General features: G+C 40.8%; 12 protein-coding genes and 1 pseudogene across 14 annotated transcripts in view; 4 read left to right on the top strand and 9 right to left on the bottom strand.

Annotated features, from left to right (window-relative positions):
- The first annotated feature begins 94,481 nt into the window (after nucleotides 1-94,481).
- cdkn2a/b (cyclin-dependent kinase inhibitor 2A/B (p15, inhibits CDK4)) lies at nucleotides 94,482-96,972 on the top strand. The gene is made up of 2 exons (XM_029434846.1): nucleotides 94,482-94,895; nucleotides 96,086-96,972. The coding sequence occupies exons 1-2, from the start codon at nucleotides 94,773-94,775 to the stop codon at nucleotides 96,362-96,364; spliced, it is 402 nt and encodes a 133-aa protein (XP_029290706.1). The 5' UTR covers nucleotides 94,482-94,772; the 3' UTR covers nucleotides 96,365-96,972.
- A 1,754-nt stretch (nucleotides 96,973-98,726) lies between these two features.
- mtap (methylthioadenosine phosphorylase) lies at nucleotides 98,727-110,737 on the bottom strand. Its single transcript, XM_029433799.1, has 8 exons — nucleotides 110,600-110,737; nucleotides 108,818-108,904; nucleotides 108,660-108,718; nucleotides 108,269-108,436; nucleotides 104,783-104,885; nucleotides 104,020-104,259; nucleotides 100,246-100,368; nucleotides 98,727-99,409 (listed from the first exon to the last, which is right to left on the bottom strand). The coding sequence occupies exons 1-8, from the start codon at nucleotides 110,621-110,623 to the stop codon at nucleotides 99,371-99,373; spliced, it is 843 nt and encodes a 280-aa protein (XP_029289659.1). The 5' UTR covers nucleotides 110,624-110,737; the 3' UTR covers nucleotides 98,727-99,370.
- A 1,589-nt stretch (nucleotides 110,738-112,326) lies between these two features.
- On the bottom strand, nucleotides 112,327-116,676 carry toporsa (topoisomerase I binding, arginine/serine-rich a). The gene is made up of 2 exons (XM_029433787.1): nucleotides 116,492-116,676; nucleotides 112,327-115,244 (listed from the first exon to the last, which is right to left on the bottom strand). The coding sequence occupies exon 2, from the start codon at nucleotides 115,239-115,241 to the stop codon at nucleotides 112,614-112,616; it is 2,628 nt and encodes an 875-aa protein (XP_029289647.1). The 5' UTR covers nucleotides 115,242-115,244; nucleotides 116,492-116,676; the 3' UTR covers nucleotides 112,327-112,613.
- A 1,174-nt stretch (nucleotides 116,677-117,850) lies between these two features.
- Nucleotides 117,851-120,515, bottom strand: ndufb6 (NADH:ubiquinone oxidoreductase subunit B). Its single transcript, XM_029435133.1, has 4 exons — nucleotides 120,253-120,515; nucleotides 119,210-119,302; nucleotides 118,344-118,388; nucleotides 117,851-117,982 (listed from the first exon to the last, which is right to left on the bottom strand). Exons 1-4 carry the CDS (start codon nucleotides 120,430-120,432, stop codon nucleotides 117,917-117,919), a joined length of 384 nt encoding a protein of 127 aa, XP_029290993.1. The 5' UTR covers nucleotides 120,433-120,515; the 3' UTR covers nucleotides 117,851-117,916.
- Nucleotides 120,516-122,614: 2,099 nt separating this feature from the next.
- On the bottom strand, nucleotides 122,615-131,009 carry LOC115007162 (perforin-1-like). Its single transcript, XM_029429896.1, has 10 exons — nucleotides 130,966-131,009; nucleotides 129,766-130,054; nucleotides 129,596-129,675; nucleotides 129,226-129,271; nucleotides 128,716-128,858; nucleotides 128,489-128,627; nucleotides 125,720-125,800; nucleotides 124,456-124,952; nucleotides 124,273-124,366; nucleotides 122,615-122,827 (listed from the first exon to the last, which is right to left on the bottom strand). Exons 2-10 carry the CDS (start codon nucleotides 130,033-130,035, stop codon nucleotides 122,615-122,617), a joined length of 1,563 nt encoding a protein of 520 aa, XP_029285756.1. The 5' UTR covers nucleotides 130,036-130,054; nucleotides 130,966-131,009.
- Nucleotides 131,010-132,648: 1,639 nt separating this feature from the next.
- On the bottom strand, nucleotides 132,649-138,673 carry LOC115011878 (perforin-1-like; annotated as a pseudogene).
- Nucleotides 138,674-145,936: 7,263 nt separating this feature from the next.
- On the bottom strand, nucleotides 145,937-151,668 carry pin1 (peptidylprolyl cis/trans isomerase, NIMA-interacting 1). Its single transcript, XM_029433329.1, has 5 exons — nucleotides 151,499-151,668; nucleotides 150,155-150,237; nucleotides 147,893-148,001; nucleotides 147,689-147,799; nucleotides 145,937-146,848 (listed from the first exon to the last, which is right to left on the bottom strand). Exons 1-5 carry the CDS (start codon nucleotides 151,554-151,556, stop codon nucleotides 146,739-146,741), a joined length of 471 nt encoding a protein of 156 aa, XP_029289189.1. The 5' UTR covers nucleotides 151,557-151,668; the 3' UTR covers nucleotides 145,937-146,738.
- A 59-nt stretch (nucleotides 151,669-151,727) lies between these two features.
- ubl5 (ubiquitin like 5) lies at nucleotides 151,728-154,155 on the top strand. The gene is made up of 5 exons (XM_029433340.1): nucleotides 151,728-151,856; nucleotides 152,213-152,277; nucleotides 153,144-153,227; nucleotides 153,324-153,361; nucleotides 153,838-154,155. The coding sequence occupies exons 2-5, from the start codon at nucleotides 152,222-152,224 to the stop codon at nucleotides 153,879-153,881; spliced, it is 222 nt and encodes a 73-aa protein (XP_029289200.1). The 5' UTR covers nucleotides 151,728-151,856; nucleotides 152,213-152,221; the 3' UTR covers nucleotides 153,882-154,155.
- Nucleotides 154,156-155,337: 1,182 nt separating this feature from the next.
- Nucleotides 155,338-174,099, bottom strand: vav1 (vav guanine nucleotide exchange factor 1). The gene is given in 30 exon segments (XM_029433291.1): nucleotides 155,338-155,539; nucleotides 155,627-155,778; nucleotides 156,218-156,347; nucleotides 156,458-156,545; nucleotides 157,063-157,173; nucleotides 158,931-158,962; nucleotides 159,497-159,561; nucleotides 160,283-160,411; nucleotides 160,414-160,419; nucleotides 160,510-160,546; nucleotides 160,973-160,995; nucleotides 161,208-161,302; nucleotides 161,405-161,506; nucleotides 162,719-162,828; nucleotides 162,915-163,050; nucleotides 163,155-163,240; nucleotides 163,330-163,416; nucleotides 164,163-164,231; nucleotides 164,345-164,440; nucleotides 165,275-165,374; nucleotides 165,476-165,579; nucleotides 165,655-165,723; nucleotides 165,838-165,933; nucleotides 166,722-166,830; nucleotides 167,958-168,023; nucleotides 168,901-168,959; nucleotides 170,648-170,764; nucleotides 173,047-173,163; nucleotides 173,266-173,361; nucleotides 173,944-174,099. Coding segments are annotated over 29 exon segments (2,532 nt in total). The 5' UTR covers nucleotides 173,353-173,361; nucleotides 173,944-174,099; the 3' UTR covers nucleotides 155,338-155,485.
- A 4,751-nt stretch (nucleotides 174,100-178,850) lies between these two features.
- On the top strand, nucleotides 178,851-192,769 carry sh2d3a (SH2 domain containing 3A). 3 transcript variants are annotated; one of them, XM_029433304.1, is made up of 16 exons: nucleotides 178,851-178,874; nucleotides 179,014-179,171; nucleotides 183,588-183,627; nucleotides 183,764-183,880; nucleotides 184,478-184,621; nucleotides 185,265-185,560; nucleotides 185,649-185,734; nucleotides 186,253-186,372; nucleotides 186,814-186,971; nucleotides 187,059-187,250; nucleotides 189,178-189,339; nucleotides 189,714-189,829; nucleotides 190,513-190,684; nucleotides 190,765-190,876; nucleotides 191,330-191,515; nucleotides 192,054-192,769. In XM_029433304.1, the coding sequence occupies exons 1-16, from the start codon at nucleotides 178,866-178,868 to the stop codon at nucleotides 192,245-192,247; spliced, it is 2,262 nt and encodes a 753-aa protein (XP_029289164.1). In that variant the 5' UTR covers nucleotides 178,851-178,865; the 3' UTR covers nucleotides 192,248-192,769. The 3 variants fall into 3 exon arrangements, with proteins under 3 accessions (XP_029289164.1, XP_029289171.1, XP_029289179.1); XM_029433311.1 differs by lacking the exons at nucleotides 178,851-178,874; nucleotides 179,014-179,171 and adding an exon at nucleotides 181,552-181,787; XM_029433319.1 differs by lacking the exons at nucleotides 178,851-178,874; nucleotides 179,014-179,171 and adding an exon at nucleotides 182,004-182,135.
- Nucleotides 192,770-192,787: 18 nt separating this feature from the next.
- Nucleotides 192,788-210,322, bottom strand: trip10b (thyroid hormone receptor interactor 10b). Its single transcript, XM_029433278.1, has 14 exons — nucleotides 210,299-210,322; nucleotides 204,397-204,512; nucleotides 204,225-204,278; nucleotides 203,231-203,378; nucleotides 203,058-203,120; nucleotides 202,093-202,197; nucleotides 201,728-201,856; nucleotides 201,368-201,514; nucleotides 200,990-201,151; nucleotides 197,122-197,231; nucleotides 196,015-196,147; nucleotides 195,847-195,914; nucleotides 195,005-195,111; nucleotides 192,788-194,876 (listed from the first exon to the last, which is right to left on the bottom strand). Exons 1-14 carry the CDS (start codon nucleotides 210,320-210,322, stop codon nucleotides 194,731-194,733), a joined length of 1,512 nt encoding a protein of 503 aa, XP_029289138.1. The 3' UTR covers nucleotides 192,788-194,730.
- Nucleotides 210,323-214,375: 4,053 nt separating this feature from the next.
- On the bottom strand, nucleotides 214,376-220,391 carry LOC115015741 (microfibril-associated glycoprotein 4-like). The gene is given in 10 exon segments (XM_029443279.1): nucleotides 214,376-214,722; nucleotides 214,724-214,785; nucleotides 214,787-214,832; nucleotides 214,834-214,879; nucleotides 215,459-215,641; nucleotides 215,847-215,943; nucleotides 216,453-216,650; nucleotides 217,545-217,660; nucleotides 219,761-220,035; nucleotides 220,296-220,391. Coding segments are annotated over 8 exon segments (750 nt in total). The 5' UTR covers nucleotides 217,566-217,660; nucleotides 219,761-220,035; nucleotides 220,296-220,391; the 3' UTR covers nucleotides 214,376-214,625.
- A 1,215-nt stretch (nucleotides 220,392-221,606) lies between these two features.
- The window catches only part of LOC115009122 (P2Y purinoceptor 14-like), a 2,697-nt gene continuing 1,360 nt past the window's right edge, over nucleotides 221,607-222,943 (top strand). Inside the window, 2 exon segments of the mRNA XM_029432898.1 lie at nucleotides 221,607-221,878; nucleotides 222,343-222,602. Coding sequence (XP_029288758.1) covers nucleotides 221,729-221,878; nucleotides 222,343-222,602 — 410 coding nt within the window. The 5' untranslated portion in view covers nucleotides 221,607-221,728.

Raw genomic sequence — 222,943 nt, 5'->3', positions numbered from 1 at the left:
AAAGTCAACTGATAAAAGCCAATTTACAGTTTGATTTGCAATTTCTCAATTCCACAGCACCAGGTGCACGAGGCTGCCGACTGATTAGAAGAGATCAGAGAGCCGAACTACTCTTACATGTAGAAAATATAAAGTTCTTTCTAACATGTTTAGAGTAATTAAGCACAATACTATAGTCTGCGTATATTTATTTTGACTTTAGCCTTCTATCCACAACAGATATTTCCTATTACATTTATTTAATTTTAGGAAGTACAAGGAAACATATGATTATGATAAGTGGATTGCCAACGAGAAGAGACTTAATTACTTCTCTATTGTTTTGTCTTTTCAGTGTGAACGGCACTTTCTTTTGTTAAACAACCGAAACATTCGTATGTAAAACAGTGTTTTTTTATTTACCCACATCACTGTGGACATGACCTGAACTTTGCTGCCTGCAAAGCTTTTATATTTGGTGTGAGTCATTTGCTCCTAAATAAGGTGGAGACTCAAATAAGTGGAGGCTGATTTGTGACGAAAGCATTGATTTACAGCTTTCTTTACGTTGGTCTGTAAGTGGGGGGAGCAGGGTGACATCTGAGGCGCGACGGAGCTACTTGGGCCTCGTCGTGAAGCTGAGAAAACCGGCACTTCTCACAAGCACCCGTGGTCTTAGCACACATCTCACCTGGGGCAATCTAAACACACACACGCTCTTTATGTAGGGTAATAGCTAGGTACCCTCTGCCTGGGCCAATACACAAGCGACTGACCACAGGACCCCCCCCCCCCCCCCCCTCTCTAACAAGATGTCACCCACTGCTGCCCCTCCTCCTGTAGTTATCTTAGAAGACAAGGGAGAGTCGTTAGTGTGGGTCTCACATAGCCTAATTGTTTAAGCCACAGCAGGGGGTCCGGTGCAGGGTGGAGGGGGGACGGGGGTTTGAAGACAGAGAGGGAGAGTGACTGGAAAACTGTTATTTTATATTACTGAGCTCCTATAGGCGTCAGATTTGAATATTTCTGTGCTGTTTCACACGCTCTGCACATTTGTGTTTGCAGAATGTCTGTCCCTCCTCTCAGTTTGACTAGAGTAACTCCTCCCCGGGCACAGCGGGGTTGGACAGGGCCCATCACGGCCTGCCGCTGTTGCTGTGACGACCTACTGCTTCTGAGAGGTTTAAGAGCTGATTCCCGCATTCAGGCTGTAGGTGCTTCTATCCTCCCCTTACACACCGCCCCCCCAGCTGAAGCCTCTGTAGGCACGGCTCTCTGTTAAGAGCGGGGAAGCCCTTTTTTTTTTTTTTTAAACAGCTGAGTGCTTTAAGCCTCTCACCCACTTCTGCTAACCATCCCAGAGGAAAATCATCTCCTGGTCGCCCCCCCCCCCCCCCACTCATTTGGGTCACTGCTGTGAAGCCGGTTTCTGTCTTCGGTGCAGATTGAAGCTACATTTCCTGCATCAAAGCAAAAGAGAGAAAAAACAGTTCAAACTCTGTGTCTGCGGTCGAACAAAGATTTCCCTTTTTGTAAATGGGCGTGAAATGTTCCACAAGTAGCGCTGTTAATAACCAGAGAAGTAAAGAAGAAATGATCCGTCACACACTTTCATAGAGATAATCACAATGTCCATGCTGTTCACGATCACTATCTACTTGACAAACTGCATGATCTTAAAGCACTGAAGCCCCACTGTGTGTGAGAACCACTTTCACTGGTGCTTGGCATGGAGCACATGATGACCCCTGCTGGTGAAGCATGATGACCTACAATGCATCAGATCCTCTTTTTGTAAAGAGAGTGTGTGTGCTGCAGTGCGAGCGTGCTTCACTCCTTCATATTTAAACTTTAATGCCGTTTTGGAATTCACAGAAATCTTGGCTTCTTCCATAAACAATCTGTAATTAAATCCTTATTTAATGTCTCTAGATAGATAGATACTTTAATTTAGATGTAAATCTAAAATGAGGGGGGGATCTGTAGTGTTGTTCTGCAGACACATACAGTTGTTGTATAATTTGTGTCTGTTGAGATGCAGCCCCTCCACGTGCAGACAGCTGGCGCTTGACATTTGTGAGTGTAATGTCACATCACACCACAGCAGCCTTAAATGCCCCCATACTGTCTGAACAACGTCCCGATTCACCGTCCCCTCCTACAGTTGGCCTCCATTTCCCCCCCCCCCCACCTGCCGGCCAAATGTCCGGGCAGCGAACACTCTGCTTGCAGCAGCCTGGACACGTCACAGTGGCCTTTCATTCCCGTCTCTGTTCGCCAAATGAATAGTAAGAATCTCTAAGTGTTAAATAAGGGCGGACAGATAAGGTTAGCGTGAAGACGACAGGTCACGTGGTTTACTATTCAGTACATCCATCTAAATACTACATACTATACTAAATATTATTGTTTTATATACTATTATTACTGACACATTAATGTGTAAAGCACCATTTTACTGTCTATGTACACAGTGCTCATGTGTTCTTAATCTGCAAATAAATGGAGTTTATGAAATATATCTTTGCGGCGTAATTATGACTCGTTTGTCTTCCTTACAAAAAGCACTATGCAAATGGTAATAAAGTAGTGCATGTTGAAGTACATGGGATTTGTTGATGAGCTTCACTAGGATTGGGCTTGAATTGTGCTAAACTGCAGATTAGTCTCATTGTCTTCCAGACTTCAACATCTATCTTTCATCTCTTTAGAAGAGCATACATTCAGTTCAGACTTCACGAAGGTTGTAATGTTCAGTTTGTGTTGAAACTGTTTGAGGTGTCATTTTGGAGGCTGCAGTTTGTGATGCTGTTGGATGTGTTTTACTGACGGGTGTTTCTATTATTTTCTTCATCTCCATTGATATCAATGAGGGAAGGATAAAGAACAGAAACACCTCTCTGTAATGTCATTTAACTTAGATGTCCAACAACACTTTGCCTGTGAAATCTTCATTCATGTTACATTTTATTGTTGTTCAGCATTTGTATAATTTTGTGGTTCTCTCCATAAGAAAAATACAACAAAGAACTGTCGTGGTCATAGAAAGTCTAAGCAGAACTCAGACTGAGGTTTTCTTATTCTCTTATTCTACAGTACACATATGGCAACTGCACAGGATCACAACACATTCAAATGTATCAATGAAACTCATTTTGTTCAATGTTTTGCGGATGGTTCAGGTGATTAAAAAACTCCTGGCACCTTTATTTAATGCCACTCACCCATACTGTCTGGTTTTTTTGTCTTTTTTTAATGACATGAAAAAGTATTTATCAAAGCCTAATTGCTTCCCAAAACGATAAAACACATTTAATAAAGCTTCGATGACATAACAAGGGGGGCCGGCCTCAGTTCATTGCAATTAAGCGACAAAGAAAACATCAGATCTGTGAGAGCGTCTTGACCCTTCAGAAACATAATGGTGTTTCATTTCATCCATGGCTTTAAATTGGTGATGATGGTATCCTGCTGTTCTGGGTCCCTCCATTATTCACTTGGAAGGATAATAGTAATTGCTTAATGTGGTGTGAAAAAAAATGGTAAATGGTTGCTACTCACAGTGGAAGGAATGCATGTGTCCAAAAACTAGTATGAGGGGTGATGAGACTGTGGGGCTCACGGATTACTTGTTGTTGGGGTTGATAGTATGTTGCAGACCTTTTTTCTGCAGATGTCATGTTTCTCTTAATTAATCCTCAGTGAGGTTATCTGTTTGGTTGATACGCACGACGTTGAGTAAAGACGTGATTTTAGCGGTTTGTTATGTAACGCCTGAATCATCGGTTGGTGCTTCGGTTGGCATCATTGGTCAAATTCACATTTATTATAAATGTTCTCCAGACGTTTGAGCAGATATTCCTACCTTGTAAATCTGTTCTCTCTTGTTTACGTGTGGAACCTGAAATGGCTGAAATGCTGTTTGTGAATAGGGTCACAACTGTCATATTTCAAAAGTAAACAAAATATAACTAATGTCAGTGTATAAATGGGTGATGTGCTAGATTTGGCTGAATAAAAGTGGAAAAGTGTCACAGCAACATGTACTAACATAACTAGGTCTGAGGGCTATGGCTGGAATAGTCATCAAAATAATAATAATATTTGTTATAATATCAATATATCATAATTATAATTGGGCAAATAGGTGTGAAATTACATTTAAATTAATCAAACCACTTAAAAAGATTGTGTGTCACTGTTGTATAGGGCTCTTACTTATTATTATTTTCATTATAGACTTGTTTGATCTATAAAGTGTGTCTATAAATTGTGAATCGCAGGTTCGTGGAGCCCAGGGTTATGTGCTCAGCATGTAATTTTTTGTCAGAACAAAGACCACGATAAGTAGGAGGTCTTTGCGTTTGAGAGTTTGTTTTCTGTGCAAAATGATCATATGATCATAAACAAATCCACCCAAAGTGGATGTGTGTTTATATTAAACTATTGCCCGTCCATTCCGTACACTCTAAATAATGTTTACTGTACACATGGTCCATAAACTGTATGAGCCCGAGTGTAAGAGTCTGGAGCTAAAGCTCTCATCAGCGAGCCTTTAAGGAGCCGTGGATGACACTTGGTATTAAAATGTCAAATTGCCCTCCACTCAGACTAAAGTGATTTTAGTTGTGATTATGCACTATTTCCCCCCTGTCAACAGTGAGAAAAAAAATAATCAAAAATGTGCTAATTGGTCATGGGGATTGGTGGGAGACTCCAGTATTTTATGTCTTTGACTTCCAAATGAGTTTGGGAAAGGAGAGGCTGTCACTCTGGCAGAGGTTTTGGGGAAGAGGAAGAGGAGGGGTGGGCTGCTGGCGCGGGCTCAAATTGAAATGATGCACTGTTCCCCCTCACTGCGGCTCGAGCTCGCAGTAATTAAATGCCTCATTGTTGCTTCTTGGGAATTTGTATTGAATATTTCATCCAGCGTAATGATTATTTGGGTGTGGGTGGGACGTGGATGTAATCACCTTGGCTGGCTCTTTGATGAAATACTTGGTTTGGTGGATGTGCTTTATAGCCACTTTAAGTGCCCTTCAGGGTTTTTGCTTTACTTAATGTCCATGCTATTTCAAATTGCTGTCATCCATTTGTGGTTATAATATTATTGATTATTGGCTTCCGAATCTGTCTGTCATTTCTGAATGAATGTATTTTTTTTTTTGTAACACATGACATGACTATGGCACGACTTTGAAACCTGCAAATTAACAAGTGTCCTTCACGTTTTGTCTTCCGCAGAGGACGCCGGTCAGCAGCGGCGAAGCCTTTCGGTGGTTCTTTTAGAGAGGCGAGCCATGGCTGTCCCATCCAGCCGCAGGAGGGCAGGTGGGACTCTTGACTCTCTGCCAGGAGCACTTGACGGGTTCACAGAATCCAACACGCCCAACGCATTTGAAGACGAGAGAAGAAAAGTGGACTGACAAAAAGATAAATGAAAAACATAATGGTGTTGTTTTAACTCTGTAATTTCCTTTTCTGTGTAATTATTGTACCTTTTGACAGTATCATAATGTATATTTTTGGTGTCTATGAATGTGTTTTCAGTGTTGTGGCTGTAGGTTTACAGCCAATCCTATGTAAAGGACTCAAACAGACAATCATACAATCATACTGATTCCGTCAAACCGAAGAGGCCACAAGGATTGATGATATAACAAACACAACACACTTAACTCTGGAGCAATAATCTATTCTGTTGATTATTCTTCAACCTTTTGTTTTAGTTGACTCTTGAATTATTTTGATCAAAAACGAATCATCTTCTAGTTTTGTCTTTTAATTTCTCTGAAAACCATATTTCTAAATGCCACGCGAATGTTAAGTGCGTTGCTGGCAGCGTGATGTGTCTCGTTGAGAACGATGACATGAAGGACGGCAGCTGTGCTTCTGTCACCGACTTGTTGACGTGTTTTCTCATTCGAGTGGACTCACTGCAGAACAGGGCACATTGTCTTGTGTGGTGAGTTGCTCTTCTTTAAAAATCCAATTTGGCATCACTTGATTGCGACATCAGCAGACATGAGTCAGACTTGTGATCTCAACGTACACGTTTCTAACAAAACTACGTCGGTCATCAAACTTTTTTTTTCTTTCACTTTAAGGTTGTAACTGTCTAAAAGGTAGAGAGTAATACCAGTAAAGGAATTGTATGTTACGTTGAAAACATTCAACTTTAGAATTAATTACAGTACACTATACATATTGGACATATCAGATGTTGTTCTGGAGCTAAGGGATAGTCTGGACTTTTCTCCTGCAGATTAAACGTTAACACATTCCAAAAGCTAAATTATTCAATAAGTTACTCATTGTCTTAAACCCTATTGTTGCATGTGTAAATGTGTTTTGGTTTTAAAGATTACTAAGAATTTGTATATTGTTGTTGTGATGCTTTTATGTGTTAAAATAAAAAAATGACTTCCGTAAAAGACATCTTGACAGTAAATGTTTGATGTGGCAGGAAAAACAGGAAATGTAAAATCCACCGATGAAAAAGGAAAAAAAAAAGAAATATCAGCGATCAATTATGATCACCTGATAAAAAAACATTATTTTCCCTTCCGCAAAGCATCAACAGAAATAACTACCGGGAGGAGACGGGAAGAATGTAACAGCATTGGTTGCCTCCCCAGTCACGTAGTCCCTTGAATACTAAAATGTTGCACGGAGAAGAGTGGTTCCCAGAGGCAGCAGACTTTAAAGGACTAGTGAAATCCCATGTGGTTTGTCATGCTGGAATGCTCTTGGGGTGGGTGGGGGGATGGGGGAGACAGGAGGGTGGTGGGGGGGGGGGCTGGGAAGCGGGGGGGGTGAAGCGAGACAGGCTCCTGAGATAGCTTGAGCAACTGAGCGATTGCCGGGTCTTTGCGTTTCAGGGGTAGGGAATGGGAGTAGTTATGGGAAGATGGGAAGATGGGAAGGGGGGAAGTAGGAGGGAAAGAGAGGACAGAGGCACATTTGGGTGGGTTGTCGAGGAGGGGAGGGGTGTCAATGCTGAGGAGAACGAGCAGAGAAGGAGGAAATCATCCGGGACCGACTTCTCTCCCGACTGAGCACGCTTGCCATCACCCAAATTGAGCTGCTGACTGGTTAGGGCCAGCCAGGAAGACGACTTGAACGGCTCTGTGTTGGCGGCAATGTGGCGTCTGCGCCGCCCAATCCCCCTCGCTGGTCATCAGAGGTTGATAATGTGCATCAGGGGTATGCTGGCTCGCTCACTTCCCTGGCCGGTGAGATTAAATAACATCAGAGACAGCTCTCTCTAATCCTTTGCATCCCCCCCCCCACCCCACCTCCCACTCTGCGCTCTAGAACTGGGATTTAAAGTCCTCAGGCATCAGTGGTAACATTCATTTTCCTGCTTCAGACAGGCAGAGACAGAGGCTGAGGACGTAGCAGGACTACATTAGCAAGTTAGCGGGGTGGTGGGAATATAGGACGAGGCGCAAAAAGACTCCCGCACACTGTCTGACATGCAAACATATATATTTATTTGCACCTTTTGATCCACTCGACCCTCTCATACGCACCTATCTCATGAAATATGTGTGCGAAGAGTTCTTCTGGTCTGAATATATGATGAGTCTTCAGTCCTTGTGGGTCTAAAAGGTTCAAGCCAACATGTTTTGTACGATGACTGTCACATAGAGATGACCGAACATGTTCTCGATCAAACAAATGACCTCATAACACATTTCTAAGCTAAGAACTCTGAGAGGTCTACATTTTTTGGGGAAATATGCTTATTTGCTTTCTTTCCACGAGTTAAAAACGACATTATTAGAAGAATAGAAGAAAAAGAAGATATTATATATGTGCGTTAAGTATAAAGCTATTAAGTAGTGATCTCTTACTCTTAGAAAGAAAGTCAATATGCATATCCACAACAACAACAACAACAACAAGGTTGCTTCTGTGAAAACAAGCCGGCACATATTTTGGCGGGCGACAATATCTGGCAAATGTTGGTGATAATTCTTTGTCCGGTTGCAATTTGCTATAAAAAAAAAAAGCAGAAACATAGAAGTGAACTAATGGAATTATCCGAATTGAGACTCAGCATGGGTCTTTAGCTGAAGTTTTAGTGAGGTTTCGACTTTAGTAGTCAATGGTTACAGTACTAGTAAAGAAAGCTCTCTACGATACCCTACTGTGCAGACTTAACCTCACACTGGACTAACTGAACTCCACCTTTGGGAAGGAGAAGCAATCTAAAAGCTAAAAGCAGTCCTTTTACTTAATTAATTCATTTTCGTTGCCTCATGCCCCTGACAGTGTCAGTGCTGCTCTCTGGGATGCTTTAAAAGACAGCTGGAGGAATGTGGAGATATTGTTTGACATATAATATTGTTCTAGTTTTCAATAAATGCTGAAATAAGAATTTTTAGCTGTGAACTCAATTTGAACCAGACTGTATTCACACACACACACACACACACACACACACACAGTATGCTGATGATTAAGTCACTTACATAAACGAGTTTCTGGCGGTAAAATCACTCAAATAGATGGGAAGAAAGCTGAAATTACATTCAAGACAAACGAATCATTAAAAGGTCTTTGTGCCATCGTGTCCTTACCATAAATGAAACTGTATTTGTCCTGTTGACACAACAAAGACGTTGTATACTTACAAGTCACAAACACAAAAATACACCAACCGTCACCCAAATAAACTCTGGGCGACTGGGTGCCAGGGGTTAGTGGGCCAATTGGATGTGCTTACCCCTCTCTGTGTCCTCCACATAGATGCAGAGTGTCTGTGATAACCCCTTAAAGGATTTTGACTGAGAATGCTCCTTGACTCTCTACTGTCGTACTTCTTGGCTCTGAGAAGTGAAAAAAAATCCACAACCCCCAGTGAGGAGGCGCTAAGACAGGACATGTACCATCGAAAAATGAAAGCAGTACTGAAGGACTGTTGAATAACAGAAGTAACATGTCCTCTAATTAACCTGTCGCTTTAATTAAAACACAATGAATGCATCTCATGTTCTAATTTCAAGGTTAAAACCATTTTTAAAACCTCTCATTAGTCTTGTGAAGGTTACTTTTGAAACTTTGCTACCCTGTTTAAAATGTAATAAGTAATGTAATAACTATCTACATATAACATAACATGTGCCGCATTCCGTTTCACAATGACGCTGTGGTTCTGCCTTGTGTTATAATTCAGCAACCTTTTCCTTTACAGTGGTGCGCTTTCGCCTCGGGCGTATTTCTTGCGCTGCGACTGGCTCTCGGTCAACTTAGAAAGGCCCGAGGTGACGGTGGCCCTTTAAAACCTTTTCACACCAAGCTCTGATTTTCGTCCAGCGGATCTCGTATGCGGAAATATATGATTGACCAATGATATCCTTTGTTCCAACTGTGTCATGAAAAACTATCACCGTCAAGTAGCCATGTGCTTATGTTTGTTGCAGGGACTTTGTGTATTTTCAGAACAATGGGCCATGGGAATAATTGGTGTTTGTTTTCGGGATTTTTGTTTGGACAAATGGGATTTCGGTCCAATGAGACATTTTTTGGACTATTTGTGTTTCGAAATAATGGGCCGTCCTCTTCTCAACACCCAACACTGTACAACCAAATAAAGGACAATATATTGCTTGACATCGCCCAACAGAAGGGATACTATGAAGATGTAGCTGATGTCATATATTGGTCACAAAACAGGACTAGCCATTGGGGTCCAATTAGTTGCGATATTGTATAGTTAACGTTAGCAATTTAGACATTCTCTGTCTGGATAGGTTTTTGTTGTGTGGAGTTGACAAGGGCAATATTTAGGAGGAAACTCATTGTGCCATATTGACGCAGTGGAATTGGTTTGCATAGTTGTCCTGCCTGCACCGCATTTTAGCCTCGCACTGGCGACTTGGTCTTAAAACAGGGACCCTGTCTCGTTCACATACGTAAATAATCATGATCTCAATATTGAATAATATAATCGTGATTACGATTTTAGCCATAACTGAGCAGCCCTACTGTAATAGTAATAGTAGAGCCATTTTCTGATTTCAGAAGGGAAATATTGTTGAATTTCCAGCACTGAAATGCGTTTTTGTCAGACGACTTGGCCACCCGTCATTGGCGTGGTCATCTGCACACATGCACGGCCGACTCCGGTTGCTCAGAGCAATGCGCATTGATTTGATTGGCAGATGAGAGGCGGTGCAAATTCAAACAAGAGAAGCAACTGCCAAATAGATGGAGCCTGACTGGACCAACGTCTTGTAAATCATCCAACCATTGATGGTGTTCCACTGAAATTTGTCCCAACAACTGTGCTGACCCGTGTTGTCCGTTTCCAAAAGACGATCTTCCTGCACGACCAAAAGATACAAAGCAACACAATGAATGTGAAGCTTTTTACCAAAAAATGATATATTTGTATGTAACCCCTTTGTGTCACAGAGATTTTGATTTGTAATTTAATTTTATATTTTTTCTCAGTAATCGCAATGGGCTACAATTACATTTATTTTGTAAGTGAATTGCGTACCTAGTATCTCCCCAACACTGCATTTGATCAACCTTTTCAATAAATGTAAATGCTTGTGCAATAAATCCAAATTCCTCTTTTTTCCATACGCAACTATATATTTGCGCATACTTACATCCCCCTTACACAACGCACATAACACTTTCCCACACTGAGTCACACACACACACACACACACACACACACACACACACACACACATACACACAGGACAGAGAATGAGACCAAGAGAGAACGACACGTAGAGCCTCCCTCCCCTCCTCCCTACCTTGTCTTTCATTATTTATTTACTGTCTGCAGTTTTTCCATTGCACGCATATTGATGCAGAGAAAGCAGGGTGTGAGTGCGTGTCAGAATCATTTCCTGACGAGGGAGACAAGGTGGAAGTAATCAGCAGAGCGCTGATGCAATATGACAGCCCCTAGAACCGCTGGTACACAGTTAAGAGCAGGAGGGAGAAGAAAAACATCTACCCACTGAAGGAAGCTGCAAGAATTTTGCACAAGCGACATTTGGGTGGAAAGAAGATTTGCAAAGTTCTGAAAGTTTGGGGGAAGAAAATCGGATTCTCTGGCTCTGGTTATTTCTGCTCATCTCTGAACATTTCTCCTGAAAATCTGAAGCAAGACCGTCTATTGTGTTTTTTTATTTGATTTTTATATATCTCTATAAGGCCATTCAACAAGCTACATTTGTTGTCCATTTGTTTAGAAAATGTTTAGTGCTTCCACTCCAGTTCACTGCTTTTGTGGCACCCTCAGGGAATCTAGGTAATTTGGAATATATGTAGTGAATAAGTGCTGGTTTCTACAATCGTTACCAATGTCCAGATGTTTTGAGATGAAGAAATTCTCCAGAGGGAATAATAATAAAAGCAGACATTTCGGGAGGGGGATTATTCAATCATATAAAGTCAAACTTTTCAGTCAGTGGTTACTTGCAGTATAGAAAGGACACCACGTCCTCACGTCTAAACGACACAATAGGACAGTCTGGGAAAAGGTGACGCAGACGAACAGTGTCTGCAGGAAAGCCAGCGAGTCTCTCTGAAATGATCTTTCTCTGCTAATCTTTTCTGACTGTTCCTTCCTCTCTCCCTCTCCCTCTCCCTCTCCCTCTCTCTCTCTCTCTCTCTCCCCAAGGCAGGTGTGGATTGATTAGTTATCATGTAGCCATCACCGAACGCGGTAAGACGGCCGAGCTTGCCAGCTTTCTCCAACTTCTAACCATGTAACACACCTGTACATATCTCCTTCACACACCTGTACATCTCTATCTAATACATTTCTATCCCCGTCTCTGTTATCACCTTTCTCTGTCCCTCACATATGTAGAGACACCCTCACCTTGTCTTACACACACACACACACATACAGTATAGTACAGGTTAACGCACAGACACCATCTGCTCCTCCTGACAGGCACAACCTTCCTAGGCGTAGTAATTGATGAATGAGGAAGACGGTGCATTTAGGGTCTCCCTGCCTCTCCTCTTCACATGCCGACCCGAGTGAACAAACAGGTAAACTCTCAAACACACACACTTATGCACACACACCAACACATTTAAACACATACAGAGGAGGTGTAAGTATGCTGATTGATTGATTGGGGCGGTAGGTTTCATGACGGCTGGCAACATTTCTCCACATCATGTCAACGGCCCTGGCAGCAAGAGTCTCAGAGTGATCTCTGAGGAATTAGGTAATCAAAGTCAGCGGGCAGGATTCCAGCGTGAGGCCCATAAAACAGCCGAAACACATTCAGAAAAACGGAAGATTTCCTTTTTTGGCAACTCTGTCTTCTAAAGAGTATGTTTATATTCAACTAATGTGCATCAGGAAGAACAGTAAAGGTTATTTTTTTATAAAATAATAAAGAAACGTCAATTTATCCTCAAATAACTTACTGACAAAGCCCATTTCTAAGGAATCTAATTTTATTCCCCACAATATTCGTATGGTTATATTTAGGCAATTTAAAGCATGCGTTTAAAGTTAGACTATCGCATAACTTAACATAATTCTGTATTCATTTTCGTTCAATGCATGTAAAAAGAATAAACGTGATTGTCAGTAGAGCTCGGCGATATGGGGAAAATCATATATCCCAATATTTCTTTAACAAAAACCTCAATAAAACCTCCATAATGACCAAGTGTGTAAAGGCAAATAATATAACAGCAAGAGCAGTCTGGTAAATGACATCACTTTACTGTAATGCAGACTTTAAAACCAGGAGAAGACAAACATTCATGCCATATTATGATATCCAAAGTTCAAGATGATCTAGACTCATATCACGATATCAATATATTGCCCAGCCCTGGTTCCCAGATAATACCCGTCTGCCTTAACGACGCAGTTTACAGTTTATAACGACTGATTTATTTGTCCTCTGCCCAGATAGTGAGAATATGCCCAACAGTGGGCTCATTTTTCGTTTTGCTGTTATTCTTCATTGATAAATCCATGCGGACGAGACGCGAGCTGCTGCACTGACATCTCTACTGATGCGCCCGCCTCGCCAGGTAAGCCCTGCCTATAACCCTCGACTCAGGCCATGTTAGCCCTGCTTTGCCATTAGCACCTGGAAAATATCCCCTACATGGGGGCTATGTTGGGGCTAAGACCGGACAATGGAAACAAAACTGGCCTTAGTACACACTGTTTGTGTGATAGTGGGAAAGAGGCTAGTAGCACCAACATACCTGATGAACCCCCCCAATATCTACCTCTTCCCGAAGTCCGATCTGTTTCAGTAGATTAAACTTAGCAGCAAGAGTGAATCAGGATGCAAACCGTGTCTCCAGCGTCCCGTGTTTGGCATGTTAAAGCCACCCACCTTCCTCACTACAACCTATGTGCAGTACAGGGATGTCGCACTACCTGGAGTGGATGAAAAAGGCATCGCCGGCTAACAACTCTGGCAGAGCAAGTGGAAATAATATGCAAACATATTTTGTAGGAGACAGTGTGTGATTCAAGGCATGCAATGCAGCACAAAGTGGCTTAAATCCATTTACTCATCCCTGAATCAGGTCCAGTGGGTGTAGCCTGCCTTTCACTTGCCCACACTATTATTCAGAGTTCCACAACATTAAACATATTCAGTACTCTTTTTTTTAAAGTCCATCACCGGTTCAATCTTTTAGAGTTCCGACAGAACGAGCGTCTCGCAGCCATTGAAGATATTCAACAAGACAAAATGTCATATTTATATTAATCAAATGTCAAAATATGGTGCAAAATATGTGCGATTCATAGAAATCTCTGCCAACATTTGGTCAAAATGATCAAAATTATGGCTTGGAATATTAATAAACCTTCAAATTCTAGCACAAAAAAGCAATACAGTAATTAAGCTAAAACATAAAATGATTTCCTGCCCCATAAATCATCCCCTACTCATCGAACCCTCACCACAACCCTGCTGACCAAATAAATAAATAAATATTGATCCTTTTAATGACGCTGTGTTGCATGTGGGACGATAGAAAGAAGGTTATAGACACCGACAGACAGTATTTCTGAAGAGGCTTTCATGCACTTATCTCTCAAGGTATCACTCATCCTTAAACTTATCCACCTGTTCTTTCATGCATCAACCTCTCTATTCATCATCTGTCCATCCATCTATCAGCTGCTGCACTAACCAACCCATTCATCCACCCACCAAGTCTAGCCGAGTGATCCAATGAACTCATTACTTCCTTATAAAAACAAAAACAAAATCCACTTGGGCTATATATTGCCACCATTGACCAAAAAAAAAGATTGTAGCGCAAGATTGAACTGTGGTAACACCATACTCGTGATTGGTGAATGTGGCTGCTGTGATGGGAAGAGGAGATGGGGGGGGGGGGGGGAGTGAGGAGGAAGAACAGGGAGGGTCCAAGTGTCAGGTCCCATTGGGGTCAGAGGATGGCGGCTACATTTACCAAAGCAAACAGCCCAGAGGAGCAGAGTACTTCACCTGTCGTTGTGGATTACTCCATTATCACATCCACCCGTCTCACAGTGTCCCGTTCTAACCACTCACTATTCAAAATTCATGCAACAAGCAGAACGGTGGGTGCTATAAAATGTTAAACTGCGGCAGGGCTCCAATTCTAAAAGAGCCATTGAGATCGCTGTGCGAGTGGAGTCGACTGTATTATTTGGTTGGAGATGACTTTTGGTAATCTGGAACAATTTAGTATGAAGTGCAAAGCTGCATTTGCTTGTTTTTCAACAGTATTTCTGAGCGTAGTGCATAAAGCACGGCTTTAATGTGAGAAAAATAATATAAATACAGTTTAATACATGTTACATGCAGTCTCCCAAGCAAATACCTTCCTATTGGACGATCTATGGTAATGGCAACATTTAGTTCCAATGCAGGAAGCAGGGGGAACACAAGCTGCCAATACATTTAAACATATATATAAACAATAATGAGACTATAACACAGAAGAAATTGTCAAAACAAGACATTGAGTACGCCCAAGCGCGGTACAGAATACAAATAAAGGAACATAGAAAAATACAACTTAATTACTACTGTTGGTGAGAGTGAGGTTTATAAGAGATACAATGTGGTTAAGATTAGAAGCTGTATTTGTATGCAATATGTGGAAGTAGTAATTATACTACAGATTCCAAAGCTGACACATTCTGTCCTTCACAAAATGTGTACAAGCCATAAATCAAGTGCTGTAATTGTTTTTGATATTTGAAATGATTTTCGAAAGAGATAAAAGGGATAACTAACATTACATTACAGTTCATTTAGCTGACGCTTTTGTCCAAAGCGACGTACAAAACGTGCGTCTTGTCACCCAAGTTTCCAATATTTTTTACCATCCTGTAACTTCATGTCATTTAGATTTCCTAGAACTTGGTTAAAGAGAAAAATCACTAATAAAAAACCCATCTCCCTCTGTGATGACAGCGTCGAACGTCTTAGGTCTATTTATTAAGCTGGTGTTAAATAGACGTTTCTGCCATTGACATACTGAAAGCAGATGGATGACCTACCACTGTAGCTTCCATCACCTACCGTATGCACCTGATGCAGAGTCACAATGTGGACGTATAAGGCGTAGTTTGTGTTGTATAATAAAAGATCTAACCCAATTAAGAGTTATTAGAAAATAAAGAACTGGATCAGATGTAGTGAGCTCCTCCAACACACTGAAGATGGTCAAATTCATCTTTAGTACACCTGTAGTCCAAAAAGCATTATTAAGACACTGTTTGTACTGTAGTGGTTCCAACACCTTCCAGGGGAACAGAGCAGATAAAACACAGCAGGTAGTGGCTGAAAAGAATAATGCAAGAAGACCCTGGGTAATAAAGTGCTGCTACACGTGTGGTGACGGGGGTGTTTCACATTAGAACTGGGGGAACTTGTGTCCAACGCAAATATAGAAGGCAGAGGTGACACGAAAGTAACACTGAGAAAGAGACGTACTGCAAAAAGAACTAAAAAAGTGCCTGATGAAGTAATCAAAACTGTTTGCTGATATATGACTAATCCATTACTCAAAGAAAACAAAAGGTGTGTACATTACATACATATAACATGTTGTATTTAATATCTATTTAACTGGATGGGCCACTAAGTATAGCTTAAAAAAAGAAAAGTATTTCTAAATTCCAGCAGGAAATTCTGGACGTTTGCCCTGAAGCTGGAGGCTGGAGGTGGACTTCGCTGCACCTTACTTTTATCCTGCAGCAATATTGAATGCCAAGGCACTCATAATACCACTGTGGTTTAGCTAGGCAGCAAATAGAACATGGGAAATGGCACAAAAGACATATCCAGGGTAAAGAGCCATCCCTGGAGAGAAGAGTGACACCAAGGAGTCCCTCTTCTCCTTCTCAGCAGCATGATTAATAACCCCTGTGCCCCATAATCTCTCCATCATCTATCTATGTAAATGCCCCCGGACCTGCAGCGCCAACACACTTTGACGGATGGCTGTTCCACAGCATTGGGTTTGGTGTGTGTGTCTGTGTGTGTCTGTGTGTGTCTGTGTGTGTGTGTGAGAGAGGGAGAGCGCATGTGCACATGTACGCAGGCATGCGAGCGTGCGAGCGTGAGGGTTTTTTGTGGAAGGAAAGGAAGAGATGAGAAAGATCACATGGTCCCTCTGCCTTGTCAGAGTCAGTGTGGCCTCACACACACACACACACACACACACACACACACACACACACACACACACACACACACACACACACACACACACACTTACTGTTTGTGTCTGTTACAAATGCAACAAGCACACAGAGGATGGCACAGCACACAAGAACAAGGCACAAGGGAGGTTATCATTTACTCACACAAGAAAGAAACAAGAGACCAAATTAGATCTGGCCAAATAGTGTAATGAATTCTCATTTTATCCCCTTAGCCCCTCGTTTCCAGCGATGGCATTTCCAATAAATAGGGTGAATGGGATTAATTAAGCATCTCAAAGCAACATTTTGAATATTACATCAATTATTAATGCTTATATCATTTTTTTATTCAATGAAAGTGTGTCTTGTTCATATTAGTAAGGGATTTCAAGGATTTTACTTGGGACTAAGAGCCGTGTGTCTCACATATTGGCAGCAGACAACCAAAAACAAATGTTTGGGACAGCAACCTGAAGAAGAGGGCGATAACCTGGACGTTAGTGTTCTTCTTTTTTGTGAATTTTGAGACAATGTTTTCTGGAGATACGAGGGGAATCCATAACGATGCCCTTACTTTCACACCTCTCCTCTAGGAAACGTTTCAAGTTTCACCGCAGCCTTGCAGATAGCCGTTGCCCCCGGTAACTCGTGTTTATGGATGAGGAGAGACAAACCAAGAAAACGAACATTAGCGGGAGCGAGTTAAGAAGAGAGATAGAGCTCCTAATTGGCTTCATATTTTGCATTGTGAACTGTGTGTGCCCAAGGCATAATCAGGATGTTAATAGTTCCTACACACCAATTAGTATGTAACGCGTAAACTAAGTCATAACCAACACGTCTGATGTGCAGACACGCAACGCTTACTTACCTATTCCCAGTACGACAGTCAAAAACACATATTTCAGCCCCCCCACCCCCCCTTGTGTTATTCTATGCGTTATGTCATGAAGCTAAATATATCGAAGCTACTCAGCAAAGCAGGATGTCACCATTACGGCATTTTAATCAATACTAAATGTGTCACAAAGTTACAGCATGTTTCAAAGTTAAGGTTTGCAATAATCTTTGAGTTATTTCATTTGTAAAGATATGTTTTAAAAGTGCAATACAAGAGGAACAACATGTAGTTCCACACAGATGTTCATTTAATGGTTTTACATCGTTGGCCGTTCAACTAATGACAAAATAAATAACAATAATCATTAGTAAAGAGATGTATTCATACTGTGTTGTGAACTGGAGAGCTGTTGAACTAATAATTCTCACCTTAAATGGAACCCAGTGGATGTTTGGAAGTTAATAAATTAATCTACGCTTATATAAATGCAAAAGGTTCAGTTCTTAGCTAATGGGCTTAAACATGCAGAAGCAGCCGGATGAGTCTTTAAGGGGGATTCAGGTTCTGCTGGAGTTCATAAAAGATTGGAAGACATGGTTTATTATTTTTGCATCCACTGCTTCCTCAATGGCTTTGTGTGTGTTTGTTAACCATGACATCCCTCCAGCAGTTTTGGGCACAAAGATAACAAAGAGTTATGAAAAGGTCAGCGAGTAACATTGTCTTAATGTGCACCTGACTGAGGACAATCTGTTTCAGATCCAGCTGCAACTCATCTTTCCCATTTCTTTATCAATGAAACATATGCAGCAGTTAAAAAGAAACATGTGTTTCACATGTTCTGCATGTTCATCAGTGATTATCTCTCTTTGATTGAAATGAGGATGCAAATGATGTTGCCACTGCTTTGGTTGACATCATTATTCTCTCATCACAGGTTAGATATTCTCACACCTGTAGGATGTCCTTTGGGTGTTCCGAAACATAATGATTTGTGGGACACCGCCGCAAGAACCGAACAAATCTTGACCTAATTCTGTTTTTAATGCCGAGGGGAAACCTGATCTGATTCGCTAATTATCAAGCCACCTCAATCTTGTAATTGATAATTACAGTTGACTGATTGTTGGATAATTACAATGCAGCTGAAATGAAAACAGACACTTATTGATTAGATGCTATCTACACGCTGTGTGGAGATCCATTACCCTTCATGATGCCATACCCACTATACCAACCCAACCAACAAGGTGCTGTGTTAAAGCTGAGGACTCTCTTCTAATAAACATTATTTTCAGTATATTCCCTGTTCGTTCACTTTCTTTAATGCAGGGATCTGGATGTGTCATCAGATTTGGTTATAGTAATTAAGTTATTCATCCAAACCTCCTTTCGGAGTTTGTCTTTGACTCGTCTTGACCTAAAACGGCATCAAAACATAATTAATTTCATTGTGTTTTGAGGCATAATCTATATTTCATAGTGAGGAATTTGTTTTGGCCTTCGTTAAGGACATGAAATATGATTATTCCCTATTAACAGCAGCAATTTAAATTATTTATGAGGCATTTGCAAGTTAACAAAGTACACATAGTACACAGTTGAACCACTAAGGTAACTTCACCAAAGCAGAAGATCAGGACTCCAAGAGCCAATCAATACAGCGTTTCCGTTGGCTTGCTACAAGAGGAAAACACACGCATGCATTCAAACTCCCAGAAGAGATAGTTTTCACATCTTTCATTGGCACAGACCGACTTGATGATGATTGCCTTGATTTAAAATGTGAGAGAAAGTGAGTCACTCTGGTTTGTGCTTATGTGTTTACAAGTGAGTCACACATGAGAGGAAAGTGGGGGATAAACATCTACAAACCAACAACTTCCACAAGAAAATAAAAACCCTTCACTGCCTTAACTGAATATCTCAGTATCCAGAGGATAGTCTGCACCCAGCCAACACTCCAAAGCACCTTTTTCAGTGAGCCGCCCTCACACAGCTCTTCAGAGGGGAGACATGTTGTTAATAATTAAGGCTGAGGCTGGAGGCACAGGGAGGCTAAACTTCCTCTAACAAGTGGCTCTCTGACAGCGCAGACATATGGCTCTCGCTTCCCCATATTCTCCTCAGCCCTCCAGACTTGTGAATTTCACACACGTTCAAGGCGGGGGTGAGAAACCTCCATCCTGACTGCCAGAGAACAATAAATCAAATTCTTAATGGTCGGCAACAATCGGATAATTATGTGCGTGGCCGCGTGGCACGAAAAGGGAATTTTCTCCTTCAAATCAAGTTAGGTATTTAGCCTGATTTCTTGCACATGCATCACGTTTGGTATAGACCACATTGTTTTTATTTGGAATGCAGACCTCCTAAATGTAGACATTTAAACAACGTCGGTAAACTTCTCTAAAGTGATTAACGGAGCCCGTAACAGACGGAGCAAAAAGGTCTTTACAGCGTCAAGAACTCTTTTCTGCTTGATCGGTTTCACCTGGTAAATTTAGTTTAAAGTATAAAACTGGTGATCTTCTATATTTATACTCACACACCAGTATCATGTTCCTTCGTTACCACGTCAACCCTGTCTCCTACAATTACAATTACGTTTCCATTCAACTGAAACGCATTCTTAATTATGTTTCAGTTGAAAGGTATCTTCTCCCAGATTAGTGTTGCCGTGTGAACCACGTGGTCAACGTTGTAAATTGAAACAAAACAAAAAAGCAACCAAACTAAATGAGTTTGTTTACGGACGTCTCCCATCCACCCACGCCAGCCACCTCCTTATGCTGACTACATCAAAAACAAACTATTATTTCTAACCTGGGACCAAATATTAGAAGGAGACGCGGCTGACAATGAACATGGGGAATGTAGTTTATTAAAAGTCTATAACATATACACGTCCTGCTGCCTTGATGCTAACTTGCACGCACAAAGTGTATTCCTCCGCAGTACTAAATAGTCCCCAACAAAAAGGTGAATCTTTTTCAAACTACAGTGCAAATGACTTATCCCTTTTAAAAAATGAAACACTATATCTTTTCTGACCCGTTCTAAGATGTATGCCTACAATAGGAGCCCAATGTGCTCGAGGCTGAGAGCCACAGACAGCATCGGGAAGTACTGAGAGAAAGACATATTGTTGGTTTTGCTCTTTTCCTGAGATTTGCCGACAATAAGACATTTATAGAATAACGCCATCTTTCACCTTTAAATTGAACCCTTCTTTTACAGTACTGCATTATACAAATAGTAACCCTACGATGTAACTTACCTCAGATAAACTGTCCTCATTACACAAGCTGAGTGAGAAGCTTATCTGCTCACATGGCTGTAGTGAGAAGTGAGCCAGAAAGCCCGTGCCAGGCTAAAGCCCATTAATGTCACACCCATAAATAATGACTGCTAATGAGTTACGGTTGCCCATTAGAACACATCAAGACCATTTTCTGTCCTTTACACAGTGACGCAATGTTGGAAGGATTACAAATCTTTCAAAATGACTAAGCGTGCCAGACGAGTTTGATGAGGTCAAACATTTTTATATAGTTGCGGTGAAGATGTACTGGATCGTGCTCTCCAATAACATTTTTATCCCGTTATTTTAGAAGCAAAAGGGATGCGGCTGAATATTTCCATGGCAGGCATCAGATGTACTACTTTTCTTTTGGGGGCGAACTAAGCATTTCGCCAGGGAGAAGAACCGTCATATTAAGCAACCACTACCTTTCCTGCTTCCTTCCCCTCCCTCTGTTGGGTGGGGGGGGGGGAAGGGGGGACAAATCTTGTTTTGATGCTGGCGCTGTCAGGGGGCTAGCCAGAGAGGATAGTAAACACTGCCTTTGCAGAACATTTAAAATCAATCCTTCAGCCACAGGCCTCGCAAACCCCCCTCCCCCCCTCGCTTCTCTCTTTCCCCCCCCCCCCCCCCCCCCCCTCTCTCTCCCTTTCCCCGAGCCTTTCTTCCTCTCTCCCCTCTCTGTAATGTGTCTGCTGCTCTCTGAGAATAGAGGCAGCACTTAAAAGCTGGGCGTAGGGGCTGAGTTTTGTGACAACAGCTCCGGCTTTTATTACCATGCTGAGATGTGACCAGCACCCCCCTCAACACCCCCACCACAAACCCCCCCCACACACACACATATAGACTTTCACACATCCACGCATGTACACAGTCTCACACAAACACACTCACATCACCCTGATGAGCAAATAATCATGTCATTAGCCCGCGTGCGTTCAAGGCAGTGGCTCATTTGCCAGCATCCAAGCCGTTACCTTTGCTCATGATTGGCCAGAAGATTAGCTGAGAATCATTTTCGCTTCCAGCGTTATTGCTTGATTAAGTCACCATTTCTTAACCAATAGAAACAGTCAACAGATACTTCTACCACACGACCACTGATGGTGGAGTATAATGACATAGTATTTCTTTCTGTATGTTTTTGTCAGAATTCTTACATTCAGCTGAATTTCCTCTCCGTCTCACCTGTGGCTTTGTCTCAGCTCAGCCATTAGATGGCTGAGCTGCGCTGTGGTGTCGAGCAGCTGGTGGAGAGCATGTGAAATGTGACCCCAGAGAGGGTAATGTGAACCCAGGTTCACACAGACAGCACTCTCGCTCTGTGCCGACCTCACTGAGTTTTGTGTGTATCACCCACCACCACCTCCTCCATGGAGCGTTTCATTCGATCTCTTTTTCCACTGCGCCACCCTCCGTACAGATTGTCACAAGGCATTTATATTGTTGTTTCATGTCTGTATTTAGGTCTGTCGCGGTGAAGGAAGTTCCCCTGCGATATGCGGGACTAGCGGTGCTTTATTGTTAGCCTGTTGTTAGGTGTAGACAATATACCTCTCTCCCGCCTCTCGTCCACTGTGATTGGACAGTTGGGTGAAGAGTGACAGTGACGAGCACGGTGATTTACACAAAGTTGAAAAAAAACATTTGTGACACACAAAAAAAAAACTCCAAACGTGCCGGTTCAGCGACTTTCCATCCCCTGCAGTTTGCTTTGTCAAAAGCCCGGTACTGCAATATTGCCACAGACTTATCTTAATTTTTTCTTTATAAATAAATTGGGTAATGTCGAACAGGCTTGTTTGCAATGCAGAGGCTGGCAGGTGCTGGTGTGTAGCAACAAAACAAATACATTCCTCCAGTGATGCAGACATCTTCAGCGCCAGTCAGTGACAAATATGTCACCTCCAGACCTGTGATTGTAAATGTCTCCTTTGGGCCAATCGGTGTAATTTAAAAAATGGTAGAGTGTGGTGGTGAGATGTGCAGTATCATTTCTACAAGTTCTGTCAAATTGACGGGGGGTGTGGTAGCATTGTGCTTAAGACGCAGATCATAACCACGACACGAGTGGTTCAACACTACACTGTGTCATAAAAGCAACACACGAACAATGTAGCTTCAATTTAGAAACATAATATTGAAAGAATGAATAGAAGACAAGACAAGTGGAAGACGCATGAGGTTAAGTACTATTGCTTTCACTTTATCTGCAAATTATTGGAGTAAATAATTCATTAGAAACACAAACATCCACCAGTAGCATTTAAATAAACATAACTTTGAGGATACGGTGTGTGTGTGTGTGTGTGTGTGTGTGTGTGTGTGTGTGTGTGTGTGTGTGTGTGTGTGTGTGTGTGCTGTAAATAGCCTCTCCAGCTTTATCCCTGGAAATCAAAATGGTCTTTCCACTATTGACTGACTGAGCGGGGAGATTTCTACGCTGCTGCACATTACTTCAGATAGGGGCTGCTGGTGGGGGTAGGGAGGGATTTCTGGTACAAACAGCCATCAAAGATGGGGGTGTTTCATGCGAGCAAAAGAAGCCGCAGCAAGGGCCAGCTTTCATAGTTCACGAGCAAGGCTTATATAGCAAGGCCCCTGTAGACCAGCGCAGCAGAGACGGACACATTTTACCCTTCACACTGAAAACAGCAAAAGCTTTTGGCACCAACGGACCGAGGAGAAAGGAAGGGAATCTGAGTGAAGACTGAAGTGCAAATGTATTTACTTTTATTTTTCAACTATGATATTGACAGAAAGATCAAACTGAAAATACAATATGTTCAGGGCGTTCAAAGTTTTTCTTTTAAAAAATAAAATCAGGATTATTCCCTGACCTCTTGCCATCACTACTTATACATCGAGGACAAAATAAGTGCTGCGATAAAAGCAACTGGTGCGGGTGAAAACAAAACAATATGTTGTGTGATCCTTTTTTTTTTACAATCCTTGAGTTTAAATGCATCTTTGAAAAGTCCCTGCCGATTGTTTCCTGCCTTTGACTGGATTCAAAGTGATTTATGAAGATAACGTGAATATATCCCAAAAGAGTACTTTGCTCCTCAAACATCAGGGCACTTAAAAAACATTTACACTTCATTTTCCTAGACAAATAAATATCAAGATTTATGAGAAATAAAACAGGTTTATGGTAACGAATGACACAAACCTAACAAGCCTAATTTATAGTATATAGTGGTGAGATATAGTGTGGTGAGAGACAGAGGCATGCTGCTAGCAGCGAAACTTGAGACATTTCAGTCAGTTAAGTTTTTAGTTTGGCTAAAAATTGACGTCTTTTTCCTGCAAATCCTCCAAATCCATGCTGACTGGGATGTACTGTACACATTGGTCAAGATTACATACAAATGCAAAATGAACATGGAGTTTTTATACAGAACTTTACGAGAGTGCTATCCAGAATATGTTACATATTTACACCGTATGATTTACACGCAATAACAAAGTTCCGCATAACATATTCAGACTCAAATCTATATGCTTGAACACTTTAAACTTTAAAATGTGTCCGATGGAAAATATATCTGGAAGCTGACGAAGAGCATGAAATATGAACTGATGATGGAAGATGTGCAATTGGTTCAACTTGAAGTGGAAAGGTATTTAAAGCACTGAGATGACTACTCCACTACGAGGCAATCAACACGCAGCTGGACATTTATTGTGCTTCAGTTTTTTTTTTATTGGACCATAAGAAGGAGAATGCACCGCCAGGGCAAATGAGCAAACGTGCAGGGTGTAACAGATGCACATGTGCACGCGGGCGAGGTCTTGGAGCTGATCCGTATTCTAAAGATGATTTGCAGAGCCCGACTGCACGGCCAACTTCCCTCCCGTGTTACTCAAAGCAACAGGCTCCTTCCTCAACCTGTCAACAGGTGTGGGGGCTTTTTTTCATTCAGTGGACAGGCTTTCCAGGGATGTCGTGGGAATATATGAGGCCTCACAACTCCCACTGCCTGGTGTAGCTCATAGTGAGCGAGCATGTGCACGAAAATGCAAACGTGTGAACAGTATTATGGGCTTTCCAAATGCCATTGTGGTCATCAATGATGCATCAACATTGGATAGGAAAACACTTGATTAGATAGTTCAATTGGTCATTTAAATATATGTAAATGTTTGTGTTTGTATGTCTTCTTCTCCTGCGGTGTCCCGTGTGTGCTTTAAAATCAACACCTAGAACCTGGCGTGCCAGAGGTCTGTCATTGGGAATCTTCTAACGTACAGTAAAACTTCTTTCAGAGATCTTAGTTTGCCATTTTTATAGGGAGAAATCTAGAGCAGTCAAAATCATTTTGAGATTTTATGAATTAAATTTTATTATAGCTTTTGTCAAAATGATTGCCGAAGGGCAATATGCCAATCCAATCTTTGTGTGCAGCCATGCTAAACAAAAAGGAATTACAAGTGTATTGTAAAGGCAATATCTCACTGTTAAACTATGAAAGTGCAAAAAGTCTTTGCTCTTTGAAAACACTCGCCTTTATACATTTCAGATGTCTAATTTACCAAATGTGTCAATTCCACTGCAAGTCAGTTTCTGGTTATAATACTTCTCTTGATCTCATTCAATAAAAAACTTCTCCATAAACGTGCAGAAATATGCTCCGTCTTAAAAGGTGTAGTTTAACATGTTTGGAAAATATTGCCTTTCTTGCCCAGAGCTAGATGAGAAGATCAAGTCACATCACGTCATATCTGTCGCTAAGTACGGAGCTATAGCCGGGAGGAGATTAGCTTACAATGCTAACATGTTTATTGTTTACCATGTTCACTATATCAGAAAACAACATTTCCGAAGACGGACCAGAAAAGTTGAAAATGGTCTGAATGTCCCGTCAAAGATGATTACCAGTGTGGAAATATTTATTTGGTGACTGCTGTTCATTTTGTGGTTCTTCTCCAGTCACATTGGACAAAAAATCTGCTTTTAAGTTTAGTGTGTATCATGTCAAAGTTGCTTTGAACTCACAGAGAGAGCCAGTGCAGGAGCATTATGCCCCATGCGGTGAGTTTATCCACACCGCAGTATCCGTCTCTGTACCTGTATGTGCACCTGTGTGTCTGTGTGATCACAAACAGGTAAAAGCGGTCATTTGTAATGCCGAACTGCGGCTGACTTCAGGATCATTTCATTGTCAGCGCCCGTTTGTGCTCCACACAGAGATTATGGATCCCAAACACAAATGCCATCTTCAAAAAAAACCCTCTGTGAAATATGGAATAATTTTCTTTTTAACTCTTTTGTTTTCTAAGAGGAAAGCTTTCTTCATGCTTGGCTTCCGCCGGCTGCACAGTGAAAAATGTTGTTACCAGGCAACAGGCATAACAATGACACAGGTGCTCTTTCTCTCCCTCTCTCACTCATCCAGTGTTCATGGGTTTTCCATCCTCTCCTCAATAATGTTAAATGGCACTTGTTTTAAGTTCAGCATGAATTTGCTACACTTATAAAAAGGTTGCACCTTGATTATTCAGAACATCCTGATCTGGTGTCTCTATTTCACAATTAGCTATGGGCTCGTGTGTGTTCTTTTTTATTTTAATAGTTTTCTGATGTAGTCAAATAAATAAAAAATGGTTGTGTGCACTGCAATAATATCTAAATTGTATTAAACATTTTGCCTGTTGCTTTTACATCCTATAAGTGAACACTTAGCAGTGAAGTATATCAATTCATTTCCCATTCAGAGATCTGTGCCTACATCTACGGTGGAAGCGGACTGCACTGAAATGAAGAAAACTTTGTATTGGAAACTGAAATTCAGTCACCGCACTTGCAGATTCTTTTTCACTTCAGCAAATAAGATTTTTGGGCCTAAATAATAGAGAAAATTTATTTTTTTGTTACAATGTGAGAGGGGAAAAAGTGCATAATCAACAAGTTCTACAGACCATGATGGTTTTACAGCCTACTGTATTCCTCAAAGCAGATTTTCAAAGTTTCAACGCCTGGAATAATCCAGGCTCACATTTTTCTAAACACCAAATCACAAACAAAGAGGCAGGAGAGGAAGAAAAGCGAGGGCAGAACTAACAGGCTGTTAACACCAGCCTGAGCCCGGCCCGATCTCCTCCATGTCTGTCTCCTTTCTTGCTTTTCAGAAATGGCAGAGGCTTTGAGCTTCGTTAAAATGTCCCTCCTGCCCCTCCCCCACCTCTCCCTCTCCTTTCTCTCTGTCCCTGTCTCTCTCCCTTTCTCACTCACTCTGTTCTCTGCATCCCTCCCGCTCCTCCACCCCCACCACCCCAGACGGCAGTCTTTCGCCCTTAATCAGAAGGCTGCGGCTCCCCGCGCTCCTCTACCTCCTCCATCCTCCTCATCACCCCATCCGCCCCATCCCCCCTCCTTCTATCCTTTCACCACCAGCCGCCACTTCCCTCCCAGCACTCTCTCACTCTCTTTACATTTTTTTTTCTCTCTCCACCCACCTCCCCCCCCCCCTCACACCGCCTTTCACACCCCTGCAGTTAGCGTCTGCCAAAGGCCGCTTCTGTTCATCACTCACCCGTACACTTAGCAACAAAAGATGTGTGGTAATTTCCCTGCGCGTGCGGCAGACCGCCGGCCCGGTCACACCCCAGGGGTTGATGGGGTGGGGGGGTGCTGCTCGCTGCTGACCCCAATGTCACGCATGATCGACGTGGGGAAGAGTGGCGGGCTGCGGCTGCGTGACTGGCAGGCAGGGGAGACGAAGGTGGTGGGGCGGGAATGGGATGGGTGAAAGCACTGTCAAAGTGGTGGTGTGTGCGCGTGTATGTGTGTATGTGTGTATGTGTGTATGTGTGTATGTGTGCGTGTATGATGGTGGGGGCGGTGGCTGGCGGGGGAAAGAGCAGTGCTGATGGCTTCCAATGGCCCTGGACGCTACGGTGTGTGTGTTAAAATGACTTCCTCGTGCAGCATTGTCACCGGCTCGCTGCTGCACCAGCTCTCCTCCACCCCAGCCTCCACAGCTTCATACCCTCTCCCCCTCTCCCTCTCTCTCTCTCTCTCTCTCTCTGTATCTCACCATCAACCACAGTGCTCCTCCCTTTTTAATTTCCACAAGCACAGCTTTGCAAATGACCGTAAAATTCTCTAAGTTCAGACACAACAACACAGCTGAACATTTTTACAGTGTATTTAAAAAAGAAAAAGCAGCACCAAGAGTAAAAACAAGAGAAAGCTTTTATGAACAAAGCCAAAGAGGTGAGAGACACTTTCACACTCGGCAAAATACTGTACAAGCAAACACACGCATAAATATGAAGCGTGTGACTCAAATCAGCCACACAGGGGAAAGACATATTACTGGAATTCTCAAGAGTGCAGAGCTTTTCCCGAGCAATGAAAGAGTAAGGGAGTGTGTGCGTGTGTGTGTGTGTGTGTGTGTGTATTGTGGGGGGGGGGGGGGGTTATGGTGCGGGTGCGAGGATACCTCCATCCAATCTGATCAATGGTGATATTAATCTGAGCACGAGTCAGCCCCGCCGCCCCGGCATTTGATTAAAACAGGGAAGAAATATGACGTAACCAATAAATCTGTTTGTCAAAATGGCACGTGGCTCGAGAGGAAAGGAAATACTGGCTCAGATAAGGCGCTGAGGAGGTGGAGAGGAGGTTGAATGACAGGGAGAGATGGAGGGAGTGCAGAGGGGGGGGGGCTGGTGACTGACCTCCTCAGCATTTCCGATGCATGAGCGGAGCACTCAGGCTGAACCAAATCTTCACCTGCTTGCCTCCCACTGCACTTCCAAACTACCTTCCCCTCCCCTCCGAACCTCTCTTCCTCCCCCCTGTTTCTTTCTCTCACTGTCCCTATCTCACACCCGCTCTCACCAGCACCTGTGGATAACAGAATAATCCTCCCATCGTGTACTGGGAGCCTGTGTGTGTCTGTGTGCGTTGTGGAGTGTTGGGGCCTCTGCGGCACGCCGATGGAAATAACTCCAGAGAACAAGAGCTGGCTGAAATGTACGTACTGCACATAAACACGCAGACCTGTCAACACAGTTAAGAACATTTCACGCACCAACACATGGACGAAGTATTATCAGATATCAAAAAGGGTTTTTTTGAGTACTATGTGTCAAAAGTTTACTATAGAAGACGGTATAGAATATGTCCCAGCTACTTTGGGAAGCTGTTACGCTACATAATGCAGAGTGGAAAGCACCACAAGCTAAACCTCTGGAGACGTAGCATCTTTAAGTGCTCAACAGAGAGGCAGCATCATGACGTCGGCTGCATCTGTAGCTTCTGGAGCGCAAAGCCATCTCTCATTAAGCATTTTGATAAGTGTAAAGAAATAAGGGTAGTCCTGAAGTTTGCTTTACATTATTCTAAAAACAAGGCTCTGTCACAATGTCAGATCTTCACTACACGATTATCGAGGCCAAAAGAATTCACGTTTAAACCACGTCATGCGATATCTATAGAAAATTGTCAACCGTTAAATTTTGCTTATTTATTATAATTTATTTTCTTTATTGATGCATCTTGTTGTTTCCCCGCAGTGGGACAAATAAAGGATTATTTTATCTTCACTTAAATTTGATAAATTAATAATAATAATAATAATAATAATAATAATAATAATAATAATAATAATAATAATACTATTAATAATTATAATAATAATGATAATAATAATAATAATAATAATAATAATAATTAGAATAATAATAATAATAATAATAATAATATTAATAATGATAATAATAATAATAATTTTAAGAATGATAATAATAATAATAATAATAATAATAATAATAATAATAATAATAATAATAATAATAATAATAAGGAAAATTCATCTTTTACTTTGTATGTTTTGTCTTTCTTTTGGCAGATTAATTACACTCATTTGTGCGGGGCGTTGCGGGAGGGAGACAACGTGAGAACGGAAAAGAAACAGAAATGATTTAAGAGGCGTTGGATTATTTACACAATATTATCATACGTGTATTATTAACATCAATATTTAATTTCACGGTTATTGTCTATCGTGACAAAACGTGCTATTCAAAATCAAAACCTTTGTGATTTTAACAAAAGTAAACAACATTTACTTTGTGATCACAGAAAGAAAAACTACGGCTTGCATGATTAGGGAAATGCTGTTGGTTAACCCCAAAATATAAGTATCGAATAAACAACAATATTAGATATTTAAACATATGAGGCCCCATGACTTACTGTTGTCAGTGGTGCTGACAAACAATAACAACCGATAAGATCAGACGTAATTTGTAGTTCAGTTGTGACATCACATATATGGTGCAGGAGCCACAGCTTCTGTCTGGCTGCACTTCATTGCAGTGATGTGGGTTAGAAAACGTGGCACCTGAGGGTTGTTTCTGAACTTTAAACCCAATGAAGGTTGAGTTCGTGATGCATTTCATGTCTGCACGTGGGGTCATCGTACAGAGCTCGTATAGTGTATATATATATATATATATATATATACACATATATACACACACTATACGAGCTCTGTACGATGACATCATTACATCACATGTAAGTCTGGAGGGAGAGGAAACATCTTGTGCTTCCTGTCCTCTGGGATGAACAGAATGTATGATAGCTTGTTTGCCACCTCTAATTTAATTCAATGGCTTTGCTTGATATTTCAGTTTGTATCAGTTTTCTCTCTTTCTTTTTTTTAACAATGGAATTTATATAGAACATTTAGAATTGACTTATTTCTACTTTTCAATATTTTGTACTACAGTAAAAATGTTTTCTGTGAGTGTTACACTGTGAAGAGTTATATTTGTTTGTAGAAGCTAAAAAGAGAAAAAAGCTGTGTGAGTGGAGGAAAGTTAGTCCATTCATTAAACCCACTTTTGATGCAGCGGCACTTTAGCCCAGGGGTCAGATGAAGCGGCCACACCCGTCATGCTTTTTATGCAGAAAATATAGATTTAGTGAGATTTAATAAATCAGATTTCCTACAAAGTCTCATGAAACCTTTCCATTTTTCCTTCTGTTGCAGTCCTATAGTTACCCTCTGAATGTTCTGCACCGACTGGTACAGCCTGCAGTGTCTACGTTAAAGCAACCACTACTGCCCTTGTGCGATATCTCATGTTCTACCCAAGCCTAAAGACAATGAGACCTAATGTCGTCTTTACACGCGTTTTCTCATTGAGAAACTTTTGAGGAATTGCAGTTATGACATGATTCATTTACACAATGAAACAAAAGATACAGCAGATACTCCAAAAGATTATGCTGCGGAGAGCAAAATGAGGGAGGGTGGTAAAAGCATTTGTGATTGTGGTCTTTCACTTCTAATTGAAACATCCCCCAATTACATCCCCTTTCATCATTTGAGGACGAACAACTCCAATTTAGTTTTGTCCTGCCAAGAAATACACAACGCATCTTAGGGAAGTATAAATACTGTAGATGTAAAACTAGAAAGCACAGGAAGAATTGGATATAAAAAAAAGAAATAATATCAGAAGGTGAAGTCGAGTGAAAATGTCCCTTAATGTTTGCACAACAGCGTTGGAACATTATTAAGCAATTATCATCTGTTTTTCTTCCCATTTTAAAACCCAGTAATAATTTTCAGGAAATGTTCTTGGATACATATTTTAATCTTAGGCCTAGTCCACACATTTTTGTAAACAGGTTTCTTCCGGGGGGGGGGAGGGGGGGGGGGGAGAGACGAAAACGCATTAAAGAAAATTGAAGCACTATCAGGGCCAGTGGGCAGGTTGCACACCACACAGACACAGACACACACCACACACGGGGGAGAAAAACTGTACATTTAAGTGTAAACATGTAAGAAAGTCCTGTTAGCGAGGTTATTTTGCCACGTCTTCCCGTTCATGTATGTATTTATGCCGCCATTGCACAGCATGTTTCCTCATTAGTGTCGCCTCACAAAGGGAGAGAACGGCGCACACTTTACACACGTTACAATCAAAAACCTAACCCTGCACCAGTCTCTCCCCCGAACACAGAGAAATCAAATTAACATTAACCCACCATCTAACTCCTAGTAAGACAGGGAACAATTCAACCCCTAAATGTCAAAAATAACGAAGCGTTACTGAGACTGGTTACTTTAATTGCCGAATTTCAAAGTGTAATCCCTTACCTTCTCGCCTACACGTTGCTGTAACATGTTACTAAGTAATGCATCACTGATCGTCATACATTATGCCGTTTTAGTGTGATAAATGGAGCACATTTTGGACCGACGGTAGAGAGAATATGTGGTTGTGTAGGTGAGGCTGTTAATTAAGTTGAAGAGTGGATGACTCATATGCAAAACGCCCATTAAATGTCACTCCTACAGTTTCTTGCTTTGTGCCGGTCACCGTGGACATGAATGCTGGACGAAGCAAACTTGTTTATACGCTTATTTATCATTTGCGTTGGTCCTAATGAATGTTGTGAAGCATGTAATCAAACCATTTGAATAAAATAACGTTTAAAAGGACTTGACAACTTTAATAAAACAAGTTGTCCGGCGAAGCTCTTCGTGTCAAATGGCTGCAGTCGTACAGCAGCGATCATCATCACTTTGGAAGGCCAAATAAATCTTTGTTTGCTTTGCGGACTAGACGTGGATCCCCGCCATCTGTGCACGACTCTGCCATGAGCGGCGCCCCCCCCCCATCGCCCGAATGGGATGGAAACATCTCTGAAATGAGAGGGGCGCAAAGCAAAGAAGAGGGATGAAGGGATTAAGAAGGATGGAGAAAGATGACAGAGAAATGGAAGAGATGAAGAGTGAGGCCGTGCAGGAGGAGGGTAGACCGGGATGTCACGTGACCCCTACTTCAACTCACTGCAGGGGAAGTCAAGCAGACAAAAGAACCTGTCAGCGTGCATGTATGAGAGCGTACATGCACACGCACACGCACACGCACACGCACACGCACACACCACAACACAAAACTGTAGCCAGATAAAGCTGAGTGGCAGAGGGTATGGATGAGGGAATGGATTTTTTTTTTTTTTTTGGTCAAGCTAAACCTTCAAACATCAAGGTGGCTGGTATAAATAACCCATCTACCAAGAGGAATATCTGGCCGGCACAGAGAGGGGCGGGAAGTTCTTGACATCTACCTTCATCAACATCGAACTGCCGTGTGGTCACGAGAGGAAGACGGGAGGAAGAGGACAAACATTCACCGTGTTGACAATAAAATACAATTTACTGTTTGTCACGTGAGCACAGGTCATCTGTTGGTGGAAATTAGACATTTAACATTTCTAACCTTCTTATCGGTTCCTAAAGCACAAGAGTCTCTCTCTCTTTCGCTCCACTAAACACTCGCTTCGCGCAAACTTTACTTTTTGCGATTAATTAATTAAACTCACTAGACAGACAGACAGACAGACAGACAGACAGACAGACAGACAGAGAGACAGACAGACACTTTATTCATCCCGAGGGAAATTTAGGAACACGAACAATTTAGGACACGTCCAAGGTACGCACCTTTTTCCCCTGATAATGCTACATTGTAAACAACACAAATCCATGTTGAAGTTAGCATGAGAGCTATTTAACGTTAGCGTTGAGCTGTTAGCAGCCAGTATAGGAAGTGCAACTGACTTGTTTTAAGGTGCGTTCAGGCTACATTCAGTAAAAATGTATTGGTCGAAGGTAAAGAATAACGTTTTAATGTGGTGGGTTCAAATGTAATCTTGTAAAATGTAGTTTTTGGGGAGAAACGTATAAAAGTTTACAGTTGTTTGAAGCAGATTTTAGGAGTTTTTAAAGCATTATGATACAGATATTGAAGAGGGGATGATTACCTGTTAAACCTCCGAATAAAGAAACTTATTGAAACGTAGAAATGGAGTGTATGGGGTTTAATGTTTTAGTTTTTTATCGTGGTATCCAGTCGGTATCGAGAATCATGGAATTTCCCTGGTATTGGTAACGACTACTACATTTCGGCTATAGTGACATCCCTAACAGAGACTAGTGTACAGTGAGTAGTCCAGATGTCATGTCAGCACTTTGACTCTCTGTGCTTTTACAGTTGTTCAGTTGTGTGTCTATTATCTCCATGGCCCGTCTCTTAGCATGCAGTTTCAGTCTCAGTGCAGTGATGGGTGAGGAGGTGAGAGCCATATCTGGGCCCTCTTGCTAATTGAGCACAGCACCGGACCCAAAGGTCTGCCACGCTGACGCTTTCTTAATCCATGGCTGTTTAACGCTGGCTGTGCTTGAGTAATTAAGCAGATAATCTTCAATTAAACCGAGCTCGACCCCACAACCCCCAACCCCCATTCCTGAGACAGATGGGCCTGGGAGCACACAGCTCCTCTTCCCCAAGATAAATGGTCCACTCCCCTGCCATGCAACCCGGGTGCTGCCATGCTTTATGGCGAGTGTGTGTGCCATTATCATTTTTTACCAGCGGACTTCAATATTGCCTCTCTGACACATTTTTGGCCTTGCTTGTTGTGTGTACAGTATGGATTTCATCATTTTGTTAATGTTGTGAAAATGATTTGTGTTTAATATAACATTATTGTGGACTGAAGAGAATGATAACACGTTTATTCAATTTCATTAGCTTTTAAAAAAGAAAATAGAAATCAATCAAAATGATTTCTACAGTCCTCCACATGTCAATTAAGTATTTTAACATTTGTAAATAACACATATGACAAAACCTCAAACACTGCAAAGTGATCAGAATTCATATTTAATATCTGATCATCATTGTTGCTTTTATTAAATGGGGGCCATATTCTAAAGTCATATCAAGGTGCGCCTTGGGGCTTGAACCCCATTCCAAGCAAATCATGCGATGCTAATTTAAAAAGGTCCAAGACACGCATGCAGATTCAAACATCTGGGGTGCCATTTCAACTGTGTTGGTCTGTGCCTTAAATTAGGGATCTTTGTTCCAACACTGATTTCACACGTTAATGATCTCCTCGTTTGGCTGACGTTCAAATCCTTTGAACCCGTTTGTGCCTCGTAAACTGTGAGTTCCATCCGAAGCACAGACGCATATATTGTTTTCCTCATTGTCAACACGTCAGATGAAAAGACCAAAAACTCTCCGTCTCTTCATGATGTCCCAACCCTGTGGCACGTGTTACTGCTGCAGACATTAACCCCTCAGTTTCATTCTTTTAACAGACCTGTGGTTTTTTAGCAAATGTTACTCAAACAGAAGTAAATAGTGCATTTATTGGGGACTATTTTTAGCTGCTGATTGATGCACAATTGGTATTCTAGTGAGTATTTACAGCAGCAGGACATTTTAAGTGACTAAAAGTACTCTACAGTGCCCATGTTCATCATAATAAAGTAACATGTTGTGCAGTGTAACAACTCAATTATGTGTTTTTATTAGTATTTGGACAACAATGGAGGTCTACGGCACAGAGGAATAAGCCTTATGAGGCTTTGGCGACACAGACAATACTAGTTTTAGTCTTTTTATGAGATTTTCTGACGATAAGAAAAATACAGGAGGCAGAAAGTTATTATAAATCGATAAAATACCTCAGCAGGGTAAAGTTATAATATGATCACATTCACAAACCATACAAAATACGTCCTTATTCAATGATCCTAAATAAGCCTCAGAATTCCCCTCACCCGAAGCACATACGCTTAAGATGCCTTGTGGGACCTCAGTGCCATTTTAGTCTCCCGCTAACGATCCTCAACAGCTTATCAGTGCTGCTAACACTTGCACATAACCCTCTCTCCCTCAATCTCCCCCTCTCTCTCTAGCCACTCCTGTTTCCACAGCGGTAATTAAGCCATCAAAGCGTGCAACCATGCCCATCCTCCGTCTCTAAGGTGAGAATACGGGCCCACATGTCAAGTGGAGCGCAGCCACCCGTGTGTCTCTTTAAAGGGGAAGGCACAGGGAACAGAGAGAGAGGTATGTGTGTGTGTGTGTGTGTGTGTGTGTGTGTGTGTGTGTGTGTGTGTGTGTGTGTGTGTGTGTGTGTGTGTGTGAGTACGTGGGCTGTGAGCCATCACCACAGTAGCTGCAATGGGCTGGTAGACAACACAGTGTGACGTAGTGCCAATGTGTAATACGTGCTGCCACACTGTGCTGGAGAGAACTGTTTGTGTTTAGTTTGATTTCTTCAACACTTTAAACATTTTTATTTTTTTAAAGATTTAAAAATGGGGGAAAATACAGCCTGAATGTGCAGGTGTACTGGCACATATAAAAACATCTGCCCAAACACGTACACCTGTCCCAATGTGCTCTTTCCAGCTCTTTCATTAAATTCCACCCACACATACTGCTGCACTGCTGTATGTAGTAAATCGGTGATTTTCAGTGAATCCCAGCAGATATTTTATGTTTACTTCTATGTACCAACAACCTACCTCATCTATGTCTATTTTATTAAATAATATCCTACATTTCCCAGAATGCCTTTTGACATTCCTCAGAGACCATGTCTATATTACTGTGTGATTAAGTGGAGAAAGTAAGTTATGTCGTCTACGTTTGGCCAGTTATCCGTAGCATTAGGAACATAATCAAATGATATTTAACGCTAAATCAACTGATGGTTAGCACGTAACCATGGTCACCGTCTTACTTTAGTGTGTCAGAATGCTAACGTTGGTTATTAGAGTTGTCCGGGAGAGTTTCATGTTCATCTAGGACGAAGAAGTGCTCCACCTGTGATTCACCCATCACTGTCTATGGGAAAGATTAATGGAACTTCTACTTCCGGAACCAAGAGGGGGCTGAAATAGCTTCTCCCACTTTACTACCCCATTAGCACTTAACACAAAGTACATCTAAGGTTGATGGGAATGTCATCATTCTCACAAGTATTTGGTCATAAACCAAAGTATTGTACAAATTGAAACTTTGACCTGAAGAAAAGTCAGGTGTCAACCAAGTCAGTAGGATTCACCCTCTGGAACAAAGTGGTGAACCGTCGGACTGACGTTGCCATGTCCATACCTGCCAACATTAGGGTGTGAGGGTGTGTGTGAGTGATTGAGTGAGTAAGAGAGAGAGACCGTGCTCTACACTAAAGTCGGCCCGACATATCTTACAGTGCATGGCATTTGCTGATGTGGCTAGCGGTGAGAAACGGGAAGGTCTTGCACCAAATGGACTTACATTTGCAAGAGTATTTGGGTTTCTTCTTGGTTGTTTCATCCATTTTCAGTGTGTCAGAGCGGAAGGGCAGAGGCTGAGCCAACGCAGTCAGGCGGGGTCGTTTGACAACGCATGCTCCTGACTGGGCTGCCAGGTACCAAGATACAACGTGTGAATGATAATTATACTATGTTTCAATCTAATCTGGCAACACAAATCCAGCACAGAATCACCCATTTGATTTGTATATCACTATGAAATCGGGAGATTAGCGGGAGACATTAACCAATCGGGGGCACAGCGGGATAAATGGGTTAAGAACCCGTGGAAATCGGAAGTGTTGGCAGGTGGCAATGTCTGGTTAAAAAAAGTGGTGTTGCACTGTAAAATGGGCCTAAACGACTTATTGACTGACATGACACATTTTGTCAGAAAGTGTATGACAGTTGAAGTGCGACAAAACTCCTCAAATATAAACCGTCCATGAAAGTAGTTTTGCTTCAGTAAAAAATGACAAAATGTTTTTTATCAATCAGACCGGTATCCTGGCTAAGTGTAGCTAGCAGGGCTGTTCTGTCAACAATTAGGCAGGACTAGTGTACATATTGTTATTACTCTGTTGAATATGTTATTGGATATAAAGTTGGATGCTGGCTGGACAGCAGAGGGTTCGATTCAGCCCAGGGCCCTTTGCTGCATGTCATCCTCTCTCGCTCCCCTGCCTTTCTGGTCTCTCTCCAAGATATCACTATCCAATAAAGCAGAAATGCTGCAAAATGTCTTTAAAAAAAAAATAATAATTGCGTAAGTTAGTAGAAGCTCCATTCAAGGATCAATAGATGAATTGTTTGCATTGTTTCCACAGACAAATGAAAACAGCCAGGCGTATTGATTAGTAAAAGTCCAATGTTCCATGATCAAAGTACAATTTGTGGTGGCAGTGCTTCCCAGGATGCATTCAGTCTGACAGAAGTAGTCTTTCTTGTTTCAACCGTATTTACTTATTTAAACTTCCTTTTTTTTTTGACACACAGCCCTGTGCTTTGTCGCTGCCATGTGTGCCAGCTCCCTTTTACATGGTTTGTTTGTGGATTCAGTGAACAGGTGCACAGGTGCAGATGTACAGCTCAGTGCAGGAGGAGCAGACCTAGCAACTCTCTTGGCTTGTTGCCAGGTTGCTAAACTTTACCCCATACCAGCTGTGAAAGAACATCAGAGGGGACAAAGCTCCACAGACCTCATCCAGTCAACTACAGGCCAGGCACATGGGGACCATATGCAGGCAGACATGACACGGACACCGACCTCAGTCCCAGTCAAGTGTGCGATGTCTGAACCCTGGGCTTGTTTGTGACAGAAAGGATACATTTTGTAGTAATGGTGCAAACTGATATGCAAATGACTTGTCACATCACCCACACAAAGTCAGGGATTATTATCTTATTTTTTTTCTTATAAAAATGCAATTTCATTACTCTTAGAGCCACAATATCAGTCTGAGGATTGAAATACATTATATAAAAACATAATATCACCTGATTATTAGTAAATAGCAAAGCTGGATGTGATCCGACTCTGAATGCCGTGTGTGGTTTAAGCATGTTGAGCAAGAGTGACATTTAATATGTTGGTTTTCCCACTAGATTGGCATTAGCGATGATCATGTCTGTGTTTTGTGATTAATTGTGCACAGAATATACATTTCTGTTTCCAGGGGGAAGTCAATGTTAAGGAATTTGATATTGACTGATTTTACATCAAGTATAAGTAAAACTTTATTATCCAGAGAAATAATAACTTGGGTTTGCAAGACAACACAACATACCAAAGAAAAGAAAAAGAAGCTTTCACAGGATTAGACATGAATCTCTTTTGGTGATAATGAAAAAATAATCTTCAAACCTAGATGAACAAAATGAAGAAAGGTATAAACCTTAAGTCACAAGCACGTCCTCACAACTACATTACAGAAGGTTTAATATTCCATAATAATGTCGCCATCTAACAGCAAATATGTGTATCTGCTGAACAGTTCAAAACTACTGAATTAAACAAAAAACAAAAGTTAGTTCAGGTCAAAGCCACAGGCAAAGGCTTGCACACGGTACACGGACGCCCACCCACACACACACACACACACACACACACACACACACACACGCACACACACAGCGTCTGCGTCTGCGGCGGATTGCGGTGGACTCCTGTTTTTCAGCGGCTGGTTGCGTCCCCTCATGTTACTGACAGCTCCTAATGGCGGTGGGAGACCTTGTGTAATTAGGAGACCGTACGCCTGCCATGACGTCTGTCTTTTAGAAGCCAATTCCCCCTGATGTTTTCCTTCACCACCACAAACCCCACCAATCTCCCCCCCCCTCACACACACACACACACACATCATCACATCTCTTTTTCTCCTCAATGCCCCCTGAATGGCTGCCGTCTGCTCTCCCTGGCGCAGTGCCCCCGGTGGCAGCACGTGCGTGGTGTATCCCTGTGTACCGGTACCTGGGGGAGGTAATTATCGAGATAAGCAGCATGAGAGCAGAGGGCCTGGTGTGTCTATGCGTGTGTCTATGCGTGTGTCTATGCGTGTGTCTATGCGTGTGTCTATGCGTGTGTCTATGCGTGTGTCTATGCGTGTGTCTATGCGTGTGTCTATGCGTGTGCGTGGAAGGAAGGCATCATGGCCGTGTAGTGTACCTGGATTCCCAAACTTGGACACGGCCCATCACGGGCTCCCAACACTAAGCAGGAGGAGATTTAGGTTTACATTTCATTTCAGCCTCTTTCTGACAGTTTTCACACGTATTGTTTATTTTCTTTTGTCCCTCTTTCCCCATAATTTCTGTTTTCTGCTCCGCACCCCTCTCTCCATGCGTTTGTTCTCTCACTCCTTATGTCCTACACTGCTTTATTTTCTCCTAATTTGAGCCATTAACTGAGCTGTGTCACACCTCCGTCCACATTCGACCTTAATGAATCCTAAACCTCCACAATGCTCCAAATGACACAGGCGACAAAGTTGCATTAGGTCTAAATATCTTTTTATAATTCCCCCCTCACGATTGGTATCATGTGGCTGCACCAAGATTAGGTGCTGTTTGAGCCAAGGAGAGACTGCTAATGGCAGAGAGAGAGAGAAAGAGAGCAGTAATTATTCCCATCTTACGGGTGCTCACAGTCAGGGCCGTGGGTTTGTGATGCTTCACGAGTGAGGAGGGAAGAGATGAGAAGGGTTTGTGAATGAGTGGAATTACATACAATTCTGGGCCAACATGTCAATAAATTAAGCAAACACCGAAACACCACGGAGGGAACACGCAAAAGCACCAATAACGGTAATGAGCGCATCAAGACACTCCAGGTAGGCTCGTCTTAATACGACCTCTCGCTATGTTATCATTTGTCCCCAGATTGGATAAATATACATGATAAATCTTTGAAAAGCTAAGGTCATTTGTGTGATTAATTTTTCTCCACGGGGGCTGATGATGTGGTGATAATAGAGCAGGTTTGTGGTCTTCGGTCAGCGGCCAGTGGTCCTGAAGGAGAGAGATATAACCTTTGTCTCAGGGATGGCAGATATACGAGCCAGGCGAGCGCCAAGGATTATACACCGAGGTCCTCGCCGGGAGATGGAGAGGGGAGAAAAAAGCCTGTGACCGTAGAATAATTTCAGCCTCTCTCCCTCCCTCGAGACCACACGCTGTCTGAGCCAACCCCCCCCTACCCCCCCGCACCCCCCTCCGCCTCCACTTTGCCTCCTCTTCCTCCACCTCTCCCGCCATTCCCCTAACTGCCTGCTGATGCCGGATGTCTCTTCTTCTCCTCCTCAACGTAGTGGGGAGAGAGGCGGGGAGGTGGTGGTGGGTGGTGGAGGGGAGAGAGACAGAAACTAGAGTCAGGTTCCTGTGCTGCTGCAGCTAAGTGCTGCAGCAAATCATCCCCGCATTAGGAATATGGGCAATTAGCACTGTGGCACATCCCTCCAGACACACGTGCACGCATGTCAAATATGAGCATTCATACGTAAAGAAAGAAGCTATATGTTTCCACATTTACGTGAGAAGGGTGTGTGGGCATTTGTATTTTTTTATTTCTACATAATTCAATGGCAAAGATTGTGACTGGATTTTCAGTTTTTAGTGATATCTTAACAGTTATCCTTTAAATAGGGCGGATAAAATCACAGAGAGCATGCATACCTTTTTAGATAAACACCCCATAAACAATAAATTCATCTGTAGCATTCAAGTTTATGAAGGAGGAAATGCAGAGCAGGAGTTGCCGTTCCACCTTAAGAAAGGCACCTTAAAAGATTATCTCGGTTATTTCACCGCCACTGAGCCGGCACTAATAGTCCAAGGCAGATATTGAAGAGCAGCGCAGGGCCGCAGAGATCTATTAGAAATTCCCATCTACGCGCCTCATACATATTGATTTCTGACACCAAGCAGCAATGAAAGGCCCAGGGGAATAATATATTTAGCAGGGTTTGCAGTGAGGAGGTCACAGAGTGCATAAAGATTAGCTGCACAGACCCCTGACAGGACGATGTGTGAGCCCAAATTGTAGACAGACAGGCACGCACTTATGCACGCAGCCAGACACACAAACATGCGCACGCACACACACACACACACACACACATACATACATACATACATACATACATATATTCATACTGTATACACTCACACATTCCAAGTGGAAAGCTTCTGTGCATCTTCATCATGTTGGAGCAGAGCAAACTGGGGATGCTATGCTTTTTTATAATTTGTTACCCCTCACGGGATGTACAAATAACAACAAGAAAAACACATGCTTAGAGTCAGACCTCCACAGCTGGAAATATTCCGTTTTATTCTTATAATGCAACCTTTTGTCTATTTGTGAGAAAGAATCCACTGTTAATTGATTCAGCCGATATTTAGCGCCATGTTTGCGATGATCTTATGCCTCTTATCAACAACAAGGGCTTGCAGTGGTGCTCGTTTCCCACTGTGTCTGCTCAAATGCACGCATTTGTATTAGTCAAGGCCATAGCATACATCAATAGGGGGTGGACACAAAAACAGAAACACCTGTACAGTCTAATGCTATCTAATTAAAAGGGAAACTATGGTGTATTACAAGTTCGGTTTTACACACAATCAGTTTTGCTGATTGCACAACTTTATTTAGAGGTCAATTAATTATTAATGTGTGTATTTTATGCAATTGTGAATATCATATGCACACAAAAATTAATTTATAAATTAAATGTGGGCTTATGTCTAACCATGTGTCAAACAATAACCATATTTTAGCAGCAATAACAACCCAATGTATGCATCAGTGCTCAGATTAAGCCAAACTGAGTCCATTTTTGCTGCAGTAATTTTGTGTGTGTAGTACTCCCTTATTGCAAAGGAAAAGCATGAGTGCGCACAAGTATGGTTGGTCAAAGTTTAAGTCTGTAAGCTGTGGTGGATATTCACATGGGACAGTTACGGTTGTAATTTTACAGTTTTCCTTTTGGTTTCTCATCCACACAAATGTGACTGACTGTGGGTTTGTTTTCGTCCTCTCTGACTGTGTGACTGCTTGTGCTCGTTACCACCTATTGTGCTGCGTTCAATGATCTTTGCAAGTGCTGTGGAGAGCACAATTATATTAAACTGATATAAATCGATGGCCAGAGCTACATAAATACACCCCAAAGTTGCAATAAAATGTAGTTTTCCTTTATTGTTTACTTTTGATCATGGTCATTTTCGAGGCTGTAGTTTGTAGCGGTGTTGCTCTAATTCTTGTTTTTGTGTGTGTCCCTTGTTTGTGCCCAACTTTAGTCTACTATCTTATCTCCCCCCCCCCCTCCTGGCATTTTGAAGATTTGCTTGGAGTCCAGCGTTGTTGGAGTGGAGGTGGTGGTGGTGTGGCGGGAGAGGCCGGAGTGTTTCTGTGATGAGCTTGTCCAGGTAAAAGGGTAATTGCTTCAAAGGGGATCAGACCGCCGAGAGCGAGGCTGCGACCAGCGAGAGGGAGGGCTTGACTCCTCCGCGAGAACACTTAACACCGCCTCCCCATCCATCCTCCACACCTCTCCCCGCTCTCACCTAGCTTCTAGCTCCTGCATGCCCAATGCCATTGCCATCACTGCCTCCTCTTTTCTTTTTTTTTCAGTCTTGCTCTGCTCTGCCCTCCTCCTTCCTCTCCTCCTTCAAAGCACCACTCGGCAGGCTCTTCGGAAATTACAATCGCTCAGGGTTTAGGCAATTTGACCAAATGCAGGGCCTGCATGTAAGGATTGGGAAGGGGAGGAGGGGGCGGTTAGGACTGCAGGGTGAGCCTTGAGGGGGATTGGAATGAAATTACCAATTCAATGGCTGAAGCACCGCACGACAGTGGCAAACCGTGGACATAAAATGAGGATTATCTGATTTTAGGAGGGGGCGAAAAGTGCCACAAAGAGTCTCAAGTCCACGAGAGCTAACGCCCCCAAAGTCTGCTTTGACAATTGTCTAAACCAAAATATAATTTTTTGCCAAAACCCCTCATTGTTTTTGTGAAAAACATAGAGACTTGTGAAAATAATGATCTTTTGAGCATCTTATTCATCTTCAAATCACAGAGTTTACCATTGTTGTGGAATTGTTATGGAGTGGCGAGTAGGCAGAGAAAAGATACGTCTTTCTGGCTGATGACATTCGCTCATTTTAGGAAGAAATACAAAAACAAAGATAGAGCTGATTTCATACATTGCTTCCCTACATTCCCAAAGACTTTTCCACAATTCCAAAATGATGGAAATAACAAGCGAGGGTAAAATTGCTTTGAATTCAAAGATAAATGCCGATCGTACGGTGTTAAAAAAAAACACACTGGCTCCAATTCCACACGAAGAGACGTAATATACAGAACCATGGGTCATAAATGCCTAGAGGAAAACTCCTCCCATGTGCCATTTGAAACACTGGAGAAGGTATTCAGCGAGCACTGCCTGCTCTAAGGAAATACCTGATTTCCCACTCCATCATGGGCTGAATGGTAAGCTTTGGGCTGACAGTCCATTTCAGAGTTTTCTATCTCACTTTGGTAAAGTATGAGACCAGAAAGGAAAAATGCTTGAATCACATATGTGCAACACCATCTCAGTACAGTCTTTTCTGCCGGTTATTGGAGGAAGAAGTATACAGATCTTCCAACGTTCGCCTCAGATGTAATGCATTTACAATCTCTGATTTAAAATGGTCTCTTTTAGAACCCAGAGTTGTCTAAAAGCACCGAAGCAAAACCTAAATACGTTGTTGTCACTTGTCAAGTATGACAGCCTAATGAGGCTGGCCGTTACACCTTGATGGCAAGCCTCGCAGTTCAGATGACGTGAAAAACAAGCATTAGCTAATCCTAATGCAAACCATGGGGGATTTGATGAATCACAATCATTCTCCGTGCGGTGATGAATGGCGATGATGCTAACTACGACCATTCATCAACCCACCATCAGTTATCCTAAGGTGGCTTAATGTTTCATCCACTCAGACCTCAGAGAGAGCGGACAGCCATCCCTCATCACAGCCGACTGGGAGAGCTCCACACACATTTCAATCTTGTCTTGTCATCTCCCCCTCAGGCGCAGACACTCTCCCTCAAAATCATCATTTTTACCAGCCCCAGCAAACCTTGGACCCTGGACAGCATTGAAGATGCAGATTTTTATGAACTAGAAAAATATAAAATAAATCAGTCCGGCTGAGCGAGCCTGGCCTGTTTGTTTATGAGTGCGTGCTTTGTGTGTATTTTTGGTGGGAGCAGTAATGGGCACAGCCAAGACGGGGCTGAAGGGGTAGCTGCAATGACAGGAGGTCTTTCGGCGTGTTGGTTACAGTAAATTAGCATTCGAGCTGCGCTGCACGTTTAGCACTTTGCGATTGGGTTCAGCAGAGGCCTCGCCCAGACTGTCCCTGGGGGAAACGTCGGCAGCAGTACAGCGGCAAGATGGGCGGGTACGGACTGTCAAAATTAGATAATAAAGCACCGCGGTGCTGGCGGATAAATGCGTGTGAGAGGGCATCCATCTTGCAAGCGTGTTGCTGAAGAGGATGCTGCTAAATGACAGCGAGATGTGGTGTGTGTGTGTGTGTGTGTGTGTGTGTGTGTGTGTGTGTGTGTGTGTGTGTGTGTGTGTGTGTGTGTGTGTGTGAAAAATGACTGTGGGGAACCAATGGGAGACCAACTTTTCTTTGCAGCTCAGCTTAGATCTCTATAAAATCTAATATAAAGAATTATGAATCAAGTGTTTGTGTAGAAAGGAGGAAACATGTGGAACGTGAGGACCAAAGAAGTGGAAAAAGAAAGACAAGGAAAGAGCGACATGGGGGGAGAGAGAGAGAGATGGAGGAAAGAAATTAAATGTCGGCCGGGCACTTAACCTTTCCCTAATAATGTGTGGCCTGCTGAACCAGCAGAGTCCCTGATGTTTTATCAATACTCCTAATTAATGTGCAGCTGCCATATTTTTGACAGTATTTATACAATATTGCTGAGTAATGCAATCGATAATATCCGTATTCATATTCTATATCCGCCTGCCTTTAAAATGTGCATGCACTTTACCAATCCAGCAGTGGTAGCAAAGTTAAAGGATGAGATTTTTCTTGTCGTCAACAAATCCCATTAAAAAGACCAAAACCAACAATAAATCGATCCTAATAAGTGTTATAGCTTCATTCTTAGCGTGCGCAATTATTCTTATGCTATAGACCGCCATTGAAACCATAGAAAACACATAACTGAACCACACTGTTGCACTGGGCGACATGTTGCTTCACATGGGCAGTTTATTTTGAGTCGTTCCTTAAATACTCAAATGTATCAAATTAATCTACAGCTAAAAATAGACCCCGACAAATGCACATTTATTTCCTGTTTGACTAACATTCGCTTGAAACTACGGCGCCCGGTTGTTTTATTTTTAAATAAATAAAACTATATTTATTCACGAACTGTTTTTAAAGTAAACAATAACAAATGGGCCACAGTGGGTTTGAGTGGCACAGACTTGTTGGTCTTTACGTGGGATTTGTTGACAATAAGAGAAATACAGACTATCGCTATAGACGTATGACCTCAGAAGTTCCCACTGCGACTTAAAAAGACCTTCTTTCGTAAGAAAACCTTTAATGCTTTGGAAAAGTACGTTTTGAGTCCATTTGTCCAAGTCTGAGCCGTACTCCTCTTTAGATTTCTTTATCTGTGTAAATAGAACCTTTCTTTATAAGGCTTTGCATGTATCTAGCCCAGAGAGACACTTTACAAATAGAGATATCTTTCATTTAATCATCCGTCGCTCATTCTCCTTGGTGTACATTGTGCATGCCATTGTGAGCGGCACTGCTGCTTCTTGATTAATGGCTTTTTCAGATAGGTGCAGCTAATGGCTCTGTAATTGCTCCGACTTCCTCTCCAAGCTTCCAGGATTTCTACTCCTGCTCCTTACGCTTCAGGAAATAGGCAGTTTATATGGCATGGGGGGGTTTCTATGATGCGTCTCCTAGCCAGGTATATGCTTGTGTTGTGGCGTTAATAACGTACACAACATACACAACTTGTACGCTATTATTCCCTGTCAATGTAGTATGTTTAACTATTGTACATATTGTATTTTTATTATTCTAGGAAGCCAAAAAACATCAGGCAAAAAGGGACTTTACGCTTATTCGGGTGTATTTACATTTACGGGTGTATGTCGATTAATACATTGTACCTTTTCAATTAAAGAAATTGAAATTCATGTATGTTTTTGTCAAAAACTCATATTTCTATTTAAGGAGGGCTCAAAAATAAAATATGTCCACATTTACACACATGGATTTTGTGAAAGCCCAGCCTCTAGCAAGTTGGAAAGCTGTATCTGTGCCCATGTTAGAAGGGAATATGCAGCAGGCCCTTTGTTGTGTTTTTCGCCGCAAAGTTTATCTTATCTTTAGGTCCATTGCTGTCATAAAGCAGAGAGCAGGGAGAAGCATTGCAGGGCATGGCGGTCATCTATCACCGGTGCACAGGCTCGAACTGTGGCTACCACCTGCATAGAATTAAATGCAACAATAGAAGCCGCTATTACAAACATTTACTGCTGTTAAACTATAAAAGACACACAATCCAGCGTGCAGCCACAACAAAAGGGCATGAAATGGAAATGATAAGAAACACGTATGAGAGCAAAATATCTGTCATGTCACATGCTAATCTTCAGGTTTCGCAGCACGTAGCAGCAGGACTCACCCTCCTCTTCTGGTATTGATTACCACACACACAGATATTGGAAATCATTAATATTGAAGCTTGTGGTATCAGGTGTATACAATTTCTGCAAACAAGCTCAGTGAGCGATCAGACATGTGAGGGGCTCCATCATAATCAGGCCAAAATTAATTAATACTGAGCTATATTCCCAGTTGATCAAGAACATTATATTTTCCATCTCTAATGATTTCTGGTGCATTCTTCTTCCTGCCAATTTCCGTTTCGACTTTTACGAAAATGAAAAATGAAATTGTTTCCGTATGAAAGAGGGGAGTATGTTCATGTATACAATCTAACATTTGATGTGTCCTCTATATGCATGCACATATGTCTTTAAATGCAAACAATAAGAGCCAGAGGTGTAGGCTAGTCTCACTAATAGGAAATAACCGTTGCCGTTTCTCTACTAGTGTTTAGGGTGTACTTGTTTCACTGCCAAAGCTCATTGATGAACATGCTAATTGTAATAAAAAAACGTTAGAGAGAATTTCCAGCATTTATGTGAGAGAACAGATTGACTGCAGTATAGAATAAAAAACAAATGTGGTGTGAATATGGATCAAGAGACAAAGGGATCCCATTGGGTCACAGAAGCCTTATGCAGTATACTAGGGTTGGCCGATATGACGGTATACACCGTGCAACAGTCACTTGAAGAGATTTGGCATTATTTTCTCCACCGCTGTAGCTATTCTTGGGTGATCTCGCAAATACAGTTGCTTCGCAAGGTAACGTGATTTTTGACAATTTGTAAATACAGAGCAGGCATCCCAACCAACCCAAGAAGAGGAAGACCTCTGGTTATTGATCAGGTGATTACCTGATATTTGCACACTGCAGTTTATTTTTGAATGTTTTTGGTCAACGAGAGATGAGCAAATACAGTCAAGTCATTTTTCTTTTTGTATACTCTGAAATACAGATTTGTGGGATTTTTATATTGCACTGACTGAAGTCTGGTATCTATTTGTACGCGTTAACCTTAAAACCTGTAACACCTTAAATATTCATTCTCAGGAACTTTAAAGCTAAATGTTATGAGTCTCTTTGAATTAGTTTTAAATAACCTATAATGACAACCACTTCCAGTTGTGAATACATTTACTCTGAACAATCCTTCATGTTAGCAAAGAGGATTTTGTGCGATGAATCAGAATTTCAGAATAATGTTGATGTACAGACAATTGGACAAATCGTCATGAGGGATGTTTGTAGGTCCTCCGAAGACAATATGAGTTTGTATGTCTTTGAAAAGCTTGACTGGTGTTAGGAAACATAATAGAAAAAATGAAAAAAGATGGAAAGTATGTCTAAACAAGCAAAGACAGATAACGTTGTTCTGCATGTCATTACAATGAGTTCACGTGCACAGCGGTACTGAACTGCTACTTTGTTCCAGTATATCTGCTCTTTCTTGTAGCAATCAATCTGTAATCATTAACACTTAAAGGTTTGTTTTATAGACATTCTCAGTCATTTAAAGTCACATTATGTAGAAAAGGCTTTGCCACAAGGTGACCATGTTAGGGAGAGCAGTACTCGGTTGCACTGTGGGATCTCTCATCCTCACTGTGGCTTCTTAAGCACACAAAGGGATCACACAGCAGCGCATGTCCTCCTCCAACACTGTCTGATTGGTGGGTCTCCAATTTAATGTGGATTGGCATGAAATACCTTTTCGTAACAGAAGACTGCCCCCAACTATGAATCAGGGCTTCACTTTAAAAACAAAAATTTAAAAACTAGTTTGAACAAATGAGAACAAAACACATCTTAAACTAACGTTATTGTACAATCGTCTTTGTTCCATTAAATTGACTTTGTCTTAAGTGACAAGCGAACAGCTAACTCAGATTTGTTGTTGGGTTTTAAAGTATGTAACATTTACCCATTAAAATGTCTAAAAACGACAAGATCTATATGTGTACTTCTACTTTTTAAATCCAGTTTTAAGCCACGTCTGCATCTTATCATCAGAGAAACACGCTAAGCTAACGTTAGCTGTTAGCTTGCTGCCCCTCCATCCTATATCCTGATTAACGTGAAACTGCTTTATTTTGTTTTTTTGTCCGTTTGAGTCAGAGATGAGGAGACCTCTGTGGATCAGTCAGCTCCGCGTAAAAACCTCCTGAACGAAGAAGCTAACTGCAATGATGGCAAAGGACGACAACAATCTTCGTCTTTTGCTATTGTTTGGATTGAGAGACCTCTAGTGGCACACAGTTGCATTTCTAAAAGTTCTAAAACAGTCGTAACTTTATCCGAAATGTTTTCGTCTGAAGATCTAACATTACTTCTTAGATGGTTTGCTGCTATAATTATCCACTCAGCACTCCTCGCTCGTTTTCTCCACTTTGCAATGACAAAGAGAACAACAACATGCAACTGACCAGAGTGACAGTGATTCTTCTTTTTATGCACAAACACATCCCCCCCCCCCCACCCCACCTCCCGACAGGAGTACACAGCAAATGGCATGAATTTCAAATAAAAAGCGACTGATGGTGTTGAGTTACTGGAGTAAGGAACTGCTTGATTAAAGAAAGCTGTTGTATAGGTTAATCATGATCTTGATTAAAAAGATGTTACATTAAAAGCAAAGTAAAAAAAAAAAAAGACAGAGCCTCCTCATTCATTTCAATGAGGCGGCCACTCAATAAACTTAGAGGGCTTCAGACAAGAAATGCAGGATCCAGCAGTGCAAGGCAATACCCAATCACATGATTGACAAGATGATGGATAAAATGATTGTCGCTGTAATAAATGTCCAGAGTTTTAAAGTTTTAGTCTTTCCTCAGTGTTTTTAACCACTGTGCACCTCATTGATTAATAAATCAAACTGAACTTCCTGGATTGTATATTATCGTCTCTCCTTTAGAAACACGCTTAGTTTGACAACACAATAATAAGAAGTATACACGGTTAATAAAAACATCATCTAACTGGCAACATAAGTCACCGTGTGGGTAGGCACAATTAATAAGTCACATAAGTCATTTTAGACATCGATCTTACGGTCACATCGCAAAATACTGGTTTTACAAAATAACGGTGTGAAGTTGTAGATCAAGGTATTTTCTCATGCGTTCAGACCTTTTACAGAAGTAACATCTAACCTCTGTATTTGCTGTTCATGCCTGATTTAGAAAAGGCATTTTCAAGATATTTATTCTAATAGTACTGTTTCCAAACGGTCTTGATTGTGTGCATCGAAAAGACTGGAAACCATTAAAAACAATAACTAGTACTTTGTGTGCAACCATAACCCTGTAAAATAAGTGGAACGGGCAATAAATCCTTTATTTCCCAGTGACCACAACGCCGGTGGTCGTTCATTTCTTCATTTCCATCTTTTTCTTTTTTTTTTGTAACAAGGAAGATTCGGGTGGGCATATCGTTAATAACGGAATAGTGATTCATCATTTAATTATGATTTGACAAATGCTCGCGCCTTCCCCATTCTCGGCATCCTCCTCCCTTTCAATTCTCCGCTCTGCCAAACTGTCACGCACTCCCCCCGTGGGATTAATTCGAGCTGTCTGTCTTTGTGAGGCTGCCGGCGCTCTCGGGGCGGCGGGTGCACGACACTGTCAATGAACAGAGAGCCTGACACTTCCAGGGAGCCGCACACAGACGCACGCTCCCCGCTCCCCTTGTTATTGTTTTCACCTTAACCCCTTCCTGCTTGCTTCTTGCTTCCCTGCCTGCCTGCCTGAGTGTGTGTGTGTGTGTGTGTGTGTGTGTGTGTGCACCTTCCTCCCCTCCCTTCTCCTCTCCTCAGTCTCCTTCTCCTGCTTTCTCCCCTGGCTTTCTATGCCTCTCTCTCCCTCTTTTCTGTCTATCTTCTCCTTCCTGTCTATCGCTCCCCATCCTCCCTCCCTCCCTCCCACCCGCCCAGCCTCTCTCCTTCTCTTTCAACCCTTACAGAGAGAGGGACAGCAGCATCAGGAGGAAATATCACACAAAGGAAACGGTGGTTGTAGCGCCGATGGAAAGGCAGTGTGAACAGAATGAGAAAAAAGTATAATCAATCACTTTAAATATTTATCTGCATGCATATAAAAGTTCAGAGAGAGATTATATACATTTAAAGACTTGGTAACCAGCCACTAGTATGCACAGGGTGGATTCTAAAAACATTCTAAACCACGTCAAACCTGCTGGCGGGAAGTGTTGCTAATGGGTGGCCATTAAAACAAGGCATGTTTGAATTGAACTGGAGCGCCTGTGTTGCCAAATCCAGCAGGCCTTAGCCCCAGCTGGAGAGATAAGGTTTAATACCAGGCACAGGGCCCAGCCTTATCTCCCCTACTGATAGAGAGAGCACGGAGGAGAGGGGAGGGGAGGGGAGGGCAGGCGAGGAGAGAAAACAAGAGGGACAAAAACAAGTGTCTTGCAGGGACCCTGGCTGGCTGCGCGAGTGCGTCCTCCCGCCGTTGGCATAGAAACTAATCCACGTTCACATTTAGCACCTGACTCGCGTTTTTTTTTTCTCTCCCCACCTCTCTCTGTCTCTTTCCACGACCATGGTGCAGTGGGAGTTGGGGGAGGAGAGGGTGTCCGTGAGCATTCTCCCTCTCATAATGAGGCCCGTAGGAGGGAGGGGAGGGGGCGGGAGAACAGGGAAGGAGGGGAGGGTGAGTCGGCTGGCTGGCTGGTTGGCTTACACCCATGGCCAGCTGTGTCTCTCTGTAGGACACAAATGTGCTCTCACACACCTAGATCCTCCCCCCTGCTGCACACCTGGAGGACTGCAGACAGTATTGGAGACCGTATTGATTGACCAGGCTAACCACACATAAACGAGCTGCCTGGAATCATGAATTGGTTCTGGCCAACGTTTGATTCTCCCCAGCGGTTTGTAAATCCTGTCATGTCTCACATTCATTACAACAGACAGCGGACGTTGTTGTCGAAGCACTCCAAACTTTACCTTCAACTTCACTTCTCCTGTCACGCACACAAAGAAAGGGTTTATTGTGAATACCCAGATCACGGTAAAAGTTTGGTTAATGCGTTCACATTGTTCGTCTTATTACTGCCATGGAAAAAAAACATATTGAGAATGTAGCGACTTCTTTGTGTTAAGAGTCAGGTAGGGTAATTGTTTTTCATCTTGATTCAAATTAAAAACCTCTTTTACTCGCGGTGTTGGTTGGAAAATGAAAGCCGTTTCACCTTTCTGCCAAGCCAACTAGCAAGGCCACTAATTTTTTCAAGCACAACACGTTGCACCTTTCTCACCTCCTCTTTGTGGCGCAGGCACAGAATCAAAAACATCTAACTTTAGGAATGCATTTCAAAGATAAATGTGTAATCTAGAGAGCTCTTTTGTAAAAGTGTTCTTAGAATGAAAGATGTACCATTGCACTTTAATAACATTTGTCAGACAGAGAAACAAAAACAAGTGTGAATTTGAAATAGCTGCGATCAAGTACACACACGCATTCACACAGTCATGTATCCACACACACACACACACACACACACACACACACAAAACCTCACAAAAACTTGACCTCCAAAGCCAAATTTCAGCATCCTAGGGCAAAAAACTGTGGCCGTCAAAGAGTGGGGAAGTGTCTATGGACTATCTCGCAGAGCGCGCTATAGACCTGCTGGTTGCTGCTAAAAAGGATAAATCAGATCATTTCTTCTTAATTCAGAAAATTCTTCTTCCTGGTCAAACCTGATGCCTACATTACCCACAATGCAACTCAACCGCCAACAGTGTGTGTCACCTAGTAGCGGCTAATGTAGCCTCGAGCTGCTAGCTTCAAGCAGAGATGAGGAGAGGTCAGAGGTCGGGTAAACTCACATGTTTCTGATTCCTAATAAATAAATAACCAACACGTAAGTAACTTCCCCTGATGTTTCGCGTTAATTGTTGAACATACATGCTTACACACTCGTAAAAATAGAACAAAAAAGATCCGTAAACTTGTATTATTAAGTGTCATTTAATCTTAAACACACAGGATGTATAAAATGAACTTGAGTTAGGGTGCTTACAAAAGAACACGTTGGAGCTACAGAGATGTCATGTAGCTTTCGTTTCACCCTAAAAGTTTCCAAAGCCAGCGGGAGAATATTTAAAGTGAAGACAACATGAAGAAAGTTTCAAGAAAGGCCCAATAAGTGTCTCCTTTTCAGGAACACACATCTAGCCGCCGAGCCATCGCCACTGCGAACTTTCACTGTTCACTGTCACAGTGAATAAAAAGAACGCAGATAGGGAGATGGTAGGAGACAAGGTAGGCAGTCTCCGATTCACTGATGAAATACAATGAAATGTATGTTCAGTTCTATAAGTATAACACCGTCATTCTGTATAAGTGTATTTAAAGCACAATACATACCGAGTATGTAAAATACATCCGTTGCTGTGAAGTCATCAGAAGGTCAAATTCGCATACATTTATATTATACATATATAATTGATTTCAATATAAATCAAAACCTTCTGTTCACCTCCTCACATCAACCCGAACAACAGTTTCAGCTTAAGATGGATTTCAATCATAATACTGTTATATTCTGATACTTTCATAAGTAATCTTAATCTATTAATGTTTTTAAGAGAAAGAAGACAATTCTGTTGCTTCTGCTACAGTCTCTTCTTTGATATTTCCACAGTTGAAGCACTAAAAACTGATTTTGTTTTCTAGAAAACTTGTAAACACACTGATATTTGACCAACAAATGTCCAGTAGAATAAAAAATGGGTTGAAATTGGTGTTTTAAATCACTTAAAACGCTGGCTCAATTACACCAACTGTCAAGTGTTTTGATCGTCCATCACAAAGAAATATTTCTAAGTGATTTGTTAACTTGGCAGCAACAGAATGTGACACTGGCATAAACACAGACCAATTTCATGTTGTGTATGTACAACTGCAAACATACACTTATAAAACACACCGCCACAGCCTGATGGCTTTATTTCCTTCCCTTGACGTGGGTTGCACTCTCACGTCACTCCGCCCACCTCACCCTCCCCCCAATGGTGCAGCTCCCCCCCCTCTCAGTCGCTCCTCGTGACATCAGTCAATGAGCTGAGAAGGAAGGAAGAGACGAAAAGAGGCTGCTGGAGCGCCATCGCGTTACTCACCCCACCTATCTTTCATTTGTATGTGTGTGCGCGCTCGTACAATAGTCTCTTAAGGCTTTTGGAGGATGCTGTATGAGAGGAGTGCGAGGTGCTCTTTCCCGTGGCTGTCCTTCAACTCCACACTTACCCCTCAGAAGAGCCCTCTGCTTCTGCACTGCCCATGTCACAGCCATGCTGAACCAGCAGAGGCCGCTGTTTTATCAATACTCCTAATTATGTGCAGTGCCATATTTTGACAGTATTATACAATATTGCTGAGTAATGCAATCGATAATATCCGTATTCATATTCTATATCCGCCTGCCTTTAAAATGTGCATGCCACTTTACCATCCAGCAGTGGTAGCAAAGTTAAAGGATGAGATTTTTCTGTTGTCGACAAATCCCTTAAAAAGACCAAAACCAACAATAAACGATCCTAATAGTGTATAGCTTCATTCTTAGCGGCGCAATTATCTTATGCTATAGACCGCCATTGAAACCATAGAAAAACACATAACTGAACCGCACTGTTGCCATGGGCGACATGTTGCTTCACATGGGCAGTTTATTTTGAGTCGTTCCTTAAATACTCAAATGTATCAAATTAATCTACAGCTAAAAATAGACCCGACAAATGCACATTTATTTCCTGTTTGACTAACATTCGCTTGAAACTACGGCGCCCGGTTGTTTATTTTAAATAAATAAAACTATTTATTCACGAAATGTTTTTAAAGGTAAAAAATAACAAATGGGCCACAGTGGGTTTGAGTGCACAGACTTGTTGGTCTAGACGTAGACGTATGACCTCAGAAGTTCCCACTGCGACTTAAAAAGAATTTTTCGTAAGAAAACCTTAATGGCTTGGAAAAGTACGTTTTGAGTCCATTTGTCCAAGTCTGAGCCGTACTCCTCTTTAGATTTCTTATCTGTGTAAATAGAACCTTTCTTTATAAGGCTTTGCATGTATCTAGCCCAGAGAGACACTTTACAATAGAGATATCTTTCATTTAATCATCCGTCGCTCATTCTCCTTGGTGTACATTGTGCATGCCATTGTGAGCGGCACTGCTGCTTCTTGATTAATGGCTTTTTCAGATAGGTGCAGCTAATGGCTCTGTAATTGCTCCGACTTCCTCTCCAAGCTTCCAGGATTTCACTCCTGCTCCTTACGCTTCAGGAAATAGGCAGTTTCTATGGCATGGGGGGGTTTCTATGATGCGTCTCCTAGCCAGGTATATGCTTGTGTTGTGGCGTTAATAACGTACACAACATACACAACTTGTACGTATTATTCCCTGTCAAGTAGTATGTTTAACTATTGACATATGTATTTTTATTATTTAGGAAGCCAAAAAACATCAGGCAAAAAGGGACTTTACGCTTATTCGGGTGTATTTTTACGGGTGTATGTCGATTAATACATTGTACCTTTTCAATTAAAGAAATTGAAATTCATGTATGTTTTTGTCAAAAACTCATATTCTATTTAAGGAGGGCTCAAAATAAAATATGTCCACATTTACACACATGGATTTTTGGAAAGGCCAGCCTCTAGCAAGTTGGAAAGCTGATCTGTGCCCATGTTAGAAGGGAATATGCGCAGGCCCTTGTTGTGTTTTTCGCCGCAAAGTTTATCTTATCTTTAGGTCCATTGTGTCATAAAGCAGAGAGCAGGGAGAAGCATTGCAGGGCATGGCGGTCATCTATCACCGGTGCACAGGCTCGAACTGTGGCTACCACCTGCATAGAATTAAATGCAACAATAGAAGCCGCTATTACAACATTTACTGCTGTTAAACTATAAAAGACACACAATCCAGCGTGCAGCCACAAAAAAGGGCATGAAATGGAAATGATAAGAAACACGTATGAGAGCAAAATATCATGTCATGTCACATGCTAATCTTCAGGTTCGCAGCACGTAGCAGCAGGACTCACCCTCCTCTTCTGGTATTGATTACCACACACACAGATATTGGAAATCATTAATATGAAGCTTGTGGTATAGGTGTATACAATTTTGCAAAACAAGCTCAGTGAGCGATCAGACATGTGAGGGGCTCCATCATAATCAGGCCAAAATTAATTAATACTGAGCTATATTCCAGTTGATCAAGAACATTATATTTTCATCTCTAATGATTTCTGGTGCATTCTTCTTCCTGCCAATTTCCGTTTCGACTTTTACGAAAATGAAAAATGAAATTGTTTCCGTATGAAAGAGGAGAGTATGTTCATGTACACAATCTAACATTTGATGTGTCCTCTATATGCATGCACATATGTCTTTAAATGCAAACAATAAGAGCCAGAGGTGTAGGCTAGTCTCACTAATAGGAAATAACCGTTGCCGTTTCTCTACTAGGTTTAGGGTTACTTGTTTCACTGCCAAAGCTCATTGATGAACATGCTAATTGTAATAAAAAAAAAACGTTAGAGAGAATTTCAGCATTATGTGAGAGAACAGATTGACTGCAGTATAGAATAAAAAACAAATGTGGTGTGAATATGGATCAAGAGGACAAAGGGATCCCATTGGGTCACAGAAGCCTTATGCAGTATACTAGGGTTGGCCGATATGACGGTATACACCGTGCAACAGTCACTTGAAGAGATTGGCATTATTTTCTCCACCGCTTGTAGCTATTCTTGGGTGATCTGCAAATACAGTTGCTTCGCAAGGTAACGTGATTTTTGACAATTTGTAAATACAGAGCAGGCATCCCAACCAACCCAAGAAGAGGAAGACCTCTGGTTATTGATCAGGTGATTACCTGATATTTGCACACTGCAGTTTATTTTTGAATTGTTTTGGTCAACGAGAGATGAGCAAATACAGTCAAGTCATTTTTCTTTTGTATACTCTGAAATACAGATTTGTGGGATTTTATATTGCACTGACTGAAGTCTGGTATCTATTTGTACGCGTTAACCTTAAAACCTGTAACACCTTAAATATTCATTCTCAGGAACTTAAAGCTAAATGTTATGAGTCTCTTTGAATTAGTTTTAAATAACCTATAATGACAACACACTTCAGTTGTGAATACATTTACTCTGAACAATCCTTCATGTTAGCAAAGAGGATTTTGTGCGATGAATCAGAATTTCAGAATAATGTTGATGTACAGACAATTGGACAAATCGTCATGAGGGATGTTTGTAGGTCCTCCGAAGACAATATGAGTTTGTATGTCTTTAAGCTTGACTGGTGTTAGGAAACATAATAGAAAAATGAAAAAAGAATGGAAAGTATGTCTAAACAAGCAAAGACAGATAACGTTGTTCTGCTGTCATTACAATGAGTTCACGTGCACAGCGGTACTGAACTGCCTACTTTGTTCCAGTATATCTGCTCTTTCTTGTAGCAATCAATCTGTAATCATTAACACTTAAAGGTTTGTTTATAGAATTCTCAGTCATTTAAGTCACATTATGTAGAAAAGGCTTTGCCACAAGGTGACCATGTTAGGAGAGCAGTACTCGGTTGCACTGTGGGATCTCTCTATCCTCACTGTGGCTTCTTAAGCACACAAAGGGATCACACAGCAGCGCATGTGCCTCCTCCAACACTGTCTGATTGGTGGGTCTCCAATTTAATGGGATTGGCATGAAATACCTTTTCGTAACAGAAGACTGCCCCCAACTATGAATCAGGGTTCACTTTAAAAAACAAAAATTTAAAAACTAGTTTGAACAAATGAGAACAAAACACATCTTAAACTAACGTTATTGTACAATCGTCTTTGTTCCATTAAATTGACTTGTCTTAAGTGACAAGCGAACAGCTAACTCAGATTTGTTGTTGGGGTTTTAAAGTATGTAACATTTAACCCATTAAAATGTCTAAAAACGACAAGATCTATATGTGTACTTCTACTTTTTAAATCCAGTTTTAAGCCACGTCTGCATCTATCATCAGAGAAACACGCTAAGCTAACGTTAGCTGTTAGCTTGCTGCCCCTCCATCCTATATCCTGATTAACGTGAAAAAATGCTTTATTTTGTTTTTTTGTCCGTTTGAGTCAGAGATGAGGAGACCTCTGTGGATCAGTCAGTCCGCGTAAAAACCTCTGAACGAAGAAGCTAAACTGCAATGATGGCAAGGACGACAACAATCTTCGTCTTTTGCTATTGTTGGATTGAGAGACCTCTAGTGGCACACAGTTGCATTTCTAAAAGTTCTAAACAGTCGTAACTTATCGAAATGTTTCGTCTGAAGATCTACATTACTTCTTAGATGGTTTGCTGCTATAATTTCCACTCAGCATCCTCGCTCGTTTTCTCCACTTTGCAATGACAAAGAGAACAACAACATGCAACTGACCAGAGTGACAGTGATTCTTCTTTTTATGCACAAACAATCCCCCCCCCCCCCACCCCACCTCCCGACAGGAGTACACAGCAAATGGCATGAATTTCAAATAAAAAGCGACTGATGGTGTGAGTTACTGGAGTAAGAACTGCTGATTAAAGAAGCTGTGTATAGGTTATCATGATCTTGATTAAAAGATGTTACATTAAAAGCAAAGTAAAAAAAAAAAAAAGACAGAGCCCTCCTCATTCATTTCAATGAGGCCACTCAATAAACTTAGAGGGCTTCAGACAAGAAATGCAGGATCCAGCAGTGCAAGGCAATACCCCAATCACATGATTGACAAGATGATGGATAAATGATTGTCGTGTAATAAATGTCCAGAGTTTTAAAGTTTTAGTCTTTCCTCAGTGTTTTTAACCACTGTGCACCTCATTGATAATAAATCAAACTGAACTTCTGGATTGTATTTTATCGTCTCTCCTTTAGAAACACGCTTAGTTTGACAACACAATAATAAGAAGTATACACGGTTATAAAAACATCATCTAACTGGCAACATAAGTCACCGTGGGGGTAGGCACAATTAATAAGTCACATAAGTCATTTTAGACATCGATTCTTACGGTCACATCGCAAAATACTGGTTTTACAAAATAACGGTGTGAAGTTGTAGATCAAGGTATTTTTCATGCGTTCAGACCTTTTACAGAAGTAACATCTAACCTCTGTATTTGTGTTATGCCTGATTTAGAAAAGGCATTTTCAGATATTTATTCTAATAGTATGTTTCCAAACGGTCTTGATTGTGGCATCGAAAAGACTGGAAACCATTAAAAACAATAACTAGACTTTGTGTGCAACCATAACCCTGTAAAAAAAGTGGAACGGCAATAAATCCTTTATTTCCCAGTTGACCACAACGCGGTGGTCGTTCATTTATTCATTCCTTTTTCTTTTTTTTTTGTAACAAGGAAGATTGGGTGGGCATATCGTTAAAACGGAATAGTGATTCATCATTTATTATGATTTGACAAATGCTCGCGCCTTCCCATTCTCGGCATCCTCTCCCTTCATTCTCGCTCTGCCAAACTGTCACGCACTCCCCCCTGGGATTAATTCGAGCTGTCTGTCTTTGTGAGGCTGCCGGCGCTCTCGGGGCGGGCGGGTGCACGACATGTCAATGAACAGAGAGCCTGACACTTCCAGGGAGCCGCACACAGACGCACGCTCCCCGCTCCCTTGTTATTGTTTTCACCTTAACCCTTCCTGCTTGCTTCTTGCTTCCTGCCTGCCTGCCTGAGTGTGTGTGTGTGTGTGTGTGTGTGTGTGTGTGGCACCTTCCTCCCCTCCCTTCTCCTCTCCTCAGTCTCCTTCTCCTGCTTTTCCCCTGGCTTTCTATGCCTCTCTCTCCTCTTTTCTGTCTATCTTCTCCTTCTGTCTATCGCTCCCCATCCTCCTCCTCCCTCCACCCGCCCAGCCTCTCTCCTTCTCTTTCAACCCTTACAGAGAGAGGGACAGACAGCATCAGGAGGAAAATCACACAAAGGAAACGGTGGGTGTAGCGCCGATGGAAAGGCAGTGTGAACAGAATGAGAAAAAAAGTATATCAATCACTTTAAATATTTATCTGCATGCATATAAAAGTTCAGAGAGAGATTATATACATTTAAAGACTTGGTAACCAGCCACAGTATGCACAGGGTTGGATTCTAAAAACATTCTAAACCACGTCAAACCTGCTGGCGGGAAGTGTTGCTAATGGGTGGCCATTAAAACAAGGCATGTTTGAATTGAACTGGAGCGCCTGTGTTGCCAAAACCAGCAGGCCTTAGCCCCAGCTGGAGAGATAAGGTTTAATACCAGGACAGGGCCCAGCCTTATTCCCCCTACTGATAGAGAGAGCAAGGAGGGAGAGGGGAGGGGAGGGGAGGGAGGCGAGGAGGAGAAAAACAAGAGGGGACAAAACAAGTGTCTTGCAGGGACCCTGGCTGGTGCGGAGTGCGTCCTCCCGCCGTTGGCATAGAAAACTAATCCACGTTCACATTTAGCACCTGACTCGCGTTTTTTTTCTCTCCCCACCTCTCTCTGTCTCTTTCCACGACCATGGTGCAGTGGGAGTTGGGGGAGGAGAGGGTGTCCGTGAGCATTCTCCCTCTCATAATGAGGCCCGTGAGGAGGGAGGGGAGGGGGCGGGAGAACAGGGAAGGAGGGGAGGGTGAGTCGGCTGGCTGGCTGGTTGGCTTACACCCATGGCCAGCTGTGTCTCTCTGTAGGACACAAATGTGCTCTCACACACCTAGATCCTCCCCCTGCTGCACACCTGGAGGACTGCGACAGTATTGGAGCAGTATGATGAGAGTGTTTCTGTGATGAGCTTGTCCAGGTAATAAAAGGGTAATTGCTTTCAAAGGGATCAGACCGCCGAGAGCGAGGCTGCGACCAGCTGAGAGGGAGGGCTTGACTCCTCCGCGAGAACACTTAACACCGCCTCCCCATCCATCCTCCACACCTCTCCCCGCTCTCACCTAGCTTCTAGCTCCTGCATGCCCAATGCCATTGCCATCACTGCCTCCTCTTTTCTTTTTTTTTCAGTCTTGCTCTGCTCTGCCCTCCTCCTTCCTCTCCTCCTTCAAAGCACCACTCGGCAGGCTCTTCGGAAATTACAATCGCTCAGGGTTTAGGCAATTTGACCAAATGCAGGGCCTGCATGTAAGGATTGGGAAGGGGAGGAGGGGGCGGTTAGGACTGCAGGGTGAGCCTTGAGGGGGATTGGAATGAAATTACCAATTCAATGGCTGAAGCACCGCACGACAGTGGCAAACCGTGGACATAAAATGAGGATTATCCGATTTTAGGAGGGGGCGAAAAGTGCCACAAAGAGTCTCAAGTCCACGAGAGCTAACGCCCCCAAAGTCTGCTTTGACAATTGTCTAAACCAAAATATAATTTTTTGCCAAAACCCCTCATTGTTTTTGTGAAAAACATAGAGACTTGTGAAAATAATGATCTTTTGAGCATCTTATTCATCTTCAAATCACAGAGTTTACCATTGTTGTGGAATTGTTATGGAGTGGCGAGTAGGCAGAGAAAAGATACGTCTTTCTGGCTGATGACATTCGCTCATTTTAGGAAGAAATACAAAAACAAAGATAGAGCTGATTTCATACATTGCTTCCCTACATTCCCAAAGACTTTTCCACAATTCCAAAATGATGGAAATAACAAGCGAGGGTAAAATTGCTTTGAATTCAAAGATAAATGCCGATCGTACGGTGTTAAAAAAAAACACACTGGCTCCAATTCCACACGAAGAGACGTAATATACAGAACCATGGGTCATAAATGCCTAGAGGAAAACTCCTCCCATGTGCCATTTGAAACACTGGAGAAGGTATTCAGCGAGCACTGCCTGCTCTAAGGAAATACCTGATTTCCCACTCCATCATGGGCTGAATGGTAAGCTTTGGGCTGACAGTCCATTTCAGAGTTTTCTATCTCACTTTGGTAAAGTATGAGACCAGAAAGGAAAAATGCTTGAATCACATATGTGCAACACCATCTCAGTACAGTCTTTTCTGCCGGTTATTGGAGGAAGAAGTATACAGATCTTCCAACGTTCGCCTCAGATGTAATGCATTTACAATCTCTGATTTAAAATGGTCTCTTTTAGAACCCAGAGTTGTCTAAAAGCACCGAAGCAAAACCTAAATACGTTGTTGTCACTTGTCAAGTATGACAGCCTAATGAGGCTGGCCGTTACACCTTGATGGCAAGCCTCGCAGTTCAGATGACGTGAAAAACAAGCATTAGCTAATCCTAATGCAAACCATGGGGGATTTGATGAATCACAATCATTCTCCGTGCGGTGATGAATGGCGATGATGCTAACTACGACCATTCATCAACCCACCATCAGTTATCCTAAGGTGGCTTAATGTTTCATCCACTCAGACCTCAGAGAGAGCGGACAGCCATCCCTCATCACAGCCGACTGGGAGAGCTCCACACACATTTCAATCTTGTCTTGTCATCTCCCCCTCAGGCGCAGACACTCTCCCTCAAAATCATCATTTTTACCAGCCCCAGCAAACCTTGGACCCTGGACAGCATTGAAGATGCAGATTTTTATGAACTAGAAAAATATAAAATAAATCAGTCCGGCTGAGCGAGCCTGGCCTGTTTGTTTATGAGTGCGTGCTTTGTGTGTATTTTTGGTGGGAGCAGTAATGGGCACAGCCAAGACGGGGCTGAAGGGGTAGCTGCAATGACAGGAGGTCTTTCGGCGTGTTGGTTACAGTAAATTAGCATTCGAGCTGCGCTGCACGTTTAGCACTTTGCGATTGGGTTCAGCAGAGGCCTCGCCCAGACTGTCCCTGGGGGAAACGTCGGCAGCAGTACAGCGGCAAGATGGGCGGGTACGGACTGTCAAAATTAGATAATAAAGCACCGCGGTGCTGGCGGATAAATGCGTGTGAGAGGGCATCCATCTTGCAAGCGTGTTGCTGAAGAGGATGCTGCTAAATGACAGCGAGATGTGGTGTGTGTGTGTGTGTGTGTGTGTGTGTGTGTGTGTGTGTGTGTGTGTGTGTGTGTGTGTGTGTGTGTGTGTGTGTGAAAAATGACTGTGGGGAACCAATGGGAGACCAACTTTTCTTTGCAGCTCAGCTTAGATCTCTATAAAATCTAATATAAAGAATTATGAATCAAGTGTTTGTGTAGAAAGGAGGAAACATGTGGAACGTGAGGACCAAAGAAGTGGAAAAAGAAAGACAAGGAAAGAGCGACATGGGGGGAGAGAGAGAGAGATGGAGGAAAGAAATTAAATGTCGGCCGGGCACTTAACCTTTCCCTAATAATGTGTGGCCTGCTGAACCAGCAGAGTCCCTGATGTTTTATCAATACTCCTAATTAATGTGCAGCTGCCATATTTTTGACAGTATTTATACAATATTGCTGAGTAATGCAATCGATAATATCCGTATTCATATTCTATATCCGCCTGCCTTTAAAATGTGCATGCACTTTACCAATCCAGCAGTGGTAGCAAAGTTAAAGGATGAGATTTTTCTTGTTGTCGACAAATCCCATTAAAAAGACCAAAACCAACAATAAATCGATCCTAATAAGTGTTATAGCTTCATTCTTAGCGTGCGCAATTATTCTTATGCTATAGACCGCCATTGAAACCATAGAAAACACATAACTGAACCGCACTGTTGCACTGGGCGACATGTTGCTTCACATGGGCAGTTTATTTTGAGTCGTTCCTTAAATACTCAAATGTATCAAATTAATCTACAGCTAAAAATAGACCCCGACAAATGCACATTTATTTCCTGTTTGACTAACATTCGCTTGAAACTACGGCGCCCGGTTGTTTTATTTTTAAATAAATAAAACTATATTTATTCACGAACTGTTTTTAAAGTAAACAATAACAAATGGGCCACAGTGGGTTTGAGTGGCACAGACTTGTTGGTCTAGACGTAGACGTATGACCTCAGAAGTTCCCACTGCGACTTAAAAAGACCTTCTTCCGTAAGAAAACCTTTAATGCTTTGGAAAAGTACGTTTTGAGTCCATTTGTCCAAGTCTGAGCCGTACTCCTCTTTAGATTTCTTTATCTGTGTAAATAGAACCTTTCTTTATAAGGCTTTGCATGTATCTAGCCCAGAGAGACACTTTACAAATAGAGATATCTTTCATTTAATCATCCGTCGCTCATTCTCCTTGGTGTACATTGTGCATGCCATTGTGAGCGGCACTGCTGCTTCTTGATTAATGGCTTTTTCAGATAGGTGCAGCTAATGGCTCTGTAATTGCTCCGACTTCCTCTCCAAGCTTCCAGGATTTCTACTCCTGCTCCTTACGCTTCAGGAAATAGGCAGTTTCTATGGCATGGGGGGGTTTCTATGATGCGTCTCCTAGCCAGGTATATGCTTGTGTTGTGGCGTTAATAACGTACACAACATACACAACTTGTACGCTATTATTCCCTGTCAATGTAGTATGTTTAACTATTGTACATATTGTATTTTTATTATTCTAGGAAGCCAAAAAACATCAGGCAAAAAGGGACTTTACGCTTATTCGGGTGTATTTACATTTACGGGTGTATGTCGATTAATACATTGTACCTTTTCAATTAAAGAAATTGAAATTCATGTATGTTTTTGTCAAAAACTCATATTTCTATTTAAGGAGGGCTCAAAAATAAAATATGTCCACATTTACACACATGGATTTTGTGAAAGCCCAGCCTCTAGCAAGTTGGAAAGCTGTATCTGTGCCCATGTTAGAAGGGAATATGCAGCAGGCCCTTTGTTGTGTTTTTCGCCGCAAAGTTTATCTTATCTTTAGGTCCATTGCTGTCATAAAGCAGAGAGCAGGGAGAAGCATTGCAGGGCATGGCGGTCATCTATCACCGGTGCACAGGCTCGAACTGTGGCTACCACCTGCATAGAATTAAATGCAACAATAGAAGCCGCTATTACAAACATTTACTGCTGTTAAACTATAAAAGACACACAATCCAGCGTGCAGCCACAACAAAAGGGCATGAAATGGAAATGATAAGAAACACGTATGAGAGCAAAATATCTGTCATGTCACATGCTAATCTTCAGGTTTCGCAGCACGTAGCAGCAGGACTCACCCTCCTCTTCTGGTATTGATTACCACACACACAGATATTGGAAATCATTAATATTGAAGCTTGTGGTATCAGGTGTATACAATTTCTGCAAACAAGCTCAGTGAGCGATCAGACATGTGAGGGGCTCCATCATAATCAGGCCAAAATTAATTAATACTGAGCTATATTCCCAGTTGATCAAGAACATTATATTTTCCATCTCTAATGATTTCTGGTGCATTCTTCTTCCTGCCAATTTCCGTTTCGACTTTTACGAAAATGAAAAATGAAATTGTTTCCGTATGAAAGAGGAGAGTATGTTCATGTACACAATCTAACATTTGATGTGTCCTCTATATGCATGCACATATGTCTTTAAATGCAAACAATAAGAGCCAGAGGTGTAGGCTAGTCTCACTAATAGGAAATAACCGTTGCCGTTTCTCTACTAGTGTTTAGGGTGTACTTGTTTCACTGCCAAAGCTCATTGATGAACATGCTAATTGTAATAAAAAAAAACGTTAGAGAGAATTTCCAGCATTTATGTGAGAGAACAGATTGACTGCAGTATAGAATAAAAAACAAATGTGGTGTGAATATGGATCAAGAGACAAAGGGATCCCATTGGGTCACAGAAGCCTTATGCAGTATACTAGGGTTGGCCGATATGACGGTATACACCGTGCAACAGTCACTTGAAGAGATTTGGCATTATTTTCTCCACCGCTGTAGCTATTCTTGGGTGATCTCGCAAATACAGTTGCTTCGCAAGGTAACGTGATTTTTGACAATTTGTAAATACAGAGCAGGCATCCCAACCAACCCAAGAAGAGGAAGACCTCTGGTTATTGATCAGGTGATTACCTGATATTTGCACACTGCAGTTTATTTTTGAATGTTTTTGGTCAACGAGAGATGAGCAAATACAGTCAAGTCATTTTTCTTTTTGTATACTCTGAAATACAGATTTGTGGGATTTTTATATTGCACTGACTGAAGTCTGGTATCTATTTGTACGCGTTAACCTTAAAACCTGTAACACCTTAAATATTCATTCTCAGGAACTTTAAAGCTAAATGTTATGAGTCTCTTTGAATTAGTTTTAAATAACCTATAATGACAACCACTTCCAGTTGTGAATACATTTACTCTGAACAATCCTTCATGTTAGCAAAGAGGATTTTGTGCGATGAATCAGAATTTCAGAATAATGTTGATGTACAGACAATTGGACAAATCGTCATGAGGGATGTTTGTAGGTCCTCCGAAGACAATATGAGTTTGTATGTCTTTGAAAAGCTTGACTGGTGTTAGGAAACATAATAGAAAAAATGAAAAAAGATGGAAAGTATGTCTAAACAAGCAAAGACAGATAACGTTGTTCTGCATGTCATTACAATGAGTTCACGTGCACAGCGGTACTGAACTGCTACTTTGTTCCAGTATATCTGCTCTTTCTTGTAGCAATCAATCTGTAATCATTAACACTTAAAGGTTTGTTTTATAGACATTCTCAGTCATTTAAAGTCACATTATGTAGAAAAGGCTTTGCCACAAGGTGACCATGTTAGGGAGAGCAGTACTCGGTTGCACTGTGGGATCTCTCATCCTCACTGTGGCTTCTTAAGCACACAAAGGGATCACACAGCAGCGCATGTCCTCCTCCAACACTGTCTGATTGGTGGGTCTCCAATTTAATGTGGATTGGCATGAAATACCTTTTCGTAACAGAAGACTGCCCCCAACTATGAATCAGGGCTTCACTTTAAAAACAAAAATTTAAAAACTAGTTTGAACAAATGAGAACAAAACACATCTTAAACTAACGTTATTGTACAATCGTCTTTGTTCCATTAAATTGACTTTGTCTTAAGTGACAAGCGAACAGCTAACTCAGATTTGTTGTTGGGTTTTAAAGTATGTAACATTTACCCATTAAAATGTCTAAAAACGACAAGATCTATATGTGTACTTCTACTTTTTAAATCCAGTTTTAAGCCACGTCTGCATCTTATCATCAGAGAAACACGCTAAGCTAACGTTAGCTGTTAGCTTGCTGCCCCTCCATCCTATATCCTGATTAACGTGAAACTGCTTTATTTTGTTTTTTTGTCCGTTTGAGTCAGAGATGAGGAGACCTCTGTGGATCAGTCAGCTCCGCGTAAAAACCTCCTGAACGAAGAAGCTAACTGCAATGATGGCAAAGGACGACAACAATCTTCGTCTTTTGCTATTGTTTGGATTGAGAGACCTCTAGTGGCACACAGTTGCATTTCTAAAAGTTCTAAAACAGTCGTAACTTTATCCGAAATGTTTTCGTCTGAAGATCTAACATTACTTCTTAGATGGTTTGCTGCTATAATTATCCACTCAGCACTCCTCGCTCGTTTTCTCCACTTTGCAATGACAAAGAGAACAACAACATGCAACTGACCAGAGTGACAGTGATTCTTCTTTTTATGCACAAACACATCCCCCCCCCCCCCACCCCACCTCCCGACAGGAGTACACAGCAAATGGCATGAATTTCAAATAAAAAGCGACTGATGGTGTTGAGTTACTGGAGTAAGGAACTGCTTGATTAAAGAAAGCTGTTGTATAGGTTAATCATGATCTTGATTAAAAAGATGTTACATTAAAAGCAAAGTAAAAAAAAAAAAAAGACAGAGCCTCCTCATTCATTTCAATGAGGCCACTCAATAAACTTAGAGGGCTTCAGACAAGAAATGCAGGATCCAGCAGTGCAAGGCAATACCCAATCACATGATTGACAAGATGATGGATAAAATGATTGTCGCTGTAATAAATGTCCAGAGTTTTAAAGTTTTAGTCTTTCCTCAGTGTTTTTAACCACTGTGCACCTCATTGATTAATAAATCAAACTGAACTTCCTGGATTGTATTTTATCGTCTCTCCTTTAGAAACACGCTTAGTTTGACAACACAATAATAAGAAGTATACACGGTTAATAAAAACATCATCTAACTGGCAACATAAGTCACCGTGTGGGTAGGCACAATTAATAAGTCACATAAGTCATTTTAGACATCGATCTTACGGTCACATCGCAAAATACTGGTTTTACAAAATAACGGTGTGAAGTTGTAGATCAAGGTATTTTCTCATGCGTTCAGACCTTTTACAGAAGTAACATCTAACCTCTGTATTTGCTGTTCATGCCTGATTTAGAAAAGGCATTTTCAAGATATTTATTCTAATAGTATGTTTCCAAACGGTCTTGATTGTGTGCATCGAAAAGACTGGAAACCATTAAAAACAATAACTAGTACTTTGTGTGCAACCATAACCCTGTAAAATAAGTGGAACGGGCAATAAATCCTTTATTTCCCAGTGACCACAACGCCGGTGGTCGTTCATTTCTTCATTTCCATCTTTTTCTTTTTTTTTTGTAACAAGGAAGATTCGGGTGGGCATATCGTTAATAACGGAATAGTGATTCATCATTTAATTATGATTTGACAAATGCTCGCGCCTTCCCCATTCTCGGCATCCTCCTCCCTTTCAATTCTCCGCTCTGCCAAACTGTCACGCACTCCCCCCGTGGGATTAATTCGAGCTGTCTGTCTTTGTGAGGCTGCCGGCGCTCTCGGGGCGGCGGGTGCACGACACTGTCAATGAACAGAGAGCCTGACACTTCCAGGGAGCCGCACACAGACGCACGCTCCCCGCTCCCCTTGTTATTGTTTTCACCTTAACCCCTTCCTGCTTGCTTCTTGCTTCCCTGCCTGCCTGCCTGAGTGTGTGTGTGTGTGTGTGTGTGTGTGTGTGTGCACCTTCCTCCCCTCCCTTCTCCTCTCCTCAGTCTCCTTCTCCTGCTTTCTCCCCTGGCTTTCTATGCCTCTCTCTCCCTCTTTTCTGTCTATCTTCTCCTTCCTGTCTATCGCTCCCCATCCTCCCTCCCTCCCTCCCACCCGCCCAGCCTCTCTCCTTCTCTTTCAACCCTTACAGAGAGAGGGACAGCAGCATCAGGAGGAAATATCACACAAAGGAAACGGTGGTTGTAGCGCCGATGGAAAGGCAGTGTGAACAGAATGAGAAAAAAGTATAATCAATCACTTTAAATATTTATCTGCATGCATATAAAAGTTCAGAGAGAGATTATATACATTTAAAGACTTGGTAACCAGCCACAGTATGCACAGGGTGGATTCTAAAAACATTCTAAACCACGTCAAACCTGCTGGCGGGAAGTGTTGCTAATGGGTGGCCATTAAAACAAGGCATGTTTGAATTGAACTGGAGCGCCTGTGTTGCCAAATCCAGCAGGCCTTAGCCCCAGCTGGAGAGATAAGGTTTAATACCAGGCACAGGGCCCAGCCTTATCTCCCCTACTGATAGAGAGAGCACGGAGGAGAGGGGAGGGGAGGGGAGGGCAGGCGAGGAGAGAAAACAAGAGGGACAAAAACAAGTGTCTTGCAGGGACCCTGGCTGGCTGCGCGAGTGCGTCCTCCCGCCGTTGGCATAGAAACTAATCCACGTTCACATTTAGCACCTGACTCGCGTTTTTTTTTTCTCTCCCCACCTCTCTCTGTCTCTTTCCACGACCATGGTGCAGTGGGAGTTGGGGGAGGAGAGGGTGTCCGTGAGCATTCTCCCTCTCATAATGAGGCCCGTAGGAGGGAGGGGAGGGGGCGGGAGAACAGGGAAGGAGGGGAGGGTGAGTCGGCTGGCTGGCTGGTTGGCTTACACCCATGGCCAGCTGTGTCTCTCTGTAGGACACAAATGTGCTCTCACACACCTAGATCCTCCCCCCTGCTGCACACCTGGAGGACTGCAGACAGTATTGGAGACCGTATTGATTGACCAGGCTAACCACACATAAACGAGCTGCCTGGAATCATGAATTGGTTCTGGCCAACGTTTGATTCTCCCCAGCGGTTTGTAAATCCTGTCATGTCTCACATTCATTACAACAGACAGCGGACGTTGTTGTCGAAGCACTCCAAACTTTACCTTCAACTTCACTTCTCCTGTCACGCACACAAAGAAAGGGTTTATTGTGAATACCCAGATCACGGTAAAAGTTTGGTTAATGCGTTCACATTGTTCGTCTTATTACTGCCATGGAAAAAAAACATATTGAGAATGTAGCGACTTCTTTGTGTTAAGAGTCAGGTAGGGTAATTGTTTTTCATCTTGATTCAAATTAAAAACCTCTTTTACTCGCGGTGTTGGTTGGAAAATGAAAGCCGTTTCACCTTTCTGCCAAGCCAACTAGCAAGGCCACTAATTTTTTCAAGCACAACACGTTGCACCTTTCTCACCTCCTCTTTGTGGCGCAGGCACAGAATCAAAAACATCTAACTTTAGGAATGCATTTCAAAGATAAATGTGTAATCTAGAGAGCTCTTTTGTAAAAGTGTTCTTAGAATGAAAGATGTACCATTGCACTTTAATAACATTTGTCAGACAGAGAAACAAAAACAAGTGTGAATTTGAAATAGCTGCGATCAAGTACACACACGCATTCACACAGTCATGTATCCACACACACACACACACACACACACACACACACAAAACCTCACAAAAACTTGACCTCCAAAGCCAAATTTCAGCATCCTAGGGCAAAAAACTGTGGCCGTCAAAGAGTGGGGAAGTGTCTATGGACTATCTCGCAGAGCGCGCTATAGACCTGCTGGTTGCTGCTAAAAAGGAGAAATCAGATCATTTCTTCTTAATTCAGAAAATTCTTCTTCCTGGTCAAAACCTGATGCCTACATTACCCACAATGCAACTCAACCGCCAACAGTGTGTGTCACACTAGTAGCGGCTAATGTAGCCTCGAGCTGCTAGCTTCAAGCAGAGATGAGGAGAGGTCAGAGGTCGGGTAAACTCACATGTTTCTGATTCCTAATAAATAAATAACCAACACGTAAGTAACTTCCCCTGATGTTTCGCGTTAATTGTTGAACATACATGCTTACACACTCGTAAAAATAGAACAAAAAAGATCCGTAAACTTGTATTATTAAGTGTCATTTAATCTTAAACACACAGGATGTATAAAATGAACTTGAGTTAGGGTGCTTACAAAAGAACACGTTGGAGCTACAGAGATGTCATGTAGCTTTCGTTTCACCCTAAAAGTTTCCAAAGCCAGCGGAGAATATTTAAAGTGAAGACAACATGAAGAAAGTTTCAAGAAAGGCCCAATAAGTGTCTCCTTTTCAGGAACACACATCTAGCCGCCGAGCCATCGCCACTGCGAACTTTCACTGTTCACTGTCACAGTGAATAAAAAGAACGCAGATAGGGAGATGGTAGGAGACAAGGTGGCAGTCTCCGATTCACTGATGAAATACAATGAAATGTATGTTCAGTTCTATAAGTATAACACCGTCATTCTGTATAAGTGTATTTAAAGCACAATACATACCGAGTATGTAAAATACATCCGTTGCTGTGAAGTCATCAGAAGGTCAAATTCGCATACATTTATATTATACATATATAATTGATTTCAATATAAATCAAAACCTTCTGTTCACTCCTCACATCAACCCGAACAACAGTTTCAGCTTAAGATGGATTTCAATCATAATACTGTTATATTCTGATACTTTCATAAGTAATCTTAATCTATTAATGTTTTTAAGAGAAAGAAGACAATTATGTTGCTTTCTGCTACAGTCTCTTCTTTGATATTTCCACAGTGAAGCACTAAAAACTGATTTTGTTTTCTAGAAAACTTGTAAACACACTGATATTTGACCAACAAATGTCCAGTAGAATAAAAAATGGGTTGAAATTGGTGTTTTAAATCACTTAAAACGCTGGCTCAATTACACCAACTGTCAAGTGTTTTGATCGTCCATCACAAAGAAATATTTCTAAGTGATTTGTTAACTTGGCAGCAACAGAATGTGACACTGGCATAAACACAGACCAATTTCATGTTGTGTATGTACAACTGCAAACATACACTTATAAAAACACACCGCCACAGCCTGATGGGCTTTATTTCCTTCCCTTGACGTGGGTTGCACTCTCACGTCACTCCGCCCACCTCACCCTCCCCCAATGGTGCAGCTCCCCCCCCTCTCAGTCGCTCCTCGTGACATCAGTCAATGAGCTGGAAGAAGGAAGAGACGAAAAGAGGCTGCTGGAGCGCCATCGCGTTACTCCACCCCACCTATCTTTCATTTGTATGTGTGTGCGCGCTCGTACAATAGTCTCTTAAGGCTTTTGGAGGATGCTGTATGAGAGGAGTGCGAGGTGCTTTTCCCGTGGCTGTCCTTCAACTCCACACTTACCCCTCAGAAGAGCCCTCTGCTTCTGCACTGCCCATGTCACAGCCATTGTCCCTAATTAGGGATTCAGGACCCAAGCCCATTCAATTAATGTGCAGACATAATGCGCCACAGATTCACCCCACTCTTCACCCTTTCACCCCCTCCCCTGTAGCCTAAAAAAAGCCCTTTCCAAGCCCTTTCTGCAGCAGCAGCAGTTTAGAGGAGCCGAGGTAAAAGGCACATTAGTGTTGAGAGTACAGGAAGGATTTTTGGTAAATTCGAAAGACCAAATTAGAGCTAGCTTGGCAAAAAATCTACCGTTTCAAGATGTTAAATCTAAAAAGAAAATGTGTCATAAAAACTAATATACAAGTCATTACTGACTGCAAATGGGTTACCCGGTTACAGTAAAATCATCACCAAATGTGCTTCTCTACCTGAACTGCAGGAGGATAATGACTTTTTAGCATTTTTCACCGTGCATGATTATGACTTGATGAAGAGGTCTCATGTATGCAGTCATACTGTAGGGCAACTGAAGCCATGACATGCAGGTTGTGTCAAATCTTAAAAGACAAATGGGCTCGTATCCATTATGTCACCAGTTTAAGTTCCTGGACTGGTTGGGAAAAATCTGGACAGGGCGATGAGAATGAGAAAGTGTCTGAAAATACTGATTCCAGCGTTTCGCCTTCCAGCAAGGCACTTAACCCCCAGCTGTTCTGATGGAGCCGCTCAGTGAACGACAGACTGCGGTCTTACTTAGCAGCTCACTGTGCTGTCTCGCTTTGGCCAGCTCTTTGCATTACGAAGAAAAATGAACATTACAAAAGGTAACATTAAAAAAAGCATATAATCAAAGAACAGTGATACAATCAATTACGAAGACAAAATAGATTTGTAAGGTGGGTAGCAGAAAAGATTTATTAAACTATTAAAGTGTTATCACCTTGTCCCTCCATATATTTTAGTACATTCAAATCAATTTGTGGCTAAAATGACAGATTTACAATCTGAACCACATGCGTGCTCTATACTTAGACCCTCAATAAGTGAAAACTCCACAAAATACCCTGCAGGGAACAAAACTTAGGCCGACAAGTGTAAATCAGTAGGTCTTGGGAACATGGACAGTGTTGGCGTCTCCCAATTCATAGCACCCCAAAGGGTCACGGTGGGGACTCTTTTTCTGAACTTTTTTTGCAGCTAGCTTTGCGCTCCCTCGCACTATTAGTGTGTTGGTCCAGTCCAGTTCTGATACACTGCAAGTTTAGGGGAATGTCCTGCAGATACTACAGAAAGGAGAGATGACGTGACACATTACATTATGTATTTATTGCTCATTACTCCTTTCAAGCGGCCGAGCTCCGACAGTATAGAGGCGCTGGCTGTGAGCACAGCTGCAGCTGCAGCTGCTCCGCCTGGCAGTGGAGGTTGAGGCTGTGGATGTGGATGTGGTTATTGCTCAGACTGCGGCTGCATTTGTGGTTAAATCTATGATGCTATAGATATGTCTATGTTCTCCTTTTAAGAGCTATGATCGGGCCCACAATATCAGGCACGAACCTACATGAACCTGCATTTTTCTTTTCAAGCCCGATTTAAAAAAAAACAGAATTTCCACTGTTTATTAGACATATAAAAAATGGATTACAAGCTTATGTCAACTAAAGTCTTTTAAGTGCGTGACACGATCTATGACATGCGGCTTCTCCTACCGAATGTTTTTGAGTGAATTTCTAAGAAATTACAGCCCCAAATCGGGTTAGAGGAGAGAATCAAAGCTCTACTCCCATTACCATTAGCCAAGAAAGTATTGTTCAGGCACACATTTGAACCTGTAATGCTTCTCAACACTTAACCAGCACAAGCATGTCAACTTATTTTTACACCCATTATAAAGTAATGCGTCACAGCCATAATCATTCCAGAGTACAGCCATGTCTGCAGACATGATCTCAGCAACAAAAACGGACCAAAGCGATGTCATCCCGTGGCTGTAGTCACATCCTGTTTGTTGATTGTTGTCATGCTATTGTTGTCATTAGAGCCGTTTCTCTCGTCTCTATGTAGTGCAGGCTCTGTTTGTATCTGCTTTATATACTTTTTTCACTGCTATTATCGTTGATTGTATTTTCTATGCTTTTATTCCTAGCGTCTGTGCTTTTAACTATTGCATGTTGAAATTGCAGATGAAAATGAGCCTTTAGGGCTAACTTTGGCATATTTTCATAAATGTTATTAATATGGACTGTCCCGTTTAAATACAATAATAAACTGAACTAACTCACAGCTAGTCTGCAGCAGGTCACATCATATCGTAAAGTGCGTGACAGAACCTGTCTGCGGGGCTTTAATGAACCAAAGGATTCATACAGGCTACATCAAGTGTGGACAACAGATACTGTAAGAATCACTCATATTAATTTATAGATAAATGCAGACTGCTTTACCGTTAATTAACGTTAATGTGAGTTTGCTGTTGTTGACCAAATCATTAGATTGACAGCCAAGTGACGTTGCACCAGAAACCAACGTGGATCTGAGACGTCTATTCTCAGAACATATTTTATACCATAATACCAACAACTTTGTGCCGCCATTTGAATGAACCTCACACTTGTTTGCACTTCGCACTGGGCAACAGGTGCAAAGTGAATTTCACTGTCAGGAGCGCCACCATGACAGTAGGGCCCTAAGAGTCAGCAGCCCTGTTAGCAGTTCTGTGAGGCTGTAGTTACGCACAGTGATGCTTTGAACTAAAGGCTAATATCAGCATGCTAACTAAAATTACAATGCTAACGTGCTCATGTTTACCAGGTATACGGTTTACCATGACATCATCTTAGTTTAGCATGTTAGCGTGCTAGCATTTACGAAATGTAAACACAAAGTTAAGCCGAGGTTGATGGGAATGTCATTTGTTTTTCAGGTATTCGGTCAAACTATACACCGCGGCCCGCCCACTAACGCTCCGCTACCTCCAATCAGCTTGCTACTTCCTCACTGCGAAGGGGGCCCAGCTACCGCTCCACAAAGATACGACTGTTCGCTGTCCTGGCTGCACATTGGAGGGACGATTTCATTGACATCAGGACAGCAGAATATATATATGTTGTCTCTAAATGAGCACTTGAAGTAGATCAACATATTTGATGAATGATTCCAGCACTTTTTAGGGTTGTACTCACATGGTTGAATGCACTTATTGTAAATTGGTGGATTAAGTGTCAGCTAAATAAATGTAATGCATTTACTCTTATGCCAAACCTATTGGACTGATTGAGACGTGATGATGGCACAAGATGGAAAGCCAGGGGATCACTAAAGTTAATACAAGGCATCCTTAGAAGAACATGAAGGACTGAGCAACTATTGAAAAGATCAACAGACTAACATTGCCATCCCTAGAGCCACATCGCTGGCGTAGCTGAAAATAAAAAAGAAGAATCCTCAGGAGGAGAAACAGAGGAGGAATTCCTCTTCCAGGACAACTAGACATTCAATAGGTACCGCCAGTACTACCGAGTAGTTAGAATTAACAGTTGTAGAATTGCAATATGGAGAAATGGAATTACGATATAAAATAAATAGTATATTTAAATAAGTGTGTAACGCATAAATGTAATAACTTTCAGGCTAAGTGTAGAAGTGTTTTGAGTGACGAATAGATCACACTTCTTCTAATATTAAACACAATCCACTCCACCTGGTGTGTAACAATACAAATACAAATGACAGAAAGCGCAGCGGCCTGATGAATTCCCTCTACGTCTCTCCAAACATAAACATTAGTCAAAATCTCCAATCGGCCACAGCCTCGCAGAGTCCGTGAAGACACCTCCAACTGAATGATACTTATCTTTCCTCTGTGTCAAATGATTCAATTACTCACACTCACCCAGACAGGAAATTAGGGATTTTATGTATGAAGTATTTTGCAGGGGTAGGAGGCGTGAACAGGCTTCTTAATGAAGCGAGCCTGCCTGAGTTTATAATGAAGATATCTGAGGAATGGGAGAATCATTGCCTGACCTGTAGACCTTTAAGAGACATTTAGACACACACAAGCACATGCACACGCACACACGCACACACGCACACACACACACAGGACTGATCTCACTATTGGGCAAAGGTAGGCAAACAACTCAAGCGTTGCTATCCCAAGAAAGCTAATATTAATTTAGTCGTCCATTCATCTTAACACATTTCTTATACAGCCTCTTGATTTCATGTTTTTTGCCACTGCAGTGATATTGCCGTTTAGTGACAAAACTGTAAATATGAGCAACACAAGTGGTGCAACAAAACTAATAAAATAAAGAGAGAAAGATTTGTTGACAACTTTCATGCTGACTTCAAAGAATCAACTTTTAGTTAATATTGCTGTTAGCAGCATACGAGTTAGCGATTCAGATCTTATATACACAGCCTAGGATTTAGACCAATATCACTGAATGGATTTAAAAAAGGTTGAATGCTGGTAACCGGCTCAAACTAATAAATATACTGTGTATATGTATAAAACTAGATACAGGGGAATCATGCGGGGAAAGTGGTCCGGGGTGCATGCACTGTAACTGAAAGATCTGCGCTTTGTATCCAGCAGGAGACCTTTGTTGCATCTCCCCCTCTGTCTGCACATTTTTTTGAACAATTTCTGCATCCTCCTTTATAAGATTAAAAGGACAGATTTGGTATAATATATAATATTTATGGGCGGTCTAAAAACCAAAATCGAATTTTATATCTCATGACGTTTATTTGTGATTTGCCTTTCGGAATCTCTCAATAGTCATTAACAAGCGTCACGATGTATCATACAATGTGATGTCAAGTTACTTTTACATTTGGCAGGCGAGTTTTAAACAGAGCCTTGAAATTGTGTTTAAGAAGACCAATGTTAAAGTAAATTGTTTGCCAAAATAAAGAAAAATAAGGGGGAAAAACATCATAATGAGCTGTCAAAGTATCCATCTGTGTTCTGCAAAGTGCACAGTATAAAAATACCTTAAACATAATAATTGTGCACCTGATTTTGACACTAAATGCCAGAGAGGGAATATGGCTGGACATACAGTCTAACTCTAATGCCTACAATTCTAATTGCAGCTGGTGTCATTATATTGTTCAGTTATTAAAAAATATTTTCACCACAACTAGTGGAGGACGATTGCTTCATTCTAAGTGGAAAATGTTTATCATTCACAAATGTCAAACTATTGTTGTTACAGTGCCGTTGCTACAACAGCCCTGGTGTGTGGCAAGCAATTGCCCCATGGGCATATCACACAAACACACAAAACGGGAACATCCACGCATGCCCACACACATACAAACACACCTGTAAACATATACCGTTTGCTGCTATGTCACAAACTGTCTCCTCCTCTCATCACATCCATATACACATCTCCTCCTCCTCCTCCTCCTCCTCCTCCTCCTCCTCGTCCTCCTCCTCGTCCTCTCCCCCCCCCCTCCTCCTCCCCCCTCCCTCCCTCCAATCCACACACAGAGCCTCCCCCGATGTTGTGGCCTGCCCGTGACAGTAATTGAGGGAAGCTGGCCGGAACAGTGTGAAGATGGGGGAGAAAAAAGGGAAGGATCGGAGGAGGGAGAGATGAGAAGACGAAGGGAGGGGGAAACCATTCATCCAAGACCCATGGATGTGGAATGGCATATTACAGGTCTAATGTGTAATTAGATAGATAGGGAATAAGGTCAGTGTGCTCTGGGAGGAGAAAATCGCTGTCTGCACAGTGCCATCTAGTGGCAGAGTCGTATTTATGAAGCCTCATCGTCAGGTGGACAGTTGTGGAATGAATAGGGATCAAATCAGAAGTTAACAATGATTTATGACATATTCTTCACCGTCTGCGGGAGGAATTTCTCGTGTGATTGTTTGTTTCTCAAACTGTGTGCAGGGCTGCTGTCACATGCACTGCCAGACAATGTGACATTTGTTCATTATAGTCACGTGAATGTTTCCCTGTTGGCCAGCTCATTTAAATGCTTTTAGTGCTGAAACTTTGCTGAAAGAAAGAAGGAAGGACACTTATTTTTACAACAGTTTATGAGGCAGACAGAGACACATAAAGACGACAGACAGACTGTACTGTATGTCCGTCTGTCTGCGTTGTGTGTACAATGCTGCGGTCCCTAATGAGTGATCCAGGTCTCCCCTCGCTGCTTCCTGATGACAGGTGTTTGGTCCAGACCTCTTGGAGTCAGTCGGATCACATGACAGGAAGCTGCTAAAGCTGCTGGGCAACTTGTAAACACAGAGAAATTACCATCCCTGCATTTACAAGCCCCATGTAATACATGTTTGTGCAGCTTTAAGCAGTCTGTCTGCAAAACTACAGATGTGTGTGCATAGAAGTTATCATTTCCATAAAGATCAGGGTGTGCTGAAATCATTTTAGGATGTAGATAGAGTACAAGTGCTGTGATTTGTATGCTGAGAAGGTAAAAGACATAATTGTAGTTTGAGCCTTTCTGAACAGTGTAAATGTATACTTTGCAAATACACGTTTACGCACTCCCTCTGAAATGGAGCTGCAACGATTATTCAACTAATCAATTACTCGATTGAAAGAAAAATAATCGCTATTTTGATTTTGAAGATCATTTTTCGTGCAAAAAAAGTCAGAAAAAAATGTTTTCAGCCTCTCAAATATGGAGATTTCCTGCATTTTATATCATATTAAACTGAATATCTGAACAAGACATTTAAATACTTCACCTTGGACTTTGAGAAACTGGTGTGTAAACTGATTTTTCAATATTTTTGGACATTTAATAGATCAAACAATTAATGTAGAAAATAATCTGCATATTAAATCAATATGGAAAAAAAAGTTAGTTGCCGCACATACAGATGTTATAAAAGAGAAAAACAATAAAAAAAATTACAGAGATGTTACACAGTTATTCAGCAAACAAAGTAAGTGTCAATTATTTAGTTAATTAGTTAACTTTTGGTATAACGCACTTATTTAACTTGCTTTTAATACCTATAGTTTTACTTTTCCCCAAGTCAGCAATGGTCATTTTATCCAGCTTGTGAGGATTTGCTACATTTTAGCATCTCTAAAGGAGACGCCAGCCACCCGTCTGAGAAAACCCATTTCGGCCGCTTGTAACCGCGATCTCATTTTTTTCGGTCATGACCCAGCCTTCATGACCATAGGTGAGGGTAGGAACGAAGATCGACCGGTAGATCGAGAGCTTTGCCTTCTGGCTCAGCTCTCTTTCGTCACAACGGTGCGGTAAAGCGATTACAATACCGCCCCCGCTGCTCCGATTCTCCGGCCAATCTCTCACTCCATCGTCCCCTCACTCGCGAACAAGACCCCGAGGTACTTGAACTCCTTCACTTGGGGTAAGGGCTCATTCCCTACCCGGAGTAGGCCATCCACCGGTTTCCTGCTGAGAGCCATGGCCTCAGATTTTGAGGTGCTGATCCTCATCCCGACCGCTTCACACTCCGCTGCGAACCGATCCAGTGATTGGTGAAGGTCACAGACCGATGACGCCATCAGGACCACATCATCTGCAAAGAGCAGCGATGAGATCCTCAGGCCACCGAACTGCAAACCCTGTCTTCCACGACTATGCCTCGATATCCTGTCCATGAAAATCACAAACAGGATTGGTGATAAAGCGCAGCCCTGGCGGAGGCCAACATTCACTGGGAACGAGTCCGACTTACTGCCGAGTATCCGGACACAACTCACGCTTTGGGCGTACAGAGATTGGATGGCACTCAGAAGTGACCCCCTCACCCCATACTCCCGCAGCACCTCCCACAGTATCACCCGGGGGACCCGGTCATACGCCTTCTCCAGATCCACAGAACACATGTAGACCGGATGGGCTTACTCCCAGGCCCCCTCCAGGATCCTTGCGAGAGTGAAGAGTTGGTCCGTTGTTCCACGAGGTTTGACTATTGGGCTTACCTGGTCTGTCCAGAGTCTTCCCCCACCCCTTGATCCAACTCACCACCAGATGGTGATCAGTTGACAGCTCCGCCCTTCTCTTCACCCAAGTGTCCAAAACATGCGGCCTCAAATCAGATGATACGATCACAAAATCGATCATTGACCTTCGGCCTAGGGTGCTCTGGTACCACGTACACTTATGAGCATCCTTATGTTCGAACATGGTGTTTGTTATGGCCATTCCATGACTAGCACAGAAGTCAAACAACAAACGACCGTTCAGGTTTAGATCAGGGAGGTTGTTCCTCCCAATCACGCCTCTCCAGGTGTTTCCATCGTTTCCCACGTGTGCGTTGAAGTCTCCCAGCAGTACTACGGAGTCCCCTACTGGGGCCCCCTGCAGGGCTCCATTTAGGGTCTCCAAGAAGGCAGAATACTCAGAACTGCTGTTTGGGGCATAGGCACAAACAAGAGTCAGACCGCCCGACGCCTCACACCTTGGGCAACTCCGGAGAAGAATAGAGTCCAACCCCTATCCAGGAGGTTCCAGAGCCAAGACTGTGCGTAGAGGTAAGCCCCACCAGATCCAACTGGTAGCGCTCCACCTCCCGCACTAGTTCCGGCTCCTTCCCCCACAGAGAGGTGACGTTCCACGTCCCCAGAGCCAGCTTCTGCTGCCCGGGTCTGGTCTATCGAGGTCCCTGACCATCACTGCCACCCGTGTGACAGCGCACCTGACCCCAGCGGTTTTTCCCATGAGTGGTGGGCCCACAGGATGGATGGATTGGAGGCACCACGTAGCTTCTTCGGGCTGTGACGACCGGGCTCAGTGGCAAACCCGGCCACCAGGCGCTCGCTGTCGGGCCCTACCTCTGGGCCTGGCTCCAGAAGGGGCCCCGGGCTTCCTCCGGGCAGGATCTCTCCTTTCCTTTCCCTCTTTCGATTTGAACCATTTTTTGTCCGGCCCCTAATTGTCCGGACTAATTTGCCTGAGACCAATTTGCCTTGGGAGACCCTACCAGGAGCACTAGGCTCCAGATAACACAGCTCTCAGGTTCATAGGGACACACAAACCTCTCCACCACAGTAAGGTGATGGTTCCCAGATTGGTTGACAAAACAACCAATCTAAAAGATTCCCAGATTTTCTTCTGGGAAATAATGATGGGCATTTTTCACACAGTTTTCTAGATTACATTTGTAATGGGAAACAAACAAAATCAAGAGACCAAAAACAAGAAGTCATTAACTTGTGTGTGTCGGCATTGTTTTAAGCGTTGCTTTTTTTTAAAATAATTTTGTGGATCGTATTTGATTTGAAGAACTTTATACTCTTGAAAATTTATTTTACTAGAAGTAAATTAACCCTAAAATTGAATTATGTGTGCACAAAGTACTGTAAGAACTAAAAGTTAATTGCCGTCCAAACACTCCCAAATCAAACCGCTCAGCATATTCGCATGTAACTTACAAATGTGAGTTTGCATGTGTATGTGTGTGTGTGTTTGTGTGTGTGCACGTCCATGCCAGCACACTCTTCTATCGTTCTATTACATGGCCCAGTGACTGCGCCATCTCTCCAGTTTCACCCCTCTGCTCTCCCAGACGTCTCATATTGCCCGGAGGGATGGTGTTGATGTGGGAGGCAGAGGGAGGGGGGGGGGGGGTGACTACACACATTATCTGTCTGAGAGCAGCTCAAACCGCACGGCCACTGCAGCCTCTATCTCCTCTCTGCTGACTTCAACATCTAACATTTGGTCCCAATAATCTTACAGTTCTTTTGTTTACCAGTCACTGGCAATTGTTCATTTTGATAGGCAATAACTGCTTTGTTCACTGAGACAGAATGATGTGAAAAGTATCTTAGTAGCTTACAGTCAGATAATAGCATTCAATTAAACTTTTTTTAAAAGCCTAGAGATTATATTTCACTATGTGGCAAACCTTATGCCCCAAGTGCAATTTGTCAATTTTACTTGTTAGAAATATATTCAGCTGCAGATTAGTTTCTGATGAACATGCCCTCTCTTTTTATTTAAAACATTCTAATAAGTACATAACAATATCTATAGTTATCATAGAACTGTGAGTGTATCCTCACAGGTGGCTGCTAATCAATCAGATGGCCTGGGTTATATTTAGAATCAATTCTGCCCCCTGGTGGTGACAAGATAAAAGGAAATCCTCAAGTTAACTGGAGTGCATTTTACAAAAAGGTAAGCTGAGGTAAAAGGAGTAAAGGTAAATGTGCTGTTAAAACAATCATAAAGATGATTGGCATTTAAAATGTGATGACTGTTAGGTATGGACAGTTTATAATAATCAAAGTCTTATCATAAAGCAAAGGTCCGTCATTAAAGATATGAGTTGACAGCATAATGGCATAAAATTTATGAGTCATGTTATCTTCAATGGCAATCATTGGACTCAGCATTGTCTTATGTAATGTTATTCTGTTGGTTTCCCTTTCTGTTTATCATGTAGGTCAAGCAAAGAACAAGACAATATATATATATTATGAACAAAATGATTTCTTCCTGAGCTTTCGGCCTAATCTTGGCTTGTGGCTCAGTAACAATGTGGCATGTTTTTCTTAAATAGAGCTTAACATTATTTTGATGTTCAAGTAACATTGGGATGAATGGGAAAGATTTAGGCTTCTGTTGGTATTTGCCAGCCTCTATAAAGTCTCTTGTCCTCACTTCCTCTGCATCATTATGTTCTGGTCGGGTCAGGATCGGACCACACTGTATCTTCTCTGAGTAATCGTCTCAAATCCATTCATTAAAAAACGCCCTCAGCCCCCTCAACCAACGGTAAACACACAGGAAGTCAGCGTGCAGCAGTGTGAGCAGAGCTGTATTTCTCGGAAACAGGCGGTTCTATGTGAAGGTTCCACGAAGAATGGCGAGACAAGGAAACTTCCACGTTTACTTCGCCAACCTCACAATGCATCAGTGTAAGAGTCCCGAGAACAACAACAGGGCAGAGACGACTGTCCACACCCTCAGCGCAGAGCAAATACTTGTGCTGAAGCTCACCTTTTGTCAAAGCTGCATATAAACTCTCCAAAACCACACTGGGTGTTCTTTTATAGCTCTGATTAGAGTTGGGAGTATGAATGCTGTCAGAAAACACAAGTATTACAGAATTCCGAAACCAGTTCCTCTTCATTGCAGTAGTTGCAGCTGTGAATTCCCCTACTAATATTCCTGTGATATTAATGTCAGACATTTCAATCAACTGAGCATGAAGGCATTCTGGCCACCCACACACCGGACAGAGCGGACATGACTAGCTTTGGCCGGAACTTATTGGGAGGAAGAGCTGATCTGATGCAACAGTGCAGTTAAAAAAACCTCAAGATAGTTTTAAATCCGCGAGAATGTAAAAAATGCTTATTGGTGGATAACTGCAGGCACTGATTAGGAGTAGCTGGTTTTTAACTCAACTGTGTTGAATAAAAGGTTTTAGAAAAAATCTCTCGAGACATTTTACACAATTATAGCATATGTAACATCATAAATATGTTTTACTGAAGAACAGCGAGCTAGAAAATACACAAAAACACAATCTCATTGTCTTCGACACGTGTCGATTCAGCAATCACTTTTTTTTATTGTTTTACTGTCTTACTGTTTTACTGTCCTGCTTAACAACTTGAATGCATAATAGGTCTTGGTATCTCTGCAATAACTAGACGCATTGCCAGCCAGCGTTGTTGTATCGTCACAAAATAAAATACAGAAGAACAGAACAGTTTTCCCTTTTGAATAATAAAAATTGGTAGATGCATTTACACTGAGAAATATGAAAAAGACTTGAGAAACAAAGTTCTCCCATGAGGTCATAAACATGTCATAAAGCCACTGGTTTTGTTTGTGTAAGCATATCTTAAGGTGCTGCCTGTAATCACTGTCATAATAAGCAGGAATGATGTCACCTCTTTGTTAATCATTATCTGGCCTTGGAAGTACTCAAATGCTGCCTTTATTACCCAGACTGCATTTTCATCCTGTTCACATCCTGGAAAAATAAATAGCCATAAAACAGACTATACAGTACGTTTTAATATCTCCAGACAGAATAAAGGAAGTTAAATCTGCTCAATATAAGCATGCGCCCACACTTTGACCCCAGGCAAACACTGCTAGTCAATGCACAATAGACTCCTTGTTACAGCAAACTAAGTCCAAAAAAAAGCGTTTTGACAGTTCATTCTTTCACCTTTTGCCGTCTCATTCTCATTCTTTCCATGTGTCTATCTGTTTCAGTATCGAGGTGGCCCAGTGGCTGGAGAAAGTCATACGATGGTGGGCGTGGCTGCATCGTGTGCATGTGACTGACAGTGGCACAACAAGAAAAAAAAGACAGAGGAAGAAAAGCCTGAGTGCTCTCGGCTACCTCCCTCCCTCCCTCCCTCCACGCTCTGCTCTAAGTCTGTGGCCTTATATGCCTCTGACACACTCACAAACAGCTTACTGATGTGTGTGTGATGAAATGGGAGCAAGGGTGGCACACACATTACACTCAGCAGCTACTCTCCTCAGTGTCCAGTTCACCAGTCAAAGTCTGCACCACTGGGATTTTACTGTGCTTGCCGTGTTTGACAAGCAAACACAACACATCCATGAATTCATGTGTGCATGAAACTGTCGATGCAATTTGATATTTAAGAGAACGAGACCAGGAGCCACTAAAAGCTAGCGATAATAACAGGCTTTTTTCCAGTGACATTAGGGAGTGACGTGTCACGCCATCTTTTTACACCAAATTAGTCAGAACATGTTAAATTGAAGATGTTTACCGAAATGTGAAACCACTTGAGAGAATGTGCTTCAGCCTTTACCAAGAGGACAGATAACCTTTCCATCGTGCTTGACATTTGGTGCCTAAAATGTACACTTCAATAGAAGCAGGAAAACATACATAACCGTAATCGCACTAACCTGCGGGGGATATTAAATGTGTCACCGTCATTTACACTCTGCATACACCGCATATTCAAATCTAATTTTATATAAAGTATGCGAGCATTGCTCGAAATTGTCTTGTGATAAAGATCTAAAGCGTGGGATGAATCTCCTATTTAGATTTGAACAGCCTAAATTAAAATGTAATGCGGCACAAACACAAAATAGCAAACTGACTGTGCGTAGATAAACAGATTTATGTTTAGGAGTATTTTCACCGAAAGAGCCCAGTGTAGTTGGAGATTGATTTGCCAGGAGGCCTTTCAATCTAATACATGCTGTGGTGTGACTATTAAATATACAAAGGAGATCACTCCTCATTGTAAATTGTATTTTACATAACATTGCGTTCAGTAGCTGTCCTCTCTGATCTAGTATCTGGTAGAAGTGTCTCACTTTTGCCAAATAATAAAGAATCAAACGGACACTGGTTGAGTTTCAAGAAGCCATGCCAAGGTTAAACAAAGCGTTCACTGATCTACATGTATGAGGCCACTTCCTCTTAGATGACTTGATTTCCTCCTACTACAACTATTAGATGATTGAGAATTGCAACACAGCTTTTAAAATATAAATTAGTGAGGAAAACATTCAATAATCAATTCAGCATAGTGTGATCAGCTCTATTGTATTTTTGCAAACAGGCAAGATGAGCAAAGAAGGTAGAATTTAAGACAAACTGCACATTATGACTGAATGAATGGATCAATTATGTGGGTATTAACAAGTAACCTCAAGTATAAAACTAAACCCTCCCTCTGGATGTTATCTACTGTTGGAAAGTGTTCTGACAGGAGGACTTCAAAGCCAAAAATACCAACATAACAAAGGCTTTATCAGCTATACAGTATACAGTTTAACCTAAGTCACGGCTTGTGGTGCGCCTTTGATGTAGTGTGCAATCTGCAAATAGTAGAGGAAGGGCTAGACCAGTATGAAGGTTGGGACACGAGTCAAATTGAACCTCAACAGAGAACTTCATTGGAATGTTGTGTATTTTAACCTCGGCATGAAGATCCCTGATACACCACAGGTTTAAAAACAGTTTGTGTTTCATTCTCCGTCTGCATGTCCGTCCTTTAATTTTCCCCAAACGTAAATAGACGGTATAAAATATGAACGGAGCCTCTGTGACGTCACCCATCGGTTTCTGAAGAGCCGTTGTGAATCTCGATGTGGGTGGCTCCGGCCGTCGCCATTTTGGCAGGGTCCACTCCACTTAACTCCCGGCTTATCCAAAAATAGGCACAGAAGGTGGAGCTGACGTGGGTCCAGCTAGTGGCCAACCTGTCACTCAAAGCGTCCATGGCCTTAATTATGCACAAATTTAAGCCTTAATATAATTCAAACGGGTGAGTTATATAAACATTATCCCCCGTGCAGTTGTACTTGATACTGATTTGATACCACAGTGGAAAAAAATAAAATAATAATAATAATAAATCCCATACATACCCATCACATTATAACTTTATACTTTACCCAATGCACATTTTTACTGAATGGAGCCTGAACGCACCTTAATACAAGTCGACTGCACCTCCGATTTTGGCATTGATTTGGTGCCGAAGTATCGTTTCTCATGACATCCCTAATAGAGACTAAAACCGTTTTAAGAAGGCGGTCTATGGGGATTCACTCGCTTTTGGAGCCAGTCTCAAGTGGCCATTCAAGGAACTGCAGTTTTTTGCACTTCAGCATAAGCTTCATTTTTCAGCCTCAGGATGTTCGATGAATCGACTTCACATCTGAGGAGCCAAACGACGTGCAGTGTCAAGTGCAAGCTTGAGATCTACTGGGCATATGTGCATATTGTGAAGCGCATTGAGAGGGGACCCTATTAACTGTTACACTGGGTACGGCTTGCTCTCCGTCGCTCCCTACAAAATGACCATGGCTCACTACAGTACATTCAGAAACAGATAAAGAAAAAGAGACCGGAGCTCTACAGGAAATATTTATTAGTAATTGTATCGACAACTGTTCTTCCAATCGACTTCACACTTGGATAGTGTTTTACTCAGGGCCCAAGGAAGCGTAGTGTCGAGTTATTTGGATGAACGGTTCTTGAAAAAAGATGCAAGCAGCAATACCACAGGCCAAGCAATCTCTGTCATTTCCACATCTAAGAGTGAGCTTGTGGCATCTGCCTGATGTTATTTGTATCTACTTTGACACTCAAGAGAATTAAAACCATAAACTACTGCAGTACTCCCGTTTCATACGTGCCTGTTTGGAACTGGTGCAGCAAAGTAGACACAAATAACATCAGGCAGATGCAATAAAAAATAGAACAATGTGAAAGGCCGGTGTGTAAGTAGGACAGAGCCTCCACTCATCACAGCATTGTGAAATACCACATATTGTGTAGAATTGCTTAGCAGCAAATGAGAAGCTATCAATAGAAGTGTGTGTGTCTACATGGCTTATAGAAAGTGACAACACTGGGTGGGGGCAAAACCAAAGTATATGCTTTACAGACATTTGTTTACATAGGGCTGATCTGAAGAGGTATAACATTTGAATGTATACTATTTCACATAACTACTAATTGTGCTTTACAATAATGGATTTTTTTCCTGTAAGAGAAAAAACCCTCAATGTGTCCTGTTGCTGCTGAATCTGACATTTTAACTGTCTAAATTGGGTGTCAATGCACGGGATTAGAATAATTACAACATCCGTGTAGTGCCAAGTGTTAACTTCATTAGAACAGTCAGCGTTTAGCTATCAAAAGGGCAGACAATACAAGCATTTAAAACGAGCTATAAAAAAGGGGATTTCAAATGAGCAGTCAGCAGGAGGCAATTTCATTCGCCGGGAATCAGAGCACAGGTATTCCCCTTCTCGGCTGTCGAGGACAGTGGTTTGGATTGCGCAGCGGTGTTAGTATGCAAAGCATGATTTGGTAGGGTGAAGTGTGAATGTTAAGAATTTTTAAAACAAACCAAATCAGGGAAATAGTTTCCTTCATTCATTCAAAGAGGCCGCATGCTGTAACATCAAAATTCCAAGCACACCGACTGCTACACTGAGGTATGCAAGTCTGAGGAGGTTCTGTGACAAACACCATAGAGCATCTCACAGATTACAATGATGCCCACACTATTGACCACTTTTCTCCAAACTAAGCTGCTAAATATAGCGATGAAGAGGAGGAACTTCTTTCTAGAGCATTTCTTCTGACCAAAAGAACGTTCCAAATGCACTGATGTCATGAAGTCAAGCACTTCAAAGACAAACCGCTTTGTAAGACATGTTTGATGATGCTTGGTCTTGGTTATTAAAAGCTTAAAAAAAAAAAGTCTGTCACTTACAAAGTCTTTTTTTTCACCACATAAAAAAACTGTGATCTGTTCATTCTTCTATACTTTAAACAGAACATAAAAGACATAGACCATAACGTCTGTAATCATTCCCAGTGCCCTTTTTCTCACCAAACACACACACACACACACAAAGAAATGCGCAGAAACACATGCGCACACACCCGGGGGACTTCCAGACCAACACACCTCCACCCACACTCCACTTCCATCGCCTCAGGCGGTGAACCCCGAGACAAACACACATTCCACACAGGTCTGCTCACATTTACCCAGACAAACTAAGAATTGACACACACCGCCACCCTCCATTACTGCTGACCAAACACTCCTAAAGACAATTAGTGTTACAGCAACTCAACAAGCTGCTGATGACCTGGGAAGTCATGTGATAATCAATAACCATTTGCATCGTTTCTTTGCACACACACACACACACACACACACACACACACACACACACACACACACACACACACACACACACACACACACACACACACACACACACACACACACACACACACACACACACACACACACACACACACACACTCTCTCTGGTGGCACGCCTTCCAACCCAGAAGCAGACTCTCTGTAGTAAATTCACTGTAAGTCGCTCTGGATAAGAGTGTCTGCTAAATGACCTGCAATGTAGTAATAACTTTGAATATAGTAGGAACTACCCAGAGCAGTTAAATTAGTTAATTTAACAATTCATTTAGTAGTTAAATTAGCTCCATCATTACAATGTCATTACATCATTAATGTGCGGTTTATGCAGTAATGCATCAGTAATAATAATCCAATAAAGATTCAACCATTCTGCAAAGCAGGACCTTTACTTGTAAATTTCTTTCATTGTGATGACTTATTTATTACCGCTTTCACCACTGGTAAAGACAAATTAAATAGGGAGTTTAATATCTGTAACTAGGTTGTTACTTCTACTCCTACAGGTGGGGTTCAGATTCATATTTTATAGACCTGATCAAATGAGAGTAATTAATGCTTTGAATTATGACTGATTATCTGCTTAAGTGACTACTTAAACTTAATAATATGACTTTAAATGTACCGTTTTAATTTGTGTGGTTATGTGTCACCATGAATGCAGCGTTGCTCGACACTATTCATACAAAGAATGAAAATGGGAACTAGTCAGTTTCCCACAACCATGCTGAATAATCAACATCTTAAAGCCGTATAAAAATCATACAGCTAATCACAAGACTGTGTGTCAAGACACTAAAGGTTGCAGAGCTTGTTGTATGTTTTGTCTCAGTGCACTTCTTAACGACAAAAATAGGTGTGCGACTGACAGCCACAGACACCACACTAGCAATGCACATGCTGGGTGCACACATGCTAGACACACGCAAGCCAGTGCAGGTTTGAATAATCTCGGGACATATTTGTCTCACATAAATCCCGAAACATCTTTTAATACAAATATTTCAAGACGAAACTTCCTCAGTCGAAGCCCAGCGTCACCTCTCATTCAAGCCGATGACAAAAACGTGATTTATTTTTATTTTGGTACCAAGGCGTAGCTAGCAACCATTATTCTATCTATGACAACAATCATTCTGTCCTTCCTCATCTCACACAACACAGATTTAATTTGCTGATCAAATATAGGTCACATTCCTAGCAGAGGAGTAGCACAGTGTGTGGGTGGTTGTCTCTCGTCCATCATGGCCTCGTGTAATTAAGTCCTAATTCACGGCAGTGGTTCAACAGGTTAAACAATAGAGAAGTGTGAGATTATAGTTTCACTATGACTTGTTAACAGTTTAAATGATCAAGGCACACAATTACTACATTTGTTCCTATATTTCTTAGACATTAACAAATAAAGCAACAGCTGTTTTACACACATTAGCTGCAGTCTTTGCCATTGGAGGCAGACAGGCATTCTCCAATCATTTTGTGAAATGCCTCTATTGAAATGATACATTTGGTCCACTACTCTGTTAACACAAATCAGTGGTCAGATACAGCACCTTGTTTACAATCTATTTCATGCACAGCAAAAAGTAGCACAATTTTTAGTTTCAGTTCGTCACAGATGACCTATTATTCTTATTTTTATCTGGTTTAGATATTAAGTATGTATGAGCAGACATAGTTTGGCCTACTAGCCAAGCAAGTATCAACTGGTTTTAATTAAATAAAAAATGTTTAAATAAAAAATGTGTTTGTGAATATGCACCACCAAAGCACAACTGACATGATCAGGGCATGGTCTATCACCTGAGGTACAATCAGCATCAGAAATTAAGGAGCGAAAAGGGCAAAAAGGCCTCAAGAAATCTCAGAATGCCCCCAAAATGTTGTAAATGCCACATTTTTTAAGACAGTGGTGACTAAAGTGTCATACACTGGTATAATTAATATAACATTTGGGCAGGCCTGTGATAAAATAGGCGGCCTATAGGTATTTTTGCTTTGTTTAAATGTGTAGATGTTCCATAGTCATCCTGGTATCCCAAATCTACAACGAAAGAAACGTGAATATTTATTTTATTTATCAGTATTACTACCATATCATGAGCGCAGGCTTAACAATAGCGCTTGGCAGGCGTCACTGTGACAAGCTCTCGGAGTATGAAATGACAGCTGACAGCTGATGTGCACAGATCTCAACAACAAAGCCAAAGGAAAAAAAAAACAACAAGACCTAAACAAACACCTCTTACAATCTCACATCTTCGTGCAGATTCATTGAACTGCTTTAAATGCAAAGCCAACACATAAGCGACAAATAATAAAAGTATAAAAGTAGCGTCTTATCTTACCGGAAGTGACGTTGACAGGCTTTGGAGTTGAATATGGAGATGATTTCAGTGTAATCCAACAAAATCAAGTGGCCGGTGACGCGTTTTAATCTGATTAGGAGTAAAATATCCTGGGGGCAAACGTCACGTACATCCATGATGGAAGAACAGGTGGAGTTCCCCGGTTGCTGGCGGTAAAGCAGTTTGTCTTGGCTGCTTTGGTGGCAGTTGGTTCCTTCCCCTACAGTGTTAGCTTCATTTAAGGTAGCAACTTGTTAGCTTACTTGTTTCGTGCACTTCGTCCTCCACCAATGTAGTTACTTGAAATATCTTCCGACGGATATTTGCTTCGTTAAGTATATAAATTAGTAGCTGCTCATTTTTTTATTTCACGGCAAAGTCTGAATATTTCCAAACCTTTTAATTGGCGAGGCACACCGCACTATGCACCGGACTCAGACTTTTCTCACGCAACGGTCAAAGGTCAACCCCGCCCACATTGATATTCCAGACTTTTGATTAGCCAGATTATTATGTGACGTCACCAGGAAACAAATCACATTCTTTCATCCCGTTTTTACAGCGAGGAGGTGAAACAATGGAGAAGCATGACTTTAAGGCGTGTCCACTGTTTCAATTATTAAAGCACACAATTACTCATTTTGTTCCTATATTTCTTAGACATACCTGTCAACCCTCCCGTTTTTCCCGGGATTATCCCGTATTTTCCCTTCTATCCCGTTTTTCTCCCGGTTTAAATATTTTCCCGTAATTATCCCGTATTTTTAACCTTTCAATTTGCCTAATTTAAAAAAGGGTACAGTGGCCTCCGGTAGAGCAGGTGGCAGTATTATGTTTAGTATGAGCTGAAAAACGTTATCCGCCAGTAAACACACAGAAGAAGAAAACAGGAACAATAACACAGAAGAAGACGAAAACATATGGATGAGTCACAGTGAACGGGAGATAGATGGAGACGCAGCTGTACCTGCCAAAAAAGTTAAAACTTTATGTAAGTAACTAGACAAATGGGAGGAGACCTTCCCTTATTTAATTAAAAGCAGAGTCGGGCAAACTCGTGCTTTTTGTAAAGTGTGCCATTCAGATGTTAGCATCGCACACTGCGATGTTCGCCAACATGAAAAAGCGTCCAAGCACAAGCACGCCAAGAGGCACAAACACACACACTGTCAATGACTTCATGTGTGACAAGAACTGTGTCGGAGGCAAACCAAGTGACCAAAGCTGAGGGAAAGATGTTGATGGCGCTAAAAATAATGTAGCCTTCAGCTTCTGCGATGATTTCAGTCGCAGTGTAGCGACATGTTTCCCGACTCTGACATCGCAAGGAAGTCCTCGTGGGGGAAAACAAAATGCACACAACTCATCAATCATCAAATAAATTGATGATAATAACTAATAAATAAAATACATACATCTTATAAACATGTCTGTACAAGTAATACATACTTTAAATAAACATGTATTTCCTGAATGTATATACCCGTCCCTTATGTGTTTACGTTTACATTATATGGGTGGGGGCTGAGAGCTGTTCAAATATGGGCGGAGTCCGCTAAAAGAATTTCCCTTATTTTGAAATTCCAATGTTGACAGGTATGAAATATAGCAACTGCTGTTTTACACACAGAGCTGCCGTCTCTTCCATCGTGGAGACAGACAGGCATGACATATTCATATTCAGGATAATATCTTGGGGGCAACTCTCAAGTAGGCCTACGTCCATGATCCAAAAACAGGTGCAATTTCAAGATTTTAAACAGACAATTCGGCATCTGACATGCTGGCGGTAAAGTTGAGTTTATTACACATATTCCAGACTTTTGATTTTCCAGAATAGAGGCTACTAGTGACGTTTCCAGAAAACAAATAATATTCACAATCATTAAAAAATACATGCTGAGGAAAAGAAAAAAAAAACTTATTTAATTGGGCATACCTGTGGTGAATCAGGCTAGGCCTGAGTCTATCTTTTGTATCACCCCTGGGCTCTATATGATACCATCAACTATGTTGTGCCTGATAAGCATTCAACCTCATTGAAGTATTTCAAAAACCTGCCAACCTGGTTCATATGTCATCCATATTTTAATGCTGTGCTGTTTAGGGTCTGAACTGCCAGTAATCTGGGCACCAGATCAATCGTGTCCCTGTGATCCCCAGAAAATTAATCCAGCCATGTCAGACACTTGAGAGGCACTCTGCTTGTTTGGGTTCTTCCCCCTTTTGCCCCTCACTATACAATTTATGTTGTCATATTATCTTTTCATTTAGCAATGAAAGTGATTAATTAATAAGCCTACTGATCCCTTAACAGTTGGCTAGCTGTCACACTTCATCAACTTAAAAAAATAATATATATATATATATATATATATATATATATATATATATATATATATATATATATATATATATATTGTCAGTTACAGTTGACAAAACAGTCTCATCCCAAAGTCCACTTAGTAGCTCTGATGGGGCATTTGATCAAATGACATGATCTTCATCAGCTGATGGGAGTTTGCAATATAGCTACTAAAAAAATTGTGTGCACTTTAAGGACTCCTTATTAATGTTGCATTCAAGTTTAGTGATAAAAAAAAAGTAACATCTACAGTTCCATGACAACTCATGAGATGGGCCTATGATTGAAAGCTCCAGAGCTGCAATCAAATGTACCTGATTGTTTATTCAACTTCTGCTTCCAGGGTCAAGATTGAACTTCAGACTCAAAATCAGATGCAGTTTATAGCCTACATGCTTAGCTGTGTTTTTAAACCACTAAACGTGTCACATTTCACATTTCAGGAGGGCGTGGTTTCCATCATCTCGCAGCCGGACTGAGGAGGAGCTGGACATGTGTCCAACACACATATTGAATGTTGTAAACAGCGCCTCTGCAGCAGACAGCCCACACTGCAGCAGACAATGACGTCACATATTCAAAACAGCAGCAGCAGCAGGCAAGCCCAGGCAAACACCGAGTGATCACTGGACAGGCGATGCACGGGCACTCATCCGACCCAGACAGAGACAACCTGTGGACTGGACACACTGACGAGCCAGGGACGGTTGAAGAGCAACCGCCCCACATCAACTGTATTTATTCGACACGCGCACTACTGGCGTGTTTTTGAGCCGTTCTTGTTCCTCCTTGTCCTTGTACCTGTCAAAACGACCAAGTGACAGATTCACGGACGTTATCGCTGCAGATTTCACGACACGACAATGAATCTGGAGGATGATCTGACAAAAGCCGCAGCGATGGGAAACACGGCGGCGGTGGAGGATCTCCTGCGGGCAGGAGCTGAAGTTAACGGGGTGAACAGTTTAGGACGAACCGCTCTGCAGGTCAGTGCACCAGATGGGCTTCATCCGATAAAAGCCAATTTCGCACTTATACGTGTTTCATAAACAGAGTTAAAATCAGTAACTTCTTAATAGGAGCAAAGTTTCCAACCAGGCTTTTTAGGATATATTTATTTATTTAGCCTATGGCTTCAGAAAAAAGCAACGCACCTCAAAGTGACGGCACAGTCGCGTGAGCCATCGTGGACTGTAATCAAACTTACTTTTATTTAGGAACAACACTATCCAGCATTCCTATCTTTGCCTAGTAGAACTTATCATCAAGATACATTAAATTAAACAAAGTTTGTATGGAGCCTTTTGAAGGCTGCACGAGACATATTGAATGTTGTTCGGAATATAAATTGTCGCACTGCATTGTTTTTAGTCATTTTATACATTTGACAAGTGTGTAGTTGAGGATAAGCTTAATATAGAGCATATTATTATCATTAAACGCTTCCAGTATCACTCCCATAATTCCCAGAAAATCTCATCTACATGGGATTAAGTGTTAGGACCATTTTCTTACAGTCTAAAGTAGGCCGCTCCATTGACACATCAGCACAATTAACATCATAACACCTTCCATAGTATTATTTTCTAGCCCTTTTCTTTTTGTTTTGTCTATGAAAAAATACGTTTGTATTATAACTTGAAGTCACTGAGCTGGTGTTTAGGAAAAACACAGCTCTCCTGTCATTGAATATAATTCCTCTTTAAGGTTACTGAAAACGAAACTACATTTGTAATGAGCGTCTTTGAGGCTCAAATCAGGACGGACGGGATTTCATTCTTGCATTGCATTGTTTTGGTGCGTTAAACGTGCTTCAAGTGGCTCATCAGTCTCCTATTTGTCTGAAAAATATGACTTCAGATAGATTAAATTGGGGTCTACGCGGGACATTACGTTACCCTGCTTCATAAAGTCTCTTTACGAGACTATTATCTCGAGCGTCAGTTCACAAAGCTCTCTATGGCGAGGTCAGATCTAATTTGTCACATATTTCCAAATCCGATCGGTAAAATATCTGGGTGAAAATGGAGTATTTTTAATCAGTGGTTTATTAAATTGCAGGTCAAACTCCACTCTGATCCTTAGTGAGTAATGATATAGAGAATAGATGTTATGTTTTTATGGGGGGGTAATCAAATGAAATTAGATTGTAACTCACGGTTATACTCTCATAAAGGTGATGATGATGGGCAGCACGTCGGTGGCTCAGGTGTTACTGAAGCACGGAGCGGATCCCAACGTAGCGGACAGAAGCACCGGGGGCACCCCGCTGCATGACGCGGCCAGGACGGGCTTTCTGGACACTGTGCAGCTGTTGGTGCAATTCCTTGCTGACCCGCACGCCAGGGACAATAAAAACAACAGACCTATCGACTTGGCCCGAGACAAAGGCAATACAGATGTAGTCGATTTTCTGGAGGCTATAAAACATGACGCTGTTATCTGTATGTGTTGAATGGGGACTCTGTGAAACTGGGCCTGCGCAGGCCTGCAGCCTAAATTATGCATAGAATGTTTCGCTGTAAAACATTATTTATTTATAGTTGTATTTTTTTTTTTTAACGAAATCGGAGTTATCGATAGCAGTAAGGGTCGCTGTTATGACAAATAATATAAGTACAATATTGTTATTGGCCTAAAGATCTAAAGCCATAAACACAATTTGGTGTAGAATATTCCAAATAGCCTGGATAATCCCACTTTATATAGGCCTAGTGTACAGTTTTACGATAATATTTGTTTGGTAAATTGTATTTTTAAAATAGGATTATTGTTGTTTTACGTCATTTGAATATCTTTCCATGTCAAATATTTAACCAAAGCTATTCAAAAATGTTTTGCACATTCAACATTAGTCCAACTGATGCACAAAGCATTATCTTTTAGTCCCACTTCATGGTGATATGCAGAACTCGCATTTTATGCATTTTAATAAAATGTAATATTCATTTGAATTGTTTTAGGATATAAAGCAGATTAGAAGCAGTGGTAATACGGTTATGCTTCACATATTGTCTGAAGGATGGATTAATGAAAAAGTACCAGAGAATAAAAAAAAACTAAAACACAACACGCGATGATTATTTGACTTTTTTGTTTTTTATTCCGTTTAAAATTGTTTGAATAACGAGATATATATATATATATATATATATATATATATATATATATATATATATATATATATATATATATAAATATAAATATAATATATATATATATATATATATATATATATATATATATATATATTACTCCAGGGCGACACTTCAAACGTTAGTATTTAGCAGACTTCTCCTTGGATTTGCTTTTGCAGAAATATTGACAGAGAGACCAGAGCGGATGTTTCTCCTGACACGTGCGTGATGGATATTAGGCGACAGGCTCGTGATTATGTGGCCTCGGGTGACGTCACAGTTACACGCGCGTATAACGTCATTCATTAATTTATTTTTAATGAAAAGTTTGAGGCGATTTTTACAATTCAGACGGGACTTACACATGCTTGTACACATTTGTAATATTATAGGATATATTTGACAGAAGTTAGTTGTCTTGAAGCACTAAATTAGATTAGATTAGATAATAATTATTCTACCTGTAGAATAACTTCCTATATAAAAGGAGGTTACGTTATTGTTGCACTATGAATGGGTCGCCTTTATGAGTCATTACGGTATAGTGCGTTGCTGCCTTGCGGTACAAGAAACGAGAAACATATTGCAAATACACAAACATAAAATGGGCTACGTTTTGGCGAGTAAAACATTAGCCTGGTTTAGTTCAAGTCTGGCAGTTTTTATGGCTTTACGCAACCAAGGGGGGGGGGGGAAATCCCCCAAACCACGACTGGTATAAATAACATTGTTGTTTTGTCTCTTTTGAGTTTAAGGCCCGTATACAACCTTATATAACCTTTAACATCTGAGTTATGATTCAGTTTGTATCTAAACAAAGAATTATGTTTCTCATATGTCAAACTGTTAAGATTTAAATTATTCAGTGAAATGCTCAATTCAGGAGGATATAAATGCACTATGACTTCATCCTTTACGTTTATTTTCTAATTCTTATTCTTTAGCCTTTTTAGCACAGACTAAATAGTGATCCATCCTGCATATTTTATGAGCATGTGATTATTAAAAAATAAAATACAAACTGTAAATGATAATCAGTTCAATTTGCTTTAAGGTTTTAATGTTATCCGTAAATAATGTGAAGCATGACTTCAGAACCCTGTAGTTTTTATTGAGAGAAGTGCTAATGTGTTCATTTTGTAAGAGAAAAGCCAACAAAGAGGGAATACAAGGTGACAACTAGGTTTTGATTCTGTGAGGTGTGATGACGTTCAGGTGCAGCAAATACAGACCAGAAAAAAGAAAAGACAAACCTGAGCGGTAACAGAAGGACCAGCACTTCAACAAAAACGGCCAATTTCATTAGATGTTCAATCTTAATGAAAGATTTCAAGTGTGCATCTGTCATCTCTGTCAGTTTTAATAAATACTGTCAGTTAGCTGATTTAATGGTAACTGGAAAACAGTTTGCATGTACAGTGCAGATCTTATCCTAATATATATATATATATATATATATATATATATATATATATTATAATTATATATAATATGTAATATATTATATATATATATAATATAATATAATATAATATAATATATAATATAATATATAATATATATATATATATAATATATTACATATAATATATTATATATAATTATAATTATAATATATATATATATATATATATATATATATTGTTTCGTGAATCAGTCATGAAGAGCAAACACAAAGGAAAGTGTTCCACAAAATATCTTTTTTAAATGTGCCCCGAAAAGCAAAGACACAAATATTCCCAGTATTAATAAAAAGACAAAACTTTGCTTAAGGCATTTAAAATATTTTACTTAACTGCATCTGTTACGTTCAAGACATCAGATTTTAAAAGTATTACATTAGCTGTAACTAAAGGCAGTAACAAAGTATTCATGTGCTAAACTTGCAAAGCATTATTATTGTATCCTGCATTAACAGCAATAAAGACACCAATGGTTTACAGGCAAATATATACACTTTAAATGTTAAGACCACAAAAATGTAAATCCACAAAAAAATGTATATCTAGTATAATCTTTAGAAGACTTAAAATCTTTGTTGATCTTTTGAGATGTTTTGTACCTTAACATGTGGTGACAGAAAAGTGACGAGACTGATGAGTGACCTGTGATTGTATGAAGAGGAGGTTTAATGAGGGAACTTTGAAACACGGAAACTCCAGCTGAGCACAGAGAACATGCATTACTTATGTGAGGCACTTTCTTGTGATTCACTGATGAAAAATCCACAGGCAGAGTTGAGTCTGTTGTCCGTGTCGGTGTCGGTGTCGGTGTGGGGGTGGGGGTGTCTCGGATCCTTTTCTACTTCATTGTTTTCTGCACGCTTAGTGTTTTGGTAACATTACTGAAGATTGAGCCATTGACTGTAACAGAAGGAGCAAAACAGCTTTTTTTAACAATAATTTCATTTCGATCGTGTGAAAGTAGCGTTAGTTTCAGGGTAGTGCGAGGCCAAAAGTTAACTTCCTCAGAAAGTTGCAGAGAGTCATGGGACAAAAACCTTGTTTTTATTTTTTAAATTAAAACGGATGTGCCTGTTATCGTAACCACAATTCAAATAAAATAGATGTATTATTAGGGAGCTTTTATTATTATTATTATTATTATTATTAGGAGTGTTTCCAACAAACAAAAGATACGTTTTGAATATAAATACTTCCTGCAACCTCAAAGTACTTCAAGCAAGTTAAAAAGTATTGTTGCAAAGGATGTAAAAACACTGCGAGTCATGTGGTTAAGATACGTGTATTAAACATGTGCACTGTTAATTACACATTTAATATCTAGATCACCACGTATATTGAGTTAACACTGTAATATGTAATGCAGTCGAGGTGCTCAAGGTTTTCAAAGTTAAAGCAGTTTAGTTTTTGTTTAACACTGTAAAAAGGTGCAACACAGCACAATGGCCGTGTCTGAGTCAGCCTCGCAGATGGAGGAATCATTGCTCACTTATGGCACCTGGACCTCATAATAATAATAATAATCACCTTCATGAGCGGGTCGGAGCGCTACTGCTCCAGGTGGTTTCATTATTCTTTTTGAAACACGGTTTAAGAAGTGGCTCAGTGAGCCGGGAGGCAGTATAACGTGAGATCTGTTTGAGATAGCCAGCTAAAAAGGTAAACAGACCCTTCTTTCACAAACTCTGCAGAGACGCAGTGAATGGAAATGAATCATCATAAAGTTGACAACTTACTTTCAAGGTCTTTATTGTCTGAGTCCAGTCCATCTGACTAATCTGAGGTATCGCAGTCAGCAGGATAGTGCTGGCTTTGTTGGCGTTCTCCTTCATCGTCTTCAGTACGTTGTCAACGCAGACCTACAGGGAAGAAAAACAGCCTGCGTGTGATAACAATCACTTAAAGTGCATTTCACTTCCTTTAAGTATCCCGGTCACTTTCCCTTAAAATGTGCTTTGACATGCATCCTTACTGTTGGTTAAGAGATTGTTTGCACTGTGGATGACTTTGTATGGAATAAAATAAAAGCTGCTGTGTAAAATACATTTTCTATAATATTAAAACATCAGATGTGTTAATACGTGGGATACGGGGATTGGCAGAAAAAGATGACATTTTGAGCTGTGAAACAGATTATAAAAGAACTTTATGTGAATATCTTATCGGCACTGCTGTAATACTTATCAAACAATACTTTAAGTTAGTGCAGAAATCAATATCATCAAGATATGGCAAGTTTAAATAAAATAAATACATGTTTAATGCAAAATGAGCTGTATTCCACCGTCTACTTAGACTCAGCTCTGTCCTGGACAGCAAGGTGAGCTGGTGAAAGTTAAGTTTAGTTTTATCTCAAGTTTATTCAAATCACAACACGACCGACGAGTCAGCCCCAGAAATAGCCGTCAATATAAGAAACAATTCACATCAGTACATTGTTTCTCTGGCAGCCAGCTGTGCCCTGTACTCCTACGACTCAGTACCTGGTTTTGAGTGATGAGCAATTTACCTGCCATGTCTATGCACATTATTCACCTGACTAACATCACAACAAGAAGGAGGATTCAAATCAAAACAGTGCAATAAGCATGCTAATGTAGTGCGTCTGCCACACGTACAGTGTATAGTACAGTAAGTTACAACATTACTTGTGTTCTGTGCGTGTGTTTTCTCCCGTAACCTTAATTAACCCTTCCCACGAGTGCTTTGTTTTCATGTCACATTCAATGACTTAGTTCATGTTTTTGTGGTATTTGCCAGGATGAAAACAGTGAAGCTGATGACTCAGAGTGACTCAACCTCCTCTGGCTGGGCTTCCGCCGGAGGCTGGCAGGCAGACTGTGGGGGGGGGCAGGAGGTAGTATGAGGCGAGGGAACGGAGTGGGAGGGGGGGGGGGCGGCGGAAGGATGTGTGGTGAGGGCTCGGCAACAGGAGGGGGAAGAGGTCAGCTGCAGGAACTCGGAAGAGCAGTTGTGAATTTGTGACAAATAAGCCAAAATTCGCCCACACGCAGTATATCAGCCGCTGTATCCAGAGTGTTTGACAGAGAGAAGGTCACTCGGAAGCCAAACCAAACCACAAATAATCTAGTCTGCTTACGGAGCACAGATGGTGAAAACCTTTGTTGAGATCCCATCATACTGATAAAATGAACCACAATCTTGTCTAGAGAAAAGAAAAGTGATGTGCCAACTTTAGACACTGCAGAAAACGTCAAAATAGGATTTGAAGAAATAGAAATACTTCAAATTCTTTATAAAAGCAAATACTAATAACTTTAGATTACACTCACAATCAAACACTCCTCTGCAAATCTGCTACAAGAGGAAGTGACAGAGCTACTACCAAAAAAGTTCATGTGTGCCATCCCAATGTGACCTATTTAGTTTCTTTGTTAAAAGCAATGTGTCTATTTATATACATTGCTTAATGTAAAGTGATGGATGTCGTGCTCTGTGCAAAAAACTGAGGAACATTACACAAGTACAGTAAACAAGGACAACTCAGCGATTACTGTACTGCATCAAAGCACCAATGTCCCTCTATGTAAGTTAAATAAATGTAAAAAGTATTTATATTCAATGATAAATCACCAGGTGCATTAATGAGTCCTGCTACGGCAACCAAAAGATGTCCAACCTTTGTTTTGCTCATAGACTCTCAGGCCGTCCGGCTGCTGTCATCACCATTGTTCTGAGATAAACGACTGTTACCTTGATGATGTGTCGCAATCACACTTATAGCACAGAGCGTGGGAGGATTGGATATATGCTATTGGAACACTTTGACACAAGTGGTCCACACCTGCGCGTTTTAATGGGACAACACCATTTTAAATCTGAAGAAATGATTTTGCAGAGCCGATGGTTTTACGTGTCTGACCCTCAGGGCTTTCTGGACAATACTTTGGAAATCACAGGTCTAAAGAGTAAAGATGTAGTGGAGGGATGTCCATCTGAGCAGAGCATGAAGTCACTCTCCCTCCGTGTGTTGTAATCCCAGTTTCTCTGTGCTTTGTTTACATTGTCAGTGCGGCCGCGTGTGCCTTTTAGTGCATGTGAGTCTTGTTTGTTTGTCCCACTGGTTAGCTAATGGCCGCCACTTTGCACTGCACTCATAAAAAAAGGTGGCTGGTAGCGCAGCCCACCCTCGGGTTACCCCCAAGGTTTAACACGGTTAGCTCTGTCAGCACTGTTACCATTGTATGCATTGTTAGCACCATTAGCTGCTAGCCCCCGGCTTAGCCTTCTCAATGTGGAGGCAATCCTCCTGCTCTGAGCACCGGGAGGACTAGAATAAACCTAGATATGAAAAGGTGAAGAGAATATACCGTTGAGTTTGTTCATGTATTAGTGTCATGAACCATGAAGGTGAAGTAGGTAGTGAGTAGAGTAAAAAGAGTAAGGCACCACTGTAGCTCCAGTAGACCAAGACCAAGCTGTGATCGTGAGCAGGAGAAGACAGTAGAGAGGGGAAGGACTTCTCTTTGTTCCGTATGCAACATAAGGCTGCGACTATCTGCTACTATCTATCCTGTGCAGCATGTTGTGCCTCACCCCAAGTTACATTAGCCATCTTTCAGGTCGGAGAACTTTTCCAGGTTGTTTTTGGCCTCCCTTCTTTCCTCTTTCCAGGTGGAGTCCATCTCAAAGCTACTACGATAAGCTTTCCCTTTCCATGGTAGCATGCTGTGCAATGATCTAGTTTAGCAAAATTAGCTAGTAAGCTAACAATAAGAGAAGATAGATCCGGGTGAAGTGTCAAAAACTAGTTTAGAAAAAGTAGATATTATAAAAGCATAAAAATAGATGTTTGCTGCATACACAGTAGATACATAATAAAATGCTATATTTAGCGAATGCTTTTATATATATATATATATATATATATATATATATATATATATATATATATATATATATATATATATATATTTTATATTTATATTTATATTATATAAATATAAATATATATATATATATATATATATATATATATATATTTATATTTATATTATATATATTTATATTATATATATATATATATATATATATATATATATAATAGCTTTTATCCAAAAGTTCTCCAGTGATGGTAACTGAAAGCTAAAAAATACCAACTTAGAAAAGTTAGCAACTAAAGAAATAAAACCTAAAAGGCGAACAACATATGATAAATGTGTCACTGCTGGCCGGATAGACGGAGAAACAGGAAGGAAGTGCCATCACTCAAAGTGCACAATATCTAGGGACAATAATTGATGAAAAACTGGGTCACATGGGAGGATTACAACTATTATCATTCACGCGGATGCTTCAACAGAGTGGACGGACATTATTATTTTATTGTTTATATGTAGAGAGTATTCTAACTAATTCTAATTTGTCTGACTGTTGCCACAAAGAGTTTCCAAAAGAATAAACCAACTAACCTGCATCACACTTTCAAACCAGGACAGAACACACAAAGTAATAAAAACGTCTGTTATGACCTCCGGCCTGCCACTCACCGCCTCCTCGTGCTCCTTCCAACAGTCGTAGTCTGTTGCCATGGCGATGCTGGCATAGCACAATCCCGCCTCCTTGGCGAGGACCACCTCTGGCACCGTGGTCATATTGATGACGTCAGCACCCCACTGGCGGAACATCAGGCTCTCGGCCCGCGAGGAAAAGCGCGGCCCCTCGATACTCAGCATGGTCCCTCGCACGTGGCATTTGACCCCCAGGCTCCTCGCCACCTCCACCAGAACCTGCAGCAGGACAGACAGTTAGTGACCGTCTGAATAAAGCCAGAGGAAGAAGAGGCGGGAACTGTTGAGGTGGTTTTAACATAAGAACATAGTCAGAAAGAAAACAAGCCAGTAAAAGTAGAATAAAGGCGACAGTATCGATGAGTTTGTGCCTTTAAGAGTTCCAAGTTTAAAAAAAGATTAAATGCTATTACATTTTTCTTGCTCAAAAGACAGAATGAACTAAATATTAAACTCTAATCAAAGTTCAAAAAGTGTAAGTGTACACATACGTTTGCCTCAAAATGTTTCATGTATGTAAACATTGTTAATTTAACGTCCTTCATTAAGCAAATCAAATTTATTATCGTTAAATGCACCCATTTAATGTCCTTTATTTTGACATGACGCTATATAAATGTAATATTTAATATTTATTTAGACAGTTAAATGAAAGTTACATGTTACAATGATAATGGAGTACAAAAGTTCAGGAAGTGACACGTATGAAACGGGATACATGTGCAGGTATTTGAGGACTCACCTCTCTGGTTCTGTTGCAGAAGGGCTCAGCCATCGGGATGTGACTCACTCCTGGAGGACTGGAGGGCTGCCCATCGTACAACGTCTGAGCTCTCTTGGTAGTCCTGGCAAAGAGAACAGGAAGTACTGAAGGTTTGTATCCAGGCAAATTACAGATGCCATGGTTAGGTTGAACTTGTAAATGTACCAAATATAATAATGACTTAGTTTGATTGGTTTTGAAAATGTGAAAATGTATGCTAATGTAGTAATAAACAATAGACTATTAAAAAACTTTCATGTCAGACTGGGGAATATATATATATATATTTTTAAATGAAAGTAGAAAAAGTAACTGTGTTTATCAATAACAGAGTGCACAAAACAATTATAAGAAACATTGTCAACATGAACACTATGAACCAAGCAGCAAAGTAAAAGTTATTTATGCTACGATCATAATCCGAATAATAGCATATATATATACATACATATATAAATATATATATATATATATATATATATATATATATATATATATATATATATATATATATATATATATATATATATATATATATATATATATATATATATATATATATATATATATATATATATTTATTTTGTATTGCTTCTTCTGTTTAGTTATATATTTTTTAGTTATATTTTATATTTACTGATTGTCTGTAATGGAGCCTCCCAGCGAAAGCATGTCACACGTTTGTACTTGAATAACCGGAGTGACAATAAACATCTTGAATCTTGAATGTGCTGTTTGAAATCCTGTAAAGCAGCCACGGCTTTGATGGTAAACTACAAGTTTGGTTGAATTATTTCCGGCATTAAACTATTCGACATGTTATGAAAAGTCTTTTCACAGCTATTAACAGACAACAGCAGCAGCCTGGTCTCTTACACCATGCCAACAACGGTCGTCCAATCTCCAGCACTGCCGAGTCAGTGGGGTTCCTCCAGGCACAGTGCCACCCTGCAGCCTGCAGCTCTTTATGGAGACTGACTCACTCAGCCCTGACAACATCAGGGTTTTTGTGACTCCCTGAATCCTCTCAGCTTGTATGATAGGGTGCATCATATATAGATCATTATGTAAAGGGGGAATTTTAAAAAGATTTCTCAGTGGTTCTTCTATTTTCCCAGGGATTGCTTAGTCATACCACAGTTATCTCAGACATCCAAAATATGAACGTCTCCGTCAAAGGTAATCTTTTAAGTTGATGCCCAACCCGATCTCTTACTCATAACTCTGGCATTGGAAGTCATTACTTAGATTGAGCCAGCTGCAGCTCCACCCTTCTGAGAATCAATAACAGTAGTGTTTGGGACAAACTTTGAACGGAGTACAATGCCTGTTTATGCTAAAGAAATCGAGTTATCTTGAGCTGGCATGTCAGGATCATTGTTGCAAAGAATGGCTCCCTCAGCCTATAATTATGAAATATTTGAATCATTCCTAAAATGCAAAAAGCACTACTAAGCATTATATAATGTACACTGCAACACAGTCACATCGTATCAGGTTGTAAAAAGAAACATCATCGGATATTATCATATCATATCAAGCACCCATGTTAGGTCTGTTTTGTAATATACGTTATATTATTTCTATTTTTAATCACTGAAACATTTTCAAACATTGATAGTGACGTAAAGAGCAGACCAGCTTGAAAATCAAATCAAGAGTTAAACTTGGAGGTTTTGCCGCCTCAGTGCAAAAAGCATTTAAGGTCCATGTGACACAGTAATGCTTGAAACTCAACAAAGCCAGCGGCACTGACCAAGTGTTGTGGTTTGTAGTAGCCATAGAAAACACACAAACAGAAGTTACATGAATAACATTGTGTAATCAATGAAGCGAGGCCTTCACAAACGGGCGGTCACAAGCTGCAGGACAAGTCTCGACAAGTCCCAACAAGACACTTCCTCATTTCTGATAAATAGATATGTTCTGTGCTTGACGCTGGCTGTGGAGCTGTTCACCAACGTACGGCGAGCAAAACCACAAGCAACGTGATGCAGTCGTAAGCAAGCATGCAGAGGAACACACTGACACGACTGTGGGAACGCAGCTCACTACTAATCTAAATTCCGCCAGCTGTATAGCAACTCATTGGTAACATGAGCCGTCCTTCTGACACAGCACCTCTCACTGCACGTATTGAGTTATTAGATGGAATTTGTGCAATCAGCTAAACTGAGAGACTCTCACACTTCCCACAGAGTAATGCTACACATTAAGTGTGTATATATATATATATATATATATATGCTTCGAGGTCAGATACTGCGGACAGAGTTTGCTTTCTCATGTCAGTGAATTGAATGAATTGAGAACTGAAATTCTCACAACACAGAGAAAGAGACACAATGAAATGAAACATGAGACAGACAGGAAGGAGCCCTGACGGTTTACAAAAATAACTCTAGCAACATAAATTGGTCGCGCTTCAAGTCGCATCACAGTGACAGCATTTGTCATTCTCACTGAAGCTCTGAGCAAATGATGACACTTAGGAGTCCAACAAAACATCAGGCCAAGGTTAACAATTCTGCCCATTGAATAGGATCGTAAATAAATATTGGCTTCGACAAATGTGTCAAACACGGTGAGTCACGTCCTTCATCCCTCTCTTACTCCGCTATCTGGAGAATCCGGTCAGTGAGATGTGTTGGGGAAATGTTGTGCAATACAGAATTACATTACAAAATGAGAACCACCTAATTTAAATAAGCAGTACCACTCTGAACTCATGAATGTTGGATTTTATTAGCTGCGTTAATAATAATAATAATTAGGCTGTTGTATTAGTGATGTGATTTAGTTTAGTGTATTACTACATTTGACAGGGACAGTGCATATTAATACAATTTCTTAAGACATGCCCGAGTTAGTCAGAAATGCAAATGTTTCCTCTGTAGTCCCCCGGCAGACAAAGCTACACACGAACACCGAGCAACCAGGAGGAGTCGGACAGAAATTGGGAAATTAGGTTTTTAAAAATTGCCGGGAAAGGCCGACTGTCTCCACTAATGTTTGTGCCTTAAGACACACAGCTGCTGTATGTTCCGTTACCCATACTACCACACTCTTTAGCATGCCAGGAAAAGATTTAGTACGTGCCAATACATAGTGGCTCAAACGCAGTGTGCCAAAAAAAATACCAGGATGTCCTACAGCATCCCGTTGCATTTTGCAGTATGCAAGCCAGCATGCTTTTCTGGCTATTCTGACCCACAATCCTTTGCACCGAGGATATATGTGCAAGAGGGTCAAAGTTCATGGTGCAATATGTCCCAATTACAAAAGTACATACTTTGTAAGGGAAGATGCAGTATATACTCAAAGTGAAAAGAGGTGATTTGGAACGTATCCCTGTTATTCTGTGTATTTTGTGCAGCCTTTATATTCAGGTCTTCATGTTATCACGTGGAAAGAAGAATGAAATATCTGAACCATAACCTGCAGTTGTGTTCGCATCCCGCTCACCTGTCAATGAACTGATCGATGATGACAATGTCTCCTGGCTGAATCTCGTCCCGGAGTGAACCACAGGCTGTGGTAACCAACAGATGTGTGCAGCCCTCTTCTTTTAGTGCCCAGATGTTGGCCTGGTAGTTCACATTGGACGGCATTATAGTGTGTTGTCTCCCGTGCCTAAAGGATGGGAAAAAAAGCAGCATTCAAGATATACATTGTTTATAACATTTTCATTTTAGATCAACATCCGAGACATAAAGAATATCGATAGGCATCTCATTGTTAGATGGAGTGAAATATTAAAAAGATGCAGTATACATTATGTCCACTAGATGGTGCTAATAGAGAACACATTTTTCCTAATTCCCATTTTAGAGTAAAGTTCAACGCTCTTTCTTACCTTGCAAGGAGCACACATTCCACGTTTTTTATCTTCCCCAGTATCAAAGCATCGGATGGCTGTTCAGGAAAAGCAGAATAATCAAATTATACATAAAAACACTACTGTAGGAAAACAGCAAAACAATGCAAGTACAGATTATTGTTGGCAAAACGAACCTTTCCAAACGGCGTGTCAACATAGCGCTCAGTCCTTCCCTCCAAGATGTCTGGATCATTAAGGCCTGAACCACCAATTATTCCAATCTACACAAAGATGAGAAAGTCATCAACACACAACTACATCAGAATTAATAACCAACACTTCCATTTGTATACTAACGTATAAGACGCACAAATAAAACTTTTCAGAATGTGTTTTCCATACAGGATAGAGAATAACAGTATAGGCAAAACACTAAATATTCAAATCACTCACTACTTCATTAGCATCTGATAAACTGGAAGACAAGATGTGGTTATTTCCCCCCTAAAGGAGAGAGCTCTGTTTGTACATGTACAGTTAATAGTGAGTTAACAGCATTGCTCCAGGGTAAGTGTATTTACTCAAGTACTGGACGTTTACTGAAGCTTTACTCACTACACATTTACTTTATAGTTCATAGTCAGTCAACATTATTGCTATTTACCAAAGAACTAGCAAATATTGTGCTTTTCCCCCCCCACTCCACTACATGTATTTGCAGATTGAAATATTACATAACTACATATGGTCAGAAAATATAATACGTAGTCATAGATTAAACTATTTACAGTATGTTAAATTGGTTCCACCTTGAATCAGCTACAACATTGAAATTCTGTGTACACATTAATCAATGCATTAATAATAATAATAATAAGACATAATTATTACAACATAGAGTTGTTGTTGTGTTGTATATTTTGTTGATAATACTTGTAGTTATTTAAATCTTTCAGCGTGGTATTGCTACTTTTAGTTAAGGTAAAGACAGTGGTGGAGATTCAGATCATTTACTTAAAAGTACTAATACCACACAGTAAAAATACTCTGTTACAAGTAGCCTAAAAGTCCTGAATTGAAAATGTCAAATTCACACATTCAATACAGAAACATGGCCCATGTGACTGTACTACTATTATATATCATATCATTACAGGAGTATTATGTTGCATGCATGAATAATGTAAAAGCAGCATTTTTTGTTGTAGTTTTGTAGAGGGCTGCAACTATTTATAATCCATCCATCCATCCATATTTATAAGGAATGTCTTTATTATTACAGCTATACTTGTATATCCTGTTGTGCAGTTTAACAAGACATCATTATTTAGAAGCTATGGGGTGTAAAGAAGGGGCCAATTCTCAGTTTCAGGTAATTATACACTTGTGAAAACCTAGTTATGACTATTATATTCACAATAATTCCCCTAAATCCTACACCCTGTCCTTTAATATAATATAGTGCAAGACTATAAGTATCATAATATAGAACAATATGGTGCATTAGGATGTAACATGGGCGATGAGACATAGTAATAACAGTGTAATGGTGTAGTATTAGTATACCACATTATATTACAGCAAATAGTACAACATAATGTAAACATACAGCTGTCAGCTGTCAGGGTGCACTCTGCTGGCCACGTGCAAGATCAACGACACTTGAGATCACCTTTGACGTTAGCTTTTTTAACAGTTAGCTTACAAATGTTAGCTGGTGTTATTTAGCCACAGCCGTTAAGTTTAAAGACTGCCGACTACACGTAACTACAATTAGCTTTGCTAATACAGTAGGATGCTAACAGCTAGTTAACGTATTTCTTTCCGCACTTCCATGTTTGTCACAACAACACATCTGTCCTGAAACCACGTTACCCTAACATTAGCTCATTCATTGATTTCCCTGTCAGTGTGCTCAAACACACAATGTTTAGTTAGCAGCACGTTCAACGGGACATTAAATATTAGGTTATTACCTTAATGGACACCGCAGAAGCCATTACGACAATGTTGTTGCCTGTAAAAGTGAAGATACGTGAAGAAGTTGTGAGGATGAAGACCCTTTATAGCAACAACCGTTACATCCGTCTGCACAGCTGACAACTCTCTTCCGGTTTGATGTTTGCCTTCAAAATAAAGGTGTGGCGATAAACCAACATTTTAGATCAATAGTCTATTTTTTTATTTATTTACCCTTCAGCAAGTCGTTGGTTTCCATTCATTTAACTACAAAACTAAAGTTTACTCGTCACAAGCTTGAAACGTCCCTGTCATCCATCATTGAACACTTGTCACTTTACCTTTTATTATATTTATTTATATTTATATATATAATATATATATATATATATATATATATATATATATATATATAATATATATATATATATATATATAATATATATATATATACATATATTTATACATATATATATTATACATATATAAAGTGTATATATACATATACTGTATATATACATATATATATATAAAGTATATAAATTATATTATATATTTATGTATATATATATATATATATACTTTATATATATAATTTATATATATATATATATATATATATATATATATATTGATATACATATATATATAATTGATATACCTATATATATATTTATACAATATATAAAGTGTATATATATATATATATATATATATATATATATATATCTATTATATATTTTATGTATGTATATATATACACTTTATATATGTATAAAAATATATAATTATTATTATACATATAAAAACTTTAATATATATGTATTTATATAAAGATTTGACTGTAAGAATAATTATTTTCCTGATTTTTCCTGAATGAAAGATAAATTAAATATCAGTGTTTATTTAATTAACCAATTTTTAGAATTGAACAAAAACCAAGAAATTAAAGGTTTTGCATCCAACCCTTCTACACTGAAGACCAGCCCAACCCTTTGCATATTTATATCGTGGGAGGGATATGAAAAACAGAGACAAAGGTCTGTCTCATGAATTAGAAAGTGAACTCTAGCGCTACCGCTGTAGGCTTATTTGAGGAGGAACCGGATAGGTTTGATTTAGCTACATTTGCATGTAAATTATGACTACTCATCTGATTTGTGATGCTACAAATCTATTTTTATTGTAAAATGTTCTGTCATTGCACCTTTTTCAACTCAATCTCGTTTTCTTCGAAAACCATCTTTCTACGTAGGGGTTTAAAAATAAATCTGTTTATCCGTGTTGAAACACCAACACCCAAATATAATGATTCTATAAATATGTTTACACTGCCTTTTATGTAACAACTAAGTTTAACTAAATATATATATTTTTTAAAATCTTAAACACACATTGAGTTAGTAAAATAACAAAGCCTCAGTTTAGCTTAAGTCACATTAAGACAGTTAGCAAATGTATGTCCCAGCTATTATTACCGTAATATCACCTCAACCATACTTAACCTGCTCCGACATGAAATAAAAACAGAAAACCAACAGCAAACAGTTGCTCTTTACAATTTATTTTAAATAAAATGAATTGCCAAAGAGCCCATTCTGAAATCCAAACACCACCTGCAGATAATAAGTACTACTCCATGTGCAGCAGGTAGAAATGATTTTGCCTCAAGAATAAAACTGACTGATGACAAAAGATCACTGTAATCAATATTATCCCTGAGCACCATAGAAATTAAAATACATCTAATAAAGAAAATTTATTTCCTGAATAAGAATTGACACTTAAAGGATGTGCGACTCCCAATAAAATTCCATTCTGCATTGTTCATAGTGGCACTTTGCATGTTAAATAGTATTGTTTTAGGCATCAAAACACAGTCATGTAAGTCAGCGTCCAATGAACTGTCAATGCAGAAAACACTTGTCGTGGCGTTTAAAGGGATACGTGTTCTGATGTAAAATACTGCTGGCAGGCGTTAGCTGCTGAGAGTGAACCCATCAGTTCCCACCACACGCAACTTCCATACAACTACTCCTGAGAGTCCGGGGGGGTGGAGTCGACTGGGCCGACTGGGCCGACTGGGTCGACTGGGTCGACTGGGTCGACTGGGTCGACTGAGTCAACTGAGTCAACTGGGCAGACTGGGCAGACTGGGTCAACTGAGTCAACTGGGCAGACTGGGCAGACTGAGTCAACTGAGTCAACTGGGCAGACTGGGCAGACTGAGTCAACTGAGTCAACTGGGCCGACTGGGTCATCTGCGGTATCGTCGATGGGGTTGTCCTTGTTAGTGCTGCTGGCCTGGGTGACACTGTCATTGGCAAAAGTGTCGCTGTCACTATCGATGGTAATGACAGTGGGGGAGTGCTTTCCTGTGCGTTCATTGCTCCTGTGCCTTCTACTTTTCTTCTTGTGTTTCTTCTTTTTCTTATGGTGACGTTTGCTTCGCTCATTAGAGTTTTCCTCGTTGACGAGCTCCACACTGACGCTCCTGCTCGTCTTTCTTGACCGGTCTTTGGATTTTTTACTACGTTTCTCTTTGCTCTTTTTCTTTTCTTTCGTTGACACTATGGGAGAGTCACCTTCAGCATTTGAGTTGGAAGGTGCGTTTTTGGATGCTTCCTCCAAATGTCTTGTTTTGTATTTCCTCTTCCCACCAGGCTTGTTGTTGTGAGGTCTCCTTTTCGTTGAAGGGGAGCAACTGCTGGAATAAGTCCTTGAACGAGAATGCCTCCTGTCACATCTCCGCGAGTCCCTGCTCGGGCTCCTGGAGCAAGAGTGCCGATCGGAGTACTTGCGGCTACTGTAGTGGTAGGACCTCTTCTCTGTGTGATGCGTCCCACTATCATTTTTCTCTTGGCTGTAATGCCTATATGATTGATAGGTGTGATCAATGTCCCTCCTTTTATAATTTCTGTCAGATTTTGAGTAGTCTCTGCCACTGGAGTGAGAATAACCTCTTTCTCTGGACGGAGTGCCGACACTGCTGTGGGAGATCACCGGGCTCCTGCTGGAGTGTCTGCGCTCTGCACTTCTTGACCTCCTCTTTCTCCTATGCTCTCTGTCTTTTGACAAGCGCCTCTCCCTCGTTCTATCATTACTGTCAAATTGTCTATCTGTGTCTTTTCTGTCTGACTTACTGGATGTCTTGTATCTGCTGGATGTTGAAGAGCTACATCTTTCTTTTAAATCCAACTGATGATAGTGGACCGTTTCTACATTTTCTGACTGCCCAGCTCCACTTGGATCACTGCTCTGTGAAGCTATAGGACTGAGGCTGGAGAAGCGAATGTGTTGAGGTAGAAGAGGCACTGCTTTAACATCTTCACTGTCAGACTCATCAGAGTTAGAGGAGAGCTGGACCAGCTCAGGAGTCCTATCTACTGTTGGCTTAACAAAATTCACAATGACACAGTCATCGCTGTCATCAGACAGACACTCTGCATTGTTGACTTCACCTTCAATGACGTCTGTTTGGTTATGAGCACTCATTTGCTGTGGAGACGCTGCAAACTCTCGCGTCTCCTCCTGTAAACTGCAGTCTGAGTCTGAGTCGAGGACCGACAGACACTCTGCCCTGCTCTGCTCTGCGGTGGTAGAATACGATGGCCCCGGCGTCTCATCATCCCACATAGAGTGGCTTAGAGTAGATGTGGATTCTCCTGGTGGGTCCAAATCCACTGAGTGTTCCTCATCCTCTGAGATAGCTATTACAGACGAATTGGAGCTGCTGTCTTCATTTGAGGAAGGGTCTGGGCAGTCGTATGCAGCATGCTGGTCGTAGGCCTCCATATTGAAGGGAGACTTTGCAAAGCTGATGAACTCATGGATAAAGTGCTCTGTGCGCCCCTGAAGGAACGGCCTGAGCTCTTCCAGAATAGCTCCATCCTCCATATCATAACGTGTAATGCGCGACATGATGATGTGTTGAACTATGTTAACCAAAGAGCCGTGGGCCCCATATAGCACAATTAGTTCTCTTTTTAGCCAGGGGATCAGTCGATGTAGGCAGGCAGGATTTCTTCGGAAGAACTCAGCGGAGGTTTCTCTGGAGCGGCCACCGTCCCGGATGTTACGAATCCTCACCCCCTGTCTGTACAATTCCCTCCTAAAGTTTACCATTTCCTGCTCTCTGACATTGTTCACTGCCCTCCCTTCACTCGCAGCTTTCCTCTTGGCTGCCAACCTCATAATCATGCGCCGGATGTAACGGTCCTGGGGCTGTTGTGGAGGGTTTGCTGAAGCTTCAAACATTACTCCGTTATCTGGAGGTGGAGAGGTTCTTCCTCGCATCTGTCGATGGACTCCCGTAAGAGTTGTGCGGTATCTAAACCGCACTCCCCCAAAAGTCCCAAAAGAGGAATTCTCCACCGGCTGCAGGTCATACTTCTTAAAGTCTTGCTCCGATTTTATACTGTGATAGATAGAATTGAATGACTGTTTGCATAAAGGGCACTCAGCTTTGTTCTTGGACCACTCGTGAATACAGCGGAAACAGAACTTGTGTAGGCAGAGGTCCAGGTAAGAAATGTTGTTAAATATGTCCAAACAGATGGGACACTTGGAGTCCGGAGACACCTCGGCAGACATTGCTTCAGAGATTTTCCTTCTGCCCTTCTTCTGGCTCTGCTGCAGGGCAATCTTGATTGCTGACATGATCTGACATGATAAGAAAAATAAGGTTAAAACTTTGATTTGGAATTCTCACACCAAACAAGAATGGTAATGCAGCCATAGAGTTCTAATGAGGTGGTGCAGTAAGTCTAAAATTAGATATATAAACTTAAGTATCTTCATTTTACAATAAACCTGACAACTGCACAAAACACTTTACTGTTCATTGGAAACAATATGCAATTCAAGTCAATTTGATGCATCAGATTCATAAGGCAACTGACAGGTTTGCTAACTGAGACCTGCACAGAAAATCATATTTGATGTGCCAATTCAAGTTGCACATGCTGTACCATGACAAGAAAACAAGAGTTAAGCTCGTCTTTTCACAAATACAGTATAAACCAGATTCAACAACACATCATTGCGGAGGATTATGACCTACTGCTGTTAACATGCCTGTCCACATACAGGTAATCTTCATTATTCTAGTTATAATGAACAAAAAATATTTCAACAGATACTATTTTATATTACATAATAAGATTCTCAATGTTTAGTTTCATTATTCTGACATATCAGCTTAGTTAGTTATAACAAGAACATAACTGTCTCTCCACAATGTGTACATAAATAACCTTACATACATCCAAGAACCCTACACGTGCCTACTCATCTACTAACCTATAAACAAACTATTTGAATTTTCCATAATAGAACACGCTTTCATAATAACAAACATGTCTTGTGATGAGAAACAGAACAGAATAAATAACATAAATCGGTGTTTAACTCGAGGGATAGTGTTATAACTGTTGACAATCCGTGACATATTACTACTATCACTATCTATTCGAGCCGTACACATAAGATGCATACTCATCTAGGGCTAATCTTGATAGACGTGTCACCAATAATAAGACCACGTCGGAATAAACCCAAAATTAAAACGACACTCATGTTTTCGGTGAGCGTTAACATTAGTTAGCCTAGCCGGTTAGGCTCGTGCCGTGGCCGCGCACAGAAGTGGGTCTCGTTCGTGTTACAACAGTTGGAAATACGTCGGATTTAAGTGCTGATATCATCTCAACAATCCGGACATTTCCACAAACTTTCCTGACGGGGGAATTGGCAATTCCACTGATCGAAACTGCTGACTTAGCCTGCGAACAGGTGAACTTGGTTAGCAAGCTAGCTAAGAAGGCTAGGGCGGTATAGCTAAGTAGCGTTAGCTAGGTAGGCTAGGACCTCAAAGGCTAGTTAGGACGTTAGAAAAGTTGTACAATATTTACTTTCGCCTTCCTCGGGCACGTATGCTGTTGACAATCGATTATCCTTCTCAGTCTTGTAGAAATCCATTCATTTCTACATAACTGTCATCCAGGAGCAACTCTTTACGAAACCGGCCGCCTGGCTTCATAACAGCCCCATAGCTTAGCGTATTCTTTTAAAAATGTCAAGGTACAAGCCACTTCCGGCCTTCAGAATAAAAGCGCCGGAAATCAGAAATGATATTACATTGAAAGCATAGTGGAGGATTAGACAACGGAATTTCTGTTGAGTACTTTATTTATTTTTGGTACAGTCTTCATCCACAAATGTAAATGCACTAAGACACAACCCTTATTGATGTTGTGTTTTTTTTTAACGTGAGAACTGGTACTATACTGCAAATTACTGGAGTACATGAAGAAGAAAACAGCAAAAAAAACTACTGAAAGTTATTGATGCCTTAGTACTTCTTTTTATTATTTTTAAATTGTGTGTTTCGTGTTTTTCAAGAGACTACTACTGATGGTGTTTCACTCTCCATATTGCTATACATTTTCCTTTTCAATAATAAAAAACAATGAATAAATGTGCCATATTTGCGTTTTTAAGAACCACATAAATTACATATTGTACACCCCTTTACTGCACACTTGTGATCAAACTGCAGAAAAGCAATCTTACAGAGACTTTAAGTAGCGTATAATGATGCTATGAGAATATTACTTACAAGACCTAGATGGTGTAGTGAAAGTTAAATGTTTGGTGCTGCAGGAGACAATACTTTACAAACGTTTGTAAGAAATGTATAAATGTATTTACCGGCTTAATGACTCTGAAAATTAAATCATATTGTTTATTATCATAAAGCATAAGGTTTAGCACTACATGCTGTGATATATTATTTTATCATTTCTAATACAAAATTTCACATTTTATGTTCATTAGTGGAAATACAGTATTTTAATGGATTACTTTATGCTGTACCAGAGTTGGTATAAATTTAAAACCAACATAAGAATTGGAATTTGCGTCCTACCTATCCAGCCCTCTGTAAAATACTGCAAACTGATATATTAGTTTATGACATTTAAATGCTTTTCCCTGTATTACATCTCCACCCCATTAACCTGCTATAAATAAAGTATAAAACAAAAGACGTAACGTGTTGTCAATATGGCATTAACAGCTACCTGCTCCCTACTAAGGTTGAGCTAACCAACACTTTATTTCTTTCTTAACTAAAGTGATCTGGCAGTGAACTGAAACATATTTCTCAGTCATACATTCTCTCACTTATGGAAGCATCAAGAACATAAATTAATAATCACTGTAATATGTCACTTTTTACATTCATTCGTAAAATCACTCATGCTCAGAAATGACTTTGTAATATTTTATTGGCATATACAGTTTTTACAACAGAAAATTATTGAAAAATTTCAGCTTCAGTGATGACCATGGGTCTCAGGGAGATCTGGAATAACTTCACCCGTCTCCAGGATGGTGTCACCCTTAACACAAAAACAAGGACAAAGTTTTTTTAGAAATACTTCCACCTCCATCAAGACGTCTCAGAGAGCAGCTCTCCTGGGCTGAAGTCAGAGAGCAGCTCTCCTGGGCTGAAGTCAGAGAGCAGCTCTCCTGGGCTGAAGTCAGAGAGCAGCTCTCCTGGGCTGATGTCAGAGAAGCATCACGGGACTGTTTGAGTGGAATCAGACTGTGGGACATTCAGATCCTACTATGGCTAAAGCAAGCCAATATGCAGCTGTATGTACACATAATATACATTACAAATATAGTAATTATACAATTATAATGAATATAGGAAGACCAAAAGTACACTGGTAGAATTAAAACACGAGCCATACTTACAGGGAACAGCCTTGGTTTCAACTCCACAATGCCATAAGGCCGTAGCTGTGGAGGACAATGACATTGTTTTTAGTAAGCTGCCGACACCGGCGTGCATTGAGTACATGATGTATAGTACCTTTGTTTGTCAAAAGCAACAGAGAATGAAAGAACATGCAATAAAGCCGATGATGCAAATACGTCATTCTAAAGTGCTCCTGCTTTCGTAGTAAGTTACTTGAATGCTACCGCTAAAGTTACTTTAGAAATGTTATAGGCAACAGGAGAAAATGTTATGCAACTATTTTAATTACTTCAAAGTAATGTAAATTATTACAGTTGATTACTTTCATAACAGATGTTTTAAATTGGGCAATAAAAGGTGAAAAGTCCTAAAACATAAACAGTACTGAAGTTCTTCAATATAACTTGCAACAGCATGAATATTATATCCTACATGTCCACATTTTACAGAAAAGATAATATATTCAAATGTAACTTCTTTGTTATCACTAACATTTTGATTAGTAACTAATGTAGTTACATGTGTCTTTTCAGTAACTGTAACAGATTACATTTATTTTGTAATTTCATTACATAACTGTTACATGTAAATAGTTACGCCCCAACACTGCCTAGATAGTTATACACATATGGTATTATTCAGGAACTTACATGTGCAAGTGCATAAAAGAATAGCTCAGAGAAGGTCACACATAACAGTAAATAAAAAGACATTAGCTAATCCAAGGCTGTTCAGAAACATAAGCCTTCACACAATTATATGTCTAACTATAATTCTGTTTATCAGATATGAACCACATGTGTAACATGTCAGCCATCTCTATTCTGTTACACAAATAATGTTTAACATTAAGTTGACTTACAGCAATATGGTATTTCACACAGTAGTGAACAACCCAAGCAGGTATCAACAGCCGTGTTAACGTGAAAACTCCACCTTTGTATGCTTTGTAGGTCTGTAAGGAGATACAGATTACAGGTTATTATAAATAGAAAAGACGTTCATCATGAATCACAGTGTTTGTGCCGACTGCTGCAAACAGATCACGCATACCTGAGGCTGAGTGGGTGAAAAGTGTATGCATGACGAATATTACGCTGTAAAATACTCCCAAATAAAGTGTGCTAAAAAATGACATCAGAATAGGTGTTGCTTTGTGGCCTCGGATAAATACTGGATGGCCCCAAGAAACTCAGAGAAGTCTCAAATGTACAGTTAAGTAAGTTAAAGTCGGACTGTTACAGTTAAATAGGAGAGATCATATGTAAATGGTTATTGATTATAACCTCCCTCTTCAGTTTGTACTCCATTTATAAGTCACTTACCTTTAACACAGCTATTTTATTCAATGCCCTATTAATAGTTTTATTTCCCCATATTTATCCATACATAAAGTCAATGCAGAATATGACATACTGATAAAACCCTACATACAATAGTCAAACATACATTTAGTACAATATTATTCACAAATTATTTTCAACTCAGACGAAATAATAACAAGCCTGTCTAATAATCAATTCTACTGTATCATTTTAATATGTTGTTACAGTATAACTAACTTACATTTGAGTTTATTCTTATTTAATAATGCTTTTGTCATTTCATTGGATTCTGTTTTTATGTTGCTGTTGTGAAGCACTTTGTAGTTATGTTTTGAAAGGTGCTATACAAATAAAATGTACTCTTATTATATTAAGAAATAAGTAAATGGGGTTAACAGTTTCACCACGTTTGATGCAAGTTAACCTTTATACTTTGGCAGCTTTAATAAAAACGGACAGAAGTTACACTAAGTCAACCTTTCAGTTTGTTCTTCAGTGGTTGTTTTGCTAGCTACTAGCTAGCTAGCTAGCTAGCTACTAGCTACTAGCTAGCTAGCGTTAGCTGTGTATCGGGACTCACGTAAAGCCTCCACAGGCTCTTGGGCTCCAGAAAGCCAGCCCAGAACTTGGCGAGGGCGCCGGCAGGTTTAGCTTGTATCACGGGCTCCCTCGGGCTGAGCTCCTGGTCCTTCAGCCACTGCCTCCGGAGCTTTGAGAGCTGCTCGACGCGGAGCTTCTCGTCCGCTGTGTAGCCAGACATTGCTTGTTTTTGGATATTCAACCTCAAGACACTTACAATGACACCATGGAGGACACTTCCCTTTACCGTTAAATAAACCAACGAAGAAGAACAGAGAGCGGAAACGTGACACAGATTGAACAGTTTGACGGATTTTAGTGCGACACCTACTGGACCGGAGACAAAAAAAAAAAGGTTTAAAATTACTTCATGATGAATGTTTTACTAATTTTAGCTAAATTCTTTATTTATAAGACAATCACCTCCTTAAAGACCCCACATGCTACTATAACAAAACCTAATTCTATGTCCATAAAATGAATGATGACGTCCCAATATGCCAAACATCTCCATATATGTAATATAAATATATAAATATTGCTTGGTCAATTTTTATAATTATGTTTATTATCATTATTATTCTAAATATTATTAAAATAATATTAATTTATGTTATGATTATTTTATGTTTTATTCTGCATAATATATTTTCATATTTTATGTAGAATCTATGTATTGCATGTTTAAATGTCTATATCTCAGGTGGTTACTGTTCAGCCAGTACATGATGAACATTTTGTAATCGTAATGATTGCTATACTGTTTGTAAATTAATCTTGTGAATGAATGAAAAATGTAATAAAGTAAAACATTTAATAAAAAACCTACTGAACCGGAACAAGTACCTGATATGAAAATATATATTATGGATAAATTAGATTCAGAATTTATGAAATGGCCTATTTCCCCAAAGATCAAAGAGACTTTTTTCAAAAATAATTCATAAAGTTAACCTAGTTTTGGGTAGATATACTTTTGACATTTCTCTTTTATTATAGGGAAAATTTAAACGAATCAAGTTACATTATGGGAAGCATTAGATTAAATATCCTGTGTTTTTGGAGCTTGCCCCATACATGTTATTGTATTTTTGCAATAATTTACTTGCATCACTGTTGCCAATTACTTGTTTAAAGTGCCTTTAATCTAATCATGTTTTACAGTGCTTTACAGTGAGCGTGCTTTACAGTTAATTTTGTAACTGTAACTGTATTTTAAAGTATGATATTGTAATTTTGTTTTATAGTACAATTCTGTATTAAACTATACACTATACACTATTCACTAATCATTATTACTGCACATCTATACACAGGTTTACTGTATTTAATATAATAGTATATAATATTTCATAAAAGAGGTATTAGTTAATAAAACAGGTATTTAGTGTCAACAAATGTGTACAAATGTGACAGTTGCCAAAAAAAATAAAAGTAAAACATTTTTAAACACACATATCAGCCAACATGAGCATATGTGCATAATTTAAGTGACAGCCATAAATCATCCAAAAATTAAAACCTCTTTGTCCCAGGGCGGTGGGGTCCATGTTGAGGTAGCTTAGCTGTAAATAACTAGAGGGACAATGTGAGAGGTCATGAGATGGTCAGGGGGTTATCTACATGTTTAAATCAACAGAGGCTAACAGATTATGTTGACAATTGTCCAGACACATAAAATCAGTTGCAGTAGTAACAGCTTCCAGATTCCAGTTCCAGCTATAGCAGCACAGCTATAGCTCTTCACTTACCCTGATGTTATCTGTGCCAAAGTTAATGCAAGAATTGATTGTGATTGTTAAAGATACATGTATGTATGTATAATGTATATTTTAATACAGTATTAACACTAAATCAAACTAATTAAATCAGATTAATCACACACTTCTTCTGCTGGATGTTGATAAGAAAATATTGTTGCAGTATGTTGAATGTTAACATTATATAAGATTACTGTAACTATTAATTTCTGAAAGGTTTAGAAATCCAAAACTTCCAGATTATACATCACGTGTGTACATATATATAGGTTTGGAGGAAAAACAATAAGTCATATTTTCTGTCATTTTGAGGACTTTATTTACACAATAAGGTCACACAAGAATTGTCAAAGCAAAGTTTGACAGATTTGAAGCAATTGTAAATTTATAAATCACCAACTACACAAACTGCAGTTATAGTGCAGATATAAAAAGCCCCATCACCACAATTAATACAGGAACACACAGCAGCTGTTTGTTAATAATGTTTATATTAAAATGCTATATTTGTTAACAGCGGTGCTACTAAGTACATTTACTCAAGTAATGTACTTTAGCACAATTTTCAGGATTTGTGAATAGTGTGGCCAATTATTGCATTTCTCACTGTGGAGATGGTTTGTATTGGTTACACCTGTCTCCGGTCAGGTAAGGGTCGCAGGTGAGAATGTACTTGACCTCAAAGCCGCCTCTCTTGGCCGAGCAGCTGAATGTGTGTGACCCCCGCATCAGCTTCTTCACACATGCTCCCAATCGGTCATCATAAGTGACATCCTTGTCCCAGACCTCGATCTTCAAATCCAAGTGTGTGTCCACCTTTATAAAAAAGAAAAGACAAACATTGTTATTGAAATAACATATAAAATATTATCACCTGAAACTTCATATTATTACTATGGATTGTGTTGACTGCCGCTAGCTAGTTTTATCAGCTAGCATATATTAATGCTAACACGAGCAGGACGGACCCGATATAAACACTCTGATATACTTCTGATAGCACCTCGACTCCCACGCTGTGGATATGGCCCCCGGATACAGCGCTGGGCTTTGAAGCCAATTTGACATAGTGGCCAAACCGTGGAATTACAACTACTGGTAGGGCTGTCGCAATGTAGCCGTATTGATATTAACCATGATATTTAAAAAATATAATAATGACATCATATTAATAATAAGCATATGATAATATATTGTTAACCTCTCAATTCATATATTTTCTCTTTTCTTCCGTTATAGGGGTTTGTATGGTTAGTTTTTCCTGAACCAAAGCGAGGGTTGAAAGGGTTGTATGATGCAGAGATTTTAAAGCCTCCTGAGATGTAAGTTTTGATATTGGGTTATCATTTGACTTGACTTATAGACTGTATTAATTAATTGCCATTTTCCATTTTCAAAAGGTGTTCTCCATTGGGAATTTAATGTTAATTCTGGCATTTTATATGTGTATACTGTATATATATGGTATATATATATATATATACTATATATATATATATATATATATATATATATATATATATATATATATATATATACTATATATATCAACTTCAGCCACTCTTTAACTAACGCATTACAAGCGGCGCCAATGGTATGAAATGGTTTACACTTCCTGTCTCCTGAGTGGGCATGGTATAATGTATTTAGATTTTATTTTGAAAACATTATATATTTCTACACCTAAAAAACATATTTGTCCTTTCAAATATAAGTTAGCTAGTAAGTTTGCGAATGTTAGAATAAAATGTTGACACAGTTTGACTTTAATGTTCACGCTCTGTGTTGCTGAGATGGACACATCAGACAAATTGTCAAAGTTTATCTTCTCTTCATTTGTCCATCTGAAAAATGCCATTTTAATGTCAGAATGTTTAAAAGATATGTTGAAAAAGTTGTGAAAAATCGGTCCAATATTTACTTCGGTGACTATGGGGCGAAAGTATTGGTCATAATCTGTGTTCACGTTCACTTCTCCCTTTGGCGTTAAAAGACTCAGACCTGCTGCTATTCTCCTAAAGAGGCGCGGAAGTATCAAAGCCATGTGACACAGATAAAAGAAATTGACTCTCAGTTCAGCATATCCGTCTCTGGTATAACCAGTTATTTTTACTTTCTGACAACTCTAGGTAAACACAGATGGTCGAATAGTAAGTCCATAGCGAAAAAAGTGCATTCAGTTTTCTGAGGCCAATTAATGGTAAAGTTTTTATCTCAAGTCTGTACTCTTGAGCTGATCTGCAATGAGAAGATTTACTGACCTTGCCCAGATAATAACGAGCATTCCACCAGGGGTTGTTTGACCGGATCACATGAGTCCTGTGATAGGAGGACCCGTACCACATCTTAGCATAGCTGTTAGAAACAAGGAAAAGCACCAGGTGAATTAATATTATTGTTTGATATGCCACCTTCAGATCTCAATCCGTCCACACTCTACTCACCTCTCAGTCTTGCCAGTTGGATCCCCTTTCAGATTCCAGGCTCGGATGATGGTCACCTCCAGTGTTCCCCTCGAGGCCTTTTGAGGACAGCAGTTGGAAGCCAGGTTAGGAGTGTGCCCCCCACAATGTTGTTCTTTGGGTGAATTCTTCACAGCATTGTCTTCTAAGTACTGCTCTATGGCCGCCTTCATCCCTGCCTTCTGTGTCACATTTGGCACCAGCTCATATATTGGCCTGAGGGAGTACGAAACGACATCCGGCTGATTCTTAAGGGTCTTCAGCCAATTCTGATATTCCAGGGAGTTATTATGAGTGAGTGAAAACTCCCCCAACCAACCACTGCCTCCTATCACCTCTGTATAGTGTTGATGGAGACCGGAGCTGTACCATGTGGAGACGTCCTGGTTCTGTAGCACTGCTTTGCAAGACTGATGGCTACCAGATAATTTCAACTTCCCCAGGCCTACAGAAACACCATGTGATAAGCAGGAGTTGACCTAAAGGACAGGAGAGAAATAAATTGTGATTATACTATAATGACGTATATGTATGTGTATATGTGTATCTGATTTTGGATTATCTCCCCAACCCTTGAACCAATCTACTTCACGGTTGGTGTGTGTGTGTTGCTGATAACCAGAGGGAGTGCAGTGAAGTTATTTGGATCAGTGATTCTGTAGAAAACTGCAAAAACCCGGTCTGCCAGCTTTGACTTTGGTTAGTGCCTGCGCTAAGCCGTAAAAGTACAAATAGACGTGCATCAAAATCCGCAACGCGGCCACTTCCGCTAATGGCCACTATGGGACGTCTTTGTATGTTTTCTTTCACAAAGTAGTTAGCCTGTCTGTGCCATTACGTTACCGGTGAAAGAAATGAGGAAGTGTGTGTGTGTGTTAAAAGTGTTGCACGTTTATCCGTACCTTTACAGTACAGGTGCCCAGAGTGGCCAAAAAGGAGCTTTAAATGAAGACGTCTCTATGTGTGTCGACCAGTCTGAACTTCAACTTTCTGCCAAAGCCTTCATCAAACCAACACATTTAACGGGGCTTTGACTTTATTGAGGCCATAAATTAGACTGTAGCGTTGCTACCGTGAACACTCACTTCGAAACACAAGAAACAGCGACACAAGCACATCGAGAACGGGCACTGCACTAATTTATACTTAATTGTTAATGGACTGCATTTACTATAAATGTTGGCTCACACGAACACACATTCATACTCCACTGTGCAGACTGTAAAGGCATGTGTGCTGTATGTACCTCATTCGAAGAGAGCCCATTCAGTGATGACAAACAGGTACGTGCAGCTGTGACTCGCCTGAGTCGCCCCCCAAGATAAACCTGGAATGAAATACAATGTTGTTGGGACAAAGAAATGTGTTTTTTATTTCTATCAACATTCAAATTCTGCTATTTCAAACAGCCTCCAAACCAATATACAGATCTAAACTAACCTTTTCATTTCTCCAAGTCTACATTATTGTTATATGAGTGACATAGCTATATCAGTGTGGATCATTGCAACAAAAGATCTTTAATTTCATCACAATAGATAAAGTAGTTCCTTCAGCAGCACGACAAGGGCTGCCATGAGTTTTTACTCACAAGTACCCGGCTGAGCGCTGCTACGTTGGAGTTCACCCCGGTGGACGAGAGGGTCGCCTCCCTACGCCTACGGATTATGGGGGGGAAAACTCTGACTGTTATCTGTGCATATGCACCGAACAGCAGCTCAGAGTATTCGACCGTCTTAGAGACCCTGAATGGAGTCCTGCATGGAGCTCCAGTAGGGGACTCCGTAGTTCTGCTGGGAGACTTCTATGCGCACTTGGGTAACGATGGAGACACCTGGAGAGGTGTGATTGGGAGGAACGGCCTCCCTGATCTAAACCTGAACGGTTGATTGTTGTTGGATTACTGTGCTAGTCATAGAATGGCCATAATAAACACCATGTTCGAACATAAGGATGCTCATAAGTGTACGTGGTACCGGAGCACCCTAGGCCAAAGGTCAATGATCGATTTTGGGATCGTATCATCTGATCTGAGGTCGCATGTTTTGGACACTCGGGTGAAGAGAGGGGAGGAGCTGTCAACTGATCACCATCTGGTGGTGAGTTGGATCAAGGGGTGGGGGAAGACTCTGGACAGACCAGGTAAGCCCAAACAGGTAGTGCGGGTGAACTGGGAGCGTCTGGAAGAAGCCTCTCCAGTGAACACTGAAGGTCACAGACCGATGATGCCATCAGGACCACATCATCTGCAAAGAGAAACTCACACCTCCGGCGGAGCTTTTCAGGCATCAATGTGGAAGTTGGGGTCATTGAACCTGAGTGGGCGATGTTCAAAACCTCCATTGCAGAAGCTGTAGTGAAGAGCTGTGGTCTCAAGGTCTTAGGTGCCTCAAGGGGCGGTAAACCTCTAACACCGTGGTGGACACCGGTGGTCAGGGAAGCCGTTCGACTGAAGAAGGAGCCCTTTGAGGAACTCCTGATTCCGACTACCACACCCTCTATGGTAGAGGCAGAGCTGGAAGCCGATTGGGGATCATCGTCAATTTCCCTGATGGAAGTCACTGAGGTAGTCAAAGAACTCCACAGTGGCAAAGCCACAGGGGTTCATAAGATCCGTCCAGAAATGCTGAAGACTTTGGGTGTGGAGTGGCTGTCTTGGATGACATGCCTCGTCAACATTGCATGGAAGTCTGGGACAGTGTTTAGGGGGTGGCAGACTGGGGTGGTAGATCCCCTATTCAAAAAGGGGGACCAGAGAGTGTGTGCCAACTACAGGGGTATCATACTTCTCAGCCTCCCTGGTAAAGTCTAGTCCAAGGTGCTGGAAAGGAAGGTTCGGCCGATAGTTGAACCTCGGATTGAAGAGGAACAATGCGGATTCCGTCCTGGCCGTGGAACAATGGACCACCTTTTTGCTCTCGCAAGGATACTGTTGGGGGCCTGGGAGTATGCCCAACATGTGTTTTGTGGATGTGGCAAAGGCGATTTATCACCAATCCTGTTTGTGATATTCATGGACAGGAGGCGTAGTCGTGGATAGGAGGCGTAGTCGTGGACAGGAGGCGAGGTCGTGGAAGAGAGGGATTGCAGTTCGGTGGCTTGAGGATCTGATCGCTGCTCTTTGCAGATGATGAGGTCCTGATTGCATCATCGGTCTGTGACCTTCAGCAATCACTGGATCGGTTCGCAGCCGAGTGTGAAGCGGTTGGGATGAGGATCAGCACCTCGAAATCTGAGGCCATAGCTCTCAGCAGCAATCCGGGTAGGGAATGAGTCCTTACCCCAAGTGAAGGAGTTCAAGTACCTCAGGGTCTTGTTCGTGAGTGAGGGGACGACGGAGCAAGAGATTGGCCGGAGAATTGGAGCAGCGGGGGTGGTATTGCATTCGCTTTACCGCACCGTTGTAAGGAAAAGAAAGCTTTCGATCTACCGGTCGATTTTCGTTCCTACCCTCACCTATGGTCTTGACCGAAAGAATGAGTTCACGGGTACAAGCGGCCAAAATTAGTTTTCTCAGGCGGGTAGCAGGCGTCTCCCTTAGAGATAGGGTGCGAAGGAGTAGAGCCGCTGCTTCTTTGCGTTGAAAAGGACAGGAGCCAGTTGAGGTGGTTCGGGCATCTAGTAAGGATGCCACCTGGGCGCCTCCCTAGGGAGGTGTTCCAGGCACGTCCAGCTGGGAGGAGACTCCGGGCAAGACCCAAGACTCGGTGGAGAGATTATATCTCCTCACTGGCATGGGAATGGCTCGGGATCCACCATTCGGAGCTGGCGGATGTGGCCCGGAAAAAGGGAAGTTTGGGGTTCCCTACTGGAGCTGCTGCCCCGCCACCCGACCTGGATAAGCGGTAGACGATGGATGGATGGATGGAAATATCCTTGTCTTTTTAGTGGAGGTTCCTGAACCATTTAGTTGCACAAGTTGTACATTGGTTGTTGGTGCTTTCATTTAATAGTGTTACACATTTTAAGATGTAGTTATTATTCAAATTGTGTGTGTGTGTGTGTTTGTGTTAACCTGGCGGATGAAGTGTGTGCCATAGGTATGTATGAGATCACTGTACTGAGCCCTGGTGGACGAGTCATAGAGACTCGGCAGCCTGGCCAAATCCTCTCTGAACTCGGAGCTGAGTGGCGGTATGAGTGACACACGGTATCTAGATACAAAGAGACAGACTAGTCAAATATCTTAACAAAGTAAAAAAAACTTTAAGAAAACTTCTGTGGCGATGCAGGTGTGGCTACCCATAATGGCTGCAGGTGATCCTGTGAGTGCTGAAGAAGTAGCGGTCCTCTCTGGTCCGTTCTGTAGCAAATTTATAGGCTGTGGAGCGTGTTCCTCCCACCTCCAGGTTAGCAGATACAAACTTGTCTAAATCTAGGCCAACCTGAAATAAGAAACAAAAGCTGCTTGATGTTCACCCTTAATTACCATGATATACTGTATTAAATATAATCATTTATTTATAACACCATTTATTCACAAACACTTTGAATGTAATACACTGGTGCTGTTAGCATTACAGGATATTCAAAACAACATTAATGAGCCATAAATCATATTTAATGTATATGCATCTCATCATATCACAACACGAGGTCTCAGGTTGTTATTGACTGCAATGTGTTTGTTTCTCAAAAACAATTTCAAGAAAAAGGTGGCACTTCAGTAGTAAAATAAGCAATCTATAAGTTATAACATTAATATTCAGAAATATTAATTTCATGTCAATAACAGCTGTAGAAGCTTCCTACCTTCCAGTCGTTACTGTCCTGGGAGGTGTAAGTGTTAATCAGTGAGCTGTGGACACAATTTACAGAAAATAATAGTCATTAAAACCTTTTAATTTCAAAGATCAGCTTTTTTACAGAAACTGTAATGTGAAACTGAGTTAATGTGTAACATCAAAATGAAATAAAAAAGAGGTACACAACATTTAAACCTAACTTTTATGACACTGATTGGATGAAATAATCAAAGTCCATTACTGGAGAAAATACAAAGGCTGCTTTGAGCTTTAGTAAAGACTGGTGCATGTTCACATGTATTTACTGACTGTCTTGAGGCACTGGAGGGACATTAAAAATATGAAAATGGGTGATATAATGCTTCATAATACAATACCTGACAGAGGTGTGTGCACTGCTGTAGAGGTCGGCATTGCATCGGCTGAACGCCCGCCAGTCCACTACAGAGACTGGCAGCTGAAAATGAATGTGAGAACACAATGTCTACCATTAGGTATGCACAACTTTCAAAATTGCTTCAGAGTTATTGTTTACTGTATTTATTACTTTCTGCAGCTCGTTGTTTTGAAGAGGGTTGGAGCAGAGAGTACAGTTGCCAGCTGGGGAGAGGAAAGTTTTTACGTCGATCATGTAGGCTCCTTTACGCTGCAGGGTGACCACATCAAAGCCCTCCCCCACCAGGTTGTGGCCTGGTACAAAGGGAGCGGACTGACACTGGCTGAAGGTCCCAATACCACAGGAGAGAACAGGGGAGTGGTAACACACAAAGAGCAGGACAGTCAGGTAGAGAAGGGGTGGGTTTGAAAAGGAGAGCATCGCTGGAGTCTAAAAGACACTGAAATAAATAAGAAAAAGAAAGTAGAAAAGGAAATCAGTGAGTAAACATTCTGTAAAAAGAACTGCAAATGTTTGCGAACAAGTTTTGGGCCCTGTTGAAACCATCAATTGCACATGGTCTAAAGTGCATGGCACAAGTGCAATTAAGTCCAACTCCACTTTTGCTAGTTAAAACAGTTTATTATCTGGGCGCAAAGTAAGGGGCAAGAGGTAAAGGAGTTGTATTTAGTTCTAGGCAGAACATGAATTACGCCCAGAACCTGCACCTGGCGCATTGCCATTTAAATGGCAGATTCTGCTAATTTGAGAAGTGAGCAGATTTCTTCTGGAAATGTTGTGATGTATGGACCCTCTGCTTCTGCTGTCTTCCAATCCTCTGTCCAATAAACAATGTTAGTAAATCCAACTGAATACAAAATCGCACTCCATAAACACATACACCCGTTGTCTGCCTGATCCTCCCTTAGAAGGAGAGAGCACATATTCATACAAAGAACAAGCAAATGACACAAACCTGATACAGATCACATATTTACAGCGCATAATGTGTCATTCTGCAGCTGCAAAAACTGTCACAATAGCTCATGGAATTGTTTTCTTTCTATTTCATTTTTGCATAATTTCTTTGTCAATATATATATAACATGCAACTGTAAAATGTGTTTTTAGCACTACCTTGCTTTGCTTTGTAGTAATGCACACAATCCCAACATGCTATGTAGAACTATAAACTATAAACCAAATTTATTTTTGGTCCTGTTTCAGTGATAAAGTTCTCTGCATCTCTTTCTATCAGGCTGTTGTGCATCTTGGGTGTTCAAGTCTTTTAAAATGAATTCTCAGTCCGATCTATTAAAGACTGTTGAGGGTATGCACATGTCCTGTAATAATTTAAAATGAGTTTTCTACCTGTTCCAAAAGCCCAAAAAGTCGATGTTGCTGCTCCTCTTCCAGTCATCAAAATCTGAACCAGCAAGAGAAAGAGCTCTTTGTTCTTTGAACAAAACTAAACGGGATGAAGCCTTTTATCTTCTATCTTTATCATTTAGCTTATGAGGAAATAAAGTGAAAAGGGGAGTAGCAAATCAGAAGAGATAAGATAGTAATAGTTGAACAATGGCCTTTACATTCAGGGTTTAAGGAAATTACCTTGGAATACATTTCTGCAGGATGTGAAAACAACAAGAGAAAGAAACATATTTGGAAGAAAGTGTCAAAAATAATTAGCAGAAATCATTTGCTTTAAAATTACATAATTGGCTTGGAATTAATGCAAAATCTTACTCAAATATACTGAATGACTTCAGTGTAATCTTCACAGCACTATGTCAACACTTTAACTCTGTTCCCCTTTCTCTACGTACCTCTTAGAGCTGCCCCAATACCAAAACTAATAAACAGAACATATCAATAACAGTATAACAGTAAAACAGGACAATGTGTATACATAAATATATACATTCATTCACACAAAACTAGCCACCGGTGTAATCCGCTTATGTGCCATGTGAGAACTGAAAGCTTGTGTTAACTGTGAATGGATGTAATATGGATGTTTAAATTGAGGGTTAACATGTTGACATGACTGCAAAAACCTCATGGTGGAAAGCTTGAAATTATAATTAGAGACAATTATTTAAAAAAAAAAAGAGAACAGAAAGTTTGAGATGCAACAGTAACGAAGGGGGGCGGGGCTTAGAAGTCAATTGTGATGCATTGCATGCCCAAACCAGGGAAGGCCTAGCTACAGGAAATCATGGTTTATATTTTAATATTAATGCTTAGAATGATGTACCACAGCATACCTGACAGATGTGTGTTCACTGCTGTCACACCGGAGTCAGGATGCAGAAACTCCCTCAACATAGAAGAGACTGTCATCCGCATAGAAACAGGTACATTGTATTCCATTCTGCAACTTCTCTCCCTTAATGCAACATGCTGGTCTGTTGCAAATGAGTTAGTGTAAAGGTTTTGTATTCTATTTTCTGTGTTACTCCATGTTATTTTGTCCTTAGCTTTTGTATGTGAATTAAGTTTTACATGTCTCATTTGTCCACTGCACAAATGAGGTTCTTAACAGAAAATTAAGTAATATAAATTGAATGAAGCACTTTAATCTGCAAGTTTGTGGACACAATTAACCAGCACTTTATGCATAATATCTTATAAACCCCAAAACAAGAGACTTACAAAAAGAGATTATTTTTATTGATGCAAAAAAACTCCAATGAATGACACGATTGTAACAGTTCATCTGTACTTTGATGCTTTTAAAAGCTGCGGAGCTGATTGTTAAAACTTGGAAGTTTTCAACTGCGCCATCTTTGCATATCCTAAAGGGGATAAAACATGCACTTTTCAAAGTGGATTAGGAAAACAAATGATTCTATGTTGCTGGATGTCTGTAAAGGACAACAAATATAAATCAATGGTAAAAAGGTAGAGAACTCAGAATAACAGTGCAGGGGTCTGCAAGGACTAGAAAGTATTTTAAACATCTTATGAATCCAAAACAAGATCAAGGAACTGCTTTGGCACACATACAGTAGAAATGGAAAACTTTAAAGGGAAACATACAGTAAATGGTCCTTTTATGAAGACATGCATATTCAAGAAAGAAAGTTTTTACAGACGCAGTCTCAAACTTTGCGTATTGTGTGAAAAAACAATCGGGGGGAAAAAAGAACTCTAAGTCATATTTTCTGTCATTTTGAGGACTTTATTTTCACAATAAGGTCACACAAGAATTGACAAAACAAAGTTTGACAGATTTGAAGCAATTGTAAATGTATAAATCACCAACTACACAAACTGCAGTTATAGTGCAGATATAAAAAGCCCCATCACCACAATTAATACAGGAACACACAGCAGCTGTTTGTTAATAATGTTTATATTAAAATGCTATATTTGTTAACAGTGGTGCTACGAAGTACATTTACTCAAGTACTGTACTTTAGTAAAATTTTCAGGATTTGTGAATAGTGTGGCCAATTATTGCATTTCTCACCGTGGAGATGGTTTGTATTGGTCACACCTGTCTCCGGTCAGGTGAGGGTCGCAGGTGAGAGTGTACTTGATCTCAAAGCCACTTGGATGGATCTTACAGGTGAAAATGTATGTACCCCTGGGATCGGGTACGTCTCACATGCTACCAGTCGGTCATCATGATAGAGATCCTCGTCCCAGACCTCGATCTGCAATTCCAAGTGTGTGTCCACCTTTATAAAAAAGAATGAAAAATTGGTATATACTGTATATTATGTTATTTCTGATAGCCGAAGTTGAGTGCAATCTTATTTGCAGCAATTCATGTATTGTTATGACACATTATTGTGGAGCACCGCGGCTTCTTAGATATCGTTACATATTTTGATTTGTATAACCAAAGACACTCTTGAACTAAAGATAATGCATTACAAGCGGCGCCAATGGTATGAAATGGTTTACACTTCCTGTTTCCTAAGTGGGCGTGGTCTAATGTATTTAGATTTTATTTTGCAAATGTTAGATATTTACACACCTAAAAAACATATTTAGTCTTTCAAATATTAGTTAGCTAGTGTGTTCGCAAACGTTAGGCAATGTTAGCATAAAATGTTGACACAGTTTGACTTTAATGTTCACGCTCTGTGTTGCTGAGACGGACACATCAGACAAATTGTCAAAGTTTATCTTCTCTTCATTTGTCCATCTGAAAAATGCCATTTTAATGTCAGAATGTTGAGAAGAAATGTTGAAAAGGTTATGAAAAATCGGTCCAATATTTACTTCGGTGACTATGGGGCGAAAGTATTGGTCATAATCTGTGTTCATGTTCACTTCTCCCTTTGGCGTTAAAAGACTCAGACCTGCTGCTAGTCTCCTAAAGAGGCGTGGAAGTATCAAAGCTATGAGGAAATTGACTCTCAGTGTGACATATACTTTCTAAACTGTCTCTGATATAACCACTTTTTGTTTTCTAACTTTCTGAAGACTCTAGGTAAACACAATTGGTTGAATAGTAACTCTAGTCCACAGTGAAAAAATTGCATTCAGTTTTAGCTTTCGGAGGCCAATTAATGGTAAAGTGTTTATCTCAAGTCTGTACTCTTGAGCTGATCTGCAATGAGAAGATTTACTGACCGTGCCCAGATCATAATAAGCATTCCACCAGGGGTTGTCTGACTCGATCATACGAGTCCTGCGAAAGGATGGATCCGTACCACATCTTAGCATAGCTGTGAGAAACAAGGAAAAGCACCAGGTGAATTCATATTGTTGTTTGATATACCACCTTCAGATCTCAATCTGTCCACCCTCTACACACCTATCAGTCAAGCCAAGATGATCCCCTTTCAGATTCCAGGCTCGGGTGATGGTCACCTCCAGTGTTCCTCTCGAGGCCTTTTGAGGACAGCAGTTGTAAGCCAGGTTAGGAGTGTGCCCCCAACAATATGGTTCTTCGGGTGAATTCTTCACAGCATTGTCTCCTAAGTACTGCTCTATGGCCGCCTTCATCCCTGCCATTCTGTTTCTTATTTGGCACCAGCTTATATATTGGCCTGAGGGTGTATTTAACAATATCCGGCTGATCCTTAAGGGTCTTCAGCCAATTCTGATATCCCAGGGAGTTATCATGAGTGAGTGAAAACTCCCCCGACCAAAGATGGCCTCCTACCACCTCTGTATAGTGTTGGTGGAGACCGGAGCTGTACCATGTGGAGACATCCTGGTTCTGTAGCACTGCGTTGCAAGAGCGATAGTTACCAGATAATTTCCCCAGGCCTACAGAAAGACCATGTGATAAGCAGTTGATGACCTAAAGGACAGGAGAGAAATAAATTGCGATTATACTATAATGACGTATATGTGTGTGTTTATATGTATCTGAGTTTGGATTATCTCCCCAACCCTTGAACCAATCTACTTCACGGTTGGTGTGTGTGTTGCTGATGAACCAGAGGGAGTGCAGTGCCGCGCATAAAGTTATTTGGATCAGTGATTCTGTAGAAAACTGCAAAAACCCGGTCTGCCAGCTTTGACTTTGGTTAGCGCCTGCGCTAAGCTGTAAAAGAAAAAATAGACGTGCATCAAAATCTGCAACGCAGCCACTTTCCGCTAATGGCCACTATGGGATGTCTCTGTATGTTTTCTTTCACAATGTAGTGCGCCTGTCTGTGCCATTACGTTACCGGTGAAAGAAATGAGGAAGTGTGTGTGTGTGTGTGTGTGTGTGTGTGTGTGTGTGTGTGTGTGTGTGTGTGTGTGTGTATGTGTGTGTGTGTGTGTGTGTGTGTGTGTGTGTGTGTCTGTGTGTGTGTGTGTGTGTGTGTATGTGTGTTAAACATGTTGCACGTTTATCCGTACCTTTACAGTACAGGTTCCCAGAGCGGCCAAAAAGGAGCTTTAAATGAAGACATCTCTATGTGTGTCAGCTAGTCTGAACTTCAACTTTCTGCCAAAGCCTTCATCAAACCAACACATTTAATGGGGCTTTGACTTTATTGAGGCCATAAATTAGACTGTAGCGTTGCTACCGTGAACACTCACTTCGAAACACAAGAAGCAGCAGCACGAGCACATCGAGAACGGGCACTGCACTAATTTATACTTAATTGTTAATGGACTGCATTTACTATAAATGTTGGCTCACACGAACACACATTCATACTCCACTGTGCAGACTGTAAAGGCATGTGATCTGTATGTACCTCATTCGAAGAGAGCCCATTCAGTGATGACAAACAGGTACGTGCAGCTGTGACTCGCCTGAGTCGCCCCCCAAGTTGAACCTGGTATGAAGTACAATGTTGTTGAGACAAAGAAATGTGTTTTTTATTTCAATCAACGTTCAAATTATGCCATTTCAAACATTACAGGTCATTTAGCGGACGCTCTTATCCAGAGCGACTTACAGTGAACTAACAACAAGGACAGTCCCCCTGGAGCAACTCAGGGTTAAGTACCTTGTTCAGGGGCAAAATGGAGGCAGCCCTGGTACTGAACTCACAGGCGTCAGGTGTTCTGTTTGGAAGGCGTACCACTAGGCCAGGGGTGTCAAACATGCGGATGACTTTGCAAAGTGTAAAAATTAGTTGTTTTGATCATAAAGTAAAATACTGTTCCAGATACCTGTGACAAAATGTTTTGTGCCGTTGTCGATATACTGTGATCTGTAAATTGTAATGCACATGTGTAAATGATAAACTGATAATATTGTTGAAATTGCACCTTTTTTTCTTAAGATATTTCAGGTTGTTCATAATGTTTTGTAAAAAGATTAAATTTGAACATTTTCAGAATGTACTTGTACTATTTTTGCATTAAAACGAAGGGAAGAATTTGGAGTTTTCGTTATTTACAGGTTATTATGCTGTGATGTTACTGGTCCGGCCCACTTGAGATCAAATTGTGCTGCATGTGGCCCCTGAACTAAAATGAGTTTGACACCCCTGCACTAGGCCATCACCACCCACAAACAGCCTCCAAACCAATATACAGATCTAAACTAACCTTTTCACCAATGGTGCATTTAAAGCAATCCATGATACATTGTGTGTGTGTGTGTGTGTGTGTGTGTGTGTGTGTGTGTGTGTGTGTGTGTGTGTGTGTGTGTGTGTGTGTGTGTGTGTGTGTGAGTGAGTGAGTGTGTTTATGCTAACCCGGCGGATGAAGTGAGTGCCATAGGTATGTATGAGTTCACTGTACTGAGCCCTGGTGGACGAGTCGTAGACACTCGGCAGCCTGGCCAAATCCCTACTGAACTCGGAGCTGAGCGGCGGTCTGAGTGACACACGGTATCTAGATACAAAGAGACAGAATAGTAAAATATCTTAACAAACTTAATAAAATGATAAAAAGAACTTCTGTGGTGATGCAGGTGTGGCTACTTGTAATGGCTGCAGGTGATCTTGTGAGTGCTGAAGAAGTAGCGGTCCTCTCTGGTCCGTGTTGTAGCAAACGTATACGCTGAGGAGCGTGTTCCTCCCAGGTGCACGTTACCATACTTGGCTAAATCTAGGCCAACCTGAAATAAGAAACAAAAGCTGCTTCATGTTCACCCTTAATTACCATGATATACTGTATTAAATATAATCATTTAATTTATTCAATATAAGTGCTGTTAGCATTACAGGAGATTCAAAACAACATTAATGAGCCGTAAATCATATTTAATGTATATGCATCTCATCATATCACAACACGAGGTCTCAGGTTGTTATTGACTGCAATGTGTTTGTTTCTCAAAATCAACTTCAAGAAAAAGGTGGCACTTCAGTAGTAAAATAAGCAATCTATCAGTTATAACATTAATATTCAGAAATATTAATTACATGTCAATAACAGCTGTAGAAGTTTCCTACCTTCCAGTCGTTACTGTCCTGGGAGGTGAAAGTGTTAATTAGTGAGCTGTGAACACAATTTACAGAAAATAATCGTGATTAAAAGTTTTTTTACAGACTTTGTTTTTACATGACATTACAGTTCATTTAGCTGACGCTTTTGTCCAAAGCGACTTACAAACATATTGTGGATACAACTTGTTAAGCTGCGATTGAGACAGAAAACCTTTGGACTTTTGATGTGACTGATACATTGGGAGCTGATACTACAGACACTGAGTTAAGGTGTTACATCAAAATTTAATTAAAAAAGAGGTACACAACATTTAAACCTAACTTTTATGTCAGATTTCTTGCAGAGACACCGATTGGATGAAATAATCAAAGTCCATAACTGTGGAGATGACAAAGGCTGAGTTCTCCTGCTTTGAGCTTTAGTAAAGACTGGTGTATGTTCACATGTATTTACTGACTGTCTTGAGGCACTGGAGTGACATTAAAATGTGAAGATTGGTGATATAATGCTTCATAATACAATACCTGACAGAGGTGTGTGCAGTGCTGTGGAGTTCGATTGTGCATCCGCTGACCACGCGCCAGTCCACTGCAGAGACTGGCAGCTGAATATTAATGTGAGAACACAATGTTTAACATTAAGTGTGCACAACTTTCAAAGTTACTGCAGAGTAACTGTTTACTTTGTTTATTAATTACTTTCTGCAGCTCGTTGTTTTGAAGAGGGTTGGAGCAGAGAGTACAGTTGCCAGCTGGGGAGAGGAAAGTCTTTACGTCGATCATGTAGGCTCCTTTACGCTGCAGGGTGACCACATCAAAGCCCTCCCCCACCAGGTTGTAGCCTGGTACAAAAGGAGCGGACTGACACTGGCTGAAGGTCCCAATAATACAGGAGAGAACAGGGGAGTGGTAACACACAAAGAGCAGGACACTCAGGTAGAGAAGGGGTGGGTTTGAAAAGGAGAGCATCTCTGGAGTCTAAGAGACACTGAAATAAATAAGAAAAAGAAAGTAGAAAAGGAAATCAGTGAGTAAACATTCTGTAAAAAGAACTGCAAATGTTTGCGAACAAGATTTGGGCCCTGTTGAAACCATCAATTGCAAATGGTCCAAAGTGCATGGCACAAGTGCACAAGTCCAACTTTTGCCAGTTAAACGGTGTTTTATCTGGGCACAAAATAAGGGGCAAGAGATCAAGGAGTTGTATTTAGGTCTGGGCAGAACATGAATTACGTTTTCTTCTGGAAACAGATGTTTGGACCCTCTGCCTCTGCTGTCTTCCAATCCTCTGTACTCCATAAACACATACACATGTCATCTGCCTGATCCTCCCAAATATTTATACAAAGGACATGTTAATGACACCAACCTGATACAGATCAAATATTTGCAGCTGCAAAAAAGATTTATTTCTATTTTCTTTTGTGCAAAATTTCTTTGTCAATATTTAACATGCAACTGTAAAATGTGTTTTTAGCACTTTGCATTCATACAGTTAAACATTTGCAACCTAGGAGCAGCTGTTGGGAACAGAAGTAGTAATGCACACAATCCCAACATGCTATTGTCATGAGCCCTCTCCCTGCCTGGTAACACCACTAATTGTTTTCAATTATGTGCCACTCCCTGTTCTCTCTACTCTGTCTGATTACCTCCACCTGTCTCTGCTCTGCTCGGCTCTGCTCCACCCTCGTTAACCTACCAGCTGCACTGCATTTACCACTCATCATGCCCTGTATAGAAAGCCCTGTTTTTCAGTCCACACTTGTCAGATCGTCTGCAAGCTTGCATCGGAACCCTGCCTGCCTGCCTGCCTGCCTGCCTGCCTGCCTGCCTGCCTGCCTGCCTGCCTGCCTGCCTGCCTGCCTGCCACTCTGCCACTCTGCCACTCTGACTCCTGATCTGTGATCCTGGACCTGTTACTACTACTCTGATCTCCAGCCTTCCGCCTTACGACTATGAGTTTTGAATATCCCTGAACTGTACTACTGCCGTGCCTCATTCGGTCCTGTTGTGTGTGTGTGTGTTTCAATAAATCCTTGATCTCGAAATTGCGCTCCTGGGTCCTCGTCTGTCTGTCCTGACAGCTATGTAGAACTATAAACTATAAACCAAGTTTATTTTTGGTCCTGTTTCAGTGATGAAGTTCTCTGCATCTCTTTCTATCAGGCTGTTGTGCATCTTGGGTGTTCAAGTCTTTTTAAATTAATTCTCAGTCTGATCTATTAAAGTAACATAAAGCGTTTTCTACCTGTTCCAAACGCCCAAAAAGTTGATGTTGCTGCTCCTCTTCCAGTCATCAAAATCTGAACTAGCAAGAGAAAGAGCCGTCGTTCTTTGAGCAGAACTAAACGAGATGAAGCCTTTTATACTCTGTCTCCACGGAGCTTATGAGGAAGTAAAGAAGGAGTAGCAAATCAGAAGAGCAAAGAGAGGAGAAGTTGAGTAATGGCCTTTATATCCAAGTTTAAGGAAATTACTTTGGAATAAATGTTTGCAGGATGTGAAAACAACAAGAGAAAGAAACATGTTTGGAAGAATGTGTCAAAAAATAAACAGCAGAAACTATTGGCTTTAAAAATACATAATTGGTTTGGAATTAATGCAAAATCTTGCTTAAATATGCTGAATGACTTCAGTGGCCAAAGAATTTTTCCTCCTCTACTTTTTTAAGTTTTTCTCTTACACCCTGGGAAGTTTTGAATCTAAATTATTGATGTTCATCAGTGATGTGAGTAAAAACAGGCACAAAACAGTTATATCACATATCATATCAGGTTCATCTTGTAAATATACCTCTAATATTAAACCCACAGCCGCACACAACGTTGATAGAAAATGTCTTGAGGGCATTGAAGCCCTTGGATTGTGTTCAATGATAACTTAAAGAAAGTCATCTACAGATGTGGTATCACACTAGATCAGGGGTAGCCAACACATCTCCACTCTCTCCGATGTTACAAAGTTAGTGGTTTGTACAAACAGCATATGATTTGAAGATGTGACTGTTCATGATTTCCTTAATTTTTTTACAGAAGTGATACTTTGCACTAAAATATAACTGGTGTTATTTTTAACAAAATGCTACAAATGTGCTCATTTATACAAAACTGTCAATAAAGACATTTACAAAAATATCAGAGATGTGATAACTCTGACTTTCAAATGTTGAAATAGATTGAGAACATATATAAATAATGTTGCATGTTTAAATATATCTGTGTTTCCTACCATGATAAATCATTGTTAATAATCATTGTGAGGAATAATTAACATTAACATGTGATCAGACAGTCTCTTCACATATATAAATATTTATTATGATTATTATTATTAATGATAATATTATCATTAAAGGTGAACCGTGCAACTATGTTATTCAGGAAGTTTGTATTAATTGTTATTGTTCAGTACCCTTGAAGTAGGTTGGTGACCCCTGCACTCGATGAAAGGAAAGCGAGAGGCAGATGTTCACATCTTAGCATACCTGTGCATTGGATAAAACGGGAAAATAAAATAAACTAATTAGTTCATATTTGTCTTTGATAAATCTTCACAGTACTATGTCAACATTTTAACCCTGTTCCCCTTTCTCTACATACCTCTCAGTGCTGCCCCAATACCAAAGAAAAGTGCAACATATAGAAACAATAGAATACGAATTCAACCATTAGTTACCAATAAGCCAAACCAAGGTAAGTGCAACATAAGAACATAATATGTAGTTTTTTTATTCGTCGAGGTGAGTTTTCAGTCTACGACGGAAGGTGTCGTTCCACCATTTTGGAGCCGGGATAGTTAACAGGTGGGTTTTGTTTGAGGGGAATCTGGGTCGCAGTGAGAGAGTAGCGAGCCGATTGGCCGATGCAGAGCGAAGTGAACGTGCTAGGATCCATCCATCCATCCATCGTCTACCGCTTATCCGGGGTCGGGTCGCGGGGGCAGCAGCTCCAGTAAGGAACCCCAATCTTCCCTTCTCCGGGCCACATTCTCCAGCTCCGACTGGGGGATCCTGAGGCGTTCCAAGGCCAGTGAGGAGATATAATCTCTCCACCGAGTCCTGGGTCTTCCCCGGGGTCTCCTCCCAGCTGGACGTGCCTGGAACATCTTCCTAGGGAGGCGCCCAGGTGGCATCCTTACTAGATGCCCGAACCACCTCAACTGGCTCCTTTCAACGTAAAGGAGCAGCGGCTCTACTCCGACTCTCTCACGGATCTCTAAGATCTCTAAGGGAGAAGGCAGCCACCCGTCTGAGAAAACCCATTTCGGCCGCTTGTACCCGTGATCTTGTTCTTTCGGTCATGACCCAGCCTTCATGTCCATAGGTGAGGGTAGGAACGAAGATCGACCGGTAGATTGAGAGCTTTGCCTTCTGGCTCAGCTCTCTTTTTGTCACAACGGTGCGGTAAAGCGACTGCAGTACCGCCCCCGCTGCTCCGATTCTCCGGCCAATCTCTCGCTCCACTGGCGAACAAGAGTTACTTGAACTCCTTCACTTGGGGTAAGGGCTCATTCCCTATCCGGAGTAGGCAATCCACCAGTTTCCTGCTGAGAGCCATGGCCTCAGTTTTTGAGGTGCTGATCCTCATCTCAACCGCTTCACACTCGGCTGCGAACCGATCCAGTGACTGTTGATGGTCACAGACCGATGATACCATAAGGACCACATCATCTACAAAGAGCAACGATGAGCTCCTCAGGCCACCGAACTGCAACCCCTCTCCTCCACGAATATGCCTCGATATCCTGTCCGTGGAAATCACGAACAGGATTGGTGAAAAAGCGCAGCCCTGGTGGAGGCCAACATTCACTGGGAACGAGTCCGACTTACTGCCGAGTATCCGGACACAACTCTCGCTTTGGGCATACAGGAATTAAATGGCCCTCAGAAGTGACCCCCTCACCCCATACTCCCGCATCACCTCCCACAGTATCACCCAGGGGACCCGGTCATACGTCTTCTCCAGATCCACAAAACACATGTGGACCGGATGGGCGTACTCCCAGGCCCCCAACAGTATCCTTGCGAGAGTGAAGAGTTGGTCCGTTGTTCCACGGCCAGGAAGGAATCCGCATTGTTCCTCTTCAATCAGAGGTTCGACTACCGGCCAAACCCTCCTTTCCAGTACCTTGGAGTAGACTTTAACAGGGAGGCTGAGAAGTGTGATACCCCTGTAGTTGGCACACACTCTCTGATCCCCCTTTTTAAATAGGGGAACCACCACCCCGGTCTGCCACCCCCTAGGCACTGTCCCAGACTTCCATGCAATGTTGATGAGGCGTGTCAACCAAGACAGCCCCTCAACACCCAAAGCCATCAGCATTTCTGGACGGATCTCATCAACCCCTGCAGCTTTGCCACTGTGGAGTTGTTTGACTACCTCAGTGACTTCCATCAGGGAAATTGACGATGATCCCCCATCAGCCTCCAGCTCTGCCTCTACCATAGTCGGATTCAGGAGTTCCTCAAAGTGCTCCTTCCACCGCCCGATAACCTTCTCAGTCAAAGTCAGCAGGGTCCCACCCTTGCTGTACACAGCTTGGACGGTTCCTCGCTTCCCCCTCCTGAGGTGCCGGATGGTTTTCCAGAAGCACCTTGGTGCCGACCGAAAGTCCTTCTCCATAGCTTCTCCGAACTTCTCCCACACCCGCTGCTTTGCCTCTGACACGGCAGAGGCTGCCGCCCTTCTAGTCCTTCGGTACCCTGCAACTGTTTCCGGAGTCCTCCCGGATAACATAAAACAGAAGGACTCCTTCTTCAGTCGGACGGCTTCCCTGACCACCGGGTTCCACCACGGTGTTCGAGGGTTACCGCCCCTTGAGGCACCTAAGACCTTGAGACCACAGCTCATCACCGCAGCTTCAGCAATAGAGGTTTTGAACATCGCCCACTCAGGTTCAATACCCCCAACCTCCACAGGGATGTCTGAAAAGCTCCGCCGGATGTGTGAATTGAAGATCCCCAGGACAGGGGCTTCCTCCAGAAGTTCCCAGTTCACCCGCACTACCCGTTTGGGTTTACCAGGTCCGTCCAGAGTCTTCCCCCACCCCTTGATCCAACTCACCACCAGATGGTGATCAGTTGACAGCGCCGCCCCTCTCTTCACCCGAGTGTCCAAAACATGTGGCCTCAGATCAGATGATACGATTACAAAATCGATCATTGACCTTTGGCCTAGGGTGCTCTGGTACCACGTACACTTATGAGCATCCTTATGTTCGAACATGGTGTTTGTTATGGCCATTCCATGACTAGCACAGAAGTCCAACAACAAACGACCGTTCGGGTTTAGATCAGGGAGGCATTCCTCCCAATCGCGCCTCTCCAGGTGTCTCCATCGTTTCCCACGTGTACGTTGAAGTCTCCCAGCAAGACTGCGGAGTCCCCTACTGGAGCCCCCTGCAGGGCTCCATTCAGGGTCTCCAAGAAGGCAGAATACTCCGAACTGCGGTTTGGGGCATAGGCACAAAAAACAGTCAGAGTTTCTAACCATAACCATATATATATATCCATAACCCGAAGGAGTAGGGAGGCGACCCTCTCGTCCACCGGGGTAAATTCCAACGTAGCGGCGCTCAGGGACTTGTGAGTATCCCCACCCCGGCCCGACGCCTCACACCTTGGGCAACTCCGGAGAAGAATAGAGTCCAACCCCTATCCAGGAGTACGGTTCCAGAGCCAAGACTGTGCGTAGATGTAAGCCCCACCAGATCCAACTGGTAGCGCTCCACCTCGCGCACTAGTTCCGGCTCCTTCCCCCACAGAGAGGTGACGTTCCACATCCCCAGAGCCAGCCTCTGCTGCCCGGTTCTGGTCCGTTGAGGTCCCTGACCATCACTGCCACCCGTGTGACAGCGCACCCGACCCCAGCGCTTTTTCCCATGAGTAGTGGGAACACAGGATGGATGGATGGGAGGCACCACGTAGCTTCTTCGGGCTGTGCCCGACCGTGCTCCGTGGCAAATCCGGCCACCAGGCGCTCGCTGTCGGGCCCTCCCTCTGGGCCTGGCTCCAGACGGGGTCCCCGGGCTTCCTCCGGGCAGGGTGTCTCCTTTCCTTTCCCTTTTTTTCATGAAGTCAATGTTGGCACCGAAGGACAGTTGATCGTCCAGTGTCACACCCAGATTCCTTGCAGTCCGAGTCAGGGAAACAACTGAGGTGCCGATGTTGATGGTAAGGTCTTGGATGGGAGAGCCCTTTCCCGGAAGGAAAAGGAGCTTGGTCTTGTCAAGGTTGAGTTTCAAGTGATGTGTAGCCATCCACTGAGATATCAGCCAGACAAGCCGAGATCTGTGCCTCCACCTGGGTTTCAGATCTGGGAAAAGACAGAATCAGTTGAGTGTCATCTGCGTAGCTGTGCAAGGAGAAGCCATGAGAGTGAATGACAGAGCCAATTGAGTCGGTGTACAGAGAAAAGAGGAGGGGACCCAGGACGGAGCCCTGAAGTACCCCGGTGGTGAGTTAGCAAGGGTCCGACAGAGCACCTCTCCAAGTTACCTAAGTTATGTGCAGTCCTGTAGGTAGGATTTGAGCAGGGAGAGATCAGAGCCTGAGACTCCCAGTTCTTGGAGGGTGTAGAGGAGGATCTGGCGGTTCACTGTGTCAAACGCAGCAGAAAAGTCCAGAAGGATGACAACAGAGGAGAGGGAGGCTGTTCTAGCAGCGTCAAGTTCCTCAGTGACAGCGAGGAGGGCAGTCTCAGTTGAGTGGCCTGCCTTAAAACCAGATTGGTGTGGATCGAGAAGGTTGTTCTGGTGAAGGTAAACCAGTCATGTACGTGAGTCTTGTGTAGCCTAAAAGTATTAATGTTTCATGTTAGCCGGACACCATCCTAGGATAGTATACTGTATACTAACTTATACAACAAGGTGTTACATACATTTGTTGGAAAGAGATTGTGAGCAAAACCTGTATGTGTAGATAGCAGCCGTTGATTTGCAAAAATCTCTCATCTCATCCTAACCAAAACCATCTTCCCAGAGTCACTAATTGAGAGTTAAGATGTTGACACGACTGCAAAAACCTTATGGTGTAAAGCTTAGCTTAATTAGAGTTAATTATTTAAAAAAAGAGAGAACAGAACAGTAACGAAGGGGGCTTAGAAGTAAATTGTGATGCCCAAACCAGGGAAGGCCTAGCTACAGGATATTATGGTTTACATTTTAATATTAATGCTTAGAATGATGTACCACAGCATACCTGACAGATGTGTGTTCACTGCTGTCACACCGGAGTCAGATGCAGAAACTCCCTCAACATAGAAGAGACTGTCATCAGCATAGAAACAGTACATTGTATTTAATTCTACAACTTCTCTCCCTTAATGCAACATGCTGGTCTGTTGCAAATGAGTTAGTGTTTTTTTGTCCTTAGTGTGAATTAAGTTTTACATGTCTCATTTGTCCACTGCACAAATGAGGTTCTTAACAGAAAATGAAGTAATATGAATTGAATGAAGCACTTTAATCTGCAAGTTTGTGGACACAATTAACCAGCGCTATTTGCATAATATCTTATAAACCCCAAAACAAGAGACTTACAAAAAGAGATTATTTTTATTGATGCAAAAAAACTCCAATGAATGACACGATTGTAACAGTTCATCTGTACTTTGATGCTTTTAAAAGCTGCGGAGCTGATTGTTAAAACTTGGAAGTTTTCAACTGCGCCATCTTTGCATATCCTAAAGGGGATAAAACATGCACTTTTCAAAGTGGATTAGGAAAACAAATGATTCTATGTTGCTGGATGTCTGTAAAGGACAACAAATATAAATCAATGATAAAAAGGTAGAGAACTCAGAATAACAGTGCAGGGGTCTGCAAGGACTAGAAAGTATTTTAAACATCTTATGAATCCAAAACAAGAATGAGGAACTGCTTTGGCACACATACAGTAAAAATGGAAAAGTTTAAAAAGGGAAACATACAGCAAATGGTCCTTTTATGACGACATGCACATCCAAAAAACAAAAACAAAGAGGAAATAAACTTTTACAGACGCATTCTCAAACCTTGCGCATCGTGTGAACCTGTTTCCACGGTGCACTCACTTCAACAGAGTCACAGGCACTCATGTTTTTATATAATGGTATTGCCATAGTCTCACTGAAATAATCTGCAATACTCCTTGATGTTCAGTGTGATTACATACATGTTCAATAGTGCTTGGAACAAAATGATCCCACTTATAATAATAATAATAATAATAATATGCGATTCAGCCTATAAGCTTTGTTTATTGGGTGGTGTGTGTCATTAAAATAAAATCAGGTCTGGTTGGGTTGGACTGTGTTTGTGAAGACATAAGAGGAAAGTACATTATGTGGCTTCTTCCTTTCAACCAGTGCGTTGGATGATGTGGACTCCAGACTCTGTAAAAACAGGACCGCTCATGTCTCCCACTTTGAGCGCAAAGGAGGCATCTTCAAAAGGCTTCTGCATTTGACCTAAAACATAAAACAAATATTTTATATTAAAAAAAGGAATAAAATGATTTTCCACATTTACATAAAAGTTGACAAATGGAATAATGATCATCTGTGACCCGAGTGTACAGATCCCAATGTGTGCAGTCATGGCCTCACGGACTTTGAGGCGCCTTCCCACCAAGTCTGAGGGTTTAGGGCTGTGCCAGTCACATCATCCCGTGCATGAGGGCTCTCTCGCAGATATCTCGCGCAATATGCTGCAAAGTGCTTCCCCATTTCTATTACTATTATAATGAATAGCTTGTGGTTTGCGGGTCAGTTCAGGTGATTGATTACCACAGACTTTTGTGGGTTGGGCGGTACAGATGGGCTCTTATAAAAGAGTCGGGTGGGTGACCCTGACCCCTGCATCAGAACAAGTCTGTGACACTTGTTCCTACTTGAGACATCTTTAAAAAACAGGTCACAAATATATAGTTTCATTTAAAAAATAAAAATGGCTAAATACTTTCCTATGACAGCTGGGCCCTGTAGTTTTTAGTAGACATTTCTCAAACTATTTGGAAATAGAGTATGTGTTGGGGACTATTTCCAGCTGCGGATGAATACACATTCACCAGACTTCTGTTGACCCACTCTTCTGTATCTGAATTTAAAAGCCTTACCAGGTACTGTGGCTGCAAATTAGCGTCAGCTAGACACCCTATATACAAATCACATGTTCTGCATTTATTTTTCTCAGCAATGTTTATTATTTTTCTCCTGATGAATAAAATAAAAAATAAAAATAAAATGTAGACACAGCTCCTCGTGTATTTCGACGTGAGCACTAGTGTATCGTTGTGTGCGAGTATGTACCTTTGCCAAATAACCCCAGATCTCCACCGTTCTTAGCTGAGCTGCAGTCGCTGAACTGAGAAGCAAGGGACTCAAACTTCTCGTCTCCAGACTTGATGTCTTCTATGTACTCTGCACAGAACAGAGAAATGAAGATTAAATTAAACATGTTGATCAGACCTGATCAAACCACATCCTCCCCTCCCTCCCTGACGCCTTACGTACTCTGAATGAGTTCCAGAGCCTCGTCTTTAGTCCGTGTGATGTTTTGTTCCCGCCAAGAAGATGGACGACGTGACTGATTGTGCTTCACCAGCAGGTGAGAGCAGCGTACCTGAGTGAGGGAGCAAAACAAACAGATCAGTGACAAACCAGACATACGTTTTATGAATTGTAACCAGTGTTGGGGGGGGGGGGGGGGGTAGATATTACTTTTTTGTTGTAATGACTTACAGAATGTGTTAGTTTGCAATGTTTTCCTTCAATTAAGTAATTTGTTACAAGAACAACACAGTGAAGAAACAACTGCAAGCCGCAGATCCACAACACTGGTGGCGAGGCGCATTGAGGAGGAGGCCGATGCGGGGGCTACAGCTCCGAAACAGCAACAGCTAGCTTTTGGCTGATATCAACTGTAAAGTCTCTATCGCTCCATAAGATCATTAATAAAAACCCTGTGACGTGTAACATGGAGGTAACAGTGGCTAGCGGAAGAAAACATTTGCTAGCTACCAACAAAATAAGAGCTGTAAAGGGGATTCTCGTCTGTCACTCCTGCCGGTTCGTGTCCCTACACTGGGCTGTGTAATGATGCTAGAGTGAATACATTTAAAAAGGTTGGTGTACAAACGCCTTCTGGAAAATATAAAAACACATGTGGGAGGAATTGCAAAGGAGTTTTCATTTTGGAAAACTCCTTTTAAAAGTAACGTTACCTAGCACTGGTTGAAATGAATGGCTTTATCATAGTTAATAAAATCTCAACAATTAGCTCTTTTATTCAAGTCAATGTCTAATTCGAAAGGAACAAAACAAATGACCCTTTATTTAAGATTTACTCACATAACTGTAGACGTCATGGCTTACTGGAAAGTGAGTAACTTATTAATAAAGTGCTTTGTTTCTTTACTCGAGTTGTAAAAGTTACGAAGTCATAAACGATGATAACTGATCAGGTCAGGAGTTGTACATGTTAATTAAGTTGTTAACCCTTTAAATGTCATTGTTTCACTTTATTTTTTTATATATTTAGGCTTTAATATGTTTAAATTTTGATTGTAAAATGATGCACAAAACATCTAGATTATTTTCATCTCTATTAAAGTGCTTTACCTGATCTAAGGACTGAAATGGTGCATTTACACACGTACGGTGAGCAGGAACTCTCTTCTCTTGCCTGTGGACATTTCCTCCTACGCACGTCTACAAGAAATGTATGGTGTGCATGAGCATTCAGTCACGATGGGGAGAAAACCCATATGATGAGGGCTTAATAACAAATGGATTTGTATCAGGATGCTCTGCGTGTGCAGTGGTCAGTCAGTCCTTTTGCACAGAAGACATTTTGACATGTCACAGTATGACTGAGGTGCTTCGGATGAAATGTCAATCGGCAAGAGACGAGAGAATTCCTGCACACTTTGTACTTGCAATGAGCTTTATTGAGAAATACAACATTTCGGTCTTTAGACTTTCATCTCGTGGAACATAATTTATTGCAAGTGAACGGCGATGTTCGGGAATCTCTCGACATGTTACAGTAGGAAAAGCACAAGTGTTAATCATAAAGCTAATGATGGCTGAAGTCCATTGAGCCGCTTCAGTCGTAGTATTGTGCATGTTTCGTGGCACACGGAAACAGAATAATTACGTATTTTTCTCATTTTTGTGTCTCTTTTCTTATAAAAAAAAAGAAGTTTACTACTTCTGTGTTTACAGGCACTTTATTTTGAAGGGAATCTAATGATGCTTGTTCCTATGGAGACCATTCAATGTAGACGTCTCAATGGGATGTCTTCTAATCCAGCATCTCCCCATGCGCAGTACATTTATTACTCGCATGAAATGCACCAAAAATATAAGTAAATATTTAAAGTCAGACATATTTAATCTCTTGGACAACATACTTATGGATTATTGCATCATTCCATAATTAAAATATTATATATTACAAGTATTGTACAAAAATATGTGCGTGTACTGCAGCACTTCTGAAAAAGAATAATATAGATTAAAATAAACAAAATGGCGCCTTTTATTGGACGTGTGGGACTGAAACAGCCGTATGAAATCAGCAGTGTGTTGTAGTGCTATGACTCTGCAGTCTTAAATGTCTGCAAACCACCAGATGTCACTTCCACCCATCACAGTCTTTACTCAATACATCAATAAAGTAGTTGTAACAGTTTGTTGTTTTGAAAGTGACCTATAACAACATTTAATTGTTATTATAATAATAAATACATTAATAAAAGTACACATAACAACCTTATCTGGCTCTCCACGGCCGTCTCCCACCGGACGTTCCCACTGGCTGGCATTAGTGATGTGGTTGAAGTAGTACACTTTGCCTGTAAGGCAAAGAGAGTCATTAAAGCTGCATTCAGTGATTCTTTTATTTTGTTTTTTAAAGTAAATTAAGGCAGCAGAACAAGCTCAAGACACAACATTAACGTATTATCACCGTATACATTTGTGGGAACTGTTTATGGGCATGCACCAATCCTACAGTACACAGCAGATCAGTATCAGCATTCAGCAGATCGTGTATCAGCTCTGACGTGACCGATGCACATAAAGATAGAGTTTCCTTGTCAATGTTGAACAGAACATTCAAGGTTTCTGCAGTTGCTGCATTCATTCAGTCGCAGCAGAATGCCAACTCAATATTAGCGCCCCAGCTGATTCCAGTGACTACGTAATGAGATTTTATGCAACATACACATTAATGCAGCAGTAATATTAATCCAAAATCATCATATATAAATGGTAAAACACGGACAGGGAACATTATACTGCACACTGAATACTTTTCATAATTAACGTACATTTTAAGATTAATATTAGATGCACCTATATTGATCCCCAGCAGGGAAATAATAATAATTATATATATATATATATATATAATAATATATTATATATTATATATTATATATATATATATATATATATATATATATATATATATATATATATTAATTGGGGGAATCACTGACTTATGATATAGGGATATGAGAAATAATATAAGATGTAGTAGTGTAACAGAATAGTAGTATAGTTTATACAATTTGCTGATCATACTTAAATAATATACTATACAGGTAATATATTACGATTTTGAATGTAGAACTTTTACTAGCTGTGAGTATTTTGGTGGTACTTTTACTTAAGTAAAGCATCTGAATACTTGTTGTGCTGCAGCCTATAAACACAACGTTGAGGGAGAAAAGTAAAGAATAAAAAACATGCATGTTTTAATGGAATGTGACCAAAGTAAGCTTTTTTCTTTTGACCTCCAAACATAAATAATTAAAAACTGAGCGTGCAGAATGACGTCATAAAGGGCCCTGCAGCAGCCAGGTTGAATGGATCATGATGCAAACCCGCCAAGTAACAGCCAGACACCACTATTAACAAAACACACTTATAAAACCAAATTACCCATCCCTACTTTTAGCATATCCCCATTAAAGATAAACTCCCATCTGCCTCGTTTAAACAGTAAACCACGATGCTTAGGCTGCTAGCTCGTAAGCTAGGTTTACTTCACATTGCCAGTTAGCTTAGCTAGCTAGCATATTCAACTTCTTAAGGCTTCCGTTTCATTACCTGAACTGCGGCTCATTCTTTTCTCCCATCCAGCCGGCATATTCTCCTCGTCTGCCATTATTATTTTTCTGTAGCAGCGTTTTCAAATGTAATTAAATTAAGCTACCGTGTGAGACAGGCTGGGCTGCAGCTAGGCAAACTGTTTACGGTACGAGTTGTTTTCAGAATGAGCTCCGCCTTTGAGGTGTTTCTCTGGCCTGTCATAGGCTCATTCCGGCTGTCAATCATCGCTGTGTCCATTTGATTGGTCGAGAGGCTCTGGACTGAATCAGCTTTACGGTAAAGCAAGACGTAGAGTGAGCGTTCCTGAGAATATCATCTAAAAGGGAATATTTGTTATTCTGCTGTGTATTTACAGGTAGGAATGTTACATTTAGCACATCGTTAATGTGGATGTAACACAACGCTCGGCCTTTTTATGACAGGATACTGATTTACGCGTGTGCTTTGTGACAATACGCACATTGTTTGTACATGTAGCTTAGTGGTGTCGTGAGCTCTAGCTAGCTGTTAGCTTAAGTCAAACAAAACATCCGGATTTAAACCGATTTTCAAGCCTATTTTTCTCGTATTTGACATACACTGTGAATTAACTACATTAGCAGTAGCTTCCAACTAGCTACATGTACGAGTCTTAATTCCTCAAGGTGTATGGACAATGTTTTAAAGCCACTCTCACATGTTATGCTAACTCTCGTTTCCTTCGGCTGACAGAAACCGAAGATGATCGAGGTGGTTTGCAACGATCGCCTGGGCAAGAAAGTCCGGGTCAAGTGCAAGTATCTTTTACTGAAAGTGTGGAGATGATCCTAAATAATGCATCCCGCCACATGGGTAACACCTGGGCCCACGTACGGTTAGCTTGAGCTGATGAGTTATTTATTGTCATGTGCACAACGTGTGCAGAGAAGCAGTAGTAATTAAATGCATGTGTAAAAAGAGAAAACAAAACATACAAGTAAAACAAAGACATAAAATGGTGCATACATTAAAATGTAGGGATAAACATAAGATAATATATATTTGTGGTAGACAGGTGAAAGTGAATGCACTATAATGTAAACGCTATTGTGGTAAATGTATATATTACAGAGGTGTAAACTGGTAGTATAAACAGTAAACACACACACACACACTTTTTTTTGCACTTGCACATAGATACAAATGTTTCCCACTTATATTTGAGTTTCTTTTTTAAATGAGCATTGTATCTTTCCCCTTTCTGCTCATTATTTGCCACGTATTGTTTATTTTTTTGCTCAAAGCTCTATCAATAAATCAACATTTGGTCTATATAATGTGACAGTTTCACATCACATTTAGAGCCAGAGATGACATCTTGATGTAACTTGTTTTATCCGACCAATACTCTAAAATCCAAAGATGGTTTCCTATGATGTAAGACAAAGAAAAGCAGCTAATCCTCATATTTGAGAAGGTGGAGCCGGATAAAGTTCCATTTCCTCTATTGTGCTGTACAAATGCACCATCTGAAGCCCCCTAAAAATAAAAGGCAACTTCCGGGAAGATCACCAAATATATCCTCCAACTGCGTTTGAAGAACTGAGTTAGTCGGCTAGATGAGAAGTAACGCCATGTTAACCTGGACCATCACGTTGCTTCTTCCTTAACCGCCATGTTTCAGCTCTGAGGATACAATTGGCGATCTGAAGAAGCTCATTGCTGCTCAGACGGGAACACGGTTTGATAAGATTGTATTAAAGAAATGGTAAGTTGTTTGTCTGGAATACTGCCCTGCTGTTAACATAACAAGTGTTTCTGTGCTTTCTATTGGCAGCTAAATGATCCTCCTCTGTTCCCACAGGTATACCATATTCAAGGACCACGTGTCTCTGGGTGACTGTATCCTTTTAAACAATCATTTCTAGCGCTGTACTGATACTGCAGCACCGTAGGTCCAATCATGTTAAGTACCAGAAGTCAATGAATTGTGTTGATTGAGGATGGCGGTGGGTGTAATGGTGGATTGTCTGTCCTGTGATGGCAGATACGATAATAACAGTAGGCTTGTGTGCAGATACTACCACTGATTTTGAAAGAACTGATCCTTGTAATATACTTGAAGTTGCATGTTTTTAATTACTATTTGATTTCGTAGTAATTTTAGAAAACATCAAAATAACAGTCCGCTTTGTTTCCCAACATATCTTCTGCGATGTTCTGATATTGTGGATGTTAGCAGTGATCTTTTCATTTCTAAATTATCTTTTACATACTTAAAATAAGTAAAGCAGGCATTTTTCTGATGCTTTTATCTTACTCATGGTTGTATATTTGAACCAAGCAGAAGAGACATTACTTAACCACGACTTCTGCAGATGAAATCCATGATGGGATGAACCTGGAGCTGTACTACCAGTAGCCCAGAGGAGGACCCCGAGTCAATGCCACATAGATGAACCTCTTCCTTGTTACACACACACACACATGGGATTGGTTGCAGGAAACCACCATGATCAGACCACACGAGAGAGGAGAGAGAGAGAGAGAGGAGCAGTATCTACAGAGCAGAAAACACACATTACATTGATCTCAGTTTTAGCTTATGATTTTTGCCCACAAATTGTGTGAAAGACATTTTGTTCTACTGTTTTTTTCGTTTTGATATTTTTGAATTAAAGCAGATTTTAACTACTTGCAAGACTGTTCATTGTCGTCTCGTGCAGGAAGAAACTGGAATAGCGGTTGTATGTGTAACACTTCATCTGAAAGCATGTAACCTAAATGTTCCTACACGTCACTGAATGTAAAGGTCGCTGCACTACTGCCACTGGTCCAGTATGTTTTGAAGCTGTGAGAAGATTGCCAGTGTGCAAAAATATTGTTTTAACTCCTAAACCACAGAAATAACATCTGAATTTTCATTTTATGGGCAAAATGACACATTTTTATCCCAGTACATGTATCTGACAGCTGTCGTTACTTTGCAGGTTAAGATTATTCATCCTGATGAGTTAATAAAATGTAATTGTTGTATAGTACCAAACACTATGTAAAGCTGTTAGAAATCTCCACTTCGACAAGCTACAACACTGAAATCTAGCAAACAAGTTAATGCAACAATAATCCTAAAAAGATATATATTGTAACGCAACAAAAACGACTTTCTTAGAATTAAGATCAATCTTAATGCTACGGCACAGAATACTTTAACCAGTCTTGTGAGCTTCCTACTTTGTGGCACACGTTTGGGGAAGACCCTTCAAGCATCACAATGCCCCAGTCTTTATGTTAAGCTAGGCATTGCAATGCCACGGTGCACAAAGCGAGCGCCATAAATGACTTTCCCACGTGACTGTCCTTCAACCCCATCCAACACCTGCAGGAGGAACTGGAACACCAGCTGCAAGCCAGGCATCATCACCCAACATCAGCGACAACCTCTTGACCCTGAATGGGAGCAAATCCCTCCAGAAAAGTTCGTTATAGAAGCAGATTAAAGGAATACTTCAACAAAATGAGCATTTTTTAGATCTCGCCCTGTGTTGTCTTGGATTCTTGAAGTTTGTCTCGAATGCTTCCGCGGTGAACAGAATAAAAAAATGGAGGAAAATCTTGAAGAACTGCAGTAAATAGTTTAACAACAGCAAAACTATCAAAACAGCGTTTTTCTTTTGACTTTTCTCCGTTTTTCTTTTTTTATTCTTTGTTCACGTTGGAGGCGTACGAGAAAAATAAAGTTTTCTTCAAGAATTCAAATCGAGTCGATCATTTTGGAGATGAAGTATTCTCTTAATGCCTGTAGTTGACATGCGGGTGTAAAGTTTGAGTGACCGCTTTGTTCCCAGTCAGTTGTACAAACATAAACCAGACATTCATCGTGTCGGCTGAAGAAACATTTTATTCACATCACAGGACAGTCATCAGATCACACCATCTATCTATCTATCTCACACACACACACACACACACACGATCGGAGGAAAGCAGGTGTCACCACGGCCCCCCCACATCTCTGGAGCCACGTCAGCAGTAGTCAGAGTATTCCTCCTCCACATAGTTGGCTGGAAAGAACCCCACCTGGGAACACAGGAGCAGCGCAGGTGAGACGAGACGCACGCTGTACGTGTTGTCATTCTATTGTACGAATGTTTGCAGATTCCTCACCCGTCCGTACACCTCGCCCTTCCACCACCCACTGTGACCTTTCTTGGAGAGGATCTTGATGGTGTCTCCCTCCCTCAGAGACAGCTCTGAGCGGTCCCTGGGGGAGAAGTTATACCTGGCCCTCACGACGCCAAAACTCCTCATGCTGCCTCCTATCGAGGCAGGGTTATTTATAGAGCACATTTAATACACAGACTTTACACTTTACATGATAAATAAATATAAGTGGTTTAATAATACACGGGGACGAAGACTTTGATAAAAAGGCAAAATAAAAGCGTCATTTCAGTGAAAATCAAACATCGACCGCAATATTAGCTCAAAAAAGTCCGAGTTCTTCTGGCAGTTTGTTCCAACACGGACGACATAATAATAATAATTATCACCATGTTTTGTTCTGTAATGTTGCAACACGGATAAGCTTAAAAGATAAGAAAACCGCTTTCTTGTTGAGAGTTTGATGATAAAATTGATACCAATCTCATGTCGATCTGCTCACATGACAAGAAAGCGAATGAGGTCATTTCACAAAATGTCCAACGATTCTTCTAACAGGATCCTAACACGGTGTGAGAAGCGACAGAGATGTACCTGGAGTGTTGATTGGCGTGTCGTCAGGCGAGCTGCTTTGCTCGGGTTGCTTGAAAGGCGTAAGCAGCGTGGTGTCCACATCCTTGAAGTACTCCTTCAAAGAGTTCTCCCGGTAAAACTGAATCATCTCCTAACGCAGGAAGAAGAGCAGTAACGGGAGGAGAGCGTGAGGAACACGGCCACGTATTGCTTCCAGTCAGCGTCATCACATTTTAGCCGGATGAGGTTCGTGAGACTTACGATTAAACCCGTGAACGCTTTCTTCTCATTGATGCGGTACAGGCCTTCAGTGGACGTGATCTTAATGTGTCTGATGTCCATGTTGAACCTGGAGGAGCGGGAAGAGGGTCGTGCAGAAAAGGGAGATGATGATAAAGCAAGTCCTCTGAGATGAATAACATTAAAGGGAAAGTGTTTGGGGTATTTAAACACACAAAGACATTAATGGTGAGTATCGTTTGGTTTGATCTCAGAAGAAGGAAATCAGACGTTTCCACTTCTGTAAAGATTCTTGGCTTTGGTGTGACTATGGTTTTATATACGATCATTGTTTGACCACATTTCAACGACTATGTATCAATTAAAGGACCTGCTTCACATTGAAATGTAATCATTGAAAAGCTGTTATACTGTTTATATACTGTTTATATATTGTAATATTATACTGTAAGTAACCAAGACATCTGAAAAAGCTTCTTTAAATCCCAGATTTAACGGGTATGTAGACAGACCTGTACATTATCAGGTTTGTTTTTACTAAAGAGAGAATCTTCAAACTGTAAACAGAAAATAAAAGATTAAATCTCGATTAAATCTTTTTTACTGATAAATCAGCGAAGGCTTACTTGATGCTGATCGCAAACTCTCCTCCGTCTTTCTGCCGCACGAGGAAAGTTCCATCAGACCGGGACAATAACAGGTTCTTGGCAGCGGTTCTGTCCATGTTCCCTGCGTACCTTCAAGCACAGCGAGGATCAGAACTTTACTCTTTGCTTAAAACGAGACTGTGAAATGTTGGGAAGAAGAAATCTGTGTCTGTTTCAATAACAGTTACAAAGTGTTGCAGTAACACAGTAATAGGTGGTTTATAACACACTATAATGTACAGTAGTGTATACAGACATAGTGTCAGTAGTTATTAATGTACAGTAGTGTATACAGACATAGTGTCAGTAGTTATTAATGTACAGTAGTGTATACAGACATAGTGTCAGTAGTTATTAATGTACAGTAGTGTATACAGACATAGTGTCAGTAGTTATTAATGTACAGTAGTGTATACAGACATAGTGTCAGTAGTTATTAATGTACAGTAGTGTATACAGACATAGTGTCAGTAGTTATTAATGTACAGTAGTGTATACAGGCATAGTGTCAGTAGTTATTAATGTACAGTAGTGTATACAGGCATAGTGTCAGTAGTTATTAATGTACAGTAGTGTATACAGACATAGTGTCAGTAGTTATTAATGTACAGTAGTGTATACAGGCATAGTGTCAGTAGTTATTAATGTACAGTAGTGTATACAGGCATAGTGTCAGTAGTTATTAATGTACAGTAGTGTATACAGACATAGTGTCAGTAGTTATTAATGTACAGTAGTGTATACAGACATAGTGTCAGTAGTTATTAATGTACAGTAGTGTATACAGACATAGTGTCAGTAGTTATTAATGTACAGTAGTGTATACAGACATAGTGTCAGTAGTTATTAATGTACAGTAGTGTATACAGGCATAGTGTCAGTAGTTATTAATGTACAGTAGTGTATACAGACATAGTGTCAGTAGTTATTAATGTACAGTAGTATACAGGCATAGTGTCAGTAGTTATTAATGTACAGTAGTGTATACAGGCATAGTGTCAGTAGTTATTAATGTACAGTAGTGTATACAGACATAGTGTCAGTAGTTATTAATGTACAGTAGTGTATACAGGCATAGTGTCAGTAGTTATTAATGTACAGTAGTGTATACAGACATAGTGTCAGTAGTTATTAATGTACAGTAGTGTATACAGACATAGTGTCAGTAGTTATTAATGTACAGTAGTGTATACAGACATAGTGTCAGTAGTTATTAATGTACAGTAGTATACAGGCATAGTGTCAGTAGTTATTAATGTACAGTAGTATACAGGCATAGTGTCAGTAGTTATTAATGTACAGCATTACTCACAAGTTATAACTTCTCCTATGATGACGTATATCTATATTATTACAGCTGTGTTTCACCAGTCCTAAACTAAAGTGTCCCAAAAGTGAAAAGTGGTGCAGTCAGTGGGTAACTTTGTGTTTTTGTTTTTAATTCCAGTGTCATACTTGACGTCACCACCAGGTGGCACCAAAGGATATCATTTAAAAATCCCATAAGTGGTGAGTTCAGGGACAATACCTGTGCTTTTACAATCAGTTTTTGTATCCATCGTTTGAGTCCTCTAGAGTTAGTAAATCCTTCTTATAGTCATTGGTATCGTGGGGATGGGTGACAAACAACTAAAGGCTACTTTATATAAGGAGGACATCGATGTGAGTTGGTAGAGTTTACAGTTTTTCCCAAAGCTCCTTTAAAAACATGAGCACTTTCTAGTATCCGGTTCTGTTTTTGTGGCTGCTAGTGTTTTCTGTATCAGCTCTGTGGTGCACTGCAACACAGGAGGAAGTAAAGCGATGAGGTTAACCGGTTTTGGAAACGAGTTCCTGTTCATACTCACCAGTTGATGCCAGACAGGTCAGGGGTCTGCCTCTGGGAAAGGGTGAGATCACACAGAGGATAGGAGTAAAACAAAGGTCTGCGTTCTTCACTTCCTAATGCTGCTGATGTTGCTATCTGTACATGAAAACCTGTGCAAGCTGAACAAGGTAAACCCTTTAAACTAATAATCACCAGAACTTCCCAAGTTGATCGCTTACATTAAGACTTTTATATCAGGCTATGAATGATTTAAAATGAAAGAAACATCTGTAAAACCCTTGAGAATATAGTTATGAATGAAACTGGATAGTTTGGTATGTAAGTGCTACTGAAGTGGAGCTCAGAGCCTTTAAAGATACGTATTGTAAAGTTACAGGTGAATAGGGTAAACACATTATTACCAGCTGATAAATAACATTAAGACAAATCTGAAAGGTTATGTTGAAATGAGAAGAGAAGACATGTTTTGCCCAAACTCTCAAAATTGACCAGTGTGTGAAAAAAACAATGTTTTGTGTCTTTTTTTAAAGCTGTTATTGCATTTTTAGTTTTATGTGTTGAGGATCTCGTGCTGCTCGTACTCACAGAGATGTAGGGCTGAACTTTCTGGCAGGGGAACCATCCGGTTGGACCAACAGTCAGGTTCCTTCCCTGAGTGACACACACACAACACATCACATGGCAACATATAAATGAATTATCAAATCACTTAGAAACGAACCATAAAACAAACGACTTCTATGCAGTTGATATTGATCCGAGTCAATTCACACCAACAATGTATGCAGGGATTGTCCGACAGATTAAACAAAGTCATTGTTTGCGTGTTTCTAGTTCTTTTACTGCAACAATTTCATATTACTTACTATTTTCCTGAACAATCTTTTTAGTTTTTAGATTTTAGATGGATAAAAGTGTCTTTACGAGCCTCCATTTGTCTTTATTTTGTGTTCATTTTAAAATAAATAACCATCGTAAATTGCACTTTTGTGAATCTTGACTAGTGAAGTTTTCTGCTTTATCGTGCAACATTAAAATAAGTGACAGATAAAGACACATCAACCTACAAACAATGTCCCATGACAGTGTGACAGTGAGGCAGCAGGACCCCGACACCAAAGCAGCGAAATGGAATTCAGCGACTGGTTTGAATTGTTTTCCAAATTGAAACCTTTTTAAATGACACAAGTGCTGGTCGAGCACGAGGGAGGAAGTGGAACGAGATGCAGAGAGGAAAATTACAAAAGAGACTGAAAGAGACAAAAAAGCATCTCACACCTACACATTAACCACAGGAAACAAGGCTTGAAAACATGTGTGACCCCCCCCTGCCTTCAGTATATAGTTTTGGTTTATGGTTTTTAACGCTACCCTCCCACCATGGCATGTCAGCATCTGCCCGGGTCAGCTCAATGATGTCACCTTTGGTGAGGTGAAGCGGTTGGCCGAAGCCCACGGGGGGCGGCGGCAAGCCATAATACTCGTGACACACCTCCATTTAGGAAATCCTGAGAGCGATGAGGAGAAAGATGTGACGTTGAGGAAGTTTTGGAGAATAAGCAAGAGACACAATCTGCTGTTCAAACATCATTTCTTACCAGCGCTGGAATGTCCGGAGGTCTTCTGTGCTTTATTCTGGAAGAACAAAGAAACTCAAGCAATTGTACTTTTTGCTTCATCTATTATATATATATATATATATATATATATATATATATATATATATATATATATATATATATATATATATATATATATATATATATATATATATATATATATATATAATATATATATATATATATATATATATTATATATATCTATATCTATGTATATATATATATACTATATATATCTATATATTATATATAGATATATATATATCTATATATATCTATCCTTCTCTATCATATCTCTACTATCTATATATATATCTTATATATATATATATATATATATATATATATATATATATATATATATATATATATATATATATATATATAAACTGTATATAAACAAAATATAAAACACATGTCAAAGATAAATGTAGCCTTACCTTCTTCATAGTACCAGCATGATCTGTAATTTGAAGAGAACAATTCATGTAAGAAGTGATAATTATGCAAATTCATGATGATCATAGTAATCACAACACACACACACACACACACACACACACTCACACACTCACACTCACACTCACACTCACACTCACACTCACACTCACACTCTCACACACACACACACACACACACACACACACACACACACACACACACACACACACAAACCTGGGTTTCGTCCGCAGGCAGGGACTCTGCCTAAACATTCTTTATGTGCAGCCATTTTACAGCGAGTGCAGCGATAGCCCTGGAAAAATATCCCTCTGCAGAGGACAGACGGAGAGATTCAGCATCAGAGGACACATGTTTAAAAGAACCGGAGCTAAGAGATGAAATGGAGAGAAACAGCTAGTGAGACAAAACACCTCAACAGCATCGAGCAGGCCTTGCAGGAGGTGGTGTCCTCAAAGCAGTGCATCTGGAAGTCGTGGTTGTTGGCTGTGGAATTATCGGGACACATATTCGACCTGCAAACAGGAAGTACAACTCTTTTGAAAGCGCTCGGGCAACAAGCATTCACAGAAGAAAGTAAAACACTTCAGAATCTATGTGGTGTTCCAGCAGCAACACAGTGCAGATTGAAAATAACCCACTCATGATAATCTTCTATACGGTTGAGCAATCAGCAAAACTGCACAATGACAAGTCAGTGTCTGTGAACAGCAACCTAAATGTATTCACTTCCGTTTCTCTTCTAATGCGTTTTACATGATAATATTTACTGATTGATGAATTGAGATAATAAAATATGTGATTAACTTAAAGGGTTACTTTGTATTTTTCAACCATGAACCTATTTTCCCAACTTTCTGTGTCTAATGGGGAAAACTGTTTTGGAATTGGTTCAGTATTGAGCAAAAGACTGCAATTTAATCCTTGCAGTCAATAGCGCAGTGTCAATGTACGTCTACTGAAAGTGCTTGTTTTTGCCACTGACAGGCTCAGATTGTTAGTATCGAGTGTCTGACAACATTATGGACAGGAGCCTACAGAAAAATGACTCTTTTCTTTACCCTTTGCCTTCTCTAGTGAGTTTGTTTTAACACTATTGCCCGATAGTATAATGCTGCAGCCCGTTTCGCAGCTGCCACCTGCAGCACTGTTCCTCATTGATAGATCATTTTTGAAATAATTCTCTCCCCATTAGTCACTTGGACACAAAAACATAGGAGAATAGGCTCCAGGTTAAAACATACCGAAGATACGCTTTAAACCTGAGATAACTGCCAAATCTTTGGCCACTTGGAGGCAGCAGAAACAAGCTGTGAACATGGAAGTCCCCGGGCAAATGTGAGTCAAATAGTCACTCTCTTTTAGCTCTGTTTTGGTCTCCACCTGAGGGAAATATTCTGCTGCTAAATTCTCCTCTTAGTCTGCAGTATATCTGTCTGCTGTTTGGTGCTGCGCAGGTAGTGTCGAGAAGGGTTAGTGAAAGATGCTTTAAAGGGGGAATTAAGAGGTCTGCGGATCATTCACTGTGAGTTTGTCACTAAAAGCAAATCCTTCCACATTACACATTTGATCCATTATCAGTGTAGAAATATTAATTGTAGTCGCCTTAAAGAACACTGTCCACTTTTATTTGAAGATTGCAGGGACAAGGATTTAAAAAAAGAATGCTGTCTCCATCATCAGATGCTGTGTTAGTACGATGTGTATGTGTGTGTGAGATAACTCACTGGGCCATCTCAAACTGTTCCAACCATTTCTTCTTCAGTTCTCTGGTTTTGAAGAATAAATCATATCCACACCGCCCATAGCCGTCCAGCAGAAGGAACAAATAGGACCACTGTTGACAAACACACATGGTTAGCTTTAAGATGCCTAGTAAATGCACAGACTGGTATACATGGAGCTACAGAGCAGTATAAAGACCTTCTTATTATCCTTTTCTCCTGTGGTTTCGTCTCGTATCTGGTATTGCTGTAGCTCAATGATCTCCTTTAGCTCAAACGTCTCTCCGCTCTTCTTCTTACAGATGAACATGGCCTTATCGAAGAGGAATGCATACCTGACCAACAGCCAAACACGCACACACACACACACACACAAACACCAGATCAGGTAAATGGCATTGACACATGAAAAACACTCTGAGACACAAACGACACACACCTGTCCTGTTTAGACTTTTTCTCCGGGCCGCAGATCTTCAGCTCTCCGTCGATCTTTGGGCGACCATAGAAAGCTAGAGACTGAGTCTAAAGAGCAGAGGACAGTGAGGACGACCAGGGAGGGAACAATAACAGAGAAGACCGAAAGACATTTAAAGCAAAACATGCAACTTCACCATGTTTTCTATGGACAACTGGAAGGTGGTGATCTGTCTGATGATCTCATTGTCTCGCTTCACCTCGTTCACACACTGCGCCAAGTCCTGCAAACACACACACACACACACACACACACACACACACACACACACACACACACACACACACACACACACACACTTGCTGTGACATAAACACACAAACTGTAAAACTGCAATTAATAGCCGAGGCTTTAATTAGCTTCAATCACAGAGCTCATATATTTGGGGAAGGTGTCTGTATGGGACTTTAATTCCTTTCACACAAAACTCTTGCTTAGCAAAGGTAGTAAATAATATCAAATTGTATTTAAACCAGTATGAAACTACTGTATGAAAAAGTAGGCAAATAACATAACATATCAATTACAAATAATCCATTTGCTTGCTCTATGACACCTGAGGATTCACGGCTCAGAACCCTCCTGCCCGTCAGCAAAACTAAAAGGTTTTGTAGCCAGCAGGGTAACGAAACAAGGATAACCCAACAACACGGTACAGGAAGAAGAGAAAATATTGTTTATCTGTCAGTTAAAGTGCGGTCTTCGTTTGATGAACACATTTTGTTTTTAATGAAGAACAGTTTGGATTCTTTGTACGGTCTAAAAGAATATAATAATAAAAGAACTGTGGAGAATCTAACCGGTCGAATGATGTGGACCATTTCCATTTTGACAAAAGTTAACCGGCGTCTAACTGAAACCTGCGTTTATTTGTCAAAGCGTGGAGCCACACCCTGCGAGTACAAGGGACACGCCCTCTAATTGGGGCTCGGCTTTTAATTGAATGTTTTTGTCTACATACACACTTACTCTCATGGCATCAAGAGCTGTGCGGAGGTTCTCCTTCTCTGTAGGGTCAGTGGTGTGCTTCAACAGCTCCTGCAGGCACACACAGACACATTATAGACCAGCTGGAACATGCACAGGCATAATGCAGCAGCCACACACACACACACACACACACACACACACACACACACACACACACCTACCTGTAACAGCAGGTGATATTTGAGGACCCTCTGCATAGGGACCATGAGTAAATCTCTGAGAGAAAAACGTCGACTATTTGCTCTGTTTGAACACTCCTGAGAGAGAGAGAGAGAGAGAGAGAGAGAGAGAGAGAGAGAGAGAGAGAGAGAGAGAGAGAGAGACAGACAGACAGAGAGAGAGAGAGAGAGAGAGAGAGAGACAGACAGACAGACAGAGAGAGAGTAAGAGAGAGACAGAGAGAGAGAGAGAGAGAGAGAGAGAGAGAGAGAGAGACGAGAGAGAGAGAGAGAGTAAGAGAGAGAGACAGAGAGAGAGAGAGCAGAGAGAGAGAGAGAGAGAGAGACAGAGGAGAAGAGAGAGAGAGAGAGAGAGTGAGAGAAGAGAGAGAGAGAGACAACAGAGAGAGAGAGAGAGAGAGACACAGAGAGAGAGACAGAGAGAGAGAGTGAGAAAGAGAGAGAGAAGAACAGAGAGAGCACAGAGAGAGAGAGAGAGAGAGAGAGAGAGAGAGAGAGAGAGAGAGAGAGAGAGAGATAAATGAGTAACATCAGCAGTAAACCGGAGATGTGTTAAGAATATGTTGTGCGACAGAAGCAGCCTTCCCACCGGTTTTCCTTGTTGCCAAACGCAGTATTGAAACAAAAGATTCCCCAGAAAGCTTTTTCCATGTAGACCATCATTACAAAAGCTACGTCTGACAGGACACACAGGTCACAAGTCATTACTATTTGTATTAAAAAGTTTAAAAGCGCAGAAATAATGTACAGTGACCTTTAGTTCAGACTGAATCGGCACAAATTTCACCCTGAAACGATCCGAAACTATTTCATACCTTTATCAAAGAGAAACACTTCTGCTGTGTGATAAATGACTGTTTGGTGTCCCACTTCCCCTGTGCGTCTGTGTTTTAGAGAGTGAGTCTTCCTCACCTCCAGCTTCATTCTGATGTCCTCCCTCATATTCGAAAGCTTGTCGAGGTGTTTTGTTGCCGCTTCCACTTGACTACAGTAACGACCGTACAGTAAGAGTCTGAGGGGGGTAAAGTTTATTAGAACATAAGATAAGATGCATGTATTTGCAGCGTAACTGTATAGCAGAAAAAGGTGTGTGTGTGTGTGTGTGTTTTGTACCTTTCCTTATAGTTCAGAAACACCTGGTAAAGGGTCTTGGCTCCATAATCTAGGATTGAACGCCGGACCTCCTCCAACAAATTAAGATGGGTGCCGGCCAAATCCTACAAACACACAGAAAACATGTAAACAAGGGTTGATACATGAAGGTGAACATGAACTGTGCACTCCTCTCGTACCTCTATGTTGATGAAGATGCTCTCCATGTCTTGAACCTGGAGAAACTTTTTAAGCGGCTTCATAAAGTGCTGCACAAAGAAAAAACATGTTACTCTCTTTAAATGTGTGTATAAATGCGTGCTGTGTGCTTATGTGTGTGTGAGTGACTGATTCTGCGTGTGTACATGCAGGGATCTGCTCACCTGTAATATGGATTGCAGTGTATCGGAGTATTTCTCTTCCGTCTGTCTGATCTCCTGCAGGCAGCACTCTCGTTTGTCTACCCCAGTCTTCTGCTGCTGCAGAAACACACACAAGAACATGATGAAGCATGAAGAGACCAGACCAGATGATATTTAAGATTTGTTTTAAAAGTCTCTCTCTTTAGCACCCCCCCCACTGTTGAGGATTGTATTCATCATATTGGCAGTTCGTTTGACATTCTCTCCTTTTTTTTGGTGCTGAAAGTCATTTTTGGTACTTTTGGCTGAATTTTTGGTTGTTTTTAGAAGAAATCTTTCCATTGACAAAAAAAGGAAAGATAATGGTATCTTTCCCTTGATGCCTTGTTCCTGTATAACCCAGAATCTCATTTACATCAGCAGTCGTAGCAGATTGTGCTTTGATGAATTATGTAGCTGGGTGACATTTAGACTAAATGTATTTCCTGGATGGGGCTGCTATCTGAAGTTAACAGTTAAAGTAGATCCTATCTGCAAATGGAGTCTCTACGCAACTGTGGGTGGTTTGGATCAGTGGTTCCCAATCTGAAGGTCATAACAACCATAAAGAGAATCTGAGGGATCACGACATGATGAACAGGATAAGAAAGCAGGAAGATTCGTCTTCTGCTCCACAAAATGAGGTTTATTTTGTCTTCTTATACATCTTCTTGCAATGTACTGAATCATTTCTCCTACTAAGGTAATAATCTAAATGCAACCAGTGACGAGGTCTCAGGTAAGAGGTCAGAAGAAAACATGCTTGGGAACCACTGATTTAGAGGATTTTATCTTCTACATATATATAACTGCACAACTATCGTGGTCAAAGCTTCCAGGTTCCTTTTAGTTTGAGGTTCACTCACAGTTTCAGGTTGTTCATCCACTCTCATCAAGTCTTCATAGATTTCATCTCCTTCGTTCTCCTCGTCCTCCACAAAGTCGTACAAGTCATCATCCTCGTCCACTGTGTCACTGATACACACGATACACGTCCACAACATTGTTATCGTCACAGTATGTTTTCTTGTCTTCGTTAACGTCACGACAGAGAACATTTATTCACTCCACTGAGAGGTCAGAGGTCACTGAACCAATCCTGTGGATTCAATGTGTTGCTTTGAGATGCCGGAGCATGATGGATACTAACCCTAACCCAATCTCTGTAATTATTCTCTTTATTTCCCCACACATGTTAAACTATATGTGTATTATGTGCTGTAGATGAATAATTAGCGGAGACAGAGTGTGGTCATGTTTGAATTCTGGAAAACATAGAATAAAAAATGTCTTTAATTCACTGCTCAAATAGGAAACGCTGAAGTAAATACATTTACAAAACAACGTGCAGTGATAATAAAAGTAATATGTGTGTGTTATTAACTGCGGCTTCATATTGGCATTAATGCCCCGTTTTTATATGATTTTTAAAATGTAATTTAACTTTTAAAAACTTCAGCTGCCTCAATTATAAAATCACCTATTTATTTTTTATATTGTTCAAGTTCCGAACAAAAACTACAAGTGAAAAGAAAAAGATACATTTTAATGATGCGATGTTTGGACCATCCGACTTCATAAGCATAATATTGTTTTTATGTACAAAATAGATGTGTTTGGGATGACGGGTGTTTTCTCTAATTGCAGGTGCAATTGTCATTTTTGCATCCTGTTTTGTTTTTACACGGACATGTTGCATCATTACATTTTCTGTGGAAGGAGACGATCATTGGAAATAAAAACTCTCCTGTCTCCTAATTGCTCATTTTGTTCTATTTGCCATACGGCTTGTGAACTTCAGGGTCAACTAGAAGTATTTGTTTTGTTTAATAACTGCTTTCTTGCACATATTTATTTGTATTTCTTGCAGTTGTCATGGCCTGTATGTTTGCCATGTGTTGCTGATGCGTGTTAATTGTCCCCTGCACAAGCTATCAGCAAACACTGGAAGTGGACTCTGCTGTATGAATCATTTGTGTAACTATGTACAGTATCACACCAAACACAGATAATGCTATTGACCAAAACAATAAAAACACAACAAACAGGAAGCTCTCTTTATCCTCAAGATTATTTTAAGATTATTGTAGGAAAAGACTCACTCTATCAGGTCAGACAGGCCGCTGTAGATCTCCTCATCAGGAGTGCATCCTCCCAAAGGGAAAGGCCTGCAGGTGGAGAAAGTAGGTGAAGTGAGAATGACATTAAAATGCAGGTTGTGCTTTCCCATTGAATTCATGTTGTAGGCGGAAGTATACTATTACTGCTGCGGCGCTACACAACACTGTATATCAGCCTTTGCCACGAAAACTGTCATCAAATGCCATTAAGGTTAAGGTTATAATCTACAAAACCTTTCAACAATATCCAGTTTTAACAGGAGAAATCTTTCTGCTTTTATCTGCTACTCCACACAAAAACAAACACAGACTCTGCTTCATGAAATCAATTTTACATTTTACATTATAAATCTCTATTGAAGACTTGTTTCGATCACATTCAGAGCGGCATGCGAACAAAGGAACGAACAGGCGCCAATTATGATGCGAGAAATGTTTGAGTTTAACAATTCAACTGCACTTTACACGGTACTTTACGTGACTATTTCCTTTTTATGTTACTTATTAACTTCTTTGCAGATTATTAATACAAAATATAAATCAACTAATAGATCATTAACTATTCTTAAGGAATGAATCCAGCAGGCAGTAAATAAAGTAGTTAAAACGAGTTCCACCTTCACCAGCTGCAACATTAGTGACGTGTGCACATTAATGCATCATCGTCGCAATAAAAACTACAGCACATATATCATTCTGCATAATGAGTACTTTTAGTACTGCTATTACTTTTGTACTTCTTCCACCACTGCAATATAGTAAAATACAGTTGTAATAATATAGAATATTTCTCTTGACAAATACTCTACAACACTAAACCCCTAAAGTGTCCTTATATCTGTGTTATAAACCATTTATTACATGTTTACATACTGCTTATAACGGCTAAAAAGGGGGGTGTAAAGTTAGGTGTTAAGCTACTTACTGGAGTCTTCTTTGTGTAGCAATGGATGTATGAGAGAGGATGGACAACGTGTCTATAACCTGTCACACACAGAGACACACAGTATGCAGTTAGTATTTCCCGAACAGAGAGAAAGAGTAAGAGCAGTTTCACACTTTACAAAATTGACGCTGAATAATTCTGCTCTGACCTGCTTTCACTCCTATTCTTACACTATTTGACTGTTTAAGTGAGAACTGCAGTATCATGGTGACTGATCTAAAAAAAAAAACAATTTCATCAGAGATGTGATCAGAAACAGACTCCGAGACGTCACGTGCCAAATGAAATGGACGGTTTTTTCTGATTAAGCAACAACGTCGGTCACCGAGCTCTTCTATCTCTGCCTATCTGGTCTTGCTGTTACGCATTTTAAGATGTTATAACCTCTTCCTCTCCAAAATATACTTAGACTTCTGTTGTGACTGAAACTCAGTCATGACTCTTCTGGTGATATAAAATAAACATACCGTCTAAATAAAGACTACATTTCTCAGTCAGTACTGCTGAACCTTTCTGTCTGATTTCTACTTCGATCCAAGACAGAGAGAGGGGGAAAGACGTAACAAGAAGTGAAAGTCTGAAGGAGAAGTTTAGAGAGAAGGCATTTGAATGCACTGACTTACAGTAATCTTGTCATCTAATTACCAGACTTTAAAGTGATAGCTCAACATTTTTTGGGGAAATATTATTAGCCTTCTGGTGGAGAAGTAGATGAGAAGAACGATACCACACTCATGTTTGTCCGTTAAATATAAAGCTACTGCCAGCAGCCGATTAGCTTAGCTTAGCACAAATGCTGGAAACACGGTGGAACCAGCTAGCCTGGCTCTGTCCAAAGTTAACAACAAGGTACACTATCTCATATCTTTATGGCTTGGATTTCTGGATTTACTTTACTTTCTTCTATTTGTATGAACACTTTTAGAAGGAGCCCGAGAACCAAGAATTTCAATTGCCAACGACCTTTACTGTAATTGCTGTGCACATGACAATAAAGAACATGAACACAAGCCACATACCTACATCTAAACCTCCTAATTGTAATATGTTGATTGTTTATTCCGTACAAAAATGGAAGTGTTGGTGTTTTTTAAAACTTCTTGGAACACCAAAAAAACAACGTTTACTTGTAATGGAGTATTTTCAGTGTGGCACTACTACTTTTACTTAAGTGTAGGAGCTGAATACTTCTTCTACCGCTGTAGATCATGCTGTTCAGATAACACCACGCCTGTGTTTACTGTATTTGATTGTACTGGTTGACTGACTGGAAGCAGTAAAGTTGAAAGTATGTAAAGTGAAAGTATCACTCTGTAAAACTAAACAAAAAGAACAAGTAAGGTGAAAACTCCACACCTCCTGTTGACTCATTTTGTTCTTAAAGACTTTGCTTCTACTTACTTTGTACATACGGTTCAAAACAAGTGCATATTTCAAATCCCCTTTTTGTTCACACTAAAGTGCGGCGGCTGCGCTGCACCAAAAGTGCCGCTTCAAATTTAAAATCACCAAACTGCTTCCTGTGAGGGCTGTGTGGGTGTCTGCAAGCTGCAGTGAGGAGTCAGGACTCTGCACTCACTTGTGACTTCTACTACAATGACTGGAGTATGTTTCCCTCATGATGCAGGAGTCATAATTACTGTACTGTAATGTCTAGAGAAATAGACTGACAGATAGATGGGTAGATAGATAGAGAGATAGATTGATTCATGTGGTGGAGTGATACCTTTGCGAAGTCTCGAACATCAAACAGGTCAAAGGCCTCAAACAGTTCACTCTTTTTGAGATCAAACTTCTCCTGACAGACTCCTAGAAATGTCCGGATATTCTTCAGGCACAGGAACTAATAACAAACACAAACACAAACATTTATCAACAACAATTCTGATTCTATTAAGAGTTTAAGTCATTTATCAAAGAACAAGACTCTACAGCCGCACTGGAGCTTATGTGAGGCTAAATGCTAACATTAGCGTGCTAGCATGAGCACAATGACAATGTCAATCATGTTAAGCAGATATAATATGTATTACCATGTTCACCCTTATTGTGTAGCATTTTAGCATAATTGATAATTAGCATGGAATGAACTCAAGTTTTTGGTCATGAACTTACATTTTGGGATAAATTACATTTCTGACCTCATCGTCAGAGGATCATCAAACAAAGTCAGTAGATTCATCAACTGAAAACCATTAATGTCTGTACTTAGAGGTGATGTGAGGTGATGAGATCACCACAGTGAGCGTGACTCATCTTCTGGGGAACATGAATGTCTGTATAGCATTTAATTCATGGCGATGTTAACATTTAAAAGAGAAAATAATGTGAAATTACAAATAGAAGATAAACGTAATGCAGGCTCATATAAAGCACATACATCACACACATTCATAGATATTGTTGAACATTACAGAATCAAAGTATTGTTAATATCATGTTGCAGATTATTTTACTTTCCCACATTAAGTGACATAGATACCAAATAAACATTCGCACTTTATAGCAAGGTGTGTCGAAATGCTTCTCAGCCGCACGGGCCGCAGGAACACGAAGAGCAATGGACCGACACAAAGAAATGTCTGGTACTAAAAGAAGCGGTACGACGGGCAGACAGACTTTTATAACTTAAATATAAAAGAAACCGCAGAGAGTGCAGTGCACGGGATGACTGACATGGTGGTCAGATATATGTCGTTTTACACCACTTCCTGAACCAGCTCTCTCTCTCGCTCTCTGTGTGTCTCTGTGTGTGTCTCTGTCTCTCTCTCTCTCTCTCTGTCTGTTCAGCAGTGGGAAATGCGGAACTCTAATTTGAGAAAAGAGGAAACGTCGACTTTAAACTGATACTGCAGCACATGTCACATCACTCTGTGAGGAGTGCACACAGGCACACATACATCCCTGCTGCTGCTAATGTAGTGTTGCAAAAGCAGAGGGATGATTCTCTATTGTGTGTAATATCATCAAGTGTGTGTGTGTGTGTGTGTGTGTGTGTGTGTGTGTGTGTGTGTGTGTGTGTGTGTGTGTGTGTGTGTGTGTGTGTGTGTGTGTGTGTGTGTGTACACGTCAGAGTGGTCTCCCATCGTCATTAATCACCGGATGTTTCTTAACCACTCTTGACCTCATAGGATTTCCCAGAGTTTCCCATGCACGTGTCGCAGCACATTAACCCTGAACACACACACACACACACACACAGCATTTAGGACATCACAGAGAGTCCATATGAAAAATGATCAAGGACTTCCCAGCAGACATTTAGGCCAACCACGTGACAACCTGTCTCTTCTTCTTTGTCATACTCTCTCGTTCTCTGTCTTTCTCGTTTCTTCATTTCTTACTTCTGCCAGATTATGTTTTTAATCCAGTTTGTTTGTGTGCCTGTTAATCCCTTACAGCTCAAAAAGCTTGACATTAGGTTTTAATGAAAGACAGTCCATGATCCAAATTCATAGTATGGATCTGGATCCAGGGAAAGATTTCTTAGAGGAGAAGATCGATGTGTGATAAATATGCTGCAGCCAACAGCTGATTATTTAATTTGAGCATAAATGCTTTTGTTACAGGGGGAAACAAAGTTAAGAAATCTGCCTACCAGCATTTCTAAAGCGCAAAACATTAACACGTTATATCTCGTTTGTATAATGGGTACAAACAACTAAATGTTAATACAACAATTTTCTTCAGATATAACGTGATGATTATTGAGCTTTAGATGCGCTGGTCGGCAACTTTTGTTACTGTTTGACCGTTTAAGTTGATTGCACCTGTATGCAACACTATTGCCCAAGCAAAATTCCCCCTATGGGACAATGAAGCATATTTTATATTGACAAAATCTCAGATTTTTTAAGGTTCAATACTGGAGCTTTTCGCAGTGTATGTCCTCTCCGAGTACTTTCTATTTTTTCTCTTTGTCTGTCCTTCTTCCTCTTCATCTCCTCTTTACTCTCGACACCTCCACACTTCCCTAATGTGATCAGATATAAATCACATTATTTTCCTATCGGACAGCCGTGGGGCTTCAGTGCTGCTGCCTGGTCGCTATGGAAATGGATCAGGAAAAGGTTTGTGTGTGTGTGTGTGTGTGTGTGTGTGTGTGTGTGTGTGTGTGTGTGTTACCTGAGACATCTGTGGGCGCAGGTTGATCTCTCTCAGGTTGACGGCCTGAGGCATCAGGTTGTTGAGCAACTGGCAGAGCAGCACTCCATCTCTCAGAGCCTGAGCCAGGTCACACACCTGGCACAGCACACACATGCACAAAATCAGATTAAGGAACCATGACAGGATGTGTGTTCATGTGCAGGTGTGTGTATATTGTTTGTGAAACAGCTGATTTACCTGTGCGCCGTCCCATGTCACCCGGTGGTTCTCAGGAAGAACTCGACATTCGATCAGCCACATCGCACACTGCCGCCACAACTCCATATTTGTTTTCTGACGGATTGATCAATAGATGGGATATGAGGCCAAGTTACAGCACAAACATTCTCACAGACACAATATTCAGTGATCACTACGGGCCTGTGCAACAATCTGTAGCAGTAAATCAGTCAGATCACATTAACGCTCTCCTGACTATCAGAGAGGAGTCAGCTTCACAAGAGGCCAGGAACAAACCTTTATAGATCATTTGTGGAGTTTACACTGAATTCAATTGAAATGTATTCACGCTTATGAAAACCTTTTGAAGCGTGACAACTTTTTCTCCCGCCTTACGCAAGTAAAGTAGCTCAGTATCTCACTTTGTCACAGTTTAACTTCTCCTACTACTCTTTTTTTTTTTTTTTATCAAACTAGAACCTGGATATGGAAATAAGGATATGGTCTGAGAGGAAACCAGTTGGCCTACAGCGAACACTGAGCAGTCACTCTCACTCCGTCCTTTACAGTGAAATATCGAAGCGGCCGTTTTTAAACTCAGTAAAATAACAAAAAGAAAGCCACAACTCCACTAGAAGACTTCCTTATTTTCTAACTGCATATCAGGGTGTGATGAGTATTACAATCAGCTCTCACCTTCAGTTTCTCCTGCCAGTTCTATGTCTTCTTTCTCAATGTTCTTCTCCTTTCATTATCTCATTGTCAGACTTCAGCGCTCTTGTTCTGCCTTTCTTCCGTGGTGGGTGTTCTGCAGAGCTGCACTGTGTCGAAAGACTTTTAACTTCATCCCGCAACTTCCTTTTTCCTCTGACGCACCCTGACAATCGCATACACACTCACAGATGTGCACACACACACGCATGCAAAAACAGAGCATGATCTCCGTGTGAAATTATGTGTATTGCATGTGTACAAGAGATCAGATAGAATAAGAGCAAGCGTGCATGTGTGTGTGTGTGTGTGTGTGTGTGTGTGTGTGTGTGTACTTGCAAGTGCAGTGCAGAACATGAGTTTATCAAGAGATAAATGTGTTGCAACCTAAACAGTATTTAGCCCGCAAACAAACATCGAATGCGGTCAATGACCTTATTTGAGGGATGTAGTCGATGCATATGCAAGTGTTATTTAAGTATGCACAATTTAGAGACATCAAGTTAAACGTTTCTTTACAAAGATTCATTATTATTATTTTTTAATACTACAATAATCACACAATAACTAAATCTGTCACGGTATCTTAAGAGGAAAATAAAGAAGGACAATCCTCATCTATGATTGAACAGCTCATATATCATTTGGGAAGTCTGTTTTAAAGTTGAGCAGCAGAGAGACAGTCCTGATATTGTTTTGAGTAAAATCCTGGAGCTGCTTCGTGAATAATGGAGCTGGTGCTCGGACACTGAAAGCACCCTGTGGTGATTTTACTGAGATGTGGGCACATCATCACAGCGACATTTAAAATTCCTTCACATGTTACATCTAAACAAATACTCATTCGTCATTTATTTAGTGTGACTGGATCAACAGAAACTAACTAGTGATACCAGTAATTCAAGCCACTGAGTTTGATGTACAACACGGGGAAACAGCAGTTGTGAAATACAGTACATTTTGAGGTACTTGCACATTTTTACACTGGCGTAGTTCCATTTTATGCTACTGGACGTTGTACTTCTGCTACACTACAATTAAGGAGGGACATATTGCACTTTTCAGTCCTCTACATAACTGTAAATTATGTAGTAACTAGTTACTTTGAAGACTTTCCATATGATCAATTTCAAAATATTATGCATCGTCAAAGATTTAAGTACCCAACAGTGTGTAACATATTTAAAATGATCAACCTGACAAACTCCCAGTGGTGGAAAGTAACTAAGTACATGTACTTAAGTACAAATTCGAGGTACTTGTACTTTACTGCACTATTTCCATGTTATGCTACTTTATACTTCTACTCCAATACATCTCAGAGGTAAATGTTGTACTTTTTACTACAATACATTTGTTGGAGTTACTTTTCAGATTACAGTTTTTCCTCCCCTTCCAGTGAAAACCATGCATCTCCAGATGTGTTCATTCTGAATGTTTGGTATTAACTGAAAGATGAAGTGTTGCTTTACATGTTGAGAAAGTTCTCCTACTTCTTAAGCTAAATAAAGTCTTTAAAAACCCTCTCGTCAGACACGTGGTTCTCACAGGACATCGATGCTACAAAGATTGAACTACCCGACAGTATATAAAGGAGTTAAAATAAGCACACGCAGCCTTAAATTCCTCACAGTTTGAAAATAGATGTTATATTAGAAGCAAAAGGATTTGATGGAGTACAACATACACATTTTGAAGTCTCTTCTGCAGTTAAACAGAACAGGGTGTGCTAATATTACGAAACTGAAGCATAACATTTCAAAATTATGTAAGAGATGCGATCAAGAAGGAAGTGTGGATTTTATGGGCATGATTAAGGGGTGGGGGGGGGGATTATTTTATTGCTGTATAATTCATATGACGGAAACCTTTTCACTTACCTGCATCCTCCCAAAAAACAACATCATCGTAACAATAAGCAGTTACAAGCGCAAAATAATATCACTCTCACCCATCACCTTTCCAGCTACAGTTCATCTTCTGGATCTTTAACCCAGGACACGTTGATAGAAAAGATGCTTGCTGGTGTGAAAGCTTGAAAGGTTGGGGGCCTGTGAGAGACAGATTGAATTGAAACAATAATAATAGTCAAAAAGGAAGCAGATGAAGCTGAGATATTCTAACTTTTAGTTTAAAGAAATTTAACACAAGCTGAGCGGTAGTGCTCATAATGACTGAATTTATCTTCATGTGTAAAATTGGTGGAATGCCCCTTTAAATCACCTTGTACTTCAACACTAGGTGTCAGCCTTATACACATCAACATGTTTCCTGCAGATACTGTGTCTCCTATCATACCACCAGGACAGACAGGTTGCCAGACACACCGCCGTGCATGCATGCCTATCTTTGACTTGACATGTTGACAGCTGCCTAACAGTCTCACATTTTCATATCCCCACCCATCTTGTTTTTCTTAACTCTATCTCTTTCTCATGACATGCCTCAACCTGCGCTCTCCGCCTCCTGAGATGCTAATTCCTGCGCCGTGATTTGCTGTTGTCTGTGGGGTACCGTGAGCCCACTGTACGATCTGATTGGCTTTGTGAGAGACCCTGCAGGTTTGAGGGGGAGCGGGCTTCCACTGTTACCACAAAGAGAAGTGAGAGACAGACTTAATGACAGAGGGCAAGCAACAACTCAGATGAAAGCCGCTGCAAAGAAGGAAGGAAAACACAGGCAGAGTAAGAAAAGAAAGAGCCATTATGAGATAGAAACATTTAAAGGAGAAAGAGAGACGTAACATCCCAGAGTGCCTCGTGGACCCTGCAAACAGGTAGGTGTTACATAGTGGAGCTGCTGCAAGGCAAACAACACAAGGGCTCTCTGCTGGTGTGTCTGGTTGGCTGACTTCTTAAAGTAAGCTGATGTCACTTTACTCTTTCATTACTACTTTTCACATAAACTTGTGAGGAAACATGTACAATCATGTGCGTGTGCATGTGTGTTGGTATGTAATCAGTATTTCCTCTGCTTCTGCTGTTTAGACATGAATAATCGCTCCATCGCCTGGTGGCTGAAACAGATCGGCCTGCCACAGTACACCAAGACACTCGAGAGGGAATATTATGGTCTGGAGGTATGTGTATATGCATATGCATGTGTCTAATATCTATCCTCTCTTTTGCTCTGTGCTTCAATCTTCATAACCCTAAATTTCTCTTTATTACTTTCTCACTCGCTCTATTTTCGTTTCTCTCCAGGGTCTGTTGAGCGTAACAGATGTAGAGCTGAAGGATGCAGGGGTAGAGGACGCAACGCACAGAGAAACCATCCTCGATCAACTTTTAAGACACCGACAGAGTCTGGACCCACTACTCTGGTGACACTCACTGGCCACATGCACACAGAAATATTCAAATAGTTATAAAAATGTTCTAATTACATGTTTATCAAGTGAAAACATATGTTATTGCATATAAGCCCTAAAAAGTGGTAACTCAAACCTACAAAACAAAAATGTTAATTGTTATTATATTGGTTATATTGGTACTGGTACATTATGTGAGTTTTAGTACATATACCACATCAATACTTATTTTGATGCCTTGATGTTGTTTTTAACAATAGCAGCAGCTAGCTATGGATGACAGCTGGTCCGTACATCACTTTGGTCGAGAATAAAATATCTCAACAACTATTGGATTGATTTCCATGATATTTGATACAGATATTCAGGTTCCCCACAATCTGAATTGTTATCATTTTAATGGTCCTCTGATATTTTCTGTAGCATCAGGTCAAAATTTGACTTTGTGAAATACTTTGGTTTATGACCAATCACCTGCAAATCAGTCTCAGCTGTAACTGAGATGGTGAACATAGTACATATTAGCATGTTATGCTGTCATTGTCAATTTTTTATTTAATTAACTAAATTTAAATCAACCCGGGTTCCACCTGCCCGCTGTGACACCCGTCGCTGGGGCTTGTGCTGACTGAACTGAACTCGGGTGGTCACTGGGGCTCCGTCTGACCGTGTGGAAGACAATGCAAATTTGTGGGTCGTTTTCTCATTTCTTTGGATTTAGTCCAATAAACAAACTAACGTTCTTAACGGACAGACATCCCTCAGTAGACGTTAGTGCCACAGGAAACACACAGATGGGTAAAGTAAGGTTGACGCCACACGAGGAGATTATAAGATAGCAATGTTATTTTGACCGGCTCTCGAATTTTGCGTATTCTTGCCCACTGACTGATACTGAGAATACTCTAAAACTTAGAATACAACAAATATGCCAAACTATTATAACTAAAATATAAAAACATAGGTTTACATACCATAGTAGGCTTTTATTTTATAACTGATGACTGTCAATTTAGATTGTATAGACCCAGTAGTAGAGGTGAAATACTGCCCCCTATTTATTTGGAGCAGGTGGCTCAGAACTACGCGTTGCTCCTTTAAAGTTCGATTCCCAGTCATATCAATAATTTGAGATTGATTACAGCCATGTCATCCAGTGCACACATATTTCATGTAAACATGCACAGACTCGTATAACTTAGCTTTAGGTTTAAGTGCAGACTGTACATTTTATAAATTCTTATTTATTTTTACAGCAGATTTGGTTTACATGCTTATCTTGAATTTTAGTTTATTGAAATTGTTATGTTCAAGTGTTCCTGTGTTATGAAACAAGCCTAAAAATACATGTTTTATCTTTGAATCATCCTTTCTAACTTGCAGAGAGAAAGTAGAGGTTAAAGTTATTCACGTTTATCGTTGACACTTTGTCCACGCCTGTAGACCAACATAACAGTGATATGGATCTTCTCTTCTTTAACTCTGAAAGACATCAAATACGCATATTTTACAAAACTTTCCTTTTAAAATGTCCCTTGTCCTCTCAGGTGTGCAAGTGGAGCGCAGGGTGAGCCGGAAGTACTCGCTGGGATCGTCTATGGATCTGGTGAGACCACTAAATTGCCGCTACATAGCATCACAAAACAGTAGAAGTCACCTGTAACACCTCCATCCCTTTTTTTAAAAGACAATGCAATCATCAGCTCCAGGACGCACACTATTTGGGTCTCTAACATTTCCTGCAGGTGAAGCCGAGGAAGGATCTGTTTCGTCAGAGTGTTCTGCCCCGCCTCCAGCGCGCTGATAAAAAACACCGCCTATCCGCTTCCTGCTCGCAGCTCCGCCCCCTGAACGAGGACAACACGATCAGTGAGGCTGAGCGCTGTCAGGACAGCAAACACAGGTAAGATGACCCACAATGGTGTGTGTGTGTGTGTGTGTGACTTTCTCCAGGTTCAGGTTTGGATAATAATTAACTAGTGTCTCATAAAATGTCAGAGTTTGTAAGGTTAAGTAGGTGTACTCCCTCGTCTATAAAACAGGCTGAAAAGACAATATGAATTAAATTCCTTTAAGGATTTAAAATAACAATATGATCTTTACTTTAATTACCAGGACAACAGCTGCTTTATGATGACTAACATAGCAAACAACACACCTTGGGACTTTGATATTTTGGTCACACACACCCCTCAGTCAGCGGTGAAGGACTGAGTGACAAAGGCCAGTGTGTGCGTGTGTGTGTTTGGAAGTTGTTCATCTTAAAGTCGATACCTTTAAAAAAGAGGAAGGTATAATATCTATAAAACAGGCTCCTTTTCAGCATTACAGGGCCAGTTCACCTGAATTACAAATATACATAATGTTTCCCTCCATCCCTAACGCTATTACACCATGAAAATAAGTTTTGGTTTTATGTGCTCTGGTTTTGAGATATCCAAAACTGAGATTTCTTCTGCCACCACAATAAAATGGGAATGAATTCAGTTTGTTCTGCTGAAAACACTGGACATTTACATTTCAAAACCTCAGCAGAAACTTTCCAGAAACAATGTTCCAGATCCAGTGCCTTCTTTTGTCTGACCGACACAGCAAAAACTAAAGATATTTGTTTGCTATGACAGGATAAAGAAAAGCAGCAGATATTCAAAATGTAGATGCTATCTGCTTTAAAAGAAAATGCACCAATTATTTTTCTGTCGATCATTTAATAAAATAGTTTTCCAGCTCTATGATAAGGAACTATATACACAAACATCGAAAAGTCTGTGGAATAAATTATATTTTCTTATAGCAGAGCTACTCAGCTGCACATGTACATTTTTACTGAACTCTTTATTGTGCAGCTGTAAAGTACTCAAGTTGTGACCAAGAGCAGAAAACCTGATCAGGACATCCCTACTCTGGCCCTAGACCTGTTCCAGATGTTGCCGTTGAATTAATTATGTCATTTTTCACTGCACATAAAACCCAAATGATCGTCATGTCTAGATAATATAAGGAGGTAAGTAAAAAAATACTGTATGTTTTTGTAATTTGGGTGAACCAACCCTTTAATCTTGTGGTAAAAGTTGTTTCCTTTCATACATAATTGAGTTATACAACTGGCAAGTAGTGTAGGAGTTTAAATGGAGGCTGGCTGTCAAGTTCAGGCACATCTCTCTGCTCACCAGTCATAAAGTGTTAAAAAGTTATTCATCTAAACATGTAGGGCTCAGGGGAAGTAGAGAGTCCCGGTCCTCGCACTGATTGGCTGAGACACGTTTGAAAATAAATGCACACATAAACGCACAACAGATAAATATTAATGCGCAGCCCCAAAATCACAGGTACAAGCAGCTAAAACTAGTTTCTTTTTTTTTTTTTACTTTACAATACATATATTTAAAGGCTGTTTTCTCAAAATTAGTTTTTTTTTCTCATACTGAGCCAGAAATCTCCACTGTAGTAGCACTTACATACCAAACTATAACGTTTCATTCCTTTCTATGTATTAATTATTATTATTAAATATGATTATTATTAATAAAGTCTGTTGTTGACAGTACTTTCAGATTTTTTGAGTGATACAAAGATATCAAAAACTCCCTACGTAAAGACCTTTGACTCTAAAATGTCAACACAATGAAACAATCATTCTGAACCTGGCTTTGTCCAATGTTCAGATTTATGTTCCGGAAGATTATGCAAATCATCACATATGTCATAAGCTAATGCCTCATTTGCATATTTAAAGATTTCAGAAAACTTGTAATACAAAATATTAGTGGTTTAATATACAAGTAGGCTAATCAACTGGGGAAGTTTCATAATGATATTATGTTTGTTTTTTTTATGTCACACCCTTGTATTGCTTCTGTTGTCATTTGGTGGTGATGGCCTAGTGGTCTAGGTGGTACGCCTTCCAAACAAACTAGAAGGTTGGGAGTTCGATACCAGGCTGCCACCATTGTACCCCTGAGCAAGGTACTTAACCCTGAGCTGCTCCAGGGAGGACTGTCCCTGTACTTAGCTCACTGTAAGTCACTCTGGATAAGAGCGTCTGCTAAATGACCTGTAATGTAATGTTGACTCAGTTGTGAGCTGGAAACAGCGCGTGTGTGGCAACCATTTTCAGTTTGTCCAATAAAACGTTAGTCATGTCACTGTTTGAAGAGAGTAAATCAGGACCATATGTGGGATTTAAGGGCCCACACCACTCTGTGCAGCTACCTACCATATGCTGACTGTAAGCCAGGTGATGTGTTAGCTCCTCTTGTGTCGGTATCCGAAGAATGCCAGGCAGATAGCGGTGTTTCAGCACCGGGGCCCGGGGCGGGGGGAGAAGGTAAGCTCGGGAGAACTTGTGGGAACTCGTCCGAAACTGCGCAGGGAGGAGGGCGAAGAGGAGACGGAGGAGGGGGGCTGCCTGGGAGGGACCGGCACGGAGACGGCTTGAACGATACTACTCCACAGCTGTTGTTTGTCGGTGTTAAATTGGACTAAAACCCGTGAAACGAGCAGTGAAGTTGACTGACAGGTAGGACCGTTGACCGTTGACGAATAGAAGGATTTTTGAAAAACGGTTAACTCCAAGTTACCGTTAATTAACGCGAGATCTTGGACGTTAGTCAAGACTGTGACCGTTTGTTTGACAGTTGATTTAACTTTTGGTGTGCAGTGCTTTGTAAACATTTATTTTCGGACACATGAAGCCGATCAAATATCACTTTGTGTGTGTGTGTGTGTGTGTGTGTGTTTTCAGGTTAACTTACTTCGGTTATTTGTTGTTTGCTAACTTACCTGTAGCAGTGAACGTCAGCTACCTGTTGCACAATCTTGACTCATAAAACGTAGCCAAAGAAACAGCAGACGAGACCAAATAAAAGTAAGCACAATAGTTATAGTATAGTAACGTTAACTATAAACGTAGAGGGAAACTAGTTGGCTTGTAATGTAATAGTTGAAACATAGCTAAATGTGGTGTCATGTTGCATTTCTCAATAGTGGCTCTGCAGCACATTGCACAGGTGTTTCTGTTGTGCTACCTGGGCCAACGCCCCTCAAACAGGATGTAGCACCCCATTACCTCATAACAAATCTTAAAGCTGTGATTTATTTATGTATTTATGTGTGTGTCCATCAGTGTTGAGGAATATTTAGGCTAATTGTGAACATGCAAGAACAGTTGTCTTTTTATTAGGTACACCCAGCTACACATAATCCAGTTTTACACAACAGACCGTCAATAAATGCAACTTCATGAAGGTTTTAATGTTGAGTTTTTATTTTAATTGTTTTACAGATGTGTCGAGTCAACATTTGTGGGGATTTTTTTTTATGCTGTAGTTTGTTTTGTTGAATTTTAAAATGTATTTTATCCACCCCATTTATATCAAGTAGGTGTTGACTAACTATTGGAGACACCAGTATAATGAGATGCATTAAATTATCATAATACATTTTACGATAGAAAATGGTAAATGAATAAAATAGTAACAAAATAATATTTGACCAGGAATAAATAGAATATAAAACATGCAAATTATTTAAAAACATTTTGGAGACTGGTGTCTGAGGGGTAGTGTAAGATGTCTTTGACTCATGACCTCAGCATTTCTAAAATCGGTGTGAAACCAGGGGGCTGGGTTATATTTCTAAATGAAGACAATAAGTTTAAGGAGTTTATATCAACAGCACCTCAAACTACAGCATCCAAAATAAGCATAAAGTGTAATCAACTCCTTTTCTAAAACAGATTCGAAACCTAAACATTTTAGCCTTAATGAAAGTAGGATTTATTTCAGGATATACATTTGACTGAATTAGTTTTTGCTGGGTGTACCTAATAAATTGGCACATTAGTGTACATTAAATGGAAATATCAAAGTGTGTTTCAGTGGATGTTAATAGTTGTATTCAGGGTCACACCCCATGCACAGCCCTACATGCTATCCCCGAACACACAATTTGTTCCACTTTGTTAACCCATGTTTACACACAGCGACAAGCGGGCATAGATTTGCTAATATGGGTAACAGTTCATGAGATGGCTGGGAGTTATCTAGTTGAGCCGCTGCTGTTAGTTCTCTGAGCTGTTCATCTGTTAGCCTTGTGTTTACAGAGGCAGGAAGGTGGAGGCTCGGGGAGGAAGGAAGAGGCAGGCTATTAAAAGTCCCTCAGTTTTTTGTGTGGTGTTAATGACAGATACAGACCTTGGCAGTAGCCTTTTGTCCATGTACTGTTCATGTTCAAAGAAAAATAACATGACACCGTCATCTGTGGTCCCCCGGGGTTGAGTTTAGTAGCTCCGAATCACCTTTTCTCACTTGTTTTTCAGCAAGAGGAGGAGTGTCAGCGCATACTTCAGCCAGCTGAAGGTAAGAGGTTAATCACACAGCCTTTCACTCGCTGCCTCTTCTTTGTACATATTTTCCATCATACCCTCACACATACTAAATGTGAGCACAGACAACTTGCATGAGTAACTGGTCACTGCTGCTGTGTGCATTGTAGGTGTTTGGTGGTCGGAGAGACATGGACTCATTGAAGAAGGAGCTGGAGGAGGAGCTGAAGCTCAGTACTGACGACCCGACGAGCCATGCATGGTACCACGGACCGCTGAGCCGAGAGGTGCTCAATGGACTCTACTATTCTCACTGTATTGACACTTAAACACATTTTTATACACATTAATTCAAAGAAAAAGATTGACTTAGTTGCGAAATGTGCTTTATTCATGTTCTTACTAAGAGTTGGATAAGAGGATCAACAGCAGCTGTTTATCTTAGCTTAGCATAAATACTGTAAACAGGGGGAAACAGCTAGCATGGCCTTGTCCAAAGGTAACAAAATCCACCTACCAGCTAAATAATACTTCTTGGACTCCGTCATCACCCTGAAATAGTCCAGCAGTTGTTATTTGTTTTGTTACGCTTCAGTTTTGTATGGATTAAACAAACAAAATATGTGTTGATTAGCAAACTTTAGACTGGCTGGTAGGTATATTTTGTTATCTTTGGTCAGAACCAGGCTAACCGTTTCCCTGTTTACAGTATTTATGCTAAGCTAAGCTAATCAGTTGGTGGCTCCAGTTTTACATACTCAGTTGTCAGTTTGTTAGGTACACATATCTAAACCTAATGCAGTCTAATACCACAGTCTTGCAATGAATCCTACCATCATGAAGGTTATAATGTTGACCAACTTGACCTGCTGACGTGTCCCCAGGCTGCAGAGTCTCTGTTTGAGAAGGATGGAGACTTCCTGGTCCGAGACTCGGGCTCTGCCCCCGGCAACTACGTTTTGAGCTGCTTTTGGAAGGACGGGCCCATGCACTTTAAGATCATACGAGTGATCCTTCGTCCCAAAAAGGTGTCTATGTTATGTTTGTCCATGTGCGGAAAGTAGGGGATAATTGTTTATTAGTTGATTTTCTGCTTTTTCTATGGCTGTTAATTTAATCTTTTTTGGTTTTGGTCGGGCAAAACAAGCAATTTTAAGCTTTTGTTTGTTTTTCCTACATTTTCTAAACTAAACGATTTAGTAAAAAAAAGAAGAAGAAAAAAGTGTGTAGCATGGCAGCTGTAGTCAGCTTTTATTCAGCGCGATTACGATGATGGACTCCAACGATAACCAAGAGTCAATACAAAAAACTCATCTAATATTTCAACCCATATCATAATCTACTTCTCCACTGTAGATCTGTATGTTCCAAACGCTACACACACACACACACACACACACACACACACACACACACACACACACACACACACACACACTTTAATAGTCATAAATAAGTGATCATTGTTTGGAATATACTGAGCATGAAGATCAATAGTGGAGAGGTGGCTTTTGCTGTTAGGGCCATTTAAGACATTTTTATGGACTTTTTTAAATAAGTTGTTACTTTCACTACTGTTAACTGATATAAATCTAATCATAAATATTGTGGGACGATCCCTTTTAAGGCTCTGCTTGATATATTATGCGTGTCCCTCCATCTGTGTGACAGGGCTACTCTCGGGAGCTGTTCCAGTTTGAGGAGGACCGCTTTGACAATGTACCCGCTTTGATCCGATTCTATGTGGGTGGGCGTCGGCCCATCTCCCAGGCCTCAGGCGCTGTGATTTTTCACCCAATCACACGGACCCTTCCTCTGCGTGTCATCATCGACCGACATGCGGAGCCCACAAGCGGCGGCAGCAGCAGTAGAGGTGCAGCGAGAGAAAAACACAGTGAAGCCAACAAAAGGCGCAGCTTCAGCTCTGCACACAACGAAACACTGCAGCTCATCAATCCGCTGCTAAGGTGGGAGGAAGTCTCTTGAAATGTAGTCCAGTCTATAGTGCTCAAAACACAGGTACACAAATAGATTAAAAAGAATTATGCGTTGCAGGAGTGGAAGTCAGCCCGCTAACTTGGAGAACGTTGGACGCAGGCCTTCACTTCAGTCTGCACAATCAGACAGCAACCTACAAACTGGTACATTACACATGCATGTGTCTCCGCTAAAGTCCACTGGATGCAGCTCTGTCAATCCGACCACTTGTGCTGCCATGCAGCAGAGCGTCTCGCTTGCAGCTCATATGGGACTCTTCTTTCCAATCTTCCATTTTCACACACCAGGTTTATTTTTAGTCAGAGCTATATTTATAATTTATCAGAATGTTTATGTAACTCACCCGTTTGAATTATATTAAAGCTTAAAGTTGTACATAATTAAGGCTGTGAGTGACAGTTGGGTGCTACCCGTCAGTTCTGCTGCATCACCTCGGGTCCACAGACGATCCAGTAGGCACTGCCGAAATGGCCGGAGCTGGAGCCACCCACTTTGAGCTTCACCTTGGCTCTTTAGAAACCTCTCGGTGACGTCACAGAGACTCTGTCCATGTTTTTTACAGTCTATGCCCAAAAAGCATCCAGTGGACATTTGTGGAAACCATCAGAACCCATTGTGTTGTTTATCTTTTAACTCTTTGCCGTCACTCTTCCTAATCCAGGGGTTCAACAGAACACTCAGCCGGAGGGCATCGGCCCCACGCCCATCTCCCCGGTGTTTCGCACAGGCAGCGAGCCCCTGCTGAGCCCCCGACCACGACACACACGCCCTGCCTTTCCAGGTGACGTGCACACGTAATACAGCTACACTTCAGACAGAAAGCCTATTTAAAAAGAATACATCTACAAATGTTTGTCCTGTTGACACCAGAGCAGCATGCATAATGTGAGATAACTGAAGGGAAACAGCTTGAGGGCTCCTTTCACAAGGTGTAGTGTGTTTGCTGGCACACACCCTGTTTGTATTGGTTCAGGCATAATTCCTAAATGTATCCCCGTCCCAACACAAAAGTATTTCTACCTCGTCAGGAAAATGACAGAGAGAACGAGTGAGATTCAGAGAGGGCACACGAGAGTGGGCAAGCAGCAGCTTATTTAAAAGTAGTTATTTTCTAAAAAAGAACTGACATGGCAGTTTAAGAGTTCAAGTTCCGTAGCAGCACCTCCTGCAAATATGGAGTCTTCAAATGACAGGCGCATAACTCCGTCCTCCGTCACTGCAGGTGGTGGTGTAACTTTGCGAGGTTCAGATGGACAGCTGCACACGAGAGCTCCTCCTAAACCTCTCAGGGTCTCTGTTCTCTTCCCCAACGCCATCCCTCCCCCACCCACAGTCCGGAACGTTGACCCCTCTTCTTTCTACGATGAGCTGGTCGTCCAGGTAAAGAACTTTTTATTTGTTCTATTTTTAGGGAATTAGTCCTTTACAGTAAATCCTCCATGGAGAGTTTATGGCTGTTGTGTCCAGGTGCCACAGTCCCAACAGAAAGGCCATGTGGACCGACTGCGCGCAGAGGAGAAGTGGCAGAGCCGCGCCCGCCTCACAGAGACTTCCTTTGGCTTTCTGGAGGCACAGAAGAGCGAAGAATCACAGCTGCCGTTGCTGCCGCAAAAGAAGACGGCAGGGGAAGTGGAGGACTGGCATTTTGAAAAGCCACATGTTTGTATAAATATTCCTTTTTTTGGTTTAGTGTTCACATTTGCTTCTGTTATAGGTACAGTATATCTCAAAAGTGAGTACACCCTTTAGATTTTTGCAAATATTCTGTTATATCCTTTCAGGGGATAACATTATCCTACTGAAACTTTGATATAACTTAAAGTAGTCAGTGTGCTGCTTGAATAACAGTATAGATTTATTGTCCTTTGAAAATTACTCAGTACACAGCTGTTAATGTCTAAACAGCTGGCAACAAAAGTGAGTACACCCCATAGTGAACATGTCCTAATTGTGCCCAATGATGTTGTTTTCCCGCCCTGGTGTCATGTGACTCGTTAGTGTTACAAGGATTCAGGTGTAAATGATAAGCAGGGCTGTTAAATTTGGTGTTTTGGGCACAATTCTCTCTGAATGCTGGACAACATGGCACCTCATGGCAAGGAACTCTCTGAGCGGCTGAAAAAAAGGATTATTGCGCTTCACAAAGATGGCCTTGGCTATAAGAAGATTGCCAACACCATGAAAATGAGTTGCAGCACAGTGGCTAAGATCATACAGCGGTTTTCCAGGACAGGTTCCACTCGGAACAGGCCTCGCCAGGGTCGACCAAAGAAGTTGAGTCCACGTGCTCAGCGTCATATCCAGAGGTTGGTTTCCAAAAATAGACGTGCGAGTGCTTCCAGCATTGCTGCAGAGGTTGCAGAAGTGGGATGTCAGCCTGTCAGTGCCCAGACCATACGCCGCACACTGCATCAAATCGGTTTGTATGGCCGTCGCCCCAGACAGAAGCCCCTTCTGAAACCGATGCATAAGAAAGCCCGCAAACAGTTTGCTGAAGACAATGAATCCAAGAACATGAGTTACTGGAACCATGTCCTGTGGTCTGATGAGACCAAAATAAACCTGTTTGGGTCAGATGGTGTCCGGCGTGTGTGGCGGCACCCTGGTGAGGAGTACCAAGACAAATGTGTTTTGCCTACAGTCAAGCATGGTGGTGGCAGCATCATGGTCTGGGGCTGCATGAGTGCTGCCGGCACTGGGGAGCTGCATTTCATTGAGGGACACATGAATTCCAATATATACTGTGACATCCTGCAGCAGAGCATGATCCCCTCTCTTCGGAAACTGGGCCGTAGGGCAGTTTTCCAACATGATAATGACCCTAAACACACCTCCAAGATGACAACGGCCTTGCTGAAGAAGCTGAAGGTTAAGGTGATGGACTGGCCAAGTATGTCTCCAGACCTAAACCCAATTGAGCACATGTGGGGCATCCTCAAGAGGAAGGTGGAGGAGTGCAAGGTGTCCAACATCCGTGCGCTCCGTGATGTCGTCGTGGAGGAGTGGAAGAAGATTCCAGAAGCAACCTGTGCAGCTCTGGTGAATTCCATGCCCAGGAGGGTTAAAGCAGTGCTAGATAACAATGGTGGTCACACAAAATATTGATACTTTGGACACAATTTAGACATGTTCACTATGGGGTGTACTCACTTTTGTTGCCAGCTGTTTAGACATTAACAGCTGTGTACTGAGTAATTTTCAAAGGACAATAAATCTATACTGTTATTCAAGCAGCACACTGACTACTTTAAGTTATATCAAAGTTTCAGTAGGATAATGTTATCCCCTGAAAGGATATAACAGAATATTTGCAAAAATCTAAAGGGTGTACTCACTTTTGAGATATACTGTATATATGAAGGTGACGTAATGTTTTAAAGGCCGGCTTTCTTTGGGTTTATTCTAGAGAGAATCTATCCTCATGTTGTTGACGTGTGACGTGTCCATTTGCAGAGTGCTTTACAAATATAGCACTAACAGCTTCAGAATACATTCAGTAATGAACAACTCTGAAATAAAGTAAAGATTGTACTCCAACAGTATTTGAGTTGTGTACTAACGTAATATCCTTCATTCTACATCACAGGTGGAGTCAGTGTCGTGTTTCCAGTTGGACAAGTTTGAGTCGCTGCTCTTGCCGGAGAACAACCGACCTCTAGAGCCCGGCGTCCTCATGGCGCTCAAAGAGCACTTCAACCGCGCAAGCGCCGACACCACCGCTCTGCACATGCTCAGTGTCGACTGCCAGGTAGCTCTCAACCGTCTTACTTCAAAATCAATACATGCTTCACCTGATAAATGCAAAGCAAAACAAAATCAAATGTTCAAATCAATGCAAATAATAATCACATCTATCATATTCTATTTATATATCGTGTGTGTGTGTGTGTGTGTGTGTGTGTGTGTGTGTGTGTGTGTGTGTGTGTGTGTGTGTGTGTGTGTGTGTGTGTGTGTGTGTGTGTGTGTGTGTGTGTGTGTGTGTGTGTGTGAGTGTGTGAGAGCGAGGAGTTTTTACTTCACTTCCCAAATCTCCCTTTTCAGTAGCTTGATAAATATGTGCATTGGTTTATGATCTGATGTTTGGATAATCATGTATCATTTGTCCTTGTTGTGGTGCTGCAGGTTGCACGCATCGTTGGGGTGACCGAGGAGCAGAAGACGAGTATGGGAGTGGGATCAGGGCTGGAGCTCGTCACTTTGCCACATGGACACCAGTTAAGACAGGATTTGTTAGAAAGGTAAATGCTGGATGATTTTTTTTTCTGTACAATAAATGAACATAAATATATATATTGCCAAGCAGACCATGACTCTAAACCGCCTCTGTGTTAACTCCCGCTCCAGGGTGACACAGAGACTCACAAGGTGAAAACAAAACCAACGTCGCTGTCGCGGCTGATAATCAGGATGCTTAGCATGTAAACATAACTCAGAAGATTTCAAACATCATCTTAAACAAGTTACTGGCGTCTCAGCATGGTCTCACACAAAGGATCTGATCGGAACGCACCCAGCCTTTATATAACCTCCCCTTCTCTAAACTCCTCCCCTGTGCACAGATGAATCTCACACACACACACACACACACACACACACACACACACTCACAAGTTCAAGTTTGAGATTTTGAACAGATAGATAAGAAAATTGGTTCACCCACATAAAAAACACATTTCCTCTATTATATCTAGCAATGCTGATATTCTTTATTTAATTTGTCCAGGTATCTCTGGTCGCTAACTTCACTACAAACAATGCACGTGAAGGTAGTTTTGTCCTTGACAGTGACATCTTTATATTGTTTTGGGGTAAGCTCTGTTTGGGTAGCTGGATAGGTGAAGTGAGAAAACTGCCCCCCACCTGCTGACTTACTCAATCTTCTGCCCACTCACACCTCTAATCCATCCTTCATTTGTTTTAGGCATCATCTAATAGCAATGGGAGTCGCAGTGGACATCCTGGGCTGCACAGGAACTGTGAGCCAGAGGGCAACCGTTTTACATAAATTAATCTTATTGGCTCAGGCCCTGAAAGAACACGCCCACAACCTCTACTCCTTCTCAGCCGTGATGAAGGCTCTGGAGATGCCTCAGGTGGGGAAATTATGACAAATATGTGCAAACTAAGCTTAAGTGGATAAAGTTTTCCAACAATCTTGATAATGTGCGTGCAGATAATGCGACTGGAGATGACGTGGCGAGCGCTGAGGAGGAACCACACAGAGACTGCAGTTTTATTTGAGAAGAAACTCAAACCCTTCATGAACTTGCTCAACGACGGAGACGGTGAGCTGTGGAGTTTGAGACGCAATCCATTACATTCGTTTAGCAGATGCTTTTATCGAATGCAACGTGTCAGAGTGCAGCTAAAAGTGTGCTGCAGTGCTGTTTAATAGGATGGAAGCAAGTGCTGGTATCGACTGTTGAAGTGTAGAAGGAATTTAAATAGGAGCTGCTGCAGTCAGATTGTTTGTCTCCAATTTAAAATCACACAGGGAGAGAAAAGCCGCGGAGGAAATTGATCCTCTAATCGCACAATTTATCAGACTTCATGCTGGCTCCCTCTGGACAAAAGACTTTGTTCAACTTCTTTCTGATTCTGTGTCCAGAAAAACACTTTAATGGGTAAAATCAGCACTCTTGTCCTTTTTTAATTGTGTGAAGCTGTGCTGTATAAATAGCACTCTTAAAGTAGTGAATGTATTGCATTGAGTCATGTGTGTTCATGTTTTCCTGTAGACTCCGTAGTCCACGGTCCCATAGCCGTGCCACACCTGGTTCCTCTACTGATGGCGATGGAGGGCGACGACCCGGTGGAGAACAGTGAGCGAGGCTGTCAGCTTCTCTACGATGTCCTCCAATCAGCTCGCAGTGCCGCGCTGCATGCACAAGATTATCAGCAGCACGCACGCACTCTGCTCACAGGTACACGCATACAGTAATGTCCTAAATCTCTTTCTTAAGTCCAAATTCTCTTAACAGACTGGTAAAATATTTGAGAATGAAACCTAAGAGTAAAAAGATTTCCTAACAATTGCTGATTTGTATTATTTGCCATGCCAAAAATAAATTAATAAATTCATTCAGATGAAGGAACGTTATTCTTAAACCAAACGAGTGGAGAGAGGCAGACTTTCTGTACATCACTTGTACAACAGGTCTGGACCACTTGTGAGTTTTGTTTGTGCTGAAGAGAAAAGTATTTCAAAGTACAAGAAAATAGTTTGATCCAAACTAAATTCTCTTAAATCTCAACTCATACGTGCCGCTTAATAACTAATCTCATCTTAATCTATTCATGAGCGGTTCTCGCTGTTGTTTGGCAGCGTAAACATACTTTCTCAGAAAGTACAAAAGTATTTAGTTTATTGTACTCAAAGAAAACAGCGTACATTGTTAAATTAATGTGAAATGACATAATTTGTGGTTTCTGATCTGATGTTCTGTCACATTGTTTCAACAGGAAGCTGGAAACCAGTCCCTGAGCTGCTGGAGGCTTTCCGGACAGAGTTCGCCCTGCGGCTGTTCTGGGGTCAGTCGGGGGCAGCAGCCGACAGAGAGGAGCGCTACGAGAAGTTTGACAAGATTCTTTGTGTCCTCTCAGATAAACTGGAACCCGTGGAGCTCACCCCTCAACTACCTGACCCTCTAACCTGAGCCACAGGAGTGAAAGGTGGAGTCAGCACTTTCTCCACTAGAAGAAAGATGAAATGTTTTCAGTTTAGCCTCGGCGAGTTGCGGTAGCCAAGGCACAGAGATCCCACAGACATAAATAAAAGGTTATTTTTGAGACGTGAGAGACTTTGAAGCTCGTCAAGTGACGACATAACTTATACAATAATGAATTATGTCTGGAATACATGACCCCTGGCAGTCCTTCACTGTGAAACGGGCTGTGTGGGATTCAGGAAATCTGGAATCGTTTACCCAAAAACTAGAATCTCTGTTTACAAATGTGCATTTCTGATACTCAGACACTGTTTTATTAATCCACACCACTCGTTTAATACTTGAGATTCCAAAGAACCAACATGATTAAACCTGATTTAGTTCCCTTTGTATATTACCTGCTGCTGTGAGGGACCACACGGGAAACGGTTTTTCATTTCAGTGTTTCTAAAGCAATAAATGTATTTGTCTAATTTGTTTGCATGAACTTCATAAATGACACTGTACAGAAACAAATAAGACAACAAATGTTTTTTTTTCTTTAGACTTTATGACTCAAACAATGCATGTAAAAACAAACATTTACTTTAAAAAAAAATGGATCATACAATAATACCCCTTAAATGTTGAAAAAGTGCAGGACAGAGTGGTAGAGAAAGAGACGGGTAAACATCATGTGGCTCAATGAGAGGGACCTCCTCTCAAAGTGTGAAGCTTTTTGTTCTCGTGAGTGTTTCAGCTTCACGGTGCAGAGAAGTGACGCATCTGCTGAAGGACGTTTCTCTGCGCTCACCTTAAATCTCACTTTAAGACGTGAAGTGACGCTTGAAACCTCAGATGCACATTCAATGACGAGAGTAAGGCCATTTTGAAATGAATAATATTTGTAAATTATTTTTCAATGAGGGAGCAAGAGTAGAAGTATTCATTTTTAACTGGTTAATTGTACGCATTGATTTTGAAACAGCTGTCCTTCACTCTTTTTAAATTTGGTTGAACAAGTGAACTGGAATTAAATTCAGAATGACGTTTTTTAAACGTGTCCTTTGTTTCAGAGAATTTGAGACGATCAATGAAAGTGATAAAGTGAAATATATGTGAACAAGTAGGGACATAAAATCCATCAGAGAATAACCCGTTGAGCAGAATTGGAATTCAAAAGTGAAGACAAAGATTTATTAATTGCTTGTTTTGCACTTTTGAGTTGCACACGTTGTTAGTTTTATGTCCGTGCTATGTGACGAGCAGCAACCTCAAACGCAGCGCAGGCAGGTCACCAAGTATTTGTGCCACGACTGATAACGTGGCAAATGCTGTTTTACCCAACATGTCTTAAATTCACAAAAACAAAAACATTGCAAAGCAAGTTTCCTTGCAAATTTCACTAGTAGCAGAGAAACTGTAATATATAATATGAAGTTAAAAAGGTTCACATTTATTTTAAAGTCTTCTTGGAACAGTACTCACATGCCCATATGTGCTGTACATTGAAACAGTCTTTGCTTGCTGTCGTTACATCCAATATAAGTAATGAGGGACACAATACACAGCCCTTTCCAAAGTGTATTTGGAGCTATAACGAGGCCAGAGTTACTCATATCAAGAGTGTGTCTTCCAAAATAACAGTCTATTAGGATGCAATTCCTCTTTTTTTAAACTTCTGAGCTGCAATACCTACTTAATAAATCTGCTGAAGCTTCATATTAGTTTCAGAAAGCTTGACTTTTAGGAAGGGAGTCAGTATGAACAAGAGGAACGATCGCAGCAAGCACAATCATAGTTCATATGGGCATCCGTTTTAAGACCGACATTCAAAAATGTGAACCTATCCTTTACCGTGACAGTCCATCGAGAGATATTGTATTTGTCGCACCCCCCTATAGAGTAGTGGTTTTTATCCAGTTATAAGTCCTAAAACATCACGTCATTAAGATGAAAAAGAAAAACTCACATTATCCTGTCAAGAAAGAGGTTTTAGCAGAAGGGCCAGTGATACAAAAAGAAAAAGGTTCAGCAGGTTATTAGAGATGGCAGTGGGAAAGTCAAGTGAGTGGATATACTACCATAAAGTAATGTAGCGTTAGGCTACTATGATGCTGAACATGTTACACGAGTCGTCACTTAGCGCTGTGACGGAAAAGTTCAGTTATACATTCAAAAGTTTGGGTTTAAAAGAACTGAAATCTATAAAGATCAGACAGTCTGCGATTCGAGATAGCCTCTGCTGCAGCAGCGAGTAGAGACGGGGACTGTATGATATTGCAATCAGCCTTGATAAGAAGCTTTCTAATCACTCGCTTTCATCTCGCCAGACACGTCACTGGCTGAGATAAAAGAAAAGCTCCAATTATTGTGGATGACTTTGTATTCACCTTTGGCTCTTAACTTGCTTCCATCACGATCTGTGTGTGTGTGTGTGTGTGTGTGTGTGTGTGTGTGTGTGTGTGTGTGTGTGTGTGTGTGTGTGTGTGTTACGGGCCAACTTTGACATAGGATGAAGGTATATAGCCCTCTTCTCCTCCGGCTCTAAGGACTCTCATCCATCCGTCTCCTTTGTCCTCCTCCATTATACTCAGCAGCTCACCCTCGGTAATGGAAATGGTGCCCTCACTGTTGCCTGCACACACACACACACACACACACACACACACACACACACACACACACACAGAATTGAGACATGTTTAAAAAGGGAGCTGATATTAAATCAATTTGTGAGCGGAGTGTGTGAATATGACAACGTACCCTCAAAAGTGTACAGAGCCGAGCACTGGCCAACAGGAGTTTCTACGTCGTCAAACTCGTCATCGAACTCTAAGTAGATGTTCGGGGACTGGTTAGCTGCTACGACACTGGAAATATCCAAGAACAAAACAAATCAAGACGTCATTTCCTCAGTGAATTCTGCTACACAGATGTATAGAGTTCGATGAGAAGATTGATACCACGCTCTAATGTTTGTACAACAAAAATAAAGCTACAGCCAGACGCCGGGTTAGCTTAGCTTAGCATAAAGACGAGGGTCATCTCTATGTTCCCAGCGTCCTTTGTTCTTGATGTAAACTAACATTATAAGAGATTGGTAAAGGCTATTCTTCACAGCTCAACATGCAAACACATGTAGAGAGAGAGTCACAGTTCAAATGCAGTTTTCTGTGCAGCCACTGCAGAGATATCAACGTCTGAAGAACAAGAACTAAATAAAAACAGTCTTGCCCCCATTGTGCAAATTTTATTTTGGAGAAAATAAATTGGTTTGCAGGAAATTAAGTGTTTGATTCTTACAGTTTCCTGGCAGAGGATCTCCAAACCCCACAATGTGTGGTCTCTTAACAACACTGTGATAGCTCACACAGCCAGCAGTAAACATGCTAACAGATTAGCTCCCTAGCGTTACTGCTTGCTCCGCTCCCCTCGTTGGTCACCCTGGCCTTGCAGGTCGTAGCAACCCATAGACATTCTTCCTGCTTCCACTCTTGATGCTTTAGCTAAACTTACCAGCAGTAGCTTCATATTAAGTGAACAAACATTTAACTCTCTGCAAGTTAATGTGCTAATTTCTACTCCTTTAAAAACACAGGTCTTACCCATGTTGAGTATTATTGTTGATGGCGTTGGAAGATTCCTCTCCTCCCACTGCTTCCGACAGCCACGTCTGATGATGAAGCAGCAATAGATGTTAAGGTTTACACAAAATGCACAAATGAATCCGTCATGCACAGAATATTAGTGTATGTGTGTGTGTGTGCAGAAACCTCATATTTGGCGTGCTCCCCCCTCAGGCGGCCAATGTTCTGGGAAGTTTCTGAGATCTGAGGCTCCAGACTGGAGGGGTCTCCCATCTGTGGATTCTGCTCGTACACACCCTTCATCTTCTCCAGTGCCTCACTGAGGACAGGCGGAGGAACAGAAGTGTTGTTGTATTGGAAATGTGAGCACTCATTTCTCAGGAGGACAGGAGGGACGTCCCTGTATGCTTTTAAATGGAAACTAAAGGCCTGAACGACCATCAACAACAGAACAAAACCAGAAGTGTGATGGACAATTTAGCGAAATGTAGTTTAAGTATGTCAACTCTGAGGCGAACATTTACAAATGTGTAATTAAATTTGATCTTGTTATAATGTTTATGCACCTGAGGCTTCTCTGTTGCACACAAACACAAATAAAGCTTCTTCTTTTTTTTTTATAAGCTTTTTTCGATTGTGGAAATGTATTATTTATAGGTTTGAAAACCAATTTTTCTAAAGCGATAAGTCTTATATTAACACACAACTTTCTGCTACAGTTGAAACTGCTTTGGTTATTTCACATGGTCTGTTGTGTTCTCTCAGTTTGTTACAGTTAGGGGTTGTTCGCCACACTTTAACTAATAAATTATAAGCAACCAAAGTTATTCAAAGTCATAGAGAAATACTTCACAGGCTTTTTAAGAGCATCCATGCAGTTGATAAGATTTTCAATTAACCAACGATCCATTTTAAATGTAAAACATGTCGGCGCAGAGTCGCACCAAACACATCAGCAAGGTAATTCTGCAGTTTCTAGCTTGCAGTAGGAGATAGAGGTTGTTTCTTGACACCTTCCCCTGCTCCTGACGACGGTTTTAAAGTAAATCCAAACGCTTGAAACTGCAATGATGTCCTCTAACTTTAACTCTACTCCGACCTAATTGGGTGTCGACCAATGAAAGTATTAAAATGTCTGCCAACAGACTTAAACCCGAACACAATGAGGACAAATTAAGACTAATCATGTGGGAGAACATCACATAAGCTCCAATCTTTTCTGCCGCAAACAAGTTTGGATGATCACAATGAATTAAAACTAATGAGGAACTTTCAGGATGGAGATGTTGTCACCTTTGGTCCTGCGCCTTCTGCAGCTCTTTGGAGATGTCGTCAATCTTCGACTGCAGCCTCTTCTTCCTCTGCTCCGGAGGAAGGTGAGAGAAATCTTCTGCAGCAGGCGGCTACACACACACAGACACACACACACACAGTAACTATCCGATGCATCATGTATACAACAACCTTATGAATGATCACCACCAGATGTCACTCCTTTCTGTTTCTATTGCTCGTTCCATACACAGAAAGAAAGCTAACAATAGAGAGACACATAATTGCTCTATGTAAAGGAAACAAACCATGTTCACGGTACGAACGTAGGGATTGGGAAACAGAGAAAACACAGTTCCAGATAAAGAGAGCGAAGAGAAAGACTATTCAGAACCGTATAACATCCCCTGAGAGTTTCAGCTGTGCTGTTCTGTACTGATGCAACAAGACTTTCTCCTGTGATGCCATGTTCATTTAAGTAAGTGCAAGAATTCTATTTCATTACAAATTATCATTTGAATCTAAAATTATTATGAAGGGAAAACTATAATACGTGCACGTGATTTAAGATTTATTTTTATAAAATGAAACAGATTTAGAGTCTCTAAGATTTCCTGAGTTGAGGAGTAACAAAGCACTATTAACGTAAGTATCTTGGTGACCTTTGCATTGATTAAAAGTCTCGCTGTAGACCTCTGGACCAGTTTGAGCTGAGAGGTGTGCTGTGATGAAGAGTATTAAGAGTATAACGAGTATAACGAGTGGGCCTTGCACTTTATTCCAGAGACAAAAGGTAAAGAACATGATGAGAGAACAGATTTTAAGACACAATAACAAACAGACTATTTATTCTCTTGAAAGGTTGAACAACAGTTTACAGCGTCTTTGTTTTTATTGTCCAAAGTAGCAACAATTTCTTTTAAAGGAAATGTTGCAGTTGAGCTTTTATTGCAAGTTTTTACTTAATGAAATTTAGTAATAAATATATGTTCGATATTAGTCTTGACTTAGAAGTTATACATCCGTTAGGCATCACAGAATGAAGACTTGGTTCTCTGGTTTTAGTTTAAAAGAGAAAGTTCAAAATGTTCCCTGAATAAAACATTTATTTCATTTGGTAAATTAAAGAGTAACTTCACCCAGACAAAGAATCCTGCTGGCACTGCCAACTCGTGGTGACTACAAGCACCTGTGATTACAGGTGAGGTCACATGAAGCCCGGTCACACCTGTATTTAAAATGCCGAAATGTCGCGAAAGAAATCAGGTAAAATGAGTGGATGCAAAGTAAATAGGCATGAATTGTTTCTATCGACACACTTTATTAGTTATTATTAATTATTAGTCTTTTGAATAAACTCAGCAACCGAAAACAGAAACCCAGTTTGTGCCTCTGTATTAATATTACATTTAAAGAATTATCCCGGCTATCTGGGGAAAAAGTCTTTAAATAAAAACAAAACAACCACTGCTCATATTTAACAATCTTAGTAGAATAATATTACCAGTTATATTTGTATGTTTCGATCTTCTAGTTTTAGACAAAAAGGACATTTCTTTCTGAATTTGTATTATTATGTAAATAAAATTGACTTTTTTTTTTTAAATCACGCAGCAGATGGAATATTTTTTTATCCTGATGGTTAAATTAAATGGTGTGACCGGACCTTTATACCTTTTTACTTGCGGAGGTCAGTGCAGCATGATCCAGCGTGGAGTTACTCCTTAAAGGTTGGACTTGTATAAGTGGGGTTGTATGAGGTACTCTTCCATAGATCAGTTTAAGTGTTCGCTACGCTAAGAACATTTTCTCCGCTTCTTGCCGTCAGACAGACCTTTCTGACTGTTTTCATCAATGGAGTCTGGTGGCCTTGAAGAGAGCGTAGATATACAGGCTTCAGTTCTCAGGGCTGCCTGATGGCAAGGTTATGCTATAAAAATATTCTGAATACTGCGAACACTAAAATAAATAGTTTTTTTAGGGGCTAACATACGTTTTGCTGCTGCCCCCGTCCACAGCAGTACATTACTTTGCTTCGTACTCCTGTCTGTTTCTTCAAACTGGGTGTTGCCATCTATTGTAGGTACTAGTACTTCATACAACTCCACTTCAAAACATCCAAACTATCCCTCTAAATAGTTTTCCCCCTTGAGAACCATCCAGCACCAGAATACTGTTATTTAAGCACCTTTTGATTTTGACCCTTAAATGTAACGATAATAAATGTTACCATGTGCTTTTCAGCATTCGACGTCTAGACGGAGAGAAAGGGACACTCCGTGTGAGAAAGGTGTACAGCATGAACACCACATGGGAAACACTGTTACAATAACAAGCATGGTAACTGTACACATGTTGAGGTATAACATCGTATTTACATGAATGAGACAAATGTATGAGGAGGGTGTTTACAGACAGCGGGTGGAGGACCTGAGCAGATGTCGTCACTCACCGAGTGTTTGTGTAATATCTTTAAGGTGGCAATCCTGGGTTTGATAGAGCGATTAAACTCTCTAAAGCAGACAGAGAGAGGGGACTGCTGCAGCTTGGAGAGGGGGAGGGAGCGGGGGCGGCTGCCCGGTGGGAAAGGGCACGGGGGAGAGATAGACGGAGAGGCAAACTGAGGAAAGGGGGAGGAGACAAGGGAGCAGAGGAAGAGGAGCAAAGGAGTAAGAAGAGGACACTGATAAAGACAGGAAAACAAGAGAAGAAGAAAGGGGAGTCAAACAGATGCAGAGATCTTTGTGATAAAGTGGACAAAGAGTTAAAGAGAGAGCGAGAAGCGCTTTTTGGGGCAAGTCTGTGCAGCAGACTGGAATTAGAATTGGTCCCTGAGGGCAACAGGGTAGTGGGGTAAGACATGAGTGGAATGTGTGTGTGTGTGTGTGTGTGTGTGTGTGTGTGTGTGTGTAAATGCACATTGTTATGAGACCATGTGAGCGTCATTTTGCACTTCTACAACAGAAGGAGCATAACAAAAGAGGCCTGATATCTATGCACAGAGTGGACTAAAGATTTTTAAGTTCTTCAAAGACGTCTTGAAACGTATCTGCAACAAGTCGTTAAACCAACAGTACAGGTTTATCCACAGTTGACTGTAACACTACGCCTTTTCTGAGGTGTGTATTGAGGAATGTCTATCATTATTATTTGAAATATAAACATGTCACTTATTGAAGGATAAGTTTGGTGATACTTATTTTTTCTTATGCCAACAAATCCCATTAAAAGTCAAAAACTCCTCTAAAGCTGCATCAGTGAGTCGCACCATTGCACCGGGCGACATGTTGCTTTCTTGCGATGAACATGGGCACTGTAGTTTACTTTTAAATCACACATACACTGTAAAAGAAGAACAAAAATCACTTGCATGGCAAAAGTGTATTCATCCGCAGCAGAAAATAGTCCCCAACAGATCTACTCCTGTTTGAGTAACTTTTACTAAAAAATACAGATCCCAGCTGTTTAAGGAAATGATGTTGAGAGAAGACTTTGCTGGTTTTAGAACAATGTTCCTTACCTTTCAAGAAACCATCACAATCTGCTGGTGTAATGTGTTTTCAACACTTACCTTTACCGATACATTAAACATTAAACATTTCTGACTGTTGTCAGACCGAAAACAGAAAACATGGCGCTGAATTGTCAAATCAACTCCGTTAAGTGCGTTTAAAGAACCAAAGTTATATGGATTACATAACAGGATCATTTTTAGCCTGATCACAACTTGATAGCCCGGATTAGTTGAGCCATATTCGACGGGGAGGATTTTCAGGTATGCAGAAGCAGAAGCAGAGAGGGGAGAGGCAGTACACATCTTGTCCATTGAGACGCTGCATTTTATATGCAAACTCAAACTCAGAGCGAAACTAATGTGAACAGAATTCACCTTGTTCTTCTTGCTGAAAGGCCAGAGCTTGGCACGCCCTTTGGGAGGGTTGAGGCTGGAGTCAGAGGTTGCCGATTTGATTCCCTGGGTGTAGTCTTCAAACTCAACATCTGCAGGTCGCTCAAAGCCAGACTTGTGCTGCTCTATGAACAGTATCGAGTCCTGCAGGGAGACAAACGGTTAAGTGTTGACAACAACTGATACTGGACCTTTGAGGATGGTCACAATACATTAGTTCTTTAACATAAAAACATAATCTCTCCCTTTAAACACCAGAACACGGACCAGCATCACAAGCTTCACAAATATGACCATTATTTTAATAGTGTGGGTGAAACAGAATAAAACGAAACGACCGAATAAACACAACATTATTACCTGTTTCTCATTAATTTTCACCCCTGCTGTGGAAATCCCCTCTAAACACTTGGTGATGATGGGCAGCACGTTCTTCTCGATGTCTGAAAACTGGCAGTAGCCCTCCGCCATCCGCCGAATCCTCCGCTCATCCATGTCCTGCATTTTCTGTTTTGCACACAATCATACAACTTCCTTCCTAAATGTCATATTACATTCACACTGTCTGTGTTTATAAATTGGCCATTCGTACATGCGTATGAAAACACTGGAGAGCTATTAACTTTTGAAAGGGTGCGTTTGGTTTCTATTACGTAATTTAAAACAGGTGTGTGCCCAGTGCATTGTGAATGTGTGCGTTTACACGCGTCTTTCTCTCACATTGAAGATCTGCGGTATCTCCGTGTAGTAGAAGAAGTTTTGTTCCTTGTTGTATTTCTGGAGCTGGGCTGCATAGTCGTTCCTGCACTCCTCCGCTGTGTGTGTGCGGGCATGGGCATGTTGCTTGGCCTTCAGAGCGAAAGATAAATGGAGCGACGGAAGAGAGCGGGAGGGGAACATGAAAGGATGCAGGAAGAGGGAGAAAAGATGCAAAACAAAAAGAGGGAAAAGTGTGGGAACAGATTCAGGGAGACAGACAAGGAAAGTTCAAGGTTTGTTTTCTTTGACTGAAAATATCTGAAAATCAGTGTTCAGTTGTTGATGCTAACGTGTGTGTGTGTGTGTGTGTGTGTGTGTGTGTTTACTTTGTCGACATCGAGCCTGGTGGCATTGCTGTCGCACTCCGTTTTCTCTGCTTGTTGAGTGGCTTTTTCAGCCTCACCCCACTCCTTGGCAAAGCGCTTCTTAGTCTGCACACACACACACACACACACACACACACACAAAAGAAACATTATTTATTTATATATATATATATATATATATATATATATATATATATATATATATATATATATATATATATATATATATATATATATATATATATATATATATATATATTCACGTCTGGTGGTATCTAGGGAAACAGATAGATTGCGTTTCATTTGAAAGATGTTTTCTCAAACCCAACAATGTTCCAATTCTTGGTGTATAACTGATCTATATAACATTATTAAATGATGAATTGACCAATAATAAAGTAACAGACCTGTGAATAGTTTTTACTACTTTCTTACAAATAAATAAATAAAAAATGTTGCTGGGGAGGAAGCAGAAATGTCAGACATATAGTTTCTAAACTATTTTTAGGGAATTGCACATTTCCAATAAATTCCTATACGTGTCTTTGAAAGAACCGTGCAAACTGGTCCTCACTACGGTTAAATAGAGACACAATGAATTAACTCCAAACACTTGTTAAACCATCTTAATTTAGCATCTCGTCTGTTCTGCAGCAGCTCTGCTGAACAAGCAGAAATGTGCAATTTGTTACAGGCAAACATACAGTTCAACATGTATGAAAAATAAAGTACCAAACGATAAATGAATAACTATTCACTTGGGTTTCTCTTAAGGAAAATAACTTAATATAAGCTTAACTAACCAAAATAATGCTCAAATAACTTAGTTTTTCCTTTAATTAGTATAATAAACATTATTTCCACGAAACCTTTAAGAAACTGTAGGAAAACACAAACAATAAACAACAATAACAATAATGTGATCCAAACTAGACGTCGGGAAGCAACCCGAACACGTGACTCACACTTTCTAGTTGTTTAAAGCTGGTCTCTAAATTCTGCTGGGTCTTCTTGGCATCAGACAGGTGCTGGGGAAGGAAAAGGTTTCAGTTAATGATGAGGACACAAGGTACCACGTAAATCTGGCAGCCTTCCCCGTTCCCTCCCTTCCCCAGTGGGACCTCCCTCCCTCCCTCACTGTTTTGCGTTCCTGCTTGAGATCCTGCAGGTACTTGGTGAGATCCACACAGATGGCGGTCATCATGTTTTCAGCGATGAGCTCCCGTTGGCCGGCGTAATCGTTCAGCTCGTTGAGGATCTCCTGGAGTGATGCGTGGTTGCTGAATCTGCAGCACGGAGGGAGAGACCGAGAGCGATGAGCACGGTGCTCTAATACAGAGGGCCTCTCAAGGACCCCTCACAAGATAGACAACATACAAGAGGAATGTATTAGAAAGATATAAAACGTGATACAAATGTTTGAGAGTTAGATTAAATGTTGGATTAGAATGTAATCTACGAAGTATTATAGATTTAAAAAATGTGACATAATTAGTTGAACTATGTAGCCTTTTGTAAAAAAATAAACTTTTCACTCTTTCCTGGCAGAGACGCCCCACTTTTTAAAATCACTGCTCTAATAAGTGATATTATGTTAAAAACTCATCAGACAAAGTGAAAGGAATGGATTAAACTGTGTGTTTATCTGCGTTGGTTGCAAACATTAGCATCTCCTGCTAACTAGCTGAATAGTTACAGTAGAAACGTTGCATTATTTTCAAGATAATTACATTATTTAGTGTTTTTTCTTTAGAATCCACCTGTGGGAGCCAGGATGCTACAATATCAGAGTTGAGTTTAACGGTCATGCTCCGTTTGGGTTTTGACAAACTTCTGTAAGTTTAAACCACATTTCTCAAATGATTTTCTCTTTTATACAAAGTGACACATACTTACTTACAATACGGCACTATAATACTCACAAGACATCAAACAAAGTCATCTGGAGTTTTAAAACAACTCACACACACATAGTTTTAGCGTTAACATTATATTATAGCTTATAAATTACTCTGAATCTGCCACAGTTATCATTCCTCCTGCATATGCGTGTCATATTGTCATTTTTATATATTTACTGTATGTAATTTATATATATGCATTAAAGGAAACTGGACATTTTGTTCCCTTACTTGCAGTCTTGCTCATCTTTGCTCCCTCGTTTGGCATATTTCTTTGATAGAGTCCTGTTAGAGTAAAAACAGAAGTGTGACTCTCTATTACACACACACATATACATGATCCCAATTCATGTTCATTTGAATAAACATTCATTAACAGGCTCATAAAAAGCAAAATGCACACCTGAGTTGTTTGGCGTAGCTCTGCTCTATTTCTGTCCGTTCCTTCACAAACTTTATGTAACGCTCCACCAGGTCGATGCCGGACTGCGTGTGTTTGTCGATGTGATCATACTGGTCCTAAGAGAGGAACAGCACAGAGCGACACGTGTTTTCATACATGTATATAAGAACACGAGCGCTGCGGCATCCGTCGAGAAACACCTTGAGCTCGACATGTCTCACAGCAAACCTCCAGCACACTCTTGGATAGTGACATCATTTTTAATTGTGCTCCAGCACTTTTGATTTGAGATAAAGTTAGTGAAGTCACAATTGAGGGTTACACACACACACACACACACACACACACACACACACACACACACACACACACACTGCACTGGCTGAGTCAGACACATGACCTCAGTCTCAGTTATCCTGTGTTTCACTTACTGAAGACCAGACTGGAAGCAAAAATGGAAACAAGAAGTGAAGCTGGCTGCAGTAAAGGCCTGATAAAGCGACATGTCTCTGTTAACGTCAGTGGGTCATAAACTTCAAACTAAAGCGGAAATGCTTCAACTAGCTGAACGACTCTGATTCTGCAACTGTTTTTCTTTTAAACAAAATTGGCAAACATTGTCTAGTTTTATAGCTTTTCAAATGTGAGTTTTTGTAGCGTATTTAGCATTGTTGCATGAAAAGTGACATTAACATCGAATGCGTCATTGCATTAATAATGCACCGTCTGACATCTGCACATACTGGGAACATTCCTGTTTTGGATTTTGGGCTGAAATGAACGCACCAGAGCCCAAGATGACATCATAACATTTCTTGTTATGTCCGACCAACAGTCCAAAACCCAAACATTGTCAGTTAACTGACACAGTCGGAAGGAAAACCAGAACATATTCTGTGTGTGTTTGTGGACCTTGAGTGAGCTTGTGACATTAAGGAACGAGAAATCAATTATTAAAATAGCTGCTGAATAATTTTCAATTGACGAAGCATTTCAGCTGAAACCACATTTCATAAGGCTGTGGATCTGACACAAATGGAAACTGGAAGTCTAAGAATAACCCTCCCCACACACACACACACACACACACACACACACACACACACACACACACACACACACACACACACACACACACACACACACACACACACACACACACACACACACACACACACACACACAAACTACAAAAGGTGTAGTAGAGAATAAAAGCAAACTCTTCTTTCAACATTCCTCTCCGTCTCTCTCTTTACACACATTCATGCCTTGAGAACACACACACACACGCACACACACACAAACCTGTTGGACAGGTAACATTTGTCCTCTCTGTCCCCACTAACTTATTTCTACACAGAGTCATATAACATACAAGGGCTCAGAGAAGGGGAACGTGACAATGAAGAACACAAAGAAAGACTCCACCTTTTGGTTGTGTGTGTGTGTGTGTGTGTGTGTGTGTGTGTGTGTGTGTGTGTGTGTGTGTGTGTGTGTGTGTGTGTGTGTGTGTGTGTGTGTGTGTGTGTGTGGAGACTGCAGAGACCCACATATTGAGTCCTCAGAGGAGGGTAAAGCTAAATGGAGATCATACAGTAACACAGTTAGCAATGTCCTGGATACGAGAGCGGCGGGAAGCAGGAAAGAAAAGGATTCGACAACATGAGTACGGTGGAGTGAAACTGACGTTTTGCATCAGGAAGGAGAGCGATTGGGGGAATCAGATTGACTAGAAACAAACTGTGATGAAGAGATTGAAGAGCTTGTGAAAAATCTTTGAGATATATTCCTGCATGTATTTACCACTTCTGCTGCTACGCCCCATTACTCCACTGTAACACATCTGCATGTTTGTGCCAGAGGAGGAAATACTGATAGTGAGACTGAGAGAGGGTTCAGGAATGAGATAATCATTAGCTCAGTGTGAACCTCCGCCCTGTGACTGACGGTCCCAGGGGCCTCTACAAACCCTGGAACCAGTCGGACTAGTCCCACCCCTCACTGTGACGACACACGGCAGCACATGTTTGCTCATCCAGGCTGATCTGAGGTCTGATTCTAGCTCCCCTCAGTCGTAATGTAAGCGGAAGAGGCTGCACCAGCTTTCCATAAAGTTTGAGTAAAGTTCTCATTAAGTACTGTTACAAACTATTGATTTACTAAATCAGGTTGCACCGTCAGGATTAAATGTCTTAGCTAGTAGGAACTTTAGTAATGCGTAAATCAGTTGCTAGGAAACATATGTAGCCTCGTCCTATTTACAGTAAAGCAATCAACTAGGCAAACAGGAAGTCACTGGAGCCTTACAACCTCGAGCATAACCTCCAAAAGGCATAATTTATATTTTAAAAAAACAAATCTTTACATATTATATAAGTTTACATTTGTGTAAAAAGCTTCTTGAGGGCATCCAAGGTTTTCAAGGCTCTCAATTGGTTGTCGTCCTTTCTGTCAGACATGACAGTTTAAGGTCGCTTTTTACTCTGTGGAGTTCCACAGGGTTCAATCCTTGGTCCCATGGTTTTCTCCCTCTACATGTTACTTCTAGTCAATCTTAGTCAGTTCAACTGCATCTCTCAACATGCAGCTTTACTTTTCAGTTAAGCAAAACGACATGGGTAATATATCCAGGACTGCCTGGCTGCTATCAAGGAATGGATATCGCTTAACTGCCTTCATCTAACTTCAGACAAAACCGAGGTTCTTCTTATTGGTCCTGATAACTTTGTCTCCAACGTAAAATCCTACATCAGCCGTTCTAGCCACCAGTGTTAAACCCTTAACGAGAAACATAGGTGTCATCTTTGACCCTGACATAAACTAGCTTCTGCAAAGCTGCTTCTTCCAACTCCGAATCATCACAAAAATCAAGTCAAGATCTAGAATGACTTATTCTACTTATTCATAGCCTTCTTTTTCACTATTGCAATGCTCTTTTCTCTTGTCTCAGCCAACCCTGTCCCACATCACAACATTCCTCGCACCCTTTCACTGGCTCCCCGTAAAGTACAGAATAGACTTCAAGATACTGCTTATCACTTACAAGGCCTCGCTCGCCATACCTCGCTCCCTCCGCAAATCAAAGAGAGATTAGGGGCCTGTCCCTCTGGAACTGTCTCCCCTTCTACTTCTAAAGTTTTTAAAAGTCCAAGGGTGAAGTCTTTAAATATCTTGTTTGGTATTCCGTATAATATGATATTTTAAAAAACTGAAAAGCAGGACATATTTTCCCATATTTGAGAGGCTGAAAACAGCATCTTCTGCAATTTCTGCACGAAAAGAAATTAACAGTTAATTTATTATCAAAATATATGGCGATTATTTTTCTGTCAATCGACTAACGATCAGTTGATTAATAGTTGCAGCTCTAATAAAACTGATGCTGTGCAGCCAAACAGTGTTCAAACCAAGTTTCCAAAAATACCAAATATGTGAATTTGGGGGAAATTTGTGTTAAGAATGTGGCATTAGATGATTTTTCAAACTTAAAAGCTACAAAAGTAAGAAACTGTATGACATGGGGCTAAATGGGGGATGTTTTACTTCCCTTTCAAATCATCCTCTGTACTCACAATTATTCTCATGTTCTCTTTTCCATAAATCAAACATCATTCAATCTATAAATATCAGAAAATGCCAATAAAAATGTCGTAAAGTTAAAAAGAAAACTAAATATTTTCAGTTTATTATAAATTATAGGACAAACAAAAAGCAGCACATTGACATTAATGCTTAAAAAATTACTTTTTGATGCCAACAATTCACAAGTTCCAGTTTCTCAATTGTGAGCATTTTCTGCTTTTCTTTGTCCGATGTGATAATAAACTGAATATCTTCAGGTTTTGGCCTGTTGGTCAGACAAAACAAGCCGATATAAGGAATCAATTTGGGCTTTGGGAGAGAGCGATGGCCTTTTTTCTCTGTTTACACCCATTTTATAAACCAAACAATTAGACAATGATGAAAATAATCAGGAGATGAATTCTGACAACTGACTGATCGAATAGTTTCAGCTCTAGCTATGATACGTTTTGGTTTTCCCACAATAAAGCCACAGTTTATCAGATCCCATCAAACACAACACAAGGTGTTAAATGATTTTGAACTTTATCAACAAACGCAGCATTAAACAGCCTCACCCAGTCTAGCAGTGGAATAATCTCAAAGGCATGTACTCAGGCTCTGAAAACAATCAGAGCAGGATTAAGGAGATTTAGTCGTGTTTGCTCCTAAATTCAGCTATTAAACCGACTATCACGAACAGTCAGGGTGTTTTGTTTGAAGCACACATTCTGTACTTAACACGCATTTTCTTGAGGTCACCTTCCACATCTGTGTGTAGAGCTGAGATGATTGGCTTATCTGTTATGAATCAATCATCAGACTTAATCAGGAGCTATTTGGACAATTGATTAACTGTGTATGAAGCAAAAATGCCAAACATTCTCAGGTTTCTGCTTCTCAAATGTGAGGATTTCCTGCCTTTCTGTGTCGTAGGTGAAGTAAACAGGATGTCTTTGGGTTCTGGACGGCTGGTCGGACAAAACACGTAATTTAAAGTAGGACTGAGAAATTTATCAATATTAGATCGATGTCGTGACATGAGACTCGATATCTTCTTAGATTTTGGATGTCCTGTGTTGTCTTTTCCTGGTTTTAAAAGCTGCATGTGAGTAAATTGATGTAATTGTTCTTACCAGACTGTTTCTAATATTCACCCACATTACTCAGTTATTATTTATCAAAAATCTCATTGTGTTAATATTTTTTGGGAAAGCACCAATGGCCCTACAATATCGATTCATTGATTGTATTTGATCAATTAAAAATACAGTACACAAATGTGCATACAGTACTGTAGTACAGTAGGATATCCTCCTGAGGCCAGGAGGCAGGCTGGAGAAGTGGGTGACGTGTGAAAACAATGATAAACATAAAACATCAATATTATAAAGTATTCTAAAAATGATTTAAAAAAAACAACACAAATTCGTAAACTAGCCCAAAGCGTAGATCTGTCCTGGAAAGGATGTTTCACTATATTAACTTAATCAGCATCTTTTTCTTCAGCTGCTTTTTAAAAACTGAAAATGTGCTTTTCCCTACTTTACCGTTACTTGTGCATTGAGTTGTTTCAGGTTAGATACTCTAGCCCTCGTATTTAGACCAAGCGAGTTCAAAACATACAGAAAATATCTGGTCAAATTATTGGGACAAAGACCTTGTTAATCTTGAAGATACCAAGATATGAGGTCAAAGATATTGTGATATTTGATGCACTCCATATCAACCAGCCCTGCTTCTTTTTAATACTTATTCCTGATGTTTTATAGACCAAAAGACTGATTGATTAACTAGGAAACTAATCTTAATACATAAATAATTGTTGCTTTCAGCCCTAGATCAGAAGCCTCCAGTCCAGTGCTGCCTGTGACTCCACAGAGGTCTTTGCTGCTGTGAGGGACGTTTTGACCTGATGACTGTCACCGTGATTCACAGCTGAGAGAGACACTGACCAGATGCAGACACAAGCCTGAGCCTTCAACACTTCCTGAGAGGTGTTGTCACAAAGCAAAGCTCAGGTTAGAGCATGCATGAAGGAGAAGTGAGACAGAAAGGTGGTGGAGTACACCTTTAGCCTACAGTGTGCAGATAAGGTGGCCAGAAAGAGTAATATAACTCTTCCTTCCCCTCTTATAATAAGGTATGCAGAGTTGCGAAATCCTCTGGCTGAAGGCTTTTGCAGATAGACTCCTGCTGCTGTCGCTACTTTACCCAGGCCTGAGTCCCGTGTACATAGTGTGTCGACGAAAACAAAAGCAGGGCAGCCTACTCTTAAGGGATGTTTCTTTTTATAATGACTTCTCCCAGAGGGCTCTCCTTGTGTCAGCTGTCAACTTACCCAAAGATCTGTTCCCCAGTCCATGTCCGCAAAACTAAAGTTCAGATGTTCGAGGAAAGGAAGCAGCAGTCCGTGTCAAAGAAAAGAAACAACCAGGTGTTGGTGGAGGAAAAACAGATAAAACACTCCCCTCGTTATTCCACAAAACTGTGTGTTTCGAAAGCGGAGATGGCGGAGGAAATGTTTGGAGGAAGTCTACGCCTTCTCTTTGGCACGGACACGGCCGTCCTGTTTCTTACAGCCAGCGAGAGAGAAAATATGTTCAGGCGCTTTTTCCTGAAACAAGTTTGGGTCCCAGAGAGAGAGAGAGCGCGCGCAAGAGAGAGCGAGAGAGAGAGAGAGCGCGCGCAAGAGAGAGCGAGAGAGAGAGAGCGCGCGCAAGAGAGAGCGAGAGAGAGAGAGCGCGCGCAAGAGAGAGCGAGAGAGAGAGAGCGCGCAAGAGAGAGCGAGAGAGAGAGAGAGCGCGCGCAAGAGAGAGCGAGAGAGAGAGCGCGCGCAAGAGAGAGCGAGAGAGAGAGCGAGAGAGAGAGAGAGAGCGAGAGAGAGAGCTCGAGAGAGAAAATAGGGGGAGGGAGGAGAAGTGGGAAAACCTCCCAGCTCTGTTTGTTTTATCTTAAAGAAGCAGCTTGATGTTATTTTCCATCATAAATGCTCCTCAGAGCCGGAACCTTCAAACCTCCTGCAGTAAAACACACTTTATTTATAACATATAATGCACCTGAGATAATAAAATAAAATAAGTCATTATATACGGAATAAATCAAACGCCTTGTAAAATAATTATAGGGACTCAAGTCAAACTATTCCTTTAAACATCAAGCCAATAGTGCAGTAATATAGACAGTAAACAATGTGTATTTAAGTGAAATTAAAAGGGAGACTTAACAGCTGAGAAAAGTATCTAGATAATCATGTAAATTGTTTCATTCTATTTATAACAGTCGATCTTTAGCTAATAAACGTGCATATACACGTGTACACTATACTTACAGGGACTATAATGTGGACTATAATATAGTGTTTTAGGAGGTGACCTGACTGATATATTTTAACTATTGGATGGATTGCCATGAATTTTGACATTTTGACATTTATGCATGAATGCTCATTTTCATCGAGCGCCACCAGCAGGTGAACATCTCATCAAGTGGAACATCTGTTTATCTACAATTGGTAAACAATTTGGTATAGACATTCATGAATCCTAACTTTGGTGACTTATATACATGTACTACAGTACTTTACAGTTTTGAGGTATTAATGCACTTTTTAAAAGCCACAAGGTACCTTTCAGAGTACAAACACAATATTTTATCTCAGAAAACATGATGCATTTCTACAGATTACACTCCACAAAAGTAGTCATATATTATATAAACAGTTAAATTCATCTCTATCTCCACCAGCTACAACTTGAAAATAATTGCTTACACAGTGATGCAAATCTAATAACACTGACGGTGGATATTCTGCATATTGAGTACTTTTACTTTTACTACTTTAATTTGTTGACAATACATCAGTATCTTTATATAAATAATATTTCTAATGCATTTGACTTGTTTTGGAGTATTTTCACAGTATGGTACTGATACTTTTACATAAATAAATGACCTGAATACTTATTTCATCACTGATGATAATAGCCCCAGAAACTCTTTTAAAAGATAACTCTTTTTTTGTTTTGTTGAAAAAGATGCCTGTAGGTAAGAGCTGGAAAACACAATTATTACCAAGTACAAGTTCAAATTTCAGAACAAAAACACAAAAACACAACATATTAGACAGGTTTTTCTAAGAGTAACACCAAACTGTGCAGTTTGGAGGTATTAAAATATCTATTGATAAAATATTATTTGTATTGCTCACAAATAACTATTATATACCCATATTTCCCTGTCAGTAGTAATGACACAGAGTAAGTGAAGTATAAACACATTTTTGTATTTTTTTATGAACTTGAATATAATAAATACAAATTTGCAAAAAATAAAAACATTTGTAAAAAATAAACCATTGAAATAGCGCCTCAAATTTCTCAGCGTTTCATTGGCTACACGATACGCCAGCCATCGGGAGACTCGGTTGCTATTGCTCAGCCTGTAAACAAAAGAATAGGGGCTGGCACTTCCTTATCAGGTTGACACTGATTGGCTATTGATGGCTGTAGATAAGTCATGGAAGCTCCGATTGGCTCAAATGAAGTGTCAATCGAACGCTTTGAGTCCGCGCTATATTTTGGAAGGAGGCGCTCGGCGCTGCAGCCAGCAGGAGTAACGTTTTTACCGATTATAAACAAAATATCTCACACATCGATCAGCTTAATTCAAAGATTGTAACAGCTGTTTATGGGCTTTTATCAACGTGACGATGTTGGCGATCAATTTCTTTTTACCGAAAACGATCGTTTGGACCTTTGGTAATGACACAGGAGTGTTTTCTTTGGAATATTACTGATTACAGGATTATTATGAGGCTTCATAGGTGAGTTGGCTCAAAGTTATGATTTTGATTTTTGAGTTTAATTGCTATTTTGAGGCTCTGATTGTACCTGCTGTTGTGATTGTGATCTCAAAATCTAAATAGACGAGATTCTAAGCTTTCTAAAAAGATGTGGCATGGATACCACATCCAGCATGATGGACTGTACACAACACATGGCAAAATAAAACTCCTGGTGGGCTGGCGGCGGGCCGTCTACACGGTGAGAACACTTAGGCCTACTGCTGTTTCGAATGTATTTCTACAATTCTCAAACACTTTTCTAACAATCTGGATGGAAATAAATATTCAGTCTGTTGCATGCAATTAAAAAGAATGTCAAATGGTACCATGTTATTTTACATGAAATATAAACAATTCAAAAATATATATATTAATTTAGGTTCATGTTGTATATTTTAGCAGGGGTAAGTGGGCATTTACATGAATTGAGAACCTAAAACTAAAAATTGTTTATACATATATTATATATATGACTAAATGTTATTCTATGTTGTGTTTTTTGTTGTTGTTTTTTTACTGCTGTCACATTTTAAGAGGAGACACCTCAGGTGAATAGGGTAATAAAATGTTCTATAAATGGTTATGAATGATATATGAACAAGCCGCGCAGTGAAAACCTTCAGAATATAGTTATGAATGAATCTGGAACATTTGGTATGTAAGTGCTACTGAAGTGGACATGTCACTCAGAGTCTGAGAAAAAACTCATTTTTCAAAGACGGCCTTTAAAGATTCGTAATGTAAAGTTCCATACATGTTGTACACACTACAGGTGAATAGTGTAAACATTTGAACTAATAGATATCACCAGGAAACTTCCCCAGTTGATTACTTACATTAAAACATCTTTTTGTGTGTTACAAGTTTTCTGAAATGATATGTTTAAATATGCACAAGAGGTATTATCTAATGCTACCTTTTGGTGAATTTAGAAGAACACGAAACACGAAAAATCATGCTTTTGCCTGGGGTGTCTCACGTTAAAGAACTTCATTAGTGATCCTAATATCTCGATCAGTTCCGGTAGTCTGTCCCTCCATGTTTGGACTTCTCTTTGCATGTATGAGGTGGCTTCAGCCCATCTGTTGAGACACACCTCCCTCCCGTAAAGACAAATGAGGTTGTGCAACACAAGAGCGACACCGTGTGTTAACATGTGATGGTGATAGCCTAGTGGTCTACTGGTACGCCTTCCAAACCAGAAGGTTGTGAGTTCAATGGCTGCCACCATTGTACCCCTGAGCAAGGTACAATATGATGCGTTGTAATACATTTAAATACCCAATGGTATGTATACAAGTATAGCTAAAACGATGAATTGATTTAGGCAATGGGTATTCAACAGAGGGTCCGTGGCCGCCAGGGGGTCCTCAGAGCTACAGCAGGGGGGCCACCAAATTATTCTTTAATAATGTTTTGAAACATTATTTTTGAAATAAAATGTAAAATATGTCTCTCTTTCAGATAAAGGGTTCTTGGCCTGAAAGACGTTGAAGACCTCTGTACATTTAAGTGTAACTATAAAGATTAATCGAATAATGAATTAGTGGATTGAAGGAAACAATAGAAACATTTTAAATGCAAAGAACTAAACTAAACATTTAATGGTGGAAACAAAAAAACAATCAGCAGATTAATAATCAGTAGTTGCAGTCACAAAATAGTTAAAATTAGCTCCATAATCTAATGATATAGTTTATAATAGTATTCATTATTTTAACATTTTTAATGCAGGACTTCTACTTGTAACATTAAAAATGATCACCAGCTAAAACCAGAAGCATTCAGACTGTTGACCTAAAATAATCTGCCTGAGTGTTTTTTAATGTGTGCACGACTCGACTGATCTGATCTTCATAGCAACAGTCTTCAGAGAGTATTTCGTGCCCTTCCATGCTTGCCAACTAACGTGGACGTTTCATCAATCCAATGGCACCATGAGGGGCGTACATGCCGTTGAGGTTACTGATGTGGCAGTTGCTAGTACCAGAATCCACCTAGAAAATGCTGAGCGCAGTTTTTTATCCCACGTATCCTGATCTTTGTCAAACGTGGTGAACTTCATGTTGTTATGTCCTTGTCAAACTGTCTCCTAGAAATAAAGACAAAAACAAATAAAGTTGAAATAAAGTTGATGTGTTTTCACTCTGGCAGTGGATGATTTAAGTTCCCTGAATGTACTGTTCATGTTCGTGCCTTAAATAAAGTACATTTACTCAAGTACAATTTTAAGGTGCTTCTATTATATGCAACTTTATACATCTACTCGACCACATTTCAGACGCAAATATTGTACTTTTTATTGCATTTCATTTATTTATAACAGATTTAGTTACTTCTCATATTCATATTTAGCATAAAAAACATGATAAGCTTGTAAATACATTTAATTGTTAATTAATTGGTTCCAATCTTTTTGTGACCACAGTTTGTTTCAGCAGGAGTTTCATAGAAGAGACATTTGTCCTCTAAACTTCTCACATGTCTTCATTTAAATATCTTTTTGAGGTTCAGAAAAATAATGTTTGAACATTAAAGCATGTTTTAGTATAAATCTAAAATACAAGTATGAACCTGAACATTAGTATAATATGTCCCATTTAAAAACATCCTGTGTTCCACACAGTTCATTCTTCTATACCTTGACATTTAAACCCCAGTAATCCTCACCTGCCGCTCCGCCAGTGAAGCTGCCCAGGTGAAGCTGATAGCCGGCGTTCTCAGATTCGATTGAGAAGGAGGAGTATTGGGCGGACGCCTTCCCTCCCTCCCAGTCCTCCATGTCCACCCGCAGCTCATTTTCCTTCCTCATACTCAGCAGGAAGATGTTTTCCAGGCCTGAGAAGGTGCACAAAGATATGTTTCATTTCACCTCCTGCACCAATGCACTGTATCATTACTCTGCATTTCTTAAACTCTTCCCCCCTCAGACCGTCTCTCAACCTCATCCAGTTTAAAATCATTCTTTATCTGACACAGACATTAGGATAGAAAGCAGCACAGGCCCCCATGTGTTGAATGTGTTTATGACTCAAAACCTCACCGAGCCAATATTCTCCGGCCACGTTCCCAAATCCAGTCTTATAGTGCTTCCAGGGCCTGTAGAAGTTTTCAGTCCCATCGATCCTCCTCTGAAATACCTGAGACGGAGAATGTGAGGAGGAGAGAGAGGTTCCAAGTTCACCAACATGTGACACTATACATTCAGTTAGCAAGAACTCAGTGTGGACATCTTCTCAGAAAACAGTCAACAGGTACGACTGTAATGAAGTCCAGTGGTGGGAAGTAACTAAGTATATTCACTTAAGTACAATTTTGAGCAATATTAAGCTATCTTGGCTCAATTGTTGAGTGTGTAAGAGATGAAATAACATAATCATGACCCAATAAGCATCCAGGAATTGAGTGAAACTAAACAAGTAAACTAAGGGAGGGGGGCGCCTTTTACCAGGCTTTGTCTGAGGGGAGGCCCACAGTCAGCCCAAATGAAGGACCCCAACACATCCAGTCATGTGTTTCTACAAGAAGGTTCACAAGATCGAGATAAGATACAAGCGACTTTGAGTTCTTGAAAAGCGCTATAGATATTAAATGTTTTATTAAGATCTTAATGAGGCACACAGTCTGATGAAATCTGAGGTGTACTGACCGTCCATCTGCCCCCGTCAGTGTCCATGTCACAGTAGACGTGTATGGGTGTGGTGGGACCCCCGGGGTAGATGGTGTACACCCCACTGGAGCTGGTGTTGTCATGGCGATGGATGTCATCACAGTCGATGGGCAGATAAAACTGCGAGTCGGAGTGAACGGAGGTCGCAAGAACCAGCAGAGCTACGAGTGAGGTCACCTGGATGCAAACGAAAAACACCTTTACAGAGACATCCTGCACTCGTAGATACATGATAACAAAACTAATTAAAATGCAGATGTTAGGGGACAAGAAAAAGGTGTCGTGACGATTGCAGCATATTTGTTTTCAAAAAATGGAACAGATCATAATTACAGCTGGTCTCATTGAACACATTTAAAGTGATTTTAAATTAATTGGAAGTATCTGGCTTTTAATTCTGTAAAATGTTTGTTGTTTAATTTTATATTGTGATACGTTTGTTTTTATGTCAGAAGCCGTGTTATTTGTGCTGTCTTGAAAAGAGATTTTATTTTTTTAATCTTTTATTCCTGGTTAAAAGAAATGTAAAGTTCATTTGGTTTTGTAGTTTCTACTCTTATACTAGTTGTATGTACCTCGTATTTAATTTATTTTTCTATCCTTACTTACTCACTTTGTGCTGCTGCAAAACCTGAATTTTCCCTCTTCAGACGATCTTAAAGTTTTGACGGAGAGTCCTATTCTGCTTTTCCCCAATTACCCAACAATTGTTTCAATGTAATTTAAGTGTTTTTAACTGTTTAAGGTTTTGTTAATAGTTTTGCAACCTAATAATACTTTAAGTTCATTAACATTTCCTCATATTGTAGAGCAGAGGTTGTTGAATCAAGGTTTAATTCATTAATTCATTAATTCATTATCTAAAACATGTGCCCTGTGCTGTTTTATTATACATTAATTATATATTACATTTTAACATTTTATTTTATTTAAATGCACTCTTTTTTTTACAGTTTCCACACAGATCACTTACATTGAAAAATATAATCATTATGAAAAGCATTTATGAGAAAATAAAGTAACAAAAAAATGTGGTTTAAATGTTGAGAGTGTTTTCCGTGCAGCTCTTACCTGCATCATCATCGTCATCATCCTGGAGAGGAAGCTCACCGCTGAGTTGGAAGACGTCTGTTGAAGTAACTCGGGTGGGAAACACGGCTCTTTTAAACCGTCTGCTCAGCACGTGTCTGTAGAAGCATGTGACAAGCTTGGTTCACACCCACAGTGTCAAAAGTGTTGCTGTATTGTTTGATTATGTGGTGGTTTTACAGACACAAAAATCCTCAAAGACATTAAAGAAAAATGAAATTCAAATTGTAATATATCTAATTTCTTTTAAATTTCACTAGTTTAGGCACACAAAATAAAATAAAATACAATCATTTATTCAGAATTACATTCCTGGCACTGTAGCGAAGGTGATGCAACTTTTTAATAACATGGTATCACACCACAGAGGAGCAGTGTGATAATTTCATCGCATTTTTTAGAAAGAAAGTAGATACCATCCGCTCTCTACTCTCCAACTCCGCTGCTCTGCCAGTCCCGACTGTCAACCCCCAGCCCGGACCTACCCAGCCTCTTTGCTGCTTCACTGACATCTCGCAGCAAGAGGTTGAGGCCATCATCAAAAATATTAAATCCTCCACCTGTGCCGTGGACCCCGTTCCCACAGCCCAGGTCAAATCTAACATTTGTGCCATAAGTCCCCTGATCGCTACCGTGATAAACCATTCCCTCCAGTCTGGTCATGTTCCATCCCCTATAAAAACTGTTGTCATCAAACCACTCCTCACAAAACCCACCTTAGACCCAGATGTCCTTGCCAACTACAGACTCATCTCCAACCTACCATTTCTATGTAAGGTGCTGGAAAAAGTAGTTGCCACTCAGATTCAAGACCATCTCAACTTCAATACCTCTTTGAAAAATTCCAGTCTGGTCACAGTACAGAAACTGCCCTGGTTAGGGTCACCAATGATCTGCTGATGACAGCTGACGGTGGATCTCCATCTCTCCTCATCCTCCTTCATCTAACTTCAGCATTTGATACCGTTGATCATGGCATCCTCCTCCACCGTCTTCACTCCACAATCGGACTCACTCGGCCCTAAACTGGTTCACCTCATATCTCACCGGGAGGACTGAGCATGTCACCTTGGGAGTGGCAAAATCAAAAACACACTCTGTCACCTGTGGTGTCCCTCAAGGATCTGTCCTCGGGCCCCACCCTTTTCACCATCTACATGTCCCCCCTTGGTCGTGTCATCAACCGGCATGGAATATCATTCCATTGCTATGCTGATGACACACAACTCTAAATCAGAACTAACCCAACCCCCTCTACACCTCTGCCATCATCCACCTGAACCACCTGCCTGGAGGAGATAGAGGCGTGGATGAAGCACAATTTCCTCCAATTAAACAACACTAAAACCGAAGCCCTTCTAGTTGGCACCCCACATCAGGTCCAGTCCTCCTCCATAACCTGCATCACCTTCTCCGGTCAGAACATTCCACTCTCATCAACAGTCACCAATCTGGGTGTTAAAATGGATCCTCACCTGACCTTTGAGGCCCACATCAGACAAACATGCAAGAACTCCTTCTACCACCTCAAAAATATTGCTAAACTCCGCCCCACACTCTCTCTGTCAGATGCTGAAAAGCTTGTCCATGCATTTGTCTCCTCCAGACTTGACTACTGCAACGCACTTCTCATCGGGATTCCTAGCAAAAACATCCAGAAGCTGCAATACATCCAAAACAGCGCTGCTAGGATCCTGATGAGAGTGCGAAAGTACGAACACATCACACCCATCCTCAAAACACTGCACTGGATCCCAGTCTCACTCAGGATTGACTATAATATCTCCCTTTACACCCATCAGTGCATTCACGTAAATGCTCCATCCTACCTCAGAGAACTGCTCATCCCACAAACCTCACCAAGAAACCTCCGTTCTGGAAAGGCTAACCTCCTCCACCCCCCCCCAGGACCAAACTCAAAACCATGCCTTCTGCTCCACTGCTCCCAGACTGTGGAATGCTCTCCCTGAAAATCTCAGGACACCACAGACTGTGGATGCTTTTAAAACAGGCCTAAAAACACATCTTTTTAACTTTGAGTTTTGTTTATTCAAATGAAAAGTGCGCTTATAAATACAATGTATTATTATTATCAAGTAATCAAGAAAACATGTTTTAGAACATTTAGGGAGTTCCACTGGTGGACTTTACACTCATGACCCCAGTATTTAAAGTTCAGTATTTCTTTATGTAGTTACTCTAATTATTTGAGAAAGTCTTGGAGCAGCGGCTCGGCAGCAGGAACTGGGGACTGGGAGCTGAAATGACGGCGGCTTGAACGGCCGGATCCCCTTCTTAGAGGCCTGGACATCCTCTGGACACTCAGAGGACCTCCCAGGGCCAGGCGAGTACCCAGGAATGGGTCAGGGGTTGGAGCAGGAAGTGGGGTCTGGCGTTGGCCCGGCGGGAGAGACGAGGGACTGCCGCGGCTCGACAGGAGGTGGTTGCTGCAGCTCAATAGGAGGAACAGGAACTGAAAACAGGGAAAACAGTCAGCAGGGACGGGGGTCTGTGGTGAGTTCAGAAAGTCTTGGAGCCAGGTATGGACTGCTGAGTCCATACCTGGTCTGTTCGTATTGTTACGGTGCGATGTAGAGGGGAGGACCCAAACACAGTACTCACGAATTGATGAGAACAAAAAGCAAGCTTTATTTAAATAAAGCTGAAAACACAAAAAGGTACAAAGCAAAAACAACTGAGGGAGCAGGCTATTAAATACAAAAATACACAAACCAGAGAGGACACGAAGTAGACACGAGGAAGAACGTACTAGGAAGAACGAGGAGGGACGAGGAGGAACGAGGAGGAACGAGGAGGAACGAGGAGGAACGAGGAGGAACGAGGAGGAACGAGGAGGAACGAGGAGGAAGGGAACACACCAGGTAATATCGGTGACGAACAGACAAGGAACAATGGGACAGCGTATATATAGACAGTAACTAATCATAAGAACGAGACACAGCTGGAGGAGGCAAGCAAAGACACAAGGGCAGGGTGATTGGACACAGGAGGATCACATCAGGGAGGAGCAAACAATCACAGGAGGAGGGAAAACACAAAGACAGGAAGTAAAACAACTTGCAGCTCTTACCTGCATCATCATCATCATCATCATCATCCTGGAGAGGAAGCTCACTGCTGAGTTGGACTTCGTCTGTTGAAGTAACTCTGGTGGAAAACACCAAACAACACTTTTAAACCAGCAGCACGTGTCTGTGGAAACATGTGACAAGCACACAAGCGATTGGGACCATAAACTCATTAGGAAAATGTTTCCTGATAGATTTCTATACAATCGGACTTCTTTTTTTGCAACCAGAGGAGTCGCCCCCTGCTGGCCGTTAGAGAGAATGCTTCCGCATTAGCTTCACTTTTCAGGCCCGGAGGCTGCCACTTGGACTGAGCACAATTCTCAGTTTAGTGGTTCAATGTTCTTTCCAACACTCATCTATGCTCATGAGCTTTGGGTAGTGACCAAAATAAATGAAATCACAGACACAGTGGCTGAATTTAGGTTCCTGTGCATAATGGCAGGACTCAGACATCTGAAAAGGCTTGAAGGTGCTTCTATGCACCACTTTGGGACATCTGAGGTGGTTCAGGAAGTTCACTGCGCTACCTTCACATAAGCAGAAAATGGATCAACAGATGGATATACAAAAAAGTGCAGACAACATCACAAAAGTGTGATCACCAAAGTCAAGAGAATTTATCTTCTAGGAGCCGACAGACGCAATCCCTTGAAATGCTAGTGGGAGTATTAAGTGCCTTCCGTGGTATTTGCGGCGTGTTCATCAGAACTAGACAGGAAGATATTATGTCATTTTAACAGCAGTGTGTGTGTGTGTGTGTGTGTGGGGGGGTGAGAATGTGTGTTATTTATAGTAATGCTTACTGTAAAGCTATCATAACCACATCAGTGTTTTTCAGCAGCTCTTCTCCTGCTCTGAAAGCTGTGTAGACGGAAGAAGTACACGATTCATTAGACGGCTACACTGAGAGGCTCAGAAAGGTAAATACTTAATTGGTTCCTTTGTACACAATCTTTTGGTCACAGTCATGTCTTCTTGGGCTGACTTTGGCAGCATTTTTGTTACAAAGGGTGTGTTTTTGTGTATTATCTGAGCTGTAATTTGGGTTAATCTCTATTAGATTAACTAGAAACAATGAGCGATCGAGCAGGAGAGGAAGGGGCCTCATCCTTCAACCAGTCACTAACTATAAACCAGATCGAAGTCGACGGTTCGATTTACTGTGATGCCGTTGGCTGCCCAATCAACGTCTTCTTTATCATAGTCTACAGTCTCGTGTTTCTGGTGAGTTTCAACAACTCTGATCACTTTCCTTCTTCAAGTGTCAGTCAGTTCATTTGAGGAAACCTTTTTTTTAAGAGCAAGTTCTTAAAACTTCCTGAGGAAATGAACCTCGCAGTCACAACTCTCACTGATATCACTGGTTATAAACCTCAATAATAAATCAAGATGGTACAACTTTTAAAGTTTCTGAGGCAGCCATTTACTTGATTGTGAGTCCAGAAATAGTAGCATGGTTGTTTTTTGGTTCAGCACAAACAAGTTTGAAGTGAAGTGAAAGATAAATGTATCTTCAACTTTTTCTTTTTAATGAAGGACAACTGAAAATCATACAACGTACAATCAAGACAATGTTTTAGCTTCCTTTTTTCTTTTTCTTCAACCAAACAGCTCTAATCCTCTCCCACACTTCCCCTCCCACACAAATCCTACATTCAGATTGAATCCAAAACCTGTTTTCTCTCCAGGTGGGTCTCCCCCTCAACATCTTCATCATTAAGTTTTACTTCTGCCGAGCTCAGCCGAAGGAGTCCAGGAGCATTATGGTTTACCTCAAGAACTTGGCAGCCGCCGACTTCCTGCTCTGCCTCTCTCTCCCCATCCGCATAATGAACTTTTCCAGCACCTACGACACCATCCGCATGGTCAACTGTTACTTTGGCAGCACCTTCCTCTTCCTCAACATGTACGCCAGCATCATGTTTATGGGCTACATCGCCGCTAACAGGTAGGCCGGGCCAGTATGAACCTCATGTTGCATAAAACAGACTTTAAAATGTCATCAATACGAACAAAAATACACCAATTTCATGTGTTTTCTAACTCTGTCAGAATAGAAGCGGACATAGTCACCGTGACGTCATTCATTGGTTTGTGTCCTGCGGTTTTGAAGCCTTGAGTTTGGCATTTTGGCCGTCGCCATCTTGTTTTTTGGTACCAGAAGTGACACGCCAAGGTTGTGCAAAGTACATTTGAAAGCTGAGAAAGACATTTTTAGGCAACAAAAATGTTACAATTAACTTTCATGAACTGAAAACAAACTGTGAAAAGGGTTAAAGTTGTAAAAGG

The sequence above is a fragment of the Cottoperca gobio genome, chromosome 1 (genome assembly GCF_900634415.1).
Source record: "Cottoperca gobio chromosome 1, fCotGob3.1, whole genome shotgun sequence".
NCBI lineage: Eukaryota > Metazoa > Chordata > Actinopteri > Perciformes > Bovichtidae > Cottoperca > Cottoperca gobio.
Note: the sequence above shows the minus strand (reverse complement) of the source record. Positions and strands in the feature narration are given on the sequence as shown.

Coding starts and splice junctions, on each gene's coding strand:
- ubl5 (XM_029433340.1), top strand. CDS start 152,222: ATGATCGAGGTGGTTTGCAACGATCGCCTGGGCAAGAAAGTCCGGGTC. Junction 152,278..153,143: donor AAAGTCCGGGTCAAGTGCAA/GTATCTTTTACT, acceptor GCCATGTTTCAG/CTCTGAGGATACAATTGGCG. Junction 153,362..153,837: donor CCACGTGTCTCTGGGTGACT/GTATCCTTTTAA, acceptor CGACTTCTGCAG/ATGAAATCCATGATGGGATG.
- ndufb6 (XM_029435133.1), bottom strand. CDS start 120,432: ATGTCTGGCTACACAGCGGACGAGAAGCTCCGCGTCGAGCAGCTCTCA. Junction 119,303..120,252: donor AGAGCCTGTGGAGGCTTTAC/GTGAGTCCCGAT, acceptor ATCTCCTTACAG/ACCTACAAAGCATACAAAGG. Junction 118,389..119,209: donor GTGTGAAATACCATATTGCT/GTAAGTCAACTT, acceptor TGTCCTCCACAG/CTACGGCCTTATGGCATTGT.
- pin1 (XM_029433329.1), bottom strand. CDS start 151,556: ATGGCAGACGAGGAGAATATGCCGGCTGGATGGGAGAAAAGAATGAGC. Junction 150,238..151,498: donor AAGAATGAGCCGCAGTTCAG/GTAATGAAACGG, acceptor TTTGCCTTACAG/GCAAAGTGTACTACTTCAAC. Junction 147,800..147,892: donor GGCTCTGGAACTCATTCAGA/GTACGTAAGGCG, acceptor TGTTCTGTGCAG/AGTACATAGAAGACATCAAG.
- toporsa (XM_029433787.1), bottom strand. CDS start 115,241: ATGTCAGCAATCAAGATTGCCCTGCAGCAGAGCCAGAAGAAGGGCAGA.
- sh2d3a (XM_029433304.1), top strand. Junction 183,881..184,477: donor ACGGACCGCTGAGCCGAGAG/GTGCTCAATGGA, acceptor ACGTGTCCCCAG/GCTGCAGAGTCTCTGTTTGA. Junction 184,622..185,264: donor TGATCCTTCGTCCCAAAAAG/GTGTCTATGTTA, acceptor TCTGTGTGACAG/GGCTACTCTCGGGAGCTGTT.
- mtap (XM_029433799.1), bottom strand. CDS start 110,623: ATGGCTTCTGCGGTGTCCATTAAG. Junction 108,719..108,817: donor TTGACACGCCGTTTGGAAAG/GTTCGTTTTGCC, acceptor TTTCCTGAACAG/CCATCCGATGCTTTGATACT. Junction 99,410..100,245: donor AGACAATAAAGACCTTGAAA/GTAAGTTGTCAA, acceptor CTTCTGTTACAG/TCAATGGCTCAATCTTCAGT.
- cdkn2a/b (XM_029434846.1), top strand. CDS start 94,773: ATGAATCTGGAGGATGATCTGACAAAAGCCGCAGCGATGGGAAACACG. Junction 94,896..96,085: donor TAGGACGAACCGCTCTGCAG/GTCAGTGCACCA, acceptor ACTCTCATAAAG/GTGATGATGATGGGCAGCAC.
- trip10b (XM_029433278.1), bottom strand. CDS start 210,322: ATGGACTGGGGAACAGATCTTTGG. Junction 203,121..203,230: donor TCAAGCAGGAACGCAAAACA/GTGAGGGAGGGA, acceptor TTCCTTCCCCAG/CACCTGTCTGATGCCAAGAA. Junction 196,148..197,121: donor CAGAAGGCGCAGGACCAAAG/GTGACAACATCT, acceptor GCCTGTCCTCAG/TGAGGCACTGGAGAAGATGA.
- LOC115007162 (XM_029429896.1), bottom strand. CDS start 130,035: ATGCTCTCCTTTTCAAACCCACCCCTTCTCTACCTGACTGTCCTGCTC. Junction 128,628..128,715: donor ATCACCTGCAGCCATTATGG/GTAGCCACACCT, acceptor CTTTGTATCTAG/ATACCGTGTGTCACTCATAC. Junction 122,828..124,272: donor CTCGTTATTATCTGGGCAAG/GTCAGTAAATCT, acceptor TTTTTTATAAAG/GTGGACACACACTTGGATTT.